The following is a 288,358-nucleotide window of genomic DNA, read 5'->3' as shown; positions in this document are numbered from 1 at the left end:
AGTGGCCCGAGCCTCTCTCAGTTCATTGTTTAAAGATATGCTATGGTGGGTTATTATTATGAGAGATATAGGGTAACATACATATATTAGAATAGTGGGTAATTTAGTTACAGCAGTACCACATTAAATGATTTCGGAGGATACTATTCACCCTATATAATGGGGGTGGTGCATAGTTCTTTGGCAATACAATTCCCCCCAAACTTAGTAAGCTATCCATTTATTTCCAATCTATTCTGTGTGCCATCAATGTTAAAAGTTATTTCCTAGACAATTCTCAAGCTGGTTTATTTCTTTTCTTCCTATCTTCATATTTCTCCTCACACTCTCTCTTAACTTACAGTGACCACATTCAGGTCAACTAAATTTAATTGGGTTGGGTATAAAGGTCTCTCAAATAGATTAGATTACACTGTGGTAATGGGAAATCCTCAGGTCTCAATGGCTTACAACCAAATTTATTTTTCATTCATGCTACCTGCCCATTGTGAGTCACCAAGCAAGTTATATTCATTGTAACAACTCAGTGACACAAGCTAATGGAGGTTACATTTTGATACATGCTTCTACTATTGCAGTGAGAGAGGGAAAGTAAATTATATTCAGGCTCTTAAAACTTCTATCAGATTCCAGGAAAGTGGTAGCAAGGTTGGTGGCTACATGGTTTTTTAATTCTTCCATAGTTCTCACAGAACAACTGCATGGAAACAAAAACAAAAAACAGAAAACCCATGTACATTTACAAGAAAACTAGGTGACAAGGTTTTCCCCCAAAACACCAAAAATACAAGAAAATGGATATAAACTATGAACTACCAACAGCAATGCAATCTGCATGGACTAGTATCTGTGCAAGGGGAACCTGAAGAACGCAGCAGCCTAGATAAGGTTCCTGAGAACAACAGAATCCCGCGAAGGCTAAGAGAGGTTCATCAGAAAGCATGGTTCAATAACAGTAGGTGAAATTGGGATGGGCTTCCCCAGTCCGAGCACAAGGGAATGCAAGGAGACTCTGGTAAGAATAGAAAGAGCTAGGACAGTTTGTCCCTGTGAACTTTTAAAACTAATTAGCCAGGGACACCTAGGTGGCTCAGTTGATTAAGTGTCTGCCTTTTGGCTTGGGTCATGATCCCAAGGTCCAGATCGAATCCTGTATCTGGCTCCTTGTACAGTGAGAAGACTGCTTCTCCCTCTGCCTGCTGCTCCCCCTGTTTGTGCTCGCTCTCTCTCTCTCTCTGACAAACAAATGAAATCTTACAAAAAAAAAAAAACTGATTATCCAGGCTTCTGTTTTAGATCAGACTCCTACATTAAGGAGAAACTTCTAGAAATGGAATCAATATTGAGCTGGATAAGATTTTTCTTCCAGCCATCACACAGTAACTGGAACGGCTTTTGCCCTTCTACCATAACAAGAAAAATGGACAAGATATAGGAGGGAACTATTTTTAGACATTATACAAACGGTAAGACAGCTTTTATAGAGAAGAGGAAAGAGGAAAGAGAGAGAGAGAGAAGAGGAAAAAATGAAGGGAGCCTTTAATTGACCCTGCTTTCTGCCTGAAGACAAATTGCAGTCCACAATGGAGGAAGCATATCCCAAGCAGAGCCTAGAAACTTTGCAGAGTTGAGAACAGAGAATGAGATTGAAGATGGAGAAGGCTGCAGCAAATTTAAGAGCAAATTTTACTCTAGCGGAGTACCAGAGAGGAGGGAATTACATAAAGAAAGCTGAACATCTGCAGAGGAGTCTCCTTGTGTCTTTTCCTGAATTCTGAGTTATACATGCATACAATGAAACTCCATGGGGGGAGAGAAAGAAAGACAGAAGCTGAATAGCTCCAAGAACTCACACAGGAAAGGGAAGTTTTTATAGTTCTAACCATCCACAGTAGAAAGTCCTCATTAAACAGCCAAGACTGTCAGAGTGGAAACACAAAGGGTCATTCCATAGAAGTAGAGGTAAACTTGCCAAGAATAAAGATTCCCCCTATAAGTCCACAATAGCAAGTCTTGAATTGATCCAGCTGATACACAAGCAATTTAAGAATTTACCAGAAAAAAGTTTAACACTTTTAAATGAAATTCAACAAATTCTGACATTCTGCAATAAAGCAGTAACAAAACCCAAAATCTAATAAAAATTTCCTAGACATGAAAAAAAAAAAAGGAAAATGTGACCCATTAATAGGAGAAAAATCAGTTGATAGAAAAAGAAGACAGAGAATGATGGAATTATAAATCATTATAAATCAAGGATTTTTTAAAGCTACTATAAATATACCGAAAGATTTAAAGGAAATATGAACACAATGAAGAGAGAATTAAAATATTTCCAAAATGGACTTCTAGAAATAAAAGAAATGTAGTATCTTTTTTAAAAGATTAACTGGATGAAACTGACAGCAGATTAAGAAACTACAGAAAAATAAGATCTATGAATTTGAAGACATAGCAATAGGAACTAGCCAAATTAAATATGGGGAGAAAAAAGACTCGAAAAAAATGAACAGAAACTCTATGCTCTATGGAACAATAACAAATTGTCTAACATATCTAACTGAAATCCCAGAGAATACAGCAAAAGTATTTGAAGAAATAATGGCTACACTTTTTTCCAATTTCATGAAAACTAGAATCCCATAGATCCGAAAATCTTGATAAACACCAGGGAGGATAAACACACAACACATCACATCACATCACGTCACAACACATCACATCACAACACATCACATCACATCACAACACATCACAACACATCACATCACAACACATCACATCACATCACATCACATCCTGCAGCTAACATGCAGTTTACCATTAAAAAAAAAAAAAGAAAAGAAAAGAAAATCATCTCCTACGATCAGGAATAAGGCAAGGATGATTGCTCTTCCTACCTCTATTCAACATTATACTGGATGTTCTACCCATTGCAACAAGGCAAGAAAAAGAAATAAATATTGGAAAGGAAGAAGTAAGACAGTCTTTTTTTCACAAATGACATCCACAGAAAATCTTACATACTCTTTTTTTTTAAAGATTTTATCTATCTGTCTATGTATCTATCTATTTGTCAGAGAGAGAGAAAGAGAGAGAGAGAGCGCGCACAAGCAGGCAGGCAGAGGCAGAGAGAGAAGCAGGCTCCCTGCCCAGCAAGGAGCCCAATGCGAGACTCGATCCCAGGACCCTGGGATCATGACCTGAGCCAAAGGCAGCGGCTTAACCGACTAAGCCACCCAAGCATCCCAGAAAATCTTACCTATTCTATGAGTACAAAAATACTATCAGAGATTATAAGTGAATTTAGCAAGATAGAAAATACAAGATTAAGCAAAAACCCATTTCTGTATGCTAGCAATGATACCACAGAACATTTCTATAAGCTAGCAAGAAACAATTAAAAATGAAAAATCCTTACATCAGCATCAGAAAACATTAAGTATATATGAATGGCCAATGAGCACATAAAGATATTTGACATCATTAGTTATTGGGGAAACACAAATCAAAACAATGAATACCACTTCACGCCCACAAAGATGGCTATTACCAAAAGCAAAAAACCAAAACAAAACAAAACCAGAAAATAACAAGTGCTGACAAGGATGTGGAGAAATTAGAATCCTCGCACATTGTTGGTGTGAATGTAAAATAGTGCAGCTGCTGTGGAAAATAATAATATGGTGGTTCTTTAAAAAACTAAACACATGGGGTCCCTGGGTGACTCAATGTGTTAAGTGTCTGCCTTCAGCTCATGTCATGATCCCAGGGTCCTGGGATCGAGTCCTTGCTCAAATTGGAGCCTGTCTCTTCCTCTCCGGCTCCCCCTGCTTGTGCTCTCTCTCTCAAACAAATAAATAAAATCTTAAAAAAAAAATTAAACACAGAATTACCATATAATCCAACAATTCCACTTGTAAGTAAATGCCCAAAAGAATTGAAATCAGGGACTTAAACAGAAATTTGTACATCAATATTCACAGCAGCACTATTTGCAGTATCCAAAAGACAGAAATGACTGGACTCAAACATCAAGCAGCCAATGAATGGATAAATGAAATGTGGAGTACCATGAAATTATTCAGCCTCGCTGCATGGATGAACCTTGAAAACTCTTTGCTAAGTGAAACAAACAGGACACAAAAGGACACATGTTGTAGGATTCCACTTACAGGAAGAATCTATTTTAGGTATTCATAGAAGCATTCGTAGAAGCAGAAAGTAGAAGAGTGGCTATCAGGAGCTGGGGGAAAGGGAATGGTAGTTGTAGTTTAATGCTAAAGAGTTTCTGTTTGGGATGATAAAAAAGTTCTGGAGATGGACAGTGGTGATGGTGGCACAACACTGTGAATGTATTTAATGGCCTTGAATTATATACATAAAAATAGTAATTTTATACATATTTTATAAATATGTATAAATATATTATATACATATTTTATAATATATAATATATTAATATAAAATATATACATATTTTATAAATATGTATAAAACTTTATACATATTTCTGCATAATTACAATATAAAATACAATATACAATTACAATATACATAAAATAGTAAACTTTATGTATATTTCTGCACAACTTAAAAAGCACTTAAATAACAATGATTTTAACAAAATCCTTGTAAGACATGAACACTGAAAATTAGAAAACTTTGGGATGCCTGGGTGGCTTAGTCAGTTAAGCATCTGACTCTTGCTTTCAGCTCAGGTCATGATCTCAGGGTGGTGAGACTGAGCCCTGTGTTGGGCTCTGCATGGGGCGTGGATCCTGCTGCTTAAGATTCTCTCTCTCTCCCTCTGTCACCCTCCATTCTCTCTCTCTCTCGCTCCAAAGAGAAGAAAAGAATAGAATAGAAAAGAAAACTTAGCTGAGGGGAATTAAAGCAGTAAATGGAAAGAAAGAAGTAAATAAAAATGGCCCATGTTTGGGGAATCAGTACACACAGATCTTCCTTAATCTTTTTTCTTGTGTACCATAATCCATTCAACTGGTCCTATGTTAATCAATACTTGCTTTTTTCCAAATATTTTGCTTTATTAACACCTTCACAATAAATGACCCTGTATAGATGTTTTGTATGTTGGAGTTCTGTCTGTACGCAGATTCCTAGCGAAACTGTTAGATCACATTCATACTTAGTTTTGTTAGTTGTACTCATACCAAGCTTCACAGCCTTCGTGACAGAGCATTTTATCAAATTTTTGGATGTTTGTCAATTTTATAGGTGAGAAATGATATCATAGAGGAGATTGAGCATTTTTTTAAAACTCTTTAAAAGTATTTGTATTGTTTCTGTGCATAAATTTTGTTGTTGTTTGTTTCTTTCTTTTTTTAAAAGATTTTATTTATTTATTTGACAGAGAGAGATCACAAGTAGGCGGGAGGGGGGACCGGGGGGAGGAAGCAGGCTCCCTGCCGAGCAGGGAGCCTGATGCAGTACTCTATCCCAGGACCCTGGGATCATGACCTGAGCAGAAGGCAGAGGCTTAATCCACAGAGCCACCCAGGTGCCCCATTTTCTTTTTCTTAAGATTTTATTTATTCATTTGTCAGAAAGAGAGCACACAAGCAGAGGGAGCAGCAGGCAGAGGGAGAAGCAGGCTGCCCACAGAGCAGGGAGCCCAATGCAGAACTCAATCCCAGGACCCTGGGATCACGATCTGAGCTAGAGACAGACACTTAACCGACAGAGCCGCCTAGGCATCCCTTGCTCATCTATTTTTACATGTGTTTTGTACATCTATTTTTATACCTCTATTTTAAGTATTTTAACTTTTTTTCTGCTATTGTAATTGGGCTCTTGTCCTTCACAACATATCCTTTTTATTGATTACATATATCAACACTGCTTTTAAAAAACGATGTTCTGCTACTTTACTGGATTTTCTTATTCGCATTATTTTTAACATTGATTCTCTTGAGTTTTATCTCTTCCTTTCCTATTCTTATGCTTTGGTTTTGTCTGATCTAATTGCACTGGCTACTACTTTAATACACTATTAAATAGTAGTGGCAGTGGTGGACTTCCTTGACTTATTCCTGATTTTAGCAGGAATACCTCTAGTGTTTCTTCATTAAGTTGATGCTGCCTTGTACCAGGGGTGGGTGTGTTTTTCCTAATCAGAAATGAGTGTTGAATTTTGTCAAAAGACTTTCAACAGCTATGATCAAATTGTTTGACTTCTTAGGTCTATTAAAATGGGGAACTGTATTCATTGATTTCCTAATACTGGACCACTCAGGAATAAGCTGCACTTGATCATGACAGATCATCTTCAATGCCCTATTGGTTTCTGTTTATTGATCTTTTCATTTGGGATTTTCTAACTGATATTAATCCAATATTTGATAAATTCATCATTTATAAATATGATTTTTACTAAATCATAGACAGTTTGACAAAATTGCTAATAATTTCATTAATATTAATAAGAGATTGATACTGGGGATGCCTGGGTGGCTCAGTCATTAAGCATCTGCCTTCGGCTCAGGTCATGATCCCAGGATCCTGGAATCCAGCCCCGCATTGGGCTCCCTGCTTAGCGGGAAGCCTGCTTCTTCCTCTCCCATTCCCCCTGCTTGTGTTCCCTTTCTCACCATGTCTCTCTCTGTCAAATAAAGAAATAAATAACATCCTTTAAAAAAAAAAGAATTCTTTTAAATTATTTAATTCTTTTTTAAAGCATTTTATTTATTTGAGAGAGAGAGTGAGAGAGAGCATGAGAGGGGAGAAGGTCAGAGGGAGAAGCAGACTCCCCATGGAGCTGGGAGCCCAATCTGGACTTGACCCTGGGACTCTGGGATTATGACCTGAGCCAAAGGCAGTCACTTAACCAACTGAGCCACCCAGGTACCCCCCCCAAAACAGAATTCTTAAAAAAAAAAAAGAGAGAGAGAGATTGATATGTAGTTTCTTATTTTGTGTAATCGTTATGAGGTTAGGTATTGTAGTGGTTACCTATCGTTAAAATAATGCTGCCTAACAAGCAACTGGAAAGCTTGAGGCTTACAACAGTAAAAGGCAATAGATCCTGTGACTGAGGTGATTCTGATACGGGCTGGGCGAGCATACACATCTGCAGTTCAGCCAGGTGTTGGCTGGAGCACCTGGAACAACCAGGCTCTTTCCATGTGTCTGTCACCTTCTCATGTTATCATAATAATGCTGTTCTTGCAAGAAACAGAAAACTCACTCTTGCAAGTTATTTCAAGCCTCAGCTTGCATCTCATTTACAAACATGGCCAAAGCCCGTCACACAACCAGTCCTGAGTCCGAATAGGAGAGCGTGGCAAAGTTGTGCAACAAAGCATATGAACACAATGAGGAATGTGGGGGTGTTTCTGCAACTATCTGAGTTTTCCCTCATGGCCAGTTATACACACCATTCCCATATGTAAAATATATACATTCCCATCCCAAAGCGCTGCAAAAATCTCAATCAGGTTTAGGATTTCACAATCTAAGTAAAGTCTGGTTGTACCCACTGTTGTTTTTTTGTTTTGTTTTGTTTTGTTTTGTTTTGTTTGAGAGGGAGAGAAAGCACGTGCTTGTGCACAGTGAGGGCTGATGGAAGAGGGAGAGAGAATCTGAAGCAGACTTTGCACCCAGCGCAAAGCCAGATACAGGGCTTGAACTTACGACCCTGAGATTAAGACCTGAGCTGAGGTCAAGAATTGGACACTCAAACGAGGAGCCACCCAGGTGCCCCGGTTGTGCCTAGTCTTGGTCCAAAGACATATGAAGCAAAAAGTCAAATTACTTGCTTCTCAAATAAGCAACATAAGTGGGTAGAAACAAGTGCAAGATCATTGCAAAAGTGCTATCATTTGGAAAGTGTAAGGATGAAAGCATATAGCCGTCACTTGCCCATAGCAATTCTAAAGTCCCACCCGGAATGTATATCTAGAGATGGGGAATGGTTTGTGATTAAGGCTTCATTCCTTGGATGTATGAATTATCTAACACTGCATAGTAGTAACTACCATTATAACCACAAACTTAGTGGATTAGAACAACATCCATGTATTATCTGAGTTTCAGTGGGTCAAGAATCTGGATATGGTTTACCTGGGTCCTCTAGTCCTCTGCTTCAGAACCTCTCACAAGGCTATAATCAAGATGTTGGTCAGAGCTGAGGTCTCATCTGAAGCTTGGCTAGGGCAGGAATCACTTCCAAAGTCATGCGGATCCAGCTGCTTGTGAATTGCTGGACTGTGGGCCTCATTTGTTTGATGATCATTACACAGAAGCTGCTCACTTCCCTGCCATATGGGTCTCTCCATAGGGCAGCTTTCTTCATCAAAGGTAGCAAGGAAGACTCATTAGAGCCTGCCAGGAAGATAGCAGTTATAATCAGAGGTAACATAATTACAGAAGTGACTCCCCATCACCTTGGCCATTTTTTATTAGAAGAGAGTTACAGGTCCTGCTCACATTCAGGAGGTGGGAGTAACACAAGGGTGTGAATACATTACGGGCCGTTTTAGAGTTTATCTGCGACACTGAAAGTGGCATCCAGTCCATCATTCTCCATGGCCCCTGGTTTCACCCTCTACATCTTTCACTTTGCATTGCTCTCCTTAGACACTTCTGAAGAAGGCATTAGAAAACATGTCTTCTGAATAACTTCCTCAGTCTGCTTCCTGTCCAAAGAAAGTTGGGGGCCCAGAGTCTTTTTACATTTTGTCCCTTCTAATCTAGGTTGATGTCACTTTTATTAGTATAGCTCCATAAAGATGTTCTGTGGATCTTCTGTGTCTGATCTGAATCCACTCTCTACACCAAAAGCCATACCCAATCATTTTGAGATATCACTTGCCCTCTGGGCTTAGTCACTGATACTTTAGGTATCAGGCTACTGTGGGACAAGAATCTTATATTTCCTGGAAATCATTTTAGTCAACTGGAAAAGTCCATTAGATGATGCCTTGATTCTTTCAGAGGTCTTAGCAAAGTGTCTTTCAGCCCTTGATTTTGTTTTCACCTAAAGCTGTATCATTAAGTCTGATATCTTTGTAGGCTTAAAGGAATGGAGATGAGAAAGTTGTTGTTCTAGCACCTTTACGTTCCATCTAAATTGTACAATTTAGTCAGCTGACATTTTCAATATTCTGCCTAGAAATGTCTTTTCTCAAGCCCAAATGTTCAGGAGGTACATTTTCTATCTTCCAAGTTACCACAGGTGCTCAGTTTCTTTGCATTTTTCAGCCCCCTAAAATAATTTTCTCACCATTTTTCCAAGCCCCACCCAGAGCCCAGCTCCAATGTTGCAGATATTAGTTTTTTTATTTGGCACCAATTTGTGTATCATTACACAATTTGTGTATTATTACTGTGAATAAATCACTTTAAATCTTAATGCCTTAAAATAATAAACATGTATTTAGCTCATCAATCTGCAGGCTGGGATTTAGGTTGGACCTGGCTGGGTAGTGCTTCTGGTCTCACCTGGACCCATTCACAAGTCTGGGACAGTCAGTGACCTTGACTAACCCAGGATGGCTTTGGTCAGGCAAGGTTAGGCACAAATAATTCATAATAAAGGCAGAGAAGCAAAATGAGAGAAATCTCAATGGCATAAGGACTTTCCAAGCCAATGCTTGCACCTTGTTTGTGAAAATCCCATTGACCAGACTTGCATGGCTGAGCCCAGAGTCAGAGAGGGAGGGCACAGCAAAACTTCATGACCAAGTATGTAGATATAGGGATAAGTGGAGAATTGGGGTTATTTTTGCAACCTAATATTAGGGATCAATGTTATACTTGCTTCATAAAAATCATTCCATAAAAATCTGGAAGTGTTTCTTCTTTTCCAGCATTCTGGAATACATTATGTAGAAAAGGGATTACCTGAACAATGAAAGTTTGGTAGAACCCTCCTGTGAAACCATCTGAACTAGAGCCTTTTTCATCTTACAGCTCTTTGAATATCTTTTCTAGTTCCCTTATGACCTAGAAAGGCTTAAACTTCCTCTACTGGAGTCATTTTAGTACCTAAGGTTGTTACCATTTCATCTAGGTTACCAAATTATTTGCCAAGTTATACAAAATAGTCCTTAAAATTAAAATTTATTTTGTTTTAATGTCAATTTTTCACTAGTATTTTTACTTTTGATATTTCTTCCTCCCCCTTTTACTTAAGTTAGCTAATGGCTTGTCTCTTCTGATTGTTTTTTCTTTTTACCTTTTTTAAGATTTTTTTTTTTTAATTTGAGAGAGAGAAAATGCAATCAGGGGAGGGGGCAGAGGGAGAGGAATGAGCAGACTCCATGCTGAGTGCAGAGCCTGATGTAGGGCTCTATCTGACAACCTGAGATCATGACCTGAGCCAACACCAAGAGTGGGGTACTTAACCAACTGAGCCACGCAGGTGTCTCAGTTGTTTTTCAAATAAGCAAAATGCTCTTCATTAATTTTATTTTTTCCTATTTTCCTAATGTGTGATTTTATCATTACTTCTTATATTCCTTTTGGGGTTTTTGTTGTTTTTGTTTTTTGCTTTTGAGTTGTATTTTTATTTTGCTTTTTTATCAATGTTACAGTATTTTAAAATTTTTGAGTATAATTGACACGTGTGATAGTATTTTAAAGCTATATTTCACCTATCAGTGCTTTAATTATTTCCACAGATTTAATTATCAATCTTTTTTTAAAAGCTCTGAAAGTTTGGTTTCTATTTCCCCTTTGCCCCAAGAGTAATTCATAGAAAGTCTTTCCCCAGGTGAGACTTAAAAATATATATTTATTCATTTCTCATTTTAAAGATTTTATTTATTGGAGTGCCTGGGTGGCTCAGTGGTTTAAAGCCTCTGCCTTCGGCTCCAGTCGTGATCCCGGGGTCCTGGGATCGGGACCGAGTCGGGCTCTCTGGTTAGCAGGGAGCCTGTTTTCCCTTCTCTCTCTCTCTCTGCCTGCCTCTCTGCCTACTTGTGATCTCTGTCTGTCAAATGGCAGAGAGGCAGGCAGAGAGAGAGAGAGAGAGGAAGGGAAGCAGGCTCCGCGCTGAGTAGAAAGCCCGATGCAGGGCTCGATTCCAGGACCCCTGGATCATGACCTGAGCCAAAGGCAGAGGCTTAACCCACTGAGCCACCCAGGCGCCCCCCAAAATAAAATCTTTAAAAAAAAAAAGATTTTATTTATTTGACAGACAGAGATCACAAGTAGGCAGAGTGCCTGGAAGAGAGAGATGGGGAAGCAGGCTCCCCACGGAGCAGAGAGCCCAATGCGGGGCTTGATCCCAAGATCCTGAGATCATGACCTGAGCTGAAAGCAGAGGCTTTAACCCACTGAACCACCCAAGCGCCCCCATTTCTCATTTTATTGCACTGTGGTTAAAGAAGACTGTATTGTCTCTATTTTGTGGAAATTAGAGGTTTTCTTTGTGATATAATAAATGGCAAATTTCTGTGAGAATAGGCATAACCTCAATTATGTATTAGTATTCCTTATTAAAAGATGCAAAGTGCGATATATATTCAGAAGACATACAAATTCTTTTGGAATCTATAGGTGAAATCAAAGAAAATAATTTAATGTTGAGAAATGAAATAATAGAGCTGTAACATTAGTAACTAGTATACCTTCATTGTGAATTGTGGTTTTTAGCATTATAGTGTCCTTCTTCGATTTAATTTTCTCCTGAATTTTACCTTTGTCATATATCAATATTGTAATCTTGCTTTTTATGATTTGTATTTGCCTATTATATTTTTGCCCATCTAATTTTTAGCCTTTATGGATCAATTACTTCAGAGGTCTCTTGTAAATAACAGATAATAGGATGCTGGTTTGTAAGCAAATCTGAACTTTTTAAAGTTTTTATTTAAATTCCAGTTAGGTAACATACATATACATGTTAACTTATACAGAACTAATACTAGTTTCAGGTGTACAATATAGGGATTCAACACTTCCATACATCACCCTGGGCTCATCACAACTGCACTCCTTGCTCCCCATCACCTCTTTTCACCCATCCTCCTACCTGCCTCCCCTCTGATAACCTCCGGTTTGTTCTCTGTAGGTAAAGAGTCTGTTTCTTGAGGCACCTGGGTGGCTCAGTCTTCGGTTAAGCTTTTGACTTTTTATCTCAGCTCAGGTCTTGGTCTCAGAGTCATCAGTTCAAGCCCTGCACTGGGCACCATGCTGGTGTGGAGCCTGCTCTAAAAAAAAAGTCAGTCTGTTTCTTGGTTTGCCTTTTTTTCCCCTTTGCTCATTTTTGAACTTTTTTTTAAATAGATGAGTTGAGCCTTTTAGTTTAGTAATTTAACTCTATGCTTGTTTTTGTATTTACTGGGTATGATGCTATTCTTCACTATGTGATTTATTGCTTTTATTATAGTATCTTTGAGCAGTAAGGGAGATTTCTATCTTTATTCTAGTAACTATCTTGTACCCTTTCATACTCCTTTTGTCTCCTTTTTCCTTATTTAAACCCCAACTGTTAGGTTTGTCAACTTTAAATGATGCTCTTTGCCTTGTACACACTGCCTTTGCAACAAAGACCTCTTTGTCCTGTCCTCCTCCTCTCCCTTCTTTTTCATTTATTCCACTGTGACGTCTACCTTTTCAAAGAATATCATTTGATACTATTCTACCACCCCATCTCCTCTTTCATTTTGGTTTTAGATCTGAAACTAGATACTCAATGCTTACCACCAGTCCTTTTGCTGAAGTTCCCCAATCATCTCCTAGTTGGTTGAAACTTGTCTTGAAGTAAGATCCTGAGGGGTTATGAGTACAGTATTTTCCTGAGCTCTCACATGATTGAAACTTACACATACCGGGGCACCTGGGTGGCTCAGTGGGTTAAGGCCTCTGCCTTCGGCTCAGGTCATGATCTCAGGGTCCTGGATCAAGCCCTGCATTGGCCTCTCTGCTCAGCAGGGAGCCTGCTTCCTCCTCTCTGCCTGCCTCTCTGCCTACTTGTGATCTGTCAAATAAATAAATAAATAATCTTAAGAAAAAACTTATACATATCCTTGATATTTAAAGGACAGCTTAGCTTGATACAAAACACTTATTCTTAGTTCCTTTGTTTTTCTTTATATTTCTTGAAAATGTTGCTCCATTGCTACTTGCTTTTTGAGAAGTCCGATGCCAATTTGACCCTTCCTTTGTAAGAAATTAGCTCTTTGCGCCCAGAGGGGTTTTTTCCCCTCACCTTCAAAATTTAATAGTTTGCTAGGATATTCATCATTCTGGGTCAATTTTTCTATGTAACAAAGGGGCCCTTTCAAGATAAAGATTTAGGTCTTCTTTGTGCTTTTTCAGAAATTTCTCCTGGGGCAGGTTTTTTGTTTTATTTTGTTTTAAGATTGTATTTATTTATTTGTCAGAGGAAGAAGCAGGCTAGCAGGAAGCCTGATACAGGACTTGAACTCAGGACCCTGGGATCATAACCTGAACCAAAGGCAGATACTTAACAGACTGAGCCACCCAGGCGTCCCTCTCCTGGAGCAGTTTTAACTATTAACCAATTCCACTGTCTTCTTTTTTGGTAGCTTCTGGGAGCTCCAGTTTTGCCTGTTACTTCTTTACCTATCATTTTCATTCTGTACCTTTTCAGCTCTTCCTCTGTATTTTTTGCTCTCTTAGCTTTTGTCATTCCCAACCTCTATAGGCTTTACTATACTTGGAGTCATCTCTATTGATTTTGTCTTCCTATCTCTGATGATTTTAATTTTTCACTCAAATTGTTTCCCAAGCTTGGTCATTTCTCTCTTCATATATTCCTGTTGCTTTTTCATTTTTATTCTGAGTTTTAAATTTTCCGAACTGTGGTATCTTTCCTATCCACAACTGTTCCAAAATTTATTTTAGAGATGTTGGAGGGTTGTTATGGTTTACTCTCTTCTGTTCTCTTTATTTTGGAGTATTTCCTTGGCTTGAAAAGTTATGATTCTCACTCTGTTTACTTCCTGTATTTGTATACACAGTGAATTCCTTGATCTATTTATGTTGACATGCTTGCAATAACACGCAACTCTTTGGGGGCAGAGGTAAAATGGATTGATCGAATGGCTTTCTCTGTTTCTTGGTCCAAGAGAATCTTTTCCAACTGGTTAATGTTGTAAAGTGTCTTTAATAAGTAATGTCTAGGAACTAGGGGTGGGGAAGTTGTCCATTTTCTTCTGAATCTTTGACTTGCTACCGAGAGGCTGTTATCTTCAGCTTTCTGCTTTCTTTTTCTTCTTCATCCACCAAGCCTGCTAGGGACACTGCTTCCTTTCAAGACTTCATCTCTCTCAGAAGAGAAGCCACTGGTCCCACTCATTTTCTAAGTCTCTTCCTTTGATGTCCACCTATCCACTGCCTTGACCGACCAGGTCTCAGACCCGGTTTGCAGCACTTTTCCACCCCGGGTGCAAACCATAAGTAGTCTGGTTTAACTGAGGTTCCAATTCAGGCAAGGGCCTGCAGCAAAGGTAAAATTGGGGGGACTCTGCAGGAAGCAGATCACACAGGACTTTATCTGTAAGCTTTTGGGATAACTTGAGCATGGAATAAAGGGGCCCAAAGTAAAACTGGAGGGAAGGAGAGAAAGGGACTGCTTTAGGAGTTAACAAAGGAATAACCAAACTCAGCTTGGTGACTGATCTGAGGCTGACATGGGAAAGGGGGAGGACATCTGCATTTGGGGTTTGGGTTCCTCAGTCAATGGATGGATGAACAGTGGTGTCAATTCACTGAAACAGGAACACAAGAGGAGGAGGTTTGGGGAAGGGCAAAGGAAGGTAAGTGGAGTATGAAGTACTCCTCTGAGTGAGAATTCTGGTAGACTCCAAGGAGAGTTCTGGATGGAAGCAAAGATCAGTGCTCCTGGCCTATAAGTAGTGGAAACCCAAGAAGAGACAAAATCATCCAATAAAAGAGGACAAAATGGGAGAGAAAGAGGGATGAGGATAAAAACTGGGGGCCCAGCAGTCATTAAGGACTACACAGAGCGTTTGTACCTGTAAGTAAGAAATGGCAGATCAGGAAAACAGTAGAAAAGTTGCAGAGAATGACTATCAAAAAGAAGGCAAGGACAGAAATAATTACCATAATGGATTAAAATACATAAAATATATCAAATGTATCCTATTGGCACTAAAAACAAAAAACTATTGGCTGTTAGACGATGCTTGGGAATCAACCCATTATTTTGAAAACTGGTGAACAGAGGACAAGCCTCTCCTAGCTCTTTTGGGTAAGTCGATAGGAAATGTCTGTCACATAGAAGAATCCCGGGTAAATGAAGAGGAATAACAAGACTGTATCCCTAGTGAATTAATGGAGCTAGGCATGAACATCCCTCAAATGAGAGAAAACCAGACACATGTGCCTCCTGATGGAAGAACACACCACCATCTTAGGAAGCTGTCTGACATAAACAGGGAAATAATCACATGTGCATCAGATCAAGCCTCCAGGTCAGTGGTTATCAACTAGGAGCCATTTTGTCTTCCTATCCCCACCAGGAGGTAACGTGGCAATGCCTAGAGACATTCTGGATTGTCACAACTTGGGGAGGGCGTGTTACCGGCATCTGGTGGGTCAAGGCCAGTGACCCCGCTGCCCCTACAACCAAAACTTACCCAGCTCCAGGTCAATAGCACGGAGGTTGAAGAGCCAATCACCAATTTATAGGAATTTATAGGAAATACAGAAGATAGAGAATATGTTAAATGACAAAACAGAAACAGAATCAAAGAAATCCAGAATTAGGGAAATTCTTCCTGAAGGAAGGGACGGAGGGAGAGAGGTGCTACCCTGTACCACTTGGGAGAGGGCTCCTGCAAGTGGTCTGGTGTTCTGGGGAGTAAGGCAGGCAGTGGGCAGGGTGGATGGGAGGGGGACAGAAAGCTTGGTCATTAGGCCTGTCAAGCTTTTTGGGTAAGAGGCAGTGAGTTACAAAAGGTGGGCGTGGGGAGGGAGGAGAGATCTTGAAGGATGAAGGGGCAGATGCTGGGAGGTGACAAGGATGGAAGGTACAGGGTGAGCAAGGAAAGACAAGAAAGGAAGCTACTACGAAGCCCTTCAGACTCTGAAATGAGGAGGGAGGCAGCAGCTGAGATCAGTTTGGCGTGGGGAGGAGGAGGATGGACTGCAGGGTCACAGTACGGAGGGGGCAGGTGGCTGTGGGTTACAGTTTGAGGAGGAGAAGCCAGAGTGAGAGTTGGGGAAGAGGCTGCTGGGGTCGGAATATGGGGGGACAGCTTTGTCTCCACCGTTCACCCAATTTAGGTCCCTGTATTCACTTTACTTCTGCATTTGAAAGGAGGCAAAGTCACAATTTTTACTGGATATATCCCAGACTCACTGCTTTATCTTGCCCCCCGAGATAAAGGGCAGGAGAAGACAGAGGCTTTCCTGCCCCGGGCACAAGGGCACAGAATCAGAAACAGCCCATTTACATTCAGGGAGATGCGCTAAGGTGGGTTTCAGGTAGTTCCAGGCAGCACCACGAGGAGTCAGACGGGTAGGCAGAGTCCCTTCGGACAGGGAAGAGGATCCCTGCTGTCCAGGAGGAGCACGTACGTCTCAAAGTGGGATGCCTGGGCCTGAGGAATTCACTCTGGAGGCCCCGGGGTCTGGGACAGGATTCTCTGCTCAAGCTTGGCGTACTGTGGGAGAAGGTCCTCGTAGACCTGGAGGGGCAGAAAGAGCAGTTTAGAATGGGAAGGGAGAGGTGCCTCTCATCTCTTTGCAACTTGCAATTTTAAAATTTAGCATGCCATGTACTTGCAATTTAAGCGTTTGTGCTTGGCAAAAGAAAGGAGGCATCAATTCACAAAAGAGGAAACGCTAGTAGTTCCCAAACCTACAGCTTAAGTTTTTTAAAAAATGCAAATCAGGACCAAAAAGTTTGTTATCAAATCTACAAAATGTTTAAAAATTCTGGTGAAGATATCTGGAAATGCCATCTTGTTGCACAACTGGTGAAGTTGGTGGTGCAACCCTTCTGGAAATCAACTTGACTGTACATTGGTATTAAAGGGCTTGAAAATGCCCAGTCTTTGGCCCAGTTATTCTACTTCTACAAGCTCTCCTAAGGAAACCATCCTAAATGTAGGGTGCCATACCACTAACTGTCCAATCTCCTAAGACCACCATGGGCCATACACACTCTGTCCCTCAGGGTACAACCAGTACGGCACACTGGAGAAGCAAACTTGAGTCAAAGACGACGTAGTGGTCCTAACAGCAGTTAGGACCAGTGTCCAGGAAAGGGTCTCCCTGCCCCCTATGCTACAGCTCAGATGCAAGGGAGTGAAATCCACATGGTACAGGTGCAAGAGGCACCCTGGCTTTGAAACCTCATACCCCATGGGAATATCTCTTATAACAACTCCGCCAGCAAGACACATGCCCATGAGACATCACTGGGCTCAGGGAGGCCCTAAGTATGACTTCCCATCAGGCATATATGGTTTTCCCCCCTCTAGATGCAGGGCCGCACTTAAAGGACATTTTTACATCGGCGATGTTGCATAGTAATACTGTTGACATTCCAAAGGAAACAGAGCTAGTAGTTGAACCAAAGTTCAAATTCTCATGCAGAATAGGAAAAAGTTTTCTCAACCTTTTACCCACATAATTTCAATACAGTAATTTAAAAACTAGAAGGCACGCCTGGGTGGCTAAGTCGGTTAAGCATCTGCCTTCGGCTCGGGTTGGGGTCCCAGGATCCTGGGATCAGACCCTGCGTCGGGCTCCCCTGCTCTGCAGGGAGCCTCTTTCTTCCTCTCCCTCTGCTGCTCCCCCTGCTCGTGTTCTCTCTCTCTCTCAAGTAAATGGGCAAAATCTTTTGTAAAAACAAAAACAGAAAACAAAGAAACTAGAAGCAACTGCTCTAAGACATATAAAATCACAAGTAAATTACGGCCAAACAGAATATTTTGCAGTCATTAAAAATAATGTATATGTTCATTTTTAAGAATGTAAATACTCGGGGCACCTGGGTGGCGCAGTGGGTTAAAGCCTCTGCCTTCAGCTCAGGTCATGATCTCAGGGTCCTGGGATCGAGTCCCACATCGGGCTCTCTGCTCCGCAGGGAGCCTGCTTCCTCCCCTCTCTCTCTGCCAACTTGTAATCTCTCTCTCTGTGTCAAATAAATAAATAAAATCTTAAAAAAAAAAAAGAATATAAATACTCATGTTATACTGTAGTGTTTTTTTTTTTAAGTGGGCTATAAAATTATATATGCAGTGTGTTGGATAATCAACCCAAACCAAAAACCAATAAGGGAAAAGGGTTTTTTAAAAGATCTTATTTTTGAATAATCTCTACACCCAATGTGGGGCTCACACACAGCACCCTGAGATCAAGAGTGCCGTGCTCCACTGACTAAGCCAGCCAGGTGCCCCTCACAACTCCATATTCTTTTTTTTTTTTTTTTACAACTCCATATTCTTAACCTTCCTTCCCCCCTCATTTTTTTTTTTTTTTAAGCTGCTTTCATCCGTGACTCAATAAGCCTTGCCTGAGAAATGTGGGCACTTCCGGTCAGCACATGGGGTCTTATAGATAAGCAACACTTAACCAAGGGACCCAGATTTCCTTTTGACTCACAAATGCCACTACTCGCTCATGCCAATCCCACTCCTTCATTTGGCTTAACTGGCTCCAAAGTCAAGTGCTTTAGTCACTGATTATGTACCCAGGGCCCACTCTGGGCGCATCTGGAGCAGCTTGGTGAAGGTGACAGAGAACAGAGAACTCATCGAGAGCTTGGACCTCCTCTGTTAGGAGGAAACTGCAATGTTCAGCTGAGCAGGCAGAAAACACTGGTATGGTTTTGAGTTTCCCATTGAGCACACTGATTGCTGTACGTGCCACAGAAAGAACACAGAGCACGGTCCCCCATTCCCAAGGAGTTTACAGACCAGTCCTCCACCTCCAATAGGTCATTCCACCAACAGACACAGCCTGCTGCTGCTTATAACCTGGCATTCCAAAGGATTCTGATGCTGCCCTTGGGTTGAAGGGTATGGAGTTCCAGGAGCCCTTAGGGACTCTGGTCATGGGCAAGCCAGGGAAGGTGGTGGTACACACACAGAGTGTTTGCTACCTGTAAGGAGACACGTGCAGTTGTCTGCCGCCCTAAAGCTTTCTCCAACTATCTTCTCCCTCGTGGGTCTCCTTCTAGAGGACAAAAAAGCCAGAACCTACCCCAGCCTTTTCTTACAACCAAGTGTGACCATAGGTCCAACTGGCAGCCTGGTCCTATTGGGAGTTGAGAGCAGACCAGGATTCTCTCCCTGATGAGCAAGAAGTGTGTAAGGAGGGGCTGCCGAATGCCAGGCTCTCAGTCCTGCCTATGGATACAGTGTGGGGTGGGGAGTGAGATGTCTGGAGCAGCTGCAGACATCCTGGGGTTACCTGGAGCACATTGAGAGCTGGGCTACCCAACACAGGAGCTATAAGTCTTATACAGTTGAAAGCACTTGAACTGAGATGAGTGCTACAAGACTAAATGCCCATCAGATTTCAAAAGCTTCTTACAAAAAAGAGGAATGTAAAATAGCACATTAGCGATTTTTCTTATTGACTGCCTGTTGAAATGGCAGTATTTCAGACATACTGGATTAGATAAAAAATATATTTGAAGTTAGTCATTTATTTATTTTTCCTTTTTTTATTTTTAAATGAGACTTCTAGAAAATTGTAAGTGACATAGGTGGTTATCATGTTGCCATTGTCCCTTGCTGATCTGTAGAACCACAGGGACTGTAACCCAGAGCCCGACATTGTGGAACCACAGAACCAGCCCCCTGACTACAGTCAGACTTCTTGTTACATAATAAAGCCATTCGAGCCAAGGAGTTTTTTTTTTTTTTTTTTTTTTTTTTTTTTTTTTAAGAGATCAGAAGTAGGCAGAGAGGCAGGCAGAGACAGAGGGGGAATCAGGCTCCCTGCTGAGCAGAGCCCTATGTGGGGCTCGATCGCAGGACCTCAAGATCATGACCTGAGACGAAGGCAGAGGTTTAACCCACTGAGCCACCCAGGTGCCTCCCAAGGAGTCTTATTAAGCCTCACAGTTAGCGGGTTGAAAGTAGGCAGGACCAGATGTTATCCCCACTTCACAGACGAATAGGCTCAGAGATGAGAAATGCTGCTCAAGGTCAGATGAAGGTCACATGCTGTAGGACAGGCAAGGTAAGAATGAAAACGCAACGGTCCTTTATATCAGTTGAGATCTTCCTATAGCCTTGAGCTGCCTCTTAAAGGTAACGACACACAACTTAAGGACAAAGTAATAGAAGCTAGGGCACACCTACATGTGTGGGTTTTGTGGTCACCCAGAAACGGGGAGCTTCTGGCCCAAGATAGGTTGGGAGACAATTCTCCATGATGTGTCTACATATCCAGTGACAGCTTTTGTTGCAGACTATCTTTTCAATGTTTATACAGCAAATAGCACTGGCAGATAGAGATAGAGTCGTCCTCAGGGCAGAGGGAAAATTTACTTGCTGACCAGGCTAGTACAGAAAATGTTTCCATCGAGGGCAAAGGTTGGGCAGATCTGCCTTGCAGGTCCTTTATAATTTGGGAGTTTCCTAAGCTTGGGGTCACTCGGTTGTGACACAGACACGGTGCGTGCACAGTATCTTCCTGGGCCCACTCCATATTGTCCCATGGCACTTAAGGGCCAAGGCAATCTGGGACAAGCATGAAGCCCCTACTGCCTGCTGCATCAGTAATAACGCCCTCTGTCTGCACAGCCCCAGAATGTTTTGCAAGAACATTCTGCAAACAGGAAAAGAGGCATACTGGATGCATTGGCCTACCACCCAAAGTGCTCCTTAAGAATAAAGGCCTTATTCGTCCAGCCCTCAGCTGACAGCCCCCTTTGGGGATGGCTTTGGCTAGAGAGCGCTGCCTTACCCCATCCTGGGGTGGACTGCATACGGAGACCAGCTGACATGAGGTGTAATGGCCCAGCCCCCTCACCCTAGCTAGGTTAGAGTCCAAAGAGTCAGCCCAGCTTCAGAACTTGCCCTAGGGCTGGCTGAGGTCTCCACAGGGATTGCCCCATGGCTCACCTCCTCACTGTGCCCCGACCTGCCTCCTCATTTCCCCCTCCACGGATGTAGATCCCAAGAGCACCTCCAATAAATGTCCTGCACCCCAATTAGCATCTCAGGGTCTGCTTTCCAGAGAACCCAAGCTGTAACAAGGGGGGATTTCCTGGATTTTCTGCACACCTGTGTTGGATCCAGACTTCAGATCTGAGGGCTACAAATGCAGCACGTCTTATGCTTAAGTGACAGAGTCCTTCTGTGGCTTCTGTAACCCTCGAAGTATAAGGGCTCGTTCTGAGGCATATGGAACACTGAAGACATACCCAGCAATAGATCTGACCCCTGGGGCTATAAAATCATCAGTATCTGTGAATCTCAGCTGACAACCTGGCTCCTTTTGCTCTGTTTCCCTGACAGTTAAAACCCCAAAAGGATGATTTCCCCATTAGCTGAACACATCAACTTCAACATTAAGTGACAGAGCCAAACTTACCTTTTGGAAAGAAGAACCAAACCTACTGTTGACCTTGAACATCATGGGTTTGAACTGTGTGGGTCTACTTACAGGTGGATTTTTTTTTCAATAGAGTAAATGGTAAATGCATTTTGCTTATTATTTTCTTGGCAGTTTCTTTTCTCTAGTTTATTTGGTTATAGTAATATATAGCACATATAATATAGAAAATTTGTGTTAATTGACTAGGTATGTTATAAGTAAGGCTTCTGGTCAACAGTAGGCTATTAGTAGTTTTGAGGGAGTCAAAAGTTATATGCACATTTTTGTGTCTGCAAGGGGACTGGCATCCATCATTCCTGTGTTTTTCAAGAGTTAACTGTGGCTGGTTTTCACAATGCAAAGGCTACGACCAGATTCTGAAGGTCTCTCACCTGAGAAGCTCCTGGGGTTGGGGTAGCAGCTAATCTGGGATTTGGGGCTAACTTCACCACCTCTGAAAAGGACACGTCTGTTCCAGCTGCAAGGCCTAGAAGGGAAAGCTCATTTCATATCAGTGCATGTTGCAAATGAAGACATTAACTAAAAATAGCATCTTATCTCTGGGGTGATAAACTATTCTAAAATGGGATTATGGTGATGGTTGCACAACTCAGTAAATTTACTAAAAAATCACTGAGCTGTACACTTAAAATTGGGTGATTTTTTTGTCATATAAATTGTGCCTCAGTAAAACTGTTAGAGAAGAAAAGAGAGAGAAGAGAGAGAAATTTGATGTGCAGACCTCTCCCCAGCGGGGCCTACGTTGTCTTGCTCGCTGGGACAGCAGCTGTCCCAGCAGGGCAGCTAACACCAACCCCCCTTCCCACTCCCCGCCACCTCCCTGACCCCACACCTGACAGGAGGAGTTGCCTGCCTCTCCTCCCTCACCTGGCTCCCATGGCTCAGGGCACTGAAGCCACCCCAGGCTTCTTAGGATTCCTTCTACCTCAGAGCCTTTTCACTGTATGGAGAGTCTCCGTTTCCTCTCTTCATGGACCTATGCTCTTCTCAGACAACCTGTGGTTTACAATGTCACCTGTTCCGAGGCTCCCTAACCCTCCACCCCTAAGTACCATCTGCTGTCCCCAGAGACTTCGTACAATTTCTGGCCCCAGATTTAAGGTCCTGCCCTTGCTGAGCCCAAAGCTCTGTGAAGCCAGGCACTGGGCCTCACATAGCACCTGCATACCTGAGACACTCAATAAATACTCCCAAGCAAATGAGCACAGGGCTGGGAAGGAGGGAAGTCTACCATCAGTGGGCAGAAAAGTGAGGAATTTCTAGACAGTTTTTAAGGAGTGCTATCAGATTGGCAGGGAAACATAAGACCACCGTGAGTGAGGCAGGGCCTGGGGAAGACATGAGGCCCAGTTTCCAAGAAAATGCTGGGATATCTCGGCTTAGAGCTGCCTGGGAACAGGGTGGGGCGGGGGGCAACAGAGATACCACTCAAAAGACACTGGTCCCTTGTCTATTCATTCAGAGACTGCCTATGTGTGAGGTTCAGCCTGGACGCAGCTGGGAGAACAGACATGAAGTGGCTGAGACACCTCAGGGTGAGGGCCGGTGTGCTTGGACTTTGCATGGGCTGCAGTTTTGAAGGGCAGAGTGGGGTATTGCCCCAGGTAACCTCTGGCAAAACAATAGGCAAAGAAAGGGAAAAATAAAAAAGAAATGCAGTGCCACATAGCAGTGGAGGCCCTAAAGGGCAGCGCTTTTCCCACTTTAGCAGGAGGAGGAGTGAGAAGTGGGCCCTGAGCTGCTTCTCATGGGCAACACTAAGGGCCAGAAGATTATGGAAACAGTATTTTCAAGGTGCTGGGAGAATTTTGAAGTTAGGGTCCTTTGCCCAAAAAAGGTAGCATTTAAAAAAAATATTATTTATTTATTCATTTGAGAGAGAGGGAGGAAGAGCACAAGTGGGGGGAAGAGCAGAGGGAGAGAGAGAAGGAGACTCCTCGCTAAGCAGGGAGCCTGACTCAGGGCTCAATTCCAGGACCCGAGCCAAAGTCAGATGTTTAAACAACTGAGCCACCCAGGTGCCCCAGAAGGTAGCATTCTTGTAGAGGGTAAAACAAAGTCCATGCAGGGTATGTAACGCCTCCAAAATTATCACCTATTAAATTTCCTCTTAAACTTATCTAGGTTGTAGAGTCCAACAAAACTACCATGGAAAAGAAAAAGGAGAAAGAAAATGCACAGATTTAGAAAGAGAGAGAGATTCATAAGGAAATACAAATAAAAGCCAATATGATGTAAAGTTTAATTAAAAACACAATCTGGAAATAAATTACCCAGTGATCTTGACACAGGAGGTGGCATGAGGTGGGGTGAGGTAGACAGGGTAAGGAGGGAGGGGTGTCAAAGAGTAAGAGGTTAATTATTAAGAGAAGGAGCTGGTCCCTGATTAATTCTCAATGTTGATAGAAACATGTAAGTTTAAATTGGTGTGTTAAAAAGCGAAGAGTAAATGCATGAATAGAACTGCCAGAGGGAAGAGAGCCCTTGAGATAAATGGGCAGCTGGAGGAGCAGTCGGAGCCAGCAGAGCACAGGGCAGATTGACTAAATGGGCCCCTTGTGGGCAGGGGCAGCTCCCAGGAGAACCTGCCTGGAAGGGGGGATCGGAGTTTCAGCAAGGCCTCCATCAGAGCGATGGGCCCTCATGGAGCTGTCCAGGGTACTGGACTGTTTGGCTCTGAAGCCTTCAGCTTTGTCTCCACTTCCTGCATTTGCTGAAATGATGGCCCTGGACTTCATCCACTTCTCCCGCCCACCAGGTGTCCAGAACCCCCCCCCCATGTGCCCTCCAGCATGTCCCACGTCCTTTCCCAATGTCCCTGTGCTGAGCCTGAGTGTGACCAAGCCTCATTCAGTTAGGAACCTACTTTTCTTTCCCCACTTTAAATACAGAATAAAAGAACAGAAGATTTGAAGTTGGTTCTTGCCTGCTAGGAGGGAGAAAAATGAAACTGAAGCTCAAGACTCCAATGTCCCTAAAGACTGGGAACATTCCAATTTCCCCTTTTCTATCCCCTTTAGCCCAACCAGTGCCCCAACTCTTCCAGAAGGCTCTACTCTCCATCCCTCGACCTACCATGGAAAGCTCGGTATGCGGAGCCCACACAGGCTGAGTTGGCAGTGTCTGTGACATATACTGGGGCGCCAAACACATCTGCAAGCACCTGAAAAGGAAGGAGGTTCTTACTGGGGTAAGCTGTTCCTCGGAGGGAACACAGACATTTGGCACACATTTTCTATGCTCTCTTTCCTCATGTGTCTTCTGATGCCTTCCATTCCACCTCTACTGCCTTACAGTAAGTATACTCGACCATGCCACCCTAATAATAATAGAGTCAGGGTGGCCTGGGGGCCTTAGCATCTCCCCTGGCCCTACCGCCCCCCTCACTGTCTCCTGGGAGCACTTTCTCAACAATCCACTTATAGAAGAATTCCCAACTTGGGCTCTTCTTTTAGAGAATTTTTATCTAAGACAGGTATATTATAAGTCAATAGTTGACACAGCCTCAGGCTACATCCGAAACTTCTCAGTGTCCCAGTAAGACACTGACAGCCCCATGATGTGATAGTCTGGTGTTCAGACATCTGCAGCAGTGGGAACAGAGGCAGTCCAATAAAGACAGTGTCTGGCTCTTAGAAGTAACAGACATGGAAGAGGCCCTACTGCTTGGGCTGCTATCATCACATACCTGTAAGATGTCTCTGTTGTGAGATGCCCCTCCAGTGGCCAGAATCTTTGTCTTGGGCACTGCAAGGAAGAAGAAAACATTGATGGCTGTAACAATCTCTGCAAGACAAAAAAGACTTTTGCAGAGTTCTTCAGCCACAGAGGGCTTGTACTGAGCCAATGCCTCTTGCTTATCACACAGGGCTCAGGTCTTCTTGAGAAGAAGACCTCAGCCAGAATGACTGAGTTATGTTAATCCAAAATTACTGACCCACAGAAACCACGTAAGATAATACATGTTCAGTGTTATTTTAAGCTGCTAGGTCTTGAAGAAATTTGTTACATAGCAATAGATAATAAATAGTAGGAACAAAACAAAGACTTAATATCATCCACTACTCTGTCACATAGTACTAGTTATACTAGCCATGCCTATAAGGCAAGAAAAATAAATAAATGTATCAGGATTTAAAGAAAATAAATAAAACTACCATTATTTTACAGATAACAAACTACTTAGAAAAATAAAAAATAAGCAAACTAATTAAAGTTTAATAAGGTTGCCAGATACAAAAACCAACTTATAACAAACAATGGCATTTCTAGCAAAAATCAATTACCAAATGTGATAGTTGCCATTCACAATGGCAACCAGAAATACAATGTAGCCAGGAAATACCTTAGCAAAGAATTCAGAAGTATCTATGTGGGAAAAAAATGGAAACTTATTAAAGTACAAAAGGAATACCTAAGTAAATTAAAAGATGTCCCATGGTCTTGGATGGATTTGAACTAACATTATCAAAGTGTCAACTTTTTCAAATGAATTTATAAATTCAAGGCAACCTAAACATATATTCCAACTGGATTTTTTTAATAAAAGAACTGAATCAATTTAGTATATTTATGGAAAAATAAAGACCCAAAAATGGCTAAGACAACAATGAAAAAAGAAAAGTGAGGGATGAGTTGCTATATTAGATATTAAGACATGTTTGGGGCTGAACTATGTCTCCTCAAAATTTGTATGTTGGAGTTCTAATTCCTAGTACCTCAGAATGTGACCGTATTTGGAGATAAAGACAGATACATGTTTTAAAAGGTAGTTAATTGAAATGAGGCCATTAGGGTGAGCTCTAATCCAATATGGCTGCTGCCTTTATAAGAAGAGTCTATTAGGATACACAGTGGGAAAACCATGTGAAGACACAGGCATCTACAGGTCAGGGAGAGAGACCGTGGGAAAAACCAACCCTGCTGATACCTTGATCTCAGACTTTTAGCCTCCAGGACTGTGATAAAATAAATATCTGTTGTTTGATCCATCCAGTCTATGGTACTGTGTCATGCAAACCTGGCCAACTAGTACATACTACAAAGCTGTAATGATGGTTTGTCCCAAGAACAGATGAATAAACCAATGGAATGGCAAAGGGGATGCGGAGAGAGACCCACATATATATATAAAAACTTGCTATATGAGTAAAAGGGCACTACAAGTAGTGAAGGAAAAGGGAATGGGGTCATCATGTGGAAAAAAATTAAACCGGATCCTGATTTACACCATTCACAAAGGTGAACTCCAGAAGTTCTAAACGTGGAAGTTACACGAACAGTACAAAATGTAAAAAAAATTTCTGTGGCACTGGAAGAGGGGAAAAACCTCTTCAACAGCATCTCAACAGCATAAAATTTAAAAAGAAATATTGGCAGATTTAATTTAATCAAAATTCTGTTCAGTTGCCAACACTATAAATAAGGATAACAGACAAATGACAGAAGATGCTTGTGACACAGAAAGCTGACAAGGATCTAGTACTACTCGAAGTATATGACAAACTCCTGAAAATGGTTAAGAAAAAGATGGGAAGTCCAATGTGGGGAAAATGGTAAAAGATACAAACAGCCAATTCATAGAGGAAAAAACCCAAAGTTATAAAGAGCTGTTCAAAATCATTATTAATGAAAAAAAAAAAAAGCAAATGAAAGTAACACTGAGATACTAGTTTATATCCCTCAGATTAGCAAAGGATTCAAAGGTGCTTAATGCTAAGTGTTGGTGGGGACTCGGAAGCCCTCATGCACTGACAATATACCAGTGATTTCAGAACCTCAAGACTCTCAGCCTCTGTCCCTACCCACTTCCACTGATCAGCAGCAGCATCTGACCCCCAGATTAAAAAAAAAAACTGCCCTCTGGGGTGCCTTTGTGGCTCAGTGGGTTAAGCCTCTGCCTTTGGCTCAGGTCATGATCTCAGAGTCCTGGGATCGAGCCCTACATCGGGCTCTCTGCTCAGTGGGCAGCCTGCTTCCTCCTCTCTCTCTCTTCCTGCCTCTCTGCCTACTTGTGATCTCTGTCTGTCAAATAAATAAATAAAATCTTTAAAAAGAAAAAAAAAGAACTGCCCTCCAGCCAAAATGAGCTGCTGCCTGGGAGGGGGCCTGGAGGTCTTGAGGGGAATCAGAACTTGAAGTAATACTGAGCTAAGGGGGCAGACATGGAAAGGGACAGGCAATCACCTATCAGAGAAATAAGATGCATTCATCTTCCAATCAGAATGAAATGCTGCTGGGGCACCTGGGTGGCTCAGTGGGTTAAGCCTCTGCCTTCAGCTCAGGTCATGATCTCAGGGTCCTGGGATTGAGCCCCGCATCAGGCTCTCTGCTCAGCGGGGAGCCTGCTTCCCGCCCCCCCCCCCTCTGCCTGCCTTTCTGACTACTTGTGATCTCTCTCTGTCAAATAAATAAATAAAATCTTAAAAAAAAAAAAACAGAATGAAATGCTGCTGATTTTAGCATGTGGAGAGCCTTTGTAGGGAGGACTCCAGCTTTAAAGCTTATCCGATGCTCACAAGTTTCAACTTAAATCTGCCTATTGTCACACCATCTACTTCTGCAGCTTGGAGAGGGCAGGTCGGGTGGGACACGGAGGAGGGGCCTCGTACGTGAACAGCAACCTAGGCTCCCTGTCTACACTGAGACCCAGTTACTCATTCGGTACTACCAACCCACAGCCAAAGTGATTGAGAAAAACCAACGGTGTGAAAGAGAAGGATCACTGTGAACAGACTACCTCAGAAGGAAAAGAACCCAGGCAACAAAAGGCAAATTTGAAAAAATTCCAATATTTTATCATCTCGTGTACTTGAACAGGTATAGAATCCATTAAAAAGAATAAACCACTACGAAGAAGAACTGGGACACAAGACAGAGTTCTAAAAATTAAAAAATGATATATAGGGGCGCCTGGGTGGCTAAGTCGGTTAAGCATCTGCCTTTGGCTCTGGTCATGATCTCAGGGTCCTGGGATCAAGTCCCACATCGGACTCCTTGCTCAGCGGATAGTCTGCTTCTCCCTCTGCCTCTGGCCCCTCTCCTGCTTGTGTTCGCTCTCTCTCTCTCTCTCTCAAATAGATAAGTAAAATCTTTAAAAAATAAAAATAAAAAATGATACATGATGACAAACACGTTTAGGTGGAAAAACTAAATAGTAGAATAAACACGGCCATATCTAATACAATAAACTGAAAGATGCAGTCCAGGAAATTCCCTATGATTTAAAATGACAAGGAAAGTGACAGAATGAAGTCAGAAGACACAGAATTCATTTATCCTTTAGAGCTGTTCAGTCTGCAAATACTTAGGGGGTGCCCAGTTACCACCTGGCAGTGGTTTATTAAGTGGGAATAGATGGTTCCACAAGATGGATGAGATTCTCCTTCTCAAAGAGCCTATTTCCTAGTTGAGGAAGGACAGTCCATAAAGAAATGAATTTAAAAACTGAGTATGATAGTGACAAGTTCATTTTTTAACAATTTTATTTACTTATTTATGTCATCTCTAAAGCCAACATGGTTGAACTCACGACCTCAAGATGACTAGTTGCATGGTCTTCCGACTGAGCCTGGGGCCCCCAATAATGACAAGTCTATGATGAAATAAAGCAACATGCAGTTAGGGCCAGAGAGCCCACACCTGGCCTGTATTAGACAAGTTTCTCAAGCTGGACACAGCTGACACTTGGGCTGGATAATCATTGGCTGCGCAGGGGAGGGGAGAAGGGGAGGCTGTCACGCACACTGCAGAATGTGCAGCGGCGTCCAGGCTGGTGGGATGCCGGAGGGCTCCCCGTTTGTGACACCAGAATGTCTCCAGATATTGTCAAATATCCTCTGGGGGGCAAAACCACCTTAGTCAGAAACCACTGGTCTAATATAAATCTTAGTAAAAAGAACGGGGGAAATGAAGGAATGAAATCATTGGAGAAATTATGTAATAAATTTTCCCAAGCTAGAAAAAGTCATATATATTCAGGCAAAAGGGGCCAGCAGGTGCTCAGCACAATGAAAGCATAAGGCCTGATATCTAGACTTTAGTTGAGAAATTTCAAAATCCTAAGAAAGAAGATTCTAGAAGATTCTGTAAACAAAATCATTCAGATGGGCTTCTCACTGGCAACACTCTAAGTCAGAAGACTACAGAATGTTATTTTCAAAGTTGCAAAATAATATGATGTTTGAATTCAGAATTCCACATATTATAAAAAGTAGCATTTAAGTGTGAAGGCAAAATTAACCTATTTTCATACAGAGACCATACCCCATACCTCCACCTCTACATGAAAGAATTAATCAAGGATGTCCTGAAGCAAAGATGAAAGATACAAAACCACTTAGATGTGTGATATAATAAATAGTGGTAATCAAGGAAAGCCACCAAGTGTACAATTTAAATAGTTATTGATGCATAATGCACACTGAACAGTAGCATTCTGGAACTGGAAAATGGGAGGTAAAGAAAAGAGAGAAGAGGGGGCACCTGGGTGGCTCAGGAGGTTAAGCCTCTGCCTTCAGCTCAGGTCATGATCCCAGGGTCCTGGGACTGAGCCCTGCGTCTGGGCTCCTTGCTCAGTGGGGAGTCACTTCTCCCTCTCCATCTAACCCTCCCCCTACTTGTGCTCGCTCTCTCTCTCTCTCTCACATAAATAAATAAAATCTTTAAATAAGAAAGAAGAAAGAGAAAAGAAGAAGCATAATATAATGTCTTTTAGTGGGGGATATAATTACTAAAGAGAATATAAATTCCAAACAGTGATCCAAAGCAGTTAAGTGTTGGTATCTAGGTTGAAATTTTAAGTCATTACTAGAAAAAAAACAAGAGGGCACCTGTGTGGCTCAGTTGGTGAAACGTCTGCCTTCGGCTCAGGTCATGACCCGGGGGTCCTGGGATGGAGTCCCAACATGGGCTCCTTGCTCATGGAGGAGCCTGCTTCTCCCTTTGCTCCTCCTACCTGTTCGTGCTGTCTCTCTCTCTCAAACAAATAAATAAATAAATAAATAAAATCTAATTTAAAAAAAGAAGAAGCAGGAGCTGTAGGCCCAGGTGCCGACAACAGGACCATCTGCGGGGCCAGGAGAAGGGAGTAACTGAGGGGACTGGGCTAGGGAACAGCTGCACCTGTGCCACACTGGCCCTGGAGTGAGCAGGCCCAGCCCAAAGGTATCTGATTAGCAAAGTAAACATTATGCTAGCCAAACATGACAAGTTCTAGAAAAATAATCCGTACACTCAGGTGGTCAGTTTACTGATCCCTGTCACACAGGAGGGATGAAGTAAAGAAAAATCAGCCAAGGGCATGCACCATTCACGGCACAGTTCATGACACTGAGCTGGGAAGCGCAAACGTCCGTCAGAGAACAGTGGATCAGTCGATCCCGGTACAAGCCCGTGATGGATCGCCACACCACCGGGAGAGCCGATAATGAGCAAAGTATTCACACGGAGGAATTCATAAACATAATGTCGAGTTATAGAAGCAAGTCCCCTAAGAACACGGGTCAGTCCACACAGCAGCTGGGAGAATGATGCCTCACGTTCGTGTAGCCCTGCTTGGTTCCAGGCATGTTCATTTATGTAATCTTACTGGAGAGGAACCCAGCAGAGCCGGCAGGACAGGTTTGACACTGCCTTTAAGCTTGCTAAGAGGATAAAGAACTTTATGTGGGTTTGCACAAAAATGCTTTAAAGGCTGGGAATGGTGGCATAATCCCTTCCCCTCTCCAGTGCCCAGGAGGACTTCTCTACTCTGACCGCCTCTTCCTGCACACTGCTCGGGGCCAGCTCCCGACGAAGTGCCACCTTCTGCTGGCCGGAGAACCCTTCATGCCAGATGTGAGCGCCAACCTCAGCCCCATCCCTGCCCTGCTCACCAGTCTCACTTTTCAGGAGATTCTGAAATCTTTGGAGATCTTTGGAGAATGTATTTCTTTCTTTCTTTTTTAAGATTTTATTTATTTATTTGAGAGACGCAGAGAGAGGGTGTGGGAGAGAGAGCACGTGGAGGGAGATGGGGAGAGAGAGAGAGGGAGAAGCAGACTCCCTGCTAAGCAGGGAGCCCTACATGGGGCTCAACCCCAGGACCCTGGGGATCATGACCTGAGCCAGGGGCAGATGCTTAACCGACTGAGCCACCCAGGTGCCCCAGGGAATTTCTTTTCAGACTTTGAGTGACGGAATGGAGAGAAATGGAAATGTTTATCATGCTCATTTTATTTACTTTCAAATTTGTGGTGAACTTATATACCCCAAAAAACATGCAGAACGCCTCATAAGCTGACCGCTTGACAAATTCTCACAAACTCCAGGCTCGCGTGTAACTTAGAGAACACCAACAGCACCACAGAGGCCCTCTACCTCTGAAAGGTAGCAGGCTCGCCACCCTGGCTTCCAGTGACAGCAAATCGTTTCGTCCGGTTTTGAACTTGACAGACATGGAATCCCACCCCGCGTACTGTTGTGCCTGGCTTCTTTCGCACTGAGAGACATGTGCGAGCTTCATCCATTTCGTTGCCCAGGGTGGAGGCTGGTTTATTTTCATTTCTCTGTCACGTCACATTGCATGAATAGCCCACAATGCACCTGTCCTGCCTACCACCCACAGGCGCCGGGCTGCAGCATGGGGCCGGTGGGCACCAGCCACGACGATTGCTCTCCTGTACGTCTCTAGAGCCCACGGGTACACATCTCCGTTAGGCCTTCACAGAGAGGCGCGACTGCCGGGGTGTGTGTGCATGTGTGGCTTCCCGGAAAGGCTTACCTAGTGCTGACTTCCAGAGTACGCTTGCACTTGGTTGGCTCAAAAGCAGAAAACATACTACACAGAGCTCAGGTTGTCCACAAAAGTATCATGAGGACTCCACCCTTAGGGCAGAAGCCTGTGCCCCAGACCATTCCAGGGCCAGCAGTAAGGAGAACTCGCTGTCCCCCTGAGGCTGCCCGTTCCATAGCTCAAGTTCTTAGAAATCCCTTTCTTTCTGTGGGTGCCTGCCCCAATCCATCCTGCCCTGCCTTTCCATTCCAGATCTCTCAGTGGGGACAGTGGTTCTGTATTCCCACTCTTCTCTGTCCAAATTGAAGTGCTTAGGCTGTGCCCCAGAGGCAGGTGGCCCCAGCATAGACCTCTCCCACTGGCATTGCCCATGTCCTCAGGGTCCAGGGCTTGGGATATCATGTTGTCTCAGGTCTGGGCTACAGAAAGGTCTCTAAGTGCTACAGCTACTTGCTAAGAGGTCAGGCTACTGGGGACAGAGCAGAGAAGCAGGAACAAGTGTCCCCTCATCCCCTGCCTGCCTGCATATCCCTGCCCACTGACTCACCTTCTCCCTAGCCACCTGGGGCTGGGCTCCCTCTCCTCCAGCCCCTGGAGTGAAGCCTCGACAGACAGTGCCTGACCTGAAGGCCAGGAAGGATCACAAGCACCTCAGGGTGTGAGGGTCCCCGCCCCAGAACACAGCCCGCCAGCCACTCACTTACTGACTCGGTAACCCAAGCCCTCAGCATGGATCCTCTTGGCCATGAACTGCCCTTCGATCAGTGCCCGGATCTCCACAGCCCCCGGGAATGCTGAGACCTGTCCCCAAGAGAAAGTAGGCACCGTGAAAACCTTTGCTGTCCCTTCACTGTGTGTGCACGCGTCTGTGCGTGCGTGTGCATATGTGGCCCAGATTCGGAACTCAGGGATCGGGTCTCCTGGGCAGCTCACACACAGCTGGAGCTCTTGACCCACTAAGCACCTGCCATATGTGTGCACACAAGCATGTCCCCCACACATACGTGACCCCAGCCTCAGGTGTGCTCACTTCAGGGAGCCAGAGCATTGGGGAGCTTGGTCTCAGGCCACGGAGGGTTCAGCTCTGCCACCTCGAATAAGTTCTGTAAATCTCGTTGGGATTCTCATTTTCTTTCTTAACAAAACCAAGGCCATAACGGTACCTGAGTTTCACGGTGGTTCTAAAGATCAAATGACACAACAGGGCTGGATCTTGGTGTTTGGTCCCAAGTGAGAACCCGGAGCTTATGCTGAGAACCCACAGAACACTGTGGAGTGTCGTGCAGGCTACTGCTGCTAGGTGGCAACCCCAGCTTCACCCAGGCCTTAGCCCCTGAGACCAGTGACAAACCCTACCTTCTCCCTGACAGACCTTGATGGGTTTATGCAAAAGGGAACAGGCACGTCTTCTCTGTTGGAACAACAGAAACCAAAGAGACCCTTCCTCAGAAGACTGAGATGAGCCCCTCCCCGCTAGAGTTTGTATAAGGCTTTCCACTTACAACCCAACATGCAGTGACTTCATCAGCCACAAAGCTGATGCCAACTCTAACTGTAACAGTTACTAGACAGAGGGAATTACTCAGGCCCACGCAGGAAAGGCAGCACAGTGGAGGGGAAAGGAAACAGCGCTTCAGGGCCAGGGAGGATCGGGTCTGGAGGCCCCCTCCCTCCACCTCCTAGGTCCTGCTGACTTGGGCACATGATTCAGCATCTCTGGACCTCAAGATGCTCTGAGCAGTCAATGGAGGATGCGGGAAGCCACCGGCACGGTGTGCTTGGAGGAAAACAGCGCTCAGTAAATGTTCATGCATCCTGTCCCCGAGGCTTTCGATCAGGAAGGAATTCCTGATCTGGAGAAAGTGTGAGTCTTTGGGGGTGCAGGGTTGAGCCTGCAGAGGGAACAGGCTCTACGGCTCTCAGTGGCGGTCAGCGTGGACATGTGTTAGCTCAGGGGAAAGCCCGCAGGCTTTTTTGTTTGTTTGTTTGTACTCCTCTTTGTGAGAGACAACAGTGTCTTAGATCCTGTGGGTTCCCCAGGACGGAAATGCACTTTGGCCCATCCAAATGTTTGCTCAAGCAATAGCGGAGTACAGGAAGTCCCTCAAGTAGCAGAACCTGGGAGGCAATTGTTGAATTCAACACTCAGAACTGGAGCCGATGTCCCTCCCATACCACACATACCTGGCGGTTTTCTGCGCTAAACCGGTGGCGCCCAGTAATTTCAGGGGTGATCTCCATTACATCAAAATAAAAACCTGAAACCAGACCAGGAAGAGATTCATTGTCAGTAATCAAAAGCAAAATATAAGCTTCTCAAAGACTTAGGACGGAATAGGGTGACGTGACCCCACATCTCTGGCCCCCAGAAGAGACGGGAATACTTCCCGTCTTGCTCTCTAGCAGGAAAGACAGGAACTGGAAGTGCTGGGGCTATATCTTCTTAGAGACAGTTCCGCCAACACTCACCCAACAGCCCAGACCAGAGGCAGCTGCCCCAATGCCCCGAAAACACCAGCTCAGGTTTGGCCAAGGGTGGCGCGTCCCCTCCCTGCTCAGGAGGCCTGGCCCAAGGTTGGGCCCTCTTCTGAACAGAACGCTGCAGCTGGGGCAGAAAGCTATGGATGGGTGCACACCAGAGTGGAGCAGGAGCCATGGCTGCCATCCCTGAGGTAGTCACCAGGGGCTCTGAAGCAGACAGGGCCCTCCACTCAAAGCACAGAGAATGGCCCTACTAACTCACATCATTGGGTCTCATGCTAGCTTGGAAGGCCCATGGAGCAGAAGGACGGATAGCTGGGGCTCCCCTGGCTTGCTCCATGGTCCTCTCTCCCCATTCCCCTGGGGCCCTCCTGCCAGCAGCTGCTGCCCTTCACAGGCCAGTGCATCACCAAACAGCCTACCCAGGTTCCCGCTGTTGCCCATCTCCGTGGACCGCAGCGCCTCAGAGAAATCACTCCAGGAACAGGAAGCGGACTCATCGCGGATCTTCTCTCTCATGAGGGAGCCATTTTTAAAGCTGCAGAAGTGCACAGAACCCGGGGGGCGGGGGCACCCAGTGCTTGCTGGCTGGACCCATGTGTTTTGGGGAAGAGTCCCAGGTTGAAGGGCTGCAGGTCGGACTGGACCACAACCCAGGCAGTGGACAGCAGAGATCTGAGGCTCTCCCTCAGGTATTACGCCCAGCGAAGGTCCCTGGGAGTAACTGGGGAAGGCCTGTCTTGGGGTCTGTTTACAGAGGCTGCCACGAAGACACCCCAGGGAAATATGGGGAGTTGTAGCTTCTACACGTTATACCACCTGGACAATGGAACAGAGCCAGCTATATTCACTAGACCTACATATTCTCCAATGGTTCCTAGAGTTTAGAGGCTCAGGAACCTCCCTAGGTGCCTCTGGTGGGTTTCCAAAGGCCTGTGATCAGGGTGCAGAGTACACATCCTCCATGACAACCATCAGGGGCAGGGCATGCTTCCTACTATTTACTGAACGTCTACCATGTGCTACGCGTGTCCTAAACAACACATTTCATGAGTCGAGACTGTGGCTGAGACACGCTCTGGGGTCTGCCCCCAGCCACATAGGATATGGGTGTTGAGGATGGGATTCGAATCTGGATTTGGGGAGCACTCCATGTCCTGGGTTCCTCCCCACCCAGCTCTGCTGTCAGAAAAACCCAGTGAGTCCCAGCGTCTCAGCTGCCACGAAAGCCTGCTAAGAAGAGCTCGAGGGCTCCAGATAGTGCCTGACGTGCCCACTGCCCACCAAGCTTACCACAGGAGCGCCATATAGTGCTGGGCATCAACCGGGTTGCAGAAGATGTGCCCTTCCAGGGCGGGCATGGGCTCCTGGAGCCAGAGAAATAGGGTGTCGCTGGTGCCCAGGCTGACCTGGGAAGAAATGGCCAGAGATGAGGCACCTCTGCCCCCCTCCACCATCCCCAAACCTCCATCATTTCACTCCTCATGCCGCAGACCTCAGAGTATACACCACTTCCTCAGAGAAACCTCTGCTGACCCTCCCACACCAGACAAACCAATTAGCAACCAGATTTAGAATCTCATGGAAACTGTGGGCCCATTTTCTAGAACTTAACCACAGTTGTATCTAACTAACTGTTTGGGTGACAACTGGTTCCCAGATGACTTTCCCATTAGACCCAGAAGAGCACAGGTTCTGTTTTCTTTATACATCCGGAGAGCTCACAGTCTTCCGCTCCAATGCCTGACCTCTCTGCCACTGTATCCACCAAAACTGGCCAATAAGGGGACCTGCCTACCGGGCAAAGGCCATGACCTTCTAAGAGAGGAGATATGAGCAGGTCCTGGGGCCTGGGTCTTCCTATCCCCTCCCTCAGCTGCCTTTTGGGACCGCCAGACCCTCTAATAGGCAACAAAGATGCTGCTGGGGCCCTTGTCCCCCTGGGCAGAGAGAGTGGGCTTTGCTTATGGGTGAGAGATGTGAGAAGTCGCCTTACCGCAATGTCACCTTCCTCCAGCTTCATGCCTGCCAGCGATGCTGAGAATGGGAGGGGAACCTCTGGTTAGCGGGAGGTCACACAGAGCCACAAAGCAAACCAGTCACCCCCAGGTGGGAGCCAGCTCCGAACCTCCCGCCCCAAGCCACATACCAGGGTAGAGGTAGGAAAGGATGAGCTGAGGGTTTGGGAGAGCCCAAGGGGAGGACCCCGGTGTGAAAGGATAGAGTCCCTGTAGTCTCAGATCAGTAGGGCCTCTGATCTGAGCTGGGATGCGTCTTCTAAAAGGGTCCAACTCCCCACCATCAGGTGCTCCCAAGAGTGCAGAGAACCAAGGGAACCGAGTCAAGACATCAGACACATGGCAGGGAAAGACAAAGGTGAGGCAGGAGTGTGAAGGGGCAGAATGTAAAGAGCGGTCTGTCCCCGAGACAGGGGGCCCAGAATAGCAGTCCGCATCTGCTGGGCTCACTGATGCACTCTGGAACTAAAAGAAGGTCTAGCATGGACCGGGCCGGGGGCGGGGCGTGGATGGGGCTGCTCACTAAATGTGACTGACTGAGCGAGTGAAGGAGAAATGTGGGAGGGACAGGTGTCCTCCACCACTGCTGCCGTGTGTGTCAGAGCCTTGGATCCAAGAGCCCCATCTTGTAGAACTTAGCCTGTAGGGATGAGGGACAGGACAGGGTGTGCACATCATCACTGTTTGCACTGCCAGCGCACAGAAGCCCCACCGACCTCCACCACAGGGGACTAGGGAGATAAATGTGGGACCACTGGGCCCTAGGCAACCGTTGAAATGATGCTGCCCACTAAAACAAAATATGTTTATTTATGAGCACAGAAAGAAATGTGGAAGGATAGCCATCAAAATTTTAACTGTGATTATCTCTGGGTTAAGAGATTATGGATGATTTTTACATCCTTCTTTTGGTTTGTCAGTGTTTAATTTTTTTTTTCTTTCCCTGCAGTGAAGAGGTATCCCTTGTGAGTAAGACAAAGAGCATGAGCTTGGTTAGTCTGCTTGCTCATCACTGCTGTTGTTTTAATGGAGAAGCAACTAATGCATCATTTAAAACAGCCGCACCCTCAAGGTCACACTTCGGGAGGGACTGACTGAGGGCTACCTGCCTGGCATCGCCAACCTTCAGCCTGAAACCGAGGTCCAGGAGGTAGGATAGGAAAGCTGCTTCTCTGTCATTCCTGCTCAGACAAACCCAGGCGCTCACTTCAGTGGTTATAAAGGCCCATTCTTCCCCCGACATTCTTCTAGTTGACAGAGGGGGTACGAGACTATACATGGCCTAATGAGACTCAACAAAGTTATTTTCATTCTGAAAGGAAAACAGATGTGGCCCACAGAAGTGGAAAACTTTCCTAAGTTGGTGTTCCTACACCAACTGTTCTTCTTTGAGGGAGGCTGGACCTCCCAGCTCTTAGGGATATGGAAATGGGGGCCAGGAGCACCAGAACCCACACACTGCAGCCTGGAGCCTCCTCTCAACCCCAGGGACAGCCTGGGCCTTCATGCCTTGTCACTGTGGAAATCTGGCTTCCAAACACCAGCCTCTGCCTCCCCTCCACCTTCCTACCAGGAACACTGGGATCACTTCTCCCAAACCTGCTCTGTTAGTTTCTGTGCTTGGCCAACAGGTCCCGCATGACCGTCTCCAGAAATGGCTCAGGGATGGGAAAGGCCCTTGTCTGGCTCCTGGGGTTCCCTCCAGATGCCAGAGCCAAGGCTGTCCCAGGAGGGAGGGGTCACACCCAGGACACTGAGGTGGCCTCAAGTGTGGCAGGGACGAGCTTGCCATGCCCTCAGCTCCAGGCTGGAAGGAGACCGAGGAATGCCATGAGCATTATTCTTAGTGACGCATATAACAACAGTAGCGACTTCAGTGCTTTTTCCTGATCACAAAAATATACAGAAACACTGAAGAAAATAGGGACTCTAATAATAATACTGATAAAGTAACTCTCGCTGTTAAGAATGAATTTTAACAAGGACCATCCGCTCTATTTTGAGGCATACAACTCGCAGACATATGCATCTCTCTCTATTTATTTTGGATGCCCCTGTCCTGCTTGTCTACACAGCCAACAGGAGGAGAGTACAGGGAGGCTGGTGGGTGCTGAAACCGGAAGGAGGGCTGAAGGCAGAAAAAAAAACTTAAATGTGTTTAAAAGGAGAGCAAAGCATAAGAAATAGGGAGCCACACTCCCTGACTACAGAGAGAAGCAGGAGAGGCTCTAAGAAGGAAGTGAGCCTCCCTAGGACAGCAAACCCTGGCCCCACCTGTGCAGCAGCCCAGGTCCTCTACTACGTACTTTACATTGACCTTCTAAGAGCAAATTTGAATTTCAGAGAGACATACTTTGGGCCATACTTAAACTAAGAGATCATTTCTTATGTGAAATTCAAATATTGCATGGAATGCACTTATTACACTAATTATTCATAATTCCTCTGAAAGTCAAGGCACACTGGGTGTCCTTGTATCTGTATTTGCATTTGCCTGGCAACCTGAATTTGGTGGCTCTCTAGGAAAAGGGCTGCAGGGGTGGGGCTGAGGTGCCACCACATACGGCACAGTGCGGCCACCTGCCCTTTCTTCAGAGACCTGATGACTCTTCCTGGAGCGGCTAGGGGAAGGATAAGGTGTTTGGATGGAGAGTAATTCACACCTATAGATCAAATGACGAGAAGGAGATACAAAACCAAGTCCTAGAGGAAAGGCTGGAGAACTGAGAAGATTAGCTTGGAACAGAAAAGGCAGTTAGGGAGGGGTGGGCATGACCGCCTGCCTTAACTGCTGATCATTCACACTGGAAGGGAAAGGCAGAGGACAGAGTCGGAGCCAAGATAGGGCAGTACAGGGAGTCAGATTTCAGGCCAGCAGTGTGGCAGGTGGCCAGGGAGGAAGGGGCCTGCCACAGAAGGGTTTCCAGAGGTTGGCATTCTCAAATGTCCAGCATGGACCAAGTCAGGCTACTTGGAGAGTGAAATCCTTCAAGATACTCACCAGGGTTGTCCCCAGTGAAGGCCACCACTTTGCATCCTGCAGGAAATCCATAGCGCTGGACAAAGTAGGAGGAAATGGCTCCCTGAGGAAGAAAAGCAAGCATGCCCTCCTGAGGTAAATCTGACCTACTCTGCATAGCCCTCCAAGCCTCAGGTCACCACGCCTGCAGGTACATCAGTCCCTGTCCTAAACCAGGGATGTCCCTCCCGTTCATGAGAAGCCAGAGGAGCCCAGCCCAGGACTGGAAGCACAAATATTAGGTCACCCCGCCTTGAACACCATTGGATTTTGAGAGGCAGCTTGAACAAACCAATCCCCAATGTGTACTTATTTTGTAAGTTCCAAATTCTGAGACAGCATTAGTGGTAAATAAGTAAGGGGAGGGTGCTTGGGTGGCTCAGTAGGTTAAGCGTCTGCCTCCGGCTCAGGTGGTCCTGGAATGGAATCCCGCATTGGGCTATCCACTCCCCCCACACTCCCTCCCAGTAGGAAGTCTGCTTCTCCCTCCACCCCTCCCCCCTGCTCATGATCTCTCAAATAAATAAATAAAATTAATTTAAAAAATTTTAAAATAAATAACAAGAGGACACACAGGAAGAAATTCATGGAAGAAGAGAAGGCCCCATACCCTTGCTCTATCAGCCCAGCAATCTGATTAACCAAACACACAAGTGCACAGGTCAAGTTTCTAAGGAAAATAAACCAAAAACAGCAGTGTGGGGAGGGAACACCCCTGGGGAAACATGGCCTCCAGGTCTCCTCCCAGGGGAGCTGTGGGACCAGACAGCAGTGACCCCTCTGGAGGGGTCTTTAGAGAGCATAGCTATAAAAGAAAAACATTTTTCCCCTTTCCCTGACTTTACCGAAACTCCAAAAGTTTAAATGAATGATGGGCCATCCTGGTGTCTGGAAAGAATATTTTGCTTGATTGTAGGGGAGGTAGGTGATATGGTGAGTGCTGTGAAACGTGTAAGCCTGACGATTCACAGACAAAATAATACATTATATGTTAATAAAAATAATTAATTTAAAAAAAAAAGGAAGAGAAAATCTTGCTCCTTCCAGGAAAAAAATCAGATTTACATCAGAATAAGCCATCTCCCAGGAGAGAAATGTGTTGGCCCGGGTTGCCTGAGGAAACAGAGCCTGACACAGGGTTCATGTGCAGGTGGCTTATTTGGGAGAAGCAATCCCAAGAAACGAGAGGGGAAGTGGGGAGGCAGGAGAGCCCACCTAAAGGTACACTGTCAAGCTGGTCCTCACTGTGGGCAATGTCCAAGGAGCTGTGTGTGAAGGATGCAGGGGCTGTCCCCCTGGGGTGTTAACTCCCTGGATCTCCAGGGTTGCAGGGCGCAAACATGGAGTCACAGAAGCCCCAGGCAAGGTAAGACAAATGAACGCAGCTGGGGCAGGGTGCTGCTGGGTAACACCTGCACAAAGCCACGGCTGCTGGCAAAATAACTGGGTGAGGAGGCCGCAAACTGGGGCTGGAGAAGTCCGATACCATATATCCCAAACCCGTTCCTGCCGGAAATGACAAAGCTATATGGGCACTGTCTGCAGAAGAAGGGATGCTGGGAAACATGAATTCGGCTTGTTTCCCCCCATCACGTGGGTACGTATGTACAAATGAAAAGACCCTTTCAGAGTCAGTTCTTTTCCATTCCTCAAGCTGCCGGTCTGTGCACAGGCCCCCTCCTGGAGGCATGTGTTCCTGGCATAAGGCAAACAAAGCCCGCTGCCATGGACCAAACACTGCTCTCCATCTCACACAAAACCAAAAGCCATGCATGGAATACCAATCTCAGAGGCTTGGCCAGTTCCTGCTGGCCCTTTCTTATTCTCTCCACTGGGCTTCAGCAGGCCTGGGTCCTGAACTGTCCCCTTCCAAGGCAGGGGCCTCTCCCCCCTCAGCTCCGTACATCGGAGTCAATCTCAAAGAGTGGCTGGGACTTGGAACAGGCAGCACGAGCGGGCTTCAGAGACCTTCTGCTTCCTTCCCACTGACACTCAGAAACACTGAGAATTCTCGCTCTTCTGAATGTGTGGTGTGTGCTCCCACCAAAGGTCCTCTGAAGGCAGGGCCCAGTCTCCCTCTACTCCATTCTCCCCACAGAACAGCCACGAATGTAGTTAACTAGATGTCTATGCTGAATGGGGATTCTGTGCTAATGGTTAAATGTTCTAAACCACACTATCTTGCCTTTTTGCTGTGGAGTAGAGTTCTTTATATACTTTGGATACTAACTCCTTGTCACATATATGATTTTTAAATATTTTCTCCCATTCCATAGGTTGCCTTTTTGTTTTATCGATGGTTTCCCTTGCTGTGCAGAAGCTTTTAAGTTTGATGAGGTCCCACTTAATTTTTGCTTTTCTCGCCTTTGCTTTTGGTGTCAAATCCAAAAAATTGTCACTAACACCCGTTTTCTTCTAGGAGTTTTTATGGTTTCAGGTCTTACATTCAAGTCTTTAATCAATTTTCAGTTAATTTTTGTGTACGGTGTAAGGCAGGGGTCCAATTTCATTCTTTTGCATGTGGCTGCCGTAAATGTTTTTAATATTACCCTTGGGACCAGACACTATCTTAAACAGTTTATTTGTTTTTCTTCTTTTTTAAATTTTTAAAAAGATTTTTACTTATTTGACAGAGAGAGAGAGAGATCACAAGTAGGCAGAGAGGCAGGAAAAAGGAGGGGAAGCAGACTCTCTGCTGAGCAGAGAGCCCCATGTGGAGCTCGATCCCAGGACCATAGCAGAGGCTTAATTCACTGAGCCACCCAGGCACACATATAAATAAAGCTTTTATTTGTAAGTGATCTCTACACCCAGAGTGGGGCTCAAACTCACAACCCCGAGATCAAGAGATGCATGCTCTAACTGAGCTAGGTAGACACCCCATCTTAAGCGCTTTAAATGCACTACCTCATTTATTCTGCACAAGTCTGCATGACACAGAGAATATCATTATTCCCACTATTTCAGGAATTATGGAAATGATGGGGAAACTGAGGTACAGAAGAAAGTCACAGAACTGGTGAGCAGCCGAGGCAGGAATCCAGCCTGGGCAGTCTGCCACACAGCCTGCGTTCTCCCTCAGCTTGTTCATATTTCTATTTTCTCCAGACTGCCCGTTTTAAGCTTCAGAGGTGGTATCTAGCCCTAGAATGTCAGCATTCTGTGTACTTTTTCCTAAAGTGCGTAATCACCCACCACTTATACCTTCTACTTTTCTTCCTGTTCTAATAAATTTCTAGTGGAATTTTCCCAGGTCCCCTTCCCCACACCTTGCTGCCACGAGGCAGTCATCTGTATGTGCACTTGAGTCCCTGCTAAATGCAAGGCACTGATCCAGACATTTGGCTTTGCTGTACATCAAATACTTCCCTTACACTAGCCTGAAAGTCCGCGTTTGTATGCCCGTGTGTAAAGAAATGAACGAGGGTGACTCTGTGTGTGTGTGTGTGTGTGTGTATTCTGCATTGCTTGCCCCAGTAGCTGCCCGCTTGGAAATGAGCCATGTCACCTGCACGGGGACCTACCAACACAGAGCATGACGGTACAGGTGAGCCAAGCTTCTCCTCTAAATGAGGTGCACAGGCGCGAAGGCAGACCTGCGACCAGACTTTGTCCTGGATCTGCAACAAATTCATTCCAGAACCTAAGGAATGAAGGAAACGAGAAACAGAAACATCTTTGCAAAGGACCTGTGGTGAACATGCGCCCATCTGGTGGAAAGCTGATCCAGTTCTTGCCACAAAATCATACCTGGAGCTCTTTCCCAATGCAATGCATGCAGTGTGCCTGGGTCATTAGGCAACTAGAAAGCCGGAGAACCAGAGGTCAGCAGGGGCCTTGGAAACACACAGCCCCACCACCTCCTCCAAATATTCCTCATGTCAGCCTAGGAATCTGTGGTCCTAAGACCTGGCACTACGCTGATGAGGAACTGTTCTCCGTGTCCCCTGGGGCTCGAGGGGTCTGTGCAGAGATGGCTCCATGCCGATGTGGGTCAGCCCTCAGGCTTCCCTAGTCACCTCTAACTTTTCAAGAACATCACGGGGATCAGCTCCCAAAGTCTGTCGGAAAACAATCTATGTCGCCCAACGCTTTCCTGAGGATGGCAAAGGGTAGAGAAGCCAGAGCAGAGAAGGGCTCTTCTCTTCCTCCTCCACTGGGCCCAGGTGGAGGCTGACAGCCATCGGCAGGGACCCAAGGAAGGAAGTGAGATGCCTGGTAAATCAGGGAGTGACTTCTCGGGGGAGTGAGGAGAGTGGAGCCAAGGGCCCAGCAAGGCTATAGAACCCGAACTTTGGAACACCGACGGGAGCCAGGCTGTGACTTTTCCCAGCAGCACATAACAGCCCCAGGGTGGGTATGGCGAAGATGGGTGGACATGGGCTATTCTAGGTTCAGGGTCCTGCTAGCCTGACTTGTGTGCAGCTACCTGTGGGAACCCTGTCTTCCCCAGATTGTGAGTGAAGCTCGGGGACCACCTCTTTGACACCTTACTTTCTCTCCCTGAACGCTAGAATAGTATGTGGCCAACGACAGCACTCGGACAACTCCAGCTGGATTCCAGGGGGCTCTGAGCCTTCCGAGACTCCTCTGAGGTCACAAGCATCGGTCTGGGCTCTCGCTCTGCACTCTGCTTCCTTCTGCTGTTTGGCCTTTAGCATGGCCTCACAAAACTACCTTCGGCAGCCTCATCCCGGCTCTCCTTCCTCACTGGCATTGCTTACATTAATTTTTGGCAAGGCACTGACTCAGAAACTCACCACTCCCTTGAGTTCCCCAGATGTGAACATAACTTCAAGAAACAACACCCTGTAAGAACCAGGCTCCAAGCGGCCTAGGCCCACCCAGAGCCCTGCTGTTCCCACCTAGTGAGGTCCCTGCCTTCCCGCACCTGGGAAGGTCTGTGCGACCAGCAGGGTGAGCCAGAAGGGATGGCACATCACTTCCAAGGTTAAGGTGTAGAGATTCTGCGGCTTCTGCTTGGCCACAGTTTTGTCTCATCCCTCGCTCAGGCGGGGGTGGGAGGGTGGGGGGGTGGGGGGGGCGGGGATCCACCCACTGTCACTATGTCCTATGGGAGGCCCATGTGGTGAGGAAGTGAGGCCTCTGGCTAAGAAGTTTGGGGCTCTGGAAATGGATCCTCCAGCCCTGGTCAAGCCTTTCGATGGCTGGTCCTGGCTGCCAGCTTGACCACCACCTCATGAGAGCTCCTGACCAGGCCCACCCAGCTTACCGGCTCCCAGACTATGGACCTGCAGAAATCCTGTGAGATAATAAACACTTGCAGTCAGGGGGCCTGGGTGGCTTGGTCGGTGAAGCGTCTGCCTTCAGCTCAGGTCATGATCTCAGGCTCCCAGGATCAAATCTGGCAACAGGTTCCCTGCTCAGTGGAGCCTGCTGCTCCCTCTGCTTGTGCTCTCCCTCCCTCCCTCTCCCTCTCTCTCTCTCAAATAAATAAAATATTAAGAAATAAAGTTCCTACTTGGGGCGCCTGGGTGGCTCAGTGGGTTAAAGCCTCTGCCTTCGGCTCAGGTCATGATCCCAGGGTCCTGGGATCGAGCCCTGCATCGGGCTCTCTGCTCAGCAGGGAGCCTGCTTCCCCTCTCTCTCTGCCTGCCTCTCTGCCTAATTGTGATCTCTCTGTCAAGTAAATAAATAAAATCTTTTAAAAAAAAGTTCCTACTCTGCTAAGCATTGGAGCATTCATTACACAGCAAAAGATAACTAACACACTCCCTTCATAGTAAAAGATGATAGGGCTAAAAGTCTGCCCTGCCCACGCTGCCCACAGGTGCACCCGTCCACCCACATACTGAACAGGCACCCCCCGCCAGGACTCTGAAGGCTTACCGTCACTGTAGTCGATAGGAGCGTAAGACCCAAGGAACAGAGAAGCAGCGAAACTACTAACCAAAGAAATTCTCTGTGAAAGAGAGAGAGGCAGTGAAATAGGCCATACCATAAGCAACTTAATACTCTGATACCCACCACCTGAGAAGAGTTTTAAATCAGGGAGGGAAGCGGAAACGTGGAGCGAGATGGCCCAGTAATGGCGGTGAGAGAGTATCCTGGAGACAGGACTGTTGGCATATGTATCTGGAATACCAAGAACCGAGTCCTTGGGGGAGTGCCTCACTCTGCAGTTTCTGACCAGCCAGAGAACCATCAAGTCCAGCAAAGAGGAAGAGCAACAAGGCCTGTAGAAAAGCCGTGCTCAGAGAAGTGGCCCTTCTGCCGGGCATCCAAGGAGCCTGATTTCCTTTCTCTGTTTCTGTGGTCTTTATATCTAGTCACAAGGGAAGTGGGATGCGTGGCCACAGGATTCAGAACCAACAAAGACACTCTTGGGGGTTCAGAATAAGTGTGAGTGGAAGTCAGTTCCTCAGAAGCCACAAACCCCAGGCATGAGCTGGAGGAATGGATAACAGACTTCCAATGTCCCCGAGGGTCTGTGCTTCCAGGCAGGAATCACAGCAGAGAATGCCAACACCTCCTGTCCCCACTCAGGCCACCTTTGTTCTACACAGAGAATGTGGAGAGGGTTTTTCTGTCTCTGCCCTCTCCTCCCCGGGAATCTACACAGCTAATGCTGCAGAGAAATCTGGAAACTTGAGTCATCACGTAATAAATGGGATGTTGTTAACTTCCAATATTAAAAAGGCACTTTGGTTTAATATACACTGATCATTTTCTAATGATGCGGAGATGAAAATCACTAGCCAAGGTATGGAACTACTTCCCAGGCAGCATTAAGTGCTGCCTTCCACCGCTTGTGGATCAAAGAATGAATCTGAGCTCCTGGGACACAGGCTCTGGCAGAAGGGCCACAGCTGCAGCCACATGGGTCCAGCTTTCCCCATTTCCAAAGAAAACAGTGAGCCGGCGCCAATCGAGTGCCTGGTAGCCATCCTGCACAAAGCAGGCAGGAAACTGAGGTGCACCTGGATCTCCTACTCAGGAGGCCCCAGGAAGACACCAGTCCTCAGGGCTCCCACCCTCTCCTTGACCTCTGCCCCTGACCTCCACCCCACTGGTGGGGAAAGGCCCTGATTTTTCTTTCCCATGATTTCCTTTTCCCCTCCTCTTTGGAGATGGCTTACCAGTGAGAAATAAGTAAGCCAAACATACACCAGTTCTAATGTCTGCTAATCAATATTTTTGGCCAATGAACATGAGATCTATTTATGCTAAAGGTAGTATTATAAAAGAAATTCAACTAGGACTTAAATCAAATTAAGATCATTTAACTAACCTCTGTGTGTGCATAGGCCTCAGGATTCTGCTGGTAAATCTTTGCAATCTGGTTTCCTGTAAAACGCTGGAAAAAGAGCGCAAATTCTTAAAAACCCAAATCCTATGTGCAGTGATCATCTCCACAAAGTGAGGTCGCCGTAGCATGCTCTGGATGTGAGTTAGTATCGTGAACGCTTTACAAAGGCCTCAAACCTAGAAATGTTTGCTGCACACCCTTACTGGAAACGCCTTGCTCCACCCCATGCCACCCCCCACCGCAGGGACTGTGCTGACCAAGAGCACCTGTGCAGGAGAAGAGGCTATGTTCGCTACCCCCAATCATGAGCCAAACTGGGCTAGTCAGAGCCAGCTCCAGGAACAGGGGCTGAAGCCAGCAGGAAAGAGGCATTCCTTTTATTTATTCATTCCTCTTTTACTTTTCCAGGAGCTGTACTAAATGCCTTGCATACATTGACTCCCTTCGGCTTCAAAACTGTCCCAAGCATGAGTGCTATTTTTATCCCCAGGTCAGAGGAAGTGCCATCATCACCCTGCAGAGAGCATGGCTATGATCCCACCTCGGTCCCCTGCTGGGCAACAAGAGACCCATCCTTGCTTGTGGGCAGCAGAGGGAGGCAGGACAGCCTTGGGCTGGCTTTGCAGGGGCAATACACACAGGGCCTCATGGGATCCCCACTGGGGCAGGTCACCAGCTGTGTCCCAGACACCCAGGGACAGGGGGCCAAAACCAGCAACAGGACCCTCCTCCCAGGACCAACCCTGGCCCCCAGCCCCAGGCAGGCACTGCTTACCTCATAGGCTCGGGAGCCGGTGAGGCAGCTGAGAGCCTGCGCCCCACCCACGGCGGCCTCTAGTCGGCGGCACTGGACTGTGGTGCTGGAGTCCATCCATACTGGGCTGTCCCTGATGGAGAAACACGCCTGGAAAGGAGGAACAAAGGCACAGGCTTGAACTCTGCCTGCTGACTCTGGAAGCCGCCCCAGCACTGGTGGTTCCACCACCTATGACAGCAGGTATGGTCACCTCCCCACTGGACGTGACCTTGGGAGACCTGTGGTTAAGCCCTTCCCACCCAAACCTCGGCTTGGTCCACTGGTGTCTCTCCCCAGAAAGCTCAAGGTAGAAGGTTCTGAGGAGGACACCTGAGCACCACTGGCGATACTGGAGATAAGCAGGGGAGGGCTAGAGCTGCCACAAAGTGCCATTTCCCAGGGGCATTTGCGGCGGGGAACCATGGAGAAGACGGAGCCTGCCTTCCCAGCACCACCCAGAGGCATCACACGCCAAGGCAAGCTCTCTGAGGGGGAAGCTAGCCAGAGCCATGCCTACCAGGAAGGGACCCAAGACGAGGGCTGTCAGCACCTGACCCTCCATCCAGACACCAGCTGTACCCAGCAGGAGGCAGGGCAGACCCTGTTTACTGCACTACTACCTGAGCCAAAGTTCCCAAACCCTTGACAATACACAAAAGCCCCAGACTTCAGGGCCCAGAGGGGCTTGGGCCCTTCTTCCCACGGTTACCTGCAGCTGCTTATGTAACAGGAGGTCTGGTGACAGGCTTGTCAGCACGCGGCTGGCCCCAGCCTTCCAGTATACACTTCCATGTTGCTGTCAAGGGAAAACCAAGCACATGCTCACATGGCCACACACTGGGATCACCTCCCAGAGTCCAGACCACACCCCAAAGAACTGGCTCCAAGCCTGGCCCTGCCACTTCTTACAGAACTCACCCTTTCTGAGACTTGGTTATCAGCTCTAGAAAATGAGAACTCTGCCCTGTCCCCCTCAAAATTTAAAGGAAGGGTCCAAGAAAGAATTAGTGGTTTGGATCTTGGTATCCTCATAAAACTGTACTGTAAAAACATATCGCTCACAATAGTACCTGAAATTCATTCCTTTATTCAGTTACCCGTTCGTTCACTCAACGAACATTTACGGAGCACCTAGGTCATGCCGGGCAACGGGGTGGATGAAGAGAATAGTACTGTCCTTATTCTCTACGATGTGGTCGGTGAGTCAGGGAGGAAGACACAAACACACAATTACAAAACCCTGTGGATGTGCAGTGGCAGGGCAGTGGGGACACCGAGGAGGGCCACTGAACGCGCTGGCAGAAGGGGCCCTGTTTAGTAGGAAAGGGGCTGGAGCTAAGCACATGGGTGCTCCATGCAGAGAGCAGGCATGGCTGAGAGAGGCTGGCAAGTGCAGGGAGCGGTGGCACCTGACACAGTGGGCTGAGTCTTGGGCAAGAGGGAGGTGGTGGGGGCTGGAGGGGGGAGGTGGCAGCCTGAGCGCCAGGGCCTGGAGGTGGGGACTTATCTCGGAGGTGTGGGAACTCTGGGTTAGCAAGGGAGTGCCATGGCCAGGGCTGAGTGTATGAAAGGGTTTAGGAGTCATGGAGAAGGTACCTGGGAGCCAGGGAGGCCCAAGCAGAGTCCCAAAGAAAAATCGTAGATATTCAGCTTGGGGCAAGAGAGGCAGGATTGGAGAGGAGGTGGGAGATTCAAGAGTCATATAACAAATCAACAGGGCACGGAGACCCCTTAGACAGTCAAAGATGACAGGTGGGTTGTGGCCCTGGGGTAAGCTGGAGGTGTTCTTGGGGACACCTGGCATGGGATCAGGGGATGCCCAGGAGGGACAGGGTATCCCAGCCTGTGGTTCAGATGAGCGAGGTGGGCAAGATCTCCCGGGGAATCTGTCGAACAGGACAGGAGCGTTAAATTCCTATTAGGCTGGAGGACAGAGGAGAAGAGGTGGCTCAGAAAAATCTGTAAGCACTCTCTCACAAGGATGTGAAAGCAGGCTAATCCACCACGGAGCAAAGTGATTCAGAGGGTAAGACTCAGCTTGGGTCCTGATTCCTCCACCAGGCAGCTGTGTGACCTTGGGTAAGTGGCATCGCCCCTCTGCGCCTCAGTGTCCTCAGGTAAATGGCAATGATACTAAAGGTAGTAGCTAAAACTTACATGAAGTTTTTAATGCACTAAGTATTTCACATTCACATTGAACCTCAGGCAGAGGAGGACAAGAGGCCCCAGAAAGTTCGATGACATGCCCTGGTCACTACTTTTAAATGGCGAGCCTGGGGATAGAGCCCGGCAGCAGACCCAGTGCTCCTATGCTAACCACACCCTGACACCGCCTCCTAAAACACTGTAGCGATTAGGTTAAATCGTCTAAGTAAGAGGCGCCTGGGTGGCTCCTCAGTTAAGCAGTGGACTCTTGGTTTCGGCTCAAGTCATGACCTCAGGGTTGTGAGCCCCACATTGGGCTCCACACTGAGCACTGAGTCTGCTTGAAATTCTCTCTCCCTCTCTCTACTGCTCCCCCTATTCATGCTCTCTCTTTCTTAAAAAGACAAAAAGACAGTCTATGTAAAACGCTCAGCGCGGCACCTGGCCTGCACTAAGTGCTCAGACGGTATGTTTTGTTATTATTTTTACAAATATTACTACTATTAAAACTGCTCTCATTAGAAGTCGAATGTTTGACTTTGCCTCTACTTCCAGGAAACAGAAAAGCAATGCCAGTGCTTCCAGGCAGGCATCATCAATGCACGCCAAATGCTTCCTCTACCTCAATCGACGACCTCTATCCAGTTCTTCCTCACCCAGAGTCCTGTTCTGGATAATGCTGCACATTTCCAGCCACCTCCGATCCTTTGCAAGAAGGCACACACTCTACATTCTCCGAGGTAGCAGAGCAGCAGGGCTCTACCAACAATAGAAAGTGTGCAGTGACTCTCAAGGAAAGCACTCCCTCTAGGGGAGCCCCGCACCCCTTCCCAATGGCTGCCCACACGCCACAGGGGGCTGCTACAGACAAACCTGGCCTGCCCCAGACAGGGCGAGGACTTGAGAGAAATCGAAGCCTGAAGCCTTCATCCTCTCCAAGATGATATCCAGAGCCTGAAAGACAAATAGAGCCCACCATAACTGTCCAGAACCACCGAGTCATGCAAACCCATGGGCTGAGCCCTGAAACCCTAGTGCTTGCCGTTATCCCGGAGATGCAAGAGAGCTGATTGCTTAGGATGGATAAGGCCTGGAATAATTCATTAAAGTCAGCACCAATCAAATAAAAAGATGAACCACAGTAAAAATAGCTTAAATAGAAGGAGTCAGAAACCATGGGCCCCTCAAATTCTGCTTCTCCAATCTGGGATGCCTAAGCACTCAGGAAGAGCAAAAACAAAGTGCATCAAATTATGGTTTCTTGGGATGGCTGAGTGGCTCAGTTGGTTAAGTGGCTGCCTTCGGTTTAGGTCATGATCCCAACGTCCTAGGATTGAGTTGGGCTCCTTGCTCAGCAGGGAGCCTGCTTCTCCCTCTGCCTCTGCCTGCCACTCTGCCTGTGCTCACTCTCTCTGACAAATAAATAAATAAAATCTTTTTAAAAAAATTGTGGTTTCTTTTATTTGCATTTTCAACCTCTGAACTACTGGTGTGATTTCACTGCAACAGAGAGGGGAAGAGCAAAGTAGACAGCCCCCATCGGAGGGAGAGGGGACCAGGCCTAGACTCTGTGTCCAGGAGCACCAGGCTGGAAAGGGTAGGCAGAGATGGCCATCTGTCCCAATCCCCATTCCACCCCCCACCATCTGGGTGCAATCTTCTTTCTTGCAAGACCTGAACTGTGGGATTGATGATGCTGCCCAGCACAGCCTAATGCTCCCTAAGACTTCAGGGCAGGAATCAGAGAGTCACTCCAGGCTGTGTTTCCCTCGAGGGTAGAACAGCCACTGGAGCTTTGACCTGACTCCACCATCCCTACCCTCTGCTGGGAGGGCTCCTCTCGCAGCCCAGGTTGTGCCAACTGGGCCCTCCTGGCCAAACCCTGAGCAGGGGATGGGGCATAGCTGGACAGGGGACTGGCAAAGCTAGAACAGGTCCAATCCTGGGGCGCTGCTCACAATGAGAAATCATGGGGCCCCACCCCCAAGTCTGGCTCTCTACCTATTGCTCATCACCTCAAGTTAAGGCCCCAATCTATCAAAGTCCCTGACATTATCACTGGGACCTCTAGACACAGACTCTTGCCTGTCACCCCAGCACCCCTTGGTCTGGCTTAGCCTTGGGAAGTCCATTCTAGCTGGCCTGGCCGGTAGAAAGCTGTCTTTTACCCTAATCCTCCAGTATGAGTCAGGGTTAAGTTGATTTAAAAAAATTTTTAAATTACACTAGTTATCTTAACAGAAAGATTTCAGGAGAGGGAACTGCTTAACCAGGTACCAGAGGACTGGACCAGCTTTGGCAGACACACTGAACATTGCCTTTGGCTGGCTTCCAGTTTCAGGGTCTCGGGACCCCCGAGGCAGACCTAGCCCTATCATGCTGTTCTGTACTGGCCATACCCCTGGTCCCACGGCACCATGGGTCACCCATGTTCGGCAACAGGCAACTTCCTTTCTTGTTGGTCCTGAGCAAGCAGGCCTGGCCTGGGGTCCATCTGAGCCCGAACCCTAAAACGCCAGTGCTGTGTCTGCATCTCAGGGTTTGAAGGTTGGCCAGAGGGCCTCCCGCAGTGTCTGGCAAAGGTTTGGGAAAGGCGGTATTCTCAGGATGGCTACTTCCCGGCAGGGCCTGCCAGTGCTCTAGCACCAGATCTGCTAGATCTTTCTGTGCCCTCTTGGCTTGGAAGTACTGACACGTGTTGAGTGCTGAGGGGAGTCTAGCCCGAGGAGCCAGGCTGACTCCCTCACCCAATGAGGACCTGGTCTCAACAAAGAGTCTGGGCTCCCTGTGCTTACCTGGACCCACATCAGGACTGGAGAGGTCACTGTCAGTCCATCCTCGTGAATGTGAACGCCACCCTGAGTCCTACAAGAACAAGACAGAGTGCTGGGCAGGGCCTTGGGCAGGGACCCGGTGGGGATAGAAATGCCCCTTCCCCAACGTCAGTGGGAACACTTTAAACTGAACGAGGCTGAACAACGCTGGCAGGAGGGAAAGAGGAGACCTAGGGAATTGCTCAGGGGTGGTGATTCTCAGACGACACCAGCAAAACTAAGCCTTCTAAATATGAGGGGCTCGCCCTGGAAGGCAGGCATGGCACCACTTGCACTGTGGTCATGAGGGCACTAGGGGGTGCAGAGCTGGATTAAAACCCTCCCAAGCCCACTGGGTTTGGAGAGGTAGAAAGGATGTGCCACACAGAGGTACTGCGTCTGCAGGAAACGTTCTTGGCCATCAGACCAGGGAGTCCTTGAATTGCAAGCCTGGAAAGTTGCCTGGACCCCTCTCCCTACCCTCGTCCCCCCATAAGGCCCTCGTGCAAATAACTGATTTGACAAAATCCAACTCTTTCAATGATGCGTTTATCTTTATTTTTAAAATTTTGTTTATTTACTTGAGAGAGAGAAAGCACAGAGGTATAGGGAGAAGCAGAAGCCCACTGAGCAAGGAGCCTGATGCAGGGCTCGATCCCAGGACCCTGAGATCATGACCTGAGCCAAAGGCATACACTTAACCGACTGTGCCACCCAGGCACCCCTCAAGGATGAGTTTAAAACAATAACAACAACAACAACAGGGAGCCTGACTGACTCAGTCGGTTAAGCATCTACCTTTCAGCTCAGGTCATGATCCCGGGGTTATCTGGGATCGAGTCCCACGAGTCCCTGCTTTACTGGGAGTCGGCTTCCCCTCTTGCCTCTCCTGCCACTCATTCTCTAAATCTCTCTCAATCAAATAAATAAATAAAATCTTTAACAAACAAACAGCTCAGAATCCATAGCTAGATGCTATGAGATAACCATGGGACCCAGAGATTCTATTCCTAATTTTCCAGCCAAGAGAAATGAAAGTAAAAGTTCTAAGGCAGGTTTGTACACAAGTTTCCACAGCAGCCTTATCTGTGGCAACAGAAAACTGGAGTTAGGGGCGCCTGGGGGGCTCAGTCGTTACGTCTCTGCCTTTGGCTCAGGTCATGATCCCAGGGTCCTGGGACTGAGCTCTGCATCAGGCTCCCTGCTCAGCGGGAAGTGTGCTTTTCCCTTTCCCACTCCCCCTGCTTGTGTTCCCTCTCTCACTGAGTCTCTCTCTGTCAAATAAATAAAATATTAAAAAAAAAAAAAAATCTGGAGTCAACTCAGGTGTCCCCAAGCAAGTGAATGGATAAATTATGGTATGTATGTGTGTGTGTGGTGGAGAACTACATGATGATGATAATAGTAATAATAATAAAGTGAACTACTGGGGCACCTGCGTGGCTCAGTGGGTTAAGCATCTGCCTTCCACTCAGGTCACGATCCCGGGGTCCTGAGATCGAGTCCCACATTGGGCTCCTTGCTCGGTGGGGAGCCTGCTTCTCCCTCTGCCTGCTCTGCCAACTCTGCCAGTTCTGCCTGTAGCTCTCCATGCTTCTGCTCTCTCTGACAAATAAATAAATAAAAATCTTAAAAAAAAAAAAATGAACTACTGATACACACACTGACAGAGATGAATCTCCAATGATCATGCTGAGTGAAGGAGGCCAGGCCCACAAGAGTCCATATTATATGACGCCATGTATATCAAATGCCAGAAAGCACAAATCCACCTGTTGTGGAAAAGGAGGTCAGTGGTTTTCCAAGTCCAGCGGGGAAGAAAGGATGGAATGCAAAGGGGCACAAATAATCTTTTCGGAGCGACGTAGATAGTCTGTATATCATAATTTTGGTGGCACTTTCCCAGCTATAGGTCTGCCTCTATGAAAATGCACTCGAGTGTACATTTTAATGGATGTCCTTTTTTTATACACAAATTATACTAAATAATACTGACATTTTTGAAAAGATACTATAGGGAAAAGGTGAAAAAGAGCAGCAAACTTCCCAATAAAAAGAGACAATAAAAACCATCAGAAAAAAATGTTGCCTTTACAAAACACATGATAATTGCAACTAAACAGTCCGCATGTATTTAACAACTTAAAATTGGCAATTTCTGCTAGGAGGGAAGACTGGAGCTCCCCACACCTGCCAAAGCACCAGGCCCAAATGTTTCACAGAAAATGCTCTGAAACCTTTAAAAAACAAGTATTTCTAATAGTATTTATATTGTTCCAGGGCACCTTGGAAATTTCCAATTTTTTGTGTGTGAAATACAAAATCAACACCAAAACCTAACAAATACTGTACCAAAGTACAAGCAACAAAGAAAAAAAAAGATTAAATAGACAATTAAAATTTAAAACTTTTGTTTCAAAGGATCATCAAGAAAGTGAAAAGACAACACACAGAAATGTGAAAAAAGTTTTGAAATCATGTTGTCTGTTAAAAGACTTGTCTTCAGACTAGCCAAAGAACTTTCAGAACTCAATAATAAAAAGACAACTAAGGAAGCTGAAAAATGGGCAAAGGATCCAAGTGGACATTTCTCCAAAAAGGATACACAAATGGCCAAACATATTCAACATCATTGGTCCTTAGAAAGATGCAAATCACCATCACCATGAACCACCATTTCATGCCCACTAATACAGCTATAATCTGTAATTGGAAGAATAGTAAAAAACCAATTTGGGCAAAAACTTGGGAGAAATTGCAATCCTCCTATACCACTCATGGGAATATAAAATGGTACTGTTGCTTCGGAAAAGTCTGTTCATTCCACTCCTAGGTATATACCCAGTGGAAATGAGAACACATGTCCACACAAAAACTCATACACTCGATTAGTCAGCTCTGGCTGCCGTAACAATTACCACAGATGGAGTGGTCTAAACAGGCATTTATCTTGTCACAGTTCTGGAGGCAAGAAGCCCAGGATCAAGGTGCTGGCAACTTTGGTTTCTGGTGAAAGTGTTCTTCCTATGTGCAGAGGGCCATGTTCTTACCGTGTCCTCACATGACCTTTCCTCTGTGCAGACTCGGGGAGGAGAAAGAGACCTTCTTCTTACCAGAACACCAGTCCTGTTGGATTAGAGCCCCATCCTTACCACCTCATTTCCCTGACTTACCTCCCTACAGGCCCTATCACCAAATACCAACTACAGCCACACTGGAGGTTAGGGCTTCAACAGGATTTCTCAGAGGACAGGAAGGGGGCACAACATAGTTTATAACATCCATGAATGTTCACAGCAGGATTGTTGATAAGAGCTCAAAGATTATCTGGATTATCTTTGCTGGATATCTGGCAACTGATGTATGGATAAACGAAATGTAATAACTATACTAAATGGAGCGTTACTGAGTATATTATAGAAAGGAATGAAGTACTCATAGCATACAAGAGAAACTCTGAAAGCATTATGGTAAGTGAAAGAAACTTGCCAAAAATTACCAGCCATTGCACAAATTCATTGATAGGAAATGTTCAGAATAGTCAAATCCGCCAAGACTGCTTGCCAGGGCTGGAGGAGGGGGCGTAAGCAGTGACTGCTAGTGGATACAGGGTTTCTTTTTTTGAGGAGATGAAAATGTTCTAAAACTAAATAGTGGAGACTATGACCCAGTTCTATGAGTATATTAAAAACCATGCAACTGTACATTTTAAAAGAGTGAATTTTTTGGTACATGAATTCTATCTCAATAGAGCATTAAAAAAAAACAAGTGATGGGAAGGGATGACCCTGTATTAGTTAATTTCCCTGGTTTGACACAGTTGAAGTTAGTTCCCACTCATGCAAAGCATCATCAGTGGAGTGCTGGGGACCAGGAATGTGGAGTGCGGGGGTGGGGGTGGGGGCAGTTCTCTGTTCTCTGAGGTTAATCAGAGACCCAGGAGGACAGGGGCTCTTCTCATCTTCTAAGCGGTTTCCAAGGTGCCCTGGACATTCGCATCCAGCCACAGGACCCAGAAAGACACAGGGCAGAGGATCACAGCCAGGGTTGTATGTTCTGATAGAGAGCCCTGTTCACTTTCTCCCACGTTCTGCTGGTTAGGACTTAAGTCACACAACGGACCAAAACTGCAAGGTGGGGGTATGCCCAGGAGAAGGAAAGAAGCCTGGTAGATTGCTGCTCAATCGCTACAGAAAAGTCCCCATCTACATTAGTAAAAAGATACAACAGTCAGAAAGTTTAAAATGAATTAGAGGTACCACGTGGTTTTGCCTTGTTACAAACCACCTCATGGCTAAGTAACCTGAACCTACTAAGCTTGTTTAGCTCACAATTCTGTGGGTCACTGGGCTGAGCTTGGCTGGGCTCCTTCTGTGTGTCGGCTAGCAGTAGCAAGAGGGCCAGAGGGCTCTGCCTCTGGGGGCCAGCTGCTGCTTCTCTTGGCTGGGGATACCGGGTAACTTAGTCATGTGCCTCACATTCTCCAGCAGGCTGGCCCGAGCTTGGTCACGTGGTGGCTGGGCAGGGTTCCAAGGATGAGAGCAGAAGTCAGCAAGGCCTTCTTGAGGCTTAGGTCTAGAACTGCACAATGTTCCTTTCCTCTCATTCTACTGGTTAAAAATCTGCAGGTCAGGAAATGACTCCCATCTCTCGATGGAAGGAGCTACAAACTCACTTTGCAAAGGGGCTGGGTATAGGGAGGGGTGGGTAGAATGGTCTTTTCTGCAACATATCCATATGTCAAACCCAGGCACCTGGGTGGCTCAGTTGGTTAAGCAACTGCCTTCGGCTCCGATCAGGATCCTGGAGTCCCAGGATCTAGTCCCACATCGGGCTCCCTGCCTGTTGGGGAGTCTACGTCTTTCTCTGCCCCTCACCACTCTGATGCTCTTTCTCTCTCATTGTCTCTCTCTCAAATAAACAAAATATTTAAAGAAATAAATAAAATTTCCAGTAATTAAAAAAAAACAACATATCCAGACCATGTGAAGTATTCAAAAGAAGCTTGAACAAATGGAACAAACACATGCTTTGACAGGAAAACTCAATCTCATAAAGTTGCTAACTCTCCGCAACTGTTAATTTATAAAAGTAATATGATTTCAATAAAAATATTAGTAATTTTGCTTTCTGGAACTTTAAAAGCTGATTCAAAAGTATATATCAAAAAAGAACAAGAGGGCGCCTGGGTGGCTCAGTCGTTAAGCATCTGCCTTAGACTCAGGTCATGATCCCAGAGTCCTGGGGGAAAAAAAAACACCCCCCCTCCTCAGCGGGGGGCCTGATTCTCCCTGTGCCTGCCACTTTCCTTGCCTGTGCTCTCTTTCTAAGACAAATAAATAAATAAAATCTTTAAATAATAATAAAAAAAAAAGAACAAGAATGTCCATGGACACTGTACAACAGTCAGAGGGGACCAACAATTCTATATATTAAATCATATTATAAAGCTGGAATATTAAAACACGTTACTGGCTCATGAACAGACCCAACTAATGGAACAAAAGAAAAGACCCAGAAATCGACCTAACCATACACAGAAATTAGCAAATAAAGCTGGCATCTCAAATCAGTGAGGTAAAGATGAGCTTTTAAAATATGGTAGCAAGACAATTGGAGAGTCATCAGTAAAAAATTGGAGCTGGATACAAATGTCATGCCATACACCTAGATAAACTTCAAATATTTTTATGTAAGAAAACGGAAACCTTGCAAGAACTAGAAAAAAATGCAGGCAAATTGCTTCACAATCTCAGAATGGGGAAGGCCTTTCAAACTGTGACTCAAAATCTGAAAGCAATAGGAAAAGGCTGAGAAGTGCAGTAGCACAGGAAACACCTTCACCTCTAACCCCATGTTAGAAGAAAAGAAATACTAAAAATGAGAACACAGGAATGCCTGGGTGGCTCAGTAGGTTAAGCTACTGCCTTCAGTTCAGGTCATGATCCCAGGGTCCTGGGATCGAGTCCCACATCTGGCTCCTTGCTCAGTGGGGAGCCTGCCTCTCTCTGCCTCTGCCTGCTTGTGTTCTCCTGTGCGCGCTCTCTCTCTCTCTCTCTCTCTCTCTCACAAATAAATAAATAAATAAAATCTTAAAAAAAAAAAAAAGTCTTTAAAAATGAGAACACAGATCAATGAGAGATGAAAAGAGGAAAGCAGTAGAGAAAAATCAACAAAACTGAAAGCTGACATTTCAAAAAGATCATTGAACTGATAAACCTCTAGCCAGGTTAACCAAGGTAATAAGCAAGAAGACACAAATGATCAATATCAGAAATGACAGAAGGCCATCACTACTGATCCCACAGACACCAAAGGAAAATAAAGGAATATTATGAACAATTCTGTAGCCACAAATTTAAAAGCTTAAATAAAATGGACCAACCCTGGGCATCTGCGTGGCTCAGTCATTAAGTGTCTGCCTTTGGCTCAGGTCATGATCTTGGGGTCCTGGGATGGAGCCCTGCATTGGGCTACCTGCTCCACAGGAAGCCTGTTTCCCTCTTCCACTCCTCTTGCTTGTGCTCCCTTTCTTGCTGTGTCTGTCTCTGTCAAATAAATAAAATCTTTAAAAAAAAAAAATGGACTAATCCCTGAAAGACAAAACTACCAAAACTTAAATACATAGTCTACAGTAATACAAACTACAAATGCAAGATGGCTTCCAACGTCGGCTCAAAGCAAGTCTACGACATGAGCAGCAGTGATTCATGCCAAAGAGCCAACAGGGAAGTAATATCTTTTTTTTTTTTAAGATTTTATTTTTAAGTAATATCCACACCCAACAAGGGGCTCAAACTCACAACACTGAGATCAAGAGGGGCACGCTCTACTGACTGATCCTGCCAGGTGCCCCACTTCTGGGGCATCTAAAACAGTTGTGGAGGGACAGTTCCACCACAACCCCCTCTCAGAGACACCTCAGAATCTACAAGTCCACAGCTATTATGGACTGAATTATATCCTCCAAAATTCTTAGGTTGAAGTCCTAATCCCTAGTACCTGTGAATGTGACTGTGTTTGGAGAAAGAGCCTTGAGAAAGGCAATTAACTTACAATGATGTTATCAGGGTACACCCTAATCCTGTATGACTGGTGCACTTATAAAAGTAGACGGGGACACAACACAGTGGAGGCACCAGGGATGCAGGGGCAGAGGATGACAGTGTGACAGGCAGCAAGAAGGTAGCCATCTGCAAATGAAGGAGAGAGGCCTCTCAGAGGAAACTGACCCTACGAGCACCTTGATCTAGGACTTCCAGGCTCCAGAACTATAGGAAAATAAGTTTCTGTTGTTTGAGACATTCAGTCTGTGGTATTTTTTTCTGGCAAACTAATACAACAGCTAAACTCATGATCTTTCTCCCTAAGACAAAATCTTTTCAGTCTACCGTCATCCAGAAGGCCACCCAGAAACCTCTCCTTCATATCTCAAATTCAGTTCTTCCCCAGGACTTGTCAATTTTGCCACCCAGCTCTCTCTTCCAAGATGCTATCATTTCCCATCCAGATGATCTTGACACACCTCCATGGTCTCCCAACATGCATACTGACCAACCCCCAACTGATTTCCCACTGCACCCAGAGAGATCTGTTCAAAATACAAATACAACTGTGTCACAACTTACTCCCATCTGTATGGTCCTTTGGGGGCTGTTCATAGGTATTAGTATCCTAATAGAGAAACTTGTACCCAGGCCTATGTGATCCAGCCCAGCCTCCACCTCCCTCTCTGCTCTCCAGCCACACTGGCCTTCTTCAATTCACTGAATAAGCAGTGCTCTTTCTTGCCACAGGGCCTTTGCACACACTGCTGCTTCTGCCTAAAACGCTCTCTCCTTTCCATCACCAGGCAAACTCCACTTACTCAGACCTTGGCTAAAACACTACTTCGGGATGCTTCCTGACCACTCCCCAAGTTTGGGTCACATTCCTTTCTAATAAACATTTGGAGAAGTGAGTTCCTTTCCTCTAATGGCCTTCTCTGAGTCTATAATCAAATATTTTGTCAGAGTCCTTGATTGGTATCAGTCTCCCCTACTTAACAGGAAGCTCTGGGAAAGTAAGGACCACATCCCTGGTTCACCATCAAATCCTGATACCCTGCATGGTGCCTGACACAAAGCAAGTCTCAACTGATACCTACTGCAAGTATGGATGAACAAGTGCATGGAACTGGGAAGGAATGGAAAACACATTCAGGGCACAGGAAAAAAAGGATGCTGAGAGGTCTTCCCAGACCAACACGCCTGCAGTTTGATAAAAATGGATCTATAGATATATCAGCTCTCAGATTCTTGGACGCAACTCTAATATGGTAGGGGACAGGTAGGGATGGTGGTCCTCTACACACACCACCAAGCAATTCTTGGATACCAGAAGATGATCTGACATTATCTACCCAGAGACAGCATCAAATCCCAGTGTAGGGGTCAGTCCTACAACACTGCCCACCCAACCCACTTTAGATACCTGGCACCAGCCCTAAGCTTTTCCCTAAGCCCTAAGCTTCTGACCAACCAGTCACAGATTGTTGGTTCCAGTGGCCTTAGGTTCTTTTAATTTGCTTGAGCAGCTCACAGAACTCAGGGAAACTCATACTTAGGTTTACCAATTTATTAAAGGACATGATAAAGGACAGGAATCCACAGCCAGATGAAGAGGTACGTACATAGAGTGAGGTATGGGGAAAGTGCAGGGAGCTTCCATATCCTTTCCAGGCACGCCACTCTGCCCAAACCAACCCAGAAGCTCTCCAAACCCAGTCCTTTTGAGTTCTTGTGAAGGCTTCATTACACAGTCAGGACTTAGTCATTGGCCATTGACCTTTCAATCTCCAGCTGAAAATTCCAACCCTCTAATCACATGGTTGGTCTTCTGGGCAACCAGCCCCTACCCCCAGGTGGGGTCCAAAAGTCACCTCCATTAACATAACAAAAGACACCTTTCTAACTCTCAACTCTTAGGAAGTTCCAAGGGTTTGGGGAACTGTGAGGCAGGAACTATGGATGAAGACCAAATGCATGTGAGAAATATATTTTGGCCATCTGAATGACCAAATATGTATTTCTTCTAAATCACAATATCACACCAGAATAGTGTGGTTAATGAATGTAAAAGGTTAAGGGACAACTCCAAAACCAACCCCCCCAACACATATATACTATGTACATACCCAAATTCTAGAAGGTCTTTGTCAAAATTCACACTGTCCTCATAGAACACATTCAGCTCTGCATCAACAGCAACAACTTTCACCTGCAAGGCATTTTTAAAAATGGTGTATAGAGGGCGCCTGGGTGGCTCAGTGGGTTAAGCCGCTGCCTTCGGCTCAGGTCATGATCTCAGGTCCTGGGATCGAGTCCCACATCGGGCTCTCTGCTTGGCAGGGAGTCTGCTTCCTCCTCTCTCTCTCTGCCTGCCTCTCTGCCTACTTGTGATCTCTCTCTGTCAAATAAATAAATAAAATCTTTAAAAAAATAATAAAAAAAATGGTGTATAGAATTTTCCTCAGCTTCTACACTGGTCCAGGGGTAGGAACATCACCAGGTGAAGCCCCACACCCCAGTGAGTGGCTCAGCCTGGAGACCTCCCAGAAGGCTGGGGGTACATCATTGTAACCACAGTAACAGAGGCCTCCTCTGGGAACATACCCAAAGAGTAGGTAAAATGAAGAGGCTGAGGCAAAGTAGAAACACCCATACAGCTCAAGGCATCTTTGCCCCCTAAACAACCAAAGCCAAGATCGTCTTAGAACCAGATGTTCATAGATGAGCTGATTCCAGAGCCTGGCAAGGATTCCTGAGTAAGTCTTGTAGGGGAAAGAATGAGAGGCAGGATCTGGAGATGTCTCTGGGGACCCCGTCTGCAGGGACCTGAGAGATCAGACAAAGTCCCTGGGCTGTTCCCACAGGCCATGATCATGGTCCAGAGACATACAGGTCCGGATGGAGCAGACCTCCAAACTCTGGGGTGTATACAGCTCCTCTCCCGGACAGATGGGCACTGAGACCCAGCAAGGCAACCTCACTGCCCAGTCCCACAGGAATTTCTGGTCAAAACTGGTCTAACCCTGCCCTCCCAGACCCATCTCGGAGACCGTGGGGTTTGACTGCACCCGTGCTGATTTCCCAAGTTAAGGAAAAGTAGCCCCTTGGCACCCCACACGCAGTTTGAAGGCATTTTGGCTCTGCTCTCTGTCCGCAGAGCCCCGGGAGCAGCACAGCCCGTCCTGGGGCCAGCAGTGCCGGGTACGTTGACCTGGGCATGTTGGTGCCAACCACGGGTGGAACAAAGTTCATGCGTACATCGTGCCCATTCCACCTAAAAAGTTTCAAGCAGTGATCTGGTTCCAGGTCACTGGTTATGCCCGCGTGCACGTCTACCGTCTGTCTGTTGCCGAGTCTCAGGCGGCCGACTAACGTCCTTCCTGTCCTTCCTGTCCTTCCTTTCCTTCCTTCGAGGGGCGAGCGCTTCGGGACCCCGGCCGCTCCGGGCACTTCCCGCTACGTGCCCGCGGGATCCGCCGGGGCTGGGGGTGGGGGCGCCCACCGTTTCCGGGAGGGCAGGAGTCCAGGCAGGGTCGCGGCCGCATCTAGCCGGCAGGCGGCACGGGTTAGACATCAGGGGGAAGGGGTCGCCGGCACCCCCAGGAAGCGCAGGAGGGAGGCTCGCCCGCGGCTCGGCCCAGGGTTCCCCGCGCCCGGGTCCCGCCAGCCAGCCCGCCGTCCCGGAGGAGGCAGCACGCCCCGCCCCGCCCAGCCCGGACCCGGGGCCCGCGACGGTACCTGCTGCGTGCTGAAGTCCCAGCCCAGGCAGCATGGGCGAGCGGCGTGCTCGGCCATGGCCGCGGACGGTCCGGCGGCGCGTCGGTCCGTCCTTCCCGGGGCCGCAGTGTCGCCGCGCTCCAGCGCCCAGAGACGCCGGGCCCGCCCTTCGCTCCGCCCGGCTGGACTCCCGGACCCGTGTCACTCTCGGGCTTGCGCTCTGGCGCCGCCTGCCGGGGGACGGGACGGGGACACGCGTCCCGCCGGGCCCTGGCGCGCTTCACACCTGTGCAACACAGGTATCTCCTCCCCTGCCCTCCCCCTCATCCACCTATGCCTGTGCTCTCCTGCACATCTCTTGCCCTAACGCAGCCTCGCTTCCCTAGGAGGATGTCTGGGCCAGAGGTTCCACCTTTAACCTAGTTTATCCCTACTTGTCTTTCTCGTGGCCCTGACCCTGGAGGCTTCCATGGCTGTCTCTTGGGTGCTAAGGCAGCTGTCCCCTCATGCTGGTGACACGGAGGTCACAGGCAAATGTACCCTGGAGCGCTGGGCTTTAGTGGGCCCTGTCAGGTCCTAGCAAATCTGAATGGTTACCCAGGTCTGACATGGGCCACATCCCGCCTCTGTATTTAAAATCAGAGCTTCCCATGTTCTGGACAGGGAGGCTCATTCCTTCCTGGGGTCAGCAAGTATTGGTAGTCTAATGTGTGCCAGACATGTGGCGGGCGCATGAGAAACAAAATCAGACCCACTCCCTTCTCCCCTGGAACCGAGAACATCATCTCTTTCCCACATTCTACCTGGCTATGTCATTCTTGTTCCCAGGACTGACTTCTGGGAAGATCTGCCAGGTGAGATGCTTCTCCCAGGGCCTTCCCAGCCCATCAGAGCCTCTCTCATACTTTTGCAAAGGTCTGATTACCTTGCTGTCCCTCTTGCTGAACTTGAACTGCTTAGAGCCTAGATTCTCCCTTTTGCCAGAGGTTCTTAGATCAGTGGCAGAACTGGGCTCAAACACCAGTAAGTTTGACTCCAGAATCTGAGTGTTTAACCACAAAGCAAGACAATTTTCTGGGCAGTCTTGTGAGAAGGCCCATGGCAAAATACAAATCTCTTTGAAGGACAAGGCTGCTGGCTCGGTCTCAAGTTGTCTCACAGGGAGGCCTTCTCTTGTTCAGGGGTGCTTTTCTCTGTGGGCTGTGGCACCCACCCCATTCTGGTGACTCATCCTTTCTTTTGGTGTAACAGCCCTTTCACTGTGGCCAGAGAAGGCTGGAAGTCTGAGGGCCCGTTTGCCTACATAAGAAAGCACCCATCTGCAACTTAGCCCGTTAGCAAGGAATGAGGACAGAAAGTGTAATTCCAAGTCGTTGCTGTCTCTCAGGTTGTCCTCTCTTCTGATGCCCTGAGAAAGCACACCAAGCAGTAGAGGTGTTTCTGGGGGACCCTGCGGAAGAGCTGCTGTGGCCTGAGTGAAGACAGTCTTTTGCTTATTTTACTCCAAGCTTGAACCTGTCTCCCTGCGCAGCACCCATTAGAGAGCCCCTGCACTGACTTGGGAACAAAGCAGAAACTGCCCTCGTGAAGTCTCTTCTCAGTGACCAAGATACCCACAATCCCCAGTGAGGCTCCTTCCCTCATCTGGGGCTCTAACTGATACTCCAGCATCCGGGCAAAGCCAACCCCTAGGAAGTCAATGGTCGGATTTGCATAGAATGCAGTGAAATATTATTTTCTCCTCCAATTTATGTGCATTGTTTTCTTCAAATACTACTAAGTTGTTAGAACATAAATATATATTCACCTATTTGGATGTAACTACTTAATACACAGAATTCATAGCCATTGCTTTTGGCCTAGGAGTTGCATGAAAAATTTGTTGGGATTCTAAGGGTGCTGTGAAGTGAGAACATTTGGGAATCCCTGATCTCGTTGTTAGCTTCTAACTGCTTCATCATACTCAATAGTATGCCAACTCCGCATTTTACTGTATTTCATTGTACCGCATTTTTGTGCCACCCCATGAGTGACACCTGGGTGGACGTCAGCTCCCCATTAATGCAAACAGCACTGCACACAACCTCCTCATCCATGGCTCTATGGATCCGTGTGGGGGAATTTTTCAGGGTTATATATCCAAGAGTAAGATTTCTACTGTGTGTGCATAACTAGTTTGATTGAAGTGCTGGATTACTCCTAATCTCTGCCAGTCTACACTCCCGGCTACAGTGCACAAAGGTATCTCTAACCCCACATCTTACATAAAGTCCTTGGTATTCCCACTGCAAACTTCATTTCGAATAAAGAACAGAGGCCAGCAGGGGGAGCTCTCACACCCTACCACTAGTCAATTGCAGACTCCATAGGAAGACAAGGACCTTACCCTAGGCTACTTTAATTACTACTTTACTATCCCAGCAGGAGGAAGGAAGGCCTCTTCATCCCCATCCCCCTATCAAGAGCCCCGCCAATGAGAGACAATCACAATTCAGCCAATCAAAATCCACCATACTTCAAACTCCTAGTTTCCACCAATGGACTTTTTGTTTACATCATAGGCCTCCACCTCCCCCATTTCCTCTATAAAAGAGTGGTCCTCTCCTGCGTTCCGCAAAGTTGCCTACGGTTTTCTGGTAGTGCGGTTGTACGTGATTTCACTTCTCCTCTGCTGTTCCCAAATAAACCAGCTTTTGCTGATGAGATGGGCACTTTTTTTTACTTTAAGGATAACACTATCCTTCTAATATTTGTCAATCTAGTAAGTGAGGAGTGATTTCTCATTGTTTTAATTCGCATTTCCCACATTACTGATGAATTTGAGCAATTCTTCATATATACCTATTAGACATTTGGGATTTTCCATTCAGTGACTTAATGCTTATGCCCTTTGCCCATTTTTCAGTTGGGCAAAGGACGTTAAGACGTTTTTGCTTTTTTGTGTGAATTTGCAGGAGTTCCTGACATTTCAAGGTATAAATCCCCTGTCTCTTTCAGATGTTGCAAATCTTTTCTCCCAGTATGTAATTTATCTTCTGACTTTCTCCATTTTGACCTTTGTTGGTTGGAAATCTTTAACTGAAATATAAAATCTATCGATTTTTCTCCTTAGTGTCAAAGCTATTTGATCTTGTTTAAACAGTATTGCTGTCAGACCACAGAGCTATTATCTGACTTTTTCTACAGAGATATCAGCCTACATTTTCTTCTAGTAGTGATGAAGTTCTTGAACCTAGGTGGGGTGAGGTTCGGAGCTGACGACTAAAAGAATTCTTAAGACATCTTTGGTGCAAAATGGTGGTTTATTAAAGCACGGGGACAGGACCCGTGAGCAGACGGAGATGCTGCTGCGCCGGGCATGTGACGAGTGGCTGGTTATATACACAGGAGTTGGGTAGGTGAGGACAAAGGGGTGTCCAGAAGGGCTATTGGGGTAAAGAAGACTGTCAGGATATTGAAGGCCTGGTTACTATCAAACCAAGGCCACTTTCCCTCTAATGAGGCACTAACATAATGACAATTGGGAGTCTCCTGGTGGAATGTTACATTCCTGCTATCAAGCTTCCTTGTTAATGAGATTTAGGTCTTAAAAGAAATTTAACTTTATTTACTTTTCCTTCTACCTCCGTCTCCTTCGGTTTTTTATGGAGGGGAGGGTGACATTAGGGCTTGAGGAACTGAGTTATGTATCTTTGGAAATTGGGCTATTGATAAGGCAACTTCTTGTTGTAAATCTCAAGGACATTTGTAAACCAAGAGAGACTCCTGCCTTGCAGGACTGTGATCTCTGCAAGATAACCATTTGCTCTTCTTTTAGGGCAGTCAGGGGTGCCTGTGAAATGTCACACATATTACCAAGGGGAGTGGGTGGAGAGGGGGTGCAAGGTGCCAGCCCCTGCTCCATTCTCAGCCAGCCTCCTGCTCCCTCATCAGTAGGAAGGTCTTTGATTTTTGAATTATGGTGTTTTCTTTGAATGTAGGTGCATGTCAGCTGGATAAATTACATCATAATACAGAAATCAGTGAAAATTAATCAGTCTGAGGTAAACACTAGATACAAGTGTTTCAGAGAAAGAAAAAACTTTTCATTTAGTACATACAATAATGAAATTCATTGTAACATAGGAAAATGGAGACAAGCCTAAATTCAAATCTGGTCTCTAATGAAGCAACACCAGAGTATCTGTTCATTTTTTGAAGTTGGCAGACACAACATGGATTTTTCTCTACGTAAACATGGATTTTTCTCAAAATAATCCTTTTTTCTTTGCAAAAGTCCTGAAGAAAATATGCTTTCTTTCTAAAGATGCAGTGTGTATAAATTCCAAAATGTTTTATTTCGTTCATGTAAAAATAGAAAACTAGTTGTGTTTTTTTTTTTTTTATCCCACCCAGGCTGAATCTATGTTCGTTAGAACTGAACTGTTGAAATCATCCAGGCTTAGAAATATTTTTTTCTAAATAAGTAGTCTTAAGAGTGAAAACTTAGGAACAGTCGATAGCTTTAATTCCCACCCCTTTCACTTCTAAGACAAAGATAAAAATAAAATAATAAAATAAAAAATAATCAGGGGGTGCCGAGGTGGCTCAGTTAGTTAAGGATCTGCCCTCAGCTCAGGTCATGATCCTGGAGTCCTGGGATCCAGCCAAGCCCTGAGTTGGACTCCCTGAGTCTGATTCTCGCTTTCTCTTTGCCCTTCCCCCTGCTTGTGCACCCCACCCCATCAAATAAATAAATAAAATCTTTTAAAAAAATAATCAGAAATTAGGGAATGAAATAGACAATTATAATTCAGGTTCACTAAGTTATTATATCTCTCTGAAATTCTATAGATTTCATCTTGGGATATGTTACAAATTAAATAGTTCTTCCGTCTATTCTATATCAAAGGTAGTACAAATTCTTTGTAAAATGAGTGGGAAGCTGTTATGAGGGAAAAGAAATATTTTGAACTATAATCCCTAACAGGGCAGATGTCACAGAGATTTGTTTGTCTAAGTTTGAGGGTAAAGAGTGGTCCAGCCTCCAGTTAAATCAGTAACTTATTTAGCTGAGGTCAAGATTTTTTGAAGCTGATTTTTGTGTTTATATCTGGAGAAAAGTTTGATGGACTTTAATGTTTAAGCAAACGAATTCTCAAGAGCCGCGAGGAGGAAAGTGCTTATTTTCATCAGAGTGTGGATACACCTGCTGTGTATGTGTTTGTACTCCCCTCAGAAACAAACTTGATTTAGGAAAATTAAATGTTGGTGTGGGTATCTTGCATTTTTCTGGTTTTATTGCATTTGTGCCTTGGTATCTGCCCTTCCGCCCTCCATGAGCATTTGAGGCAGATAATTAAACATGTATATGTGAAAGAAAGGTCTGGAAAGATTAACTCCAAGTAATTAACAATTATCTGTGTGAATGGGATTTAGAAACTGGTGGTTAGTGGGTAACTTTGCCATTTTAATTAACTCAGTATTGTGGGGATTTTTTTTTTTTTTTTACCATGGTTGATAAACTATTGAACTTTCAAGTTTTGGACTAAAAGAACTTTTTAAAAGATTTTATTTATTTATTCGACACAGAGAGAGAAAGCATGAGCAGGGGGGAGGAGCAAGAGGAGAGGGAGAAACAGACTCTCCCCTGAGCAGGGAGCCAGTTGTGGGGCTCCATCCCAGGACCTCGGGATCTTGACCCGAGCTGAAGACAGACATTTAACTGACTGAGCCACCCAGGCACCGTAAAAGAATTTTTTAAAAAAGAGAACAAGCAAACAAAACAGCAATAATGGGATATCTCAAGGTGTTTAGGACTTTTAACTCATTCTCTTAAATAATTGTGGGTCAAAAAAAAAAATTCTGGGTTGAAAAGGAAATCAAAATCTAACATGCTCTCTAGGAAGCAAGGAAATAAAAACATCTTTAGCAGAATCTTTGGGATTAACTCAGAGGTGAGTCATATTCTTAAATGCAGATTCTTGAGTGTTTTCATTAATGAGTGAAAAGAAATTAACTCTATGTAGTAAGCATCATTGTGCTCCCCCCCAAAATATAGTTCAAGTTTTAACTCATAGTACCTGCAAGTGTGACCTTCTATGGAAATAAGGTCTTTGTGGATGTAGTCAGGTTAGGATGAGGTACATATCAGATTAGGGTGGTCTGAATCAAATGACTGGTGTTTTTTTGTTGTTTTGGGTTTTTAAAAGCTTTTATTTATTTGACAGAGAGACAGTGAGCACAGAGAAGGAACACTATGGGTGGGGGGGGGGGGTGGGAGAGGGAGCTGGAAGCCTGATGCAGGGCTTGATCCCAGGACCCTGGGCTCATAATCTGAGCCAAGGGCAGATATGTAACAACTGAGCCCCCCGGGCGCCCTCCAGTGATGGGTGTTTTTATAAGAGGAGGGAAATTTAAACATGGACACACATACAGGGGAGAAGGCCAGCAACCACCAGAAGCCTAGAAGGGGCAAGGAAGAATTCCTTCCTAGGTCCTTTGGAAGGAGTGTGGCTCTACCAAAATTTTAATTTCGGATTTCGAGCCTATAAAACTGTGAAAGATTGTTTCCCTTTCAGCCAACTAGTTTATGGTACTTTTTTTTTTAAGCAGCCTTAAGAAACTAATACACCCCATAATTCAGGAGGTTAGGAAACAAAAACAAAAACATGAGCCTGAACGAAAACAGAACAAAGGTGAACAAGACAAAAACAATAAGAATATAGCCCATTCACAAAAAAGATAAATAATCCAGGAGCTAGTCTTTGACTCCAGAGAAAAAGATCAACCTCTTGAAAAAAAACAAAATCAGAAAAGAGAAAAAGAACCCAAAAACTTCCTAAGGTTAAAAACCACAATGTTAGAGCCAGGCCCTGTTATCACAGCACTCAGGCCTGGTCACCAGCTCAGTCCTCAAAGGGTACAGGAAATTGCTGGTCTCCAGTCTAAAGAGAGGCTGTCTGCAGGCATCCAGGACCCAGCCCTCCTGGCTCTGATGAAGCCCGGGGTATGGTCCTTCCCTGAGAGCTCTCCACTGGGCCCTGGGTCCCATGCCCTGTGAGTCTCTGTGCTCCCCCTCTTCATCCGGGTGAATGAGGGAGGTGAGCAGCAGAGACAGTGGCCTTTCCTCAGTGGTGAGTCAGGGGCTGAGGACAACCAGATGCTACTGGAAGACGGGAACAGGGCAAGGACGTGGTCAGGGTGTGCTTCTGTTTAAACTGGGGTCTTGTTTTGAAAAATGAAATTGTGAAACTATATTAATTTTGAGACATTGGCAATATAGAATCATATCTATATGTGAGTGAAATGTTAATTTGCTGGTATAACCTTTTGACAAACCATAGCCTAGGGAATACTTTACATTTTAAGTATTTGTACACGCTTAGAGGGTTTGGCAAAAATATTCATGTTTTTCCCAAAAGAATGCTTAGTCTTGCTCAAACCCATTTCTCTTTTTTATATCACTAAAATTTTAAAGGCTTTTTAGTGGAGATTTCTTTGAAAATCCATGAAAGTAGATAGAATGGTATAATGAACCCCTCTGGACCCATCAAACAGCCCCCAAATCCACCACCCATGGCCCATATCACCCAACCCCCACCCAGCCACACGTTTCCACCCATCATTTCCGGTACTTTATTATTATTTTGAAGCAATTCCAGATGCTACATCATTTCATACCAATGTAATTTTTTTAAATAACCTTTTTTTAAAAAACAGATTTTATTTTATTTATTGAGAGAGTCAGAGAGAGGGAGAGTGGAGGGAGCAGCAAAGGGAGAGGGACAAGCAGATTCCCCACTGAGCCAGAGCCAGAGCCAGACACAGGGCTCGATCACACAACCCTGAGATCATGACCTGAACTGAAACCAAGAGTTGGACACTCAACTGACTGAGCCACTCAGCATTCTGAAAAAACCACCTTTTAAAAAACAACCACAACCCCATTATGAAACCTAAAGGAAAACTTTAAAGAATGTCTTAGAATAGTCAATGCTCAAATTTCCAATAGTTTCATGAATGCCATAAATATTTATTTGAGTCTGGACTCCCACACACGCACACACTGCGATCAGCTGATCGTCTTTTATGCCTCCCTCCGTCTGCGGGTTCTCCTTCCATCTTTTTTCCCTCACAGATGACTCATTGCGGAAGATGGGTTGATTGCTCCATAGGGTTTCTTAGGATGTGAATTTTGTTGAATGCACTCTGGGGTGTCACCTACAATGTTCTCCTGCTCACTGTTTTCCTGCAAGTTGATAATTTTTTTCCTAGATGCTTGCTCACGTGGAGGCGACAACAAGAAAGGAAGAACAGGTCAGAACCCGGTGACATTCGGGAGGATGAGTCCACGGGTCTTGGAGATCTAAGCGCAAACATGAGGGCAAGAAAGATGCTAAACTGAGTATCACTCACCACCCCTACACTCCCACTTAGTGGCAGGGGTAAGGCTGTCCTGTGCTTTGGAGATGCCCCATCAAAGATCTTTCCTGTCTTTTCAAAAACTTTATATAATGTTGAACTTTTAACACACCTCAACAAAATTTTGTAACCCTTCCTGAGGTCACTGTCTTGGTGAAATTTGAAGTTTGAAGCCCTCTTCTCATACTCCACGATCTTCCAGAAGTTGCCTAATAAGAGCACTGCTTGGTGCTATCCTCTGGTGACTGGACAGGTTCCCCATCTGGGTACCACTCTGGGCCTGGACTTGGAAAGGAGGCTTGCTCCTTGGCTAACATGCTCCCAAGATCTTCATGGACGGTGTGTGGATTTGGACTGGAAATCTGCATGGAGAACAGCTAGTGGTATCTTTCATTTCATTTGTTCTTTTTATTTTATTTTTTTCTTTCTTTATTTTTATTTTATTTATATTTATTTTTATTTTATTTTTTCTTTATTCTTTATCCTTCTATTTTATGATGATTATTTTTAAAGGTTTTATTTATTTATTGGTCAGAAAGAGAGAGAGAGTGAGAGTGCATGCATAAATGGGAATGGGGGAGCAGCAGCCAGAGGGAGAGGAAGAAGCAGGCTCTCTGCTGAGCAGGGAGCCAAATGCAGGGCTCAATCCCAGGACCCTGGCAGATGCTTAACCGACTGAGCCACCCAGGCGTCCCTCATTTATTCACAGAGTTTTAAACTCTTCCTGCAGGGACCCCCATATCATCTGCAACTATAATGATGACATTTCAACATGCTCGTCCTGTTACTTGTCTTGCCACACTGCCTCGGATGTCGAGTAGCTGCAGAAGAGAAGCAGTGAGAGCACAGATGTTCTTCTCTCTGATCTCAAAGAAAACACTTTCAACATTTTACCACTGAGTACAATCTCTGTTGTACAGTGTTATATAGACACTGTAACATCCAGGGCTCTTCAGAGGAACAGAACCAATAGGATGCATAGAGAGCTAGATAAGAGATTTCTTATAGGACTTGGCTCCTATGGCTACGGAGGCCGGGAAGCCCTGCCGTCAGTCACCTGCAAGCTGGAGAACCCCGTAAGCTGGTGGTGTAATCCAGTCAAGTCTGAAGGCTGGAAGGCTGGAAGGCTGAGGAGCTGTGATGTAAATTCCTGTGCCGTCTGAAGGCCCGAGAACCCAGTGTGCCTATGTCAGAGGGCTCATTGGACTGGAGGTGGGGAGGGCCCTCTTGTTCACTCCTCGACATGCTAATCTGATCTAGAAACCCCTTCACAGACACACCCAGAAATAGTGTTTTCAGCAGCTCCCCGGGCATCCCTTAGCACAGTCAGGTTAACACAGAACATCATCACAGATGCCCTTCATTAGGTTAAACAAATTCTCTCACCTTGAGTTTATGCTAACAGTTGTTTTGAAATTAATGGATTTGTAAATGATAGTTTTAATTCTATTAATGCAGTCAAATATATTCATCTATTTTTAAAAGATTTTATTTATTCATTCATTTATTTAGTTGAGAGAGAGAGAGAGCACGAGAGGGGAGAGGGTCAGAGGGAGAAGCGGACTCCCCACTAAGCAAGGAGTCCAATGCAGGCAGGACTCAATCTAAGGACTCCAGGATCATGACCTGAGCCGAAGACAGTGGCTTAACCAACTAAACCACCCAGGCGCCCCTATTAATCTATTTTTCTAAGGATTTATTTGTTTATGTATTTGAGAGAGAGAGAAAGAAAGAGAGTGCACGAGCATGGGGGAGGGGCAGAGAGAGAGGGAGAAGCAGACTTCCTGCTGAGCAGGGAGTCCAATAGGGGCCTTGATGCCAGGACCCTGGGGTCATAACCTGAGCTGAAAATGAGTCAGCCATTTATCCAACTGAGCCACTCAGGCGCCCAAAATATATTAACCTATTTTATAAGGTTAAGTCAATCTTGAGTTTCAGAAATAAATTCAACCTGGTCAGAATATATTTCCATTTTTTATATTTTCCTGGATTTTGTTTGTAATCGATTGCTTAAAATTATACATCTTTGTTCATGAATGAGAATGAGATGTACTCTTCCATTTCTAAATAATCCTAAGCTGTTCCCTTGTAGTTATCAAGACTTTACAAGCCTCATAAACATTTCACAACTATTTTGTCTTTCACTGTCTTCTGGAGAAATTTGTGTAAGGTTGGACTGTATACTCCTTGATGAGTGGAACTTACCTTTTTATCTTCTTTCCTTTAAAAAAATTTTTTTAATGTTTCTCTTCTTTGGGAATAGCTTTAACATCTTATAAGCATCATGCATATATATTTTTAAAATTTCCAATATTATGGGGCTGGCTGGGTGGCTCGGTCAGTTAAGTGTCTGCCTTTGGCTCAGATCATGATTCCAGGGTCCTGGGCTCAAGTTCCACATCGGCCCTCCCATTCAGCTGGGAGTCTGCTTCTTTTACTTCCTCTGCCCCTTCCCCCTGGCCCTTCTCTCTTTCTCTCTCTCTCAAACAAACAAATAAAATCTTTTAAAAAATTTTCCAGCATAATAGAAAAATACAAATAAAAATTTTTCAAAAGTATTTCCTTAAAATCTTCTATCCAGTGGAAATCACTCAACATTTTGAAAATTCTTCTATGTATAAATATATGTCTAAATTTTATATAACTGGATGTATTACATGTCGTTCTGTAAACTGCTTACCTCCCACAACATTATGCTTCTGATACCATGCATGCCAGGAAATAGAGTGTTATCGTAAATTGTATCAGTTACTTTGTTGGAATTAAATTGTGTCAATTACTTCCTCAGAACTGTAGAGGCTCCTGATGATGACTTAAAGGTTGTTTTTATAAAAAGTGTCTTTTTAACATAACAAAGATGCAGTGAACATCCTTGTATACACATACGTTCATACTGGGGTAATGATCCCCTTGGAGTAAATCCTAGAAGGGGGATTTCAGGTCCAAAGGTAGACACATTTTAAATGTTTGCAAGTATTGCCAAACTGCCCTCCAGAAATGTTGCACAATTTGCTCTCCTGCCCAGGAGAGTCCCTTGCTCTCTGCTTCTTCACGGTTCTGCCTTCTGCTAATCTTTTTTTTTTTTTTTTAAACTAACTCCCCTCTTGATACGTAATCATATTCCACCCAATTAACCTATTTAGAGTACGTAGTTCCATGGTTTGCAGTGTCTTCACAGAGTCGTGCAATTAGTTTAGCTTAGATTTTTAAAAAAAATTTTATTTATTTATTTGACACAGAGAGAGAGAGAGAGAGAGAGAGAGAGAGCGCGATCATAAGTAGGCAGAGAGGCAGGTAGAGGAGGAGAGGGAAGCAGGCTCCCCACCCAGCAGAGAGCCTGATGTGGGCCTCGATGCAGGGCTCTGTCCCAGGACCCTGAGATCATGACCTGAGCTGAAGGCAGAGGCTTAACACAGTGAGCCACCCAGGCACCCCAGTTTAGCTTAGTTTTTATTTAAATTCCAGTTAGGTGAGGGCGCCTGAGTGGCTGTCGTTAAGCTGCTGCCCTTGGCTCAGGTCACCATCTCAGGGTCCCGGAGTAGAGTCCAGAGTTGGGCTCCCTGCTCAGCAGAGAGCCTGCTTCTCCCTCTCCAGCGCTCCCTGGCTTCTGTTCCCTCTCCTGCTATCTCTCTGTCATAAATAAATAAAATCTTTTAAAAGAAAAAGAAAAAGACCCCAATGTTTAAGCAGCAATGGCCACGGTTGCCAAACTATGGAAAGAACCAAGATGCCCTTCAACGGATGAATGGATAAGGAAGATGTGGTCCATATACACTATGGAGTATTATGCCTCCATCAAAAAGGATGAATACCCAACTTTTGTAGCAACATGGACGGGACTGGAAGAGATTATGCTGAGTGAAATAAGTCAAGCAGAGAGAGTCAATGATCATATGGTTTCACTTATTTGTGGAGCATAACAAATAGCATGGAGGACAAGGGGAGTTAGAGAGGAGAAGGGAGTTGGGGGAAATTGGAAGGGGAGGTGAACCATGAGAGACTATGGATTCTGAAAAACAATCTGAGGGGTTTAAAGTGGCGGGGGGGTGGGAGGTTGGGGGAACCAGGTGGTGGGTATTATAGAGGGCACGGATTTCGTGGAGCACTGGGTGTGGTGCAAAAACAATGAATACTGTTATGCTGAAAATAAATTTAATAAAAAAAAAAAAGAAATTCCAGTTAGGTAACATGTAGCCTAATACTAGTTTCAAGTGTAAATTTGATGATTCCACACTCCATACAGCACTGGTGCTCATCACAAGTGCCCTCCTTCATCTTCATCACCACAACCGGTTAGAGCATTTTCATCACCTGCCAAAAGAAATCCCATTCTCCACCCTTTCCTATTTTCCCCCAGCACCTATCCCTAGCGAGCACTATTCTACTTTCTGTCTTTGAGGATCTCCCTGTTCCAGCCATTTAAAATACACAGAATCACACAACATGTGGCCTTTTAGGACTGATTTATTTCATTTAGCATACAGTTCTCAAAAATGCCTCCATGTTGTAGCAGGGTGAGTATTTATTCCTTTTTTTTTTAAGCCCCAAAATATTTTATCACATGTATATACCACACTTTATTTATGCAGATAATGGACATTTGGGTTGTTTCCACTTTTAGGCTCTTATTAAAATGCTGCTATGGGGATACCTGGGTCGGTTAAGCGGCTGCCTTCAGCTCAGGTCATGCCCAGAGTCCTGGGATCGAGCGCCCCATTGGGGGGGGGGTCCTTGCTCAGTGGGGGGTTTGCTTCTCCCTCTGCCTGCTCCCCTGCTTGTGTTCCCTCTCTCACGGTGTCTCTCTCTGTCAAATAAATAAAATCTTAAAACAAACAAACAAAAAAACCAGGGGCACCTGGGTGGCACAGTGGGTTAAGCCTCTGCCTTCGACTCAGGTCATGATCTCATGGTCCTGGGATTGAGCCCTGCATCGGGCTCTCTGCTCAGTGTGGAGCCTGTTTCCCCCTTTCTCTGCCTGCTGGTCTGCCTACTTGTTTTTTTTTTTCTTCTTTTAAGATTTTGTTTATTTATTCATTTGACAGACAGAGATCACAAGTAGGGAGAGAGGCAGCAGAGAGAGAGAGAGGAGGTAGCAGGCTCCCTGCCAAGCAGAGAGCCCGATTCAGGGCTTGATCCCAGGACCCTAGGAACATGACTCGAGTCGGAGGCAGAGGCTTTAACCCACTGAGCCACCCAGGCGCCCCTGCTCTGCCTACTTGTGATCTCTCTCTGTCAAATAAATAAATAAAATCTTTAAAAAACAAAACAAAAACACAAAGTGCTGCTGCAGACATTCTTACACAAGTTTTTGTGTGAGTGGATGCTTCGTTTCTCTTGGGTATATATTTCTTTTGTGGGGGTGCTAGACCACACAGTATATCCAAATGTCGGACCGTTTCTGACCTCTTGCGGAGGTTCTTTCCCTTTTAATTTTTTAAAGGTTTTTAAAAGTTATTATTTATTTGAGACAGAGACAGAAACAGAGAGAGCACAAGCAGGCGGAACAGCAGAGGGAGAGGGAGAGGGAGAAGCAGACTCCCCACCGAGCAGGAAGCCTGATGCGGAAATCAGTCTCAGCACCTCAAGATAATGATCTGAGCTGAAGGCAGATGCTTAACTGACTGAGCCAACCCGTTGCCCTTTCTTTCGCTTTTAATTCTTAATATTGTTTTTTTGTTTGTTGGTTGGTTTTTGTCTGCCCCCCCTCTCCTCCCTCTGTTTAAAGAATTCTTATTGGCAGAGGTTTTTCCATGTCTCCATAACTAATCTTCTTAAATAACAAACTTTCAGCCTTATTTGCTTTTGTATTTCATTACTCTCTGCTCTTTATCATTTCATTCCTTGTGTATTTGATGGACATGTTTATCCTATTTCTAACTTCTTACATTGAAATACCTAACTCATTTGTTTCAGTCTTTCCTGTTTCTTGGAAAGTGTTAAGACTCTAGCTATATTTGGCTAGTGGCTACTGTTTTGAACCTCACACATATAGAACATTGCCTAGAAGCTTCTACTAAACCAGCTGGGATGGGGTGCCTGGGTAGCTCAGTGGGTTAAAGCCTCTGCCTTTGGCTCAGGTCATGATCCCAAGGTCCTGGGATCAAGCCCAGCATCAGGCTCTCTGCTCAGCGGGGAGCCTGTTTCCCTTCCTCTCTCTCTGCCTACTTGAGATCTCTGTCTTTCAAATAAATAAATAAAACTTAAAAAAAAAAAAAAAGATAAACCAGCTGGGAGAGTGGAGTTGGACCCATTTCCACCCTCTTGGGTCTGGTTTAAAGGGTCTAGGAGGCACAGCCTTAAATCTTTCAAAGTCGTAATAAAGGGTCTTACAGTTGGTTGTACTTTTGACTTGCTCTTGACCCCATGGCCCAGGAATCTGTATTTTAACAGATATATTAGGTACATTTGTTGAGCTCAATCCACTGATCGGTGTGGAAGTCCCACATCCGAGCCCCATCCTGTTGGATCAAGTTATACCTTGGCCCCTTGACTCCTGTGTCCCCTGGCCCACCTCCCCACAGCAGCCAGAGTGACCTCCGAGGAAGGGAAAGCTGATTTGGATGTCCCCCTGACTACAACCCATCAGAGGGTCTCCTTGCTGTCCTCAGATTAAAGACAGGCAGTAGCTGGCTGACAGACCTGCCCAAAGCCCTGGTCATGCCAAGGTGTAAAGGGCAGTTTGTCTGTAGTCACCACTAGCGATTCTCATCTCCTGAGGGCAGGCAGGGCCCTGTCCCCTGGACTACCAGGTGCCGGGCACAGAGCAGGGCACCATGTCTGTGGACTGAATGCCACAGACAGCGATGCTGGGCTGCTGGCCCGGCAGGGCTGGCTCAGTCTGGGTTGGCCCCATGGGCTGGGTGTGGGCCATGGAGGGAAGGAGGCTGGGGCTCCAGGGGGAGGGGAAGCTGCCGCCTGCCTCCAGCACCCTCGGGTGACCAGCTGGCTCACGTGTCCTTCTCGCTGTCCCTGGAGCCTCTCTTCTATCAGAAGCTGCCAGCTGACCAGATGCTGCCTGGGGTGGACATTCAGCAGCGTGCCAGCCGGGAGAAGGAGATGGTGTTCACTCAGAACCTGCTCCTGGAGTACGCCAACCAGACCACTCAGGTCAGTCCTGGGCGCCCCATGTCCAAGAGGACAGAAATGGGCCCGACTCCACTCTCCTGGGTCAGAGGGGGACAGAGCCCACTGGGTCTTCAGAAGTGAGGAGCCCCAGCCCTCACCCCGAGGGCCTGGTCTGCCCTGGAAGAGCCCCATTCTTCGCCCCGAGGGCCTGGTCTGCCCCGGAAGAGGCCTTTCCCTGGAGAGAGGAGGGTCATCCTTCCTTACCTGTCTCAGCACAGAACCAGGTGAGGTGCTGGAGGGTGGGAAATAAGGAAGGCTTCCTGGAGGAGGCATGTGGCCTATGAAGCCTCCCAGCGGGAAGGTCCAGGCGGGAAACAGAAAGGAATAGCCTAAGGGGTGGATTCTAGGGAGGCCCGAGCAGAGGAAGAATCCATTTGTGACCAGGGAGGCCCTCCAGCCCGGTCCTTGGGTGGCTGCTGGGGCTCGGGGGTTGGGGGTGGGGAAGGCTGAGGTGATGAGGTATATGTGGCAGTGCCTGAGGCAGATGTGGGGGGATCCCTGGCAGCTTGGGCAGGTGAGCACACAGGTGGGGCCCAAGGCCAAGGGAAGAGGTGAGATGGCCCAGAGCCCAGGAGGAGCAAAGGGCTGAGCCTTGGGCCCCCAGGGGATGGGGGCAGAGGGGAAGGGTGGCCTAACCAGGGAGCAGAAACCACAGGGCTTGATCAGGGCAGGGGACGGGGGGGGGGGTGGAGGGAGAGCAGATAGCGTCTTCGGGACCCTTTATCGGTGCAGACCCCCACCAGCCCTGGTTTTAGATGCTGGTGCCAACCCCCTTCCTGCCCGTGTGCTCCTCCGAAGCGTCAGGACTTGGGGTCAGCAGGGCCCAGCATCCCTGAGACCCTGGCCCTGAGCCCAGATGGAGGGGATGAAGCCCCACATTCCAAGTTTTGTCCCCCATATGGCCGTGCCCGAGCTGTCGCTCTCCACCAGCTGGGTGGACTTCAGGACCTGCTTTGTGAACCAGGGACAGGTCCGGGAGGTCTACCTCATGAAAATGAGTAGCTGTCAGAGCTACTGGGTAGGCTGTACCTGTCCCCCATGTCCCCTACAGGCTGGCACCACCCAGGGGGTCCTGCCCATGGCCGGTTCCCAGACCCCAAGTGATTCCAGGGTAGCCTCACCCCGTGGCACTGGGCTGGACCAGAAAGGCACGCCTGAGCTGTGGGGCGGGGGGCTCTCTGGGGCAGCACACGGAGCTGCCTATGCTCTTGTGTGCTCCCTTCCCTTGGAGCAGGCCAGCAGGAGTCAGACAAGGACCCTAGGACCTTCAGGGTATCTCCAAACAGCAAGCTGCTGGAGGCACGACTGGTCAACAGGCCCCCAAATACCATCACCCTTGGGTCCCAGGCCCCCTTCCTAACCTCAGCCCCCCAACTCCCCATAGGAGCAGTGAGCTACAGGAGTACAGGCTGGTGGTGGAAATTGTGCTCGGTGAGAAGGCCTGCACCCTGCACCTCTGGGACCAAAGCTCCACCAGCTTTGAGGCTCTTGCCTGCACCCCAGCCCTAGTCTCCCAGAATTAGAAATAAAACACTGCCCAGAGCTCAGAAGTAGCTCTGCTGAGCAGGTGGCTGGAGCAGACCACAAACTGGGGAATGAATTAGCTGGTATCTCAGACCTCCACCTACTCTGAATAGCTCCCAGGATGGAGGGGCATCTTTCCAAAAGGGCAAGGATCCAGAGAAGGAAAAAAAAAAAACCCAACTTCTAGAAAAAGAAAAATTGTAAAGCACTTCTTTAATCTGATCAAGGCTATCTACAATAAATTGACAACAAACATCATACTAAATGTTAAAATGTTTGTTGAATGTCTTCTCAGAAATCAGGAGTAAGACAAGGATGCCTGCTCACACCACTTCTGTTCCATTTTATAATAGAAGAACCAGTGAGAGGCTAGTAAGGGGAGAAAAGGAAATATAAAACATAAATATTGGAAATGAAGAGATAGTTTCTTTAGTAAGACTATGGATATAAAATTCATATACAAAAGCCAACGGCATGGCCATCTACCAGCAACTAATAGAAAATGAAATTAAAAACAAAAACCAAAGGTAGTATTTATGATAGCTTCAAAAAATTAAGTACCCAAGGAAAAATAAAAAGCATACAGGGCCCTATAAAGAAAACCATAAAACTATCAAACTTTGCTGAAGAGCTTTCAAGAAGGCCTAAATAAGTGGAGAGATAATCTAGGATGTTCTTGGATTGGAATACTCAGTATTATAAATTATTCTATAGATTTCCCCCCAATCCCAGTCCAAACTCCAATAGGTGTTTTTCATTTGTTGTTCTGCAACTTAATGAGTTGCCTCCAGGATCCATTAGGAACTGCAGAGGGCAGACAAAAACCTAGACCCTCTTAAACACAAACAATATAGGATGTCCTGGATATCAAGACTTTAATACACCACAGCACCCAAGAAAAAATGGTGTTGACACAAGAATGACAAACAGGCTAATGAAGAGAGAATCCAGACTCAGACCACATATGTGGTCACTTGATTTATGGTGGTGCTGAGGACAGCTGGGAAAATCTTTTCAATAAGAGATCCTGGCAAAATTAGGTACCTATATTTCTTGAAAAAAGGGAACTGTAAAAATATTTTGAGTGAAATGGCAAACCAAAGTGGGAGAAGATATTTGCAACACATATAGCTGACAACAGACTCACCTGGAACACATAAAGTCCTCCTGCAAACCTATATGAAGAACACACAGCCTAACACAAAAATGGGCAAAAGACTTGACTAGGTATTTCATAAAACAAGGACTCCAAGTGGCCGATAGGTTTATCAAGAGGCACTCAATCTCCTTAAGCATGAGAAAAATGTAAACTGTAACGCAAAGAGATACCATTACACAGCCACAAAAATGTAAACTGTAACGCAAAGAGATACCATTACACAGCCACAGATTAGGTAAAACTTCAAGTCTGAAAATGTCAAGTATTATCAAAGAGGTGACATAGGACATCGTCTACCTCCCCTTTAAAAAGTGTACACTGAAGCAACTACTTTGGATGATGAATGGCACGACAGGTCAGAGTTGAAGTGTTTTATACCCTACCACCCAGCAATCTCACTCCCAAATAGAGCCTAGAAAAATGGGTTTCTGTGCTCTAGAGTGTAGTTATGAGAAAGTTCACAGAAGCTGTCTGTGTCCGTTTGGACCTCTATAACAACATGCCATAGACCAGATGTCTTACAAATAACAGAAATTTATTTCTCACAGTTCCAGGGGCTGGACACCAGCAGACTCAGTATCTGGGGAGGAGCCCTCTCCAGATTGCACAGGGCTGTCTTCTCACTGTGCCTCCACATGGTGAAAGGGACAAGTTAGCCCTCGGGGACCTCTTTTAGAAGGGCATGCATCTCATTCATTTGTGCTCCACTTTCACGACCCAGTCACCTCCCAGAGGCCCCACCTCCTAGTACCATCACTTGGGCATTAAGTTTTCAACATACTTTTCTGGGGCCACACAAACATTCAGACCACAGCAGAAACATTCTTCATCACAGTACAGGTCTAACTTTTGGAAACGCCCAGAATGTTTGTCAAGACTAGAGTGGATGGATACATTATGGTCAATTTGGGATACTGGAATTCTCTACAGCCTATAAACAAAGTTTTTACAGGGCACCAGATGAATCTAAGAAGCCAGATGCAGGAATTTGAACTGTGGCTCCTCCTACCATTCAAAACCCTTCTCCTGGGTCGGGAGAGTAGAGCACAAATGAATGAGGTTCATGCCCTTCTAAAAGAGGCCTCTAAGGGCTAACTTGTCCCTTCCACCATGTGGAGGCACAGTGAGAAGAAAAAAAAAGAAAAAGTGTTAAGACTCTAGCTATATTTCAACCTCTGTTGTTGGAAGTCGAGTAGTTTCCTTGGAGGAAGGGAAGGGGGTGAACGGAAGTATCAGGAGGGAACCTTGAGGTGTTATTAATCTTCTTCTCCATGTGGTTGATGGATACCATGTGCTTGTGATAACTCATAAAATGGAACATTAACTGATTTATGCACTTCTCTGCATGTTATTCAATGAAGCTTGTAAGATTGGCATAAATGTAATTTCAGGCAAATTAGAATTGATGGCCAAAAGTATCAGTAGAAATGAGGGGTGCTATTTAACGAGAAGGGAAACCCACAGAGAATATGCAACAATTCGCTTTCTTCAGTTGTATCTATTATAATTTCACTTCTCTATTGTGTTTTTTCAACTTCACTTATGACATCGTTCATTTCAAGGATTTATGGTGTCATTTTCCCAGTGAGTGTTTTAGGAGTTAGGCTGCTTCATCTCTTTGAACAACTTAAAGACATGTCAATCCCTTTTCAGAGAGCCCTACCCCAGCTGGATGGCACACCGATGGCAAATCCTTGGGTTTATTGTTTCTGTCTCACACCAGTTTGTTTCGTCCTGTGCTTGGTAATTTTTACTTAAAAATTTATCTTGGGTGAAATACATCTTCCCTAGAAAGCCCTACGAGTCTTGGGCTGTTGTGGCCAGCATCTCTAGGAAATGGTTTAGTGTCTGCTTCTGCCAGGACCTTCCAAGGTCCACATCTTCTCACATTCATTTCTGGGCTTGGGGCTGGTATCCATGGGGCCAGCACCCGAGCCCCCTTCTGAGTTGCTTCAACCCTGCTGTCAGCTTAGGGGCACTCTATACATTGTGAGCTTCACCCCTCTGGGGTTGGGGTTAGAGGCTGACAACATAAGAAGCTGGGTCCCACGTGTAGATTGCTGCCTGGGCAGTGGGAGAAATGGCCGAGCAGCTAGCTGAGAGACACAGACAACAGAGTTCCACATAAGCCAGTTATCATGACCTGGGCGCCAAAAGCCCCACAAAGTCACAGGCATCACAAGTTTGTGGGTCACATCGGGACCCCCTGGCTGACAGGTTTGCTGCAGATCGATTATATCATAAAGATACCAGATTCACAGGATCGTGCAATGCGCAGCTTCCTACAATCTTGGCATTTAATTTTCAATATTTCATTAAGAAACCCATGTGACAAGATTGATGTGGGAGACCAATAAAAAAAGATTCTAGTTGAGTGATGTCTAATAGAAATATAACTTGGAGCCACAAATGCAAGTCTGTGTAGTTTCAGATTTTCTGCCATTAAAAAGTTTTTCTTTAAAGGTGCAATTAATTTTAATATTTTATCTACCCCATATATCCAAAATCTTATCATTTTTATGCACAACCAATATAAAAATGCTGACAAGATAGTCTGTTTCCTTTTGAATGAAATTTTCAGAATTAGTGGTTTTTTTACCCTCACAGCATTATCTATTGTGACTATACACATTTCAAGCCCTCAACAGCCATATCTGACTAGTGGCTATTGTGTGAGACAGTGTGGGTCTCATAGGTTAAAATACATAATGTCAAATTCTGAGCCACATTAGCCACTGATATATACAAGTTATATAAACAAGATAGTTTTATCTGTAACTGAGGGACAAATCCTGGCTATCCATGGGAGATCTAAATCACTTAGGGGTGGGCTGGGTCTTGCCGGCAGCCACAACTGAGGCCACCAGCTCCATCACACCAGCAGGGCCTGTCCGCTTTCTGTTCCTCTGTCCCAACCCAGTTCCCCTCCTGTTCCTTGGTTGGATCCTTCCAGCAAAGTAGTTTGAGGTGAAGTGTTTAAACACGGCTACTGTCTTGGTCTTGGTCATCACAGCCCACGGACAATCCCCCCCACCCGCAATGACCCCCTGCCAAGAAAGAGCAAGGGAGGCCTTTAAAACATCCTGTCATCCCGTAAGCAGATAACTTGTGAGACCCCTTTTTCTGGGAACTTCAAACCCCACCTGGGAGGCAATCCTGGGAAACTTGGTAAGAAACCGAGGGACTGGAAAATGATGTGGGCAGGAGAAGGTGTGGGCAACAGCTTCTTGCTGTGCCAAAGCTTGGGAACACTCTCCCAGAGCAGTGTGCTCGGACCGGATACTAAGGGCCATCACTGTGCACCTACTCTCCAGCCCTGCCCATGAGAGCTGCCCTTGCTCCTCTTCTCCATGAGGATGGGCACTCTTCTGTCCCTCTCCCCAAAGCTCCTCCCTGCAAGCTGATGATCTCCCAAAAAAACTGAGCAGAGAAAGAGGAGAAGGGCCAGGCTCTGCCCTCAGGGCCCTGCACTCCCAGGGAGAGAGGATGTGGGGATCGGGGCCTAACCCAAAGATTTTCGGGTCTGGCTAATCATTGAGGAGCCCTGGACCCTGTTTGGGGAAGTTGCCACCCCAGCTGGGAAGGGCAGACTAACCTGCATGGCAGAGGGGACTGTGAACAGATGTGGGAGCTTATCCTTGGGGTGGTGGTGGTCAGAGGTCAGCCAGGCTGGGACCATGAGGGAAGGAACCCTGAGGATGAGGATGAGATGGGTAATCCCCAAAGCCATGCTTATTTGTGAGTGTCAAAGGGGAAAGTGAGAGTGAGAAAGCTCTGTGCAATGGTTCAAGTGGGAAAGGTCATCATTACTCCTCTACATTCCACCCCTGACAAGTGCATATGGTGGGGCTGAAGTCTATGTCAGCTTGCACATGAACTGGAAATCTGCCCACACTAGCAGACGCCTGGGCTAGAGGATGCAGGTGACTTGGGCACAGTCTTGCCCTTGCTCACTCCCAGCCCTCACAGACAGACCCATCCAGAGCGCCCCTGCACCTCGCAGTCCCCAAGGTTAGCTAAGGACAGGAAGGACTCTAGGGAGCCTGTTCGACCCATCCTTCTCCAGCCCTGGGTCTCTGGGCTTTCCACACACAGCCAATTTTGACCAACTTTGAGCCATCTCAGGTCCAACATGGCACATTTATTGGAATAAATCACACCCTAGCTCACCCAGGAGGGGCCATTCTTGGATCTCGAGGGCTGGCCTTGGAGCAGGACGGACCTGTCCCTCAGTTGGATTGGGCCTGGAATTCGTGGCCTCTAGTCCACAGCCCCACACCCAGACCCTCAGCTCCCACCAAGATCATCTGGGGGCCAGGCCATCAGTCATTCGTGGGTCTGTTTCCTTTCCTCTGCCAGGCCAAGACACATCCTGCCAGGACACGCTGAAGAGACTGTCCGAGTCTGATTTCAGCTTCGTGGAACTGAGAACGGTGTTCTTCATCACTTCCGCAGTCCCCTCACTGCTTACTACTTCCTCGGTGAACATGTCCTCCGCCATGTTCCTGAAGAAGCCATTGGAGAGCAAGTCAGGACCCTGCATCTTTAGGAGCTAAGGAAAACCATGCTGGGCTCTGCATGCCTGAGACGTTTAGCTTTCCCACGCCTGCGTGTCCCCAGCCAAGCTCTGTCACGCGCCCGAGAGGGACCCTCACCACCAGAACCGGGCTGTGCAATCTCCTAACCGTACCCAGGCCCCTCACACTGCTGCATCTTTGGGGGTTCAGCTCTAGCATTTATGGAGCACTGGGCTCATGCCAGACTCTGCGCCAAGTATGTTATGTGGGCTTAATCTGGCCCAAAGCCCCAAGACAGAGAAAGCCTAGGCCACATGTCTTTGTTTCTTTGTGCCTTAGTTTCTTCATCTGTAAAATGGGGAACAGGGTCAGAACCTACCTTGCATGTGGTTGTTAGGACAACATATGAAAAGGCCTCTATGGAGCAGGATTTGACACATGGTCAAGGTTCAGGAAGCACTAGGGATTTTTATGACTCTGTTATCATTCCATTTTGCAAATGAAGCAGGTGAGTCTCTGAGGCATTAGATAACTCCTCTGGGCACATGTGAGGAAGTGGCAGCAGAGACAGAAATGCAGGCCCTCTGGCTCCAGAGTCTGTGCTCTTAGCCATTCTGCAGCATCACATTCCTCCTCTCTATGATGGGGCAAACCCCTCTTCATTCTTCAAAGCACTCCTCCATTGCCACTTCCTCTATGAAGCCTGCCCCAACTCCCCAAACTAAAGTTCCTCCCTAGGTCCTGTGCGTCCCTCTCTCAGAGCCCATTAAGGGAAGACTGTTGGCATGTCTTTCTCTCACTTAAGGCTGGAGACCACCAGTCCAGCCCCAGTACAATACCCAGCACAGATGGTGTCAGTGAGAGTTTGAGGAGGGAGGGAAAGAGGAGAAGGGTGGTGGGGAGGAGGGCAGAAGATGACCAGAGGCAGCTACCCTGTGGAATGAGCCCAGGTCCCTGGAGAACATCAAGTAGCTTCTGCCCCTCACTGGTGTTCAGGTCCCCTCAGGTCCAGGGAGAGAGTGATGGTCATGTTGACCCAAACCTCAGAAGGCATGGTTCTTCCAGTCATGAGACCAGGAGACCAGAGGCCAGAAGTGCCTCTGTAGCGGTGGGGGCAGAGCCCAGTTCCCAAATAGGGCTCTGGGCCACTAGAACCTTGAGGTAGAGTTATGAATCAAGACTGGGTCCTCCATATCGGACAAAGGGCTAGTACCCAAAATCTATAAAGAACTTATCAAACCCAACACCCTGAAGAACAAATAATCCAATCAAGAAATGGGCAGAAGACATGAACAGACATTTCTGCAAAAAGACAACCGAATGGTCAATAGACACATGAAAAAGTGCTCCACATCACTCGGCATCAGGGAAATACAAATCAAAACCACAATGAGATACCACCTCACACCAGTCAGGATGGCTAAAATTAACAAATCAGGAAAAGACAGATATAGTGGCTATAATATATAATATATAATACATTATAATATATAATACATTATATAATTATATATATTATATACATTATATATATTTTAATATTATATATAATTATAATTATTTATATATGATATATAATTATATATTATATACATTATATATTATAATACATAATATATAATACATTATATGTTAATAATAATTTTAAAAAGACTGGGTCATTTTTGAGAAGCTGAGAGTGCAGATAGGAAAGGGGAGGTACTCAGAGAGCTGGTCCCCCCCCGCCCAGGCCCTGTGCCCTGGCGAGGACACAGAGAAAAGGGAACCCTCCTACACTGTTGGTAGGAATGCAAGCTGGTGCAGCCACTCTGGGAAACAGTGTGGAGGTTCCTAAAAGTTGAAAATAGAACTACCTTATGACCCAGCAATTGCACTACTGGGTATTTACCCTAAAGATACAAACGTAGTGATCCGAAAGGGCACGTGCACCTGAATGCTTATAGCAGCAATGTCCACTATAGCCAAACTATGGAAAGAACCTAGATGTCCATCAACAGATGAATGGATCAAGAAGATGTGGTATATATACACAATGGAATACTATGCAGCCATCAAAAGAAATGAAATGTTGCCATTTGCAATGACATGGAAGGAACTAGAAGGTATTATGCTGAGCAAAATAAGTCAATCAGAGAAAGACAATTATCTTATGCTCTCTCTGCTATGAGGAATTTGAGAGGCAGGGTGGTAGGTCATGGGGGGTAAAGATGGAAAAAATGAAACAAGATGGGACCAGGGAGGGAGACAAACCATAAGAGACTCTTAATCTCAGGAAACAAACTGAGGGTTGCTGGGGGTGGTGGGGAGGGATGAGGTGGCTGGACGATGGACACTGGGGAGGGTACGTGCTACGGTGAGTGCTGTGAAGTGTGTAAGACGATGATTCACAGACCTGTACCCCTGAAGTAAATAATACATTATATGTTAATAATAATTTTTAAAAGACTGGGTCATTTTTGAGAAGCTGAGAGTGCAGATAGGAAAGGGGAGGTACTCAGAGAGCTAGTGCCCCCCGCCCAGGCCCTGTGCCCTGGGAGGGAGAGAGCCCAGGTTATCTCCAGGAGCAGCACCAAGGCCAGACAGGGAGGCAGAGTGGGAGGAAAGGAGAAGGCCTGGCCCAGGCTGGTCAGGAGAGCCAAAAGGACAGAAGCTGGCAGGGGCCAGGCTGTGGAGAGGAGGCAGGTGGCGACATCCAGGAGAGCTGGGGGAGCTGCTGTAGACACAGAGTGGCCCTGGGGTCACAGGCCCCTCTGGCCAACAGGCAAGGGTGGACAGTGCCTGACATAGTCTCAGGGGCCAGGGCCAGGGGCCTTGCACACCTACCTTGTCTGCAGGAAGTAGTGCTCCAGGTTATCAGGGAGAGCCTGATCTTGTGTTTCTGGCAGCACGGAGCAGAGGGACAAGGACAGGGTGGCTGAGATGCAGCAGAGAAAGATGGGTAGGATGATGAATTTCTGGTAGCTGACTGCCAGGGATGAGATGGCTCCAGTTGCCCAGGCCAGAGACACCAGCCCCAGACCTGTCGCCCTGGAAGGGGAAGTGAGAGCTCATCTAGGAGGCCTACTGCGCCCAGAGACTGGGTGGAGGTGGGGTGGAAGCCCTGGCTCCCCAGACTTCACATGCTCCAGTCTCCAGCCTACTCACGGAGGGTCTGTGGAGAGTTTGGCTTTGGGGCCTGCTTCAGGATCAGGAGCAGGGGAAGTGAGAGCCAGGGCGCAGGCAGGTGTGCGGGAGAAGACAGAAGACAGAGCGGTGGAGCTGGGTGGGGAGGGAGAGCCGCCACCCTAACCACGGAACCACGGACTTCCCTGCCCCTCCCCCATCCCACCCTCACCCACCCCCACCCACCACCACGGGGTACAGCCCAGCCGGACCCTCAGAGCAGCACACACATTCAGACCGCAGGGCAAGGCCGAGTCTGCCCTCAGGCTGCCCGGCTCTGCTATCTGCGGGCTGGCCTCGACCTGACCCTGTTGGCTGAGAGAGGGCTAACGACGAAGTTTGCGGGGTATTTGTAAGGTGTAATGGGGAGATCCAGGGAAACCACTCAGCACGCGCCTGCAGACTGCAGCTAGCTCCTGGAACATGCCCTCGCCACATCCCATGGCCCCGCCGCCAGGCCGCCTACCTGAGGACTGTGGGAAGGAGCTCCGCGGTGTAGATGAAGAACAGTGAGACTGAGGCCGCCAGGCTGAACTCTCCAAGCACCACCAGGATGATCATCATGGATTTCAGGTCTGTGGTCAGACAACGTGCCCACTTGAGCCTGGGCCTCCCTGAAGGCATCTAAACCGTGTCTCCATCCCACCCCCCACGCTCCCAACCCTTACCTCCCCACCCCCCATCCCCCCAACCCTGGCAGCTGATCAGCACACTCAGGCCCAGCCAGGCCAGAAGTTAGTACATCTGCAGTGGGAGAGTTGCTCATTCCACGACCTCTCAGCCCCAGCACCTCCGCCTCCAGGTTCATTCTTGTTTTCCATAACCTCACCTGAGGCAGCTTCCCCTACCCCATGGCCTGCTCAGGGCCCTCCCACCTTCCCTATTATCCTCTGCAAGGTGGAGGAAGCAGCGGTGTGTACTGGGTTAGGTCCCTGGAGCGGGATTCCCAACCCTGGGCAGCCAGAGGTATGCATTGAGGGAGGAAGAGGAGGAAGAAAATATCCAGGAAAGCCCATTCTTCAGGCTTGGGGAAGCCTGGTGGGGGGGTTGCACCTGCTCACTGACTAGGAGGGGACCCCTTGCAGTTCTGGGAGCTTCTGCAGGCCCCTGCCACCACCCCATTCCCTGCTCTGGCCCCAGCTTTTCTTGGCTCTGGGATGAAACCAGAAATCTAGTTTTACCTACTGGGGATTCTACTCCTAGTTTCTCTCACACATTTGAGAGTTTTAAACATTTTCGTTTGGCTCTGTATAGGCCCACTTTTTTTTTTTTTTTTAAGATTTTATTTATTTATTTGACAGACAGAGATCACAAGTAGGCAGAGAGGCAGGCAGAGAGAGAGAGAGAGAGAGAGAGAGGAGGAAGCAGGCTCCCTGCAGAGCAGAGAGCCCGATGTGGGGCTCGATCCCAGGACCCTGGGATCATGACCTGAGCCAAAGGCAGAGGCTTTAACCCACTGAGCCACCCAGGCGCCCCTATAGGCCCACTTTTTACAAAAACTACCAAGCCACAGCAATTTAAAAGAATGCATGTGTGACCCCATTTTGTTTTAGCAGCTTAACACTGCCAACATCTGGGAGAGGACCAGTCCCAGGCAAGACATGTAATTCTAGCCCTGAGAGAGCAGGAGGCAGACTCTGAGGCAGCCCCTGGACACAGCTTCCCTGCTCTGGCCCCAGCTGCTGAGGGGGCTCTCATGGCTAGCAGTTCTGACTGAGTGAACACTGACATCCCACTCTCTAGCCCTATGACCTGGGTCATATTCATCGGCCCAGGACTCTCTGAAATTTTGAAAATATTGCTGTGCCTTCACCCCCCTTCCCCTCCAGTTTCCTTATGTAGTTCTGAGCTGAAGGGTACTGTGCCTTCTTGGGAAGGAGAGGCCTCCCTGTAAGAATGTTCCTGAGGGCTTAGCCCCTTCACACTCAGGTTGTTTTTTCTTGGTGAAGTTCCAGATAACAGACATTTCCCAATCAGAGGTTATAGACAAGAGGCAGGCCCTGGGGGTACCAGTTGAAGGACTATCGGTGGGCCTCTGTTCACACTCAACCATCAGATCGGACACAGGCTGGAAGAAGGCTGCCCACTCTCTCTCTCAGGGACAGCACCCCTTTCTCTTCCCCATTTCTGAGAGAGCTTCCAGCGCCCAGTTTGGGACTCTCCCTTGAGGAGGGCAGTGCTCCAATGATCTGCACCAGCTCAGGAGGGCAACAAGGCCGTGGGTGCAGCAGCTGACTCCCAGGGTGTCTTGTTGGCCAAACAGGGCAGGAAGAAGGGGTCTCAGGAAGCAGGAGGGTTTCGGGGGGGGGGTTACCCAGGGGAGGGTGAGCCATACCTGAGGGGAGGATAAGGACAAGCAAGCACATAAGGGAGCCTTGGAAGGTAGTCACAATCAAGCTCCACTTCCTCCCGATCTGCTCAAGGAGAAAGATGCAACACAGCCGGGCGGGCACCTCCACGATGCTAGGAATCACTCGAGTGAAGTGGATGTTTATGCCCAAATCCTTCAACTTGAGGATCAGCATAAAATAACTGTAACCCACAGTAAACCTAAAATGAAGCCAGGAGAGAGACACACACAGAGAGAGGGAGAGGGAGATGCAGCACACAGGGCAGGAATAAAGATGGGGCAGAGACAAGTGGAGCAGGGTGGGAATGGGGGACAGAAAGAAGCTCGGAGCTCTGGATCTGTAGCCAAGCTGGTGTCCTTGGGCCTTGCCCCCCTGCAGCTGCCCATCCCCTCCCCAGAGCTTCTGGCAGATTCTACTTGCATTCCCTGCTGGCCAGTCCCGGGTACTCACCACACACAACCCATCACCAAGGTCACCTTGAGGAGGTACTTATTGTTATAGAAGTCCAGGACAGAGGCCTTAATCACCTTCTTTCCGGGTGGCTGCAGCTACAAGACAAGCAAGACCAACCAGAGGCCAGACTGAGACCCCAGCTTGCTCCCCACCCTCACAGGACCTCAACACCCACCCCTGCCCCGCCCAGTGTCAGCTTGGTCTCTGGCCTTCCGCTGGCAGGCTTCAATTTTGCTGTCACCATTCTCCTCGAGTGGTGGACTGGGGACAGCCTCTGGGCAGAGGTCCCAGGAGGAAGAGGCTCCTCCACACCCTAACCCTGGCCCTGCTCCAGGCCCAAGGCCTCTTACCTTATCCAGCAGACTTAAGGGAATGATCTTCTTGTTCACACCGGCTGCGTAGCACAACATCTGCTTGGCCTCCTCCACCTTCCCCTTCATCAGCAGCCACCGAGGGGACTCCGGAATGATCCTGTGTGGCCCACCCGTGCTTAGCCATCCTTCTAAGCTGCCTCAGAGATCTCCAACGTAATGTGAGATGGATGTTGGAGGCCTTGAAAGTAACCCTCCACTTCAAAGTGCCTCTGCCCCTTGCTGGCAGTCAGCCCTTCCCCAGGTCACACACAGCCCCCAGTGCCCCTCAGGGTCACCCCAGAGCCTAGCTGCCTCTGTCCTATAGCTTCATCCCCCTCTGCTACCTCCATGAGCGCTCATGCTCACAACCCTCTGTTCGGGCCCCATTTTCATGGTCGGCATTTCTCCTGTCCCTCTCTGTCTCCTAATAGCCTGGAGAATACAGGGGACCCCAGGGCCCAGCCTGTGCCTAGGTGAACAGAGGTCCCCTCTGTGCCATCTCCTCCCCTCCCACAGTGCCCACCGCCCTTGACCTTGGAGTAACTCTGGTCTCCTGATTCTTCCCGATCCTCCCAGGCTGTCAGAATCCACACAGGTAAGCATTTAAGGCACTTATGATGTGCCTGGGAATGTGCTTGGTGCCCTTACATACAAATCAGTTAGTTTAATTCCTGCCCAACCCTGGACCTAGTATAATTATCTCCATTTTATTCCCAGTCTCAGGCGGTAAGGGCTTGCCCAAGGTCACAGAGGCAGAGCTGGCATGGAATTCAGTGCCCTGATGAGGCACTCTTTACAAACTGTGCCATCAGTGAGCCGACTTCTTGTACACGCACCCCCTCCCCCAATCCAGGCTCTAGCCTCAACTCCTGTGGCCAGCTGGGCAATGCCCTTGACACTAGGGGCAACTTTATTCTCTCTGCCTGCCCCTGCTCCTGCCCTCAGCTAGGGGCCAGCAGGAAGCCCCCCTGCCATCCTTCTCCATGGTAAGTCTGGGAACACGCCCAAAGAAAGTCACCCAACTGGGACTGCTTCAAAAAGATGGGAGATTGAGTATGTGCCCACTCTAAACCAGAGGAAAGAAAGTGGATATCAACAAAGAGAGTGGGAGAGAGGGCGGGTAGAAGAAAGATTTCACAAACATACACACAGCCCCGACGTGGGTGGAGGCAGGTCGGTGACCAGGCGACAAGGCACCGCACACAGCCAGGGCACCTGGAACACCCAGTCCTCCCAAATGGGACTCTAGTTCCCTCTGTGGTTTGCACCCAGAGGCTAAGCCAGGCTGAGGACAAACACAGGGGAATGGAGGGGAGGCCCCGTGACTGCGTGACTGTAAGGGCCTACTTAGCCAGAGTGATTCCATCTCGGATTAAACAGCCATTTTTTTGTTTATGCAGTAAAATATGGTTGACCAGTCCCTGATAACAGAGCCCAAATACAAGGGAGGGTCAGGTCAGGTGGAGATAACAGAGCCCAAATGCAAGGATGAGTCAGGTCAGGTGGAGACATCCGATCACTATCTCCCTAAAGAATGTGGACCCCGCCTTTTGGGTGCCAATTCTGACCAAGGTGATAGGCTAGTTCAAATGGCTGCTACAGGGTGAATTGTAATTCAATTGACCACCGGTGTGTGACCTAGCATGACTGTGCAGCTTTCTCTGTGTGTTGCAATCTCATCGGCCACCTGTGTGTGGCCAGGCTCAACCACATGGTCTTTGCTCTATAAAAGTTAGTCTGTGAGGCTGGGAGGGGTCGCTCTTTCTGTAAGAGGGGCCCCGACCGGTCTGATTCTTTATGCTTGGCACAAAATAAAGCTTTGCTTGACCTTCGCTTTGTATCAGTCTCGCTCCTTTGATCACGGACCCTCCTTTGATCACGGATCAAGAGTCCCCACTCCCAAACCCACTGGGGAGCAAAACTACCTGAGCTAGGTAACGCCCTGGCTTTGGGATCCTTCAAAGAGAAGGCGCCTGCTGTTTGGTCACCCCGAGGTAGTCATTCTCAAAGTGTGGTCAGTGGACCGGCAGCATCAGCATCCCCAGGGAACTCGTTAGAAATTCAGATTCACGGGCCCTGCCCCAGTCCTACTGATTGAGACGCTCTGGGGGCAGAGCCCAGTCACTGATGTTTTAACCAGTCCCCATGAGATTGATTCTGCTGCTATTGGAAATTTGAGATGCATTGCCCTACAGGATTACCAGGCAATCAGCTTCTGTTCACAGCTTCCCATTAGCATCTTTGTAACTTGCTCTTAAAGATGAAGGGATGATCAAAAATCACCAAAATGTTGGGGAAAATAAAAAAGACCTTTCAATGTAAATGGGGCCCCCCCCAAAAAAAAAATCAAGCAAGAAAACAAAAATTACCCCAGAGGACACAGGTAATATAGGGAGCAGGAGAGGAAAAAAAAAAGAAAACTCTAACTTGTATCCCTCAAAACATCTGAGAAAGTTTTGCAATTTTATCTTCATAGTACAAGTTTCCAATGCTATTGAGAAAATAATAAAATCAGAGAATGAGGAAGAGCTGGGTAACTGAACATTACATGGAAATTTTGTCTTGGAATTTCTGCTGATGTCCCAAGGCTATTAACAATGACTGATAATCTCCTATTCTAAAGAGAGGTGTTACCACATTTGGGACAGGATTCACTAAAAATAAAAATTAATAAAAATACAGAATAGCCTGGTAGCCACCTCCCTCAGCCACCAAGAGAGGTTGGAAATTTCCGGTTGGTGGCAGTGAGACTCTCTTGCCCTCCCCAGGTCGCTTTCATCTATTCAAACCTGGTGAAGGGTACCACCTTCGAGAAAGGGAGTCTGCCCTCCCACTCTTTGCCTGGAACTTACTGATTCAGAAATGAGGGGACTGCCCTCATTTACAGGGAGAGTTAATTCCCACGCCCTCAAGTTGGAGTGCCTATGCAAACCCAAAGGTCAACCTGAATATGGTCAGGCAGGAAGTTGGTGGAAGCCACCTGCAATGGCAGGCTGGGGGATGGGGCGGTGAGAGCCTTTTTGGCCAAGTGGACCCTGCTATCTTGAAGTCACCTCGCGTGCTAGGGCACGGAGACCTCTGCAGAGAGAAGCTATGGGTAAACTGTCAGCGACAGGATGCGGAGAGGTCATAAGGACGGTGTCTGGAGCATTGGGAAACACCGGGTGGACCCCTGAAGACCTACATATGGGCCATGAAAAGCATCAGCCTCCGAATATCTGCCCTACAGAGCACGCTGACCACCGGTTATAGCCCCTGTCCCACATTTCTTTCTTTTCTCTGATGCCCTAGCCCCTGCCTAGGACCTGGAAGGTCAGAGCAGGGAGACAAAGGAGGAGGGGCAAAGGTCAGAACCCTCACCTGAGCTGGTTAGCCACCAGGGAGAAGCTGTGAACTAGATGAAAGATTAAGTTTAAACTGGACGAGACTGGATTTTTCAAAGCTTCAAAGTGAGTCTGAATGGCCACAATGAGACTTTTCCTTACAATGAAGAATGACTGTAAAGAGGGGGTGCCTGAGTGGCTCAGTTTAAGCGTCCGACTTTTGATTTCAGTTCAGGTCATGATCCTGGAGTCCTGAGATCCAACCCTACATTGGGCTAGCACTGATTCTGCCTCTGCCCCTCTCCCCACTCACTTGCTCTCTCTTTCTAAAATAAATAAATAAAATAAATCTGATTTTAAAACTTTTTGTTTGTTTGTTTGTCGGAGAGAGAGCGTGCAAGCACAAGCAGGGGAAGGGGCCGGCAGAGGGAGAAGCAGGCTCCCTGCTGAGCGAGGATTTTTTTCTCCATGTCGGACTTGATCCCAGAACCTTGGGATCATGACCTGAGCTGAAGGCAGATGCTTAACTGACTGAGCCACTCAAGCATCCCAAATAAATAAAATCTTTGACCAAAAAAAAAAAAAAAAAAAAAAAAAATTGACTGTAAAGAGAGGGAAGCTGCCCAAAATATTGTCAAGTGTCAGGGAAGGAAGAGCTGACAGGACATGTCTAAAGAAAAATGTGCCCCATCCAATGAGTTGTCTGCTCACAGAATGTAGAACTCTGTAGGCACCTATCAGAAGAAAGGGCTGAGAGTCCACAGTGTGATGGCTTCTGGGGAAGGAACTGGGGGAGCTGAGAGGAGCTGTAATTTTTGACTATGTTTCACCACAACCTTTTGGTATAAAGACTTTAACAACATGCATTTATTGCTTTAAAAAAAAAATGTTTTAAGGTCAAGCCATCAAACACTATTTTCTAGCTCCCATGACAGAGTCATGCCCCCTGGCAACAGCGGGGCCCCAGTACACACTTGGGAATGTCAGTGACTGCCAAAGATATGCAGCCAGCCTTGGTATTTGGAAGATCTCCAAGCCACATACATGCTCTTGCTCTTAACAGGTAACACCACCTCTTATAATCCATGTTGTGCATGGCACAGTGGGTAAAATTCAGAGCCACACAGGCTGAGTCAAATCCCAGGTCTGCCACTTTGCAGCTGTGTGGCCTTGGGAAAGTTATTTTGATCCTCTGAAGCTTCAGTTCTCCTCTCACCACCCCCGACCCCTTCTGCTCCCAGGACAGGAGACCCGTCCTTTTTGCAAAGTTGAAAAAATTAACCGAGATGATGTCAAGGTGAATCCTGATCCTTTCTCCACACAGAACTGCTGTCCTTACCCAGGAGACTTCTGTCTCTTCCTCTCACTCTCCATCTGCTTTCTTCTCTCCCTCTGCCATCACTTGTCCCTTCCTAGCTTGGGAGTCTCAGGTTTCTGTCTGTGACCCCCCACAATTCAGAACACCACGTACTCTACCTTGTCTTTGCTGCCCAAACACGTCATCACTATCCCCTTGCCCATCTCAGCCCAGCACTGTGGGAAGAGTCATCTCCTGGAAGGCCCCATCCTTCAGTCCCTCCTCTTTCCTCAATCCCCTGCCATTGCACTGAAGCCACCTCAGGGTCACAAAGGCCTTCTTCCCCAGCATCAACTTTCTTGCTTTCAACCCTGCCTTTTCAACACTTTGGCTTCTGATTTTTCTGACCATTTCTTTGACATCTCTGTGAGCATCTCTGGTGGGGATTAATGTTAGGGTTCCAGAGGTTCTGCCCTGGGCTCTTTCTCATTTCATCTGCATGTATTTTCTCCAAAGGAAAATTCTACCCCCTCCACCCCCCTTCAAGGACCCTCCAGACCCCTCAACTTCTAGCCCATCAGACCCATCCCTGCGCAGGCCATGTTTGCTCACCAGATATAGGAAATGAGGGGGAACACGGGTGCCCCACCCAATAGAAACAGCAACCGCCAGTGGGAGAGGCTGTAGGCAAGCCCATTCAGGAACATGAATCCCACAGAGAAAAAGCAGTGTTCCAGGATGATGGCGTGGGCCCGGTGTTGGCCTATTAGCCACTCGGTAGCTGTATGTAGGCCAAGAGGACAAAATCACGGTCAGCTCAGAGTCCCTGGGGTTACCCCGGCACCCAGCCTTCTGAGATGCCCCAGCCCTGCTTGGGAGAGTTCAATCTGGGTGAAGGTTCTTCTGCCCAAGGTCAACAGGACTTTAAAGCCAAGCGGAGTGCCTCTGTGCTCCCAGGACACGTCCTAGGCCCCTTGTCTGACCTCCCAATCACACATATAGCCTCCAGTCCCTTCCTGACCTCACAGCTCCCTCTCAACATCTCCTCCCTGACCACGTGTCTCTCTCGCAGAGATGGCCCATTGCTGGGTACAACTCCTCACAAGTGGCCTGACATGTGGTGAGGCAAGGAGTGTGTGCCTTTAGCTTTGTTTTTAGTCCCTCAGGCCTCTGTGAAGAAGCGAGTTCCCTTGGATAAGCTCCAAGGAAAAAAGGTCTCCTGCCTGGGCGCCCTGAGCTCACTAGGCCACGCAAGCTGGAAGCTGAATGAGTGTATGGGAACTTGGGGCTTTGGCACCCCACAGGCCTGGGATGAAATGGCACTCCTCCATGTAACTGCTGTGTGGCCCTGAGCAAGTTGGCTAACTTCATGAGGCTTCTCTGCTAAAGGGGTAAGAGAAGAGTACCTCCCGAAGAGAGTGCTGTCACGGTGACAGGAGACAGTACATAGAGAGGGTATAGCAGCTGGCCCGGACCGTCTGAGGGGCTCAATACATATAAGCCATGGGAGGCACAGGGGAACACAAGAGGTATGACAGGGAATGTGTGGGGTATGAGGGGCCAGGATGGAGAATGGGGGTGGAAGGGCAGTCTGAGCACAGATTCTCCAGCATCTCCAGGACGTTGCGGGTGGAAGCTCCTCCCTCCACTGCCAGCCTCCACAGACTGCAACTCCATTAATCCTGCCAGCTCCCCTTCCTTACGAGCCAGCCACGCCCCACGCTGGCCCCGCCCCCGCGGTGTGCGCCCCTCCAGGCCCCGCCCCCTATGCGCCCCCAGGGGGATCCCTCTCCCCATCCCCCTACCAGGCAGCTGGGCCTCACCTAAACACACACTACTGATGGCGTAGCACACCAAGGCCTGGGACACGCCGAAGCGGAAGAACAGATACTGGCGAAAGGTATTGACGAAGGCTGTCCCGAAGCCGAAGACGGTCAGCCCCAGCAGCGACATCAGGATGGTGGGGTAGCGGCCCAGCCTGCGGGCGTCCAACGGAGGGTTCGCCAAGTGCTTGGACCTCCCTGAGCTGGCCCAGCAGGACACCCGGGGCCGGTCTGGAGCAGCCTATAGGCCTCCGGAGTGTCCCTGCCCTCGCCGCCCCCAGCTTGAGACTAGCTCAGAATGCCCACGAGGAGGAGGCAGGGGCTTCCAGGGGCCAGAGGGAACTCCAGGACACTCACTTGTCACTTACGAACCCAAAGATGAGGGACCCTATTAGGAGGCCGGCCGTTAACATGGTCTGCACGCCTTCCGTGTTCCGATCCTTGCCACACACCAAGTCAAACTGGGGGTTTTACACAAGATTGGATACAGGCCTTTACCCAGGATCAACTTTCTGGGTCCAGGGACTGAGCCAACAACCCTCTACCACCACCACCACCACACCCTCATCATCCCCATGCAGGGTGGGCCTTTAGGAGCCTGGGACAGGGACAGGCAGCTGTGCGTGTGCCCATCCTGCATCTGGCAGACCCTGGAATTGAGGCCTGGAGAGAGGGGACTAGAGGCCCAGGCCAAGATGGGGAATGGGTGGAAATGTAACTGAGCAAAGGCTGGAATCACTGAAGACCCTTTCCCAAATGCAGATGTCACGGCCCAGCCCATAGATTCAAACTGGGCAGGTCTGTGCAGGGAAGGCCCCAGGTTACAGCTGTGGTGGAGAAACCCTGCAAGAGGTACTTGATCCAAGATGCTTCTTTCCCCAGTTCTCTGTTGTGTGTGAGTTCAGACAGAGGGCAGAGCCATAGCTACGGAGCAATTCCCTGGACAGATGGCAAAGCCTGCCAGCTGACATTTGCCTTGACCCCCATGTCAACTCTAGCTTCCTGGCAAAGACAGGTGAGGCCAGGCCTAGACAACAGGGATCCTGCATTGCTGCCCTGGCCCTGTCTCTGCAAGGTCACCATGGACCAGTTGCTTCCCCTCCCTGAGCCTTAATATCCCCATCTGTTCAAGGAGGGTAAGGGCACATCTCTGGGCCTGTGGGGTAGCTATAGACAACTCAGGAGAAGGCACACCTCATTGACCAGCGATCGCTTCTTGGCCTCAGGATAGATCCACCCGTCTTGGCATGACTGTGTGTAGTTGAGGCCAAAATGGATAATAGAATCCAGATCCCAGGTCACAGGCAAGTACATGAGGCATGTCTGGAAACTGCCATTGGGTTCTCGGGGCAGGGTCAGATTCAACTGCTGAGCCTCTGACAGATTGGGTTCCACTGCCAGTATCCAGCTAGTATTGCAATAGGGCTTCTGGGCTGCGAACATGAAGATGTCAGCAAACATGAAGAAGGCCAACAGGATGTTGGGGATGAAGGTGAGGGCCACCAGCCTCCGCTGGAATGTACCAAACTCCCCCACCACATCCAGGATGTTGGTAAAATTGTCATCCTGCTGGGCGTCCGAGGCCCTCAGTCTGCGTAACAGCTTCTCCAGAGACGGGGACTGGGTGTGCACTGGTACCTCAAGCTGGTTCGAGTTCATGGAAGAATGGTGGGATCTGTGCTTTACCTTGCAGCCATTTTCTGTTGCCATCTGTTCAAAGAAAGGATACAGCTCAGTCTCTGCTGACCCCACTTCCCAGACATCAGAGACTGGCTGGGGAGCCACTAACCAGAAGTTTGGATTCCAGCCTCGATGTTCTCTCTAGTTCCTTCTAGTAGGAAGTTTCTTCGTTAACATAATTTGTTCCCTAGGGGCCCTACCAATCCCTGATTTTCAGTGCACTTAGCATTTTGTAAATGTTTTAGAAAATGCTATGCTTCTGTTGTCATTAATAAGTTCCGAAGAGCTTTCTTACCCACGGCTTCCCCACAACTGAAATTTTGGTTCGACAGACAGACACCAGTCTTATAAAAGGTAGGAGAGATCTCCAGGGAAAAGTCTTCCAAAAAAACAAGCAAAACCCCCCAAGATATCTGGATCAGGAGTAGTCAGGTGACCACAGAAGTTGGGACACCTGGGGCATCAAAATGGTGGAGAGGCATAGAGCAGCATAGAGCCTAACTGGAAAGGCAGGTAAGGGGGAGGAGGGAGAGAGAGAGAGAGAGAGCAATACTGACTGTAAAAATATAAGCAGATCAAGCAAAGAGTTCAAAAGGAAGCGTTCTAAAAGTCTTGAGAAGGCAATCTGTTCTGAGTCAATAGAAAAAAGAACCAGCAGCCCCTGACTGCAGGTGTTGAAACTGTCAGGTGCCAAGTTTATAGAACTACTATCGTACAAACTTTTTAAACACACGAAAGTCCTAATTACAAGATGAACTCATGATAAGAATCAGCAAAAAGGGGCGTCTGGGTGGCTCAGTGGATTAAGCTGCTGCCTTCGGCTCAGGTCATGATCTCAGGGTCCTGGGATCAAGTCCCACATCGGGCTCTCTGCTCAGCAGGGAGCTCTCTCTCTCTGCCTGCCTCTCTGCCTACTTGTGATCTCTCTCTGTCAAATAAATAAACAAAATCTTAAAAAAAAAAAAAAAGAATCAGCAAAAAGACGTTTTTGGGGGGAAGACACTGAACTTCTAAAATGGAAACACTCAAAGGAAAAAAGCTGAGTCAAATTTGACACAGAGGATTGGCACACTGGAACACACAGATGAAATGTGAAAGAGGCAAAGAGACTCAGGGGATACAAAGTTTACCAGGCATCCAGTTGGAGGCCTAGTAGGAGCAATGGAGAAGTAAGAGTTAAAGAGATAAAAGCAACACATTTTCTAAAAACTTGGAAAACATGAATCCATAGACTTAGGAAGCAGCATATCCCAGGTGGGATCCATAAAAAAGAAACCCATAGCCACGCCCATTGTAATAAAGCCACAGAACGGCAGTGACAAAGGTCTTCAGAAACATCTAGAGAGAAGACAGGTCACTGACAAAGGGGCAGTGTGGTGTTCACAGTCTTCTGTTAGGAAACGAGATAAGCAACAAGGAAACCAAAAGAGAGTGAAAGTCTTGAGAAAAAAAGAAAATAGCCAATCTAGAATTGCTGACTCAGCAAAATTATGCATCAAGAACTAGGGCAAAATAAAGACAGTTGTAACTACTCAGACATTGAGGGAGTGTTCATGTAAGAGACCTGATTTCACAGAGGTCCTAAAGAACAAGGAGGAGGAAAACTATCACGCGAGGATAGCCTCAGATGCCAATAATGAGCAATCGAACATGGAAAACATGTAAGCAAATCCAACTACTGATTGTATTAAATCGTAAAAATCCTGTCCATTTGTGGCAGGAAAAAAAAAGATCGAATGATGGGCAACAATAATATATGTCAAGAGGAGGACAATCTGAGCCAAAGTAACCTACAACCTTTCTATTGTTTGGGGTGTAGGACAGAGAAACCAGCATTCGAAGGCATATTTGCATGATAAAATTTTAAGGACAACCATTCCAGTGATATACCTAGAGAGCAGTAGTGGGAAAAGGTATGGAGAAACGAGACATGGTACACTGATTGTCATGGATTGAGCCTTTTAATGATTTATTTATTTTTTTAATTTAGAGAGCAGGCAACAAGGGCAGAGGGGGAGGGAGAATCTCAAGCAGACTTCCTACTGTGTGAGATCATGACCTGAACTGAAATCACAAGCTGGACACTTAGCCCACTGAGCCTCCCAGATGCCCCCATGGATTAAGCCTTTTAAAGATTTTATTTATTTATTTATTTTTCAGAGAGAGAGAGAGAGAGAGAGGGAGAGGCAGGCAGTCAGAGTGGCAGGTAGAGGCAGAGAGAGAAGCAGGCTCCCTGCCAAGCAAGGAGTCTGATGCAGGACTTGATCCCAGGACCCTGGGATCATGACCTGAGCTGAAGGCAGACACTTAATGACTGAGCCACCCAGGCATCTGATTAAGCTTTTTAAAAGTTAAATTCATATGCTGTTTTTACAGAGGATGGCCAGTATTTTCCAGTTCTCCCAGAACACACCCAGTTCCCATCCCTTGGGCTGGCATAATGACTCATAGTGTCCCCTTCATTTCTCATAAGAGTTTTGATTTTCATGACAATTTGGTCACCCTGTAAGAAGGCACATTTATTTTTTTTTTTAATATTTTTATTTATTCATTTGACAGACAGAGATCACAAGTAGGCAAGAGGCAGGCAGAGAGAGAGGAGGAAGCAGGCTCCCCGCTGAGCAGAGAGCCTGATGCGGGACTCGATCCCAGGACCCTGAGATCATGACCTGAGCCGAAGGCAGAGGCTTTAACCCACTGAGCCATCCAGGCGCCCCAAGAAGGCACATTTAAAGAAGCATGACAGGCTGATGGTATAAGAGGTTGAAAAAAGTTCCATTAGGTGAGGTGCCTGGATGGCTCAGTTGGTTAAGTGACTGCCTTTGGCTCAGGTCATGATCTCGGAGTCCTTGGATCAAACCCCGCATCGGATTCCCCACTCAGCAGGGAGACTGCTTCTCCCCGTGCTTGTGCTCTCTCTGTCTCTCTCTCAATTAAATAAAATCTTTTTTAAAAAAAGTTCTGTTAGGCAAACAGTCATCAAAAGAAAGCTGATTTAGCCATATTACTACCAGATAAAAAGATAAAGTATCATTTGGAATAGAGAAATTCATTATCTAAATGTTAATTTTAAAAATATATGAACCTGGGAGCCTGGGTGGTTCAGTCGTTAAGTGTCTGCCTTCAGCTCAGGTCATGATTCCAGCATCCTGGAATCGAGGCCCGCATCAGGCTCCCTGCTCCCTGGGAGTCTGCTCCCTCTTCCACTCCCCCTGCTTGTGTTCCCTCTCTCACTGTCTCTCTCTGTCAAACAAATAAATAAAACCTTTTAAATAAATAAGTAAGTATGAACCTGATATTGTCTTCAAATATATAAAACAATAATAAGTATAACTAACAAGAGAAATTGACAGCTCTGATATTATAATAAGAAATTTCAGTGCATCTTTTCCACGGGGTCAGGTGTACAAAAACGTAGCAAAGATAATTTGCATAACACAATTAATGAGCTTTTTCTAGTGGCCATTTGTAAACTTCTGCATCTAATCGCTACAGAATACACATTTTTCCTGTACCTACTTAGGACATTTAGAAAACTTTATCATATACCAGGCAAGAAAACAAGCCTCCACAAATTTCAAAGAATAGAAATTGTCTTTTGACTACACACAATTGCATTAGAAATCACTAACAGAGCTTAATAGTTTAATTTAGAATTCTTGTGTATGTCACATACATTTGTAATACTGCTGTAGGCATTTGTCAGTCTGCCTTCCATCCTGGGATCCCTTGGTCTCCTAAATGATTTTTTTAAAATTTGTATATGTAAAGGTTCACTCTTTGCTCTCCAAAATCCTACAGGTTTTGACAAATGTATAGGGTCATGTGCCCTAGGACACCATAGACTATCATACAGGAATTTCACTGCTCTAAAAAAAAGTTTGTGTTCCACCTATTAAACTGTTTTTCCTACTCTACCACCCTGGGCAACCACTGGCCTTTTTACTGCATATCTTACCTTTTCCAGAACGTTGTATAGTTGGAACCATACAGTATATAGCTTTTCAGACTGGCTTCTTTCACTTAGCAATGTGCACTTTAAGGATCTTCCATAATTTTTCATGGCTTGATGGCTCTTTTTAATTTCTTTATTATTTTTAAAAAGATTTATTTATTTATTTATTTGACAGACAGAGATCACAAGTAGGCAGAGAGGCAGGCAGAGAGAGAAGGGGGGGCAGCAGGCTTTCTGCCAAGCAGAGAGCCTGATATGGGGCTCGATCCCAGGACCCTGAGATCATGACCTGAGCCAAAGGCAGAGGCTTAACCCACTGAGCCACGCAGGCACCCCGATAGCTCTTTTTTAAATCACTGAATAATATTCTACTGTATTCACTTACCACAGTTTATTCATTCACCTACTGAAGAACATCTTGGTTCTTTCTAGTGTTTGGCAATTGTGACTAAAGTTGCTCAACATTTGCATGCTGGATTTTGTGTGGACATAGTTTTCAAATCAGTTGGATAAATACCTAGGAACACATAGGCTTTAAAGATTTTAATTATTTGACAGAGAAAGATCGAGCAGAAGTAGGTAGAGCCAGAGGGAGAAGTAGGCTCTCTGCTCAGCAGGGAGCCTAATGATGTGGGATGATGCGGGCCTCCCTCCCAGGACCCTGAGATCATGATCTGAGCTTAAATCAAAAGTTGGACACTCAGCTGAGCCACTCAGGCACCCTTCCAACTTGCTGTATATATTTTTTTAAGGAGTTTATTGATTTATTTGAGAGAGAGATCACAAGTCGGCAAAGAGGCAGGCAGAGAGAGCGGGGGAAGCAAGTTCCCTGCTGAGCCAATCCGGGGCTTGATCCCAGGACCTTGAAGATCATGACCTGAGCCGAAGGCAGAGGCTTAACCCACTGAGCCACCCAAGCGAATGAAGCTTACTGTATTTTTTATTGAGATTGTATTGAACCTATAGGTCGGGTTGGAAAGAATTGACATCTTAATAATAATATTAGGTCTTCTGATCCATGGACATGGAATATATATATATATATATATTCATAAGTCTTATAAATATATACATATAAGTTTTTAAAAATTTATGAATAGTCATAAGTCAAAAAGGAGATCATGATGGAAATTTTAATATATTTATAAATGAGTCATAATGAGTGATAACATATTAAAACCTGTACGTGGTATAAAAGGTGGTACTCTGTAGGAAATTTATAGCTTTAACTATAATAGAAAATCAGAAAAACTGAAAATAAGTAAGATGCCTATGATAAAAAGTGGGGAAAAAAACAGTAGTATAAACTACTTTTATACTAAAAGTAGTATAAGTAAAGGAAGGAGATAGTAAAGTTAAGAGAGAAATAAATAGAAATAAAAAATATAATAAAAGAATCAACAAAGTCCAAAATTGGTTCTTTAAGCAGATCAGTAAATTAGACACACCCCTGGTGAAATTAAATAAAAATAAAAAATTTAAAAACAAAATACAGTAAAGTTTTTTATCTATGCAAAAAAGAATATAAAGACTCAGGAAGATTAAAAATATTAACTAAATGCTAACATCAACCTTATGTCAATGAATTTGAAACGATGAATTAAGTTCCTAAGACAAAATGAATTCAAGAATAAATAGAAAGCCTTACAAGTTCTACAGTGATGAAAGAAATGAAAGCAGGGGTGCCTGGGTAGCTCAGTCAGTTAAGTGTCTGACTCTTGATTTCAGTTCAGGTCATGATCTCAGGGTCTTGGGATGGAGCCCCACATCTGGCTCTGTGCTCAATGTGGAGCTAGTTGAGATTATCTCTCTCCCTCTCCCTCTGTGCAGCACCCCCATCTCTCTCTTTCTCTTCTCTCTTTCTAAATAATAATAATAATAATAATAATATAAAATAGAATAATTTTTTTAGAAGACATGAAAGCATAAATTAAGAACCTTTTCCTAAAGAAAACACCAGACCCAAAAAGTTCTACGGAAGGTCTACCAAACTTTTATATAACAATTTATTCCAGTGTATACAATTGTTTTTCAGGGAATAGGAAGAGAAAGAAACTTCCCAATCATTCTAACTTCAATAACAAAACTAGAGAACTATAGTAAAACATTGGAAATTATAGACCCATTTCATTCATAAAAATAGATGTAAAAGTTCTAAGTACAATGTTAGTGAATCAAATTTGATAGTGTGTAAAAAGGAAAGATATACTACAGTGATCAGTTTTAAACTAGGAATGCAAAGATGGTTTTACTGTTAGAAAATACATAAACACTTATAAATGTAGAGAAAAGCCATACGATAATGTTTAGAGATGCAGAAAATGCATTTGATAAATTCAACACTGATTCATGATTTTTTGTAAATCCTAGAAAAAATTACAATTTCTTTGAAAATTCAACAAAGGGAATCTACTCCCCCTCCTAATATCCTAAAATGGGGAAACATTAGAATGATCCCCTTTAAAAATGAGAGAGAAGACAAAAGTGTCCACTATCGCCTATTTAACATCGTACGGTAGCCCTAGTAAGTACAATGAGATAAACAGAAATTAAAAGCATAAAGATTGGAAAGAAGAAAATAAAATTCCAAAGAATCTACAAATAATTAGAAACAAAAGGAGAAATTAGCAAACTAGCTGAGTATAATGTGAATATATGTAAGTCAATTACATGTCTATAAACCTAAAGCCATTCAATTTGTAAAAATAAACCATTTTAATGGGAAAATATTCAAGTTCACTTGAAATTAGAGAAATGCAAATTACAAGAATGCTAAGAGCATTTTTTACTTATCAGATTGGCAAAAATTAAAACTATGACAACACATTTTGTTGGTGAGACCGTGAGGAAACGAATTCCTATTTTTTTTTTTAAGAGTTTATTTATTTGACAGACGGAGATCACAAGGAGGCAGAGAAACAGGCAGAGAGAGAGGAGGAAGCAGGCTCCCTGCTGAGCAGAGAGCCTGATGATGGGGCTCAATCCCAGGACCCTGGGATCATGACCTGAGCCGAAGGCAGAGGCTTTAACCCACTGAGCCACCCAGGCGCCCTGCAAATTCCCATTGTTGATGGGAATGCAACCTGTGCAAACCTTCTGGACAACCTGGCAACGCCTAATATGCAGGAGAGTTAACCCGGCTGCCCTGAGTTTCTTCATTCTTGCACGTTCTCATAGGACCTGCATGTGGGACTAGTCCTCAGCTGGTTTCTGGGAATCGAGCCATGTGCTACAGACTGACAAGAATATTTTCCTTGCTTGGAACTTTGAACCACATTGTACTGACTTGTCTATGTGGTTTGTGCCTTATGAGGAACATCTCCTTCCTTCCTAAGGTCTGAAATTGAGTCAGGAAGTTTCAGTAACTGCAGTTAATCATGAAGGTACTTTGTACTTATGTGACTAGCCCCTCCCTACACCACACCCCGCCCGCCCCCCACCCCCCAGTAAAAACCCTCAGCTCAGGCTCAAGGAAAGTTCCCAGGCAGGAAAGCCTTGACCTATGTTGCTGCTGTCCATCACTGGGGTAGTAAGAGTGTGCTGTGTAATTCTGCTCAAAGAGTATTTTTGGAAGGTAGCACCTGGTTCCCCAAGACTCCACGCCATGCATCTTTCCTCTTTATTGACCTTGTTTTGTACCCTTCCACTGTAATACATTTTAGCTGCCAGTATAACAATTTCTGAAGCCTGTGAGTGGGTCTAGTGAATCCCAGAACTGGGGGTGGTCTTGGAGACCAGTGACCTATTTGACAGAATTATATACGCACTAACTTTTGGATTTAGCAATCCCACTTCTAGAAATTTACCCTGAAGATACACTTTAGTCAATAAGAAAATACATTAGGAACAATCTAAATGTCCATACAGAGGAGAGTGGTTGAATAAAAGATGGTACAACTGCCCAATGGAATATTATGCAGCTTTCAAAAAAAAAAAAAGGAGGAGGAAAATGTCTATGAAGTGATATGGAATGACTTCCAGGCCACAGTGGTTAGTAAGAAAAGTATTATGTTCAAGAACATGTATAATATGCTACCTTTCATATAATACAGGAAGAGATAAGGTATATGCTCATTTGTGAGGAAAAAAATCCAGCAAAGGTAAGTCACAGGCTAAAGAGATTGGTTATCTATGAGAGAGAGCGGGTGCAAACACGTAATGGGGGTAAAGGGAGGAGGGGGAGTGATGCTTCCCTAAGTACAACGTTTTGTACTTAGAACCCAGCATGTTTCACATACACCTCCCTCCTCAAATAAATAATTGAAATTAACAGGACGAGGCAAAAATCCAAATGGCAAACTAAGTGTATTATAAATAAACATCATAACCACATTGAAGGAGACAGAGAAGAAAAGAACTAACTTAAGTAACTTTGGAAAACAGTATGTCGAGGATATAAAACTGAAGATAAGAATTGCACAAAACTGTATTCTGGTCAGTGCATCTGTTTGTCACAGGGGTATGAATTTGCAATGCTGAAGCTACTCTACGTACCTGCCTATTTGCTGGGGTTAAGCAAATAGCTATGGTGTGGGTAATAAGAGCTAGGCTTCTGTTAGAGAGAAGAGTTACAACTGAGGACAGGTGAAGACTAGAATGAAGACCATGGCGTTGGATTGGAATCAAAGGTACCAGTATGAACTCATGACTTCAGACACAGACAAAGAGCTAGAGAGATGCTGGATCTGTGTTTTCTAGCCCTGCTCCCTGAGAGGCCCACAAGCAGTAACACCTCATAGCAATGATCACACCCAGTACTCAGATCTAGGTTTCTAAGTGAAAGAATGAGGGTTCTTTGGAGACGTGGTTGGTTCCAGGGCTGGAGCAGGAAAAGTGCAAGATGTGAGGGTGGGGGCTTGGGGAGGAATTATGCAAGTATTCAGTGTGCCCCCTACAGAAGAAACTTCATCAGAGCCCAACTTTTATGATGCAATAAGCAAAATTCATTTAAGATAACAACTGGAAATGTATTCCATTTCCGGGAAATCTATCAGCAGCCATTAAACCAAGCTAACAATATGCAGCTCTCATTGGAATGAAATCTCAGAAATTGAGCAATATAAGTAATTGTTAAACAGCATGGTAGCAAACTCCTAATTCTATTAAACCGTGAATAGCATTTCTAAAAAACCTCTGTCTCCACAGATTCATTTATTTGTTAAAAAAAAAAAAAAGAATCATTTATTTGTGACTTTTCCCCAATTGTGTATGTGTGTGTTTTGTTTTGCTTTTTAAAATTGCATGTCAGGGATGCCTGGCTGGTTCAGTTGGTAGAGCACGCAGCTCTTGATCTTGGGGTCGTGAGCTCAAGCCCCCATGCTGGATGTAGAGCTTACTTTAAAAAAACAATAATAAAAATGAAAAAAAATTGCATCTCCAACTCATTTGTTACACAAATTTAAAAACTGGCTCAGGAAGCCTAAACACATGGAGGCACCGGGGTGTCTCAGTCAGTTAGGCATCTGACCCTTGATTTCGGCTCATATCATGATCTCAGGGTTGTGAGACTGAGCTCTGAGCTGGGTGTAGAGCCTGCTTACAATTCTCTTTCTCTGGGTGCCTGGGTGGCTCAGTGGGTTAAGCCTCTGCCTTGGGCTCAGGTCATGATCTCAGGGTCCTGGGATCGAGCCCCATGTCGGGCTCTCTGGTCGGTGGGGAGCCTGTTTCCCCTTCCCTCTCTGCCTCTTTGCCTACTTGTAATCTCTGTGTCAAATAAATAAATAAAATCTTTAAAAAAAAAAGATTCTCTTTCTCCCTCTCACTCCGCCCCCCCAAAAAAGCTTATGAAAATATGTTGAGAAAGCAAAATACGTGGAGAGATATTTAATGGTCGTGAACAAAAGTTGTCAACTCCCATACTGATCTCTAGATTCAGTAAAATTCCAGTCAAAATCCAAAAAATATGTTTTGTGAAATTTCTCAAGATGATTGCAAAATATGAAAGAATAAAGGGCATGAATACCTAAGACAATTCTGAAGAATAATAGGGAGGAATGATTTGTCCTACCAGATATTGAATTTATTATAAAGTTAACATTAATTAAAGGCACAGTGGTAACAGTTCAGGAATAGCTAAATGGAAAGCCCACAAATAGATCTATGCAAACAAAAGTTTGGAAGGAAAGAGAGAGCAGCATGACTAAACAAAAATGGAAGAAATATGCCTCACATCATAAACAAAAACTCCAGCCCTCTTAAGGACTTAAATCTCAAGAACAAAACTCCTAGTAGAAAATATAAGGAATATATGTTTTACTTTTGCGTGAGGATTTTTTAAAAGATTTTATTTATTTACTTGTCAGAGAGCACAAGCAGGGGGAGGGGCAGAGGGAGAAGCAGACTCCCCATTGAGCAAGGAGCCCAACACAGGACTTAATCCCAGGACCCTGGGATCATGACCTGAGCCAAAGGCAGATGCTTAACCCACTGAGCCACCAGGTGTCCCTTGGGTGAGGATTTCTTAACTAAGACGCAAAAGCTGTGCTATTTTATGCTAACCATAAAGTTGTTAAATGATAAATCTGACTACTGGAATATGAAAATTAAAAAAAAAAAAGCCACAACTGGAAAAATATGTTTGCAAACACATTATTGGGGGGGAAAAATGAGAATCAAGAATAGGCAAAGAACCTTACAAATCGATAATAAGAAGACAATCCAAAACTGGGTAAAAGACATGAGTGGGCATTTCGAGAACAGAAAATTCTTGTGGCACACAAGTGTTCGGTCTCTTTAATAAGGAGGAAAATGCAAATCAGAGCCATAATGAGAAATTTACACTCCTTTGCTTGACAAGACTTAAAAAGTTTTGACAAGGCATCATTTCTGGCAGGATTGTTCACAATTTCACTTTGAAAACCAATCTGGCATTGCCTTATACAGTCAAATATTTGCATATCTCACAACCCAGCAATTCTACTTCTAGGTATAAACTCTGGGGAAACACTTTTACATACGATCCAGGAACGGACACCAAAATGTTCATGATGACACACATCAAATATGAAAAAAAAAGCACATAAATGCCCATCAACAGAATAATGAATGGACTACAGTACAACAATGAAAATGAATATACTTTAGCTATATCCATTAGGACTTGACCACCATGGGCTTTAAAGACGAAAGGGATCAGGAGCCCAGCAATATGGGCAGTCTATAGAAGCTGGGAAAGAAAATAAATTCTCCTCTAGAGCCTCCAGAAAGGAATGCAGCCCTACTGACGCTTGATTTTAGCCTAGTAAGACCCATTTTGGACTTCTACCCTCCTGAACTAGAAGGTAGCAGATTTGTGGTAAGTCACTACATTTGTAGTAACTTGTTAACAGCAGGGCTCAGAAACCCATACAGTGTGTATGCGTGTAAGGTTGGAGAGGTGGGGGTGGGGATAGAGGACACACACACACCCCCACCCCCCAGCTAGGGAACTTGGCTCTACTCAGAGATTTGACATTCAGGCCTGGAGCCAGCTGCACTAGCCTCCTCCTGCAGGGTCCCCTTCAGTGTGCCCCTCACGGGACCCTGCCAGTCTGCAAGGCTCTGGAGCACTTGCTTCCTCTGCTGACACCAACGGTCCCCTGTTGGTGGCCAGGCCCCAAGCATTTGGTTCTGTGTACAAAAGAGGCCCAGGAAAGGAAGGTAAAGTCGGGAGCAGCACTTTATCTGAGGGCAGGAAATGGCCAACTACCATACCTGAGAAGTCATTTCCTGTGAGGGCAGCCTGCTCCTTCCACAGACTTCTCATAGCTGAACAGGCCCCAGCAGGCTCCTGTCCACATCTGTGCTGAGAACTCAGCCCCACAATTGCCAGGTGTCATCATAATTGCCACCTTCCACACCCTAGAAACACAGACTCTAGAAACAGAATGGGGCAAGGTGGGCTGGGAAAGCCTCCACGTGAGGGCAGACAGTTCTGGCACCTGGAGTACCTGCTGTCCTCATAAACCCCACTGAGGGAAGCTCTCCCACTCTTCCAGACACGACTTGCCCATTCTGCTCCCCATACCTGGGGTGGAGGTGGCGGGGGAGAGTCAGAGGAGCTCAACTGTGCTCGCTTTGGCAGCACATATACTAAAAAAAAGAGGAGCTCAACTGCCTTGAGAACAGAGGTGGAAACAGAGCAGAGGCCTGAGGCAGTGTAGGTTTAAGATTTGGTGGTGGGAAGTTTGGGGACCCGCCCTAGGATGGTTTCTCCTTTTCCTGAAAGGAGGGAAGCTACCTGTTAGAAAGGTAGGAGAGAGGAGGCAGACGATGGGGCTCATTCGCTGCTGTGGTTTTGTTAGCTGGGTGCAACCAGAGGGGAAGGGTTGAGGAGTAGGCTTCTGGCAACAGGGAGAAATGGTGTCTATCTCTGGGTAGACCTGAAAACCACAGCGGACACCCTCTAATCTGAGCAGGGAGGACAGGGGTGGGGAGAAAGTACCAAGGTCAGCAGCCCAGGGGGCCCGGTGAGGCTAAGGATGGTGATGTGGAGCAAATGTCTGTGTTCCCCAAATGTATAGGTTGAAGCCCTAGCCCTCCAACGTGATGGGATCTGGGGATGGGTCTTCGGGAGGCCATTCCGTTTAGATCAGGTCATGAGAGTGGTGGGGCCCTTGGGATGACATCAGTGGCGGGAAGGTGGCCAGGAAGAGTCCTCACCAGAACCTGATGCTGCCAGCACCCAGCTTCCAGAAATGAGAGAAAACACGTGCGTGTTTTTCAGCCACCAGTTTGTGGCCCTCTGTCATCGCAGCATGGGCAGAAGCGGGCAGAGAGGAACAATGGAGTTTGTGAGCCCGGAGGATGGGACTGCGGGGGCTGCGGGCAGAGGACGGGCTGTCTGGATTAGAAACATGAATTAGAGACATCCATTTCTTCTTCTCCTTTTTAATCACAGTGATTATTTATTTTTAAACATGTTTTATTAACATATAATGTATTATTTGACCCAGGGGTACAGGTCTGTGAATCACCAGGCTTACACAATTCACAGCACCCCCCACAGCACATACCTCCCTTATGTCCATCACCCAGCCAACCCAACCCTCCCCTACCCCCCCAGGAACCCTCAGTTTGTTTCCTGAGATTAAGAGGCTCTATGGCTGTCTCCCTCTCTGGTTTCCGCTTGTTTCACTTTCCCTCCCTTCCGCCTTGATCCTCGGGCTTGTTTCTCAAATTCCAGGTACCAGCAAGATCATTTGATAATTGTCTTTCTCTGGTAGGAGAGGCCTCCGTTTGTTTGTTTGTTTGTTTGTTTCTTTCTTTCTTTCTTTCTAATATTTTATTTATTTATTTGACAGAGATCACAAGTAGGCAGAGGCAGGCAGAGAGAGAGAGGGAAGCAGGCTCCCCACTGAGCAGAGAGTCTGATGCGGGGCTCTATCCCAGGACCCTGGGATCATGACCTGAGCCGAAGGCAGAGGCTTTAGCCACTGAGCCACCCAGGCGCCCCAGAGGCCTCCATTTCTTGACGTATGGGCCAGCGATTGTTGGGACTCTGGAAGTGGACGTGTATTTTTCCAAGAGGACGGTAGGAGCTGGGGTGGGAGGGACAGCGGGGAACCAGGACATTTTAGGGGAATGAGCTGGAAGTCAGGACTAGGAGGTTTCTGCCGGAGGACAGAGCAGCAGCGAGTAGTGGCCGTGAGAGCCCAGGTGCCCAGGACAATAAGCAGGAGACGGGTACCTTCTACAGGGGACTAAGGACACAGGAGCTTCTTCTGGATTTACGGCAGTAGTTCCAGAGACACGGGGTTGGGGGCACGGGTATGGAGCCAGGTCAGGGGGACACATAGAGGAGTTGGCTGGAGAAGAGCAGGGCTCCCTAGGCTTTGGACATTCACGTGGATATACAAGCTTCGCAGATCGGTGGGTTTGGTCTCAGATGCAGGCGCAGAGAAGCCGAGCTGGGTGACCCGGGCTCAGGCCAGGGCGGAACACCAATCAGCTGTCCACCTCCTAGTTCCTCCAGCCCACTGCCATCACCCCACCTAATCATCAGAGAAGATGAGTTGGTAAGTGTGTGCGCCAGAGCTCATTGTAATGTCGCCCTGCCTTGTTTCTTTGCTCCTGGTTTTGCCCTCTTCCAACATATTCTTCAGAGATAGCATGAGTTTTATAACAGATCAGCTCAGGCCACTCCCTTCCTTAAAGAAAAAACAAAACAAAGCAGTGCCTTTTATTGCATTCAGGACGAAGTTCGGAATTAACCCTGAGTGTGCCTTCTGAAGCTCCAAAACCCCTCAAGCCTGGCACGTGCCTGTTCTTGTCCCCTCCCCCGGAGCCCTCCTGCACCTGCTGCCTCCTCTTCATCTGCCCTGCACTTCCTTCTCCACCGAGAAGCCCATCCTGGGGGACTGCCCAGGCACTGCACACTGGGTCAGCTGCCTTGCATAACCCCACTATGTCCTCTCCTCCTCCACAACACTCTCCCGGGGCCCCAGAGCAGGGGTGTCAGTTGAATGGCTCCATATGCCGTGCATTTCTGGGTCCAGCGTGTTCCCCAAGGCGGAGGACTGGGTGAGTGGGTCAGTCAGTGAGGCAAGCCCAGGGTGTGTAAGTCAGGGTCATGCTCTAGGACTCAGCCCTGAGAGCCATGGGTGTGGGGCAGGGTGGAGGGTTGGCACTCCTTTCCTATCTCCTTGGACCTCGGGGGCAGACTAACAGAGCCCTTCACCTTTCACACTCAAGATTAGAGTCCTTGAGAATTTGTGTAAAGGGACCTCTAAAATCATCCACTCGAAAATGGGAAGCCTATGTAGCAGGCTCCTGTCGCCAAGGCTTGAGCGGTGAGCCGTGCTCTTGCCCCCATAAGGGGCCCTTATGGAGCTAACCATAAGGGCTCCATTGCTAGTGGTTGAAAAGCCCTCAACCCTGGGCTTTTCTCTGATCAACACAGTCTGTGGAGAATCACCATGGTCCCGTCTGTACTGGAAACTTCCTCATCCTGTCAGGCCCCCTTTCTGTCATGTTCCTCAGGGTAGAGTTAGGATGGGGCCTGCAATTCTTCTCGCCTGAGGTCCCAGGTTCTCAGCTACTGACCTTCTGTCAGCAACTGGCAAAAGACAGACATTTCCCATGTAAACAGAATGAGCCACAGGGCACTTTTTAGTAATTCAGAGAAAAATCTTTCCGGGGCACCTGAGTACTCAGTCAATTAAGCATGTGACTCTGGCTCAGGTCAGGGCCCTGGGGTCCTGGGGTCCTAGGATTAAGCCCCACATCGGGCTCCCTGCTCAGCCAGGAGCCTGCTTCTCCCTCTGCCACTCGTGCTGCTTGTGTTCTCTCTGTCAAATAAATAAAATTTAAAAAAAGAAAAATCTTTCCCCCAACAGCCCAAAAATCCCTAAAAAAAAAAGTCCTTGGGGCGCCTGGGTGGCTCAGTGGGCTAAGCCTCTGCCTTAGACCCAGGTCATGGTCTCAGGGTCCTGGGTTTGAGCCCCGCATCGGGCTCTCTGCTCAGCGGGGAGCCTGCTTCCCCCTCTCTCTTTGCCTGCTGCTCTGCCTTCTTGTGATCTCTCTCTCTCTCTGTGTCAAATAAATAAAGTCTTAAAAAAAAAGAGTCCTCAAAGACCTGCCCAAAGGCAAGAGGTGAAACTTTTCATGGATGCTTGCGTCCTGAAGGATATGTTAAGTCTCTTTTCAGCTGCTTCAAAAGAATGTGAGTGTCCCCATTTTAGAGAAAACGGCCTCTAGCTTTGAAGTGGCTGCTTTACAAATCCCATGCAGCTTTTCCCAGCCAGGCAGGTTTAGCCTGGGTGCCACACTGTGCCACGAAAGACTTTCAACTGTCTCCAGTGGTGACTTTAGCTCTGGATTCCGCAAGAATCCCAAGCTGAAGTCAGACAGGAAGCTCACTGAAACTTCTTCCCATTGCTTCAAAGCCAAATCTGTGAGTAATAATATCTGTGTATTCAAGAGAGGCCAGATTTGCAAAGGTGGGGAAACTAGCCCAGCACCAACCACCCCTCTAGTCTCCACAGGAGAAGGTAAGTGGGAGAGGGGGAGCGGGGTTCTGAACGAACCCTTCGGTCCTCAGGAGGAGATGCTGAACTTCCTGGTCTGCTGGGAAGCTAGCTGGAGGCACCTGGGGGGTAGGGCAAAGTGGGGTGTGAAGCTGGGAAGGCATTTTTCCACTGTGTGGTGATGCAAGATGTATGGTGCTCTTGTGGGCCCCGTAGTGGCCAGGGAAGGCAGCCTGACCGGCTGTGGCTTGACGGACCCCAGCCAGGAGGGCTGTCTGATAAGGAAAGGGGTGCGCGCAGTGGAACAGACTGTGCGGGGAGCAGTGCTGGGGGCGGGAGCTGAGGAGGGGCCCAAGAGGTCTGCTGGGAGTCCATTGTTCAGAGGCAGGGACAGGCAAGGGTGCTGGGAGCACCGCTGAGGAATCCTGCAAAATGTCCCCATGGAAGAGAGAACTCTTTGAAGGCCACCGCTGTGCACTCCCTGGCAATTAGCCAGTACAAGCCCGGAGGGAACCACAGCCCACGACAGCCAAGTAGCCAGACAGTTGCCCTTTCCCCTGGCCCTGTATGAGCCATCTCCACAGGAGCCAGAGGCAGCTAAGGGTGAACAGGAGGAGGAAGGCAAGGAGAGGATCAACCAACCTTCTCTCCTGCCCCACCACGGAGCTGAATATGGGGCAGGGGGTGGAGGATCTTTGAGGGTAACGGAAAGCCCAAGCTTTGATTGGGAGCACACACTGTCCTCTCTGAGCAGGATCAAATGTCCTTCGGGGCCCCCGAGTAATTTGGAGTTTGGGTCTGAGAGCGAAGTGCCAAGAAATAATTCCTGAGATGTTTTCAGTGCAAAAAAGGTGATTTTATTAAATCATGGGGACAGGACCCGTGGGCAGAAAAGGCTGCATTCTAAATGTGAGGAGTGACTGATTACATATGGGTTTTTATCCTATGCACAGGACTCCAGTGTGTACAGTAAAGAAGTATCCATGGCTGGTGAGGACCATCTGTCGACATGAAGGGATTGCAGTGATGGAGCCTGGGCACCAAGCAGAGAAACACTGAAAAAGGGCTCGATTTAAATAATTTAATTTAATTTTAACTAGTTTTAATTTAAATAATTTTAAATAAAGTTAAATTAATTTCAATTTAATCAAAATTATGGTTTTATTAAATTATTAAATTAATTTAAATAATAAATGAATAAATTTAAATTTATTTATTTGAGCGGGGCAGAGAGTCTCAAGCAGACTCCACACTGAGCACAGAGCCTGATGCAGGGAACATGTCATGACCTTGAGATCATGACCTGAGCCAAAACCAAGAGTTGGACACCTAACCAACTGTGCCATTCCGATGCCCCAAGATTGTGCTTCTCTTGTAAATCAGTAAGATAGTTACAAACTGATGGAGTTTGATGTCCTTCATGACTGACCATGATCTTTCATGATGATCCTTCATGACTGACCATTTGCTTTTTCCTTTCTTTGTTCTTGGGTGGTCATAAGTGCCTGAGAAATGTCCCATGTATCCCACTCTCATCTCACAGGGGAGAGTGGTATGTGGAATGTCAGTGTGTCTTTGACCTCAGCTTGCCTTTTTAATCTCCTCATCCCCCTACCCCCTGCACTGAACGACTTTGACACTTAAATATTTAATGGTGTTGAAGGCGTAAGGTCTCATCTTCTGTATCTTCTTCCTGTTGAATAGGGTCGTAGAGATGTCCCTACCTGTGGGTCAACACAGATCAGTTAGGGAATGCATAGGGGAGTTACAAAAGGTCGAGGCAGCTGAGCCCAGTGTGGACAGTAAAGAAGGATCCGTGGCTGGTGAGGACCATCTGTTGACGTGAAGTGATTGTAGTGATTGGGTCTGGGCACCAAGCAGAGAAACACTGAAAAAGGCAACATGTTAGAATCAAAACAGCTGTAAGACTGAGAAGTTCAACAAAGAAAGCCTTCAGAGTTGACCACAGTCTTCCCCTGAGCCAGGAGTTTAACCAATCATCAAAAGAGAGGGAAGGATTTTGTAGAGCCTTAATTTGAGTATTCATGTTTTTTGGTAGTTCTGTGACATTTTTTATGATAACCTGGGGTGTATACACAGCATTCTGTCTTAATAATGGTACCTCCTTGTGCTGTTCTTAGGACATTCACAAAAGTAAGAAGCACATTAGTTCACTGGTTTCCTGTGGAGGAGGCACAGGCTTTCTTCTAGAGTCTGAGCCAAAGAAGAGTGCCCCTCTAACTTCATTGCGATGGGGATACATAATATGACCTGATATGGACCTCTCCATTTTGGATTTAAGTTCCCTGCTGTATCTGACTTCCAATCTTTAATTAAACCAGGTCTCCCAGACTTCTGGGGTGAACTTTCAGTTACGGTTAAATCAGGTTTGGGGACCATGTGATCAGTATATTCATTAAGTAACTTGGGAATTAAACCAACCTCGAATGAATCATTTAAAAATTATAAACTTCATCTAATAACAGGTCCACTGTAAGACATGGCTTTCCATCTAATAACTCAAAAGGGCTAAGTCCTAAAGGTTGTTTTGAAGCAGTCTTCATCCTGAGAAGTCCTATTGGTAAGAGTATAATCCAGTTTTCCTGGGTCTCTAGACTAAGTGTAGATAGCTATTGTTTTAAGATTTCATTCATTCATTCATTCATTCATTCATTCATTTATCTGGTACAGAGAGAAAGCACAAGCAGGCAGAGGAAAAGTGAGACAAAGTCCCTAATAAACCCAACGTGGGGCTTAATCCCAGGACCCCAGGATCATGATCTCAGCCAAAGGCAGATGCTTAACTGACTGAGCCACCAGGGGCCCCGAAAATTGTTGTTTTAAAGTGTGATTAACTTTCTCTACCTTTCCAGAGGACTGTGGATACCAGGCTGACTGTAGAAAATATTTAACTTTTAAAACTTGTGGTATTGAGTTATTTGCACAGTAAAACAAGGACCATTGTTACTTTGAAGAGATCATGGAAGGCCAGATCTAGGAATAATTTCTTGCAGCAAAACTTTTGTTATTTCTGTGATTCTTTCAGTTTTACAAGGAAAGGCCTCAATCCAGCCAGTGAAAGTATCAACAAATGCTAGTAGGAATTTATAGCCTTAGCAGGGAGGCATTTGTGTTAAATCAAGCTGTCAGCCCTCTCCTGGATACCTTCCATGCCTCTGGACTGGTTTCAAAAGTGGAGGAGGGGGTGCCCTACGCCTTTTGAATTTACTTGTACACAAACAATACAGGATCAGCAGACCTGTTCTATTGTAGTTGTTAAATTTACTCATCAAATATATCTTTAATCGAATGTTCTAAAGCACTTTTGCCCAAATGATTAGTCTGGTGTAAACCGTGTATTATATCCCCTTGGTTATTTTGGGCATAAAGATTTTTCCCTCATTAATAAGCCAACCCCATGTATTCTTTGAATATCCTGATTCCTGGGCTATGTGGGTTTCTTGGTCTGAATAGACTGGAGTTATGTACTTTATTGGAGTTAGGACTGTACAAGATTTAACATTTGTTTATTTTGTGCTGTCTGCTTGGCTATACAGTCTGTCAAAGTGTTTCCTTTAGATTCTAAGGTCATATTCTTTTGATGTCCTCTGAGGTGAATCACAGTTACCTCCTTAGGTAAGTGTAGAGCCTCAAGAAGAGTAAAAATTTCAGGCCCAGCCCGCTGGCTGGCTTAGTCAGTTAAACATCTGCCTTCAGCTCAGGTCAAGATCTTGGGCTCTTGAGATCGAGCCCCGCCTCGGGCCCCTTGCTCAGCAGGGAGCCTGCTTCTCTTTTTGCCGGCAGCTTCTCCTGCTTGTGCACTCATTCTGACAAAAAAAATAAAATCTTAAAAAAAATTTTCAGGCCCATATTTGGTTGGGGAATTATGGCTTAATAATTAAATTATTATTAAATCCCCTTTCCTTCCAAATTGCCCCATGAGTGCCCAGCACCAGGAAAACTTATTTGGAGTCTATAAACATAATAATTTTGAGGCCTTTTGTCAATTGAAGGGCACTGGTAGGTGCTATTAATTCAGCCTTTTGAGCGGAAGTATTTATTGGAGGGCTTTTGCCTCGGTGTTCTTGGTTAAACTATAGCGTTTCTCTCTCCCTCCTCCCTGAAGCTACTGCCATGAGTAAACCCATCATCATCTGTATTGTCAATAGAGGAATCTTTGAAATCTGATCTGCTGGAATGAACAAAATCGATCATCTCTGGGCGGTCGTGTTCTGGCACGAAGTACAGTGGTCAAGTGCAGGCCTTGGAGTAGCTGGGTTTAAAGTTTGACAGGTTTTAAAGTATTACTTCAGGTCTGCCTCAAAGCATAGCCTGGTATTTGGTAAGTCAGCCGCCGGTAACCCATTGGTGGCCTTTGGTCTCTGGGACACTTTGGACCTGGTGTGGAGTCATCCCTGTCAAGGACTGCCCCCTGAGTAAGTCCTGAAGCTGCTTCTACCAAGAGGGCCGAGCAGCCACTGCCGGCAGACAATCTGGTCTCCCTTGTGCCCCATTGTCAAGTGCTCTGATAAATAGCCCACCGGTGTTGTTTCATTTCCGAATTCTAGCCTAAGAAGTCCCAAAGCATGTCCCTGTTTTTCTGCTACGTATAAAGCGAGAGGTGTTTCTAAATTTGGTGACACCAAAGCTGGGGCTGACAAAATCTTTGCTTATTAATTAATGCTTGAAAGGCTGTCTGCTGGGCTTTAGTGTAGAGTCAAGGCTCTTCATCGGGGCCTCTAATTGAGTCATACAATGGTCGGGCTAAGAGCCAAATCCAGGAACCCACAGGCAGCTCCTGGAGAGGACAGAGTAGTTTTTCGGTACCTGGGGGTCCAAGATCTAATAGAGCCTTTTTCCTGTCAGTAGACAAAGTATGGTGACCTGGTGTCAGCTCATGTCCCAATTATTGTACTTTCTGTTCAGGTATTTGTGCCTTTTTGGGAGGGATACAAAATACCCTCTGCCAGGAAATTAAGTTATAGAACTACCATCAGACATTTCTTTTGCAGGGCTAAGATTAGAATATCCACCATATTGGGGCACCTGGGTGGCTCAGTGGGTTAAAGCCTCTGCCTTTGGCTCAGGTCATGATCCCAGGGTCCTGGGATTGAGCCCCACATTGGGCTCTCTGCTCAGCGGGGAGCCTGCTTCTCCCTCTCTCTCTGCCTGCCTCTCTGCCTACTTGTGATCTCTGTCTGTCAAATAAATAAATAAATAAATCTTAAAAGGGTATCTACCACATATTAAACTGCAGTCCCTTGAGGCAGGGAAATACCATGGAGGTCTTTGTTAAGCGCAGCCCAGAACAAGGGAGGCCAGCCTCTATCTCCTTGCAGCAAGACTGTCCAAGTTCACTGAGCAGGGCTTGAAGGTGAGGCCCATTTAAAGGCAAATAGTGGCTTCCTTCTCTTACTTGGAGGAATGTGAAAGAAGGCATCTTTTAGTCAAGTGCTGTAAACTACTTGGCGTCACCAGGGACCTGGGTGAGAAAAGCGTATGAATTTGGCACTATGGGATGAGCAGGCACAACAACTTTATTTATAGCTCTTAAATCTTGTACGATTCGATAAATTCCCCCATTTGGCTTTTTTTACTGGTAGAACTGGAGCACTGTAAGGAGATTGACAAGGCTTTAAAATATCACATTTAAGAAACTTCTCATTAAGTGGTTGCAACCCAGCCTTTGCCTCAGGTTCTAAAAGGTATAGTTTTTTGTTTTGTTTTAATATTTTATTTATTTATTTGAGAAAGGACACAGCGAGAGAAGGAACACAAATAGGAGGAATGGGAGCGGGAGAAGCAGCCTTCCTGCTGAGCAAGGAACCCAATATGGGACTCGATCCCAGGACTATGGGATCATGACCTGAGCCGAAGGCAGACGCTCAACAACTGAGCCACCCAGGTGCCCCTAGGTTCTAGTTTTTTATGAGGTGTAGTGGTTGGGTCCTTTAAGGTCGCTTCAGCTGGTTGGGCTTTAAGAGCCCATCCCAGGACATCATAATCCCAGACCTGGGGATTTACTTCCTCCCAGATATTAGAAGGGATATCAGGGTAAGGTTTTACTTCTCCGGGTGTTAAAGAGAACAAGCCACCCTCTTCTTTAAACTTCCTAGTTTATATATTAAGTCTCGGCCAAGCAATGGAGTGGGACAAGACAGAAGGACTAGACAAACATGAGTGATCAATTGACTTCTATATTTACAGGTTAAAATCATTGTCTGGTGGCACATTTTGGTTTCTCCTTCTCTGCCAACAATTTTGTGGTTAGAAAGACAAGTAGGGCCAGAGTGCTGAATGAGGACAGAGTAAGTGGCTCATGTGTCAATAAGGAAATTGATAAACCTTACTTTCCACATCAGGGAAAGCTGGGGCACAGTCAGCTTGATGTCAAGGGAGCTGGACCAGTCTCAGGGCCCATCATGCCAGATTCTCCGGTGCCTGCTCTTGGGTGGGGAAGTGGGTTCCTGTCTTTCTCTCTCTCTGGAGAGGAGGACGGTCTCTTTTCCAAGGTCCTTTTTTCTTATGGACAGGACATGGCCCCAGTGGAGAGCCTTTGTTTGGACATTCTTTGCTCCAATGTCTGATTTGGCCGCATTTGTAGCGCAGGGTCTTACCTTGTCCTGTGTCTGATACTGACTTTTTCTCTGGTGCCTGGTGGGTCTGGTGGTGTGGTGAATCCACAAGAGAACCAGCCAGCATTTGAGCCTGTATTTTACCCTGCAATTGAGCTCTCTGGTCCTTTTCCTGCTGTAAGCCCGTATCTCTATTACTAAAGACTCTAGTAGCTATACTCACTTCGTGGGGGTTTGAGGACCTCTAGCCATTTTAATCACTTTTTGGCTGATGTCAGGTGCTGACTGACTTATAAAATGGTTAGTATAGTTGTTTCCACAGTGAGATTGGGTCCTGATTTGTATATTTATGGATGCCTTCCATCATATGACCCTGAAACAGAGCTGGATTTTCATCGGGTCCTTGAGTAACTTCCAGAAGTTTATCAAAGTTTACTCGTTTAGAGAATCCTTTCTTCATTCTTTCTATTAAACAGGTGACCATATGGTCTGCTCCTTCACTTTGCTTTCTTCTTGGTAATTCCAGTGAGATTCAGGATTGGGAACTTCAGTGCCTCCTACTGGATAATGATCTCTATCTCTGGCTACTAGTTTATTGGCAAATTCTCGAGCCCCTGCCCAGATATGGTTCTTTTCCTCAGGGTTGTAACAGTGAGTTAATATGATGGCTATATCCTGCCAGGTCAAATTAAACATAATAGACAATTGTTGGGAGCCCTCAATACATTGAGAAGGGTTTTCAGAATATCGTTCTAATTGTTGTTTTTTCTGTGTCAGGTCTGCCATGGAGAATGGGACATGGACTCTAATTGTATCCATTTCTCCATTAGCAACCTCCCTAAAAAGATGCAATCCAGATTTTAGTTGAAGTCCTGGAAGATAGGGTAAGTCCAGGTGGGCTGGGAGCAGATGGGTCTTGAGGTTTATAAGGAGGAAGGGTGGTAACAGAGCTGGTGTTTTCTTTGTTTGGATTGGTCAGTGACTCTTCCAACAACCCAAGTTTATTAGGAGGAATGGGCCTCCTTAGACAATCATCATCGACTATGTCCCAAGGGAGGCTAATGAAAGTGATTGGTGGTTAGACACATTCTGTAAGAGGCTCTTAGGTCCAGATCCTGATTCGGGACCATGAAGGCATGGGCATGGGGTACCTCAGTCCATTTGCTCTGTTTTCTGCAGAAGAGATCTAACTGATAGATAGATGTCCCATTAATGGGCCATTTTCCCTCATCTCCTAGAGTGTACTAAGTCACTCAAAGTTAGAGAATGTCAATTTTCTCTTTCTTGTAATCCAAATTGACTCCAGTAGATTAAAAGGTATCTCAGAAGAGAATCCTTGGGGACTAAAGATGATACCATATTCCTAGAAAAGTAGAGAAGGTCCATTATAAAAAATTCCCCCCTATCTCCCAGGTGGTGTCCCACACACGAAATGTCAGAGGTTCCTGGTGTCAAAGTGACCAGCAGTGTCCCCCTAAGTAGTTGCTAGGAAAAGTGCCTTGCCTTGTAGGAGGGATGCTGGTGTCCCCTTGCTTCCCCATTGCATCCTACGCTATAAATGGTTGCTGGAATGGACTGAAATGCCATGACATGAAGAACCCACCATTTTTAGCTCATGGAAAACACTTAAAAATGTTTTATAAGGGGGAAATTACTCAATTTTGTAATTTAAGTAGTTAGTAGGGGACACTGGCACAAAACAATGAAGCCAGAAATCCACCATGATCTAAGCACCATTCCAACAGGTTTGGTCCTTACAGCTGGCTTCTCTAGGAAATGGTGCCAAGTTGAGTTTTAATCCAATCAGGTACTGGTTTTGGCCAGCTCTGAGCAAATGTCTCACCACCAAAAGCAGCCAGACCAGAGATGTGAAAGGGACCACATTAGACCAGTGAGGAGGAAACCTCACATAGGAGTCTTACAGTTGGCAGCCATCCTAGTGACTGAGGTGGCTGTCCCATGCCCAAGAAAGACAACCTTGTATAAGGACAGAAATGAAGAAAGGGAAACAAGTTTCTGGGTCTTATAATTCTCACCAGGGTGCAAACTTCAAGCCAAAAGGCAATCTTTCTCCTCCCCATAGAATAGCCATGGGCTAGAGTGCTATAGTTTGAGCAATGGACATGAAAGTATTCCAACAAGACTATACTCCTGAAAAGATCCTGAAATGAAAGGGAGGGAAGAGTAAGTATTCACCAAGTTTGCACCGAGGCTCAAATTCCAGATGCAAAGATTTGAGCCCCACACTGGACACCAAAATGATATAATTTGGAGTTTGAATCTGAGAGTGAATGGTCAAGAAAGAATTCTTGAGACTTTTTCAGTGCAAAATAAAATAAAAATTAAAATTAAAATAAATAAAAAGGAGATTTTATTAAAGCATGGCAACAGGACCCCTCGAGCAGGAAGGGCTGTAATCTAAGTGTGAGGAATGATTGATTCTATAGGTCTTTTTTTTTTTTTTTTAAATCCTATATGGGGGGACAGAGGTGATGTTAGGACTTCCAGGAAATTGAGCTTATGCATTTCTGAAGGTCTGACTATTCTTAACATTGTGCTTTTCTTGTAAAATCTGTGATCTTCACCAAGTGACCATTTACTTTTTCCTTCCTTTGTCTTTGGGCAGTCCCGAGTGTCCAAGAAATGTCCCATGTACCCTACTCTTATCTTGGGGGGAGGGAGATGCATTTGTTTTTTGCCCTCTACTTGCCTTTTATTATCTCATCAGCCCCACCCAAGCAAGCAGGACCTGGCCCAGCCATGAGAAGAAACTACAACCTTCTTCTCTTCTATAGCCTTTTCTCCCACCAGCCTGGATGGAGGCCACAGCTTCACAATTTCCTCCTACATCCTTGGAAAGGCTATAAGCATCTGCTCTGTTCTGAGCTTAACCCCAGACTGAGGGGACCAGAGGAGCCATACTCCCACAAGACTATCAGAGAACAAGTGAAATCCAAGATACACCTGAGGTCCTACCACGAACAGGGTTTAGGAGTGTGCTGGGGTGAGAAAGTTGATGAGAAGCACCAAGAAGAGGTCCATGTGCTTCAGGACCAGGCAGCCAGCAGCCAGCATGGGGACCAGGCCAGGGTGTTCTGCCTCCATCTGTGAGTTGGGACTTGTGGGCAGGTGCCACCCTTTTCCAGGGGGTGTTCGGGCAGCTCCCTGCTGCTGCTGCTCCAGCTCCAGAGACACAATTAGAGGTATGTACTGCTCACAAAAGTTGCCCCTGGATTGGATGTTCTTCCCAAGGCCTTTGTCTCCTTTTCTGAAGGTGCTGACTCTGGAGGCCTGGAGGGAACAGGGGGCCATCACTGACTGGCCAAGAATTAGTCACATGGCAGTATCCCTCACCACCTCTCCCCAGAGGATGAGGATCTGGCCCAAAGTCAGTCAGATGTCTGTGGCTCCTGAGGGGCCCCATATTGGCCTCTAGGCAACAGTGGACACATGGTGAGGTAGACGTCTGGGCTTCAGAGAAACAAGCAGCTCACCGTGGCTGGGGGCCCTGCTCCAGGTCCTTGATGGTGTCCTTCAGGGGCTGGTCACGTGTCTCTGGCAGCAGGGCACAGAGAAAGCCTGCCCCGATGGGGAGGCTGCCATAGATGAGCATAGGGAGGGCTGCCTGGTACTCGCCCAGCATGATCACAAGAGGGGTGAGGATACCCCCAATCCTCGAGAAGATGCCCAACAGCCCCATGCCCGTCTGCCTGGGGGAAGGCCAATACAAGCTGAGCAGACCCAGTCCCAACTCCAGGCCACAGCTCTACCCCAGCTCCACCTTGAGAGAGCCCAGACCCTCATTATGGCCCCACAGACTCCTTAGGCTCACCCAGCCCAGCCAGCCTCTGCTCTCTGCTTCCGTATACTAACTGCTGGTAGTCCAGCCAGATACCACGCTTCTCCCACCTCTAGGCCTATCCATTTGCTGCCCTCCTGCTCACCACCAAATATCAGACCAAAGACTGGACCTCCTGCCTGACCCCCCAACCCCCACCTGAGTGTTCCTGTTTCTCAGCCATTCATTCTTAGACTTCCTCCATATCCCCGTCTTGACGAGGCCAGGGCATAGCCTACTTCTGTATCTGTCTTCCACTGCCTAGGATAACACAGGGACTAGATTGACAGTGGCCCTGGGCCTCACCAGCACTGCTGCCCCTGAGCCAGCCTCATAAGCTCTCTGTGGACCAGTGGTGAGGGCAGAGAGGGATGGCCAAAGTCAGGGCATCGGGGCAGGAGCCCTTACCGGATGACGGTGGGGAAGAGCTCGGCAGAGTACACGTAGGAGATGGTAAAGCCGGAGGCCGTGGCAAACTTGCCCACCACAGCCAGCACAGTGACCACCACTGGCAGATCTAATGAGGGATGCTGGTCAGCCGCGTGCAGGGAGATGGCCCCATGCCCTGGGCCCCACCCCTACCCTGCCCTCCCAAACTCCCTTCTGCACCTGGCCCCCAGGGGAGCCTTCACTCTTAGAAGGGAAGTGACAGGCTTCTGGAAGCGGGGGTTGGGGGGTGAGGGGCCAGGGCGTGGGAGAGCCAGCCCTGGTACCTGCTGGGACAAAGACGATGGCGATGCACATGAGGCCGCCCAGAACCAGAGTCAGCATCTGGCTCCACTTGCGGCCCAACCGCTGCATCATGAAGATGCTGCAGTAGCGAGCGGGCACCTCAACGGTTCCGAAGACTAGCTGCGTCAGGTAGATGTCCAGGCCAAAGTCACCGACCTGGAGGCTCAGGCCGAAGTACCCCAGGCTGTCCACAAACCTACAAAGTGTCCAGGCATCCCTGTGACTGCTGGGTGACGAGACATCGTCACTCTCAGGGGGAGCCTGCTGAAGAGGGAATCACAGCGGGAGAAACCCATAACACCACACAGCCCGTCCCTGACAGTCACCATCCCCCAGCCACGTATGCAGCCCTTTGCAGCCGCAGCAGATGCATGGCCTCAGGGAGGGGCCTGGGCCCTACTGTACTCACCAGACACAGAAGAGGATCAGGGTCACCTTCCGGAGCTGCGGGTGTCTGAACAGATCCAGGGCATTCCCTGAGGGGCCTATCTTCTCTGGGACGAGCTGGTAGGAAGATGCACAGTGAGGGGCCAGGTAGAAAGGTCTGTGCGGGCCAGGCTCAAGAGCTGGGCTCAGTCTGTACCAAGTACCTGACTCAGGAGCTCTGGGGAGAGTTTCCGCTTGTTGACTGAGGCTGCCTTCTGGATCACTTGTTTAGCCTCCTCTACCCTTCCTCGGGTCAGAAGCCACCGTGCTGACTCTGGCAGAGCCCTGCAGGTCGGGAATGGCTGTGACCTCGGAGCCCCCCGCTGCCCCAGGGGCTGTCCCAGCTGCTCCAGTGCACACCGAAGCCCACACCCCTTGCTGTCGGAGTGTTCTGTGAGGCGAATGTCAGTATTACACTCCAACCACACTTCCGCAAGACTAGTCCCAGGGGGGTGGCTTGCTTCTGGGAAGTACCTCCTCACCAGAAGTAGAAGAAGAGCAGCAAGACAGGTGCAGTGCCCGCTATCTGGAAAAGCCTCCAGTTTCGGATGCCATAGGCGAGTCCTGCCAGCGCCATCTGCCCCACGGAGAAGGCGCACTGGGCCAGGACCACAGCCTGCGTCCTCCTCGAGGGCCCCACCCACTCTGTAACTGTGCAAACAGAGAGGTTGAGGCCAGGCCAGCCCCTGGCACTGTCCCTCCCTGGCGCTCCCCGGTTGCTGCTCTGTCCACATGGACCTCAGACCCCTTTGCGTGTGGCCACCTGTGGCCTGGGCTCCCGACAAGGCTCCCATAGGCAGTCTGCGCCCGTGGACTGCTCAGACCCCAAGGCCCCACCTCACAGCTCAGGGTCCACTCACGCAGGGACACATTGCTGAAGGTGTACCCAGCGACAGCAGTAGCCACGGCAAAACGCAGGACCATGTAGAGCTCAAAGCTGGGCATGAAGGCTGTGGTCAGGCCGATGATGGCAAAGAGTAGCAGCTGCACTAGGATAGTGGCCTTGCGGCCGATCCTGGAGTAACAAAGAGGTAGGTCTGTGAGGGAATCTCTCGGAGGGGAAGAAAGGGAGACCCAGCCCTGCCCTGGGCTCTCTATCCAGGGAAGGACACACTGTCCTGCCCTGGACACCAGGGAAGGGCGTGGAGGGAAACCGTGCCAGGAACACAGGAGAATGCTAGGTCAGGGGGGAGCTGGTCACGGTTCTTACCAGTCACAGAGGGGCCCAAAGATGAGAGCCCCAACGAGGAGCCCCGCCATGTACACCGACTGAGAGGTCTCCTTCAGGTACTTCTGATCACAAACCAGGTTGAACTGAGGCAGACACAGGTGGATGTGAACAAGGAGCAGCTGACAGCAAGTCCTTTGTCATCTAGCCCACCCACTTACAAACCTCTTGGGGCAGATGCCCATGGTTCCCAAACTGTGTGCAGTCACTTCAGGACACCAGAATAAATTTAAGGGGTACAGAACAATATTTAACATTTTAAAGGGAAATATAGGAATATTTAACATCTGTCTGATATTACAAGAACTGCCAATTAAGAACAGTTCTGTTGCAACAGGAGATCATGCTACACTCCTTTCAGTAACATCATATCGATGTGACACTGTATTTTTGGCAGTTGTTTTGGGAAAAAAAAAAGCAAGCATCATGTGGAGAGAAAATGTTCAAGGACGGAGACACTATGCAGCTCCCAGTAGGTACATAGATCCTATTAATAGGTGACTATTTGTTTAAAAATGAAAAATATTTTCTTTCAGTGTGCATGTATTATTTTTTATTTTTTAAAGACTGTATTGTAATTTTTTGCAAGGAAGAGGGGGGAAGGCAAGGGGAGGGGGAACATGAGAGCACAAGCGGAGGTGGGGAGCGGGAGAGGGAGAAGCAGGCTCCCTGCCTAGCAAGGAACCAGAGGACAAGGGGCTTGACCCCAGGAACCTGAGATCATGCCCTTAGCCAAAATTAGATGCTTAATGAACCACCCAGGAGCCCTGAATGCACATTATTTCTTAAAACAGCTACTAAGTTCTTAGAATTTAATTATTAAGTTGTTTGGACCTAACTAGTTAACACATAAAACCGTTAGGTTTTTCTTTTGGCTTGGAGATGCCATGGAGAATTACTGACACACTAAGGATACAAAATTTGGAACCTCTGACACTGGACTCATTGCTGCTTCCTGACCAACCGGGCCTCTTTCCCACAGCCAGGACACCCCTGTGACTTACTTGGGCCCCTTCAAATTTTCTCATCTGGCTGCGAAATCTCCATGAAACTCTAATCATTCACAGGCAGCGAGAATCCCACGGAGCCCTCACGCACCACTTGCAGGAGATTAGGACGGAGGAATATGGGGAGGAAACCCTCATGTGTGTGCGGATTCACTCGCGTGCACACACGGAGACTCTGCCAACTCAGAGAGAACCCGACAGATGATCTGAGAAACTGAGTGGAGAAAGCATGGCTGCGTAACTCCGCACGCTTCTGCTGCAGGTGCGCATCGGGAGGCACGTGTGACTGACCCCCACCCCCACTGGTCTCTGGGCCCCTCAGGGACTTCTGGGCTCCTGGCATGGGAATGTCTGCAGGTTAGACACATGAGCTCTCCTCCGCAGCCCGTGGAGACAGCTTCTCCATGACTCGTGTCTTTGGAGGGCTCCCTCTGTGTTGGGTAGTCTCCTAAATGCTTCCCATGTGTTACCTAATTCTCACGACAGTCCTTGATTTGTTGGCACACTGCCCTGATGGAGGAGAGGTTACGCTCATCATCCTCCGTCCACTGCTGGATGGCAATGGAGTTCAGATACCCCTTTTGCCCCAGACATGGACGGAAACAGCATGAAAGCTAAAAGAATTTTTACCGAATGAATCAGTAAATGAACAAATACCTACAGCTAGCCAACTAGCCAATCGTCATCAGTCAAAATAACTTTTGGCAAGAAATTAATCAACCCAGGAGACACCATTGTGCTCCTATTCTCTTCTCAAAAACAACTGTTAATTTTCAATATATGTGGAATGATTCACTGATTGCACCTGGGAGGAAATGAGGCGGGACAGGGGATTGGAACTCACTCCCCCGCGCTCCAGCTTGTCTGGTTTTTATTTAGCAAGCACAGGTTGCCTTTGTGGTTAGACACTCTTTAAAATAAGATGCCTCTGGAGTCTGAACTGAGCAACTTACAGGATTTATAACTTATAGCAAACAATAGGATTGTTGGGGAATGCGTAACATGATTATTACCACAGGGGCTGTCACCCAGGAAGCCTTCAGTAAATGTTAGCTCAGCAGAGGGTGCCCTGGCCACCGTGCTCAGGAAAGTCACAGCTGGGGACAGACATTTCAGACTGAAGGCATGGGTGCCAATCTAAAGGAGTTTCCCAGGGCCAGTGCCCCTACTCAGTGGCCACCGTTCACTACCTCCGTATAGTGTATAGACTTGCTATTTCATTAAACCCTCATTCTAACCACATAAAGGCTTATCATTCCGACTGTGCAGCCACAGAGACCAAGGCTTGGAGAGGGGCCAAGAAGTGGCGGATCGTGTTCAGAGGGATCAGAGACAAGAGGGCTCCCCCCTTGGGACGCCAGCCTTTAACCTCCCCAGCCCTAACACCCACAGTGAATGGTTCTCCCTGGGGCCTGTCACAGAGGCACACAGACACCAGCCCCCGTTCTTGGTACACACCTGTCACATCTCCCGCCCCTGTTCCAAAAGCTTTAGTGGCTCCCTTTGGTCTCTAGGAGAAGGCCCAAATTCCTCAGCTCTGTATTGAAGACAGTTTAAGGGCCAGCTCTTGCCCACTTTCCCACCTCTTTGCACGTCAGCATTCCTCAAACATACCAAGCATTTTCACGCCTCCAGTCCCGGGTATGGCCATTCTCTCGGCTTCTCCTTCCCTACCATTCCTGTCCCTTCTCCCGTCCCAGGACAGGTCACACTGTGGTTAGTCACTCCAAACGTGTTTCCCTCCGTGTTTAGAGACTCATGTCAACAGGACTGGGAGTCCTGCTATCTTTTACCACGGATGGACACCTAGGAAATGTTGGGAGGTAGACTGAGAAGGAGAAATATACTCTGTATAAAAGAGCACACAGCCTATGAGGCAACTTGCTCTTTTCTTCTCAAATTAGACCTGTCTGAAATTCAATTTGATTATGCAGCTGCTGTAATAAGGAAAGTTGAGATGTCAGCTCAGAGAGAGCCCCCTGAGTTGGTGTGGCAGAGCCCCTCCCCCAAGATGTGCAACAGAGGTAGAAGAGCTCACAGCCATGAAGCTCTCGAAGAGAAGCTGGAGTTATCATTTGGTGCAGGGCGCAAAGGACCAAAGGTGGACATTCTCCTGAGACTCGAAGTCCTTGGGAGGGCCAGAGCAGGAGAAACATGATAGGGAAGGACAAGAGGTCCAAAGCCCAACCCCAGTGCTAGCACAGGCTAGGTTGATGATTAAAGAAAAGGGGGGTAGCCTCAAATCCTCAGAGAAGGAGAGCAAGGTGCCTCCCTCCTCTGACTGGTCCCCGTACAGTAAATATTCAGGGAGCTTTGACTGAATAAAATCATGCCAACACTCCAGCACAGAGAGTATGAACAGGGCTAGAGTTGGCTCCAAGCAGTCTGCTTGCTTGCCTGGGCTTTTAGGATGGTTTTTGGACAGGTAGGGAGAGTTTGAGCACGTGTGGAAGTAGGCACCCGTGGCATCTGAGGACCTGGGGAGGCTGACCCTATCATGATGGTGATGCTGGGGACATGGAGAGGGCAATGAGGACCAGCTGGGCTCTGCTGGGAGAGCTCCTAGGCTGCCTATACCCCTGTGGGGCAGAATGAAGTGGAAGGTCAGGAGGAAGACAGGGAGGACCTATCCTCAGCCTGCAAGGGTTCAGGGGGGCAGGTTTATGGTCACACTTTAAAAACTGAATGCCTGGGGGGCACCTGTCTGGCTCACTTGGTAGAGCGCGCAACTCTTGATCTCAGGGTTGTGAGCTCGAGCCCCATATTGGGTGCAGAGATTACTTTTAAAAAATCTTTTAAAAAATGTGAATTCCTTTGGTTAAAACAAAATTCTCTGAAAGCCTCTAAAAAGTAAAATACTTTTTTACTCACAGGGGGAGCAGTGAATGTTTAATCTCTGGACTCAAGTCCCCTCTCCACAAAGGCTCAGTATCTGCCACCATCAAGGTAAGTTGTCCAGACCTTCCCAACAACGCCCATACCTCAGGATTCTGGACTGTCTGTGCTCTTTCCTGTGCCTGGAGGGACTTGAGGGGGAGCCCCACCTCCACAATCAGCTCATTGGGTTGCCCTGACCAAGTCATCTCTCTTCTCTGTGCTTCAGTCCCTGCTTCTTGGGAAGCAGCAAAGTAGGCATGGATGCTTCCAGAGAGCCCTTCTTGCTCAGATGGCTGAAATGGGAACCTGTTGACCTGTCTGGATCCTTCCTAAGAAAATAAGGTCAGCAGAGCAAGTGTTGTCACCTGCAGGACGAGTCCTAGAGTCATGGGTATCCTCAAGAGGGCAGGCAGGCATAGCTCTGGAGAGAGCAGCTGGAAGGCAGGGGCCCCACAGCAGGCAAGCAGGAAGCTAGGTAAACAGCAGAGCTCAGGGACTGACTGAATGACCAAGGCCAATGGACAGATAGATGGGAACCCTGGAGGGAGAGAAAGAAACAAAGACAGGAAAGCAGGAGGGAAGGAAGGAAGGCAAGCTGGGTACATAGGCAAAGGGACAAACAAAAAGATAGGGAGAGATGCATGGACAGATGGGCAGACAGACCAGACAGAGAGCATGGACAGAGAGATTAAGGGGCCAATAGTTGGAGGACAAAGAGAAAAGCAGGATGAGTGGCAAAAAGAAAAAAGAAAAAGCACCCCAATGGTCCATCGTTCAGGTGTGAGTGCTGAAGGGCACACAGAGAAGCAGCAGCACCAGCTGCTGAGGGCAGAGGGCCGGACAGAGCTGCTGACCAACCCCAAACAGGCAGACGCGCAGAAGGGCAGCCCTACCTCATTCTTTAGGGACAGAGGCCTGTCCTCAGGATATACCCAGCCTGCATCGCAAGGCTGTGTCTCATTGAAGCGGTGGCTGAGGATCTCCTCCAGGGTGGCACCGTCAGGGGGCGGCCGGAACATAAGGCAGGGCTCGGGCTTGCCTGCAGCATCCAGAGGCACGCTCAGTGTCAGCTGCTCAGTGGTACTCAGGTTCAAAGTGTGGTTCTTCACCCAGGCCACTGAGCAGTGGTGGGCCTCATCCTGGAACATGAAGACCTGGCCGAACATGTAAAAAGCAGACAGGAAGTTGGGGATACTCAGCAGTATCATCAGCTGTATCTGGAAGCGTCCAAAGTCACCTATTTCAGCCAGGACCTGGGCAAACTGAGTCATGTCTACCGGTCAGCCTGGGGCCACCAAACAGCTCTGCAGCCTGACTTTGGGGCACTTGTTCCTCTAAGCAGTGATGACTGTTAATATTTAATCCAGCCTTGCCTGGCGTGACCTGTCACACTTCAACTCCCTGGCTGTGGCCTGGGAAGGATAGAGTTTGATGAAAAACTCACTCACTCTGGCTTGCAGAATCTGAGGATCATTTATGGACAGGATGATGAACACAAGCCTCACAAGAGGACCTTCTTGGGCCCAGCACAGGAATGAGCTCTAGCCAGTACACAAGCAGCTCCCTCCAATTGCAACACCCTCAACAAGTCATTCCTGGCTCAAATCCCTCTCATTATGATAGACCCCAAATACTGAGAGTAGCTCCAGCACTCAGAGGACATAGAAGTCCCTTCTAGGGACCAGCACACAATAGACATTGGGGGTAAGTCAGGAGAGTAGTAAGGACCCAGTTTGCATACTAAGGTCAGCAGCCCAATCTGGTCTCTTGACGCTGCTGATCTTCTCTTTCTCCTAGGGGTCTCTGACATGTGGTAGGGCAGCAAGGAGGCCAAGAGACAGGTGTGCCTGGGTGGCTCAGTTGGTTAAGTGTCTGCCTTCGTCTCAGATCATGATCCCAGGGTCCTGGGATCGAGTCCCACATCAGGCTCCCTGATGATCAGGAAACCTGCTTCTCCCTCTACCCTTGCTACTCCCCCCCCCTGCTTGTGCTCTCTGTCAAATAAATAAAATCTTTAAAGGAAAAAAAAAAAAAAGGCCAAGAGACCCACCAAGGGCACAAATGCCTTCCCTTCTCAGTACAGAAGATAATCCAAGAGCACGCAGGAATTACCAAAGAGCCAAGAGGTACATTCTGAGCTCTACTCTAATTGAGGAAGAAACAGTCAACACATGACCAAGATAAGGCACAAGTGGGCGGCTGGCCACAGGAAAGCTTTATTCACAACAGATAATCTCAGTGATAACAGAGGTACACAGGCCAAAGTCTCCCTTGATCACAACCTCAGCTGTGGAAGCCCTTGCTGGAGTCAAGGTAGGGATGGGGCGCAATGTGGCTGGTAGGTCAGGATTCTTATAGGAATGGAGAATAGCCAGGACTTCTGACAGGAGGCATCTCCCAAAAAGTAAAAAGCCCCCACTTTTTACCCTGGAAGAGGTCTGCTGGAGGTAGACTTGGCTTGGAAAGCTTCTAGTTCAGACATGGGAGATGGGGAATGATAGGACTGAAGATGGCATCAGGAAAAAATACACGTGTAGCTGCACATGTGCACACACACACATTCACTTATTTGCCTGTGTGTGCATGGGAAAGCCTTCCCATGTTTGAATTCTGAACCAATTTAAGAGAGCCTGAGGAGCACAGGCAAAGGGAATGCAGGGAAGCAAGCCTATACGGGGTGGTTCTGGACACAGCATGCCTGTATCTGGCTCGCTGGCCAGCACAGCCTCTGACTTCTTATTAGTCAGCCAGCATGCATGCATGGCAGGTCAAGGTAGGGCAGAGGCAAGGGCCCATGACCCTGCATAAGGACAGCACCTCCCTCTCTGCCCCCTCCCAAATTCCCCACCAGTCTCACCAATGTCTCCAGCTCTATCTTCTCTTCATTACCTAGCTTTCTTGCATGTGCTTGTCCTTACCATCATCTCAATAGAATTGCCAAGAAAACAGATGCTGCCAGTTGCCACTGCCTAATATGGTGCCCCCCCCCATGGGAGAAAACTGGGATGGAGACAGGAGCCTGTCCCTAGCCCACAGCATCTTCTTACTCCAGTCAGGGAGAGGATTTTTGCTTCTTTGGCTCCAAGTAACCAAGGGAACTTGAGCTAGAAGACAGGAAACCCGGGCACAGCTACCGATCCACTGTGATCCAGAGTCTGTTCCTTGTTTAAAAAAAAAAAAAAATTAACTGAGTAGATTGAAAGATCTAATTGGCTTTACTCAATGATTCATGAATTGGGCAGCATCCCATCTAGCAAGCAGAAAGGAGCCCCCAAGAGCTGTACAGAACAGAAGACTTTCATAGGCACAAAAGGGCAGAAAAAAGAAAATTTCCTGCAAAGAGTAGATGTTTCCGGCAAAGCCACCTTCTTTTGGGGGAAGGTAGGAGTCTATCAGATCACCTCACTAGTGCTAACCAGGTAATTCCAGACTGACTTGGTTAAAGGTCACATTTCTGAGAAAGACAAAAATTGCAATGAGGTCAGGTGTGAAGTCTTGGTTTGCTGGCATGGGGCTTAGCACAAGTGACTCTATTTTGGGCCTATGATGTCTTTTTAAACAATTTTTCCTTTAGATCAGACTCTAAGCTTAACTAAGAGATGGGATCAAAATGTAAGGCATTAGTGCCACTCTCAGCTACCACACTGTAGTTCTCACAGCTTTAACTTACCCTCTTTGTGTCATAGGTCATGATGTTTTTTTTTTGCTGAATCTCTGTGGTGTTCACAGATCATGACTTCAGGTTCACAATTTTTTAGTTGGTCTTTCTCTTTGGTCCTTTTTGATAGTCCGGTCTTAGGAGAGATCATTTGCTTGGTAGTTAGTGGCTGCAAGCATGCATTTAAAGCTTTTGAGAGACTACAGCATGCCAAGGATACTACAATGATTAGTGTAAGCGGGATAATTCCCAACGTTTGTGTGCACTTCAGAGCTTGTCCCCGAGACCCAAACCAGTCAAAAACAAAATATAAGCTCCTTTTAGAGGAATCTCATATTGAACTCCTCAAAGCTTCTGAGGCCAGAAAGCCAAGCCAAGGGTTCATTATTAGATTTTTACCTGCAATAACTATGGCAGGTTTGGGTGAATTCTTCCTTTCTCAAGGTCCCCCAAATATTTTTAGATTCCTGGGCCTGTCAGGAGATGATCTTCCTTACTCACCAGGTAAGACTGCCAGCAACCCTGTAGGCAGAGTATTAGGCTGATTTTTCCAAGGGGCTTCACTGGCTTTATAAAGTCAACTTTATTCCCTTACAGCTGTCCAGTCCTATCTGAATTTATACACATGACATTCCAGAGCCTTGGTAATATTGCCAGTGTTCAGATTGTGTCTAGTTACAAGGAGATCAGATTCTTATTGAACTTATGCAAATAAATAATTATATCACCATGTAAAGAATACTCAAAAATCTCTGATTTCTGGAGGTATCAGGATCAAGAAAAAGTAAATGTTTCATCTTTGTTTACAAAGGTGTTATTTACCAAGTAAGTCTTAGATAGCTTAAGAGGAAAGGTTTCCTTAAATCTAGAAAAACAAAACATTAAGGAACCAGCAATGTTTCAAACAAAAAGTCATAAAAAATTATAATCATCCTCCTACATTCATTCAGATCCATGTAATTAATATTGTTTTGCTTGAATCCAGTTTTTCCATTAGTTTTGGAAATCCTTACCCAGTTTTGTTTTATGATATTAAAGTTATCAGAAACCTGTACTTTTCAAAGTCCTTTCCCTATATCTCCTTGAAGATAAAGCACCTTTTTTCTTCTTTTTCTTTTTTTCTGAGAGGGAGAACATGCACTGTGCATGAGAGGTACAGGAAGGCAGAGGCAGAGGGCGAAAGAGAATCTTAAGTAGGCCTCACACTCAGTGACCCTGAGTTCATGACCTGAGCCAAAGCCAAGTGTCAACACTTACCTGAGCCAACCAGGTGTCCCAAAGATGAAGGACTTTTGCAGAATCGCTTTGGCCAAAAGCATCTGAGTGAAACAACTGTCTGTAAATGATAAAAGAGTTATAATGCCAACAGTTAAAGATCAGATGAGAGCTTATCATAATGGATCAACAAGAAAATTTGGCTATTTCTCTACACAACATTTTAAGATAGAAACTGAAATTATGACTGATAACATTACACCAGGACATTTCAGTTTTCCAGGAATTTCACAGTTTCTGGAACACTTACAGATAACTATACAAATACAACATAAAGAGGGCATGGTATATCACTTCTTATTTGACAGTGCTTCCCCTGTAATTTAATAGCAAATAAACCTAACTGGTTTAACAATTCCCTTTTTATAAACACAACAAATCTTCCTTCCTTCCTCCCTCCCTTTCTCTTTCCTTCCTTTTTTTCTTCTCATTTCTTTTCTCTTCCATTCTTTCTCCCCTCCCCTTCCCCCTTTTTCCCTTCTCCCCTCTCCCCTTCCCCCTTCCCTTTTCCCCTCCCCTTCCCTCCCCCTCCCTCCCCTTCTCTTCCATTCTCTTTTTTCTTTCAGTCTTTTAAAAATACTTCATTTAACATTTGATTTTTGGAAAGTTTGTCAAAAAATATCAAATGGTTTTAAAAACAGTCAAATAGGATCATAGTTCAGGGCATAAGAATATTTGGTTATCTATTTGACCACAGTGATAATTTGAAACTTTACTGGCAAATACAGAATGTTAAATATTGTAATGGAGAAGACTCAGTTTTCTTAAGTAATCAAAGATCTGATATGAAACAAAAGAAATTGTATTGACAAGACAAAAATCTTTGTTTTCTAGAAAGATTACTTAAAAGGTTAAAAAAACTTTTCATAATCTCTTAAAGAGAAGACCAAGAGTATCAGAAAACATTCTTTTAGCACAGATGACACCAATTCTAACTTTATACCAGTATAATTTTTTTAATAAAGATTTTATTTATTTATTTATCAGAGAGAGGGGGAGAGCACAGTAGGCAGAGAGGCAGGCAGAGGCAGAGAGAGAAGCAGGCGCCCCACTGAGCAAGGAGCCCATGGTGGGACTCCATCCCAGGACCCTGGGATCATGACCTGAGCTGAAGGCAGAGGCTTTAACCCACTGAGCCACCCAGGCATCCCTATACCAGTACATTTTTTTATGTTAAAATTCATTAATCCCTTTTAAAAGTTTGATTAGATCCATTCCAATCTTAGCCAGTTGGATCACACATGAAATTATTTTTCCAAGATTCCTTTTCTACAAGCCTCCTAACACCTTTTTATTCTTTCATTTTTTTTTCTTTTCATATTTTGTCTTGTGTTTATTCTCTTTCCCAATCGTGGGGGTGGGAGGAAGAAGCTTAAATATAAAAACAAAATGATTTTCTTTTCCCTCAACAAAAATTAATTTCCACTCCTCATAATTTCTCTTAGCAAAAATATACATGCTACTTTGCTTGCATGCAGAGCTGGTACAGCTGGCTCCCAGGCAGCAGGCTTGAGCACTGGACACTTGAGTTAGGTAGAAGGGCTCACAGTGACTCCTGACCCGCTGGCTGGCTGAATGCAAATAAGCCCACCAGGTGACTTGCCTCAAAATAGCCATGAGCTCTAGCTGACACCAGTGGTCTACTTACACTTGGGCACAGGTAGCAAAAAAGAGGAAAAGTCCATACCTTCCCATACCTCCTCACCTTCCTTCTTATTATGCCACCACTACTGCCTCCAGACCATTGCTCCTTTGAGTCCTGCCCATTGCTTCCTGTGGTGTATTCCATAAACTTCTATCTCCTTTGTTCTGCCTTGGGTGAATTCTTTCACTGCCTGCCCCCCCAACCCCGGCCCTGGACTCCACAGGATCTGGCTGCCCCACAGTGATGTTTCCATCATCATCATCATCATCACCATCATCATCATCATCACCATCATCATCATCAAGATTTTATATATTTATTTGACAGAGAGAGTGTGTGTATGCACACAAGCAGAGGGAGCAGCAGAGGGAGAGGGAGAAGCAGATTCCCCACTGAGCAAGGAGCCTGATGTGGGGCTCGATCCCAGGCCCTGGGATCATGACCTGAGCCAAAGGCAGACGCTTAACCAACCAAGTCACCCACGTACCCAAGACATGCCTGTTTTAATTAAACCCAACAATCTTTTTTTTTTTTTTAAGATTTTATTTATTTGTCAGAGAGAGCGAGCGAGAGCGAGCACAGGCAGACAGAGTGGAAGGCAGAGTCAGAGAGAGAAGCAGGCTCCCTGCGGAGCAAGGAGCCCGATGTGGGACTCGATCCCAGGGCGCTGAGATCATGATCTGAGCCGAAGGCAGCTGCTTAACCAACTGAGCCATCCAGGCGTCCCTAAACCCAACAATCTTAAACTAGCTTTTATTTACTAAAGATTAATCCTAGATCACAGAATTTGGAAAATATTTGGGTTAAGTTTTTATATTTCTAAGAGTTTTTGAAGTCTTTATTTCATATAAGTGATTTTCCTCACGCTGATTAAATAGAGCTTTTTTTGCAAATTGTGGCAATGACATCCAGAAGTAAGAAAATACCATACATCCACAGAAACACATAGACAGATACAAAAGCCTTAAAATGTTCATTAAAAAAATTTAGCCATGGGGCATCTGGGTGTCTCAGTGGGTTGAAGCCTCTGCTTTCAGCTCAGGTCATGATTCCACGGTCCTGGGATCCAGCCCCGCATAGGGCTCTCTGCTCAGCAGGGAGCCTGCTTCCTCCTCTCTCTCTGCCTACTTGTGATCTCTGTCTGTCAAATAAATAAATAAATAAATCTTAAAAAAAAATTTAACCATGACTATGTTAGCTGGAATTAAAATAAAAACTTGAAAAATTTTTTTAAATTACGGGATGGGTATAATAATGCAAAACTCACTAGCTTTTAAAAGAAGAGTTAGAGGGCGCCTGGGTGGCTCAGTGGGTTAAGCCGCTGCCTTCGGCTCAGGTCATGATCTCAGAGTCCTGGGATCGAGTCCCACATCGGGCTCTCTGCTCAGCAGGGGGCCTGCTTCCCTTCCTCTCTCCTACTGTGATCTCTCTCTGTCAAATAAATAAATAAAATCTTTAAAAAAAAAAAAAAAAAAAAAAAGAAGAGTTAGAGGGGCGCCTGGGTGGCTCAGTGGGTTAAGCCGCTGCCTTCGGCTCAGGTCATGATCTCAGCGTCCTGGGATGCTCCACAGGGAGCCTGCTTCCCTTTCTCTCTCTCTCTGCCTGCCTCTCTGTCTACTTGTGATCTCTGTCTGTCAAATAAATAAATAAAATCTTTAAAAAAAAAAAAAAAAAAGAAGAGTTAGAATAATTACCTGCTCAGGTTGTCAAAGCTCTTTCTGTTGATGTTTGTGGAGAAGACACTTGAGATTTGTATTTGTCCTTATGGAGGCTGAGAAAATTAAGGCCATCCCACCTCAAGTTTAGCTGATGTGGGAAACAGAGGCAGAAGAAAATCATTATAATTCCTTACCTACTGACAAGCCCTTGAAACAGAGTGGCTCTCCCCTGGGGACTTAATTGCCCTCACCTTGAGGTTTTGCTAAGAACAATCCTAGCCTGACTGACCCCCTACCCCAACAGGTCCGACCAGAATCCTGCAAGTCTACTTTAACAATTCCTTTAGGAAACTTTATCTCTAAACCTCCCAGATAGTGTGGAGAATCATTCCCAAGTATATGGCCCACTGATACACATCTAAAGGGTCTCACGAGAAGATTTTTATTATTGGTAATAAATCACCTCTCTCCCAACAATAGCTAGCCCCTCAAGGTCTTGGAGACCTTGTTTCCGAAAGTCCTTAGAGAATTACAACATCCCTAATCCCCTTTGTCCTCACCTACCGCCGAGTCCACCCCTACTCTGCCTTTAAAAACTCTGACTATAATCTGGCTCAGGGTCCAAGTCCCTACTCTGCTGTGTCGGGTATACTTGGGCCCAGGCTTAAGCTTGTCAAATAAACCCTCGTGTGATTGCATCTGTGCTTGGCTCCTTGGTGGTCTCTCGGACGCAAAAACTCAGGCATAACAGTCCTGGACAAAGAATCTCAAAAAGCTGTGGACTGTATTGAACAGGAGAACTTCTACAACAATTCGCATTTTTAAAGCCCCTTCCCTTTTCGAGTTTTTTCTCCGGTTCAGAATTACCTCCCTGAAGTTTGCATTTCAAGAAGATGACCCAGATGAGAAGATAAGAGATAAGAAGATAAGAGAGGACTTGGTAGAAATTTTACATCTCAAAGATGGAAAGAATGCAAATTCCTCCAAGGACTTTGGCTCTGCAAGGCCAGAATTTTACCAGACCTACAAACATTTGGGGATGAAATAGGTGAGGTTAATTGTCAAAAAGAACAAGTGGACCTTGAATTGTTTCTAGAGCAACTCTTCTGTTCTTGCAAATATTAAGTACACTTAAGTGTTAAGTACACTTGCTTCTAATTCCTCAAAGAATTGGGTTGCATTCGGAATTGTATGGAAACTGACACACCCATATACCTGTGTTGGAATGTTCTTTCCCTCTGGGTACATTTAGCTTAGGAGAGCAGGCTTTTAAAAATTCCTATATATATATATAAAAAAAATCCTATCAAGCCCTGAATATTAGCTTCCAATTTGGTTGGTCTTCTAATTGCAGAGCTATTAAATCCTTTCAAATATCTCATCAGGTTTCAACCAAATTAAACAGTAAATATTTATGGCAGTTATTAGGCAAGCAGAGGGACCCAAGAGAGGTACACAAAGAGGGTACAAAAGATATTATCTTCACAGGCTCCAGAGACACTGCCAAAGATCAAAAACCAAAGGCCTGATTTAGAAAGGGACAACATGAAATTTTATTTTTATCTCTCTACCAGGTCCTATACACAGAGACAGGAGGGAGCTGACTGCTAAGAACTCTTCCTTTTAGCCAGCTTCTGCCAGTCAGTATTTCCCAGGATCCCATCTGCAGGCTCTGAATAGGTTTAGAGCATAGTTTCAATATCTGCCAGATTTGGCAAGTTTTTTTCTCTCTTTCTTTTTCTTTTTTTTTTCCTTTTTTAGTATCTGGTGGGCATCTGCTTTGTGCCAGCTCTGGGAAAGGTGCTGGGAACTTCAGAAAGATATATATGTACACACACACACATTTTATATATATTTATACTTATATAAATATGTATTTATTTATGTATTATTATTTTAATTAAAGCTAAGCCTTTGGGTCTCTCAGAACCAAACTAATCTTGGGGATTGTGTGATATTTTAGCATATCATACTTAGCACATTACATTTTCTTAAGGTTGAAAGATGACTTACTGTTAATGTAACCCATTCTGTGACCAATCCATCCTAATACAGGAGTCTCTGGGTTAGGTATAAGTGCCTAACAGCATTTGAATGTTAAACACATTCTCACCAATTTTTATAGCTTTTCGGCTTCTGAGATTCTCATTAGCAATAACCTTTATCTGCAAAAAACAAGACAAACAAATGTGTGGCCTTGCAACGCCAGCAGTAACTAAGCGATATTACTGTGGCATGGCCAAGAGGAGGCCCTGTGTCCACTACCACCAAAGTGGAGCTGGGGACTGGAGAAAGCATTGAACTAGTAGTACCTGAGGAATGGACACTATGGACTAATTCCATACAACTGGGGAATGGCATCCTAAACCACCAGCAGTTCCCAATGTGTTATCCGGGGACAGAACCAAGGACTGGGGTTTCTATACAAATGGAGAGTTGTGGTCTAAACTACCAGCAGCTCCAAATGTGAGAATGACTAGAAAAACAATTTGACTAGGAGCTGAATGCAAAGAGCAGAGCTCAGACTGTTGTGCCTGGGTTTTCTCGTCCGAGAGACCACCAAGGAGCCAAGCACCTATGCAATCACACGAGGGTTTATTCAACAAGCTTAAGCTTAGGCCCAAGTATACCCAACACAGCAGAGTAAGGACTTGGACCCTGAGCTTGGTTAAGGCAGGGGTATTTATGGGTTCCTGTTACTAAAGCAGGGTGGGGGTTTCTGGAACCAAAACAGGGTGGGGGTTACTAAAACAGGGTGGGGGAAAGTTCAGCCCTTGGGCACAGGGGTCTGAGATGGCTGTACTTATGCTAAAGCTAATCCTGAGGTGGGATGGCCTTGATTTTTCTCGGCCTCCACAAGACCTGAGGAACCTACCCACAACCTTTGGAAATGGTGAGAAAGACAGAGAACTCAAAGGGTTTGCGAATCCATGTGTTTCTTGTTGTTTCTGAAGCTGTCCGCTCTTGTCCCACACCATTTCCACCAAATCTGTTAAGAAAATAAAAATTCAACCGAGTAAATTTGAAGATTTAATTGGCTTCAGTAAACAGTTCATGAATGGGACAGCAACCCATCTAGCAACCACATTCCTCATTTTACTGCTCTTTGCCCACAATGTTTTTGTTTTTGTTGTTTTTTTGTTTGTTTTTACAAATTGAAAGTCTGTGGCAACCCTGCAAAGAGCATGTCTATTGTGACCACTTTTTCCAACAGCATTTATTCATGTCTCTGTGTCTATATATATATATTTTTAAGATTTTTATTTATTTATTTGACAGACAGAGATCACAAGTAGGCAGAGGCAGGCAGAGAGAGAAAGGGGGAAGCAGGCTCCCTGCTGAGCAGCGAGCCTGATGTGGGGCTCAATCCCAGGACCCTGAGATCATGATCTGAGTCAAAGGCAGAGGCTTAACCCACTGAGCCACCCAGGCGCCCCTCTGTGTCTATATTTTTAAATTAAGGTTATATAGGTACTATTTATTTATTAGACTTTTTTTAAAAAGACGTAATGCTATTGCACAGTTAATAGACTACACCATAGTGTAATCACAACTTTTAAGGGCACTGGGAAACCAACAAACCCATTTAACTTGCTTTATTGTGATACTCACTTGATTGCAGTGGTCTGAAATCAAACGTGCACATCTCCAAAGTATGCCTTTAGAAAGGAGCTCTGAGGATCTGAGCAAAATGGAAAGTTCTCATAGACAGAAAGAAAAAGAAAATTTCCAGCAACAAATGGATTGTTCCTGGCAAGATGACCTTCCTTTGGAAGGTTGGGGTCTACCAGGCAGATTACCTCACAAGTTAAAGGCCACACTCCTGGGAGAGGCTGAAACTTCAACTATGTATTGCCTTGGTTTGCTGATGTAGGTCTCAGCACAAGTGACTCCGTTTTGGGCCTGTTCTTTATTTGTTAATATCCTACTACCCCCTCTAGGCCTCAATTTCTCCATCTATGTAAAAGGAAAGCTTGAACTAGATGGCCTCTAAGGATTTTTCCATTTCTTGATATGTGATACTAAAATAGACAATGAGACTCTTGACAGATGAATGAGACATAACCAAAGACCTTCCACAGTAAGGGTTATGATTCCTGAATTTTGGTATTGAGGTTCTGCATGCCACTGGCTTCACTTCTACATCCCTTGAATCTCAAGCGTCTGGTTAACTCATTTCTCTTTGTAACCCTGTCCCTAATCCTAACCAGCATGTCAAAGCTCTACACGAATCTTCAAGGCCCACAATCAGCTCTCTCCTTGGAGGAAGTCCTCCCAGGATTGCTGCCACCCCAGCAAATTTTCTTTACCTCGGGGTCTCACTAGCATGGGTGTATGAGCCCAATATTCGCATGCACTGCTGGCCTCTGACTTCCCAATGCAGTCTGGTCACCCCTACCACGTTATGGAAGACTACAGGATAAGACTGGGTTGCCTCTGGCCCTTCGGGGGGAACCTACAGGATATATCCCTCTTCTTCCTATCCTTATACCTTTGATCATTCAAGTGCACAACTAAGACCAAAGAGGGTATAACAAGAGTTTTTGAGCCACCAGAGCAATTTAACATGCTCTCCTTATAGGCAGTGTTCAGGATAATCAATGGCAATCATCTGTCCATGCAGCAGAAGGTGGTGTGGGGGGTGTTGGTAATGGGAGGTGGTCCTTGAAAATGCCCTATAGAAACGCGCTAGATGGTATCTCAAATCTCTTTCAGATTTGAGAATTAATGATGCTAGTAAATAAAAACTGGAGGTAGGACTTCCAGTTTCTGGTCTTTTTCTAACAAGCTGAACAAACTGAAAAATCAACAGCTCTTCTAGATCTATCAGGGAAGTAAGGTCACAGGGTAAACTGCTGTCTCTAAAACTGGAGAGACAGATAAACACAGAGAATTATAACTTACTCGAAAAGAAATACACAAACAGAAACTTCTGCAGTAACCAGTGTCAGAGTAGGAAAACCTGAACTATAATTGACAAATTGCTGGAGGCTCAGTGTGGTAAGTCTGAGAATTAAAAACCCCAAAGGGGACTGGGCACCTGAGTGGCTCAGTCACTAAAGTGTGGGACTTCAGCTCAGGTCATGATCTCACGGTCCTGGGATGGAGCAGGGAGCCTGCTTCCCCCTTTTTCTCTGCCTGCCCCTCCGCCTACTTGTGATCTCTCTCTGCGTCAAATAAATAAAATCTTAAAACACACACACACACACACACACACACACACACAACTGAGACCTAATCACAGGACTATAGATTGCTTCTTCTTTCTGTGCAACTTATCACCATATCATTAAAAGCCTGGGGCGCCTGGGTGACCCAGTGGGTTAAACCTCTACCTTTGGCTCAGGTCACAAGCCCATGGTCCTGGGATCAATCCCTCAATGGGCTCTCTGCTCAGCAGGGAGCCTGCTTCCTCCTCTCTCTCTGCCTGTTTCTCTGCCTACTTGTGATCTCTGTCTGTCAAATAAATAAAATCTTAAGAAAAAAAAAAAGGTCTATGTGCTGGAATTCCTTTTACTCAGTACATCATGTTTGGCTTTCAAAAAAAAAGTTACAAGTCACTAGGAAGCAAAAGCACAGTTTGAAGAGACTGAGCTGTCATCAGAACCAGACTCAGATATGGCAAGAATATTGGAATGAGCAGATTGGAAATTTTGAAAAATACATAAACATGCTAACGACTGACAGAAAAAGCAGACAACATGCAATAACAGACATGTACTATAAGGAGAATAACGAAAATTCTAACAAAAAAATATGAGCAATCAGATGAATAACTCCTCTGAAAAGCTCATTAGTAGACTGGACACAGGTGATGAAGGAATCCTTGAGCTTGAGAATGTCAGTAGGAACTTCCAAAACTCAAAAACAAAAGGGAAAAAAGATGGAGAGAGGGGATAGACAGAATATACAGCAACTGTGGAACAAGTACAAAGGTTATAACATGAGCATACTGGGGAAAACCAGGAAGGAGAAGAAAGAAAAGTAATATTTGAAACAATAATGACAGAATTTCTTTAAATTAGTGTCACACATCAAACCACAGATCCAGAAAGATCAGAAAACACCAAACAGGTTAAATGCCAAAACTACACCTAGGCACATCACATTCAAACTGCAGAAAATCATAGTTAAAGAAAATATCTTGGAAGATGAAAGAGGGGAGGGAACTCTCCCCACCTTACCTACACAGGAGCAAATATAAGAATTACATCCACTTCTCAGAAACCGTGCAAGCAAGAAGAAAGTAGAATCAAATATTTAAAGTGTTGAGAAAAGACCACTAACCTAACATTCTGTCTTGTGAAATTATCCCTCAAAAGTGAAGAATAAAAAAATGGAGGAAATTTGCTGCCAATAGACTTGCTTTACAAGAAATGTTAAAAGAAGATTTTCATAGAGAAGAAAAATGATGAGTCAGAAATTTAGAACTACATAAAGAAGAGCATCAAAGAAAGAATAAGTGAAGGTTAAACAAAAGCTTTTAGTTTTCCTTTTCTCAGCTGATCTAACAGATAACAATTTGCTCAATAATAAGAACAAGAATGATTAGATTACCAATGAGAGTACATATATATGAGTATGTATATACACATAAATACATTCATTGCCCTTGGATCACTTACCTATATATGATATGAATGACAACAATGATATAAATGATACAAAGAAGAGAAGGAAGTAGGATTATTTTGTTATTATATTGTACTAATGCTACCTGGGAGGTGTATTATGTTCTTTGAAAATGCATTTGGATTAACTTTAAATATATATCAAAAACCATAGGGCACCCACTTAAAAAAAAGTATAATTGATATACTTCTAAGAAGGGAGAGAAAATAAACCATATAAAATTCTCAGTTAAAGGGGTGCCTGGGTGGCTCAGTCAGTTTGGTGTCTGACTCTTGCTTTTAGTCTCAGGTCATGATCTGAGGGTCCTGGAAATGGTCTCCAGTCCACTCAGTGGGGAGTCTGCTTGAGGATTCTCTCACACACCCTCTGCTCATGCATGCTCTTTAAGATAAATAAATAAATCTTAAAAGAGTATTAAAAAATAAAATTCTCAGTTAAAACCACACACACACACAAAAACAGATAAAGGGAGGATTAAAATAGGAACAAAGAACAAGGGCAAGAATAGAAAACAAATATAGTTATATAGTAAATATAGTTAATTCAACTATATTAATGAACACTTTAAATGTTATTAATGGTCTACTTCATCAAGTAAAAGATGGAGATTGTCAGAGAAACAAAAAACAAGAACCAACTCTATGCTGTCTAAAAGAAAACCACTTTAAATATAAAGACACATATAGATTAAAAGTAAATGAATGGAAAAAAGATATATCATGCAAATAGTAATCCCCCCAAAAAGTAAGAATAGCTACATCAATTTCAGAAAGCAGACTTCAGAGCAAGGATTTTTATTAGGGATAAGAAAAGTATTACAGGGCGCCTGGGTGGCTCAGTGGTTAAGCCGCTGCCTTCGGCTCTGGTCATGATCTTGGGGTCCTGGGATCGAGCCCCGCGTCGGGCTCTCTGCTCAGCAGGGAGCCTGCTTCCTCCTCTCTCTCTGCCTGCCTCTCTGCCTGCTTGTGATCTCTCTCTGTCAAATAAATAAATAAAATCTTAAAAAAAAAAAAAGAAAAGTATTACATAATGATAAAGGGGTCAATACTCCAAAAGGACAATTTTTAAAAAATTTAAGTGTAATTAACATACAGGGTTATATTAGTTTCAGGTGTACAGTATACTGATTCATTAACTCTGTACATTACTCAGTGCCCACCAAGGTAAATCTACTCTTAATATTCTTCATTATTTTATCCCCCTTCTTCCCAACCACCTACCCTCTGGCAGCCACCAATCTGTTCTCTGTATTTGAGAGTGGTCTTTTATTTGTTACTCATTTGTTTTTTGTCTTAAATTCTACATTAGTGAAATCATACTCCTGATTTATTTCACTCAGCATTATATCCTATAGGTCCATCTATGTTGCTGTAAATGGCAAGATCTCATGCTTTTTTTGACTGAGTAACAGATCATTGCATAAAATACCACATTTTCTTTATCCTTTCATCTATATGGACACTTGAGTTGCTTCCATATCTTGGCTAGTAAATAATGCTGTAATAAACACAGAGGTACGCATATATTTTCAAATTAGTGTTTCCATTTTCTTTGGACAAATAACCAGTTAGTAGAGTTACTGTATCATATGGTGATTCCATTTTCAATTTTTTGAGGAATCTCTACTATTTTCCAGAGAGGCTGCACCAGTTTGTATTCCCATGAACAATGTATGAGGGTTCCTATTTCTCCACATCCTCACCAACACTTGTTATTTCTTGTTTTTTTGATTTTAGCCATTCTGACGGTTGTAAAGTGATATATCATCGTGGTTTTGATTTGCATTTCATTGATGATGAGTCATGTTGAGGATCTTTTCCCATGTGTCTGTTGGCCATCTATAGGGCTTCTTTGGAAAAATGTCTATTCAAGTCATCTGCCCATTTTAAAATAGGAAAGTTTTTTCAGTGTTGAGTTATATACATTATTTATTTTGGATATTAATCCCTCATCAAATATATAATTTGCAAATATCTTCTCCCATTCAGTAGGTTGTCTTTTTGTTTTACTGATGGAAAAGCTTTTTATTTTACTATAGTCCCAATAGTCTAATTTTGTTTTTGTTTCCCTTGCTTGGGGACAAAGTTCTAGAAAAATGTTTCCAAGGACCTTACTGCCTGTTTTCTTTTGGGAGTTTTATGGTTTCAGGTCTCACATTTAGGTTTCTAATCCATTTTTTATTTACTTTTGTGTTTGGTATAAGAGGCAGTCCAGTTTCATTCTTTTGCATGGAGCTGTACAGTTTTCATAGCACCATTTGTTAAAGAGACTGTCTTTTCCCCATTGTATATTCTTGTCTCTTTTGTCATAGATTAAGTGTGGGTTTCCATCTGGGCTTCTATTCTATTCCTTTGATCTGTGTGTCTATTTTTGTGTCAGAGCAACACTTTTGATTACTATAGCTTTGCAGTATATTTTGAAATCTGGGATTATAACACCCTTCAGTTTTTTTGTTGTTCTTCAACATCTGGCTATTTGCTTTGGCTATTTGGGGGTCCTTTGTGTGTTCCACACACAGTTTAGGATTATTTATTCTAGTTCCGTGAAAAATGTTGATATTTTGAAAGGGATTGCACTAAATCTGTAATTGCTTTGAGTAGTATGGACATTTTAACAATATTGGTTCTTCCAATCTATGAGCATGGAATACTTATCCATTTGCTTGTACCATCTTCAGTTTCTTTCAACAATGTTTTATGATGTTCAGAGTACAGGTCTTTCACCTCCTTGGTTAAATTTATTCCTAGGCATTTTATTATTTTTGGAGCAATTGTAAATGGGATTGTTTTCTTAATTTCTCTCTCTGCTACTTCCTTATTAGTATAAAGAAATACAATAGGTCTCTGTATATTAATTTTGTATCCTGAGATTTTACTGAATTCATTTGTCAGGTCTAATAGTTTTCTGGTGGAATCTTTAGCATTTTCTGGATGTAGTGTCATGTCATCTGCCAATAGTGACAGTTTTACTTCCTCGTTACCCATTTGGATGCCTTTTATTTCTTTTTTTTGTCTTATTGCTGTGGCTAGGACTTCCAGTACTATGTGGGAAAAAAGTGGTGAGAGTGAACACCCTTTTATTTTTCCTGATCTTAAGGAAAGCTCTCAGTTTCTTTCCATTGTGTATGATGTTAGCTGTGGGTTTTTCATATATGACCTTAAGTATGTTGAGCATGTTTCCTCTAAATCTACTATGTTGGGAATTTTTAATCAAGAATGGATACTGTAGCTTTTTCTATATCTACTGAGATGATCATATGGTTTTTATCCTTTCTCTTATTAATCTGATGAATCACCCTGATTGATTTGCAAATATTGAACCATCCTGTATCCCCAGATTAAATCGTACTTGATCCTGTGACTTATTTAATGTATTGTTGGATTTGATTTGTTAACATTTTGTTGAGGATTTTTGCATCTATGTTCATCAGAGAAAATAGGTGGTGGTTTTCATTGTTTGTAGTGTCTTTTTTTTTTTAAGATTTTATTTATTTATTTTTTTAAGATTTATTTATTGGGTGGCTCAGTGGGTTAAGCCGCTGCCTTCGGCTCAGGTCATGATCTCAGGGTCCTGGGATCAAGTCCCGAATCAGGTTCTCTGCTCAGCAGGGAGCCTGCTTCCTCCTCTCTCTCTGCCTGCCTCTCTGCCTACTTGTGATCTCTCTCTATCAAATAAATAAATAAAATCTTAAAAAAAAAAGATTTTATTTATTTATTTCACAGGAAGAGATCACAAGTAGGCAGAGAGGCAGGCAGAGAGAGAGAGAAGAGGAAGCAGGCTCCCCGCGGAGCAGACAGCCCGATGTGGGTCTCCATCCCAGGACCCTGAGATCATGACCTGAGCCAAAGGCAGAGGCTTTAACCCACTGAGCCACCCAGGCGCCCCTGTTTGTAGTGTCTTTATCTGATTTTGATATCAGGGTAATTCTGGCCTCACAGAATGAATTTGGAAGCTTTTTTTCCTCTTCTTGTTGGAATAGTTTTAAGAACAGGTATTAACACTTTAAATGTTGGGAAGCTTTCTTTCTTCTTCTTGTTGGAATAGTTTGAGAACAGGTATTAACACTTTAAATGTTGGGTAGAACTTACCCATGAAGCCAGCTGGTCCTGGACTTTTGTTTTTGGGAGTTTTGTGTGTGTGTGTGTGTGTGTGTGTGTGTGTGTGTGGTTTTTTTATTACTAAATCAATTTCATCACATCACTCTGTACAACTTTTCTGTTTCTTTCTGATTCAGTTTTAGAAGGCTATATGTTTCTAGGAATTTATGTAATTCTTCTAATTTGTCCAACTTATTGACATATAATTTTTTATAACATTCTCTTATAATCCTTTGTATTTTTGTGGTGATGACTGTTGTTTCTTCTCTTCCGTTACTGATTTTATTTGAGTCCAAGGGGACAATTCTTAATGTGTATTCACCAAAACAAATGATCAAAATACATGAGGCAGAAACTGATAGAACTGCAAGGAGAAAGATATTAATCCACTATTACAGCTGGAGACTTCAACATCCCTCTATCAGAAATGGACAGAACCAGCAGGCAGAATATCGGTAAGGACACACCTGAAACACCACGAATTAACTGAAATTTATAACTAATTTCATTTAACAATAGCAGAATACACATTCCTTTCAAGCTCACATAGAACATTTACCAAGAGAGACCATACTCTGGGCCATAACACACATCTTAAACTTAAAAAACCTTAAGTTAAAAAATATATATATATAGACCACAATCAATTAATCTAGAAATCAACAAAATGAAGATAGATGAAAAATCTCAAAATACTTGGAGATTAAACAACATACTTCTAAATAACACATGGACCCCAAAATTAATCTTAACAGATATTTTTAAATATTTTGAATGAAATGAAGATGAAAATACAACATATTAAAATCATGGGGATACCACAAAAGCAGTGTCTAGAGTGAAATTTATGGCACTGAAAAGAAGATCCAAACACAGTATTTCTAAGTCTTAATAAAATAGAAAAAAAAGGGCAAATTAAATCCAAAGAAAGCAGAAGGAAAAAAGTAAAAATCAGAGAAATCAGTGCAACAGAAAACAGGAAAATAATAGAGAAAACCAATAAAACCAAAAGTTGATTCTCTGAAAAGATCAATAAAATTGATAAGCTTCCAGTCAGGCTAAGAAAAAAAGAGAAAAGACAAAAATTACTAACATCAGAAATGAAAGAGGTATCACTACAGATTCAATACACCCTAAAAGGATAACAAATAATACTGTAAATAACTCTATGCCTACATATTTGATAACCTAAATGAAATGGAGCAATTTCTTGAAGGATACAAGTCAAAACGTACACAAGAAGAAATACACAATCTGAACAGGCCTCTATCAACTAAAGAAATTGAATCAGTAATTAATAATCTTCTAAAACAGAAATCACCAGGCCCAAATGAGTTCACTGATGAATTATACCAAACATTTAAGAAATTATACCAATTCTCTACAATCTCTTCCAGAAGATAAGCTGAGGGAATACTTACAAACTCATTCTATGAGGCCAGCCCCATTAATCTAATAACAAAACCAAAGACTTCCAAGAAAAATAGAAAGATGCAAAAATCCTCAACAAAATATTAGTACAGCAATTCAAACAATGTAAAAAAAGAATTATATCCCACGACTAAGTAGGACATCCCAGATATATGAGCCTGGTTAAAAATGCAAAAATCAACTAATATAATCTATCACATCTACAGGCTAAAAAAAAAAATCACATAATGAGGAAAAGGACTTGATAAAATTCAATATCCATTTATAACAAAAACTCTCAATAAACTAGGGACAGAAGGTAACGTTCTCAACTTGGTAAAGAACATTGACAGAGGGTGTAGAAAACCATTTATCATGCTAGTGGATATCAAAAGAAAACTGGGGTAGCAATCCTTAAATCAGACAAATTGGATTTTAAGCCAAAGACTGTAAAAGAGATGAAGAGATAATTTAAGGGTATATCCAACAAGAAGATCTAACAGTCGTAAGTATTTATGTCCCTAACATGGGAGCAGCCAATTATGTAAGACAATCCATAACAAAATCAAAGAAACGCAGAGATAATAATACAATAATAGAAGGGAACTTTAACACCTCCCTCGCTGCAGTAGACTGATCATCTAAGCAGAAGATCAACAAAGAAATAAGGGCTTTGAATGACACATTGGACTAGATGAACTTCACAGATGTATTCAGAATACTCCATCCCAAAGTACAGAATACACACTCTTTTCAAGTGCACATGGAACAATCTCCAGAATAGATCACATCCTGGGTCATAAATCAGGTCTCAATTGATACCAGAAAACTGGGATCATTCCCTTCATATTTTCAGACTACAATGCTTTGAAACTGGAACTCAATCACAAGAGGAAAGCTGGAAAGAACTCAAATATATGGAGGCTAAAAAGCATCCTACTAAAGAATGAATGGGTCACCCAGGAAATTAAAGAATTTAAAAAATTCATGGAAACAAATGAAAATGAACACACAACTGTTCAAAATCTTTGGTATGCAGCAAAGGCGGTCTTAAAAAGGAGGTATATGGCATTACAAACCTTTTTTAAGAAACAAGAAAGATCTCAAATACACAACCTAACCCTACACCTAAGAAGCTGGAAAAAGAACAGTAAATAAAACCTAAACCCAGCAGGGGAAGAGAAATTAAGATAAGAGCAGGAACCAATGAAATAGAAACCAAAAGAAAAGTAGAACAGATACAACTAGGATCTGGTTCTTTGAAAGGATTAATAAGATTGATAAAGCCCTGCTCAGACTTATCAAAAAGAAAGGAGAAAGGTCCAAATTTAAAAATCATGAATGCAAGAGATCACAACCAACACCAATTAAGTATGAGCAATTATAAGAACATATTATGAGCGACTATATGCCAACAAATTAGACAATCTGGAAGAAATGGATGCATTCCTAGAGACATATTAACTACCCAAACTGAACCAGGAAGAAAAAGAAAATCTGAACAAACCCATAACCAGCCAAGAAAAGTGAAGCAGTAATAAAAACCTCCCAAGAAATAAGAGTCCAAGGCCAGATGGTTTCCCTGGGGAATTCTACATAACATTTTAAGAATTAATACCTATTCTTCTGAAGTTGTCTCAAAAAATCGAAATAGAAGGAAAACTTCCAAACTCTATGAGGCCAGCATTATCTTGATCCCAAAACCAGACAATGACCCCAGCAAAAAGGAGAATTACAGACCAATATCCTGATGAACACGATGCAAAAATTCTCACCAAAATACTAGCCAACAGGATCCAAAGGTACATTAAAAGGATTATTCATGGAGCATTTGGGTGGCTCAGTCATTAAGCATCTGCCTTCAGCTCAGGTCATGATCCTAGAGTCTTGGATAGAGCCCTACTCAGGCTCCCTACTCAGCGGGATGCCTGCTTCTCCCCCTCCTACTCCCCTTGCCTGTGTTCCCTCTCTTGCAGTGTCTCTCTCTGTCAAATAAATGGATAAAATTTTAAAAATAAAAATAAAAAGATTATTCACCATGACCAAGTGGGATTTATTCCTGGGCTGCAAGGTTGGTTCAACATGCTCAAATCAATCAATGTGATACACTATAGTAATAAAAGAAACAATGAGAACCATATGATACTCTCAATAGATGCAGAAAAAGCATTTGACAAAGTACAGCATCCTTTCTTGATTAAAAATTCTTTACAGTGTAGGGACAGAGGGTACAGACTTCAAAATCATAAAAGTCATCTATGAAAACCCACAGTGAATATAATTCTCAATGGGGAGAAACTGAGAGCTTTTCCTCTAAAGTCAGGAACACGGCAGGAATGTCCACTATCACCATTGTTGTTCAACATAGTACTAGAAGTCCTAGCCTCAACAACCAGAAAACAAAAAGAAATAAAAGGCATTGAATTGCCAAAGAAGTCAAACTCTCACTCTTTGCAGATGACATGATACTCTATGTGGAAAACTCAAAAGATTCCACCCCCAAATTGCTAGAACTCATACAGGAATTCACCAAAGTGGCAGGATGTAAAATCAACGCACAGATACCAGTGGCATTTCCATACACCAACAGTGAAACAGAAGAAAGAGAAATTAAGGAGCTGATTCCATTTACAATTGCACCTTAAACCATAAGATACCTAGGAATAAACCCAACTAAAGAGGCAAAGATCTGTACTCAGAAAACTATAGAACACTCATAAAAGAAATTAGGAAGACACAAAGAAATGGAAAAATGTTCCATACTTGTGGATTGGAAAAATAAGTATTATTAAAATGTTGATGCTATCTAGAGCAATCTACACATTCAATGCAATCCCTATCGAAATACCATCAACTCTTTTCACAGAACTGGAACAAATAATCCTAAAATTTGTATGGAAGCAGAAAAGACCCTGAACAGCCAAAGGAATGTTGAAAAAGAAAACCAAAACTGATGGTATCACAATTCTGGACTTCAAGCTCTATCTACAAAGCTGTAATCATCAAGACGGTATGGTACTGGCACAAAAATAGACACATGGCTCAATGGAACAGAATAGAGAACCCACACATGGACCCTCAACTCTATGGCCAACTAATATTTGACAAAGCAGGAAAGACTATCCAATGGAAAAAAGACAGTCTTTTTAACAAATGGTGCTGGGAAAATTGGACAGCCACATGCAAAAGAACGAAATTGGACCACTTCCTTACACCATACACAAAAATAGATTCAACATGGATGAAAGATCTCAATATGAGACAGGAATCCACCAAAGTCCTTAAGAAGAACACAGGCAGCAACCTCTTTGACCTCAGCCACAGCTAACTTCTTGCTAGATATGTCTCCAAAGGCAAGAGAAACAAAGGCAAAAATGAACTACGGGGACTTCATCAAAATAGAAAGCTTTTGCACAGCAGAGGCAACAGTTGACAAAATGAAAAGACAGCCAACAGAATGGGAGAAGATATTTGCAAATGACATATCAGATAAAGGGCTAGTATCCAAAACCTATAAAGAACTTATCAAACTCAACACACAAAGAACAAATAATCCAATCAAGAAATGGATAGAAGACATGAACAGACATTTCTGCAAAGAAGACATCCAAATGGCCAACAGACACATGAAAAAGTGCTCAACATCACTTGATTCAGGGAAATACAAAACAAAACCACAGTTAGATACCATCTCATAACAGTCACAATGGCTAAAGTTAACAAATCAGGAAACAACAGATGTTGGGAAGGATGCAGAGAAAGGGAAAACCTCCTATGCTATTGGTCGGAATGCAAGCTGGTGCAGCCACTCTGGAAAACAGTATGGAGTTTCCTCAAAAAGTTGAAAATAGAGCTATGCTATGACCCAGCAATTGCACTACAAGTTATTTACCCCAAAGATACAAATGTAGTGATCCAAAGGGGCACCTGTACTCCAATGTTTATAGCAGCAATGTCCACAATAGCCAACTATGGAAAGATTTTATTTGCTCTATTGGACAGATGAATGGATAAAGAAGATGTGGCATATATTATATATATGTGTACACACACACACACACACACACACACACAGAATATTACGCAGCCATCAAAAATGAAATCTAACCATTTGCAATGACCTGCATGAACTAGAGGGTATTATGCTAAGTGAAGTAAGTCAATCAGAGAGAGACAATTATATTATCTCACTGATATGTAGAATTTAAGAAACACATTAGAGGATCATAGGGGAAGAGAGGAAAAAAAATAAAACAAGATGAAACCCATGAGAGACTCTTAATCACAAGAAACAAATTGAGGGTTGCTGGAGGCGAAAGGGGTGGAGGGATGGGGTAACTGGGTGATGGACATTGCGGAGGGTATGTGTTGTAATGAGCATGGGGTATTATATAAGACTGATGAATCACAGAGCCATACCCCCTGAACCAAATAATACACTATGTTAATTGAATTCAAATTTTAAAATGTTATATAAGGGGCACCTGGGTGGCTCAGTGGGTTAATGCCTCTGCCTTCAGCTCAGGTCATGATCCCAGGGTCCTGGGATCGAGCCCCACATCGGGCTTTCTGCTCAGCAGGGAGCCTGCTTCCCTTCCTCTCTCTCTGCCTGCCTCTCTGCCTACTTGTGATCTCTATCAAATAAATAAATAAAATCTTTAAAAAAATGTTACATAAAAATATCTACAAAAATCCTATAGCTAACATCGTACTTAATGAGAAAATAGCTTTTCCACTAAAATCAGGACCAAGAAAAGAATATCCTCTCTTACCACTGCTTTTTAACATGTTATTATATATCCCAGCTAACACAATACAGGAAAAGAAAATGAGGGGCACCTGGGTGGTTCAGTCAGTTGAATCTAACTCTTGATTTTGCTTAGGTCATGATCTCAGGGTCTTGAGATTGAGCCTTCCATTGGGCTCTATGCTTGAGATCCTCACCCTCTTCCTCTCACCCCACTTGCACACGCATGCTCTAAAGAATAAACAAATCTTAACAACAACAACAACAAAAGGAAATGAAGGTTTATATAGATTTGGAAGAATGAAAATGCTCTTTGTTTACAAATGACATAATAATCCACCAGATACTAGCATCTATTAGAAAACCTAAAAGAATTGACAAAAATACTCCTGGAACTAAATGTTTATAATAAGTTTGCAGGATATAAGGTTAAGATACAAAAGCTAATCACTTCCTATATACCAACAACAAACAAGTAGAATTTGAAATAAAAAATATACCATTTAGATTAGCACCCCAAAAATGAAATAGAATCTAACAAATAGGTAAAAGATCTACATGAGAAAAACTAGAAAATTCTGATAAAGAAAATCAATGAATTGAAAATGGAGAGATTTCAATGTGTATGGACAGTTATGTCAGTTTTTCCCAACTTGATCTGTTGACTAACAACAATTCCAATCAAAATTCCACTAAGTTTTTGTGAAAATTGAGAAACTGATTCTAGAGCTTATATGGAGAAGCAAAAGACCAAGAAGAACCAACACAATATTGATGGAGAACAAAATCAAAGGACAATACTTGACTTCAAGATTTATATAAAGTTATCGTAATCAAGTGAGTATAGTATTGGCAAAAGAATAAACATATCAATGGCACAGAAAACAGAGACAAATCATAGATTCAACGATCTTGACCAAAGAGCAAAGGCAATACAATGGAGGAAAAACAGTCTTTTCAACAAATGGTGGTGGACACCTGTAGGTAACTGAACACACATAGGCCAAAAAAATAACTCTAGATACAGATTTTATACTCTTCAAGAAAATTAATTCAAAGTGGATCATAGATCTCAAAGAAAATTCAAAACCATACAACTCTTAGAAGACAACACTAGCAAGTATTTAGATGACCTTGTGTATGGTAATGATTTTTTAAGCCATAGAGCCAAAAATATGATCCATTTAAGAAATGATAGATAAGCTGGACTTCATTAGGATTAAAACCTCCTGCTCTGCCAAAAAAAAAAAAAAAAAAAAAGAAAGAAAGAAAGAAAGAAAGAAAGAAAAAGACAAGCCACAGACTGGAGAAAATATTTGCAGATATGAACAGACAGACCTTGGAGATAATGAGGGTTAGATTCAAGGTCACTGCAGTAAAGCCAACATTGCAATAAAGGAAGTCACATGACTTTCCTGGTTTCCTACTGCATATAAGTGTTATGTTTAGACTATGTGGTAGTATAATAACTGTGTGATAGCATAATGTCTAAAATAACAATATACATGCCTTAATTGAAAAGACTTTATTGACAAAGAGATACAAAGTGAGCAAATGCTGTTGGAAAAATGTCACCGGGAGACATGCCCAATGCAGGGATGCCACATACCTTCAACTTCTAAAAAACATAGTTATCTGCAAAGCACAATAAAGTAAAATGCAGAAAAATGAGGTATGCTCGCATCTGATTAAGGACTTTTATACAAAATACACAAAGAATTCTTAAAACTCAACAATAAGAAAACAATCTTACTAAAAATGAGCAAAAGACTTTAATGGGCACCTCACTTAAGAATACAGAAAGGAAATACACATATGAAAAGATGTTCCACATCACCTCACTAAAGAATTGCAGATTAAAACAAGATATCACTACAGGCCTATCAGAATTGCCAGTCTTTAACATTGACACCATCAAATGGTGGCAAGGATATAGACCAACAGAAGCTCTCTCATTCGTTGGTGGGAATGCAAAATAGTATACAGCCCTTGTGAAAGACAACTGATGGTTTCTTATGAAACTATTCCTTTACCAAACAATTCACAATTGAGCTCCTGGGTAATCACCAAAAGGAGTTAAAAAATTCATATCCACACAAAACCTCCATACAGATGTTTACAGCAGCTCTGTTCATAATTTGTCAAGGCTTGAAAGCAACTCATAGGTAAATGGATTAATGAACTGTGGTACATCCAGGCATAGAATATTATTCAGCACTAAAAAAGAGCTATTAACCCCACCCCCACCACACACACAAAATGGAGACCTGTAAGTGCATATTATTAAGCAAAAGAGGCCATTCTGAAAAGGCTACATACTGTAGGATTCTAAATACATGATACTGTGGAAAAGGCAAAAAACTATGGAGACACTAAAAAGATGAGTGGTTGCCAGGGACTAGAGGGAAGGGAGAGATGGATAGGTGCAATACAAGGAATTTTAGGGTAGTGAATCTATTTTATACAATGATGGATATGTGTCACTATACAGTTGTCTAGATCTATAGTATATACAACAGCCAAGAGTGAACATGAATGTCAACTACCGTCTTTGGGTGATAAGGACGTCCATGTGGGTTCATCAGTTATAACAAGTGTACCACTCTGGCACAGGTTGTTGACAGTGGGCAAGCTGTGACTAGATGGGGTCAAGATATGTGACTAGATATGGGAACTCTGTACTTTCTGTTCAATTTCACTATGAAACTAAAACTACTCTAAAAGATGAAGGCTTTTTTTTTTTTTTTAAAGGGCAGAAAGTGTGGTGTAGATGAACTGATCTGAAGGAGAAATGCATAAACTGTTGCACTGAAAATTGATACTATGAGGAGGTAGAGCTAAGGAAGCAGGCCTCTTGAGAATGCCTGAACTTGTTAAAGAACGGCCAGCAGAAAGGCTCCATTTATTCTTGCCCTGCCATCTCTCCCCACATGCACCACGGTCACTTTAGAGTAACTAGCACCTCCTCTGTCCCAACAATAGTCAGAATCCACTTTTTAAAGATTTTATTTATTTTAGAGTGAGGGAGAGTAGTGGGGGGTGGTGGGGAGAAGTGGAAGAGAATCTCAAGCAGACCCTGCCCTGAGGATGGAACATGACGAGGCTCAACAAGGGGGCTCCATCTCACAACCCTGAGACCATGACCTGAGCCAGAATCAAGAGCTGGACACTTAAGCAACTGAGCCATCCAGGCAGTTCAGAGTTCACTTTCACAATCTGCTTTTTTTTTTTTTTTTTTTTTTTAAGATTTTAGTCTTTCAATTTAAGGGACAAAAAGCCTGTAATCCGTACAATATGGAGCTCAGTAAACTATGAGTGGCCCTTAGCATCTGGGAAATTAGAGAATATGTTCAAGTTCTAGATTTCTGGTCATAAGACATCTTTCTTCTCGCATAATCATCTTTCATATTTAAAGGATAATTGACATTCCTGAGAAACCAAATAAAATTGAATTTCATATTGAGCATAAACTAGGAAACTACCAAGTCAATATTCCCTTTTCTTTTTTTTTTTTTTAAGATTTTATTTATTTATTTGACAGAGATCACAAGCTGGCAGAGGCAAGCAGAGACAGAGAGAAGGGGAAGCAGGCTCCCCGCTGAGCAGAGAACCCAATGTGGGGCTTGATCCCAGGACCCAGGATCCCTACCTGAGCTGAAGGCAGAAGCTTAATCTGCTGAGCTACCCAGGCACCCCCAAATCAGTATTTCTTTCAAGTTCTATGATGACAATCCTTTCCAGGATTAGATTTTTTTCACTTTGAACTGCTAAGTATATTTCACACAAAAGGAACATCAGTCAAACTTTTAATTAATCAAACAATTTTATCTAAGCCAACTGAAATTCTGTGCTATTATTTACAATCTGCTCTGAGAAGAAAATGTGAGTCATAATTTAAACTCACTTTTTTAAGGTGAATGAGATCATTAGCCATCCAGGTGCCTCAGAGTCCACTTTTACAACCTGCTTATCTTTTTTTTTTTAAAGATTTTTTTTAACTTTCTTTATTTGACAGATCACAAGTAGGCAGAGAGGCAGGCAGAGAGAGAGGGGGGAAGTAGGCTCCCTGCTGAGCAGAGGGGCCTGACACAGGGCTCGATCCCAGGACCCTGAGATCATGACCTGAGCCAAAGGCAGAGGCTTTAACCCACTGAGCCACCCAGGGGCCCCACAACCTGCTTTTTTTTTTTTTTTTTTAAAGATTTTATTTATTTATTTGACAGACAGAGATCACAAGTAGGCAGAGAGGCAGGCAGAGAGAGAGAGAGAGAGAGAGGGAAGCAGGCTTCCTGCGGAGCAGAGAGCCCGATGCGGGGCTCGATCCCAGGACCCTGAGATCATGACCCGAGCCGAAGGCAGCAGCCCAAACCACTGAGCCACCCAGGCGCCCCAACCTGCTTATCTTGAGAGCAAAATCACTAAGATACAATCCTGTCAATGCCTAAGCTCTGAATTACAAGAATCCACAAGCAGTCCTGTCCTAGAAGGACCCTTCTATGGAGAAGGTGTTAAGACCAAGATTACTTACATGGGAGGTGGAAGAATACAGAGGAGCCTAGACTCTCACATGTAATCCCACCATTTCTATAGCAAAGTCAAATAGTGAGAAGCTCAGCCCTGCTCTGTTTTCCAAAATGGACTCAAAAAGCCTTGAATGTGGCCTCTTTTCTCTATCCAACTGCATAAGGAGAATCAAACAGAAACAACAGTACGAGGAGTTCTGTGCCCCGTGCTATGAAATTTCCCTGGCCATATCTTATCTCTCCCTTTTGAGATTTCAGTTTCCCCATTTGTACAATGATTTTCAGCTGTTCTAGATAATTTGTAGGTCAATACACACATTTTTTTAGCTTGTGCCCACTTTTTCATCCATTTGTGTAGTAACTCCCTGACCCACTCCTCCAGTTTTTCCTCCAGTTAGTAGTGACTCTCTGACCCACTCCTCATGCTCCCCACCAGCAAGCACTGAAGTAAAGAATCCTTACACCACCACAGATAATTTACTCTTTATTGATTAAAAATGAAGGAAACATGCAGCAAAATACAAAGTCAAAAAAAGGGAGAAGGGAAGGTCAAATATTTTACATCTTCCATAATCTAGCATACATCATAAGGAGGAACCTCCATTTACTGATACACCATTATTCTATCCTCAGATTATTAAATAGTATCAGCTGGCTCTAGGATTTGGTTCAAAACTTAAGCAAAAAACCCAAAGAAATCCATTAGTCATATTGAATAAGACCATACATTTCACAAACAGCATTGGCACATGTTACCTTGTGCTAAATTAGTCCCTACCCCCAGGGACCAAGGGATCCTAGAGACCTAGAGACAGAGGTGTACCCTGGACCACTGCTCCTTGAAAGGAGCAAGGTCACTCACTAGGTTACGTGCTGTCCATCCTGGGAAGTTTCTGTTCACGTATTCTCTCAGCATCGCTGTGAAAGTCAGCAAAGGGAGTCCACCATACATCATGCAGAAGAAATAACACTGTCCTGGGTCTTGGTGTCTGACTCCTAATTCCCAGCAGGGCAAAAAATGAACTGAAAAGAAAGAGAAAACCCTAGGCCACTTCTATTGGCATCCTTGTCCCACTGCAGTTTAAAAGTCATGGCTGGCTGGGGAAACTGAACACGGCAATGGGCTGCTGCTCACCTCCTGCCTGGGCTCCAGACCACTTCCAAACAGAATGCTAGAACAGAGTGAGGCCACCACCTCCGGATTTATCAATATGTAGATGATGATGGCTTGACTGAGACAAAAATACATACTCAAAGGTAAGCCACTAGCCTTGTGCCACACTTGATCTTAGCCAAAAGGCCGAGAAGCGATTAGCCTTGTGCCAAAGGGACACTATCTCCTTTTCATGTTATTCCCATCCCTCTAAAAAAAATTTAAAAAAAGAAAAAAGAAAAAAAAAGAAAAGAAAAAGAAAAGCTAAGTATTCTTCCAGCAAACTATCAATCTTTTCCCTCTCTAGGCTTGGCAGGCCTCCCACTTTTTACCAATCCTGCTGGGACCCTGGACTTTGGTGTCTGATCCTCTCATCTACTTTCCTCCCAACGGCCACTCCAAAGCCATCCCATCCTTCTCCCCCACATCCACTCCTTTTCCAGTATGCCTCTGTACCTAGGGCAGGGAAAGGAAGCCCATGACTAAAACAACAAGCTCAGAAGCAAACAAGAGCTGCAACAACTCAGTTGTGGGGAAAGCTTCCAGAGATATTCCAAGAAACAACTAGGTGAAGTGATCTCGTTATTCACAGACCAACAGTACTGGAAAGGGCTTGCGTGATTCTGTAAGAGGCAGCACTCCCCTTTCCATGGTGCTAAAGCCCATCTTCATGTGTCGTTTTAAGGCCAGACTGAGTGTCCCTTTCTTAGACAAAAACTATTAGGGCTACTTGCAGTTAGACAGAGGTTGACTGTGAAACAGTAAGAAAGAAAATCGGCCCCACCGATTACTCACATATTGCATTATGAGTGCTCGTTTTTAAACCTAAAGAATAATTTATATTATTTCTATAGAAAATCAAATGAACACTGTCTACTCAAAAATCCTAAAAGTCTCGGCACATGTGGTTTCACTTTCCATCCTGGGTCAGGTTCAGCGCACAGAAGTATGGAGCCCCTCCAAAGGGTCAGTGCAGGACAGGGCTGGAAGGTAGGCCTCGCTGGCCTGGTGAGTCTCCTTTATTGCTGTAGAAAGCTCAGCCTTGCATTTCCTTATGACGTGGAGGCCAGGCAAATTTTCATGGGAGGATTGAGGAGCAGTTTTTCTTCAATTGAATTTTTTAAGATTTGAAAATAAATACTTCCAAAATGATATGAGTTATTATTCTTCCTGTTCAAAACCACTGCTGGGGAAATTCACTTTTAGAAGCCATTACTTGATGTTTTCGCTAAAAACAGTCCAAAGTTCCACTTTTTAGGATCTGATGGCTGAAGTTCGACTACAGTCAGATGTTTTGCACCAGCTGAAGTTAAGGCTAGCAACCCTTTCTGGAGGGAGTGATGAAGAGGGGTGCCTGAGAGCAGCTTCAGCAAAACGCTTAGAAACATGAACAAAACAATAATAACACAGTTTAGGCTGCCTCTTTCTGAGGCTGTGCTTTTTCCTAACAAAGGTTGCTCGAATTCACATCAGCTTAAAAAAAAAAATTACTAAATTAAATTCTCTGGGCTCCAGATAAACAATCAACTTTTAATTGCTACTTCAGTGGTGAAGATATATCCCAAGATGCCCACATCCTGTCAGGTGTGGGAGAACAGGCAGGATGAGGAAGCCCAATATAGCTGCTACTTTCCACCCAGCGCCATCATTGGAGTAAGGCAAGATGAGCTGCCAGATCTCCCTCCTGAGCCTTGAGGCACAGTCCCCTTCTCAGCTGGAGAAAGACAGGGGACATGCGCAGTAAGTTTACTAACGGAAGTCTTTAAAGGGATGCTGGCCACTGGTGATCCAACTTTTCTTTCCCTGTGGGAAAAGGGGGGAATGATGGCAGGAAGAACATAAAGAAAGACCTCTAAAGCTCCTAGCCGGGAGGTTTGTTGCTGGGTTCTTTGGCAGTAGTGGGTTTAGGCCAACAGAAGCAACAGAGATACGCATGTGTGGAATCTCCTTAGGCCGCCTCTTTCGAGGCTGTGGTTTAGCTGATGCTGAGCTGGGCAAATCCTATTAGTTTACCATCATCAGGAATATCTGAGCCTTCGACACCAGATGCCTAAGAACCAAACAAAATGAGAAGCTGTGGTTATTTGTAAACAAAACTGCACGTAGCAATTAAAATTGATATAAGGACTATGGGGAGGAAGACAGCAGGGTACAGATCCCTGGGATATGAAGATGCAAATGAAGGTGTCTCTTTCAGAAAAGGTGGGGTCTGGGTACAAAGCTGGAGTCAGACTGGAAATACTCTCTCTTAAGAGTCAAGGGCCTATGATAGGAGGCTTCCTGGAGGGAGAACAGAGGGAAGCCATTCAAAAGGAGACACTGGCCTAAGGCCTTAGGGAGGCTAAATGAACACAATCCACCATATTTTAATATTCTCAGCACTCAGGGAATATACAAGCTGGTCTACAGAAGCTGCTGCTATGTAAGGACAGTTTAATAAAGAGGAAGAAATGAGTACCAGTTTGAAAGTGACAGATCGATTTGACTGAGGTTCTTCCACAATTTTCTGCAAATTCGCTGCCACTGTAATCATACAAACAGAAAGTATTAAGAAGCTAAGTAAATCCATTTCCTACCATATTTTAAAAACCTAAATGATAGCTCAGAATCTTCTATGTTCAACCAAAATGGAAGTGGAATGATAACTCACTCCCCAAACAAAAATTATCTTTTAAACTCAACTCTCTCTAAGTAGCACAAATAAATCTTGAATCATGCTCAAAGTAACTTTCTTTAAGATGCTATGTTAAATGGGGCAAGACACACAGGTCAAAGAGGAAGGGTATGTCTACTCACGGGCCAGAAAGCCCTATCCTGGGAGCTGCTGAACTCTGGCCTGCAGCCTATTTCTAGTCTGGCTGTGGGCTAAGAATAGTTTAAAGACCATGAATGGCCCACAAGCCTAAACTATTTACTAACTGGTCCTTTACAGAAAAACTCTGCTGACTGGCCCTAGACAATGGTCTTTTCCTTCAATAACATGTACACATGGGCCGATTATACCTTTTCTTACTTTCTGCTTATTCTAGAAATAAGCCTCTAACAAGTTTTGCTTACTTCTTTCTTGCTCTGTTAAGGGCAGAGTTTCACCCTCCAAAATGAACTGGATATGGCTAAGTATACTTTAACTTGTGATTACATCATCAATTCTACTAGAGTCTCCCAGCTTTCACCTACTGTCACAGGAAGTCAGAAAGTGAACTCTGAAATGAGATTTTCTTTTTTGTGAGGAACTATTACCAATACCTGTATTTCAGCAATGCCAAGACCCTCCAAGACCCGTGAGATCCGCTCAGTGGAATCAAAGCCTGTTTTCTAGGTCCTAAATACAAAGACAGAGACACCAGGGTGCAGGGCAGAGTACAAAGTAGTTACCTATTACTAAATCCCTTCCATCGACAAGGCCAGCAGAAATGAGTTCCTGAGATACACCCTCCGCTGTATCTGCGAGGAAAAAAAAGAAGGTGCTCCATTTCTTGTGCATGCACGTTACTGTGAACTCCTAGAGTAGATGTTGGCACTGGCAGGCCCAAGCTAGCTGCTAAATTCACATAACCAAAGAGGCGGGGGTGGGGGTGGGATCTTCCTTCCACACAAAGGTTTCTCCTACCACTGGGGTTACCTCAAGTGGGAGATTCTCTTAGGTGTAGCTAGAGCACAGAACCTCTAGCAACCAGATGGCCAGTATCAACTCACTGTAAAGATAACTTGCACTAACAGTGATGCTACAGAGGAAAAGTCCCATTGTGAGGGCAGCCCTGGCCCCAAACCCCACCAGCTCTGAGATGTGATGTGTGTGCAACATCTTCAAGGCTAGTATAATGGAATGATTTCTTTTCAAGCACATCTTGAAAGAACAAATTGTAATCTCTTCTCTTCAGAGATCACATCCCAAGTTTGTTGCTAACATCATTTTCTTTTTTATTCTGGTGGGCTTTTCTTCATATCTAATGATTTTACATCATATAATCTGATCAATGGTTGTAATAGAAATGAAAAGACAGGGACACAGCATTCCTAACTGATCTCCTCTCCAACCGAGTCAGTGCTGCTGCTTCCTGAGGGCTGAACACAGCCTGAAAGAACAGGAGGACCTCTGGGGGTGGGTGGGCACACATTTGTGCTGATGACCAGCAACTTGAATTAGTTCCTTGAAATGGGACTCTTCCTGGTTTTAAACAGTGAAATGGATACACCTCTGCACACCTGGCTTCCGTCCTCTTTCATACTTAGTTGCTGATGATACTGAGACAGCATGAAGAATGAGAACTGCACACAGGATGAATGTGCTGGCTGCTGAGTAACAAAGGCAAGAAAGAAAGAAGTCTCATCCCAGGGAGAAGTTCATGGCCAGAAACTATGCCTGACAGGACTCCACTTCAGCCTGGGAAGAGAGGAGGCTAGAAGCCTTGTTTCTTCTTTACTGTCATGGAGAAGTACAACCATGTTCAGTACTGAGAGCGAGAACTCTGCACCCTGACAAGTGTGGATATGAATTCCAGAGGCACCTCTTCCGACTGTGTGAACAACAACTTACCTCCCCTCACTCTAAGCCTTGTTTCATCATCTACACAAGGGGGACAATAATCTTCCTTAGGGGAATTCTGAGAACTTAATGATAGAAAGCTTAGCACAATGCCTGGCCTACTATGGTAGGCAGTAAATTAGAGCTACATTCATTACTGTTTGTATTATACTAGGTTTACAAGTGAGGTTAGTAGTAAATAAATTGAGTTTTTATTTTATTCATATGCCACCCACACCCTTTAAACCAGGAACATTTTCATCATCTTTTAAAAGTAAAATATATCTAAAGGACAAAAACATCACAACACATTTCATTAAATAAATTAGACGTTATTTTGTTTTCAATGTTTTTGATGGCTTACCTCTCCCAGGAGTAAACTCGAATCGAATATCATTTAGTTCTTTTTTTGAATTCCTACAAAAGAAAAGGGAATGTGTAAAATAAATTTCTGGATTTATGCATACTGACTCTGCCAACATATAACAGGAAAGCCGTGCCTCAAGAAAAACCATTCTATTTCCATAGATCCTATGACTTATCCTAATGAGCTCACACTGCAGGGCTCAGAGCAAACTACTCAGAGTGACCATCTAACTGTCCTACAACCCTTTTAATTTATGTCCTCCAGTAGTCAATATAGAAACCTCATGCTAACACTACACTTATTGTGAGGAACACTGAGTAATGCACAGAACTGCTGAAATCATTATATTATATACACCCAAACTAATATAGCACTATACTTTAAATGGGGAAAAAAAACTACCTTCGCACAAAGTAAGAAAAAAACAAAAACAAAATGCCCTCAGGCTTTTGAGGAGATTCTTTTTATTTTTTTTTTAAAGATTTTATTTATTTATTTGACAGACAGAGATTACAAGTAGGCAGAGAGGCAGGCAGAGAGAGAGATGGGGAAGCAGGCTCCCCGCTGAGCAGAGAGCCGATGCAGGGCTTGATCCCAGGACCCTGAGATCCTGACCTGAGCCAAAGGCAGAGGCTTAACCCACTGAGCCACCCGGGCACCCCTTGAGATTCTTAGACGCCTACTTCCATCCTTAGTCCCATTAAGATATCATATAAACTAAGAGGAAAATGTATGTGCACAGGAAAGTATAATTAAAATGATACAGGATAAAAAGATTAGTATCCAAAATAATACAAAGGACTTACACAATTCAACACCAAAAACCCCCAAATAATCCAATTTAAAAATGGGCAGAAGACATAAACAGACATTTTTCCCAAGAAGACATCCAGATGGCCAAAAGACACATGTTAAGATGCTAAATATCACTAATCATCAGGGAACTATAAGTCAAAACCACAATGAGATATCACCTTCCTCTTGTCAGAATGGTTAGAATCAACAACACAAGAAACAACATGTGTTGACGAGGATGTGGAGAAATAGAACTCTTGTGCACTGTTGATGGGAATGCAAACTGGTGTAGCCTCCATGGAAAACAGCGTGGAAAGTCCTCAAAAAGTTAAAAATAGATTAACCATATGATCCAATAATTACACTACTGGTATTTACCCAAAGAACAGAAACAGACTGATTGAAAGGAATACAGGCACCCCTATGTTTCCTGTTGCATTATTTACAATAGCCAAGATACGGAAGCAACCCAAGTATCCATCGATTGATGAATGGATAAGATATGTGTATATACAATGGAATATTACTCAGCCATAAAAAAGAATGAACTCTTGCCCTCTACAACAATATGAACAGAGTTACAGAGTATAATGCTAAGGGAACTTAGTCAGAGATGGACAAAAACCTTATGATTTCACTCCTATGTGGAATTTAAGAAACAAAACAAATGAACAAAGGAGAAAAGAGACAAACCAAAAAACAGACTCTTAACTATACAAACTGATGGTTCCCTGAGGGGAGGTGGGAAGGAGGACCGAGAAATAGATGGTGATTAAGAGTACACTTATCTTGAGCACTGAGTACTATATACAGAATTATTGAATCCCTATATTATATACTTGAAACTAACACCAAATGTTAACCGGAATTAAATTATTTTAATACTGGAATTAAATTTTTTTTTAAAAAATATGTGGCAGCATTAAAAAAAAAAATAGAGGATACCCTTCTCCTCCTTACTCCCAACCCAGGCTCTCCAAGAATGCCTTGCCCACTACACGTGCTCAGTCTTGGCAGCCTCACAAAATGAAATACATGATGCTCCCCCAAATTCCACAGGAGTTCGGACAATGAGGGGGAAGGAAAAGATGAGAAAAGGAGTTAGACCCATACTGGCAGCAGAGTTAATACATGGCTCCAGAGATTTAAATGTGTGCCTGGTGAGGGACAGTTATTGTAATCACTCAGCAAACCATATACTGAGATTAACCAGGCTCCCTGGAGGTTCTGGTTAAAGGTGGGCATTTAGAATACTATACGGAAAGGCAGACATGCTTGATCACTAAGGACCCAAATCCACTTTATCTAAACAATGAAGAGGGTTAGGTCTACCGGATGGATACTTGAAAATATTCCTGAAGTTGTGTTTAGAATGTAGTTACCCGTCTCTAACACAACCTATGCCCAGATGATTTTCCCCTTCGACTGCCTTCTCTTTGTACCTGTATACAGATTTATACTTTTGCATGTATACCACCCGAAGTGTCTTTAACCTGTGCTAAGTACATAATGCAAATCAGCTCCAACCTAGATCTGACTAACAAGTGAGGTGTTTTATTCACTCTTTACTTGGTATCCTGCCACAATAACCAACAGTGTGATATAGAGTCTTCTTGATACATAATTGGTCAATCCATTCTTTCTGAAAGCTGAATAAAAAGATTGAACATTCAGCATCATTTTAGTGATTTAGCTGGCATGCTAAGCACAAATCCTTCAGAGACAGCAAGACACTAAACTGGACTAAATATGTTTACCATCTCTTCTAGTGGTTTCAGCTGAGAGTCTTCATCAGTGAGAGAGAGAACATAGTTTCTTCTTCCATAAATAAGTCTGGAACACAGCCCACTAAAAAACCACTCTCTCAAAAAGCTAGTTGTATCACTTACAAGTAAGTATCTTCTCTAACTTCCTGAAGCACAGGTCAAATATAATTTTTGTACTAGTAGCTGCTACATGATTTAAAAAAAAAAAAAGTTTTTAAAAGAGACAAATGGTATTCTTTTTGCACAATCAGAATTGGACAAGATTATCAAGACACTTTAATGAATCCAAAACTATCTGTGATGAGACTAGGTATATTGACTAGGCTTTTGTAAAGGAAAGGTAACCCAATCTGCTTTCTTCACATTGATGGCACAGTTTCATCGCTCCGGGTGGTAGAATCAAAACATTCTCAAAAAAGGTCTCCCTGCTTCTATCTCTGATTATGGTCATATTGAGAAGAAGATTAGGAATTTTATGTGGGAAGAGGAATTAGTCCATGGTAATTTAAGGAAACCCTTTTAAAAAATGTTAGTAGTAATGAAGGTCTGAGTTGTCTCAGGTGATACTTTTAATTTCACAAACAGAACGAGACCCAATTAGAACAATACAACAGCCACTGCTAGTCTAACAAGAAAGCTCTGCAATCCTAACCCAACTACCTCCAAGAGGAGAGGGTCAGAATGAACAGACTGCCACTTATGGCACTTCTGGGAGCAATCCGTCAGAGCCTGGCTATAAACCCCACCAAGAACCACGAATTCAGAACACCTGCTGTAAAACAAAAAGACCAGATATATTCTCAGAGGGTTTTCCTTTCATCTTCTGAGAACAAGGTCTTAATATCATCTATCACAATCAGAAAGCTCTCCATTCTTGGGTCAGTTGATTGCAGAGTCCATGATATATGGTAAATTACAAACCTAATCTTCAGATAAGCCAACCAGTGCTATTTCCCTAAAAACTATTCCCCAGTTACAGACCATACTCAATTACAGAACCTAAACTAGCTGTACTGAAAACGACTAGTGGGAAAACAGCTAAGAGAATGTGTTAACATCCAGGTCCTTGCAATGTTGCTATTACTTTTTTTTTTTTTTAAGATTTTATTTATTTATTTATTTGGGAGGAGCAGAAGAGAGAATGTTAGGCAGTGAGTGTGGAGCCCGATATAGGGCTTGACCTCACAACCCTGAGATAAAACCAAGAATCGGACGCTCAACTGACTATGCCACCCAGGGGCTCTGTAGCTCTTACTTCTGAGGGAAACAATACCCCTGCGATGCCTGGCACTTGATACTGGGGGGGCACACAATCTTATCCAGTTACTCTCATGCACAGACTATTTTTAAAAAAAGAGTCCCTTTCAAAGAGAAAATAGCACATTTAGAGTATGCAGAAAACAAAGAGAAGATGTTTACTTACCTTAATCTGAGTACTAGGCTGATTGGGATCTTGGTTTCTTGTGAGCCTGCTCCTGAAGGCAGAGCCTAAAAAACATCGAAAGGTATAAAGTCAGAGTCTGGACTACTAAGCATGAAGGTGACTAATGGTCATCAGCAGAGGAAATGTCCACATGGCAGCAATTTTCTTCACTCTCGGTGAGGCCAGACCCAGACCAGTGGCTGGGACATTCCCTGCTGTGGCAGGACATGCACTCTGAGACAGCAGCAAGAGCTGAATGTCAACCTGAGGCAAGCACAATTAAAAAGAGAATTCTCAAACCCACATGAAATTCCATACACAGCCACATTTATATTTTGTTTAGTCAGATCCCTCTTTCCATCCACAAGGGTGAAAGACACTAAAATTGGGGTTCTTTCCTTTAAATCTGCCAGTGTATCATGTAGCAATATACAACATAGGCTCTAAAATCGCCTGCCCCTTAGGAATCCACCCAGCCTGAGATTCCAGATCTTTTAATGGGTAAATTAATCCTTTCTGCATTGTAAGCTATCCCCTGTGTGCTATTTAAGTAGTTTATAAAGTAAATCCAATCTTTCTATCAGTTTTCCTAAGACAACTGTATCTTTTCAGATATGAAGGAAAGAAATGGAAAGCTTGGGTCTGATGAAAAAACTACATGAAGCCAACACCATGACTAACTGGAAGCTCTCAGAGTGGTGGCCTCCAAAGGCAGATCACCACCACAATGCAAAAGGAAAAAATCAGAGAACTTCATCTTTACTTCTTTCTTTCTTTTTCCTTTCCCTTCCTTCCTCTTCCTTTCCTTCTCTTCCCCCCGCCCCCAAGATTTATTGATTTATTTATTTGACAGAAGAGACAGAGAGCACAAGTAGGCAGAGAGGCAGGCAGAGGGAGAAGCAGGCTCCCCACTGGGCAGGGAGCCCGATGTGAGGCTCAAGCCCAGGACCCTGGCATCATGACCTGAGCCGAAGGCAGAGGCTTTAACCCACTGAGCCACCCAGGTGCCCCCATCTTTACGTTTTTTAATCTAAAATGTTAGAACAAAAAAATTAAGTTTCTAATATTTAATAAATAAACAGACTCTGGAAACCTCACATCATGTGTTATACACAGTATTTGAAGTTTCCTGAGGGAAGACAAGGAGCAATTCACAGACAAGGAGGCCACTGCCCTCCTTCCCTTGACTACTTTCAGTGTATGAGGAGCTAATGATGTCTGTGTGTGACTGATGATGGGCATTCACAGATTATAATACATAACTACAATAAAACCAACTCCCCAAATTCCTGATATTTGGAATGTTTCCATTGTTAACTTATTTTGCTGCTTAAAAGTCTGTATGATCCTTGAAAAGTTCTCTTACCTGCATACACTGAAAACTGTGAAAACAGAATTTCTAACTTGTTTTAAAAACTTCCACAACATCAACCTTGTTACATAAGGCACTGCTCCACACCAATTTCTGCTTTCTTCCTCTACCCAGAAGACCGGCCACTGAAGTGCACTCCTGCTTTACCTGAGCTGTTTTTGCTGGCTCTGCTGGGGGTGGGGGAGAGACTTGAGTTGGCTGTGCAGGCATGTGCCCAGCTGGGTGAGGTAGATGAGCAGTAATCTGTTCTGGAACTTGGAGTAAAGTACCCACGGGATCAGTTGTTGGAAACAGCTGTAACAGAAACATACACACAGTGCTGCTTAGTTGAGTGGAAAAGGAGGCAGGTCTACTGATGGGCAAGCAGAGCCTCCCAGGGTGACATTTTCAAAGTAGTTTTTGTGTAGTTTACTGCCACATCCCTACCTCTCTTGAATACATCTATTTCAAATGGAAGTCAAATATTTCTACTAGGCCTTATTGTTTATAACAACTTTTTTGAGGTGTAATTCATATCCCACTAAATTCACCCACTCTTAAGTATACAACTGGATGATTTCTAGATGATGATGTTTCTAGCAAACATCACTACAATCTAGTTTTAGAACATTTTCATCAACTCAGAAAGTTCTCTTGTGCGCATTTACATTTAATTCCTGCTCCCACACCCAGCCCTAGGTGACCACTGACCTATTTTCGGTCCCCATCAGTTTGCCTTTTCCGGATCCTTCATATAAATAAAATGCATGCACTCTATTATGTCTGCCTTATTTCACTTAGCACAATGTTCTGAGGTTTAGCCATATTATAGCCCATAGTTTGCTTTAATTCCTTCATAATAAAATTTCATTGCATCATATTTATTTTTAACTACATCTATTCTATTTCCTTTGCCCAATAAAATAGCACCTCTAAGACACAGACTTAAGTAGTAAATCTTCTTCTACAGGAGCTACATTTTTCTAGGTCTGAAAACCTTCCACTACTTAAAAAGAAAGACAAGTAATCAGTGATTCATTAACGAATCTGAAATGCTTTTCAAAACAGATATAAAGCTTTATAACCAACACAGACATTATATATATATACTTTTGCATGTTTGAAATATTTTATAAATTTTAATTATGTAATGTGGGGACAAAAAACTGATGTTGAGTTGAAAATAAAATTAAACTATTCAAAATTATAAGTTGGTGAAAAAAATATAAAGTTGACTACAATTTAGAACTGAAAGAGAAAAAAACTGAAAGAGGTCTAATAGCTGATATTATATAAACAAAGTTAAGAGATAAAGTAGTATAATTTTGTGATCCTTTAGCTTCATAGAGAGGAAATTAAAAGTAACTCTGGTTCTGGATTTTGACAGAAAAACAGAACATTAAGATTACTTTTGAAAATGTTAACATTAAGTATTAGCATTATTTCAAAAGGAGCCTCCAAATTGCATACATGTGTTTACCTATAATAAGAACAGAAATGTTAGACAAAATCAAGAAATGAACTGATATGGAGAAACTGGAACCTTGTGCACTGCAGTGGGAGTGGAGAATGGTGCAGCCACTATGGAAAATGGTAAGGTGATTCCTCAAAAAAAAATTAAAAATAGAATGATCCCCTTCTGGATACAGACCCCCAAGAATTGAAAGCAGGAACTAAAACAAATATTTATTATGTAGCCATGTTCACAGTGGAATTATTCACAATAGCCCAGAGGTGAAAGCAAGCCAGTGTCCATCCAGTCAAACAGAGAAACAAATGTGGTAGATATATCCAATGGAATATTATTCAGTCTCAAAAAGGGAGGAAAGAAGGAAATTCTGACACATAATACATGGGTGAACCTAGAAGGCATTATGCTGGGTAAGATGAGCTGGTCACAAAGGACAAATACTCTGTGAGTCCACTTACATGAGGTATACAGAAAGCAGTAGAATTCAGACATAGTAGAGTTGTGGCTGCCAGGGGTAGGGGGTGGGAACATGGGATGATTGTTCTTCTCGAGAAGGACAGTGGATAGCTGCGCAACAGTGTGAATGTACTAAACGCTACTGAACTATACCCTTAAACATGGTGAAGATGTTAACTTTTATGTTATGTGTACTTCACCAGGGATTTCAAACCCAACGACAAAATAAGGAGTGCAGGAGTATGAGTATGAGACCTGAGAGTTCACGTGGGGGTGCTAATGAGGCAAAGGGACAATGATAAGATCATAGAACAACTCCGGATCAACTATAAAATGCCCTCTCCATCAACAGTGGAGAAACTAAGAATTAGTCAAGATAAAGTAAGAGTAAAAAATAATTTAAATTCTCAGAAGATTACAAGAAGAAATGTTATTTCTTGCACACACTTCATCTCTATCTCTGGCCAGCAGAGGCTAAATTTGGTACCACCCTCATTCGGGGATACAGGCTGTGGTGGCAGGAGCCAGAGAACCCAGGGAACAACAGAAGGGCTCTTCTTCCTGCTGGCATTTCCCTGACCAAAGCCACTGCTATGAGCATGAGTGACTTCAAGGGGTAGGGAGATGCAATTCCAATGTAGCAAGAAGAGCCAGAAATCCTAGTGAACTGCAGTTCTGCTATAAGGTGTCAGATACCAGCCTATAAATATGCTACAGTACAGTATTTTAGTCTTAATACAATGTGCACAAATCCTGTACATAACGGTGTGCAAAAATCGTATGCCATCCACACAAATCAAGTAGAAAAATAGGTACTTTTAAGCAACGGGGCAAAATCAAAATGATTTAAGGGGGCAAGACGTGTATCATTAAACCAAATACTGAGCTTGCAATGCGGACTGCCAGAAGGAAGAATGTATCACAGAATGTATCTCCAGAAATAATTGTTATCTTCAAAAAATGAGCATAAGGCAGGCCAGCCTAACAGGACTCTGTTTAGTAGGATTCCTATCACCAAAAGGCAAGAACTAAAGACAACAGAATCTACATGACAAAAAACAATGGGAGGTGGGGACCGGACAAAAAGAAAAAGTAGCATATGACAAATCCCTGGACAGATTGATGCAATAAGACGACTTTCCACATCAAGCTACCCAACCCAGAAAAGTAATTCATAAAATCAGGCAAGCAAGGAAGGAACAGCTTTCTGAGCCTTTAGGTTAATATTAAATGAGTGCAACAACACCAACTTACTGGAGAAGTCCTTTAAAACTCAGAATCAATACCTCCGGTGAAATCTGATTGCTATAAATTCCCATTCTCACTTAGGCCCATATAAAAAGATGTGCTTAACATTAAAACCAAACCAAAACAAAATGACTGGTTTTTTAATGATTCAAAAACCACAACTACTTACCTCAGAATTTGATAATGGTTCTTTCACTCGGGGAGACTAAAAGAAATACAAAAAAGGCTTATTAACTCAAAACTTAGGTTACTTGTAGTCAGTTCCAAACTGCACAGAATGTTGAAACGCAAGTAAACTCCATTTCATTCTGATCCATAAGTTAAGTCACTCGTAACTCTAGTGAGTTTTCTGGAAAAAGAAAATACCATGATACTATTGTATTTTTGTCCAGGTAGCCTTTAATACATCAATGTCTTATGGTATTTCAAAAGTTCACAACTTATATATATATATACTTTTGCATGTTTGAAATATTTGTTTTGTTGAGGTTTATTTGTTTTGTTGTTTTTTTAAATTTATTTGATACAGAGAGAGATCACAAGCAGGCAGAGAGCCAGGCAGAGAAAGAGAGGGAAGCAGGCTGCCTGCTGAGCAGAGAGCCCGATGTGGGGCTCCATCCCAGGACCATCAGATCATGACCTGAGCTGAAGGCAGAGGCTTAACCCACTGAGCCACCCAGGTGCCCCACAACTTGAGGTTTATAACCAAACATAATGGGACTGAGTTCTCGGGCAATAGGAGGTCACATTCTTCAAAGTACAATTCCTTCTACTAATGATGAACATACTATTTTTTAAATTTAAATTCAATTAGAAACAAAAAATACATAATTCTTTCAGATGTAGAGTTCAATAATTCATCAGTTGTGTTTAACATCCAGTGTTATCATGAACATATTATATATATAATATCCCAGACCAAATGTAAAGCCTTCAAGCTAATTATCCAACACATCTTCAAGGCAGAGTAATTCAGGTTATGGGATTTAATGAAGAAAACTCTTGAGTCAAAACTGAAAAACCAGTTGTAATCTGCTTTATGAACATCTAAGCTAAATTTATTTAGTAAATCATTACATCAGTGATTCTGGATACATGCAATTGGAGAATACAAAAACAAAACACAAAACAAAACAAAACACCCTTACCCTATATCTAAACAAATACCAATTTATGGTCAATGCTACCAAGTATCAAATTAGACTACCTAAAAGGTCAGATTATTCAGCTTAGGTTTTTGTGAATTTTCATCACCACTTTATTAAGGAGAATCAAGGTTCAGGTGATAACTAACATATCACAGCAACTATACTGGCCAAACCAAACCTTTAAAAAAAACTTAGTATTTGGAAATAATTTCAAACTTACAGAAAAGTTGTTAGAATGAGAATCATTAACCTTTCTTCCTTATTTGCTTTCCTATTTAAGATGTTCACTTTCTCTCTTTTTAAATAGATATACAATATATATTTAACCGGTCATGTTGTTCCTATACCATTTGAGAGTAAGTTGCATATGTCCTAGCTGCCTACCACTGAACAGTCACTGTGTATTTCAGAAGACAGAGATATCCTCTTATGTAAATTCACACTACTAAAGCTATCAACTTCAGTAAATTTCACAATAATGTCAATTTTAATCACCTTTAGTCAAGGCTTTTCCAAGTTCTCCAGTATGTAGTAATTATATTCCCCTTTCAACTAATGGCTATTTTGAAGAGACACTTCAAGACCCTGTAAATATCCTGCTCATCAAAAATTTCCCCTATATTTAGCAACTGCTGATGATCCTTGTCTGACCTAATCTTTATTGACTGCTTTATCATGGCTATAAAATGACGATATTCCTCTCCAATACTCTTCCACATTTACCAGTCAGCACTGGCAATTTACTATAATGAAGAATTAGCAACCCCCGCCCCGGCCCCCACTTATTTATCCATCTATTCATTATTGGCATGGATTCATGGATTCCAATTTTTAAAATGATTTACAATTAATTTATTACTACACTTAATGATTTTTGATAATTAAATTCTAATTTGGTGAGTGGAAGCTCATTCAACCTGGTGCACCTGTTATCAAATTATGACTTTCTTTTTTAATAAAAATAACCTTTTTCACAAAGAAGATATTCCAGATTCATCTTGTATTTTCGCCATGTAAGCCTCAGAATCATCCATTTCTCCAAGGAGCCTTCATTCTTTTAGTAGAGAATGACATTAAAGACCAAGATCTGGGCATAAAATGAGCTCAATTATTACTGCTTTCCTGACTCTCTGCATACCTGATAATCTTTGATTAGATGCCGATGCTGTGAATATTACTTTGTTGCAAGCTGATAATTTTGTATTGCTATAAATCTTCTCAAGCTTTGTTCTGGAATACAGTAAAGTTACTTGGAAATGGCTTAAGCCTTTTGGATCTTGCTTTTATGAGCTGTTAGTTGGATCTGCAGCAGGGCTCAGTATAGGGCCATAAGCTCCCCAATACTTAGACCTAAGACCTTTCTGAGAACTCTACCCAATGCCTTGTGAATACAGACTTCTCCACTGACTGGTGGGAAGAGACACTGTTCTTGGCTCTCTGTGAGCAATGGGCACCGTCACCCAGTCTCAGGTGGTTTTCTCACATGTATTTCTTAAAGAGTATTCTGCTGTACACTCAAAAAGGAAGCTCTGTAGATTTCTAAACTTCTCTCTCTGTATAGCTCTCTCCTCCCTGGTACGCTACCTTATTGATTTAATCTGCCTTGGTATCCCTGGACCCTTAGCCTATTTCCTCAACTCAGGAAGCTGAGTTGAGGAAGCTATAATGAAGGGAATAATCAATCAAACAAAACTGCTCCACAACTGACATAAGTGTTAGAATGAGCAGAGAAGGACACTAATGTAGCTATTTTAACTATACTATAATTACTACATCTCACATTATCTTCAAAAAGTAAGACATGAAGGTATAAAAATGAACAGACACAAAATCAAACTTAAAATATTTAATGTCTGTGATATAAATAGGACTGAATGGGATTAGCAGCATTAAGCACCGCAGAAGAAAAGATGAATGAACTTGAAAGCCAGCAACAGAAACTGCAAAATGGGACTGAGCAAAAAGATAATTTTTTTTTAAAGATTTTATTTATTTATTTGACAGAAATCACAAGTAGGCAGAGAGAGAAGGGGAAGCAGGCTCCCCGCCGAGAAGAGAGCCCGATGTGGGGTTCGATCCCAGGACCTCGAGATCATGACCCAAGCCGGAGGCAGAGGCTTTAACCCACTGAGCCACCCAGGCGCCCAAAAAGAGAATTTTTAAAGAATGAAAAGAAAATCAGTGAGCTGGCAATTTTAAAGCAGCTTAATATACAAGTTACTAGAGTCTCCAAAGTGCATGAAGGGCAGAAGAAAATATCTGAAAATATAATGGCTATAATGATGATAGTGTGCATTTTCAATGTAATTCAATTCAAACAAGACTTCCCTTTTACAAAAGAATTCATGTCCTCAAAAATAGTTACAGATTATGAGAAATACAGAATATTACTCATTTTGAGAACAAATTCTGTAATTTTCTAAGCTATTTACATACCAGTGTATTAGTTTATAAAAAAGCTACTATAAGTATTTCAGAACTACAAAATTTTATTTTTGTTTATTTTTAAAGATTATTTACTTATTTATTTGAGTGACAGAGATAGCAAGAAAAAGCACAAATGGGGAGGAGAGGGAGAAGCAGACTTCCTGTGAGCTGGGAGCCCAATGCAGGGCTGTGATGAACCTCAAACATTAATATTTCCCATTTATATTTCTATTCCTGGGAATGAGTCCTAACAATCAACTTGAGGTATTAATTTTAGGAAAGAGTGGGGGGAGAAAAACAAAATGAGCTTTGTCTTCACTGCTTCAAGCAAACACATACACAGACAAACACAACCATCCAGGATATAGCAACTAAAGAAAGGTATACTATTCAGTGATCGCTTCTTCCTCAATGTTTAATCAATCATCAGTCCTATCCAGTGTACTCTCATCTCAGACACAGTTTACATCTCTAGACTTTGGCCATTTTTATATCCGTAAATATCATATTCAAACAGATGTGTCAGTCCACTCTTCCATGTAGGATTAAATGGGCTCCTACAGTTAATAACTTCTTCAAGGAAATTCTGTTATTAACACTTGTATTTTCTATGTTTTAGATGGTTAAGCTGAACAGAATCAGAGAATATCGTATCTCAGAGGCTTCAAACAAAAAGACAGAGCTCTATCTTAAGCACAGAGTTTAATAAGACTTACCCTGAGTTGTGAAATTGCTGCTTTCCCTTCCTCACTTTCTTCATCAAATTCGTCATCACTCCACTCCCAGCCGCCATCTTCTGTCTTATGAAGGCGGCCACTGGAACCTGGTACTCTCCGAACCTGCACATGAGGAAGAGAGATGTGGATTATGGTAGTGTTTGATATTTACTATATATACTGTATGTGTCTTGCACCCCTCCCTTGCTCTCTGTGCTCCACTACCTACCTGTCTTTACTCCAACCACTGACCTTCCCCTTCCCTATACATCTATACTCTTGGGCCCAAGCACCATCCAAATCCTTCCTATGTGAAGTCACAGACCAAATCTTATTAATGGTTTCATGTTGAGATTTGAAAAAATTTTCTTCAGCCCCCAAAATAAATAAACCCAAGACAGAGAAGATTCTGGCTTTTTCAAAATTTTAAATTTAAAAATCACAATTATACCTGCAGTTCCAAGAGCACTGTTATCTGTGCAAGTTTTGTTAAGAAAAACAGCAATCTTCTTTTATCCTCTTACTCACAGGGAACCACTTTCAACTCATTCCAGCATATTCTTTTTAAATTCATATTCCTCTAAGTAATGTGTTATTATTACCCCTTGATTCTTTGGTTTTAAGAATTACCTACTGGACTTCCCACTATTAAAGATGAGAATTTAACCCTATTATCAACCCCCCATAACTCTTTTCTCAAGATACAGTGAAATTTTGGTTAAATGAAAATTCAGTGTTTCCACCACATGATTTCATTAGTGAGACAGTTAAGCCTTATTTATATTACAATTACTTTTCTCTCTCCTGTAACCTTCTTATTTCCCTTGGAATTAATAATATTTGCTTATTTTCATGTACTTATCATATTTAGCCCCAAACTGTCTCCCAGTTGTGTAACTCTCCTCTCACCATATTCATATACATTAGGTACTTCTCAGGATCACCTTCTAGAGGAAGATGCTACCCCAGCCTCCTAATCTGCTCCAGCCTAAACTGGTTTCTCAGCTCTCCCTCTATCACCTGCCACATGACTTCCTCTTTCTCAGTTTAAGTACTTCCTGCATTATTAGCATGGCACACTAATTAAAGCCATGCATTTTTCAACTTTGATTCCATCCCCAGAACATATGGTTTACCTGGTTTAAAAAAAAAAAAGTCTGGGTTAGTATAAATCATTTTCTTTCATAACGCTGTATGTAACTGCTTTGCTATGACCTGGCTTATAGGGGAGCAACTGACGTCATTATGATATCCAACACCATCCATGATCTTTCCCCCTTCTCTGGAAACTAGAGAACCCTCTTTTTGCCTCTAGTATTCCAGCAATGTGTCTTAGTGCTGGTCTATTTCCATTCATTCTGCTACGTACTTGTGCTTTTTTAGTCTGGAAATTTGTGACTATCCATTTGGAAATTTCTCTTGAATTATTTTTTTCAGTGATTCTCTTTCTTCTATTTTCCTCCATTCTGCTTTCCTGGAACTTATTTACTCAAAATTGAACCTTCTCAAATGATCCTCTAACGCTCTTGTCTTTTTTCTTCTGTTATTTATCTCTTGGCGTTTGGGGCTCTATTTTCTGGGAAATTTTCTTAGCTTTACCATACAACCATATTAACTATTTTCATTTCTTCTATAATATTTTCCACTTCTTTTCTTTTTTTTTTTTAAAGATTTTATTTATTCATTTGATAGAGAGAGATCACAAGCAGGCAGAGAGGCAGGCAGAGAGAGAGAGAGGGAAGCAGGCTCCCTGCTGAGCAGAGAGCCCGATGCGGGACTCGATCCCAGGACCCTGAGATCATGACCTGAGCCGAAGGCAATGGCTTAACCCACTGAGCCACCCAGGCGCCCAATATTTTCCACTTCTAAGAGCTTTTTGTTCATGGTGGTGTCAGTGTCCAAATGCTCCTTTTTAAAGTACCAGCTCTGTTAAGATAAAATTCATATACCATATAATTGACCCATTTAAGGTTCAATTGTTTTTAATATATTCCATGTTGTGTAACCATCTCCATAATTAAATCTAGATCACTTTCTTCATTGCTCCACATGGCAAAAACAACACTCCAGACCCATTAGTAGTTACTGCCCATTTCCATATAATCCCAGTCCTGGGTAACCTTGAGTCTACTCTCTGTCTCTATACATTTGCTTATTCTGGACATTTCACATAAACAGAATAATATGTGGTCTTTTGTAAGTAGCTTCCATGATTAGCATAATGTTTTAAAGGTTTATCCATACTATGACATGCATCAGTACTTCATTTCTTTTTATTGCTCAATAATATTCTATCATATATTAGTACTTCATTTTTTTAAAGATTTTTATTTATTTATTTGACAGAGAGAGAAAGATCACAAGTAGGCAGAGAGGCAGGCAGAGAGAGAGGAGGAAGTAGGGTCCCTGCTGAGCAGAGAGCCAGATGCGGGGCTCGATCCCAGGACCCTGAGATCACGACCTGAGCCGAAGGTAGAGGCTTTAACCCACTAAGCCACACAGGTGCCCCCAGTACTTCATTTTTAATTGCTGAATAATGTTCTATATTATGGACACATGACATTTTATATATCCATTCATCTACAGATGGATAATCAGGCTATTTCCACTTTTTAGTTATTATGAATAATGCTGCTGGGAATATTCATGTACATAGCTTTGTGTGTACATGTGCTCAATTCTCCCAAGTAGGCCTCGAACAGAATTTCTGGGTCATATGGCAGTTTTGTTTTGTGTTTTTAGAAACTGCCAGACTACTTTCTGAAGTGGTTGCACCATTTCACATTTTCATCATTAGTGTGTGAAGGTTCCAATTTCCTTAATCTTTATCACAGTTACTACTGTGTCTTTTTTTTATTACAGTCATCCTAATGGGTCTTCATTGTTTTCTGCGTAATGTGAGGAAAGGGCTGAACTTCACAACTCACTCTGGTAGCTACAGACAGTGACTTAACAGAGTCTAGAATTAATTAATCAATTGTGTAACATACCTTTTCGTTCTAGTAGACAGCACACCTAGACATACTGCAGGCTAATATTTTTTGAATGAATATATCAAAGAATACTAAAGAGAGGGTTGGAAAAACTGAGTAACACTTAAAAAAAGCATTTTTAACACATACATAACATAACAAAGCATTTTTTACCATATACTTTCAAAATGCAGAAGTAAATTTAACCAATTTCCTAAGAAACCAGAGTAAAATCTCCATTTACCTTCTTAGCTCTTTCAGAAATAGTTGGTGCTCTCTGCAGTATTTTTTCTTGAAGAAATTCTTTATTCTGGAGAGGAAAAGTAAGTTTTCTCCTTACAAGTTTTTATTGAACCAAAGAAGCTGACACAAATATTCACTACAATTAAAATGTGATATAGTAACTGTTTTATAAAGAAGTTTGAAGAAAGTTTCGATTCTTTTTTCTTTAATTCTAAAGCTCCTTTAGAAAAGGGGTTTCACAAATCGAGTTTCACAGATTGAAACAAAGCTTTACTGTACTGTATGAGCCATTATATATGAGAAGTTTGCTTTACCATATCTCCTTCAGGATCATGGTCCCACATTTTCAACTACAGTAACATCCCACTTATCTATTCCTCTTTGGGAAATGAGATGTTAACTAACTCAGTAGCAAACTCTAAAATGAGAGTTGAGTATTTTTCATAGATTATATTACTATTGGCGAAATTTAGTATCAATTGTTCCTGTTAAAATTTAATCTGATGTTCAAATTAATTTATACGAAAAATACATTTACTAATTCTAAAGCATGTGTCTTAATTACCAAAGGTCATAGAGATAATGCCCCCAGCAATTATCTGATCTACCCTCATTTTTCCAAACATCACCTTAAGAAAAAGCAACTTCTTAGCAGTAAATCTAATTAGGCAATGAGGAGGATTACATGAACACATAAAATCAAAAGAATTTCTTACCTTTGCTTTTTGGAAAAATTTGTGCCTTAACAGTTCTGCTGCTGTTGGTCTAAAACCAGAAAAGAATGTTTTAATAGTTAATTCAAGTGTAATTGTGGGTTTCCATCTTCAAAAATGAGAAAAGGATTTCTTGAGCAGCGAGATATAATCTCAGTGTTCTCCACTTTCCTTAACGGGCTAAAAAGCAAAAAGCAGGATAAACTAACTCGGTACGAGACACGGAGTAGAGAAGAAAACTCAAACAGAAATGATCTGATAACTATTACAGATCCTTTGCAAAATTCATTAGTGAAATGTTTATTCTGAAATCATTACTTCTTCGTGGCTTTCAATATATTTGCTATTATTTTGCCAAGAAATATCATTTCCCAAAAACAGTGGGTAGTATCTACTTTAACAAGGCATAAAAATACATGTAACCTCACAAAGAGGAAATGGACCAACTCAAGTCCTGTGCCTCTTGACACATGCCAGCTTGCCAGCCTTCAACTTAGAAAACTACAGTCTTGGGGCGCCTGGGTGGCTCAGTTGGTTGGACGACTGTCTTCGGCTCAGGTCATGATCCTGGAGTCCCAGGATCGAGTCCCACATCAGGCTCCCAGCTCCATGGGAAGTCTGCTTCTCCTTCTGACCTTCTCCTCACTCATGTTCTCTCTCACTGTCTCTCTTTCAAATAAATAAATAAAATCTTTAAAAAAATAAAAAAAATTAAAAAAAGAAAACTACAGTCTTAAAAATAAATCTAACAATTATCTTTAAAAAAAAATTGAAGATTCTGAAAGTAATGTATATATTCAATATATATATTGAATCTATACTCAGTTTTTTGCTCGATTGTACAGTCTTTCTTTGCTTGAATAAAGGCATCATCATTGTCAATTATACAAACTCGTAAGTAGTATGACAGGGAATAAAGAATAAACAATACTACACTTAAGACACTGGACCTGATTACACCATACACCTACCAGGTAACCCTCAGCAAATCTCTTCTCCAAGGTTCTGTATAACCTGGTCAAGTTCCTGCAGGCAGTGTTCTAAAACATTACTGTACAATATAATAAGCTAGGACTTTCAAAACAAATCCCGAGGCCCATAGCAATTAAAGCAGAATATGTGGGGGCAAACCCACACATCATTAGTTTTTAAAACTCCCCGAGTGATTCTAATGTACGCTCACAGTTAAGAACCAGGGCCTCAGAGGACTATTGTACAGTTTAAGAGAAGAGATGTAAAAGTGCTATGCAAACTGAAAGCAGACATTATCCTTCCTATTTTCTCATTCAATCAAGATTTCAGTATGTTCAATAGTTTGCACCACATTGCTTTATATGATTAATACTTTTCTTCTGAGTTCATTTCCTTCTTTCTAGTGTACCATTTCTAGGACTTCTTTAAGTGATATACACGACTGGAAACTCAATTTTTGTCTTTAAAAAATCTTAATTTCATGCTTATTCTAGAATAATAGTTTGGCTAGACTAGGAATTCTGCATTGTTATTTTCTCTCAGAACTGTTCCAGTATATTCTGGCCTTAACTGTCATTAGGAAAGTGGCTGTCAGTCTACCTGCTATATTCCTCAGTCAGTAATCTGCCCCCTTAGCTTGCATTTAACAGATTCTCTTTGCCTTTGAATCCAGCAGTTTAAGAGACTTGTGTACAAATGGGAAAAGGGAAATACTGCTTGGAATTGGTGGAGGGATGGTTCTTTAACCCGAGACTATAAGTATTTCATCAATTCTAGAAAATTCTCAGCCATTATTGCTTTAAATATTGCTTCTCCTGATCTCCCTAATCTCTCCTTAAAGTCTACAGACACATATACATGTATATGTGTGTGCACACACACACTGAACCTTCCCATTCTATCCCCCAAATATTCATCTTTCTTTTTATATTTCCATTTTTATTTTTTTTAAAGATTATTTATTTATTTATTTGACAGAGAGAGATGACAAGCAGGCAGAGAGGCAGGCAGAGAGAGGAAGAAGCAGGCTCCCTGCTGAGCAGAGAGCCCAATGTGGGGCTCGATCCCAGGACCCTGAGACCATGACCAGAGCCAAAGGCAGCTGCTTAACCCACTGAGCCACCCAGGCGCCCCTATATTTCCATTTTTTAAAAATTCTTTCTGTGCTTCATTCTGAGCAATTTCCTCAGTACAGTGTGATTAAGTAAGAGCAGAAAGTCCTCAGTCAAATTGTATGGGTTGGAATTCTAGCTCCAACATTTATTAACTGTGTGACTTTGGGCAATGTTACTTAACCACTCTGTGATTCAGTTTCTTCATTTGTAAAACAGGAAAAATAATAGCACCCTCCTCATACAAGTACTGTAAAACTTAAATGAGATGATGTATGTTGTCAGTTTACAGAAGTGCCTGGTAACTTGATTAGTAGTCAACAATTATCTCTTTTTTGTTTTATTGGCTGTTCTATTTAACCAATCCACTGAAGTTTTGTTTCCTTTTTAACTTCGGAATGTTCTAAACAAGGTGTAATTTTAGTTTACAAGCTGGAAATAAGATGTTTTACAGCTTCTTTTTCTTTTGAAATAATTTTAGGCTTATAGAAGAGATGCAAAGATAATATCGAGGTCCTACATACCTGTCACCAGCTTCCCCCAATGTTAACATTTTACATAACTGTGATATAATTATCAAGAAATTAACTAAAAATATTAACATTGCTACAGACTTTAAAATATTAATACTGGTACCACATTCTAAACTATAAACTTTATTCAGGTTTCCCCAGTTTTTGCACTAACATCCTTTCTCTGCTCCAGGATCCAATCCAGAACATCATTTTGTTTTTAGTCTTTGTGTCTCCTTTATCTCCTCCAACCTGTGCCACTTTCTCAGTCACCCCTTTCCTCACTCTAAAGGAGTGGTGGTCAGGGAGTTTCCAGCATATTCCTCAATTTGGCTTTGTCTATGTTTTCTCATTACAAACTGAAGTTAAAGATCTGGGGAAGAAATACCTCAGGAGTGCTATGTCCTGCACCTGGTATCAATATCTGGGAGTATGGAATAATAAGTATGTCTTACTACTGCTAATGCTAACCTGGATCACTTGTGAAGGAGGTGTCCACTTTCAAATTTTAGTTATTGTATTTTTCATTTCTAGTAGCTCCATTTGTTTTGTCTTCTTGGTCATACTCATATTCTCTTCCTACAGTTTTGATTTCCTCCATTAGGATTTTAATTACTTTAAATATACTTATAACTTTTCAGGTATCTTTGCATTATCCAAAGTTCTTGGAGCACTAATCCTTCTGCTTGCTGTGTCTGCTGACTCTGACCTGCTGTGTAGCATTTTACTATGTGTTTTATAATTTCAGCTTCTGGTCCCTTCAGTGGAGCATTATTTGCAGGAATCTCATGGATCTGGAATTTAGAACAATTCGAATGGTATAGTTTTCTAATTGCTTCTGCCAGAAATAAAACTGGCTTGGCAAAACGTATTTTATTCTCTAATCTTGTGGGCTCCTGGATAATATGGGCCATATAAATTCCGATTGTCAACTTATGGAATGTCTAGGTCAGAGGACTGGATTATTCAGGAGAAATTCTGTTGTGTCTTTGTGATGATGGACCATATTTTGTTTTCCAGTCTGTCTTCTTACTCAAAAGACAGACTTGTAAAGGTCCCAGCCATAAGCAGGGATCTCAGTTCAGAATCCGCATTGGCTGGGCCAGTATCTCATTTTCCCCACCTGGAAATCCGAAATCTAACTGAGTATGTCATTGGAATAAAAAGTGTCCCACTAAGGGTGGCCCAGGATCAGTTCATGATATATCTTCTCTGAATTAGGTCATCCTCATCATTTCTAGCACCTGAGGTGGAAGCTTATCTCTGGGTTTGGTTTTTAAGTTTCATAAATTTATCCAGCACTTCTGGGTATTTGTGACCAAAAAATCCTGTTATTTTAGTCAGTTAACTAAGCTAAAGCCAAAGTATTCCCTGTTTTTTTAATACTAATTTATTCAGAAAAAGAAAAAAAAGTTCTAATAGCACAGGTTTGAACTTTGCTACCTGTTTTTCTTCTCCTTCCCAGTATTTCAAACAGTAAATTCTGAAGCCCCATGAAATATACTAAGGACGTGACTAAGGGTATCATTTAAAATCTATTACTTTTGTTGACTGTTAGAGAAACCAAAATTTAAAAACTCTTAGTGCTAAAAAACTGAGTAGAATATATGTGTGAAACAGAAAAATGACATACAGTGGAAACAGTCCTAGGTAAAGAATCAGGAGTTTTGGACTCAAGTCCTACCTCAATGACTAGGTAGCTGACTGACCTTAAAGATAAAAGGTTGTACTCAATGACTTCCAACACCATTTGATCTGTTTAATTCATAAAGATACAGACACTAGATGATCATGTTTATTCACTTACTTGCCTTCCAATCTGTCTAGTGTTAACAAGTAAGTGCTCTGCATTTTTGGTCCACTCATCAAAATATCTTTCCTTTAAGGAAATACTTATGATTGTTTGGTATTACATATAACATTTTTTTGTGTATCTCCTTTGTTATTAAAATTGTAAACAGCATCAAAATATTTGTTTGCTTATGACTTTTAAATGCATTAAAAACAAGCCTTCCCACTAACATATTTTATTAACACAGAATTCACAAAACACAAATATATGAAAAATGAGCCAGGAACTAGCTGAAGTATTAGAGTACACCTTATACTAAAGTACACTATATACTAAAGAAGGGAGAAAGTAATTCATTCATTTCCAATCTAGTGTAACAGTCCCTGTATATATTTTTTAAAGTTTATATTTAAATAAATACAAATGCATTTGAATATGCACAAATAACTTCCTGCACATGAATGTATGTATCTAATACTTAGACATCCCACAATGGTTTACAGTATTAGGTGAAGAGAAATGTAAGCTTTATCTCATATTTTACCTTTTTTCTGGATCCTTTTGAAGGCACAATGAAATCATTTTCCTAAATGATTTTCCATATTTTTTCAGCATTTCTTTGTCTTGAACACCAGTTTCCAAAGAAGGAGGATCATTTTGTAGTGTCAGCATTAAAACCTGGAAAATTTTTCAATACGAAATTTCTGATGCCTCATTAAGTTAAATATTGTGGTCAACATTCTTCAATATAGACAACCTCCCAATATATAAGCAGTTCACTCTAGACTAGTTATTTGGACACAGAGTTATTTAGGTGTTTTCCACACAAGTAATATCTTACAGATAGTTGGTTTCCCAGGTAAAGTGGCTGCAAGGGTTCAACTGTATCAGCACTGAATGCCCTTTAGTAAGAACCCTTTCTTCATGCCCTCTGTCCCCATTCTTATACTGCCAAACTACCTGCAAAAAAAATTAAAATCAGGGATGCCTGAGTGGCACAGTTGGTTAAGGGTCCCACATCAGGCTCCTTGCTCAGCGGGGAGCCTGCTTTTCCCTCTGTCTGTTCTGCGTGCTGCTTCCCCTGCTTGTTCTCTCTCTCTCTCTCTATGTCACAAATAAACAAATAAATCTTTTTAAAAAAGTCTTTATCTTTAAAACAAAAAAACTTTACAAAACAGTTAAAATCACAGCAAATTTAAAAATAAAATACCATCAAGTAATAAATAAATAAAACCATAGCAAAATTTAAAATGTCATCTTGCTGATTCTACCTATTCATGGCTCTGTTGGAACATGACCCCTTGTAATCTGGCCTTCTCTTCCCAGAACTCCTCAGCCACTCCTTACTTTTTCTTCTTAATTAACATATAACATATTGTTTCAGGGGTACAGGTCTGTGAATCATCATCTTACACAATTCACAGCACTCACCACAGCACATACCCTCCCCAATGTCCATCACTCAGCCACTCTATCCCTCCCTCACCCTGTCGCCCCCACCCCAGCAGCCCTCAGTTTGTTTCCTGAGATTAAGAGTCTCCTATGGTTTGTCTCCCTCCCTGGTCCCATCCTATTTCATTTGCCCTTCCTTCCCCCCAAAACCCCCGGGCCCTGCCTCTCAAATTCCTCATATCAGAGAGATCATATGATAACTGTCTTTCTCTGACTGACTTATTTCACTTAGCATAATATCTTCTAATTCTATCCACGGTGTTGCAAATGGCAAGATTTTGGTAGTGTTCCATTATATACATATACCACATCATTTTTTTTTTTTTAAGATTTTATTTATTTGTCAGAGAGAGGGAGAGCGAGAAAGCGAGCACAGGCAGGCAGAGGGAGAAGCAGGCTCCCTGCTGAGCAAGAAGCCTGATGTGGGACTTGATCCCAGGACGCTGGGATCATGACCTGAGCCAAAGGCAGCTGCTTAACCAACAGAGCCACCCAGGCGTCCCATACCACATCTTCTTTATCCATTCAACTGTTGATGGACTTTCCATAGGTTCTTTCCATAGTTTGGCTATAATGGACATTGCTGCTATAAACATTCAGGTGCACGTGCCCCTTTGGATCACTACATTTGTTATCTTTAGGGTAGTAGTGTGATTGCTGGGTTGTAGAGGAGCTCTATTTTCAACTTTTTGAAGAACTTCCACACTGTTTTCCAGAGTGGCTGCACCAGTATGCATTCCCACTGACAGTGTAGGAGGGTTTCCCTTTCTACGCATCCTCGCCAACACGCGTCGTTTCCTGACTGGTTAATTTTAGACATTCTGATTGGTGTGAGGTGGTATCTCACTGTGGTTTTGATTTGTATTTCCCTGATGCCGAGTAATGCTGAGCACTACTTTTTTATGTGTCTGTTGGACATCTGGATGTCTTCTTTGCAGAGATATCTGTTCATGTTTTCTCCTCAGCCATTCCTGAGAAACCACTGATAATACCTAGTTAACAGAGCAGCAGCCTTTTTCAGTTTTCACTCCTCCTACCTTCTCTGTGGTAACTGACAGTTTTGATTATTCTGTCCATCCTAAATCTCTCCTTCTTTGACTTTCATGGCAACATACTAGTTTGATGCACATAGGTGTTAATAAGGAAGGTCACATTTATATAATGAGATTCGGAGTGATTTCTAAATTGTATGACTTCTTTATAGAAGCATAAGCCACTTTCTTTTTATTTTTTTAATATTTTATTTATTTATTTGATAGAAAAAGAGATCACAAGTAGGCACAGCAGCAAGCAGAGAGAGAGGGAAGCAGGCTTCCTGCTGAGCAGACAGCCTGATACGGGGCTCGATCCCAGGACCCTGAGATCACAACCCAGGCTGAAGGCAGCAGCTTACCCACTGAGCCACCCAGGCGCCTCACATAAGCCACTTTCTAAACACAAAGTTAACACTAAAGAATAAAAGGGGGCTGTAGTCAGAACTAATACTTGCTTTTCAGATTCAATTTGTATTTACTGAAATGGAATTACTAAAAGATGGAGGTATTTCTCATTCTGGGCGAATAGGCTAACATGTGTATGTCTGGCTACAATTATAGGACTCACTGCCTTCGGTGTATAAAAAATAAATCTCATCTCCTCCCCCACCTCCTTTTAAAAAATAAACCATTCCTTTGGCCTTAAAATAGCTTCCCACTTTATAGTTCTAAAAACTCACCATTTTCAAAACCATTTATTTCCTAGGAGTAGGCTCTGAAAAGAAACTGGGACATGGGCTGGGATAGTACTTTGACTATGAACCTCACCTTCATTGGTGGATACTTATGGTAAGGAGCTGCCCCTGTAGCCAGTTCAATTGCTGTGATCCCAAAACTCCAGATGTCAGCTTTGAAATCATAGCCTCGAACCTGTAAAGAATATAAAGATATACATGATTACTTTTAACACCCTAAAAGCACTTTAATTTAAATTTATTTTTTCTTTAGTAATCTCTACACCCAATGCGAGGCTTGAACCCATGACTGAGATCAAATGTAGCATGCTCTTCTGACTGAGCCAGCCAAGTACCCCTAAAAGCACTTTTAAAAAGTAATTTCTAATACATATCAAGAACCATTAAACTGTTCATTCGCTTTAAATCAATAAAGTAATCTAGAGTAGGCAAAGGCTAAATATATTTGGTAACAGACGAAAGAAAAAGCAATCAGAATGAACGTTCCTCAACAATGGGGAAATTGTTAAGTACGGAATACTCACTTAAAAGAAACGATAGTCAACTAAAAACAATGTAAATGAATTCTACATGAAAATATGGAAAACCACGTGTGATAAAGCATTTATGAAGAAAAAAGAATACAAAATTCCTCACAAGTTTTGATACTCATTACAAAAGTGTATAATCTTGTTTTTTTGTTTTTTTTTTTAAGGAAAAGGATAGAACTAGAACAAAACTATTAGGCAGTAGTGTTATGTCTTTGGTTTTCCAAATTTTCTGTTATAGTCTTATTTAATCTCCTTAATTTTTATAATGAAAAAAGACACAAGGGGGTTTGAATATTTTCAGTTGTTGATGTGAACATGTGGCCAAATTTGTCCTTTTATACTATAATGAGCACATTATAAAATTAAGTATTTTCTTTTTTAAAATAATTTTATTTATTTGAGAGAGAGAGAGAGCGAGCACATGAGAAGAGGGAAGGTCAGAAGGAGAAGCAAACTCCCCACCAAGCAGGGAGCCCGATGTGGGACTCGATCCTGAGACTCCAGGACCATGACCCGAGCAGAAGGCAGTCACTTAACCAACTGAGATACCCAGGCACCCCAAATATTTTCATTTTCTATCTTGAGCAACACAGGAGAAGAAATATATGGGGGGTGTATGTGGTTTGGGACCTGAAATTAAAGCTCCATATAATGTGCTGCCTTGAAATGTGGCAAAAGAGGGTGGGCCCCTAATAAACTAAGTGCAAGTTCCCCTCCCCAGTCTGCTCCTAAGGATAAGGTCCCTTAGCCCAACAATCCTGCTCAACTGGACCAGGCCAAGTTCCTGCTCAGCCTTGAGTAGCAGGTTTCAGTTTCCCAGCAGCCCTCAGAATTATTCAAATGAGCCAATCACCCTCGCAAGGAAACCAAGGGGCACCTCACTCTCTTGATACTACAAGGTCTGTTTCCCACAGCAACCGTTTACCTACTCTCTTCCCGAGAGGAGCCTCAAGTGTCATGTTGCGTCCTCTCCCTGCAGCTCTGTGTGTACGTGACAAATGAACTGCTGTCAGTCTTACCAGTCCAGTGTAAGGTGTCCAGCATCTGCATAACCCTAGAGTAGGAATGCTTCCCTCACCAACAGGGTGAACACAAGCACTGTAAGAGTTATAAGTGAATTCGGTTCTACATACTGACTTTGATATACTTAAAAGATACCCATGTAAAACACCTAGAGGAAGTTTGAAACATCCATCTAGGGGTTTAGGAAATAAGACTAGCATGACTATACTTTGGAAAATATAATAGATGGGGCGCCGGGCGGCTCAGTTGGTGGAGTGTTATGATTCTTGATGTCAGGGTTGTGGATTAGAGCCACAACCCAGCAAAGATTACTTAAAATAGATGTAGAGAATACTTAAAAATAAAATGTAGAGATTACTTAAAATGTAGAGATTACTTAAAAATAAATGTAGATTTATTTTTGTAGAGGTTATTTAAAAATAAAATCTTGAGGGGGTGCCTGGGGGCTCAGTAAGTTAAGCAACCCAGTCTTGATTTCAGCTCAGGTCATGATCTCAGAGTCATGAGATGAAGCCCTGCATTTGGCTCTGCATTCTGTGAAGAGTGCTTCTCCCTCTCCCTCCCCCTCTACCCCCTGCCTTGGCTCACGTTCTATCTCAAATAAATACAATCTTAAAAAAATTTAATTTTGTTTAAGCACTCCTAAAGCTGCTCTTCAGGAGCAATCTGGCTGGCTCGGTCCGTATAGCACACAACTCTCAAATCTCAGGGTTGCTGAGTTCAAGCCCCACACTGGATGTGTAGACTACCTAAGGTAAAATAAATAGATAAATAAATAAAACTTTCAAAAAAACATAAAAAACTTCAAAGAAAATAGAATGGGTGGAAAGCAGAGATGAGGCTAATTAGTGAGAGAAGAATTCAAGAACAGGTCCTGGGAAGTAGAAGGAAGGCAGAAAAGAAGTCAGACACAGCCTGGCAGGACAGGTAGGGGAAGAATGCTGAAGATGTAAATAAAGGTGGAAGTGATCAACTGCTGAGATGTAAACAGAAAAGCTGAAGATGTAAATAAAGGTGGAAATGATCAACTGTTTCAAATGACAAGAGAACAAGTAAGGCAAGGAATAAGAAATGAGCCCTGATTTCAGAATTAGCAGTTTCCATAAAATGACTACATGAGCAACATCGGACTGTAGTTGTTTGAAAGCAAATGGGAAATGAGGTTGTGGACGAAACTCGTCCTTCAAGAACCACAGCAGTGAATCTACGTGTACAAAGATTAGGTCGTTTAATTTGTAACACAGAAACTTTTACTAAACCAATCTTCATTATATTATTCCTTAGGTTGTATTTGTTACAAATCCTGAGTTCCATATATCATTTGTAAAGGTCTAGAGTTCTGTTTCCAAGGGTGGGACCCAAATCCTAACCGAGGAACAGAAACATGTATTTCCCGAAGCTAATCCAGCATATATATCCCCACTTTTTCAAAGACCCCATTAAGCCATTTGGCTTATATGAAAGACCTATAGTAGTTCCTGTTTACACTATGGAAAGAAATCGGGAAAGGGTTTTCCTTTTACAAAAAAAGTGAAAATGACGTTCAGTGCTTGCCATGACAGAGGCAGCACCCGGGCTGAGCAACAGGCCTAGTGTAGCTCAGCTCCTTCCTGGGGAACCACATTCAGGTCAATCCACCAGAGCTTTGAATTATGTGAGTATCTGTTTTAACTCAATTTATTTTCTGTATCCAATAGCAAGATGTGTTCTATGGTATCGGAAAGGCCGAAGAGGTTATTTTTGTGTGTCTGAAAATGCTAAAAAATTTTTACAAATAAATTAGTGGTCACTGTTTCTTTCCTTTGTGCCATTTCAGCTTACAAGGGTTTCACAGAACAAACTACTTTCCATTAGTGGGGGATACCTGCACAACTGTACACCAAACAAAAGCAAATGTTGCTGTTATTTTTTTCATTCTGTACAAAACCATAAACCATTTAAAAAAAATGAAAGACAGGGGCACCTGGGTGGCTCAGTGGCTAAAGCCTCTGCCTTCTGCTCGCTCAGGTCATGATCCCAGGGTCCTGGGATCTAGCCTCACGTCGGGCTCTCTGCTCAGCAGGGAGCCTGCTTCCTCCTCCTCCTCTCTTTCTCTGCCTGCCTCTCTGCCTACTTGTGATCTGTCTGTCAAATAAATCAAAATCTTAAAAAAAAAAAAAATGAAAGACAAAGTACCTGTTCCATAACTTCAGGCGCCATCCAGCAAGGAGTTCCAACAAAGGTCTTTCTCACTTTATTTCGGGTAATATCACCACCAGTTGCTAAAAAAGCACTAACTCCAAAGTCTGAAATAGATAAAAGAGCAAGGTATTAGAAGTATATCAACTCAGGCAGACAGGAAAATAATATAGTCTACATACAAACAACATGACACTTTCTCTTCTTTCCACTGAAATTCTTGACTAACGACATAGCTTACCAGGTCCCTCACTCCGCTCTCCACCCTCACACATGATTATCTCAACAGATTTTCCTCCTTGCTCCAGTCCATTCAATTAACATCCCCTGGACTAAAAATCTGTACCTACTACACAATAATTCTTAATTCTCCTTCTCCCCAGCCAGCGGCAACCATCATTCTAACTTTCTTTCTCTATGACTTTGAATACTCTAAGGACTTCATATAGGTAAAATCATATTTGTCTTTTGTAGCTGGATTATTTTACTTAGCATAATGTCCTTGACATTTATCCATTTTGCAGCATATTACAGAATTTCCTTCCTTTATAGGCTGATGTAATACGTATATACCATATTGTGTGTATTCTTTCATGTGTTAATGGGCCCTTGGGTTGCTTCCCCATTTTAGCCATGGAGAATATGCTGTTGTGAAAAGGAATGTCCCAATAATTGTCTGAGCCCCTCCTCTCAGTTCTTCGGGATTCTATACCCAGAAGTGGAACTGCTGGACTACATAGTAATTTTGCTTTTCATTCTTTGAGGAACTGCCATACTATTTTCCAGAGCAGCTGTACCATTTTATGTTGCTACTAACAGTGAACAAAGATTTCAGTTTCTCTATATCCTCTATTTCCTAATTTTGGGGGATTTTTTGAATAGTAGCCATCCTGATAGATCCAAGGTTGGATCTCACTATAGGTCTGATTTGCATTTCCCTAATGATTAGTGATGTTGAACATATTTTTAACATGCTTATTAGCAATCTGTATGTCCTCTCTGGAGAAATGTCTACTTAAGCCCATATTCTAAAAAATTCAATTTATTTAAACTAAAACCCAAACCAGTACATTCATTTTTCCTGTCCCCCACCCCTGACTCTGGTAACCACCAATCTGTTCTCTGTTATCTATGTGAGCTTAGTGTTGAATAGATACATTAGATTTCATATGTGAGAGATTATATAGTATTGTCTTAAGATCTCTTGTCTTATTATACATAGTACAAAGCCCTCAAGGTCTATTCATGTTGTCACAAATGGAAAGATTTCATTATTTTTTATGACTGAATGATATTCCACTGTATGTATACACCACAATTTGTCTATCCATTCTGAGACCTGTATCAATGAGCTTACTATCTACATTTCCTTCTAGGAGCTTTAAGGTTTCAGGTCTTATATTCAATATTTGAACCTATTTTGAGTTAATTTTTATTTATAGTGTAACAGAGTGATCCAATCCAGCTTCACTCTTTTGCATGTGGCTATCCAATATTCCCAATACCACTTACTGAAGATACTGTCCTTTCCCCATTGTATATTCTTCATTATTATAAATAATCATGAAATTAACTCACATATTTCTTTTTGAGTTAGTGTTTTCATTTTCCTCAGATAAATACCCAGAAGTAGAATTACTAGGTCATACAACAGCTCTATTTTTAATTTTCTAAGGAAACTCCATACTGTTTTCCACTAGCTGCACCAATTTATATTCCCACCAACAGTGCGCAAGGGTTCTGGTTTTTCCACATCCTTCCCAATGCTTGTTGCTTCCAGTCTTTTTGATAATAATCATTCTAACAGGTGTGAAACAGTATCTTGTATATGAGACTCTGATTTGCATTTCCCTAAGAATTAATGACGTATAGCATCTTTTCAGTTTATCTGTTGGCAATCTGTATGTCTTCTTTGGAAAAATGTCTCTTCAGATCTTCTGCCCATTTCTTAATCAGGTAGTTCAGTCTTTGATAATGAGTTGTACAAGTTCTTTATGTATTTTGGATATTAGTCCCTTACCAGATTATGATTTGCAAATATTTTCTTCCATTCAGTAGGATGCCTTTTCATTTTGTTGATACCCTTTGCTGTGCACGTTTTTATTTTGATATTCCCATTTGTTCATTTTTGCCTTAGCTGCTTTTGGTGTCAGATTCAAAAAAACATCACGAAGACCTATATCAAGGAGCCTGCTATCCATGTTTTCTAGGTGTTTTATGGCTTCATGTCTTTTTTTTTTTTAAATTTAAGATATTTATCTATTTATTTATTTAAGAGAGTGAGTGTATGTAACCAAAAGAAAGCATAAGCAGGGGGAGGGGACAGAGGAAAAAGCAGGCCCCTTCCTGAGTAGGGGCCCGATGAGGAACTCGATCCCCGAATCCTGAGATCATGACCTGAGCTGAAGGCAGATGGTGAACTGACTGAACCATCCAGGTGTCCCTATAGTTTCATGTCTTACATTCAGATCTTTTATTTAATTTTTGCACATCATATAAAATGGTGCTCTACCTTCATTCTTTTACATGTGACTGTTTAATTTTCCCAACACCATTTATGAAGACTGTATACCCACTGTATACTCTTGACTCCTCTAGGATATATTAATTACCCATGTGTGGGTTTATTTCTGGGCTTTCTATTCTGTATCATGGATCTCTGTGTCCACTTTTATGCCAGTATCACACTGTTTAATTATTACAATATACTGAACTACATACTTTGAAATCACTGAGCATGATGCCTCCTCCAGCTTTGTTCTTACTCACCACTGCTGTGGCTATATGAGGTTTTTCATGGTTCCACACAAATTTTAGGATTATTTGTTTTATTTCTCTGAAAAAATGATCCATTATAATTTTGTTACAAATTATACTGAATCAGGACAACTGGGTGGCTCCATTGGTTAGGTGGCTGCCTTTGGCTCAGATTCATAATGCTAAGATCTGAGATCGAGTCCCCCATCAGGCTCCTTGCTCTGCAGGAAGCCTGCTTCTCTCTTTCCCTCTGCCTGCCACTTTGTCTGCTCGTACGCGCACGCGTTCTCTCTCTCTGTTAAATAAATAAATTAAGTCTTTAAAGAAAAAAAAAGGAAATTATACTAAATCTGTGTATTGTTTCAGGTAGTATACACATTTTAACAATATAAACGCTTCCAATTCATAAGCACAGAATATCTATTAATGTCTCCAACATCTTTCTTTAATGTCTTGTAGTTCTCTGTGTACTGGTCTTTTATCTCTTTGGTTAAATTTATTACTAGGTATTTTTATTTTTTTGATGCAACTACAAATAGGATTATTTTCTTAATTTCTGATAGTTATTAATGTACAGAAATGCAACAGATTTTCATGTACTGATTTTGTATCCTGCAACTTGATCATTCTAACAGTTTTCTGATGGGAGTCTTTAGGATTTTCTAAATTTAATATCATGTCACCTCTGCACAGTGACAGTTTTACTTCTTGTTTTCTAATTTGGATGCCTTTGATCTCTCTTTCTTGCCTAACTGCTCTGCTAGTACTATACCGAATAAAAGTGGCGAAAGTGCGCATCTTTGTTTTGGTTCATCATCTTACAGGAAAGCCTTTCAGCTTTCTACCAGTAAGTATATTGTTAGCTGTGGGCTTTAACATACATGGCCTTTGCTGTAAGCTATGCTCCCTCTATACCAGCTTTACAGAGAATTAGAAATGGATATTGAATGTTGTTAAATGCTTTTACCACATCTGCTGAGATGATATAATTTGTATCCTTCACTTTGTTTTATGTGGTATATCCCCTTGAATAATCTATGTAAGTTAAACAATCCTTGCATCCCTGGAATAAGACCATTACTACATCAAGGTGTATGGTCCATTTAATGTACCGCTGAACTGAGTTTACTATAGTTTTGTTGAAGATTTCTGCATCTATGTCCGTCAGAATATTAGCCTGTAATTTTCTTTTCTTTTGGCATTCTTGTCTGCTTTTGGTATCACGGTAAGGCTGGCCTCATAAAATATGTTTAGAAGAGTTCTCATCTCTCACTATTTTTTAGAAGAGTTTGAGAAGGATTGGTATTTTTCCTTCAATGGTTGGTTCACCAGTGAAGCTGTCTGATACTGGACTTTCGTTTGTTGGGAGGTTTTTTTGGTTTTTGTTTTTTTTTTTAAAGATTTTATTTATTTATTTATTTGACAGACAGAGACCACAAGTAAGCAGAGAGGCAGGCAGAGAGAGAGGAGGAAGCAGGCTCCCTGCTGAGCAGAGAGCCCGATATGCGGTTTGATCCCAGGACCCTGGGATCATGACCCGAGCCGAAGGCAGAGGCTTTAACCCACTGAGCCACCCAGGCGCCCCTGTTGGGAGGTTTTTGATTACTGATTCAATCTCTTTACTAGTAATTGGTTTGTTCAGATTTTTTATTTCATCATGATTCAGTCTTGGTAGGTTGTATGTTTTCAGAAATTTATCCATTTCTTCTAAATTGTTCAATTTGTTAGCATATGATTGCTCACAGCAGTCTCTTAGAATCCTTTCTATACTATCAGTTTAACTTCTATTTTTTCATTTTTCATTTTATTTACTTGAGTATTCTTTTTCTTGGTGAATCGAAGCTAAAGGTTTGCAAATTTTGTTTTCCTCTCAAAGAACTAGTTCTAGTTTCAGTGACCTCTTCTATTGTCTTTATAGTCTCTATTTCATTTACTTCTGTTCTAATCTTTATTTCCTTCCTTCTGCTAACTGGGTTTTATTTGTTCTTCTTTTTCTAGTTCCTTGAGGTATGAAGTTGTTTGGGATTTTATTTCTTGGAGTAGGCATTTATCACTATGAACTTCCCTTTTAGAACTGCTTTTGTTGGGGTGCCTGGGTGGCTCAGTTGGTTAAGCACCTGCCTTCAGTTCAGGTCATGATTCCAGGGTCCTGAGATCAAGCCCCAGGTCAGGCTCCCTGCTTCTCCCTCTTCCCACTGGCTTATGCTCTCTCAATCAATAGATAAAATCTTTTAAAAAAGAAAAGAAAGAAAGAAAAAGAACTGCTTTTATTTTCAGAACCAAGTGACTGGTGATTGAGGTGGTGGAGGGAAGAACTGCTTTTGCTGCATCCAACAAATGTGGTATGTTACCCTTCCACTTCATTTGTCATAAGGTATTTTCTAGTTTCTTCAATGACCCATTGGTTGTTCAGAAGCATGTTGTTTAATTCCCACATATTTGTAAATTTTCCCACTTTCTTCACATAAATTTCTAGCTTCTAAAAGGCATGTCTGGAAAAAATGCTTGCTCTGATTCGAGGCCTCTTAAGTTTATTAAGACTTATTCTGTCATCTAACATATGATTTGTTTTGAAACTGTTCCATGTGTACTTGTGAAGAATGTGTATTTGCTGCTTTAGGAAGGAATGTTTTGTAAATGTATATTAAGTCTATCTCTGGTCTAATGCATCATTTAAGGCTGATGTTTCCTTCTTGATTTTCTGTTTGGATGACCTATCCATTGATTAAAGTGGAGGTATTAAAGCCCCCTCCCCTACTCTTATTACTGTACTACTGGCTATTTCTCTCTTCAGGTCTATTAATATTTACTTTATAAAATTAGATGCTTCCAATGTTGGGTGCATAAATATTCACAGGTGTTTTGTTCGTTTTTCAGATTGACTCCATTATCCTTTTGTAATGCCCTACTTTATCTCTTATTCTGATCTTGTTCTGAAGTCCACTTTGATGTATCTACTTCACTTGCAATTTTTGTCTCTCCTTCTTTCTTTGTCCATCAAGCTAAACGTTTGTCAGTTTTGGTGATCTTTCCAAAGAATCACTTTTCTACTGCTTTTCTATTCTCTATTTCCTTTATCTCTTCTCTAAATTTTATTATTTTCTTCCTTCTGCTAGAGTTAGGTTTAGTTTCTTCCTTTTCTAATTCCTTAAGGTGTAAAGTAAGATTGTTGGTTTGCTATCTTATTTTTTAAATAAAGTGTCTTTAGCTATAAACTTGCCCGTTAGCAATACGTTTGCTATGTCCCATTAGTTCTGATATATTGATTTTGTTTTCATTCATCTCTAGGTAAAAACTTGCCCCTTAGCAATACTTTAGCTATGTCCCATAAGTTCTGATATATTGGTTTTGTTTTCATTCATCTCTAGGTATTTTTAAATTTTCCTTGTGAAGCTTTCCTTTTTTCATTGGTTGTTTGAGCGTGTGTTTAGTTTCTGTGAATTTGTGAATTGTGGTCAGGAAAGTATTTTGTATAATATTTTTAAAAATCTATTGGGACTCAAGGCACCTGGGTGGCTCAGTGGGTTAAGTAGCCAAGTCTAGATTTCAGCTCAGGTCATGATCTCAGGTGCCCACATCAGGCTCCATGCTCAGTGGGGAGGAGTCTGCTTAGGGATTCTTTTTTCCTCTCCCTGTGCCCATCCCCCAGCTCATGCATACTCTTTCTCTAAAATAAATAAATCTTAAAATAAAATAAAATATAATCTATCAGGACTTAATATGTGGTCTAACATGGTCTACCCCAGAAAATGCCCCGTGAGCACTTAAGAATACACATTCTAATCCTGTTGAGCTCTGTACATCTGTTAGCTCTAGGTGGTATTCTATAATGTATTAAGTTTTTCATTTTCTTACCTCCTGCCTATTGTATCCATTATTGTAAATGGAGTATTGAAATCTCCAGCTACTAATATGGAGCTATTTTTCCCTTCAGTTCTGTCAGTATTTCCTTCATATATTTTATTGGCATGTTAGTATATATACAAATATTTATAATTATTATATCTTTTTGCTATACTGAAACTTTTGTTAATAGTGAAGTCCTTATTTTTTTTGTTTGTTTTTTTAGTTCTTATTTGTTCTGTAACCCTTTCTTGACTTAAAGTTTATTTTCTCTGATATGAGAAACATGGTTACTATTTGCATGGAGTATCTTTTTCCTTTCCTTTCCTTTTCAATGTATTTGTGTCTGGGATCTAAAATGAGTCCCTTATGAACAGCATATAGTTGGATTAAATATTTTTACCTTTTCTGCCAATCTCTGTCTTTTGATTGGAGAGTTAATCCACTTACATTTGAAGCAACTACTGATACAGGACTGACTTCTGTCATTGTCCTATTTGTTTTCCATATGTCTTATGGCTTTTTTGTCCCTCATTTTCTGCATTGCTTTTCTGTTCAGTTGACTTTTTTGTTGTGAAATGCTTAATTTTTTTCTCATTTCCTTTTGTTTATATTCTGTAACTATTTTGTTTTTGGTACCATAGAGATTCCATTTAACATTCTAAAGTTAAAACACTCTAATCTGAATATATACCAGCTTAGGGGCGCCTGGCTGGCTCAGTCAGTAGAGCACACAACTCTTGATCCTGGGGTTGTGAGTTCAAGCCTCATGTTGGGCATAAAGATTACTTAATTAAAAAAGAAAAAAACTTTTTTTTAAAAGATCTTGAATTTATACCAGCCTAACTTCAATAACACAAAAATCTCTTCTTTACAGCACCATTCCCACCTCTGTTGGTTACTGTCACAAAATTACATCTTAACATACTTTGTGCTCAAAAACATGAACTGATAATTCTTTCTTTTAAAAAGTTTATTTATTTATTTTCAAGATTTTACTTATTATTTGACAGAGACAGACAGCAAGAGAGGGAACACAAGCAGGGGGAGTGGAAGAGGGAGAAGCAGGATTCCTGCTGAGCAGGAAGCCCGATGCGGGGCTCCATCTGAGTTCCCTGGGATCATGACCCAAGCCAAATGCAGATACCCAATGACTGAGCCACCCAGGTGCCCCAATAATTCTTTTAAACACACTTGTCTCGTAAGCAGAAAACATGTTTTGGATTCACAAACCAGTTATCAGTAATATTAACTTTTGGACCACTGGTTTTAGTAATGTATCATGTAGGAAAAAAAGTGAAGTCACAAACCACTGTTATGATAATACTAACTTTTATACTTGCCCATGTATTTACCTTTATGAGATCTTCACTTCTTCACACTGCATCAAGTTACTGTCTAGTGTCCTTTCATTCCACCTTGTGGGTTCCCGAGAGCATTTCTTGTAGACAGATCTATCAGAAACAAATTTCTTCAGCTTTCGTTTATCTGGCAATGTCTTAATTTATCCCTTATTTTGAAGGACAGTTTTACCAGATACAGAATCTTGATTGGCAAATTTTTTCTTTTATCACTTTGAATATATTGGCCTCCTGCCTTCTGGCCTCCAAAGTTTTGGTAAGACATCTGCTGACAGCCATATTGAGGATACCTCGTAGATGGTGAGTCACTTCTACCTTCCTGCTTTCAAGATTCTTTCTCTTTGGCTTTTATAAGTTTGATTATAATGTCTCTTTGTGTAGATTTCTTAAGAGTTCATCTCACTTGGAGATCACTGAGCTTCATGGATGTTTATATTCATGTTTTCCATCAAGTTTACAGCCATTATTTATTCAAATATTTTCTCTGCCCATTTCTCTCTTCTCGAACTTCCCACATGTGTGTTGGTCTGCTAATGGTGTCAAACAGATCCCTTGAGCTCTGTTCACTTATCTTCAATCTTTGTCCTTCCTGTTCCTTAGACATGATAATGTCCATTTTCCCATCTTCAAATTCAACAATTCTTTTTTCAGCCAGTTCAAATCTGCATTTGCATTTGAATCCTTCTAGTGGGTTTTTCATTTCATAATACAAGGTACGGTACTTTATAGCTCCAGAATTTTTTTTGTTTTTTGGTCTTTTTTCCTTATTGGTAGCTCCTATCACACATTGTTTTCTTGAGTTTATTCACATCTTCCTTTAGTTTTCTTTGTCTAATAGATTTGCTGTCAGGACCTTTTCAGTGACAGTTTCTATTATTTATTTCCTTTGAATGGGTTATATTTTACTGTTCATTGAATGCCTTTTGATTTCTTTTGTTGAAAACTGAACATTTGAGTCTAATGATGTAGTTATTCTGGAAATCAGATTATCTCCCTTTCTCAGGGTTTGATGCTTAAGTTTTGCTGTTTTATTTTGGTTGTTATAGACTATCTTTGTGTCAAGCATAAACCCAAAGTATAAACAAGTTCTTCTCAGGACTTTACTGCACCTTTTCCTGGCATGTACAGTCATTTTCCAATTTTCCCCACCAATGTAGTTATTTTTTAATGTCTGGCTCTAAAAGTGGGAAGAAGAGAAAAACAAAGGAAAAAAAGAAAAGGTGCTGCTCCTTTAAGTCCCTGGAAGTCATTTGGGGAGGGGTGTGCCACAACAATGGCTATCTGCCTCTTTATCTGCACCAATGTGATCAGAAGCAGCAATCAGTGATCAGAGCACAGATCCATGGTATTTCGAAGACAGGGTCCATTTTGTCCACTGAGGGTGCCACAGAGTGTGTGCAAGCTGCTCTAAAAACAGGTGCATAGCTGCTTGCCTGCCAGCAGGCTGATGGCTAGGGGATACACAGCTCTGAAATTGACTGAAATTTACCACAATTCACCTTCCAAATCTTCCCCTAGAACTTACAAACCTTTGGAGGAACTGCAGAATTACAGAAGTTACATCAGACACATTCTGCTGGTTCAGCTGTTGTCCAGATGTGGAGAGATTCCCGGTGTTTCCTACTTCACCAGAATCCCCTCTTCTTTAGTTTATGTGTTTTGTTTTTACCACTTGATTTTACCTTTTTAAACAATAAGCATAATTGTGCTTGGTTCTAAACCTATGTAAATGAAATCATATGCTATATATTCTATTTCAACTGTTTTCTTTCACCTTATCTTTGTATAACTTATTAATGCTTTTGAATGTAGCTGTAGTTCTATCTACATTCATCACTGTATATATTCCAATGCATAAATTAACCATAATTTATTTATATTTGTTCATTCTACTATTGAAGGGTATTAGGACTATTTCACAATTTCAATGCTATGAGCACTGTGACACACATAACCACGATCTTCTCTAGGCCATACACCTAGAAGCCAAAGTTTTAGGATATGCATACTTCAACTTAATATAGTGTTTGTCCTCATTTATTCTCTCACCATTGGAACAGGAGATTTTTTTCCTTGCTTACAATGACACTAACTACTGCAGCATCAGATGTTTAGGCCAGGACAGCATTAAAACACGAGGTATGCCTGTGAAATAACTTGGTATCCTAATGTTATTTCACAGGCATACCTCGTTTTTTAATGCTTCGCCTCACTAGGCTTCACAAATACTGTGTTGGTTTTTGCTTTTTTATTTTTTTTAAACAAACTGAAGGTCTATGGCAACCCTGCACTGAGCACATATATTGACACAATTTTTCCAACAGCATTTGCTTACTTCTTGTCTCTGTCACATTTTGTTATCATTGTATTTGCTATGGTGACCTGTGATTACTGATTTCTGATGTTACTATTGTAATTGTTTTGGGGGCACCACAAACCAGGTCCTTATAAGATGGAGAACTTAATATATGTTGTGTTTTGAATGCTCCACTGACCAGCCATTCCCCCATCTTTCTCCCTCTCCTCAGGCCTCCCCATTCCCTAAGACACAACGATAGTTAAATTAGGACAATTAAAGATCCTTACAAGAGCCTCTAAGTGTTCATGTGAAAGGGAGAGGCACACAGTCTCTCTCTTTAAATCAAAAGCTGGAAATGATTAAGCTCAGTAAGAAAGGCCCACTGAAAGCCAAAAAAGGCAAAAAGCTAGGTCTCTCGTACCAGTTAGGGAAGTTGTGAATGCAAAGAAAAAGTTCTCGGAGGAAATTAAAAGTGCTACTACTCCAGTGAACACACAAATAAGAAAAGTGAAACAGCCTTATGGCTGATGTGAAGAAAGTCTTAGTGGTCTTTCTTAGAAGATTAAACCAACCCTATCATTTCCTTGCCAAACCCTAATCCAGAGCAAGACCCTAACTTTCTTCAATTTTAAGAAGGTTGAGAAAGGTGAGGAAGCTGCAGAAGAAAAGCTCAAAGCTAGCAGAGGCTGGTTCGTGAGGTTTAAGGAAAGAAGCCATCTCTATAATATAAAAGTGCATGGTGGAGCAGCAAGTACTAAGTATCCAGAAGATCTAGCTAAGTTAATTCATGAAGGCGGCTATACTAAACAACGTTTATTTTCAATGTAGACAAAACAGCCTTCTACTGGAAGAAGATGGACTTAATTAGCTAGAGAGGTCAACACCTAGCTTCAACGCTTCAAAGGACAAGCTGACTCCCTTGCTGGGGGCTAATGCAGCTGGTGACTTTTAAGTTGAAACCAATATTCATTTACTAGTCCACAAATACTAGGGCCCTTAAGAATAAAGCTCTATCTACTCTTCCTGTGCTCTGTAAATGGAAGAATAAAACGTGGAGACAGCACATCTGTTTACAACAAGGTTTACTAAATGTTTTAAGCCCACTGTTGAGACCTACTGCTCAGAAAAAAAGATTCCTTTCAAAATATTACTGCTCATTGGGGCACCTGGGTGGCTCAGCTGGTTAAGCATTCGACTGACTCTCGGTTTTGATTCAGGTTTTATCTCAGGGTTAATGAGATCAAGACCCATGTTGGGCTCTGCATTCAGCGCGAAGTCTGCTTGAGATTCCTCTCCGTCTCCTCTGTTCATACACACACGCTCTCTGATATAAGTAAAATCTTAAATATATATATATATATATATAGTATATATACTATATATATATATATAGTAGTATATATATACACTACTGCTCACTGACAATGCACCTGGTCAGCCAAGAGCTCCAACGGAGTCGTACAATGAGATTAATATTATTTTCATACCTGCTAACACAACAACCATTCTGCAGCCCATGAATCAAGGAATAATTTTGACTTTCAAGTCTTATTATTTAACAAACACATTCTATTAAGCTAGTGATTCCTCTCCTGGATCTGGGCAAAGTAAATTGAAAACCTAGAAAGAATTCACTATTCTAGATGCCATTAAGAACATTCATGATTCATGGGAAAAAGTCAAAATAACAACATTAACAGAAGCTGGTTCCAACCCTCATGGACAACTTGGAGGGGTTCAGACTTTCGTGGAGAACACAGGAGCAGATGTGGTGGAAACAGCAAGAGAACTAGAATTAGAAGTGGAGGCTGCATATGGGACCCCACTGCTGCAATCTCACGATAAAACTTGAATGAATGAAGAGTTGCTTCTTACAGATGAGCAAAGAAAGTGGTTTCTCAAGATAGAATCTATTCCTGGTAAAGATACTGTGAAGACTGTTGAAATGACAACAAAGATTTTGGATATTACATAAACTCAGTTGATAAGGCAAGGTTTCAGAGGACTGACTCTAATTTTGAAAGAAGTTCTGTGGGTAAAACAGCACTGCATGCTTACACAGAAATCATTCGTGAAAAGAAGAGACAACTGATGTAGCAAATATCATTGTCTTCTTTTAAGAATCTGCCACAACTACCCCAGCCTTCAGCAGCTCTCACCTTGATCAGTCAGCAGTCATTAACACAGAGAAGACTCTCTGCCAGCAAAAAGATTATGACTCACTGAAAGCTCAATGGATGGTTAGCATGTTTAGCAATAAAGTATTTTTAATTAAAGTAAGCATTTTTTAAAATACATTTTTTAAATTGCACATTTAGCAGGCTATAGAATAGTGTTAACATAATTTTTATTTTTTTAAAAGATTTTATTTTTTTAAAAAGATTTTATTTATTTACTTGACAGACATTATAGGCATGTCTATATTATTATAATTTATGTTTTGTTGTCTTCATTTGGGAAGTCTTCTGCCCTTTTTTTTTTTTTGCCCATTTTTTTTAAAAGATTTTATTTATTTATTTGAGAGAGGAAAAGAGAGAGTGCCCAAGAGGGGGGTAGGATCAGAGGGAGATGCACACTCCTTACTGAGCAGGGAGCCTGATACAGGACTTGATCCTGAGACTCCAGGATAATGATCTGAGCTGAAGGCAGTCACTTAACCAACTGAGCCACCCAAGTGCCCATCTTCTGCCCATTTTTACTCTGATTTTTTTCTTTCTTTTTAAAAAGATTTTATTTATTTACTTGACAGAAAGAGAGAGTACACAAGTAGGGGGAGTGGCAGGCAGAAGAACAAGAAGCAGGCAGCCCGAGCAGGGGAAGCCGGATGTTGGACACGATCCCAGGACCCTAGGACCTGAACCAAAAGCAGTTGCTTACCCAAGTGAGCCACCCAGGTGCTCTTATCTGATTTTACTTAATGGTTCCTTATGTATTCTAAATTTGAGCCCGATATCAGTTATTTCATGCTGCAAATATCCTCTCTACTACTAAGTGGTTTGCCTTTCTGCTTATTAATGGTGATAAACCATTTGTTCCTCGTTCAATAAATAGAAGCTATGAATTTTAAAGGAATCAAATTTATCAATATTTTCTTTTATGCTGAAGCATTATATGGCTTTGATAAAGTATTTCCTTAGGTTGGGACATGAAGATGTGCACTTAAATTATCCTCTAAAGCTAAAGAAACAATTTAGGGTCTGGGTGATTATTTTCCTTCTGCCAAACACCTGACCATCCCAGTGGTGTGGGACCAAGCTGAGGCCTCAGATGAGTGGCTTGCTCAACAATCCTGTGGTACAGCTACTCTGGAGTCTCAGCCTGCAGGAGGGGCATTTCACCAGCATGGCCGCCTCTGGTAGGCCCTGGACGCCAACTCTTATCTCTTCAGCTCTCAGTCTGCCAACAGTGCATCCAATTGCCCCAGGACAGAGGCAGCTCAGTATCACTCCTCCACAGAGTATTCCTTCATACACATTGTGGGGATTCCTGACTACCTCTCCTTCAAAAGAAAGCACAGAACACTATGAGAACCCACAGAAGATGACTTCACAGGGGTGAGGAGTGATAACTGGAAGGTAATGATTAATGGACAGAAAAATGTCTGAGATAAAAAAATGAAGAATGAATAGTGGAGAATATCCTGAGAGTCAGCAGGGATGTGCCAAAACAGGCTTCTTGACTAGAGACAGTCCAGGGACTAGAGGAGAAAACTAGTCCTGAAAACACAAAACATAGGTAAGGTGGTTCTACTGACCATTAAATACAATGAAGTACTAATCATTACCTGCAATCTGTACTGAGCCATCTTCTCCAAGAAGAATATTTCCAGCTTTCACATCTCTTAAAGAAAAAAAAAGTTACGTATTAAAGACACTTATTCTCTGGATCACATAGTTTAAGCAATTGTTTACTGTATTCATTCAACACTGGCAATATCTAAGTACTCTATTTTACATTAAAGAGTATTAAGGTCAACAGTAAAAATTTTTAAAATTTTAGTCACTTGTACTAGAATCTAAATATTATAAACAGAAAGCTACAATAAGAGATAGCTTTTTACTGTAAAATCCAGAAAACCCAAGATGATTAAATACTTGACTGGGGTAACAGCGGCCAAAGAACGTGTCCCTCACCTACCATCACCTAATTCTATTTTTTGAAAAATAGTTTTTTTTCCCATACCCTAACACATGATCAAAATTTTAAATGGTCAGTATGTGGTTAAAAACAGGACTATTCTATGCCTTAGGCATAAAGATAGATAAAAATTATTTAAACATTTTTATATTTTTATTGGTAACTATATATAATTGGAAAAGGACATGCACACATTCTTCTTATAAAAACCTAAGTATCACTGAAAAGGCCAAAGTCCCTTTGACCAGCATTCTCAAATCTAGTTATCTTCTTGAAGTTTTTCAACTATTACCAGTCTAGCCAATAGAATATGTTCCTGTGACATATCTGGGCTTTTCTTCCAACATAAATGATATGACAATATCCATTCAAATCTACAACTTGTGTTTCTCATGTTAACAATGTGTTTTAAGTATCTGGCAAAATTTAAAATCCCTAAATCTTATGAATAGAAAAATCACTTCTTAATAACCCAGAGAAACCCCCACAATGTACAAAGAGGTCACTACAGCACTATTCATAATCATAAACCAAAAATGGTAACAATCTAGAAGGCTAACAATAGCAGAAAGTTTGAACTAATTTTGTTATAGCCATAAAAATGGAATAAGGTCAATCAACATGTTATGCCCCGAAATATTACCTAATACATTTTACTAAGTGAACAAATTTTGTAGGACAAAAATGTAAAACACAAAATACATAGACACACATTTTCCATATACACTAAATGATGCAATAAATGGATCCTTCCCTGGAATGGAATGGAATGGAATGGAATGGAATGGGAGCCAAGGCAAACAGTGTTTGAAAATGTTGTGGAAATGCAATCATGTATTTATTTTGTAATTAAAAATAAGTATATAAAGACAGGAAATGACAGATGCTGGCGAGGATGCGGAGAAAGGGGAACCCTCCTACACTGTTGGTGGGAATGCAAGCTGGTGCAGCCACTCTGGAAAACAGCATGGAGGTTCCTCAAAATGTTGAAAATAGAACTGCCCTATGACCCAGCAATTGCACTACTGGGTATTTACCCTAAAGACACAAACGTAGTGATCCAAAGGGGCACGTGCACCCGAATGTTTATAGCAGCAATGTCCACAATAGCCAAACTATGGAAAGAACCTAGATGTCCATCAACAGATGAACGGATCAAGAAGATGTGGAATACTATGCAGCCAATGGAATACTATGCAGCCATCAAAAGAAATGAAATCTTGCCATTTGCGACAACATGGATGGAACTAGAGCGTATCATGCTTAGCGAAATAAGTCAAGCAGAGAAAGACAACTATCATATGATCTCCCTGATATGAGGAAGTGGTGATGCAACATGGGGGCTTAAGTGGGTAGAAGAAGAATCAATGAAACAAGATGGAATTGGGAGGGAGACAAACCATAAGTGACTCTTAATCTCACAAAACAAACTGAGGGTTGCTGGGGGGAGGGGGGTTGGGAGAAGGGGGTGGGATTATGGACATTGGGGAGGGTATGTGCTTTGGTGAGTGCTGTGAAGTATGTAAACCTGGTGATTCACAGACCTGTACCCCTGGGGATAAAAATATATGTTTATAAAAAATAAAAAATTAAAATAAATAAATAAAAATAAGTATATAATTAAATAAGCTCCCTTTGAAGCTAGACTTCTAGCTCATGGAAGAAAGCCCCGTCACAAAAAGGAACAAGTGAAAAGCGTACACTTCATCCTTTTCCCTGTCCATGCCTTCTCCTGGATGAACCATTCCTTGGGGGAAAAAAACTACAATGGTTCCACAACTGTGTGTAGTAGCTTCACCAAACCACAGTATCCAGTACTTTCCCTGAATGCATACTGAAGCATAAGGAAATCAAGCTACTGAGTATTCTTCCCTGCTTATGAAGGTAAGCAATCAACAGTACATCTCCCAGAGGCTGCCTCAGAGTGGAAGTAGGCTAAGTCTGCTCTACAAACAAAGTCTCTGACTCCAGGTACCACGAGCAGAAGAATACTGAGGACCTTCCCTTCCTTGAAGACAAAAACCATCCAAATGAGTCAACCATGAACCTTCAACTGCCTTTTGAGCTCATATGGAATGACATCTAAAACTCAAAATGTCTAGTTTAGTCACTTCCTCGTTTGTGTTTCTGCAGCACAGTGTTAGCAGAGACTACAAAAATATGATTATATTCTTGGGATTATCTCTTTCACCATGAGCTAAGATCTGGACCTGAACCTTAAGAGATTTCTGTATCACCCGCACTTACTCAGCATTATGATTACTACACAGGAGGCATCTCTGAGATACTCATCAAATAGATTTAAATAACTAAACAATCTTCCTCAAATCCTCTTCCAGAAATAAGTGGAGTATTAAATTAATAAATGAATAAATAAATAAATCCAACTAAATACCAAAATAAAACTTGAATATTCCCTCCCCACCACCCCAAACCCCAACTCCTACCTGCTCTGTTCCAAATGATAGTTATAAACTAATCAACTGCAGTCAAACAAGACAACCTAACTACCCAACAACAGAAGACCGGTTAAACTGTGGTATAGCTATATAATGAAATACTATGAATAATAATGAACATATGAAATAACATGGAAAAATCACCAAATATACTTAAGTGAAATAATACTATGTACATATGTTGCCAAAAAAAATTTTTTTTTTTAGCAGAAGAAAGAGGAATATACATATATTGTGTTTATATTGGCATAAAATCTCTCTCAAAGGAGTCATAAGACCTTAAACCAGGGTATTGGAGGTTCAGGAAAGGAAGACGACTTTCTAAAGAATACATTATTTTTTAGAACAGTTTTAGATTTATACATAAAATGAGAAGATACTGCAAAGGAGTTCTCTACACCTTATAGTTTCTGCCATTATTAACACCTTACATTTGTATGATACTTTCGCCACATTTAATGAGACCAGTATAAATGCATTATTATTCAAGTCTGCAATTTACTTGTAGTCTCTGCTAAAACGTTTTTACCTAATGTCTTTTTTCTGTCCCAGGATTCCATTCAGAATTCAACATTAAATTTAATTATTGTCTCCTTAGGTTCCCCTTGTCTGTAATAATTTGACTTTCCTTGTTTTTGACAACTTTGGTAGTTCTGAGGAGTAATGGTCAAATATTTTATAAGCTGCCCCTCTAATGGAATTTTTCTCATGATTACACCAGTGTTATGAAGTTTTGGAATGAAAACCACAGAAGTAAAGTGCCATTTTCATCACATCAAATGAAGAGTACACAAAATCGGGGGGAGGAGTCAAGATGGCGGTGAAGTAGCAGGCTGAGACTACTTCAGCTAGCAGGAGAACAGCTAGATAGCTTATCTAAAGATTGCAAACACCTGCAAATCCATCGGCAGATCGAAGAGAAGAACAGCAAATCTGGAAACAGAAAAACAACCACTTTCTGAAAGGTAGGACTGGTGGAGAAGTGAATCCAAAGCGACGGGAAGATAGACCCAGGGGGAGGGGCCGGCTCCCAGCAAGCGACGGAGCAACGGCGCACAAAATCAGGACTTTTAAAAGTCTGTTCCGCTGAGGGACATGGCTCCAGAGGCTAAACCAGGGCAAAGCCCACGCGGGTTCAGCATGGCCTCAGGTCCCGCAGGGTCACAGAAGGATCAGGGGTGTCTGAGTGTCGCAGAGCTTGCAGGTATTGGAACGGGAAGGCTGGCTACAGAGACAGAGCCGACAGTAAGCTCGCGGCTCGGTGTTGCCTTGAACCAGCCACAGGCTCAGAGAGCTCGAGCGTGGCCGGAGATCAAGCAGACGGGAGTAACTGGGCGCTGTTCTCTGAGGGTGCACTGAGGAGTTGGGCCCTGTGCTCTCGGCTCCTCCCAGCCGGAGACCAGAAGGCCGCCATTTGTATTCCCGTCCTCCGGAACTCTACGGAGAACGCTCAGGGAACAAAAGCTCCTGAAAGCAAGCCCGAGCTGATTACTCAGCCAGGCCCCTGGTAAGGGCGGTGCAATTCCGCCTGGGGCAAAGGCACTTGAGAATCACTACACCAGGCCCCTCCCCCAGAAGATCTACAAGAAATCCAGCCGAGACCAAGTTCACCTACCAAGGAGTGCGGTTTCAATACCAAGGAGAGCAGCAGAATTCCAGAGGAGAAAGCAAAGCACGGAACTCATGGCTTTCTCCCTGTGATTTTTTTTTAGTCTTGCAGTTAATTTAATTCTTTTTCTTTTTCTTTTTTAATTTTTTTTTCTCGCCTTCTGGTAAATTTTTTTTTAACTTTTATGCTTTTCTTTTTTAACGTTTTTTAACTAGTTTATCTAATATATTTTTTCTTTTTTATATTTTTCTTTATTCATTTTCTTTTTTTTAAATACTGTTCTTTTCACTTTTTTTTTTCTTTCTTCTTTTTTGAGCCTCTTTTTATCCCCTTTCCCCCCCTCTCACGATTTGGGATCTCTTCTGATTTGGTTAAAGCATATTTTCCTGGGGTTGTTGCCACCCTTTTAATATTTTACTTGCTCTTTCATATACTCTTATCTGGACAAAATGACAAGACGGAAAAATTCACCACAAAAAAAAAGAACAAGAGGCAGTAACGAAGGCTAGGGACCTAATCAATACAGACATTGGTAATATGTCAGATCTAGAGTTCAGAATGACAACTCTCAAGGTTCTAGCCGGGCTCGAAAAAGGCATGGAAGATATTAGAGAAACCCTCTCGGGAGATATAAAAGCCGTTTCTGGAGAAATAAAAGAACTAAAATCTAACCAAGTTGAAATCAAAAAAGCTATTAATGAGGTGCAATCAAAAATGGAGGCTCTCACTGCTAGAATAAATGAGGCAGAAGAAAGAATTAGTGATATAGAAGACCAAATGACAGGGAATAAAGAAGCTGAGCAAAAGAGGGACAAACAACTACTGACCATGAGGGGAGAATTCGAGAGATAAGTGACACCATAAGACGAAACAACATTAGAATAATTGGGATTCCAGAAGAAGAAGAAAGAGAGAGGGGAGCAGAAGGTATACTGGAGAGAATTATTGGGGAGAATTTTCCCAATATGGCAAAGGGAACGAGCATCAAAATTCAGGAGGTTCAGAGAACGCCCCTCAAAATCAATAAGAGTAGGCCCACACCCCGTCACCTAATAGTAAAATTTACATGTCTCAGTGACAAAGAGAAAATCCTGAAAGCAGCCCAGGAAAAGAAGTCTGTAACATACAATGGTAAAAGTATTAGATTGGCAGCTGACTTATCCACAGAGACCTGGCAGGCCAGAAAGAGCTGGCATGATATTTTCAGAGCACTAAACGAGAAAAACATGCAGCCAAGAATACTATATCCTGCTAGGCTATCATTGAAAATAGGAGGAGAGATTAAAAGCTTCCAGGACAAACAAAAACTGAAAGAATTTGCATACACCAAACCAGCTCTACAGGAAATATTGAAAGGGGTCCTCTAAGCAAAGAGAGAGCCTACAAGTGGTAGATCAGAAAGGAACAGAGACCATATACAGTAACAGTCACCTTACAGGCAATACAATGGCACTAAATTCATATCTCTCAATAGTTACCCTGAATGTTAATGGGCTAAATGCCCCTGTCAAAAGACACAGGGTATCAGAATGGATAAAAAAACAAAACCCATCTATATGTTGCTTCCAAGAAACTCATTTTAAGCCCAAAGACACCTCCAGATTTAAAGTGAGGGGGTGGAAAAGAATTTACCATGCTAATGGACATCAGAAGAAAGCAGGAGTGGCAATCCTTATATCAGATCAATTAGATTTTAAGCCAAAGACTATAATAAGAGATGAGGAAGGACACTATATCATACTCAAAGGGTCTGTCCAACAAGAAGATCTAACAATTTTAAATATCTATGCCCGCAACGTGGGAGCAGCCAACTATATAAACCAATTAATAACAAAATCAAAGAAACACATCAACAATAATTCAATAATAGTAGGGGACTTTAACACTCCCCTCACTAGTGTTATGACATGGACAGATCATTGAAGCAAAAGATCAGCAAGGAAATAAAGGCCTTAAACGACACACTGGACCAGATGGACATCACAGATATATTCAGAACATTTCATCCCAAAGCAATAGAATACATATTCTTCTCTAGTGCACATGGAACATTCTCCAGAATAGATCACATCCTCGGTCCTAAATCAGGACTCAATCGGTATCAAAAGATTGGGATCATTCCCTGCATATTTTCAGACCACAATGCTTTGAAGCTAGAACTCAACCACAAGAGGAAGTTTGGAAAGAACCCAAATACATGGAGACTAAACAGCATCCTTCTAAAGAATGAATGGGTCAACCGGGAAATTAAGGAAGAATTGAAAAAAAATCATGGAAACAAATGATAATGAAAATACAACGGTTCAAAATCTGTGGGACACAACAAAGGCAGTCCTGAGAGGAAAATATATAGCGGTAAAAGACTTTCTCAAGAAGCAAGAAAGGTCTCAGGTACACAACCTAACCCTACATCTAAAGGAGCTGGAGAAAGAACAAGAAAGAAACCCTAAACCCAGCAGGAGAAGAGAAATCATAAAGATCAGAGCAGAAATCAATGAAATAGAAACCAAAAAAACAATAGAACAAATCAACAAAACTAGGAACTGGTTCTTTGAAAGAATTAATAAAATTGATAAACCCCTGGCCCGACTTATCAAAAAGAAAAGAGAAAGGACCCAAATAAATAAAATCATGAATGAAAGAGGAGAGATCACAACTAACACCAAAGAAATACAAACTATTATAAGAACATACTATGAGCAACTCTACACCAACAAATTTGACAATCTGGAAGAAATGGATACATTCCTAGAAACATATAAACTACCACAACTGAACCAGAAAGAATAGAAAGCCTGAACAGACCCATAACCAGTAAGGAGATTGAAACAGTCATTAAAAATCTCCAAACAAACAATAGCCCAGGGCCAGACAGCTTCCCGGGGGAATTCTACCAAACATTTAAAGAAGAACTAATTCCTATTCACCTGAAACTGTTCCAAAAAATAGAAATGGAAGGAAAACTTCCAATCTCATTTTATGAGAACAGCATCACCTTGATCCCAAAACCAGACAAGGATCCCATCAAAAAAAGAGAGCTATAGACCAATATCCTTGATGAACACAGATGCGAAAATACTCAACAAAATACTAGCCAATAGGATTCAACAGTACATTAAAAGGATTATTCACCACGACCAAGTGGGATTTATTCCAGGGCTGCAAGGTTGGTTCAACATCCGCAAATCAGTCAGTGTGATACAATACATCAATAAAAGAAAGAACAAGAGCCATATGATACTCTCAATAGATGCTGAAAAAGCATTTGACAAAGTACAGCATCCCTTCCTGATCAAAACTCTTCAAAGTTTAGGGATAGAGGGCACATACCTCAATATCATCAAAGCCATCTATGAAAAACGCACCACAAATATCATTCTCAATGGAGAAAAACTGAAAGCTTTTCTGCTGAGGTCAGGAACACGGCAGGGATGTCCATTATCACCACTGCTATTCAACATAGTACTAGAGGTCCGAGCCTCAGCAATCAGACAACAAAAGGAAATTAAAGGCATCCAAATTGGCAAAGAAGAAGTCAAATTATCACTCTTCACAGATGATATGATACTATATGTGGAAAACCCAAAAGACTCCACTCCAAAACTGCTAGAACTTGTACAGGAATTCAGTAAAGTGTCAGGATATAAAATCAATGCACAGAAATCAGTTGCATTTCTCTACACCACCAGCAAGACAGAAGAAAGAGAAATTAAGGAGTCAATCCCATTTACAATTGCACCCAAAACCATAAGGTACCTAGGAATAAACCTAAACAAAGAGGCACAGAATCTATACTCAGAAAACTATAAAGTACTCATGAAAGAAATTGAGGAAGACACAAAGAAATGGAAAAATGTCCCATGCTCCTGGATTGGAAGAATAAATATTGTGAAAATGTCTATGCTACCTAAAGCAATCTACACATTTAATGCAATTTCTATCAAAGTACCATCCATCTTTTTCAAAGAAATGGAACAAATAATCCTAAAATTTATATGGAACCAGAAAAGACCTCGAATAGCCAAAGGGATATTGAAAAAGAAAGCCAAAGTTGGTGGCATCACAATTCCGGACTTCAAGCTCTATTACAAAGCTGTCATCATCAAGACAGCATGGTACTGGCACAAAAACAGACACATAGATCAATGGAACAGAATAGAGAGCCCAGAAATAGACCCTCAACTCTATGGTCAACTAATCTTCGACAAAGCAGGAAACAATGTCCAATGGAAAAAAGACAGCCTCTTCAATAAATGGTGCTGGGAAAATTGGACAGCCACATGCAGAAAAATGAAATTGGACCATTTCCTTACACCACACACGAAAATAGACTCAAAATGGATGAAAACCCTCAATGTGCGAAAGGAATCCATCAAAATCCTTGAGGAGAACACAGGCAGCAACCTCTTCGACCTCAGCCGTAGCAACATCTTCCTAGGAACATTAGCCAAAGGCAAGGGAAGCAAGGGCAAAAATGAACTATTGGGATTTCATCAAGATCAAAAGCTTTTGCACAGCAAAGGAAACAGTTCACAAAATCAAAAGACAACTGACAGAATGGGAGAAGATATTTGCAAACGACATATCAGCTAAAGGACTAGTGTCCAAAATCTATAAAGAACTTAGCAAACTCAACACCCAAAGAATAAATAATCCAATCAAGAAATGGGCAGAAGACATGAACAGACATTTCTGCAAAGAAGACATCCAGATGGCCAACAGACACATGAAAAAGTGTTCCATATCACTCGGCATCAGGGAAATACAAATCAAAACCACAATGAGATATCACCTCACACCAGTCAGAATGGCTAAAATCAACAAGTCAGGAAATGACAGATGCTGGCGAGGATGTGGAGAAAGGGGAACCCTCCTACACTGTTGGTGGGAATGCAAGCTGGTGCAGCCACTCTGGAAAACAGCATGGAGGTTCCTCAAAATGTTGAAAATAGAACTGCCCTATGACCCAGCAATTGCACTACTGGGTATTTACCCTAAAGACACAAACGTAGTGATCCAAAGGGGCACGTGCACCCGAATGTTTATAGCAGCAATGTCCACAATAGCCAAACTATGGAAAGAACCTAGATGTCCATCAACAGATGAACGGATCAAGAAGATGTGGAATACTATGCAGCCAATGGAATACTATGCAGCCATCAAAAGAAATGAAATCTTGCCATTTGCGACAACATGGATGGAACTAGAGCGTATCATGCTTAGCAAAATAAGTCAAGCAGAGAAAGACAACTATCATATGATCTCCCTGATATGAGGAAGTGGTGATGCAACATGGGGGCTTAAGTGGGTAGAAGAAGAATCAATGAAACAAGATGGAATTGGGAGGGAGACAAACCATAAGTGACTCTTAATCTCACAAAATAAACTGAGGGTTGCTGGGGGGAGGGGCGTTGGGAGAAGGGAGTGGGATTATGGACACTGGGGAGGGTATGTGCTTTGGTGAGTGCTGTGAAGTATGTAAACCTGGTGATTCACAGACCTGTACCCCTGGGGATAAAAATATATGTTTATAAAAAAAAAATAAAAAAAAAAAGTACACTGAATCAACATGATTTAGCACAGCTGACACTGACAGGACCTGTTTATTATCATATACCATTTTTTTAAAAGATTTTATTTATTTGACAGAGAGAAAGAGATCGTGAGAAAGGGAACACAAGCAGGGGGAGAGGGAGAGGGCAAAGCAGGCTTCCCACTGAGCAGGGAGCCTGAGTGCGCCTCAGTCCCAGGACTCTAGGATCATGACCTGAGCCGAAGGTGGAAGCCTAATCACTGAGCCACCCAGGTGCCCTATCATATACCATTCTGTGCTTTTTCAATTTTTAAGCCACATATATGTATTACCTATCCAAATGTTTTATAAGTTTCTGTCTTTCGTAAATGAAGACAGGGTAAACCATTTTCAGTAGAGCATGCGCTTTGGGTGACTACTTATCAAACCTTCACATAACCAATTCTGTTTCCCATTTGAAACCAAAGTGCAGGGACTCCTGGGTGGCTCAGTTAGATAAGCGTCCAACTCTTGATTTTGGCTCAGGTCATGATCTCAGGGTCGTGAGATAGAGTATCACATTGGCATTCATGCTTAGCAGGGAATCTGCTTGAGATTCTCTCCCTCTGATCCTCCCGACTCACACTCATATGCTCTCGATCTCTCTTAAATAAGTAAATCTTAAAGAAAAGAAAGAAACTAAAGTGCAATCTGTAGAACAGCTTCCAGGAATAAAAGCAAAGGAACATCATGAAGGTCAATGGCTCACTGGACGATCAAACACACCAGTCTGTCCTCCAACCCAACAGAATAGCTAACCTTTCAAGGAAAAGATTTTTAACTAAGTATCTGGAAATCAGTAGAGTCCTTAAGAACCTTTTTTCGCTCTGCCACAAAGAGTATCAAGCAACCCAGCAGCCCCAACAGTTAAATCTACCATTCACTCTTAAATAAGAACAGTGAATTTTTTTTTTCACAGCTTAATGCCACTTTTCACATGTCACTACTGCACCGAAGCTACAAAGTCCTTGTAAAATTAAAAGGAGTATCATGGACATGCTTAATTGTTTCATTAGCACACAGCACAAGTTACTGCCCAGGACATTTTTATGACTCATCAATAGGAACAGTTTGTGGAAAACCTGAAAAAAGTCAAGACCAGCAATGAATCAAAATGAAAAGTTGGAAAATACACTGCATTGGGGCATCTTAAACCAACAAGCCATCACTTCTGTTAGAGCTGACCTGTTTAACAGGAAAAATATTGGAGTAGATAGATACAGAGAGAAAAGCAGAAGTCTAATTCAGAGACATCAGCGGGGAACACACTGAAGATGGAGAAAAATTATCTGACCTGGTCCACCAGGATAACACACAAATGGACCAGAAATAAAGATGAAGAGTGGAGAAACCTACGAAACAGGTCCAGCTGTTGCCTTAGTAAGACCACCACCTCCCAAGCCTGCTGAAGCCTCTGTGGAACTCACAGCTTGGAGTGGTTGCTGCTGAAGTGTAAGCAGGGGTTCTTAGCCTTGGCTACATTAGAATCACTTGAGGAGCCTTTAAAAGCCAATGTCAATGTGTCATCTCAGACCAACTAAATGAATTTCTTGCAAAGGATCCAGGAATCAGTACTTACTGAAGTTTCCCAGGTGATTCCAATATGCAGCCAAGGATGAGAGTCTTTGATTTAAAATGTGAGTTCGAGAATCCATTCTAGCAACATGGCAAACAGTCATCACTACTGCCCAGGACTTTACGGGAAAACCCACCATTCCCCTGCTACAAACAAAGAAATTAGGAAGGGAAATTGTCACATAGCTGCACATGCAATAAAGACAAGGATATCCTCAAGTTTCAGAAATCAAAGGGACACTTAAGAGCCAGAGCAGAAAGCCTTGGGAGAAAGGGGACAAATGGCTAGGAACCTCAGGTTTTAAAACCCACCCCTAAACAGAAAACATGGCATTCGACTAGTTTAAGGTTGAAAGTACACTTGAGACCCCTTCATAAAATTGGGACCCTAGAAGAAAAATGAGCCACAGTGAAAGATATGCTTAGCAAAAGTAAGCTAGTATAGCCATACTGAAGTAAGATATAATTGTCTTTAACACAAAAGCATTTCTAGGAATGAAAAGGGCCATTATATAATCTTAAAAATGGGAATAATTCACCAGAAAGATAAGAATCCTGAAGGGGTTGTTGAACTGTAGGGCTCCTTCTCATAACCTCTGGCTTCCATTGTTCTAATAGGAAGTCAGTTCTCAATCATATTGCTATTGTCTTAGCTTGTTCTATTCAGGATGCTATAACAAATATATCACAGACTGGGTGGCTTAAACAACCAACATTTATTTGTTGCAGTTCTGGGGGTTGGCAAGTCCAAGATCAAGGGAGTAACAGATTTGGTGTCTGGTGAGGATCCACTTTCCGGTTCATAGGCATAGGAGAGCTGACAACATGGACTCCATATTTGTTCCTCCAATTCTCTCCATCAGAGCCATGTGTTCCAGGCCCCGCAGAGATTAATGCATGCCCTGATCAGATGTGGAAAGGCTCATTCTGATCTTCCCTAAAGTGACGCACACAGAAGGCATCACTTTAGGTAACTACTGTTTGATATCACTCCCATGCCCCTCACACTATAAAAAGTGTGGGTTAAGATCTGGACTAGACAGAGAATGGGAGCAGAAAATAGTTGCACAGCTGCCTGGACTGTCAGTCCATGCAATGCCCCATCAGTAAGTTACTCCAAATAAAACAGTGGAAACAGCTGGAGCGGTGCCTGTTTTTTGGTCTCCAAGTGCCTTCTCGATGTGAAGGATACATTACTGACCCTCCTCCACCTTCTAACAAAAGACGGCCATCTTTTCACTATGTCTTCACTTGGCAGAAGGAGCAAGGGAGTTCTCTGGGGTATTTTTTTTTTCCTGGGGTCTCTTTTACAGGGACAATCCCATTCATGAGGGCGCACCACCCTTATGACTTAATCACATTCCAAAGGCCCCTACCTCTGAATACCAGCACAATGCTCACTAGAGTTCAACATGTGAATTCTGAGGAGACACAAACATTCTGTCTTTGTACTCCTCCTACATGATGCGTTGTTTTCCAAATCTTACTGCTTTCCAGATACTCTGTGTGTTTAGGTTTCAACAGTGTAACTACAGTGTGTCTGTTCATAGATTTCTTTATATTTGTCCTCATCATGGTTCATGATTTGGAAGTTTTCCACCATTATTTCTTCCAGTATTTTTTCTGGCTCTTTTATTCATTCAGGTAAAGAAGATGTTTCATTAGCACACAGACTGGGTGGCTTAAACAACCAACATTTATTTGTTGCAGTTCTGGGGGTTGGGAAGTCCAAGATGTTACGGTCATATATATTCAAAGTAGATGTTACGGTCATACAAAACTGAGCAGAAACTGACTTTTTGCCTGAACTTGATATGAATCTATTCTTAGCTTTCTAAAAAAGACAGTGACCTTAATGTATATTTTGGGTTAATTTCCTTTAACTACATAAAGTCTGTATATATAAAGTTTTAGGATAAAGAACATACTTTTATTTATGTTCTGAAGTGAAGATTTTGACACTTAAAATAGGGATTGGATATAATAAATAAGACAATAGAATATTTAAATAAAACAACCCTAGTGACAGATCCAAATTCTATTGAGTAACTAAAAAATGTAATTGATATTAAATTCATGTATACCCAGATTCGTGGATTAGTTTCATCTTTCTTTCCTAATAGGTTTTAGAAGCACACTGCCTAAATTCAGTTCCCAGCTACGTCATTAGGTGGGTAATTTTTGGCTAATTACTTACCTCTCTCTTTGCCTTGGTTTCCTCATCTGTAAAATGGGGGAGGAGAGGGTATATAGCTCATAAAATTACTATAAAGATTAAATGAGGTAACATACAGGATGCACTTAGAATACCATATGGCACACAAGTTTCAGTGAATGCTTGTTATCATCTACACCAGAGATCAACAAACATTTTCTTAAAGGGCCAAAGAGTAAATATTGTACGCTTTGTGGCCAGATGCTCTCTGTCACTGTTACTTTAATTTCATAGTGCTAAAGCAGCCATAGACAATCTGTAAATGAATGGGCATGACTATTTTGCTGTTGCTTTCACAAAAAAACAGTCATCAGACTTGATTTAACTGGTGCGTTTATCGATCCCTGATGATCTATATGGCTGTAGATTGGTTTTCTCTCATGTAATAGTCTAGGCATAAGTGACATCAGTTCAGTATGGTGACTCCACAGAATCAAGGACTCATGCTCCTTCTATTTGATCATTCTACCATCTCTAAGTTCTTGTTACATAATCCAAGATGGCTTATTACCACCTCAACATTTCAATGGAAGGAAGGAAAGAGGAAATAGAGGTTATGTCACTTTCTATTAGCAGTGGTTCTCAGGACATTTGGCAATGTCTGGAGACATCTTTGGTTGTCACATTGGGTTGGGGCAGGGGAGGAGCTACTGGCATAATGGGTAGAAGCCAGGGATGTTGCTAAATATACCCCACAATGCACAGGACAGCCCCTGCAACAAAGCACTGTCCAGCTCAAATGTCAGTAGGGCTGGGGGTTGACAAAACCTGTTAAAGGAACAACTCTGAAGTAGTATATACATTTTTGTTTTCACCACAGTGGCTAGAAACTAATTTATATGGTGATATCTGATCCTCACAGGAGGCTATGAAATGTTGCCTTTCTTCTGAATGGTCACATGCATGGTAAAGATGTCATGTTTTTATAGTTCAAAAAGGAGAGGAGACAGGCTAGGGGCAAATTAGCAGCTTCTGGCACTTTTTTTTTCTAGAAGATTGCTCGATGAACATGAAATCAGTAACTGAATTACATTAATTGCTAGTATCAAAGTATGTATCCATAGGGTTACCACTATCCAGAGGATGGGAATCCTGTTTTTCAGGGCACCTTTTCCTTATTTATTTATTTTTTTTTTAAGATTTTATTTATCCATTTGAGAGAGAGAGAGAACATGAGAGGGGAGAAGGTCAGAGGGAGAAGCAGACTCCCCATGGAGCTGGGAGACTGATGTGGGACTTGATCCTGGGACCCGAGGCAGTCGCTTTACCAACTGAGCCACCCAGGCACCCCAGCAGCACCTTTTCCTCTTGACAGTGCAGGAAATATGTTCCCAAATCTTTGGTCATGTCCTTATCCAGTCATCTGTTAACACATTATTTTAACTAGATAAGAAACGAATGGATATAATTTGAGGTGAAAAATCCTACTGTCTGAAGAATATGCCTTCAATGTTTCAAAGATTTCTAGTTTACCAATTATTCCTTGGAGTCAACTGTTCTGTTTCATAACCACAAGAGGAGTTCATTTTTCTTTGTTAAGATATAAGCTGGTTGGAAAATTCAGACAACTAGAAAGCATTATTTATGTTTTCCTAGAAAAAGATACTTTTATAAATGGGCTAATTTCACTGATGTAATTTCTTTAAAATGGTCCTATTCTCAGAAAAACCTAATTAAAGTTTTTTTTTGGGGGGGAGGGCGATACCTTGCTTTTTTCCCCCCAACATATCCTGATTACTCTTTAAACCTCAGTTTTAGCACCTGATAGTTGTCTGATCTTTATTTTTTTTTTTTTTTTAAGATTTTACTTATTTATTTGTCAGAGAGAGAGAGAAAGAGCTCAAGGAAAGGGAACAGGAGAGGCAAGGAGCCAGATGCTAGACTTGATCCCGGAACCCTGGGATCATGACCTTAGCCAAAGGCAGACACCTAACTGAACCATGCAGGGGTCCCAGCTGCCTGATCTTTAATCAGTTATTTTTCTGGGCCTTTGCTTATTTTTGGCAAAGATTAGGGTTAACTAGGTGATTTTTTTGAAAACTGACAAAACTGTAAGATATTTAAAGATTTACAGTGTGATAGTCTGATATATGTATACACTGGAAAAATATTTTCCTCATCGAGTTAATTAACACATCCATTACCTCACATATTTACTTTTCGGTGAGAACATTTAAGTTCTACCCTTTAAGCAGAATTTACTCATCTTATAACTGAAGTTTGTAACCTTTTATCACTGTCTCCCTATTTCCCTGACCATCCAGTAGCTGGCAACCACTTTTCTACTATCTGTTCCTATGAATTTGACTTTTTTTTTAACATTCTACTTGTAAGTGATACCATGCAGTATTTGTCTTTCTCTGTCTGGCTTAATTCACTTAGCATAACGCATTCCAGGTTCATCCATGTTGTCATAAACTGCAAGTTTCCCTTTTTTTTTTTTTTTTAAACGGCCCAATAATAATCCACATCTTTATCCATTCATCCACTGATGGATACTTAATAAGTCATTTTCATAGCTTGCCTCTGAGACAGTGATTTCACACTGCTTTTGGGTATAAACCCAGAAGTGGCATTGCTGGATCATATGGTAGTTCTATTTTTAATTTTTCTGCGGAACCTCCCTACTGTTTCCCACAATGGCTATACTAGTTTATGCTGCCACCATCAGGGCACCGAAGTTCTCTTTTCTCCACATCCTCACCCAGGATCTGTTATCTCTTTTTGGAAAACAGATATCCTAACAGATGTGAGATGGTATCTTACTGTTGTTCTGACTATATTTCCCCAAGATTAGTGATGTAGAGTACTTTTTCTTGTATATCGATTTTTGGGGAAATGTCCAATTGGAACCTTTGCTCATATCTCGTTAGGTTATTTATGGTTTTTCTGTCTCTAAGTTGTAGGAGTTCCTTGTATATTTTTGGATATTAACCCTTTGTTGGATAATATGGTTTGCGAATATTTTCTCTCATTCCATAGGCTGCCTTTTCATTTTGTTGATGGTGTGCTTTGCCATGAAGCTTTTTAGTTTGGTGTGGTCCCAGCTGTTTAATTTTTCTTTTGTTGCCTTTGCTATTAGTGTCACATCTAAAACATCTGTATTTCGTGTATTTCTATTCTGATCTTTTTATTTCTTTCTGCTAACTTTGGGCTTAATTTATTCTTATTTTTCTTTTCTAGTTCCTTAAAGGTAGATGATTTTTAAGATAAAAATCTTGTTTTGTCTTCTACCTTTTCTCTGCCTTGATTTTAACTAAGCATTTTACAAGATTCCATTTTCCTCCCCTTTTAGTATATCAATCCTTTTCTCCTTTTTTTTAGCAGCTGCCCTAGAGTTTGCTATAAACATTTACACTAATCCGAAGTGTACAGCAGCACTATAGGAGCACTATACAACTTCTCTGAGTTTTCCTTTCATCTCACATATCCTGAACTGGGTTCTAGCATCAATAGGCATAGATGACAAACAAACAAAAATAAAAGCGAAAAAAACCCTCAAAGCCTCCTCTTTGTAGCCAAAGGAGCAGCAAAGAGCCAACTTAGCACAGACTTAGCAAAGGAACCCATAGCTGGAGTTGCAAGCTGGCCCACTATGTCAGAACCAGAGACTGGGTGGTTGGTTGGTTGGCTTTTAAAGATTTTATTTATTTATTTGAGAGACAGAAAGAGAGCTTAAGAGCACAAGTAGGGGAGAAGGAGAAGCAGGCTCCTCGCAGAGCTCGGAGCCCAACACGGAACTCAATCCCAGGATCCTGGAATTACAACCTGAGCTGAAGGCAGATGCTTAACCAACTCAGTCACCCAGGCATCCCCTGAACCAGTTCCTTTAAATGAAGAACCAAATGGAAAACCTCATTCTCCACCCTATATCCACTGCAGCAGGTAGGGCCGTATTGCCCACACCAGCAGCACCAATAGCCCCACCAGCAACCCCAGCCTGCTACCCAGCTGCAGAGAACATTCCAGGCCCACCACTTTCTGGCCCTCTATACAGTGGCAAAGGACAACCCAGGCCTAGTGTCTCCCCACTCTCAACTCAGCAACAAAAGGTGGCTCAGTCATATGCCTTCAACCTCACAGGCAATACCATCAGAGAATGAATGGGAGCCCCACTGGCACAAGTGGCCTGGCCCATAGAGTATGCCCACAAAAGTGCTCACAGACCCACAGGTACAGCGTCTATCTCCCACCTTCCACCTAGCAGCACCAGAGCCGGGGACGCACAGTTTTGGTCTCTATGATTGTATCAGCAGAAATTGAGTAGAACCCCCCAGCAGCGCCAGGTGAACAAAACAAACCAGAACAGCACTGTAAGAGCTCTAAAACTCAAACTGTCACTGTAACTACAGCCCACCAAAATACACCAAGACTTATATTTACCCAAACAGGGAAAACACCTGCTAAATTATATATTTAAATGAGATCAAGAGTCTCCGAACACATATCCAAAATATCCAGGATACAATTTAAAAAATCACTTAGCATACCAAGAACCACGAAGAACTTTAATAAAGAGAAGACAACTGACATCAACACAGAGATCAATCAGATCTTGGAATTATCTGACAAGAATTTTAAAGCAGCCATAATAAAAATGCTTCAACATGCAGTTTGGGATTTTCAAAACATGAAAAACAGAAAATCTCAGCAAAGAAAAGTCATAAAAAAAGAATAAAATTATCTAAAAAATTACAATAACTGAAAAAACTCAATGGGTTCTAGCACAGAATGCAGAGGTCAGAATCAGAACCTGAGAACAAAGCAAGAAAATTTACTCAATCTGAACAGAGAAATAAAAATAGGATGACAAAAATTGAGCTGAGCCTCAGGGCTTAAGGTACAATAACAAAACAGGTAACATTTGTATTAACAGAGTCCCAGAAAAAGAGCTCTAACCCCCCACTTTTGAGGGGGGGTTAATGGGTTAATGGACTGAAAAAACTGGCCAAATGGGGCACCTGGATGGCTCAGTGGGTTAAGCCACTGCCTTCGGCTCAGGTCATGATCTCAGGATCCTGGGATTGAGTCCCGCATCGGGCTCTCTGCTCAGCAGGGACCTGCTTCCTCCTCTCTCTCTCTGCCTGCCTCTCTGCCTACTTGTGATCTCTCTCTGTCAAATAAATTAAATTAAAAAAAAAAAAAAGAAAAGAAAAAAGAAAAAACTGGCCAAAGATATAACGGCTAGAAACTCCCCAGACTCGGTAAAAGACAAAATCCTATGGACTCAAGAAGTTTGGGAACCCAACACAGAATAAAGCTGAAGAAATCCATAACCAAGACATCACAAACTTCAAAAACCAAAGACAAAAAAATCTTGAAAGACACCAGGGAAAAATAACATTATGAGAAGATCAATCCAAACTACAGACTTCTCATCTGAAACCCTGGAGGCCAGAATTAAGTAATACAGCATCTTTCAATTGCTGAGAGAAAAGCACTGTCAGCAGCAAATTCTTATATCCAGTGAGACTATCCTTAAGAATGACAAAAAGACTGCCTGATATGAAGGAAAGCCAAATCCAGGGATTAGACAGATTTGGGTAACAGAGATTCCATCATTTGGATTCTTATTATCTCTACGTAGGGGTTGAATAGAGAGAGGCAGCCAGGAATACTTGGATGATGCAATGATACATATCTTTTCACATTAAAAAAAAGGGGGGGGGTGCCTGGGTGGCTCAGTGGGTTAAAGCCTCTGCCTTCGGCTCAGGTCATGATCCCAGGTTACTGGGATCGAGCCCCGCATAGGGCTCTCTGCTCAGTAGGGAGCCTGCTTCCTCCTCTCTCTCTCTGCCTGCCTCTCTGCCTACTTGTGATCTCTGTCTGTCAAATAAATAAAATCTTTAAAAAAAAAAAAAAAAGAAGTCTTAATAAAACATTAGTTTATAAAGAGCTTTTAATAATTTGAGAAAACACTCAAGGTAAAATATTAAAAAAAAAAATAAAAGCAACAGACAAAATTATACATAGTTCTGTTTTATATATCTTTTAACTATATAAAAGAAATTGCGAAGAAATACTACAAAATGTCACCAGTGACTGTGATGCTTGCCTCTTGACAGCATGAAATGATGTTTTTGTATTTTCCAGTTTGACTAAAATATTTGTTACTTTTTAAATACTTGCTAGCTGTTTAACTAAAACCCTAACCACAATGTGCTGAAACTAGTGATACAAAAAGCCATGATAACACTCAGAGATTATGATCAATTCTGCAGAAGAATGGGGAATGGTCTCAACAAAATGATACAGCACAACTACCACTGCATTTTCCCAAAAATGCAGAGTTGTCTTTTACGTACCTGTGAATCTGTCCATTTTTATGCAAGTATTCCAACCCTTCCAGCACTTCTTTGAGTATTGTAGCAATGGTAGGTTCATCTAGGACTCCACTTTTGTGCTCCCCCTTTGCCACAATGTACTTAATAATGTCTAGAACAGAACCTGAAAACAGAAGACAAAATTTGATATGAATTTTTGAATCGTTCAATATAATTCAGAGACATTTTGAAATAAAACCATATGTAAGCCTTTTCATAAACTTAAATGTGTAGGAAAGGAAAAAAGAGCAAATACAAGGAAATATGGAAGTTTAATAAAATTATTAATTTATTCTTGATTGCAATCTAAAACAGAAAGCAGCCTAATATCCAAACAGCAGTGTTATACCAGCATTTCCTTTAGACTATTAAAATTAAGAATTTGGAAAAGGTAAGAGAATTTTTAACCACATCTGAAAAATACCAGGTAAACCATACCCATCAATAACACTTTAGTGTAAGATACCACAAACTAATTTAGGTTTTCAATATTGGATCAGATTATGCAACACTGTACAAATAAATACATAAAAATACAATTACAATGCAAGTCAAATTACAAAAGAAACACTTGGCAAGTGAAGATCACATGTGTATGCAAACCAACTTAAGGGTTAAAATTACTCTTCAGGTTAAAAAATAATAATAAAATAGGTACAACAAGAAAAAAATGAAAAGGATAAAAACAGCAGTTCTCTTTCAATAACAGCCCAGATATATTATCATTCCTATTCTTCCCCGGATCTGAAATAACACTCTGACTAAAAACTGGGGGGAGACAGAGAAAAAAACCCCTACGCAGTAATTAAAATCAAAGACTGCTGACCACCATAATTAGTTATTATAATCAGAAAAGTTTGCTAGAGACTCTTAAGATTTTTGGCAGTACAATGGCCCATAAAGGCGACAGAAGCAAAACAAAATCATCTCTGATATCAGAAATCATGCTGAAGAGTAGATATAACACAAATGGCACAAAAAAGTTTGGATTTCCATTTCTTGGCACAAGACCTCAATGATCAAGACTGAAATTAAACCACAAGGTTATGCTGAAAATTTGCCCTAGTGGGGGCTTTTATTTCACACACTTACAAGAAAAAATGTATTTCTAAATAGATGGAAAGAAGGGTCTAGATGGAATCCTTCAAAACACATACATTTACTTCAGTTTCCACCTGAAATCCACTAATTTGATTAACTTGATTTAAAAAAAGGTATAAATCCAGGATGAAAAAGAAAACAAAGAAAATAAAGAGGAGAGACATCAATCATTTTTTGGAGTAAGTAAAACAGAAAAAGTTAACTAACTATGCAGAGTAGAGCCATCTGAAACCCAGATGCCTGTGGAAGAGTATGTTAATTAGGAAACAGCATACTCCTACAGAGCACATATACAGACAGCAAAGTCTACCTAAGGGGAAGTGAAAGCAGATTGAAGAATAGGGCTGAAACCAGGAAAACTGTTGAAAGTTCATTTATCCAGGAAGAGATGCCCAAATTCCTCCCCTCTCTCTGGAAGCCCCTCCCGCTCCCCACGTCCTGCAGGAGACAGTTTGTTCTCTGGAGACAATGAACCAGGAAGGCTCCAGATTCCAAGTGGCATTTTCAAATACATTATTACACACTTTCCCCTCTTTACTGCCGGGATTCACGAGACTGTGACTCACAGAGGGAGAGGCCTAAAGGAGACATTTTGTTCTGCTTAGTTTAATCAATCACATATTAGTCCCCAAAGCCAAGTAACTATACCAAAAGGTCATATGTTTCATTCGGAGAAACTCAGGCCACACAGGAACTGCTTAGTAAGAAGACATTCTTACTAAATGCCAAATGAATTATAAATAAATAAATGCCAAATGAATATGTTTGTAATGTAAAGAACATCTAAAATAAGGAATGCAAAGGGAGAAATTCCTACTAGGAATTAAAAATTAACACAACTTATCTATTCAAAAATTTGGCAATATTATATGCAAGACCTAGATCTGGGTACCACAAAATATGTCAAGATACTCATGGTATAACTGCTGACTTTCTGGGAACTTCCAATCTGGGGAATCCAAAACATGGAGTAATAGAGACTTAGGGCATAAAGTATTTGTTTTTTTAAAGATTTTATTTATTTATTTATTTGTCAGAGAGGGAGAGAGAGAGAGCACAAGCAGGCAGTGTTGGAGGCAGAGGCAGAGAGAGAGGCAGGCTCCCCCGATAAGCAAGAAGCCTGATGTGGGGCTCAATCCCAGACCCCTGGGATCATCATCTGAGCCGAAGGCAGCAGCTTAACGGACTGAGCCACCCTGGTGTCCCAGGGCATACAGAAAGTTATTAGATCTGTATTTTTAATGACTTTATAGGAGGGATTCCTTCTTAAAATCCTCCAAGATTTTTTTTTAAGATTTGATTTATTTATTTTACAGAGAGAGAAAGATCACAAGTAGGTAGAGAGAGAGGGGGAAGCAGGCTCCCTGCTGAGCAGGGAACTCGATGCCGGACTCAATCCCAGGACCCATGAGATCATGACCTACGCCGAAGACACAGGTTTAACCCACTGAGCCAGCCAGGTGCCCCAAAAATCCTCCACGATTTTAATGATTTCATATCATTAATGATCAACAGGGAAATTAAAGCAGTGCACACTCCCAGTCTATGCGTCCAGCACAGACATTCTGAATAAGCTATATAAGAAGTTCCCTCTCTTTTTTAAAGATTTTATTTATTTGAGAGAAAAGAGAGTATGTATGCAAGAGACAATACAAGTGGTAGAGAGGGAAAAGCAGGGTGCCAACTGAGCAGGGAGCCTGATGCAGGCAGGACTCAATCCCAGGACTCTGGGATCATGACCTTAGCCAAAGGCAGACACTTAACTGACTGAGCCACCCAGGTGCCCCAAGAAGTCCCCTCTGCCTATACAGTCTCTTTTCCATTTCAGTCTTCCCTTATAGGTGGAAAGATTTTTATGCCCTGATCTTTAACTGACAAATATTAGTCCCAGAAGGTGTTCATTTTTTCCCGTATGATTTCTTCAGCATCTTGCAGCATCTAACATGATGACGGTGCTTACAATCATCCTTCCTCTAATATCAAACTTACACAGATCTCTTCATATCAACTAAGAAATGTGAAGGTAAAATATGTTAAGCAAAAAAAGACTGCAGATTACCACTGGATGATTCAATTAACAGCTCAGGCAAAGTAGGAATAATGAGGGAAAGCTATAAGAGCACACACAATCTTCAGTCCTTGGGCGCAATCTGGAAAAAATACTCCACAGGGATAATCCCTTCTCGAACTTTAACACATGAAGGGATTAGTTGGTAAATTGGTTAAAAATGCAGATTTCCAGATCTTGCAGACTGTCATTCAAGAGATAGAAGGTGGGCCCAAAAGATGTATTTTAACAAACTTGACTACCTGACGAACAGTGTCCACTGAAATCTAAGCATTTCTCTGAGTAAACGCAGAATAGAAAATAAGAAGCAATGGGTACAAATCAGGTAACAAAGCAAAAAGTAAAAATGTAGATACCTATTCCAAAAAGTCCATCTCATGTCTGCTTTCCTAGCCCATGGCATAGAACATTTAAAAAGCAATGTGAAACCTTTAACTGCCCAGAAAATCATTATTAAATATTAAAATAATATTGAAAAAGTGGCAAAACAGCTGCTGGTTTAGACACTTAAGTGTCATAATTACAGCTCAAATTACTCAGTCAACATGTTCGTTTCCTCAGTTTACTTTTATGAAAAAACACTCTTTGAATCCAAAATTAGCTCATTTTGGTTACTAGAATTTCTGCCAAGAAGCTTTAACCAGTATTTAGCCACTGGGCTTTGATCTTGTCTTCCTAAGCCACGGAAGGTTTCAAAGGTGACAAAATTTGCTTGGGCTCAGTATTCCATTTCAAACAGACATGCCCCTACACTGTTGCTTGAACAACCAAAGCTGGTGACTATTATTAATACCAGGTATTTTACCTGGGTCCTGCTTAGATTACATAAGTTCCCATGGAAGATGACAAAGTTGAGAGCATCCCTGAAGAACAAAATCAATTCACTAAGATAGCGATTTTAAATTAGGTTTCTTCAGGGTCACAATTTATACCTCTAATTTCTACAGATAATTCTCTCTTCTCCTTTCAGCAGCTTTCTTAATTACTTTGATTTCTGAAACTTGCAGTTTGGTGCTAATAAACTGCAGAAATATTTACTTAGATCAACACTGCTTCTAATTTCTGAAGATTAACTTCTTACACTAAGAAATTCCAATATTCAATATCAGAGTTTAATTCACAGAGGAGTATCACAGTTACATGGAAGCAATAAGAAGACTATAATAGGGGCACCTGGGTGGCTCTGTGGGTTAAGCCTCTGTCTTGGCTCAGGTCATGATCTCGGGGTCCTGGGATTGAGTCCTGAGTCGGGCTCTCTGCTCAGTGGAGGGCCTGCTTCCCACCACCACCCCCCCCTCCCCGCCGCCTGCCTCTCTGCCTACTTGTGATCTCTCTCTCTGTGTGTGTGTGTGTGTGTGTGTGTGTGTCAAATAAATAAATAAATGTTTTTTAAAAAAAGGACTATAATATTGACACACTGAATCTAAACTTACTTTAACCATGATGTCCACCTGCTTGGTAGGTATAAGAGTGATAGCTGCAGTTCACGATAGCTGCAGCTTATGATTTTATTAGCTTATTAAACTTTATATCAATGCAATGTTGCTAAATGAAAAGTATGCTTTTGTTTTAAATATTTTGGCTAAAAAAGTTGATGTGAAAGAAGGTCACCTAAACATACTTCCGTCTATTCTGGTTATTTATATTATTTAATTACTCAAAGGGAGCCTCTGCTTATCAATGGTCTTCTCCTCTCACTCTTTTGGCTCCAGGTGCAGGTCCCCATCAGTTAACACCATACTCTTCCATTCTGCCTCCAGAACCTTCTCTGCAGTGTTCCCTCTATGTGGATCACTTCCCCCATCTCTCTCTTGATACCACCTCCACCTCCCACTTCACCTGGCTAATTATGACCTATTCTCTAGGTCTCAGCTGAACATCACCTCCTGAGGGAAGTCCTCATTAACCCCTCCACATCCATTCTCCCTCAGTTGGGTTACATTCTTCCTGGTACCTGTTCCCATGGCACCTGAAACTTCTTCCTGGTCCTCTACATAGTTAATTATTTAATTGTAACTTTTCCTTACTATCTACGAGGCCCATAAGAGCAAGGAACTAAGGGTATGATTCACCAATATATTGGTGATCAGTAAGTATTTGATGAATGGAATGTTAATTGAGCGCTAAATCTTGGCAGTTTCTCTGTATTTTAAAAGCATTTTATAGTTCTGCTTAGTTGTAGCTTTTGTTTTCTAAAAAGTGTTTAATGTATCTGTTCAATTTAAATGTTTATTCACTTTATAACTAGAAAAGCAAGACTTTATTTTTCTAAGATGTCAATTCTTTAATATCTTAAAAGGTTTAGATATAAGATTATATTGACTCATAGAAACTGAAGTAATTAAAAAGAGAGTTAATGGCTAGAACATGTTTGAAAATTATCTTCCAGGAAATCTGCTGAGTCCCAGGGCTGGAAAAATTGGGCACTGTCCCAGGAAACCTAAGACCAGGAGGCAGAGAGGTACATTTAAAAGACATCCCACCCAGCTACATGTCCTGCCCCTTCTAAGATCAGGATATATATTCCCTGAGAGAAAAACAGAGATTCTTTAAAAAAATATATATTCATTCTGCTTAGGAGTAGCAGAAAGGATGGGTTTGCATACCGGAATGGATGAAGGAATAAAGCAAGACAATGTATTCCTATTCATAAGGACTTTATAGCGAAACAGTAAAAACTTTGTATTATACATTTTCTGTAAATTACAAATAAAGCAAATTATGCTATAGGTGATCAATAATGAAAGATACAGTATTACCTAATTTTCCCATATCTGTCCATACTGAAAGAACCATGCTTGACCACCATCTTGAAAGGTGGTTGGTGTTAGCAAGGATTCCAACCATCATATGAACAGGGCCTTTAACAAAGCCATCCAGTTTCTCCAGTGTGTCACTAATGGGATTGAAACAAAAAGGTGATTCTGGCTACACTGAAAAGCATCAAATAACACGGGATTATTAGTAATGGCTAAATTTCCTGTGCATCTACATGTCAGCACAATGAAAGATACCTGACATACGTCACCTCATTTACTACACCCCAACACCCTAAAATACAGAAAGGTATCCCCTTTGACAGAAAAGTTAACAGGTTCAAAGAGTTTAAAAAGTTTGCCCAAAGACATAAACCTGCTAAGTAGGAAAGCAGAATTTAATTCTAGAGCCTGAGCTCTTTGACAGCCTCTCTAGGGAGGTAAGGTGTTCAATGAAATATAGTATTATCAATTCCAAAATGGAAAATCATGCTCCCATACAAAATACATATGGAAACAAAAATCAAGAAGCATAGTGATGGAAAGGTTGGTAGCTCCATCACTCACTAGTCCTCCCAATCTTGCTTCATGATCCAAATCCATGCCTTGGCAAAATGTCTAATGTACTATATGACTTGGGCCTTCAGGTAACCATAACAAAATGTTCAATCTATACATGACAATGGTCCGCTGTTGGCAATCAGCAATACTTACATTTTATTCTAAAGGCTTGAGCAGAAATAACTGTATACATACTGCAGGATAAAGCACCATAATTAACTATGTTAATATTGGGGATCAAAATTTTCTGTGTAAGAGAAAAGAGATTCAAGTACAATTTTAAGAAGTTTTAAAAGTCTATAATGTTAAACTTGAACTGGAAACACTAATTCCAAATCATTATTTTTAATACACTATATTTCCAAGTTATTACAACTTGAAATGATGACAACGTAGTAGCAATGAATATCCCCAACATCCCCGACATCCCAGTTATGCTCTCTAAATAACTTTCTTCTAACAAAGATCAGAACCCCTTAGAGTACTGGCTGATTCTGGGTCTGGGAAAAGCAATATAAATGTGACCCTAAGAAATCTTGAACCAAAAACTAAAGGATTCACCTCAAAAGGACATAAGAGTAAGCTTAAAGGGAGACCCACTGACAAAGTTTCAGACAATCTGGGCATCAAAAAAATAGAGTAAAACTGACTGGAAGTCACTAAATATGTAAAATTCTTTGTGTCTATGTAATGACATTTAAAAAAAATGAAAGCCTTACCCAACAAGGAAAAAAAAAAAAACCCTCTCATTTGCTACCACTGGAGGTGAATACTAAACCAACTTTTTACTCTGAAAATTGGTACTTAAATAAAAAGAATCAAATATGTATCTTCCATTTTTAGTAGGAACTACAATACAGATTAATCAAAGAGCCCCAGTTAATAAGGTAAAGTTCCTTTACACAGAAGAATGCTAGTTTATACGTGTAAAAGAAAGGATGCAATAAGTCTCCATTCTGCAAACCTTCACAGAATAACTGACTCAAATAAGGATTGTGAATGGATGCTAGAATTATTAAATGAAAGACTTGGGTGGGGGGGGGGTGTGGGAGAGAGCCACCTGGGTGGTTCTGTCCGTTAAGCATCTGCCTTCTGTTCAGGTCATGTGGGACTGGAGCCTTGTGTCTAGCTCCCTGCTCAACAGGGAGTCTGCTTCTCCCTTTCCCTCTGCCCCTCCCCTCTGCCTGTGTTTTCTCTCTCTCTCAAATAAAGAAATGAAATGAAATGGAATGAAATGAAATGAAGAAAGAGAAAGAGAAATAAAGAAAGAAAAACAAAGACTGACTGACTTAGGTGGGAAACTGGATACTCACAAGTGCCCAAGTATCATCTCACAGATTACCTGCTAGCTGCAAAGGGAAAAAAAGTTAACCTTTCCATGCTGAGGTCTGGCTGTCAAAACCTTAAGCAATCAAAAGTAACACCACCATTAAAGATATAACAAGAGAGCAAATACTTCCTGGTGTGATGCACTATGAATACACAGCATTACCCACAAAATATTGTTAAAAAAAACATTTTTAACTTAAATCTAAACATTTTGGTCCAATTTTCAACTTGCATAAAGAGGGGAATACAAATCAAGTTAAATATCACCAGAAAGATATGAGCAGATAAATCCAAAATGTGGGTCATTCTACAAGACAGTTATTCTCAGACCCTTCAGACTAGAACCTTCAACAAACTTCTGTCATGGAACAGAGGAAGCTGGAGGGAATCATCACAGATTAAGAGCTTGCAACCAAATGCAGTGTGTGAAACCTGTCTCAGCTCATATACCAGCATCTTTAGCAGATACTATATATATTTTCAGTATGTCCTCAAAAGCAAATATCCATCAACACCAAACCAGGATAAAGAAGAATATTTTTAGTAACCTTCCAACCAATCGAAGTTAGCATTTCAATGTACTCTACTCACCTCCACTTAGCAGCTTCATGACTAGCCACAGTTCATCTTTTACTACAAAAGACGTGTAGTAAGACACAATATTAGGATGATGGCACTGACTCATGGCTTGAATTTCTTTCTACAAAGAAGAGAAAACATGATAATATATTAGATGCAAGCCTAAACAACACCACAAGTTAGTGAATTCAGATTTGAAAAGCCCAAGACTATGTAACAACCTTTGCAAGATCTACAATTAAACCAAAAAACTCCTCAATTTCCCTCAGTCCATTCTGACTGATCATTCCACTCATAACCTCTTTAACTAGAAACATGCCTGCTTTATCACAGCCTTACACAGCACCATAGAGGCCTCCACTAGGACATGTTTTTCTTTAAGGTGCCCTTGAAAAACTCTCATGGGAAATCTGGTTTTACAGCCACAGAGGATAATGACTAATAAATAGAGGGTGGTTTTGTTTTTGTTTTATCGTGTCTTAAAGTGTCTATTTTCTTTTTAAATTTTATTTATTTGAGAGAGAGAGAGAGAGAAAGGGCATGCACTCACATGTGCAGGCAGAGGGGCAGAGGGAGAGGAAGACAAAATCTCCAGCAGACTCCACGCTGAGTGGGGGAGCCAGACTCGGAGGTCAATCTCACAACCCTGAGATCATAACCTGAGCCGAAGGAGATGCTCAACAACCGAGTCACCCAGGCACCCCATTACTTTACTTTTATTACTCAAGTACTGAAGTACAGTTGACATACAATGTTGTATTAGTTTTAGGAATACAGCATAATGATTTGACAATTCTATATATTACTTACTGCTCACAAGTGTAGTCACATCTATCACCATACATTATTATATTGACTATATTCCCCATGCTGTACTTTCCATCTTTGTGAGTTACTTATTTTATACTTCTAAGTTTGTATCTCTTAACCCCCTTTATCTGTCTCACCCATCTCTGCAGCCGATGGCAGTGAGATTGTTCTCTGCATTTAAGAGTCTGTTTTTCCTTTGTTCACTTGTTTTGTTTCTTGGATTCCACATGTAAGAGAAATTTGTCTTTCTCTGTCTTATTTCACCTAGCATAATACTTTCTAGGCCTATCCATGTCACAAATGGCAAGATGCCATTCATTTTATAGCTGAGTAGTATTCCACTGTGTGTATCTGTGTGTGTGTAAAATCACCTCTTTTTTAATGTATTCATCTATAGATGGACACTTGGGTTGCCACCATATCTTGTCTATGGCAATAAACAAAGGGGTGCAAATATCTTTTCAAACTAGTGTTTTCATTTTCTTTGGGTAAATACCCACGAGCAGAATTAATTACTGGATCATATGGTAGTTTTATTTTTAATTTTTGGGGGTGCCTCCATACTATTTTCTACAGTGGTTGTACCAATTTATATTCCCACCACTAGTGCAAGAAGGTTCCCTTTTCTCCACATCCTCGCCAACACTTGTTATTTCTTGTCTTTTTGATTTTAGCCATTCTGACAGGTTTGAGGTGATACCTCATTGTGGGTTTTGACTTGCATTTCCCTGGTGGTGAGTGATGTTGAGCATCTTTTCATGTGTCTATTGGCCATCTGGCTGTCTTCCTTAGAAAAATGTCTATTCAGGTAGAGGGTGCTTTTTGGTTTGTGGGTTTTGTTTTATTTTAAAAAATACTATTTCTTGGGGCACCTGGGTGGCTCAGTGGGTTAAGCCACTGCCTTCGGCTCAGGTCATGATCTCAGGGTGCTGGGATCGAGTCCCGCATTGGGCTCTCTGCTCAGCAGGGAGCCTGCTTCCCTCTGTCTCTCTCTGCCTGCCTCTCCATCTACTTGTGATTTCTCTCTGTCAAATAAATAAATAAATAAAATCTTTAAAAAAAAAAAAACCATTTCTTCCCATTTTTGTGAAATAATTAACAATTCTCAGTCTAATAAGAAATATCCTGAAACGGCAAGGTCAGAAACCAAGTCCAAAGTAGAAATGTGAGCTCCTTCTAAGCTTACTCTACCTCAGGTTATGAATTTAGATTAGCTTGGGTGTGATAAAGGGACTTATAGAGCCCTGAGTGATCTGGGCCCTGCTTAACTCTCTCATCTCAATCCTCCTATCTCACTGACCCAACCCCAATATACCCCTACGATCCAGCCACAGTAAACTTCAGGGGACCATGCTTCTTCTAACCATGGACATTTAATGGCATTGCTCCCTCTACCTCAAATACACCTCCCCTCATTATTTTACCCTGGCTAAAAATGCTAATTCTTCCTTCTAATCTAGCCAAAATATCAATTCCATCAGCTCCCCAAGTTGAGTTAGGTATCTCCTATCTTCCAAACTCCCTGTGTATCTCTTTACATCATGGCACATATGCACTGGGCAGTACCTTGGGTACTTATTTATCTATCCCTCCCTGGTAGACTGAGAACTCCAGAAAGCAAGTACTTAAAAGTGGATCCCTAAATGCAAGCTGATGTATATTCCATGCATCCGCGCACACACACACAGAGGACTGTTACTCGGTCAAAAAAAGAATGATGTCTTGCCATTTTCAACAACATGGATGGATCTAGAGGGTATAACATTAAGTGAGATAAGTCAGAGGAAGACAAATATACCATATGGTCTCACTCATATGTGGAATTTAAAATACAAAACAAACAAAATAAAAAGACAAAAGCCAGACTCTTAAATACACACAACAAATTGGTGGTTGCCAGAGGGGAAGTGGGGGGGGGGGGAACGAAAGAGATAAAGGGGATTAAGAGAAGATTTATCGCGTTATGAGCACTAGTAATGCACAGAATTGTTGAATCATTACACTGCACACCTGGAACTAATGTAACACTTAATTGTACTTGAATTTAAAACATCCATGAAAAAAGGTGGATTCCCTAAATACTGCAGAACTTATCATATTATATTGTAATTGCTTATTTTTCTGTATCCTTCACAAAACTTTAAGCTCAGTGAAAGCTGAGCCTCTGTATTCCTGGCACTTATCACTCTGCCTGGAACACAGTACACCTGCAATAAATATTTACTGGATGAATTAAATCCTATAGTGCTTTATAAAACTTTTTACTTATTCAAGTACTGTACTTGCCCTATGACCTTGATATTTGTATAGTAAAAATAAATTGTGTAGAAGTTGCCCAAAACTGGATTCAAAAGCAGTGCTCCATGAACATTAGTTTTTCTTGTCTCATCTCTAACTGAATGTAAATTCCTTTATAGCAAGGTCTTTGTCATATACATTTCTGCAACCTCCAAAGTCACCAGCACAGTCTTCTGAACTAAAAACTAAGTAGAACTAAAGTAAGCACCTCCCTGTTGACATAGTTACAAAAGATTAAAAGAGAGAAATGAGAGAAATATATGGCAACATATATTCCCAGTGAGTCATAAAGATAGTAAATATTACAAGAATTCATTGGAAAGAAGAGTGAAGGTAGGCAAGACGTCCTCTCAGGGGAGGTTTGGTTCTACAGGATATAGGGAAATTCCAGCACTTCAAGGCACACACAAATACCAAAAAAAAAAGAAAGAAAGAAAGAAAGATGAACTATACAAGACATATTTTAGGATGCAATGAGTAGACCTGTCTAGGGTAAGTAGTTCATGCTTTCAACAAATATCTACCAAGCGCTTACTACTAGGTGCCAGGCACAGTGCTAGATGATTGACTACAATGGTGAGCCCTCAAGAAACCCACAGTCTGGTGAAGACATTAGGCAAATATTAATTTAACAACACACAGTGATAAACAGTTGGATAGGAGAAGTACCAAATACTACATGACTTCACTGGAGAGGCAAATTATCAGAAAACAGGACTGAAAATAAAACCTCCTATAAGAAGTTTTACTACACTGACACAGGAAAGGTAACTAGACTTCATAGGTTTGACTGTTTAATCACATGGGGCCATATCATAAAGGACCGTGTAACTGTGTTCAAGAATTTAGGCTTCATCCTAACAGCAAAGGGAAGGCATCAAAGGCTTAATTATATATACTGTTTCATAAAAATCACTATGGCTGCAATATAGAAAATAAATGAGAGAAAACAAGACTAGAGCCAAAGACACTGTTAAACGCTATTGCTACGACCTGGGTGAGGGATGACAGTGGCCTAAAAAAAATGGTAACTAGTCACTCAGTCTGGATAATCACACTGTGATCACATTACTATTAGGAGAAGATGGTGAACAGCATCTGGGAACTTTCTGTACTTCTTCTGTAACTCTTCCAGAAGTTTAAACTACCTCAAAATAGCTTTTAAATAATACATTGTAGGATGGTTGGGTGGCTCAGTTGGTTAAGCATCTGCCTTTAGCTCAGGTCATGATTCTAGGGTCCTGGGCTCCCTGCCTGGTGCTCCCGCTGTTTGTGCTCTCTCTTTCGGTCAAATAAGTAAATTAAAATCTTTTTAAAAATAAATTAAAATAAATTAAAAGTACATGGCAATATGAATGAAAAGAAAGGAAGGAGTCATGAGATATACTGAAGAGGTACAAACCACAGGACTTGGGGACCAACTGGATAGGGTAGGGGAGACAGAGGGTGACAATTCATGCACATAGAATTGGGGCCAAATGGTCCAATGTCTTAAAAGTGAAGCTAAGGATTTTCATTTTCAGCTCTACCCTGAGAGAGGGAACCATCAAGGGTCCTCTAACAGGAGACTATTAGAGAACCATCGAATTTGAACTCTTGAAAGGGCCTTAAATATTTTTCTTTCTTCTATTCCTTTAAAGGTAGGGGTAGAGAGGGGTTCCTTTATCTTAACTCCCATTGGAGTTATCCTTTTCCCTTTCCTTTCAAAAGCAAAAATAAGTATGTAAGTGCTATATTCACTCTGACTCAAGTTTCCCAGTAGCTCCCTTCCATACTGAAGTGAATTCCATCTGTCTCACTGAAAGGACTTTCTTTAAAGCCCTGTTACCTTCTGCTGCCAGAGCTTTCCTGTGGATTTCTCTGTTCTCCACCTGAAGCTTTCTCAAGCATTGCTTAATGATGACTTTTCATTCTTTCCTGAAACTCACTCATCTTGATTTCTAACATTTACTCCTGGTTTTCTAATTACCCCAACACAAAGAGTTTACCTCCACTTCACACCAGTCAGTCAGTCCCCAAGCAATGTTAATTTACTCATTCATTCCTATTGACTGAACACAATAAAGTCCCTGCCCTCATGGAATGTTCATTCTAAAACTAACAATTCAGGCACGCCTCTCAGGTCCCCTCCCTCCTTGGGAGCTTTGTGCTATCACTTTGCTATATTGCTCAATAAACCCTGCTTTGCTGCCTACTAAAAAAAATAAAAATAATAAATAAAACTGACAATTCTTCCATCTATAAAATGTCTAGGGAATGTGTTTTTCTTTCCCTTATCACTGTCACTGCCTGAGTTTAGAGTCTTAATACCTCTTTGTGTGGCCCTGTGTACCTCAAACCATGGGATGCAACCCACACAGGCCATGACACAAACTAAGTAGACAAAGTTAGAAACAAAAAAGAAATAGAAAATCAGAGTGCATTCTACAGAATATAATCAAGAATTGTTTTATGAAAATATTGTTTCCGTTATATATTAGTATTTAGAATATATATATAACTAATTCTTTTCTAATTCTAAACCTCTGCCTGGTAAGGTTTCTATCTGTCTATTCAAAGTGTCCCCAGCCCTGGTGGGCCAGAACATAAAAATCTCTACAGAGGCCTCCATCTTTGTAACTAGGAGTACACCTCCTCCTCTTACTTCACAGTGGTTGACACCTCTCCTACGCATCTGTCCTGCTTGGTCCTGTACAGAAGACAAGAGTGTTAACTCTTCATTCAACTGGATTGTGAGCCTCCCAGTAGAATGATAGACATTTATGCCTCTTGTGTTCCCTTCAGCTCTCTGGCCAATGAATCTAGTACTAGCAACTGCCAGAGAAGAGAAAAAGCTCAAAACACTGCCTAGTGTGCCGTGAGTAACAGCTCTGGAAAAGGTAAGTGTAGTAAGATTTTATAGCTGATTTTCCCATCACACTTAGCAAAGGTTGTCAGGTAAGAAAACATTTTGACAAGAGAAAGGAGCAATATACTACACCTCCTCACCAGTAACTGTCACACAGGATACACACCTAGAACATAGTTCACATCAGCACCCTTTCTACATTATAACAGAGACCATTTTGAAAACAAACTTAAAATCAGGACACCACAAGTTTGGTACGCTGATCTAAAACTAATTCTTATCTCTTGGAAACTGAGCCCTTCTCACTCACATCTCAGGTCCCTGACACTATAAACACCACAAATAAACCAGCCTTCTTTATATTCCCAATGTTTCTTCAGACTTTAGTGGGATCTCACTTGTTTGCCCTCCAAAAAGGCCAATTGTTTTAAATTTGTTTTTACTAAGGGGTGCCTGGGTGGCTCAGTCCCTTAAGTGTCTGCCTTCAGGTCATGATCCGAGGGTCCTTGGATCGAGCCCTGCATGGGGCACTGTGCTCAGCACAGTTTGCTTTTACCTCTCCCTCAGCCCCTCCCCACCACTCATGCTCCCTTCTCTCTCAAATTAATAAATTTGTTAGATGTTTTACTAAAAGTCACGTCCCCTTACTTATTTGCCAAATATATAAATACTATATTTGTAATATAAAGCTTACTGGACTATGCAGACAAAATGATGAAGGTCTAATTTATTTTTTTCTTTTACTATGCTATACCAAATTTGCAATCCTCTACAAGTAAGGCCTAGTGTAATAACACAAATATTATTTTCAAGATGTCAAATATCTGACAGATGCTCTTTTGACTTTTGAACCAAGATTATAATTAGTTACTATTAGATGAAGTAGGAAACAACAGACTTTACTCAGAAAGACCTGATTTTTTTTTTTTTAAAGATTTTATTTCTTTATTTGACAGACAGAGATCACAAGTAGGCGGAGAGGCAGGCAGAGAGAGAGGAAGGGAAGCAAGCTCCCCGCTGAGCAGACAGCCCGATGTGGGGCTCGATCCCAGGACCCTGGGATCATGACCCGAGCTGAAGGCAGAGGCTTTAACCCACTGAGCCACCCAGGCGCCCCGAGAAAGACCTGATTTTTAATCCAGACTGTCACTTACTGTATGATTTACTTCCTTCATCTAAAGGAAGTAAATGGAAGAGCATTCATCTAAAGAAGAGCATGGAGGCACTTATGAGGGTAAAGTACACTTAAGGGCCTATCACTAAAAAGATGTTTGTTGTTACTATCATGTGAGCACAGTCAAGTTATTTAAACTTTGAACTTTCATTTCTTTAGTCATGAGGTAATAAATGAGACTTTCATTCACCTTTATGCTATCCTTAAGGGTTAAAATAACTGGCAAATGATACAAATTCATACCTGGCTTCTCAAATTCCAGTCAATATATATTGGCTAAAAATTCTGATTTTCCCTTAAAATAATTAGTTTACAATTTACAGCCTCCTTTTATGATGATTGCAGTTCAAATATCCAAATGATGCTCCAAGGGATTGTAGGCATCTCTAAATGCAAGATCACTACCTACGATTTCTGTCAGCATGTCCTTTCAAGTGTATATTCTCTCACAAAAGCAGCTCAAGATCACTAAAGCAAATTTTTTCTTTAGCTTCTACTCACATATTACCAACTCCTGAAGACATGCTTTTGGGTTTTTTTGTTTTTGTTTTTAAAGATTTTATTTATTTGACAGACAGAGAACACAAGTAGGCAGAGAGGCAGGCAGAGAGAGAGAGAAGGAAGCAGACTTCCCACTGAGCAGAGCGCCCGACGCGGGGCTCGAACCCAGGATCCTGGGACCATGACCCAAGCAGAAGGCAGAGGCTTCAACTCACTGAGCCACCCAGGTGCCCCGACATGCTTTTGTTTAATCTCCTAAAAATTCAATGTATAATTCTATTATCTCTTTTCCTTTTATTCCAATATTCCCTAATACTCAGTACAGGCTCCACCAGAAATTAAATCCAACCTGGGAACACAATGACTTCTGGAATGTCAGAACATCTCAGTGCTAATTCCTGCCTCTCTATCACTAGCTGTATGTGACCTTAGAGAAATACTTAATAAAAGTAATACTTAATAAAATAACATTAGTTCCTATTTGTATAGCAGTTTATACTTTTCAAGTACTAGATCATTTCATCCTCAAAGAAAAACCTCATGAAGGGGGCACCTGGGTGGCTCACTCAGTTAAGCATCCAACTCTTGATTTTGGCTCAGGTCATGATCTCAGGGTTGTGAGATCAAGCCCTGCATGGGGCTCCATACTCAGTGTGACATCTGCTTGAGATTTTCTCTTCCTCCACCCCTTCCCCACTAAGTAAGTAAATTAATTAATTAATAAAATCCTTTTAAAAAGAAAGAAAAACCTCATGAGGTACATGAAGCAGATGTTATAATTTCCATTTTAAGCCAAAAAAACAGGATTTACAAGGTTAAATGATTTGAAAATCTACTTCATATCCTTTACTGAGCACTTACTACATACTTCAAACAATTCTGGGTTCCGTGGCTCATAAAGAAGTACAAAATCCGGGACGCCTGGGTGGCTCAGTTGGTTGGATGACTGCCTTCGGCTCAGGTCATGATCCCGGAGTCCCGGGATCGAGTCCCGCATCAGGCTCCCAGCTCCATGGGGAGTCTGCTTCTCCCTCTGACCTTCTCCTCGCTCATGCTCTCTCTCACTGTCTCTCTCTCTCAAATAAATAAATAAAATCTTTAAAAAAAAAAAAAAAAAAAAAAAAAAAAAAAAAAAAGTACAAAATCCCTGTGTGTCTAGCTTTTAATGCCACAGAACATCTCCTACAGCTATTAATCCCCGAGACTCCCTTTCTTCTCTTTTTCCATAGCTTTTGGAGAAGGCAACACCACCTTCTACTTCCCATCTTGCATCAATGGTCATAATGCAAATTGGTACCATGTTCCTAGGAGGCCAAAGCATTTTAAAGCATATTCCATCGACCAGGTATCACAATTGCATGAAACTAGTTTAAGGAAAGAGAAAAGTAAAGAAGCATTATTTAAAACAACAAAAGAGAGGAAAAAGGTAATTGTCCGATACAAGAAATAGGTTAAATAAAATGTGGTCTGCCTATGCAACAGAATATTACACACATACTGAAAGGCATTTTAATTCATATTTATAGATAGAATTTGATAAATTTTCTATGAAAAGAACAAGTAAATGATTACATTATCATAAAAATACAAAGATTTTAATGTATGAAATATATTTGTATTTATATTCTGAAAGACTATATAGCAAGTGTTAACCTCAGAATGGGAGGATTACAACCAATTTTTCCTATTTACCTGGATTTTTCTATATTTTACAATAAGAATTATTTACTGAGCCAATCAAAATACCTTATTTTTAGAAAAGTAATTAAAATTTTCAAGTTATTTCCCACTCCAACATGAATACAAATAGGAGTATATTTCTCAATAAAAAATATGAGATGTGCATACCAGGAGTTCATCCATGCTAGTTTGACATTTCTCAAGGTTTATCCGTTTGATTGCCACTTTCTCCTTCTTAGGGGCACAATATGCTGCTTGGACCACAGCAGTTGCTCCACTCCCTAAAGATAAATACATAAATGAGTAAATAAATAGATGAATAGATAAGAACATGACATTTCTAATTCTCACACAATTTAAACAAGAAAATAATTCAGGGCATCTGGGTGGCTCAGTGGGTTAAGCATCCAACTCTTGATTTCAGCTCAGGTCCTGATCTCAGGGTTGGGAGACTGAGCCCCACACTGGGCTCCCCTTAAGACTTTCTCTCTCCCTCTCCTTCTCCCCCTCATCCTCAGCTCATGCACATGCTCTCTCTCTAAAAAGAAAAATAAATAATAAAATAAACAAGAGAATAATTCTTACCTTGTTCCTACACTCAACAACAGATAACACCCTAAAAAGTAAGGTATCGGTCAATAAAAGCCAAAGCCTTGACCATTTCATAGAATTCCTAATAAACACCAGCAGGGAGGAAGAATCAAAATGGCTACAGTTCCAATTCTAGATTATGATGGCACAGGCTCGCACTTCCCTGTTCCTCTCCTCTCAATACAACTGAATACCCTAGAAATAACTTAACAATCATACAATGACCCTAACAGGTGGAAAGAAAGTAGATGAGTTAAGGGCCTTTCCATGTAAGGAAAAGTACCACTGTGAGTTCACTGGGTTTTCCTCTTATCTCCCACAAATCCATGAACAGCCTGAAACCAGAACCACCAACACAAATAGACAAAAGAGAAAATCTTGCTTTCTGGACAAAGGGCTGTAAAAGTATTAGCAGAGACCTAGCTTAGCAGAGACCTAGAAGGGAGAGAGACCCTCCCCAGGACTCCCCAGGCCCTATCCAGGATACCAGGGGACCCTAATTCACTACAACATCGGCATCAGCAGGGTCTCCACCCCAGACAGCAGTGGCCCAGATCTGCCACACTTGGGGCAATGTCCAGCCAACCTGCCCTTAGCAGTAGCAGAGATGGGGACCCAAACCACCAGTCAGCCCAGGCAACACCTGTAAAAATCAAGCAGAGCTTCTGTGATGCCAGAAAAATAAAGAGAATAGCACTGCAAAAGCTCTGAGAACTAAATTATCACAGGAAATACACAGCTCCCAAAAGCAGGCCAGAACCTACACACTAACCCTAAATAGAGTTAGTGCCTACTAAAATAGAAGACTTAAGCAGGATAAAGACTCTCTTCATATTAATATCTTAGATGTCCAGGATAAAATTTTTTTAAAAAATCACGCACCAAGAAAAACACACATGAGTAAGAAACAGAATCATACTGATGTCAACACCAAAATGAACCACAATCTGGAATTACTTGACAAGAATCTTAAAGCTATCTTCATAAAAATACTTCAATAAACAATCAAGAATTCTCTCAAATAAAAAAAATAGAATATTTCAGCAAAGAAACAGAAGCTATTTTTTTAAAAAACTACCAAATGGAAATTATGTATACAACTGAAATATGCAACTTCCAAAATAAAAATAGTGATGTATATAGGTTCAACAGTGGAGATGAAGGAGGATAAATTCAGTCCTGAGGACAAGATCAACAGTTTACTCATCTATGGTTTCACTCACTTGTATGTGAAACATAAGGAATAGCATGGAAGACAGAAGAAGAAGGAAGGGAAAAATGAAGGAGGGGAAATCAGAGCGGGGGACAAACCATGAGAGACTGAGGACTCTGGGAAACAAACTGAGGGTTTTAGATGGGAGGGTATGGGGAGATGGGTGAGCCTGTGATGGGTATTGAAGTGGGCACGTATTACAATAAGCACTGGATGTTATACACAAACAATGAATCATGGAACACTACATCAAAAACTGATAAAGTACCGTATGGTGAGGGGCGCCTGGGTGGCTCAGTGGGTTAAGGCCTCTGCCTTCAGCTTGGGTCATGATCCCACGGTCCTGGGATTGAGCCCCACATCGGGCTCTCTGCTCAGAGGGGAGCCTGTTTCCTCCTCTCTCTCTCTGCCTGCCTCTCTGCCTACTTGTGATCTCTGTCTGTCAAATAAATAAATAAAATCTTTAAACAAACAAAAAAAAAAATGTACCGTATGGCGACTAACATAACATAATAAATTAAGTAAATAAATTAAAGCTGTCAGTAAATTCCAACTTACTCCTTTGTTTCTCCAAGCAGCTAGAATTATCTCTTCCTATACTTAAAAAAGTGTATATTGTTAAACATTATCTTGATATAAAATTTGACAAGCCCCCCGAAAATAAAATAAAAAATAAACAAGAAAGAGAAAATGGACTGGGGAAAAAAAAAAGAACAGAGCCTCAGGGAGCAGTGGATAATATAAAAAATCTAAAGTCCATGCAGTAGGTAAAATAATGGCCTCCCACAAAATACCCATGTCATACTCCTTGAAACTTGTTAACGTTACCTTATACTGCAAATAGACTCTGTACCTGTTATTAAGTCAAATTAAGAATGAGATAATGGAGTGCCTGGGTGGCTCAGTGGGTTAAAGCCGCTGCCTTCGGCTCAGGTCATGATCTCAGGGTCCTGGGATCCAGTCCCGCATCGGGCTCTCTGTTCAGCAGGGGCCTGCTTCCTTCCCTTCCCCTCTCTCTGCCTGCCTCTCTGCCTGCTGTGATCTCTCTGTCAAATAAATAAATAAAATCTTAAAAAAAAAAAAAAAAGAATGAGATAATGGATAATCTGGGTGGGCCCAAGAAAATTATAAGGGTCTTTCTTTTATAAGAGAAAGGCAGGAAAGTCAGTGAAGAAGATGAGATAATGGAAGTAGAGGTCAGAGTGATAGGACCATGAACCAAAGACTGAGTATTGATATACACAACAACATGGATAAACATGATAACATGAAAACATTATGCTGTGTGGAATAAACCAATCACAAACTGGCTCCATTTATATGAAATGTCCCATCAGGCAAATCCATTCAGAAAATATATTACTAGTTGCCAGGGGCTAGGAAAGAAGATAATGGGAAGTTACTGCTTAATGGGAAAGGAATGTCTTTCTGGGTTGATGAAAATACTCTGGAATTAGACTGCGGTTGCAAAATACCATGAATATACTATAAACCAATAAAATGTACACTTTTAAAATGGTAGGTTTTATGTTATACAACTTCTACCTCAATTTCTTAAAAAAGGTAAGAGAATACTACAAACAACTTTAAACTTTAGCTCAGGGTGCCTGGCTGGCTTAGGTTGGTAGAGCATAAAACTCTTGAAACCAGAGTTTTAAGTCTGAGCCCCACACTGGGTGTAAAGATTACTTTAAAATAAAATCTTAAAAAACAAACAAACAACAAAAAAACTGTAGCTCATAATTCCACAATTTAGAAAAAAAATGGGCCAATTTTCTGAAAACAACTTATCGAAACTCACTCAAGATAAAATAGGTAACCTGAATAATAAAAACACTATTAAAGAAATCAAATTTGGGGGCACCTGGGTGGCTCAGTGGATCAAGACGCTGCCTTCGGCTCAGGTCATGATCCCAGTGTCCTGGGATCGAGCCCCGCATCGGGCTCTCTGCTTAGTGGGGAGCCTGCTTCTCCTTCTCTCTCTGCCTAACTCTCTGCCTACTTGTGATCTCTCTCTGTCAAATAAATAAATAAATCAAATCTTTTAAAAAAAAGAAAAAGAAAAAGAAATCAAATTTGTAATTTAAAAGTTCTTGAAAAACTCTCCAGGCACAGATGGTTTCTCTGGAGAATTTTACCAAACACTGACAAGAAGAATTAACTGCCATTTTACACCTTGTCCCGGAACGGAAGAAGCAGGAACACATCCCAACTCATTTTATGAAACCAATTGTTACCAATACCAAAACCAGACAAAGACATCACAAGAATTTAAAAAAACTACAGACCAGTATATCTCACGAATTTAGCTGCAAAATCCTTACAAAAATATTAGCAAATTGAATCCAAAATAGTTAGTACACCACAACCAAGTAACATGTATTCCAAGTATGTAAGGTTGGTATAATATTTTTAAAAAATCAATGCAATACAATACCAATAAGCTAAAGGAAAAATATCGTATGATCCTATCAACTGACACAGAAAAATATTTTTAAAAAATTCTACACCATTCATAATAAAAACTAGGAAAACTAGGAAATGAGGGGATCTTCAACTTCATGAAGAATACCTACAGGAAAGTTATAGCAAAGTTATAGCAAACAACATACTTAATGGTGAATGACTGAATACCCTCCTTCTAAGACTGAGAAAAAGGTAAGGATGTCCATTCTCATCACTCATAAGCAACACAGTACTAGAAATCCTAGCCTTCGTTACAAGGCAAGAAAAAGAAAGAAGAGGCATTCGCATTGGAAAAGAAAAATAAAACTGTCCTTATTTTAGATGGTGTCGTTGTCTATACAGAAAATCCCAAGGAATGCACAAGAAAAGTTCCCAGAACTTATAAGACAGTTTTGCAACATTGCAAGATACAAGATCAACATGAAAATCAACTTCATTTCTATATGCAAACACAAATAAGTGGAAACCAAAGTTTTAAAACACAGCATCATTTATAACTGCTCCCGCAAAAGGAAATACTAAAGTATAAATCCAACAAAATATGAAGAGGATATGTATGCTAAAAAATGTAAAATACTGATGAAAGAAAGCAAAGATATAAAAATTGGGAGAAACTTATTATGTTCGTGTATTAGAAAACTCAACACACTAAAGATGTCAATACTCCCCAAAATGACTATATATAGGTTTAATGAATTCCTATCAAAACACCAGCAAGATATTTTGTACACAGACAAGCTCATTCTAAAGTTCATATGAAAAGAGAAGGCCCTAGAATAACCAACACAATTATGAAGAAGAAAGTTGAAGGACTCATAATATCTAATTTCAAGACTTATTATAGGTTCAAACTTTCAGTTATAAAATAAATAAGTCATGGGGATATAAAGTACAGCATAGGGAATATAGTCAGTCAAATTGTAATAATTTTACATGGCAATAGATAACGGGACTCATCATTGCTTCAAAAGGATAAAGTACCAAATCACTATAATGTACACCTGAAACTAAGAGGATACTCCATGACAATTATATCTCAATAAAAAAACACACATTGGGTTCTCAAAGAATAAATGCTGATTGATGAGTTTTTTTAAGACTTATGATAGAGAGTAAACAAGAAAATGCAGTATTGGCAGAACAGAACCATCCATACAGAACAGAACCATCCATACTATCAGCAAGAAAAATGAACAAACTACTAATACGCACAATTACTTCAAAGAACCTCATGGGCATTATGCTGAGTAAAAAAAGCCAATCTCAAAAAGTTACACTTTTTCAGGACTCCATTTGTATATAACATTCTTGAAATAACAAAAACCATGGAGAACAGATAAGTGGTTGTCAAGGGATAGGGATATACAAAGAGGGGTTAAGTATGGCTATCAAGGGGTAGCCTGAGGGAACTCTGTGGTGGGATAAAGTTTAGTATCTTGAGTTTACTGGCAGTTCCACAAAAGCACATGTGTAATAAAACTGCATAGAACTATACAGACCACACATATACAAATAGGTACAGTATACATATAACTACTAAAATTTTAGTTAAGTTCTGTGTTTTGGGGGAAAAAAAAAGCCCAGGCCTCAACCCATTCTGGCCATTAATAACATAATCTTCAAACACGATTTGCATAACGTCACTCATCAGATCCCTCAACCATAGCAGCTACCTGACACTATACCACTGGATAAATGAACAAGTTAACTTGTTTTCCACACTCCAGATGCAACTTATTTATCCCCATCTCCATGCCTCTGTAGAAGCCATTCACTCTGCTTTCTATGTATTAATCCATACTGGCCCCTCCTTTGAAAGCCCAACTGGTAACTCACCCAACTTCAGGAAGCTCCATGGAAAACACACTTAGATTCAAACTTCAGCCCCACTGCCCTTAGCAGAGTTAAGTCTTCATGTCCTGCCTGTGTGCCGGGGGCACATAAATGCTCAATAAATGTCACTATTGTTCATTTCCTCACCCTTTATCTTTTTGTTAGATGTTTAAACTGTTAAAAGGCATTGCTGTGTCTCAAATATTTGGCATAAGGCAGGTTTATAATGCTTTTAAGGTACTTAAATCTTAACCAAAACACACGAGGAAAAATTACCCTCACCAACTCCCCATCTATACCCATTCCATTCAAATTGAGTTTCTCACTATCGTAATCATTGGTATGAACACAGACTAAACATTCTCTGGTACAAATACTCAACCTTGAAGAAAACTGAATTGTAAACACTAAAAAAAGGAAAAATGAGCAATTATTACTTTTTTTTTTTAAGATTTTATTTATTTGACAGAAAGAAATCACAAGTAGGCAGAGAGGCAGGCAGAGAGAGAGAGGGGAGGAAGCAGGCTCCCCGCTGAGCAGAGAACCCAGGACCCTGGGATCATGACCTGAGCCGAAAGCAGAGGCTTTAACCCACTGAGCCACCCAAGCGCCCCAATCATTACATTTCTTCCTCCCTTCTCTCGTCCTCTTCCTACATTTTGATAAAATGTAGGCAAAAGGGAAAACAGGGAAAGAAAAAGTGCTCTATGTACTGCACAGTATATTAAGAAAAATAACTTTGAGCACAATGCTTCATGTAAAATGCAACACTTCAATATTTGGGAGGAAATACTACTTAAACATTCTCAGGGAGAGCATTCAGTTTGGAGAATGAGGTACTAACTTTAATAAGACCATATGACAGTCTGTAAAAGAGCTAATTAGGGGCACCTGGGTGGCTCAGTGGGTTGAGCCTCTGCCTTCGCCTCAGGTCATGATCTCAGGGTCCTGGGTTCTCTGCTCAGCGGGGAGCCTGCTAACGCCCCCCCCCCCATCTCTCTCTGCTTGTCTCTCTGCCCACTTGTAGTCTGTCTGTCAAATAAATAAATAAAATCTTTAAAAAAAAAAAGAGCTAATTCGGTCATCTAAGTTAAGTACATGGCAATTTAACACCTGGGGCTTTAAAACTTAAATATCTAAGTGGAAAAAATCGAAGAGAAAAACACTCTACAAAAGGATATATGTGTTAAAGTTTTCTGAAAAAATCCACAGGAACAATTAAGAGTAGTTAACAGAGATAGAGTGAGAGGAGGAGCTTATCATCAGCAGAAGACAAAAATACACAGTATTCTGTCCTTAAATATCCATTTTCCCCAATTTACAAGTCATACTATTATGTATATTACTAGAAGAAATAATTTCCATTTCTATCATCTGTAGAGATGCTTTTAGGCAAACAAGCTTGAGCAATGGAATGTAGAAAGGGCCTACAGTGACCCACAAGCCCCTGGGTGACCCACATCAAAATACCCATAGGCTCTAACTAACCATTATCTACTTATATCCATCTCTCCGTCTCTCACTGTGTCTCTGTATGTGTGTGTGTGTGAATCTCTACCCCTCCGTCCTTGCCCGTCTCCCTTGTCCCTCTCTCTATCTTGCTTCTCCTTTGTGGTATATTCGATAAACTTCTGTCTCCTTTATTCTGTCTTGGGTGAATCCTTTCACTGCCCTGCTGGCTTCTACCTGGTTGTCATACCACATTTGGGGGCCCCATCAGAGTGAGACCAAGAGATACCACATCATCTTAAAATGAAATATTCAAATCCTCCAGAGATACCTGGATTTCTAGGAAATTTCAGAAATTTCTTTCTAGGAAAGAAAAAAAGTTTGGTAATGATTTTGAAATCATTTTCAAGTTACAAGTCAACTTACATGAACACCAGACTATGGGAATGAAAAAAGACTAAGAACTGAGAATTACCTTTGTTTATATGGTCTAACAGTAGTGAAATATCCAAAAAAGTCAGTCTCAAACATCACAGTCATTTAAATTTACCCTCTCTAATTATCATTTATTTCAGTGTTAAAAGTTATTTCATTAATTACTACTTACTGTTCTTATATATTCCCTCAAATATTTCAGAATAAAAATTAACACACAAGCTACAGTAACTAACACTTTGTAATACGAAGTTTTCAATTTAAAACTCTCTTCACAAAACCACAGCAAGACAACATTTCATGGCTATAATCAAAAAGACAATAACAAGTGTTGGTAAGGATGTAGAGAAACCTCCTATACTGCTGGTAGGGCTGTACAGTAATGTACTAGCTTCAGAAAAGAGTCTGGCAGGTTCTCAAAATGTTACGCATAGATTACCACACAATCTAGCACTTCAACTCCTATGTATATACTCAAGAAAACAAAAAACAAATACTTTCACACAGTTGTTTACTGCAGTATTACTCATAAAAGCCAAAAAATGGAAACAACCCAAATTTCCAACTGAGGAACAGATATGGTATATCCATACAATGATACCATTAGGCAATAAAAAGAACGGAGTACCGATACACGCTACAACATGGATGACCCAAGAAAACACGCTAAGTAAATATGCCAGACACAAAAGGCAAAAGAAAAAAAATTAAAGTTCCTTACAACTTACAGCCCTACTTGAGACAGGCTGACGGACCTTCCTCAAGGATCTTATTCGCTGCTTCAATGTTATTAATACTTTGCTACGGCAAAAGGCAACCTTAGCTTGACATTAGCCAGACCTCTAGGATCCTGTAAAAATCCCTTTAGAAACTACCTTTATCTCTACCCCCAAGATATACGTTAGCAATCATCTTTCAAGCATATGGCCCACTGATACACATCTAAAGAGTCTTATGACTAAAGTTTCACTGGACAGTAGTAAATGACCTTTTCCTAACAAAGCTAGCCCCTCAAGGTCTTGGAAACCTTGGATCCAAATTCTTTAGGGATATGCTATCCCTAACTCCCTTCCAACTTGAAACTATATAATCAGTCACTCCTCACAATTCCAGTGCATCTCTTTCTGCCCAGAGGTCCCGTCCCCATGCTTTAATAAAACCACACTTTTTTGGCAATGAAGAAGTCTCAAGAATTCTTTCTTGACCGTTTGCCCCCAGACCCCAACATTTCATATTAGTGTGATTCTTTTTATGTAGAATATCCAGAATAGGCAAATCCATATCTGCAGAAAAGAGATTAGAGGTTGCCAGAAACTAGAGGAAGAGGGAAATAGGGAGTACAGCTAATGGATATGGAGTTTCAAGAGCTATGAAAATCTTCTGGAATTAGACAGTGGTGATGATTGCGTAACTCTATGAATACACAACTTCACACTTCAAAGGGGCAAATTTCATAGTATGTACACTATATCTCAATAAAGCTGTTACTAAAAAAATCTCTTTAAGTATAAAATCAGATTTCTAATAATATAAATGTGCTACAGATATTAAAATTTGAAAACAACTTACATATACAATTGTATAATTCAACAGAATTTGTTATACCAAAATCCATTTGAAAGTCCCTGACCAAAGCTATACACATCCATAGTCAACACTGAAACAGATAAACCCAAATTACATCTATAACAAACTAAGCAAAACTATGCACAAAGTTCATGACATGCAAAATCCAAATAAAATCCAATATTCAAGAACACATGTGTATTCAATGACATTATCCAATAGTGTACTTGAATTATTTTGACAAAAGCTTAGAACTACTAACATATTCCTTGATAAGAAGGTTCCAACAGGCTTCTATTGAAATAGTTTGCAGTCTGCTTCTTCACTGAACTCCCTTTGTTTTGCACATGAGTATGTGACAGAATTAGGCAGTACAGTAACTATTCTCCCACTCCCATCCTTTCCTTTTCAAGTTCTTTCTGCATGGAATCCCTTTAGAACATTTAACAACTCTCTTGCCTTCAATGAGAGGCTACTGCCTCACTCTGGGAAACCCCAGAGGAGGGACGCTAATCATGCAGGTCACGTATCTGTCAGGCTAAGATGAGAGGCATTCTCAAGTCACAGAAGACACAATGAGGCCTCTACAGGGTACCTTCAGTCCTAATAACAGATGTCTTCTAATATGTAAATGTATTCCCTGATGCTTTTTCATTTCAATTTTTGCAAATGTGCTACCTAGTGGTATTCTTTTAAATTGGCATTAACTCTCAAACCAGTTACTCTACCCCAGGATAATCAAGCATTGATTATTTACTGTGTATTTATACAAAATCTGAAATACTAGCTTTAAATATACTAATGTCATATGATACATAAACAAATACCATGCTGGCATTAAAAATACAGACATAGCAATTTGGGGAGTTCACTTGTTATTAATTCCTAGTCATTATTAAACACAGAATTAATTTCATTAATAATGAAACACTAAACCGAGGTATTATCAATCATAATTGTCTACACGCTAAAATACCTTTCCTTTACACAAAGAATCACTCATTTAATAAATCTCCCTGGAGGCAAGATGTGATTTAATAAAAGGCCAAAAGACAAAGTCATCAGCATTTCCCACATTTAATGATAAAAAGAGACTTGCAGGCTCTACTTCCACCATGCTAACAATAAATCACTTTCATTGACCTTCGTATTATTTTCCCCAAATACCAAAACATTATTCAGCAATTGAAAAATACTCTGAAGTTCTAACATAAAGTCTTATGGCAATGCAGTAAAAACTCAATACCACTAATTCAGAACAGTTAATGATGTTCTATCTTCATTAGAAAAAAATTTACTCACAGAAAATATCAATAATGTAGATAAAAGAGGTTAGGGAAGAATACCTTTAAAATGTCTTTATAATCATTTTAACTATTCACCAATTCTTTTTTTAAAGATTTTATTTATTTATTTGACAGAGAGAAATCACAAGTAGATGGAGAGGCAGGCAGAGAGAGAGAGAGGGAAGCAGGCTCCCTGCTGAGCAGAGAGCCCGATGCGGGACTAGATCCCAGGACCCTGAGATCATGACCTGAGCCGAAGGCAGCGGCTTAACCCACTGAGCCACCAAGGCGCCCCTATTCACCAATTTTTTAAAAGACTTTGAAAACACAGGATTAGAGACACAAATTTTGGGGCCCCTGGCTGGCTCAGTTGGTAGAGCACGGAACTGTTAATCTCAGGGTCCTGAGTTCAAGTTCCAAGTTAGCTGTGGAACCTACTTAAAATAAAAATAAAATAAATTATTTTTTAAAAAGAGAGAGATACAAATTTTTAAAATACTCGACTCTTTAAAGCATGTTCCTTTATGAGAAAATTTTAAACTACATTTCAAGGGGGCCTTGGCGGCTCAATTGGTTAAGCAGCTGCCTTTGGCTCAGGTCATTATCCTAGAGTCCTGGGATTGAGTCCTGCATTGGGCTTCTTGCTCAGTGGGGAGCCTGCTTCTCCCTCTGACTCTTCGTGCCACTCTGTCTGCTTGTGCTCTCTCTGACAAATAAATAATTAAATCTTAAAACAAACAAACAAACAAAAAAATGAAAACAAAACAAAACAAAAAACTACAAGTCAATTTACAGAGTTTCAACCATCATTTTTCTTAGAGTTGAAGAGAGTCAAATAGAAAATACCAGCATGCATAGCACATAGTAAAAGTAAATGTTATTTTGTATTAACTTTTTACTTCAGTATAAATACACATGCAACTGTAAAAGAGATCTCTTAGGAACGTTTTAGTTAAAAGTGTAAAAGCTACTGCTCTAATGCCCTATACTAAGCATGGGACTAATATTAAGAATAATATAATGGAAAATGTAAATCAGTTTCCAATAATACACCCTAATTCAGACTTTCAATACTTTACACAGTTTTGTATCCTCCCTGCATCGCTCCCTACCTCCCCATTTCTTCTACTCTTCTGTCATCTCCTAGTGAGCTCTTTTTTTTTTTTTAAGATTTTATTCATTTGAGGGAAAGTGAGTGAGAGAGAGAGCACGCGCACAAGCAGACTGGGGGTGGAACAGGCAGAGGGAGAAACAGACTCCCCACTGAGCAGGGAACTGGATGTGGGACTTGATCCCAGCACCCTGGGACCAAGTGACCTGAGACAAAGGCAGATGCTTAATCCACTGAGCCACCCAAGCACCCCGCCTAGTGAGCTCTTAAACTGTAGTCTTAACATACATTACATACAGAATGGACTAAGTATACAAAAATATGAATGACCTTTCTCCTAAAACTCTTCAAATTGGGTAACTTCATCCCTCAAGACAGGAAAGGAGATGCCCAAAGGCATGACGAGGACTAAAAAATTTTTAGTATCTGGCCACTTTAGAAGACCCAGAAATTTAAGAAAGAAAGTTAAAAATGGGCGCCTGGGAGGCTCAGTGGGTTAAGCCGCTGCCTGTGGCTCAGGTCATGATCTCAGGGTCCTGGGATCGAGTCCCGCATCGGGCTCTCTGCTCAGCAGGGAGCCTGCTTCCTCCTCTCTCTCTGCCTGCCTCTCTGCCTGCTTGGGATCTCTCTCTGTCAAATAAATAAATAAAATCTTTGGAAAAAAAAAAAAAAGAAAGAAAGTTAAAAATGGATATTATTCCTAAGCATGAGGAAAAATAAATAAATAAATTTCCTCCAAATTTTGGCCAGCCATCATTACAACAGATACATATTCTAAAGATTTTGTGTTCTTTTCTATTTTATTTTTTAGTTTTTTTAAAGTGTTCTTTAGTAAGGTTTTGCATTCAATTAAAAAGCTAGGCCAGGGGCGCCTAGGTGGCTCAGTGGGTTAAAGCCTCTGCCTTCAGCTCAGGTCATGGTGGCAGGGTCCTGGGATCGGGCCCGCATCAGGCTCTCTGCTCAGCGGGGAGCCTGCTTCCTCCTCTCTCTCTGCCTGCCTCTGTGCCTACTTGTGATCTCTGTCAAATAAATAAATAAATCTTAAAAAAAAAAAAAAAAAAAAAAAGGCCAGGCCAGACTCTTCATTCTGAAAGATGATTAAGGCACTGTCACCTTGTCACCTGATTCAAGGAAAATACAAGGAAATTGTAATTTTGAAAACCCTTTTCTCTTATCAGCATCATGTTGAAAATTAAAGCTCCTAGAACTGGTAAAACAGCTGTAAGAATAGTCATCATGAAAATCATGCTATTCTCTCCATACAAAGATGAAAATAAGACACACTGCCATATGCTTTGAGTAATTATTCACACAGCATGATGGTTTTGTAATGAATCATCTCTCTGTCCCCTGTTCACTCTGGTAATCTCCCATCTCAACTGATGGTAACTCCATCCTTCCAGATGCTCCAGCCAAAACGCTTAGAATCTTTTCACATCTAAACCAATGGCAACTGTCTAACTCCAAAATATATTATATCCAGCATCTGATTACTTGTCACCACCTCCAATACTACCCCTCTCCACTGGATAAATTCTCCTTCCACCCCTGCACCCTTACAAAACTATTCTCTACACAGAAGCCTGAGTTATCCTTCTGAAACACAGTTATTTTAATCCCCTGCTCAAAACCCTGTAATGATTTTCATTCTTACTCAAAGCAAAAGCCAGGTACCCATAATGACTTCTATGGCTTCACCCCATCTTATGGTCAGGACCACACAACCGTACCGCCTTACTCTTCTGGTCTCTTCCCATCTGCCTCCACACCTCGTTCCACTCTGCTCCAGCCACTCTTGCCTCCTATTCCTTAGTCCCATGAGCATGCTTCTATTCCACTTCAGGCATTCACTTCTGCTGCTCCCTCTGCCTGGAGCAAGCCGCCTGCAGATAACCACAATACTCACTTCTCCAATTCCTTCAGGTCTTTTCTCAAATGTCATCTGCTCAGTGAGACTTCCCTGACTTATTTTAAACTCACCTCTAGGGGCAACTGGGTGGCTCCATGGGTTGGGTTTCTGACTCTTAATTTGGGTTCAGGGTCCTGCGGATGAAGCCCTGGTTGGGCTTTGCACTCAGTGCGGAGTCTGCTGGAGACTCTCTCACTTTGCCCCTCCCACCGCTCTCTCTCTCTAAAATAAACAAATCTTTAAAACAAAACAAAACAAAAACTCACCTCTACCCCTAGCAGTCTCCAACCCCTTTCCCTGCTTGATTTTTGCCCTTTATCCCCACTAGATTCTAAACTCCATAAAAAAGGGATTTACGTCTGCTGTATCCCAAGCATCCAGAACAGTACCTGGCACACAACAGAAGTTCAATAAATACTTGCTGACTAGATGAACTGGCCAAGCAGTGACATAGATTTTCAAGGAAAAAATTACTCATTTAAGGCAGAGCAAACACAAAAGTGGCCCAGTCTTCATGGGCATGAGCTCATTATTACCATCATGAGCATTAACACGGATCAAACACTTATTCTGCGTGCCAAGTACTATGCTGAAAACTTTCTTTACTTGCATTTCAATTTTTTCATCTAATACAATAATAATAATTATTATAAAAATAAGACTTAGGTCATAAACTAGTAAGAGGCAGAGTTGGGTCTAGAAACCAGAAATACATGATGACTCAATACCATGCTCTTAACCGGTAAGCAACTGCCTGCTTAGATTAAAGCTAACATTTATTAACTGTTTACTATGGTTAAATTATTTACTCGTAATGTATTATTTAACTATTTTAATTTTAAATACCACCAAAGCCAACATTTTTAGTTGCCTATCCAACATACAATTTTTCCTTCTTTAATAAGAGAAACTTAACCTATTCTGTTTGAAGTAATAATGTGCCCAGCAAGCTTTATTTCATAGCCTCCCTTGCAAATGACCAAGTTACATGGTTCTGGCCAATAAACTAGAAATGGAAGTCACTGGGTAAGGCTTCCAGTAAAGAAAGTTCTTTGCAAGGGAGCCAACTCAGTCATCACATGCCTTTGTCTTTTTGCCATATTCTTCCAACCTGGAACACAAGAATGAGGCTAGGAGTACAACTATGCTGCAACTATGAGAATGAGAGTTACGTGCTAAGTGCAGTGGAGTAGAAACTAGGGGCCTGCGTGCTTAATTAGGGCAGAGGCTGCCACTCCAGTTACAGAAGGGGAAAAAGGTACTTTATTAAGCCACTATTATATGTTATCCATCACATGCAGCCAATGCAAGCCCTTCCTGATACAGCCCTATGAACTTGTTGGCCCAACGCTGGCCTTTACTGATAATATCACCAGAGTGAAGTCTCCCAACATGGGGAGAAAATACACTAAGCATTAAGCATCATTTTATTGATAGAGCATGTCTTTTACATTTATGGAGCCTCGAGGTGAGATCCTGGAATCTGACAACCTGGAATTGACAACCATTACTTTCGGACATCAAAATGTGTGGCTAGTGAATAAAGAAAATAAAAAACGAGAGAGGAAGGCAGAGAATAAAGTTAATGGGGGCACCTGGGTGGCTCAGTGGGTTAAAGCCTCTGCCTTCAGCTCGGGTCATGATCCCAGGGTCCTGGGATTGAGCCCCACATTGGGCTCTCTGCTTGGCAGGGAGCCTGCTTCCCCCTCTCTCAATGCCTGCCTCTCTGCCTACTTGTGATCTCTGTCGAATAAATAAATTAAAATCTTAAAAAAAAAAATAAAGCTAATGAGTTGCCCTCACCAAATATCAAAGCTAGGTAAATCATACCTTATTAAAAACAGATCTTAATGAATAATTTTCTAAATCTAATCCAAGGTAAACAGTGAATACTTAAGCAGATTTTTCAAAATGTAGAAAAATAAAAGGCACATGGCACAGCCACTGCCAGACTGTTTTCTCTATCTGCCATCATAAAATATTGTTGACAATATCATAGGTAGCAGGGTCTTATAAAGCTATACTATCATGTCCACTGTAAATCCTGAAATCCATCTAAACTTTAATAAAGATCTAGGGAAAAAAAGATGTAGTGATGTTCCAATAAGCATTACAACAAATCACACAGTATTTCATATTTCACGGTAATATCAAAAATTACAAAACATAAGGAAGAGAAAAAAAGAGATAACAAAAACCATTATGTTAAGGAACGTTCAGTGTGGGGGCGCCTGGGTGGCTCAGTGGGTTAAGCCTCTGCCTTCGGCTCAGGTCAAAATCTCAGGGTCCTGGGATCGAGCCCCCATCAGTCTCTCTGCTTAGCAGGGAGCCTGCTTCCCCCTCCTGCCTGCCTCTGTGCCTACTTGGGATCTCTCTCTATATATATCAAATAAATAAATAAAATCTTAAAGAAAAAATAAAGAGGGGCGCCTGGGTGGCTCAGTGGGTTAAAGCCTCTGTCTTCAGCTCAGGTCATGATCCCAGGGTCCTGGGATGGAGCCCCACATCAGGCTCACTGCTCAGGGAGAAGCCTGCTTCCTCCTCTCTCTGCCTGTCTCTCCACCTACTTGTGGTATCTCTTTCTGTCAAATAAATAAATAAAATTTTTTAAAACAGAAGTATTCAATGCAAACTAAACATTTTCTGTACAAAATTATGCTTCATCTACATAACAGCCTCAATAATTTAAGTCCATTATCTCGATTTTATAGACAAAAAGCTGACACTAAAATCAGTTATATAAATTGCCCAAGATCACATAGGTAACAAAAAGGTAAAGCCAGGATTTGAATCTAGGTCAGCACAACCTTAAGACCATACTCTTCCAGCTGCTTCAAAATATGTCAAATATAGTACAACACCTGGTCAGAAATTCTAATACTATAATAATGGTTAGGAAGGAGCTCAAAAACACTGAAAAGGTGAGTAAGCGATACTGACAATACTACTAACACCTTTTACAAGTAATCATACTAAAGAACTTCAAATCTTGCCAAAGTATGCTTAAGATGATACAATTCTTTAAAAGGAAATCCTTTGAATTCCCAATTTGTATGCTTTTCTAGGAAGGGAATTTTTCTTTTCACTACAGGATTTTCCCAAAAAGAGAGAACACGAAACACAATGTGAGAAGCAAATAACCCTACAAATATATACATATGTTTTAAGATTTAGGGATAGGGATGCCTGGGTGGCTCAGTTGTTAAGCATCTACGTTCGACTCAGATCATGACCCCACTGTCCTGCTCAGCAGAAAACCTGCTTCTCCCTCTCCCACTACCCCTGCTTATGTTCCCTCTCTCACTGTGTCTCTTTCTTTCAAATAAACAAAAAAAATCTTAAAAAAAAAAATTATTCAGGATGCTTGGATGGCTCAGTCAGTTAAACATCTGCCCTCAGTTCAGGTCATGATCCCATGACCCATTATCCAGGGTCCTGGGACAAAGTACCATACCATGTCAGGCTCCCTGCTAAAGGGAGTCTGCTTCTCCATCTGCCTCTCACCCCAGACTAGTACTCTCACTCTTAAATAAATAAATAAAATTTAAAAAAAAAAAGACTTATTTATTTGAGAAAGACAGCAGGGTAGGGGGTGGGGGGTGTCACATGAAGGAGTCAGAAACCCAAGCAGACTCTGCTCTGAGCATGGAACCTGAAGAGGTGCTCAATCCCATGACCCTGATATCAGACCTGAGCAGAAACCAAAAGTCATACACCCAACCGACTATGCCACCCAAGTGCACCAACCCTACAAATACTACAGGCTAAGTAGAAAGTGTAAAAAAAAAAAATTACATTTCAAATAAATGCACGTGCTTTGATCAGAAAGGAGGCATCATTTAACCACTGCCTTAAAATACAATTCTTTGAAAAGAGAAAATTCAAATGATCCCCAAATGTTTTTTTTCTGAATGCCAATCACGTGTTTCCTGAAAAAATTACGTGTAATCTGAAGAAATCACAAAGATTCATTTTGAAGATTATAGCTTATTTCAAAATACTATTCCAAACATTTATTCCAAACATTTCAGCACAGAAGCAAACACAGAATAAGTACACGACTTTGGGGTGACTGGGCGGCTCAGTCGATTAAGCGGCTGCCTTCAACTCAGGTCATGATCCCAGGGTCCTGCGATCGAGCCCCATGTGCAGCTCCCTTCTCAGCAGAGAGCCTACTTATCCCTCTCCCTCTGCCTGCTGTTCTCTCTGTCAAATAAATTAATTTACTAATTAAAAAAAAAAAACCTGCTTGTTGAGGCTATATTATTATAACATTACATATGTAATATAATATTATTTTATATAGTGTATATATTGTATATCATGATATAATACATTATCTATAATAATAAATAATAAGCTACAGTTCAAGGAAAAAAAAATTTTTCCCCTCCCTATTGGGAGCGGAATGGAAGGATATTAGGAACTTTCAGGAACTTACAAATGAGGGGGTGACACTTAAAACTAAAATAGGATACACAAAAGAAAAATTCTACTACATCCAAAAGGGTCACCTTCAAAATATCTGCTCCTATTTGATCTTTCATTGTAAGGATAGTTCCCTTAATCCTTCATTGTAAGAATATTTCCCTTAATTGATTTTACTTAAACTTTCAGACTATGACTATTATCTTCCATTTTATATACAAAAACCAATCAAATTTCTACATAGAACGAGGATGCTGAATTAGGCAACAGGAGAGTTGGACACAGGTATTAGCTGTGCCAGTAATTAGCTCTATGACTTTAGAAGGTCATTTTACCTTTTTATGCCCCCACTGTCTTCATCTGTGAAACAAGATGGTTCATCTTACCTCACACCATACCTTAAAAAATTAACTCAAAATGTCTTTAAGGTCTAAATGTAAGAGCTAAAACTGTTAAGACTTAGGAGATAGCACAGGAAAGAAAATCTCTGTGAAGTTGGATTAGTAAAAATTTCTTAGATACGCCACCAAAAGTACAATCAATAAAGAAAAAGGGATAATTAAAACTTGTCAAAATTCAAAACTCCTTTGCTTTAAAAGACACTATTAAGAAAATGAAAACACAAGCTACAGACCAGGGGAAGAAATACTTGAAATCATGTATCAGGTGAAGGACTGACAACCAAATGAACACAAACACACACAGCCTATAACTCAATAAGAAAATAACCCAGGGGCAACCCAAGTGGGCAGAACATTTGAATAGACTTTTCACCAAAGCAGATAGATGAAAAGCTAGTAAATAAGCACATGAAGACGCTCACCATCATTAGTCATTAAAGAAATGCAAAACAGAACCACCAGATACCACTTCATACCCACTAGGATGGCTATAATCAAAGACAACAAAGCTGACAAAGATAAATAGGAACCCTCATACATGCCTGGTGGGAATGAAAAATGAGTCATTTTGAAAAGGTTTATCAGTTTCTTAAAAAGTTAAACATAAATTTACCACTGACCCAGAGATTCCACACAAGGAAAAGGAAACATGTTCACATGAAGATCTGCTGAGAGAATGCTCATAACAACATTATTCCAAATAGCCAAAAAGCAGAAACAAGCCAATGTTCATCACATGGTATCCATAAAAAGGAATAATGTACTGGTAACAGGCTATAATATCGATGAATTTCGGAAAACATGGCAAGTCAAAGAAACCACTATAAAGGGTCACATATCATATGATTATATTTACATGAAATATCCAGAAAAGGCAAATCTATAGCAGCAGAAAGTAGTTTTGTGGTTGCCTGTAGCAGGGGGTGGGAACAGGGAGTTACTGCAAATGGACATGAGGCATCTTTTTGGAATGATGGAAATGTTCTAAAATTGGACTGTAGGGATGATTGAACAACTCTGTAAATTTACTAAAAAATTATACAATTGTACACTTATACAGGTGGACTGTGGTATAGAAATTGTAACCCAGTAAAATTGTTTTTACAAATGACGAAATATTATGCGAGGTGAAAGAAGCCAAACACAAAAGACAATATGTTATATGATCTCATTTATAGAAAAATGTCCAGAAAAGGCAAACCTATAGAGACAGAAGGATTTGTGGTTGCCTTGGGTTGGGGGGTGGGAACAGGGATTAACTGTAAACAGGCACAAGGATCTTACTGGGTGATGAAAATACTCTAAAACTAGATTATGCTGGCTGGTGCACACCACAGTAAATCTACTAAAAACCACAGAATTTTGTACTTAAAAATAGGTGAATTTTATAGCAGTAAATAATACCTCAGTAAAGTTCCTTTTAAAACTAAGATGGTCAGTTGGGGAGGGTATGTGCTATGGTGAGTGCTATGAAGTATGTAAACCTGGTGATTCACATACCTGTACCCCTGGGGATAAAAATACATTATATGTTTATAAAAAAATTTAAAAATTTAAACGAAACAAAAAACCTAAGGTGGTCAAATCATACTGGAGTAACCTTTTAAGCATGGCCCACTTTAAGAATGAGATGAAAACTAACCCAATCCCAGAGGACTAAGACTCTCTTTTGCCCACTTACAGACACCCTATTGGCTTGAGAAGCCCAAATTAATAAGTCTTTAAGCATCTGGAACTCTATGCCACCTTAATGGCTAGGCATAAAAAATGACCACAGAAAGATGTATACCTTCCCAGAAAGGAAGCAAAATTCTCTTCTAAAACAATGATCAGGATCCCCTTTCTTTACTTTTCAGACATCATTTTGAAATCTCTCACTTAATTTCTTTCTTCAGTGTGAAACTGACTGAGGGTCCCAGAAGCAATCAATCAAGACAGACACCTTGTGAGCTGTCTTTAGAACCAACCAGTGTGGGACGCCTGGGTGGCTCAGTTGGTTAAGCAGCTGCCTTCGGCTCAGGTCATGATCCCAGCGTCCTGGGATCGAGTCCCACATTGGGCTCCTTGCTCCACGGGGAGCCTGCTTCTCCCTCTGACTCTGCCTTCCACTCTGTCTGCCTGTGCTCGCTTTCTTTCGCTCACGCTCTATCTCTGACAAATAAATAAATAAAATCTTTAAAAAAAAAAAAAAAAACAAAAAAAAAAAAAAAAACAACCAGTGTATGTCAAATATCCAGAAAGGACACCCACGATGTGGCTTAAGGAAAGAGATGTGATTTCTTTCAGATAAAACTTAGCCCAGATTTGTTTTGAAACAAGAGGCAAAAAAAGAAAGAAAGAAAAAAAATATATATATATATATATGAGATAAAGTTTCTCTGAAATATAGCCACGTTGCAATAAACACACCTCTAAGGCAGCTAAAGATCTTTCAGCCAGTCTTTGTTATAAAACTAATTTTAGGACAGGATGCTGATCTAGCAAAGCAGACAATCTCCTTCCTCCAATACAGAGGGGTCTGCTCATGTCAGTGAGATTGAGCTTCTGTGTAGCTAAACCCACCCCCTTTTGATTTCTAAAGTCACTGGATTATTGTTGTCCAACAAATACTCCCCTCATCCCAAATCCCCACCCTCCCCCCATCACTGTGCCTGAGAATTACAATCCACCTTTGTGCAATTTTTGGTCTCGGCCAACTGGTATTCCTGGACCTCAAATCCACTCCACACAGCAGCCAGATCCCTCAGATGACGTCCTGTCTCTGCCTGAAGCCCTCCAATACACTTAGAATAAAATTCCAAAATCCTTACTAAACTTGATAAGATCCCCTTTCTATCCGTGCCAGTATTCCCTCAGGTCCTGAAACACATCAAGCCCTTTCTCTCCTCAGGACCTTTGCACTTCCTCCTCCCTCAACAGGGAAAACTCTTCCCTGGAATCCGAAGACGACTCATCCTTCAGCGCTCAACTTAAATGCCAATGCCTCCGTAAACGAATTTTCCTTGAAATCACAGTAACTAGGTCCTCAGGTCACTCTCTAGCACTTGCCAAACCTTGAAATTCTTTTCATTTGTCTGGTTATTCAATGTCTACCTCTTTGACCAGAAAGTCAGTCCCAAACAGTGGGAAGTTGTGCCTACGTTGTCTCGGTGCCCGCTACCTTCAGCTTCATCCGGAGAGAATCCCCAGCTCCACCCCAGTAATGTTTGGCACTTCGTGAGCACTCAAGTGATCTCACACCCGCGCGGGAATGAACTCAAACCCCCGTCCCACAATCCCCCAAATAGGTGGCTGTGCCCACAATTCCAACAGCCTAATTCTCACCCAGCCTGCTAAAGGCCTGTCCTGTGCCTGCACTTTTCTTCCCCTCTCAAACCCATCTATCGCTCAGGTTCAAGCATCTGGCACTATCTAAATCTCTCACGAGCCGCTCCAACCCCATCCCGCCGGCCTCACAGGCTAGCCGCAAAATCCCCTCCCGGCTTCGCACGCGCTGCAGAAACCCAGAGCCTCACCCACGCGCCCTACAAATCCCGGGCCCCACGAGCGCCCACGAGTATCCGTGAGTCCTGGGCTCCCCGAGCTCCCGCGGGTCCCCACGTTCCCGCGTGTCACCCGCCGCCCAGCGCGGCGCCTCCCCCCTCAGCGGCGCCAGCGCTCACCTATCACCTCCTGCAGCTCGTAATCGTCCCGGTTGATGGACCAGGGCAGGGCGCTCGAGTCCTCGGACATGACGGCTGCACGGCTCGCGATCCTCCCTCAAACTCGCTGACCTCTCGTCTCCTCGCCGCGCCTCTCCCCACCCCCAACCGCCGCCGCCGCCGCCGCCGCCGCCGCGCCCCCACCAACCGCCTCGGGAACAACCACGGGTCGGACGGCGTCTGGGCGCGGGGTCACCGCGCGGCAGAGCGGCGGGGGCTTGAAGCTCCGGCGGACCTCGCCTCCTGCTCCTCTGCGACCGGCACTCCCTGCCCGGCTCAGGTCCCGGCCTCGGCCTCCGCAGCAGCAGCGACAGGGTATTCGCCTGGGCCCAGCCCCTCTGTCCCGCCCTCCACCCTAGCCCACGCACGGGCCAAACTTTCCCTTCTCCCTCCACCTGCCGACACGCAGCGCGCTGACGTCACCGCGCCGGGCAGGCCCCGCCTTGGCCCCGCCTCCGGCCGCCATCTCAAGTGTGGCTGTAGAGGCACTGAGCTAACAAGAATCCCGGGAAAGTGGAAGTTGACAGTGAGAGGGAACAAAGGCTCAAGAAGGAATTCAGAGAGAGTATGAGATAGCCAGAGAGCCCAAAGTAGCTAGAAAGTGGCAGCCACACTAATCATGGCGACCAAAAGACGACCCAATGGATGGGGCGGAGCCACTCCTGGCGGCTGGGGCACGTTGCCTTCTCCGTCCTCTCAGTTATTGGTTTGTTTGAGAAGGGATCGGAAAGGCAATGTGTGGGTGTGGACATCAGTCAAAGTTAGTCCCGCCTCCAGACTCTTCGCGCGCTTCCTGGCGCCGGGGCCGCATGAAGATCGCCAGTACCTTGGTCGATTTGCCCTTTTCCTGGAGTGATGTCACGGCGTAACCGTCACACCCTCGAGACGTGCAAACGGCTCCGGAGGGTGTGGAGAAGCTGGAGGGCGCAGCTGGGTGTGGTAGCCTTGGGGTGTGGACCACAGCCCGCGAAGAAAGGCCTTGAGCAGTGGGAAGGAATGGAACTGGAAGCTTGCCCCTTGACGACACCTTTTTCAAGGCGGAAGTGCTCTCTGCAGCGTCTATCGCCGCCCTCTTTGTCACTTTATTGGGCAGGGAGGGAGTTCTTGTCCAGTCTCAGCTTTGAGTCCAGAGCTCAAAGAAGCACCTGTCTTTTCGAGGCGGGGCTCGAAAAGTTGGGCCTTTTCTCCTGCCGCGGCTTGGGCCATTAAACAAGTGAGATTCGGTCCCTGTGGTTTGACATCGTTGCAAGGGCCTCGGCTTTTGTGTGACCTCCCCTAACTTGAGTTTTCTCAGGTTGACCACTTGGGTCCATTGGAGAAATAAATGAGGTGAAAATTGAGCGCGCTTGGTAAAATGGAAGAAAGAGTATCGGCATGAATTGGGCCAGGTGTGAAACTGTTCCCTCTTGAACATATTTCAGGCCAATAGTAGTCATTGAGAGAAGGAGGCCTTCTCCGAGACCTGCCAGGCCCGGAAGCCCTGTGCTGAGCTCAGCCATAGAAGGGCCGATGACCACAAAACAAAAGTTCTCAACTAGGAGCCGCAGGAGTGGAACTGTTAGGTTTCCACCTGGTTGGTGGAATTGGAGAACGTGTCTCATGGAAAAGGTGGCATTCGTACCAGGCCCTGCAAAGGTAACATGATTTCAACAGGTGGAAATTGACAAGGTGGAATATTCCAGTGACAGCCAAAGAGCCATTGCCCAAGTTTGAAAGCAGAACACAGGCCTTGCTGTAGCAATTGGGTTCAGCCATCACCACTGACACCTTTACTGCCATGTGTTGCCCTTCTTTTTGCAGGGAGAAGAGGGATGAGGATCAAATATATCAGATAGGAGCTAAAGCTGATGGTAAAGATTAAAGATCTCGAGGTTTGTACCAGTAAAAAAAAAATCCATAGAGATTGTTAACCTGGAATTGTTAGCCTGCATGGACCATGGACAGACTTCAGAAGTTTGTGTAAGGTTTTTGTTGTTGTTTTGTTTTACTCCCTTGAAATTATATGCAGAATAGTATATACTTGAGGGAGAGATTTTGCCCACCTTCCTCCCTCCCCCTTCCCCAATGGAAAGGAGCTACTAACCTAATAGTGAAAATAGTTTATGAATTGACTCACATTTTTGGTGGGTGGGAGAGAGTCACTCACTATACATTCATCAGTAAGTTCTCTCCCTCCTCCACACATAGACTGATGGTGTAGTTGAGCCAGAATCTGCTCTGCAGATCTGGTCATTTAATTTTGGCTATCTCCAGGGCTTTCTCCATGTGGCCTGATAGAGATTAAGATTCCATGTTCTTAATGAGCAAGGAATTGGTGACATTTGAGCCCAGGAGCCCAAACCTCAACCTCGTTCTTAGTGTATGGCGTATCTTCCATGTGAGAACACTGTCATAAACTCCAGGTATACAGTGGTAAACAAAGTGACTTAGTCACTGTTTTCATGGTGCATATAGTCTAGTAGAGAAATAGTAAATAACTAAGCAAATATGTAAATCATTGCAAAGCATCATGCAGAAAAGGCCAGTACAGATTCCCAACTTATGATGGGGTTATGTCCCAAAAAACCCATCGTAAGTTGAAAATACTGTTAATGAAGATGTGCTTCCTACCCCTAACCTGCCGAACATCATAGCTTAGCCTGGCCTACTTTAATCATGGTCAGAACACTTACATTCACCTAGAGTTGGGCAAAATCATCTAACACAAAGCCTGTTTTATAATTGTTGACTATCTCATATAATTGAATACTGTAAAAAAACAGAATGGCTGTATGGGTACAGGATAGTTGTAAGTGTATGGTTGTTTACCCTGGTGATCATGTGGCTGACTAGGAGCTGTGACATCTGCCACTGGCCAGCTTAATGGGACAGGATTGTCCCACATAGCACTAGCCTGGGCAAAGATTAAAATTCAAAATTTGAAGTAGTTTCAACCAAATGTAGAATATACCATCATGAAGTCTAAAAATTGTAAGTCAAACCATTGTAAGTCGGAGACCATGTGTATACCGTGCTAGAAAATACTTAAGGAGTTTGGCAAACACCCTTTTTGAGAAAACTCTAGAGGAAGCCTTTCATACAGAGAGTATTTTTTTTAAAGATTTTTTATTTATTTGACAGAGAGAGAGAGACCACAAGTAGGCAGAGGCAGGCAGAGAGAGGAGGGGAGGAAGCAGGCTCCCTGCAGAGCAGAGCCTGGGCTCAATCCCAGGGCTCAATCCCAGGACCCTGGGATCATGACCTGAGGCGAAGGCAGAGGCTTTAACCCACTGAGCTACCCAGGCGCCCCTACAGAGAGTATTTTAAATAGGTAAAGGGGTTTTAGGCACTTTTGAAGCTATTAAAGTGATACTTTCATTCCTGTTAGTATCCTGCTGCTGGTCCTTGTATATGGCTCCCTCAGTAATGTTTTGGAAGATGGGGAGTGGGAGGAGGGAGAGAAGTTAGGTGATTCTGGAAGCCTGGCCCTGATATCAAAAGTTCACCAAATCATACCTAGATTTTTTGAAAGTATGACATATTTCCCTGGGGGAAGAGACCATATTTTTCCTCACATTTTCAAAGAAGACTCTGTGTTAGTTTTGGTTTCTCCCAAAATCAGGCACTGAAACCAGGATTTGGATGCAAATAGTTTATTTAGGAAGTATCCCCAAGAGGCACTCTGACAGAGTGGAGAAGTGAGACAGGAAGGAAAATCACTAAAGGATGAATTCATGAGGGGTTACCATGTAGGCTCAATCATGCTCTGAACTGTCTGAGAAACAGAAACACATCCCAGAATTGTCCCATGCAGAGGCAAGGTAGCTGAGGTACTTACCCACCACCTCCTTTCCCTCTTTAGGGGATTAATGCTCCTGTACTTCTACCCAGCCCAGTGCTGGGGAAAAAACATGCTCCTGAAGTCAGGAGAATGTACTCAGGCAACAGACACAAGCAATCTTCCCCATGTACTAGAATGTTCTGAAAGCAAACTCCAGAGTAATCCCAAATGGTGTAGACAGCATCTACTCCAGCATGGTGGGAGCATGAGATTACAGGAGACATGCACAAACTAGGAGTGTGGAGCCTGGTGGGAAGCTGATCTCTTGGCTTACCCAAGAAGTGAATGTCCAAGGGGACAGGCCCTCAGAGCATATAAGAAGTAGGTCGGTGCAAAGGTTACTATAGGAAAAAAAAGTCAGTCTGTGCAGAAGGGTGAATCTCAGCATCAGCTGGATTCTGAGCCAGGGAGTAGCTTGAGGCTCAGCCAGACTGGCACCATGCTGCCAACTTGATGAGCTCCAGCCGAATGAAGCAAGAGATAGGAAATACCTCATCGAGGTAGAGCAGGTTCCTAGGTGCCTGCTCCATTTCACTTAAGGGTTTAATATGTCTAAAAACCTACCTCATTAGGATGTTTATTATAGCATCATTGTAATAGGGAGAAGCTAGAAATAATCTACGTGTTCATTGATAGAGGACTGGCAACTGCTTATTACTTCAAACATTTCAGGATACATAAGAAATATGTGTATTGTTTTAATTAATGCTAGCTAAAATTACAGCCCCAAAAGTTGACTGGTTTAACCCAAAAGCTTATTTCTTAATGCAGATGTTCCTAGTTCCTCTCCTTCAAGCAGAGAATTGGAGATTTTGGCGTGTAATGTCTTGTGGCAGCATCTTCTAGGGCCTCTTTGAGAAAACCATGAAAGGTAGCAAACACTGGAAATTCTGTTACTTCCTCTCATGTGGTGTTGGTCAGACTGAGTTGTCTGACCCCAACCCAAGTCAAGGAAACTGGGACATGGCTTCTGGTGTGCTCAGGAAGAAGAAATGGCAGTGATGAGCATCTGGTCAGTTTCTACTGCATTCGCTAACTTTGGTTGGCTCCAGGCCAGTGCTACTGAGTTCCTGAGGAAGAGGAGTAGGAGGAATATGCTTTTGTGCACACTGGGTTTTATAAATCGAAATAGTACATGCTCAAAAAAACTAATAAAGAGAAGACTGTGAAATTATGGGCCATCCATACCATGAGCTATTACACAGCAGCTAGAAAGAATGAAGTACGTCCATGCATACTGAAATGAGATGGTCCACAATTAATGTAAACAAGCAAGCTGTAGATAAATGAGATTTCAGCATTGCTTAGTTTGGGCTACTACAACAAATTACCATAGACTGCTTGTTTAAACAACAGACATCTTTTTCTCACAGTTCTGGAGTCTAGGAAGTCCAGGATCAAGGTGCTGGCAGATCTGGTGTCTGGTGAGAGCCTGCTTCCTGGCTTGTAGATGGTTGTCTTTTCATTGTTTCCTCATATGGCACAGAGCAGAGAGCAGGAGGAAGCTCTAATCCCATTTTTAAGGGCCCCACCCTTATGACCTAATTGCCTTCCATAGGTAATCCTAGTAGCACATTCAGGTTTTGGATTTCAGTATATGAATTTGGGGGAGACACAAATGTTTAGTCTATAACATACATATATGTGAGAATAAGGTCTGGGAGATGTTTGGGGGCGCAATACACATTTGCTTTATGTGTATTGTTATAACTGTAAGAACAAAACATTCCAATAATTTATAGCACTAATATAAATTATTGAAGTAGTTCATTAAGATTGGTTCCACAACAGTATTTTGGAGGCCCAGAAATAGAAACCCCAGCCACAGTAATAATCAAGGAAAGGCAAATTAAATCTAAAGTGAGGTGCCATTTCACCCTCACCAGCTGTGCAAAATTCAAAAGCCAGAGAACAGCAAGTATTGGCCAAAATGAAGAGCAGCAGAGACTATGACTTTGCTGGTTGGAATGTCACTTGAGACAACTCTTTGGAAAGCAGGTTGGTATTACCTAGAAAAGTAGAACCTATGCTTCCCCCATAGCCCAGCAGTTCCACTCCATGGTCTATATCCTCAATAAACTCCTGTGCATATATCCCAAGTAATATATATATAAATAATTATATCAGTATGCTTTATAATAATTAGCTAAGCAAAGGAAGTCACTCAAATGGGATGTAAAAGCTTCTATAGAATGGGTACTATACAGTGTAAAGGTACTTAATACAACGATATTAAAAAACTCAGAGGAATCTCCAAAACAGTAGAAACACAGTAACAGAAGAACAAATATCTTATGACTGCACTCACAAAAAGGTCAAAAGTAAGCCCAAATGAATAAGTTTTTCTGTATTCGATACTTATAGAAAGCAAGGAAACCAAAAAAATCCAGTTTGGTGATTGGCTGTAGGGAAAGGGGAGGGATGCTACCAGGGGCGGGTACGCAGAAGACTTTCAAAATTTGGGTTACAAATTTGTATCTGTATATGTGCTCTTTTAAAAGTATATTTCATATGGGGCACCTGGGTGGCTCAGTGGGTTAAAGCTTCTGCCTTTGGCTCAAGTCATGATCCCAAGGTCTGGATTACGCCCCACATTGGGCTCTCTGCTCGGTGAGGAGCCTGCTTCCCCCTCTCTCTGCCTGCCTCTCTGCCTACTTGTGATCTCTGTCTGTCAGATAAATAAAATCTTTAAAAAAAAAATAAAGTATATTTTGTAGTTTGAAGTTTGGTTTCTCATATCAGGAAGTACTGATGTTTCTGGTACCCCACGATCTGCTTTTTTCTTGAAAACTGAGGGGACTTCCAACACGCTCTTCAACCTGGTTTCACTGTGCCTCCCTTGGCCCCTCTGTTCAGACTGGTCCTCTTTTCAGGGACGCCACCTTTCTTGTCCACGTGTCCAAGTCTTGCTGGCTCTATCAGCTTCGGCTGATGGTCCACCTCCACTTTGAATGCTTTGAGATTGTTCCAGGCCTGAGCAAAGTCATGTACACTCTCCGCCTCACCCAAATCATTTCTGGGCATTGAGCCTGTGCTGCCATGGACCCATAGTCTTCTCTTTTTATGATTATTCTGTATTTCAGATTAGGTTGTGGGTCACACATTAGGAGTATGGAATACCCTCTCACTAGAAAGGAAGTAAAGGATTTTTGTGGAGTTTTGGGTTTGGTATTTTGTTTTGCTTTTTTGCCCACCTTAAGCTCTGCCAGCATGATGATGGTTTAGAAATGTACGAAGAACCACATTTCTCTCTGGGAAAGTTTGCACAAAGGTGTATGCCATTTTACTTCTCAACCTCAGGTAGGGGTTTCAGAATCTCTGAGGGTAGCTGTAGTTTATTAAAAAAACATTTAAAAATATAGGTATCTCTTATTAAACTCAGAAACCTAATACTCATTTATCTTCTGATAAGTTAGTATCCTTCCCTCTCTGAACTCAGGAACTGAATGGATTCAGACAGCCTGGAACTTAATGCCTAGTTTCCTAATATAAATTCCGATACAAAGCCCAATAAAATCTTTATAGCAACAACTAGACTTAAATGCTCATAATGTGCCAGACAACATGCTAAGGGAAGTAAATACCTCAGGTAGCCAGTAAAATAGCCTTGTGAGGTTTTTAAGCCAGTTTTACTGATGAGGAAACAAACTCAGCAAGTTTGGGGAACTTGCCTCCAGAAATTCTTGGAAATGCCTAGCACAGTACCTGCCTTGTTGTAAGTGCTGAATAAGTAATGGATGTCCTTTACTAGCTGTTGGGAATAAAGCAAGAAAGCTTTCCAGAGATGGAAGCTGAGCAGCAGTGCCTGTTGTATGTCTGACCCAGGTCTGCTTACTCAGGACAAACAGGTTTCCGCCACCGTGTGTGTGATGTCATTCACAGCATACCGCTGCTGCCCCCCTGCTGCCCCGGGCTCTGTCTCATTTCTGATTGCAAAATCTGATGGAGGAAATAAAGTCTTTCTCTTTGATTCTCAGGGAATTTTGAAGGCTTGTTTGCCATTACTACCCAAATAGAAAAAGTCAATGCAGATTTCAGGTCTACCAAACTTAGGCTACCGACTGCCTGGACATTGAGTTGGAATATTTAGGACCCAAGAAATGGGGACAAAAATGCCCTATCAAATGGAGTGCCCAGACATTTATGAACTGTTCTCCGTCAGCAGTCTGCCTAAGGAGAAAATTGCCTTCCATCATCCAAAGGGACCTGGCTCCCAGAACTGGTGTTATTTCACCAGTGAATGGCAGCAAACCATGACAGAGGGAGGGCTCCCCATGATCTTAGAGCAGAGTCTGAGCACCTCATCCAGCAGACAGAGAAGGTGTTATCCTACTCTTAACAGACTCTTCTGGTTCAGTCTTAGGGGGGAAAGTTGATCTCTCTTCTGTAAGTGCTAACCCCATTAGCCCTGTCCCCATGCCATCCTCCCATAGAGCATCTAGTTGGACATGAAGATAATAAAGCCCACCTTGACTTCTTACATAGAATTCCATAAAAGTATACTACAGTATGCTCTGCTAAAGTTTTTAACCCACCCAAATCCCAGAGAGAACATTAGTTAAAGATTCGGTAGCATAGTGGTCACTACTATAAAACAGTTGGCACTCCCATAGGCCTTCCTGTGTGGCAGGTAAGGCTTGGGGAACAGCCTGTGAGCAGGGAAACAAAGAGGAACTAACTGCACATGTTGCAAGAGCGTGTACCCCCCCCCCCCCCCGGTCTTCAGAAAGTAAAGCTGTAGAGACTGTCACAGCTAGGAATAAGCCTTTCTCAGTAAGGAGTTGGGTAACTTCATCTGTAAATGTGCTCATGGGGTGTTACATTTCACCTGGCAGGGAGACCTTGAAAAACAAAGTTGGAATGCCGAGAACCCCCTGGAGGGTGCTGGGGAAGCAGGTGCATATGCAAGGGCACATACAAATATGGCATTCTTCTAGGCTAAGTAAGCCAGGCTGTAGGAAAGGTACATGAATGTGCCCACAGATTGCCTGGGGGTAAGGGAGCAGATCTTTGTGCCATACCCCTGGATGTAGAAAGGATAGAAAGGAATTTGCACTGTGAATATTTGACAAAGAGAAGAACTGATGTTTCTGGTACCCCACAAAACAAAAGCCAGCAACCAGGCTCGGTGCTTGCACCAAACACCCCAGCAGAGCGTCTTAACCTTTTAACAGGTAACATTCAGGGGATCGACTATCAATATAATAGTTCTCAGAGAGCCCTAGTTCACAGTTGCCCTGCAGCCCTTATATCAAAAGTCATGCCTAATTCACTCAGAGCATGGTGCCTGTTCCATACTGCAGGGATGAAACTCCACCTACCTATGGTGTCCAGACCGTAAGGGTCACTGCCCTGGAAAAAAGGAAGAGGAAATAAAATTAACACTTGTGTTTTTTAATCTGCAAGCATGTGGACAGGAGAAACAGAGGAGGGAAAGGAAGGAGGGCAGGCAGGCTCCAGGGTTCTTATTTTCCCCTGTCCATCCTCCCCAGTCCATCCAGATCTTGACCAGAGGAAACTATAGGAGACAGATACAGAGACTATGAAGAATCCAAGAACATCCAAGGCTTGTGGACCACTTCCCCAGGTAAGGCATGAGGGAGGCTGTAGGCTGCTAGGAGAAGCCTTGCACTTGGCTTTGCATCATGACCAAAAAAACTGTAGGAACAATAATTTAGCAGCAATGGAGGGCAGAATCTAGGCCAGTGAAAACCAGGATACCATACCCAGTCTCTGACAACCTATACTTGTTCTGCAGGAGATCAAAAGCTTCACTGTGCCCCATGAAGACACAAGGAAGTGTTGTAGAGGCTTGCACTGAGACCTAGTATGAAAAGCCTTTAGAGGGAGGACTTTCTGGCAGAAGGCAAATGTTGGGACCATGGACACCAATTCTGGGTGCTGGCATCACACTCCAAAGACCAGATTAGGCCCACTGCATCTCAGCAGATAATTATAGGAACTCAGGAATCAGACCCAGTATTTCATGGCAGAACCAGAGGATAGTACAAGGACCTACTCAAAGGGATCCAAGGCAGTTCTTTCCTTCTATCACACAGTTATGTTTGTGCCTTTCCTTTTCCATACTCCTAGATAACCATCTGGAAAAGATGAAGGGGAAGGGGAAAGAGAAGCAGCATTTACTTAAGAGAAACCAAGTTACCCCCAAAGACACTGCTTGAACCAAACTAATCCCACCTACTATTTACTGGCAAATCTAAATCTCCCCTTTGCACCCAGCAGGGCAGGTGCTTATGAGAAAGATTAGATTATAGAAAACAAAGATGCTCCATTGTCTTTGCACCTCCAATTTATCGGATAAACATGCATCCCTGCTTTAACTTTTTTTGTGCTTTAGACATGCATCCCTGCTTTAACTTTTTTTGTGCTTTAGACTATAGGGCAAGCACATAAAGTGTCCAGTTACAGTTAGCCCTTCAGTCAAGCCAGATAGACCCTTACCACTAGCAGTGCTGCAGGAAATGGGGGCCTTTGTGACAGGGGCAGCAGTGATTCGAGGCAGACCTTGGGTACAGTGGTCAACAGCAAAATGAGCAGGAACCACAGTAGAGCAAGGAGGAGACCAGCAGCAGGCATGGTGGGACTGTGGTTGGATGAATACTGCAGGGGGCTTGCAACAACCCATTTTCTCAGGACCTCCTGGTTGCTACTGGTTGAAAACCTAATGCTGCATTAGGGTGCTAGCATTCCTGCTGCAACAGTAGCCAAAATTACAATTTGTTTCTTTCTGATATAAAAGTCTGAGTATAAGCAGTCCTATGCTGATAGTTCATTGCCATAGTGTGGAGGTCCCAGGCCCTTCCTACCTTGTGTCTCTCACACTCGGCATGCAGCTCTTAGCTCCCATCACACATTTCTGCAGCATGAAGAAGAGGAAAAGTAGAGGGCACACACTTTTCTGTGAAGGTCATGAACTAAAAGTTGCACATATAACTTTCTCTTCCATCCTGATGCCCAAAATACAGTCACATGGCCACACTTAGGGTCTCAGTTGGCTGTGCCGCAAAAATGCTGTGTAACAAACAACCACAAATACCAGTAGCAGCCCATAGTAAGCATTAACTTCTCATTCACGAGTCTACGGATGAACTGGTGTTTGGCTAGTCTATGTTGGATTCAACTGGACATGGCTCGCTGCACCTTTGGTTCAGATCTCATCCTCTGGGATGTATCTGTCATCCTCCTGCCACCAGCAAGCTCCCTGGCCATGCGTTCCTCACAGTAATGACTTTCATGGTAATAGCAGCATACATACACCTTGGTAAGTCATGTACATAGGTTAGAAGCTATGTGGAGAAGGTTGCCTTAGAGCAAGATCGGTGACCTGGCAAAGGTATGAATCCTTTTACTTCTGCGCTTCCCCGTCCAGAATCAGAATGGCAAGATGAAGGCCTGAGCCCACCAATTTCACAAGCACATTTAAAGCCTTTGCTTGGATCATGTCTGCTAACATACCATTGGCCCACATAAGTGACATACCCAAGCTCAACATCAGTAGGACAGAAAGTATACGCTCACGAAGGGAAGAGAGAAGAGAAGGAATAAATGTCTTATAAATGATAATCTAGTCTGTGGTCTTCAGCAGGGTGGCCATATTAACTCCAGTTAAAACTCTGGAGTTCTATTCCCAAAGAAAGAAAAGGAAGCTAGAGTTTGAGGACACTGTCTGCCACAGTGTTATCACTCAGGAGGCAGTTTCTCCTAATAGTTTAATGGAACTATGGATATGTTCTCTGGAAGAACCATCCTCTTTAACACTAGAATTTCCAAACCCACAAAGCCCAAGTTTGCAGAGATGAGAAGCACAAAGATTTCTTTGTAGTGCTCTGGGTGTAACAGTGAGGAGGGTCACCCCCCCCCTTTACCCCTATTTCCCAAAGCCATGCATTCTGGCTATGGGGAGATGGCTCCGTAGACTGACTGCTGATTCTTAAGGCTATAAACTGAGATCTAAACAGGCCAACCCACTGTTCTACCAAACTAGCTCTTTCTGGGTGATAGACCATGTAGTAAGACCAGGAATTCTAAGAATTCTAAGTGAGACCACTTTCCCTCTTGGTTTGCAATAAAATGTGTCCCTTTGATGGAAACAACATCGTGTGAGATAAATGTGGCAAGAGGTAAGGCATTTTGCAATCCCATAAACTGGTGGTTCTGGCAGAAATGCTTTAGGCAGGGGAGGCAAATCTATACCCGTGCTATGTGTCTACTCCTATAAAGACAAATAACTTTCCCCAACATGTTGAAAGGGGTTCAGTACCTGGGTGGCTGGCTGGTCCCTGTGGCAGCGGTACCATTTCTGGGCTCAACACAGCTTCTGAATAAACATGCTGGGCACCCAGCAGCAGTATTAGGGGAAATGTGTAGCACTAAACGTTCTATTTACAGAAGATCAGTCAAAAGTCAATGACCTCCGCCTCCATCTTAATAAATTGGGGGAAAAGAGTAATTTGAACTCAAAATAAACAGAAGAAAAGAAATAATAACCAGAGAGAAATTCAGTGAAATACTAAAGAAAAAGTAGAGGAAAATCAATGAAACCAAAAACTGATTCTTTGAGAAAAAAAAAAAGATCCCTACAGTTATTAAACCTGTAGTTTTGATTAAGAAAATGTGTAGAAAACACAAATTGCCAATATCTGGGATGACTGAATTGACATCATCATCACAGTTTTTACAGATATTGAAAAGATAATTTAGAAATTTCATAAACAACTTAATAACAATAAATTTAACAATTTAAATGAAATGGATACTTTTTTAAAAAAGATTTTGTCAGAGAGAGAGAGCGTGCACAAGCAGGCAGAGTGGCAGGCAGAGACGGAGAGAGAAGCAGGCTCCCCACTGAGCAAGGAGCCTGATGCAGGACTCAATCCCAGGACCCTAGGATCATGACCTGAGCCAAAGGCAGCAGCTTAACCCACTGAGCCACATCCAGGTGTCCCTGGATGCTTTTTTTTTTTTTTTAATGCATCTTTAAAGATTTTATTTGAGAGAGAGAACATGAGTGTGGAGAGGGAGAGGGAGAAGCTGACTCCCCTGCTAAGCAGGGAGCCCAATGTGAGACTTGATTCCAAGACCCTGAGATTATAACCTAAGCTGAAGGCAGGTGTTTAACTGACTGAGCCATCCCGGGGACCCAAAATGGATGCATTTTCTTGAAAAACTCTCAAATCTCATTTATGAAGAAATAGATAAGCTGCATAAAGTTATAGCTATCAAAATTTTTGAATTTGTAGTTAAAATCCTCCCCCCCCAACACACACACACAGAAGACGTTGGCAGTAGCCAGATGAGCTTGGTGAGGGCAAATCTATATTGTTAAGCCCATCATTGCCTCCTTTCCTGTCATCATGGCCACTTTCTAAGCGGGTCCATTGACCAAGCATCAGAGTATCTGAGGAAGAGGCCATCTGATCTCCACGGGTTGGGTCATCTTATCCTCCTGATTATTGAAAGCCTCATCTACAACAGAAGCTCGTGGGTGAGCATTTCTTTTTTTTCTTTTTTTTTTTTTCCTTTGGATGAGCATTTTTGTGTAACATGAGTATCTTTATCCTTTGTGGATGGCAAGAAGTCCACCTTTCTTTTGACTGCCTTGTCTCTGGTCTTCTGATCTTATTCTTTGTAAATTCCTGACCAGCTGGCCAGCCTATTAGTTACTCCCCACACATCAGGGTAGATCTAAGCCTTAGCTAGATCTGTAGCAGAGTACTGCTCACTGTACAACATCTCTTCACTCCAGGCTTTTGGAGCCACTCCAGAGTGGGCTGTGGTGCAACACTCTGGCTGCTTCTGGAAGAGAAGGCTGTACTTTCTTTTCTGCCACTAACTGACCTTATTTGTTTCTCTTGAGAGCATTGGTAGAATGTTGAAGGAGATAAAATCGGGCAGAGGTGTTGGGTGCCTGAGAAATCAAGTAGTTCTCTGTGCCTTTGGATCTGCCCAGTGTATACACATTTTTGTTTTATAATGGCAGGCTGATATGCCTCTCCAATTTTGTGGCTCACTGGACTAGATAATACACAGTTTGTGATAGGTTTTTCAAGTTGGTTAAATCTTGAATCTCCTCTTGTCTTTATTCTCCTCTACCTGTGCTTTATCCCGTGCCATGCACAGTGATGCAGTGATGACACTGCATGTTATGGATTGCCATGGTCCCATTTCACCACAACAAGGAGGTTATCCATGTCTTCCTCAAATATATGGGCAACTCAATTCTGGAATCTTCTTTTTTTTTTTTTCAATAATTCTATGTATTATGCAGTACTCACCATAGTAAGTGAAGTTACCATCAGTCACTGTATAGTGTTATTATAGTATCATTTACTATATTCCCTATACTGTACTTTTTAGCTCCATGACTTACTTATTTTATAACTGGATGTTTGTACTTTTAATCCTCTTCATCTGTTTCACCCATCCTCCTACCCACCCCTCTCTGGCAACCCCCCATTTGTCCTCTGCATTTATGAGTCTGTTTCTTTTGTTTATTTGTTGTTTGCTTGTTTATATGTTTTGTTTTTTAGATCCCACATGTAAGTGAAATTATATGGTATTTGTCTTTCTCGGACTTATTTCATTTAACATAGTACCCTCTAGGTCCAAACATGTTGCCACAAATGGCAAGACCTCATTCTTTTTTAGGTCTGGATAATAGTCCATTGTGTGTGTATATGTGTGTGTGTGTGTGTGTACCATTTTTTATCCATGGAATCCTTTTTTTAAAATTTAAAATTTTTAATTTTTAATTTTTTATAAACATAAACATATATTTTTATTCCCAGGGGTACAGGTGTGTGAATCACTAGATTTACACACTTCACAGCACTCACCATAGCACATAGCCTCCCCAATGTCCATAACCCCACCCCTCCTCCCAACACCCCTCCCCCTCAGCAACCCTCAGTTTGTTTTGTGTGATTGAGTCACTTATGGATTGTCTCCCTCCCAATCCCATCTTGTTTCATTTATTCTTCTCCTACCCCCTTAACCCCCCATGTTGCATCTCCACTTCCTCATATCAGGGAGATCATATGATAGTTGTCTTTCTCCGATTTACTTATTTCGCTAAGCATAATACCCTTTAGCTCCATCCACATTGTTGCAAATGGCAAGATTTCATTTCTTTTGATGGCTGCATAGTATTCCATTGTGTATATATACCACCTCTTCTTTATCCATTCATCTGTTGATGGACATTTAGGTTCTTTCCATAGTTTGGCTATTGTAGACATTGCTGCTATAAACATTCAGGTGCATGTGCCCCTTCGGATCACTACATTTGTATCTTTAGGGTAAATACCCAGTAGTGCAATTGCTGGGTCATAGGGTAGTTCTATTTTCAACATTTTGAGGAACCTCCATGCTGTTTTCCAGAGTGGTTGCACCAGCTTGCATTCCCACCAGCAGTGTAGGAGGGTTCCCCTTTCTCCGCATCCTCACCAGCATCTGTCATTTCCTGACTCGTTAATTTTAGCCATTCTGACTGGTGTGAGGTGATATCTCATTGTGGTTTTGATTTGTATTTCCCTGATGCCGAGTGATGTGGAGTACTTTTTCATGTGTCTGTTGGCCATCTGGATGTCTTCTTTGCAAAAATGTCTGTTCATGTCTTCTGCCCATTTCTTGATTGGATTATTTGTTCTTTGGTTGTTGAGTTTGCTAAGTTCCTTATAGATTTTGGACACTAGCCCTTTATCTGATATGTCGTTTGCAAATATCTTCTCCCATTCTGTCAGATGTCTTTTGGTTTTGTTAACTGTTTCCTTTTCTGTGCAAAAGCTTTTGATCTTGATGAAAGCCCAATAGTTCATTTTTGCCCTTGCTTCCCTTGTCTTTGGCGATGTTCCTAGGAAGATGTTGCTGCGGCTGAGGTTGAAGAGGTTGCTGCCTGTGTTCTCCTCAAGGATTTTGATGGATTTTTGATGGATTCCTTTCTCACATTGAGGTCCTTCATCCATTTTGAGTCTATTTTCATGTGGAAATGGTCCAATTTCATTTTTCTGCATGTGGCTGTCCGATTTTCCCAACACCATTTATTGAAAGAGGCTGTCCTTTTTCCATTGGACATTCTTTCCTCTTTTGTCAAAGATTAGTTGACCGGAATCCTATTTTAAGACCACTCCTGATACTAATTACTGTACCAGTCAGATCCCAAAAGGCACACTCTAAATGGATGCCTCAAGGAGAGTTTGATAAAGGAACTTATTGCAGAGTCATGGTCAGGGAAAAGGGAAACCAGAAGGAATGTGCAGTAGTGCAGGACTGACAACCTTGGGGAGCAGACAACTGTAGGCCATAAAGGAGTAGGGAGACAGAGGACTACTAGAACCAGAGAAAGTAAGTGAAGGAGAAAGCTACCTGAGAGTAGCTTTGATAGAAAGGCCTTAATTTAGCCCTCAGCAAGCTCACAAGGAGGGAGGCAAGCAAATAAATATCCCGGCTTCAGTCTCTTCCTACTCTCTGAGCTGCTGCTGGTACCTCCCATTGGCCAAGCTCCGTAGAAAACCAGAGGGCAAAGGGAGCCTATTGATGTAATCCTTGAAGGTCAATACCCTGAGGCACAGAGCCTGGTAGAGAACCAGGAGAGGAGAAGTGGAGGAGGAGACAGATACCTAACTAGCACATAACCCAAACAAGTTTAAACAAACAGATAATTTACTGGCTCACAAGTCTGAAAAGTCAAGCTGTAAGCCCTGAAGCAGGAACCCAAATGAGATCATCAGTATCTGGTTTTTCCTCCATTCACAGGCTTCATATATATGCAGGCAGGCTCTCCCATCATGCTCAAAAATGGCTCCAGAATGCACGGCCTTTTTCATTCAATCTACCAAAGGATTCTATCAAATGAATCTATCAAAGGATTCACTGGGTCTCATTGACTCTTGTTGGGTCATATGAAATGCCTGAACCAACCATAGTGCTCAGCACCAAGGAGAAGTGCTGCTTGGCTTAGATCTCTATCTGGAGCCAGGACTGAGTTAAATCATGGCATGCAACTTCAATGACTAGGAGAAGTGTTGATGTTGAATAGCCAAAGCACCATATATCTCTCTTCTCTAATGTGTGGGGCAGAACTGTTCCATTTTTGTACTTGTGGATTACTCAGGGATCCTATTAAAGTAAAGAATCTAATGAATTACTTCTGGAGTGGGGCCTAAGATTCCTTCTTTCTT

At 42.7% G+C, this 288,358-nt stretch overlaps 4 protein-coding genes across 15 annotated transcripts; all 4 read right to left on the bottom strand.

Moving 5' to 3' along the window:
- Positions 1–16,291: 16,291 nt before the first annotated feature.
- Positions 16,292–63,803, bottom strand: XYLB (xylulokinase). Of its 6 annotated transcripts, none has more exons than XM_004759353.3 (19): positions 63,644–63,802; positions 62,032–62,114; positions 52,839–52,908; positions 50,917–50,997; positions 48,608–48,694; positions 47,878–48,006; positions 47,085–47,150; positions 45,683–45,755; positions 43,357–43,475; positions 39,815–39,896; positions 36,792–36,832; positions 36,089–36,204; positions 35,218–35,333; positions 34,499–34,572; positions 33,019–33,115; positions 25,229–25,287; positions 24,616–24,703; positions 21,912–22,006; positions 16,423–16,646 (listed from the first exon to the last, which is right to left on the bottom strand). In XM_004759353.3, the coding sequence occupies exons 1-19, from the start codon at positions 63,698–63,700 to the stop codon at positions 16,569–16,571; spliced, it is 1,611 nt and encodes a 536-aa protein (XP_004759410.1). In that variant the 5' UTR covers positions 63,701–63,802; the 3' UTR covers positions 16,423–16,568. The 6 variants fall into 6 exon arrangements, with proteins under 6 accessions (XP_044945078.1, XP_044945077.1, XP_044945075.1 ...); XM_004759355.3 differs by having other exon boundaries at positions 16,465–16,646; positions 33,015–33,115; positions 63,644–63,799; XM_045089143.1 differs by lacking the exon at positions 21,912–22,006 and having other exon boundaries at positions 16,292–16,646; positions 33,015–33,115; positions 63,644–63,803.
- Positions 63,804–85,954: 22,151 nt separating this feature from the next.
- Positions 85,955–112,645, bottom strand: SLC22A14 (solute carrier family 22 member 14). Its single transcript, XM_045089139.1, has 11 exons — positions 112,440–112,645; positions 100,307–100,822; positions 99,470–99,573; positions 99,113–99,267; positions 97,902–98,070; positions 92,667–92,787; positions 92,314–92,411; positions 91,848–92,062; positions 89,979–90,087; positions 89,174–89,377; positions 85,955–86,338 (listed from the first exon to the last, which is right to left on the bottom strand). The coding sequence occupies exons 1-11, from the start codon at positions 112,449–112,451 to the stop codon at positions 86,137–86,139; spliced, it is 1,905 nt and encodes a 634-aa protein (XP_044945074.1). The 5' UTR covers positions 112,452–112,645; the 3' UTR covers positions 85,955–86,136.
- A 12,976-nt stretch (positions 112,646–125,621) lies between these two features.
- SLC22A13 (solute carrier family 22 member 13) lies at positions 125,622–144,839 on the bottom strand. Of its 5 annotated transcripts, XM_045089134.1 has the most exons (14): positions 144,487–144,839; positions 141,648–141,759; positions 138,291–138,369; positions 136,423–136,536; positions 134,269–134,529; positions 129,474–129,577; positions 129,124–129,278; positions 128,746–128,914; positions 128,428–128,548; positions 128,247–128,341; positions 127,819–128,033; positions 127,514–127,622; positions 126,762–126,977; positions 125,622–126,558 (listed from the first exon to the last, which is right to left on the bottom strand). In XM_045089134.1, the coding sequence occupies exons 5-14, from the start codon at positions 134,521–134,523 to the stop codon at positions 126,465–126,467; spliced, it is 1,533 nt and encodes a 510-aa protein (XP_044945069.1). In that variant the 5' UTR covers positions 134,524–134,529; positions 136,423–136,536; positions 138,291–138,369; positions 141,648–141,759; positions 144,487–144,839; the 3' UTR covers positions 125,622–126,464. The 5 variants fall into 5 exon arrangements, with proteins under 5 accessions (XP_044945069.1, XP_044945071.1, XP_044945068.1 ...); XM_045089136.1 differs by lacking the exon at positions 144,487–144,839 and having other exon boundaries at positions 141,648–141,814; XM_045089133.1 differs by lacking the exons at positions 136,423–136,536; positions 138,291–138,369; positions 141,648–141,759; positions 144,487–144,839 and having other exon boundaries at positions 134,269–135,282.
- Positions 144,840–163,492: 18,653 nt separating this feature from the next.
- Positions 163,493–271,758, bottom strand: OXSR1 (oxidative stress responsive kinase 1). Of its 3 annotated transcripts, XM_045089130.1 has the most exons (18): positions 271,301–271,758; positions 249,119–249,231; positions 239,652–239,760; positions 231,228–231,369; positions 211,140–211,195; positions 197,093–197,202; positions 193,438–193,539; positions 190,728–190,861; positions 185,799–185,847; positions 185,084–185,149; positions 181,868–181,990; positions 177,746–177,781; positions 174,570–174,716; positions 173,051–173,115; positions 169,064–169,116; positions 167,550–167,618; positions 166,633–166,697; positions 163,493–166,224 (listed from the first exon to the last, which is right to left on the bottom strand). In XM_045089130.1, the coding sequence occupies exons 1-18, from the start codon at positions 271,368–271,370 to the stop codon at positions 166,150–166,152; spliced, it is 1,584 nt and encodes a 527-aa protein (XP_044945065.1). In that variant the 5' UTR covers positions 271,371–271,758; the 3' UTR covers positions 163,493–166,149. The 3 variants fall into 3 exon arrangements, with proteins under 3 accessions (XP_044945065.1, XP_044945066.1, XP_044945067.1); XM_045089131.1 differs by lacking the exons at positions 249,119–249,231; positions 271,301–271,758 and adding an exon at positions 237,174–237,310; XM_045089132.1 differs by lacking the exons at positions 239,652–239,760; positions 249,119–249,231; positions 271,301–271,758 and adding exons at positions 237,174–237,310; positions 237,885–238,044.
- Positions 271,759–288,358: the final 16,600 nt, after the last annotated feature.

This window comes from Mustela putorius, unplaced genomic scaffold, assembly GCF_011764305.1.
Source record: "Mustela putorius furo isolate JIRA1106 unplaced genomic scaffold, ASM1176430v1.1 tig00003834_pilon_pilon_pilon, whole genome shotgun sequence".
In the NCBI taxonomy this organism is placed as follows: Eukaryota; Metazoa; Chordata; class Mammalia; order Carnivora; family Mustelidae; genus Mustela; species Mustela putorius.
Note: the sequence above shows the minus strand (reverse complement) of the source record. Positions and strands in the feature narration are given on the sequence as shown.

What these genes read in the sequence shown, in the direction of transcription:
- XYLB (XM_045089143.1), bottom strand. Translation starts at nt 63,700, where the DNA reads ATGGCCGAGCACGCCGCTCGCCCATGCTGCCTGGGCTGGGACTTCAGC. An exon ending in CAGTCCTGATGTGGGTCCAG is followed by an intron (nt 50,998 to 52,838) that starts GTAAGCACAGGG and finishes TTTGTCTTTCAG; the next exon opens with GCTCTGGATATCATCTTGGA. An exon ending in CGCATACCGAGCTTTCCATG is followed by an intron (nt 16,647 to 24,615) that starts GTAGGTCGAGGG and finishes CTGCCCCTCCAG; the next exon opens with GTCTACGAGGACCTTCTCCC.
- SLC22A14 (XM_045089139.1), bottom strand. An exon ending in AGCGATCGCTGGTCAATGAG is followed by an intron (nt 99,574 to 100,306) that starts GTGTGCCTTCTC and finishes TAAAACCCCCAG; the next exon opens with TTTGACTTGGTGTGTGGCAA. An exon ending in CCTTAAGTCTGCTGGATAAG is followed by an intron (nt 92,412 to 92,666) that starts GTAAGAGGCCTT and finishes CTTGTCTTGTAG; the next exon opens with CTGCAGCCACCCGGAAAGAA.
- SLC22A13 (XM_045089133.1), bottom strand. Translation starts at nt 134,646, where the DNA reads ATGACTCAGTTTGCCCAGGTCCTGGCTGAAATAGGTGACTTTGGACGC. An exon ending in CTTCAGCAATGTGTCCCTGC is followed by an intron (nt 128,915 to 129,123) that starts GTGAGTGGACCC and finishes CTGTTTGCACAG; the next exon opens with TTACAGAGTGGGTGGGGCCC. An exon ending in CTGATCCTCTTCTGTGTCTG is followed by an intron (nt 128,034 to 128,246) that starts GTGAGTACAGTA and finishes GACACTTTGTAG; the next exon opens with GTTTGTGGACAGCCTGGGGT.
- OXSR1 (XM_045089130.1), bottom strand. Translation starts at nt 271,370, where the DNA reads ATGTCCGAGGACTCGAGCGCCCTGCCCTGGTCCATCAACCGGGACGAT. An exon ending in AAAAATGGACAGATTCACAG is followed by an intron (nt 211,196 to 231,227) that starts GTACGTAAAAGA and finishes TTTTTCTTTAAG; the next exon opens with AGATGTGAAAGCTGGAAATA. An exon ending in AATTTTTCCAAAAAGCAAAG is followed by an intron (nt 185,150 to 185,798) that starts GTAAGAAATTCT and finishes TTTCCTCTCCAG; the next exon opens with AATAAAGAATTTCTTCAAGA.